General features: G+C 52.6%; 4 protein-coding genes across 8 annotated transcripts; all 4 read left to right on the top strand.

Moving 5' to 3' along the window:
* The first annotated feature begins 22,467 nt into the window (after nucleotides 1-22,467).
* On the top strand, nucleotides 22,468-25,232 carry C1qa (complement C1q A chain). Its single transcript, XM_028875397.2, has 3 exons — nucleotides 22,468-22,574; nucleotides 23,624-23,793; nucleotides 24,643-25,232. Exons 2-3 carry the CDS (start codon nucleotides 23,631-23,633, stop codon nucleotides 25,221-25,223), a joined length of 744 nt encoding a protein of 247 aa, XP_028731230.1. The 5' UTR covers nucleotides 22,468-22,574; nucleotides 23,624-23,630; the 3' UTR covers nucleotides 25,224-25,232.
* A 3,091-nt stretch (nucleotides 25,233-28,323) lies between these two features.
* On the top strand, nucleotides 28,324-31,113 carry C1qc (complement C1q C chain). Its single transcript, XM_028875398.2, has 3 exons — nucleotides 28,324-28,432; nucleotides 28,680-28,872; nucleotides 30,130-31,113. The coding sequence occupies exons 2-3, from the start codon at nucleotides 28,692-28,694 to the stop codon at nucleotides 30,684-30,686; spliced, it is 738 nt and encodes a 245-aa protein (XP_028731231.1). The 5' UTR covers nucleotides 28,324-28,432; nucleotides 28,680-28,691; the 3' UTR covers nucleotides 30,687-31,113.
* A 3,612-nt stretch (nucleotides 31,114-34,725) lies between these two features.
* On the top strand, nucleotides 34,726-39,338 carry C1qb (complement C1q B chain). The gene is made up of 3 exons (XM_028875399.2): nucleotides 34,726-34,883; nucleotides 37,372-37,573; nucleotides 38,604-39,338. The coding sequence occupies exons 2-3, from the start codon at nucleotides 37,393-37,395 to the stop codon at nucleotides 39,182-39,184; spliced, it is 762 nt and encodes a 253-aa protein (XP_028731232.1). The 5' UTR covers nucleotides 34,726-34,883; nucleotides 37,372-37,392; the 3' UTR covers nucleotides 39,185-39,338.
* A 43,372-nt stretch (nucleotides 39,339-82,710) lies between these two features.
* Ephb2 (EPH receptor B2) lies at nucleotides 82,711-272,808 on the top strand. Of its 5 annotated transcripts, none has more exons than XM_028875401.2 (16): nucleotides 82,711-82,835; nucleotides 145,494-145,558; nucleotides 148,747-149,431; nucleotides 226,316-226,471; nucleotides 228,029-228,364; nucleotides 240,793-240,917; nucleotides 249,225-249,390; nucleotides 251,258-251,366; nucleotides 252,082-252,149; nucleotides 262,218-262,340; nucleotides 262,843-263,090; nucleotides 263,991-264,206; nucleotides 264,712-264,861; nucleotides 266,341-266,534; nucleotides 268,314-268,469; nucleotides 268,955-272,808. In XM_028875401.2, exons 1-16 carry the CDS (start codon nucleotides 82,775-82,777, stop codon nucleotides 269,061-269,063), a joined length of 2,967 nt encoding a protein of 988 aa, XP_028731234.1. In that variant the 5' UTR covers nucleotides 82,711-82,774; the 3' UTR covers nucleotides 269,064-272,808. The 5 variants fall into 5 exon arrangements, with proteins under 5 accessions (XP_028731234.1, XP_037058982.1, XP_028731235.1 ...); XM_037203087.1 differs by having other exon boundaries at nucleotides 249,321-249,390; nucleotides 268,955-269,063; XM_028875402.2 differs by having other exon boundaries at nucleotides 249,228-249,390; nucleotides 268,955-269,063.
* Nucleotides 272,809-284,696: the final 11,888 nt, after the last annotated feature.

Genomic DNA, 284,696 nt, shown 5'->3' with positions numbered 1-284,696 from the left:
GCCCAGGGGTGACCTCCCTGGGCTGACATCTACTGGATGCTGGCAGCAATTATCTACACACCCAAATGCGTGCTCAAAAGGAAGGGGCTGCAGAGAGAAGATCTGGGAATGTCAAGAGTCTTTTGAAACCTCAATGATCACCCCAAGTGACACACCTTCTCCAACTAGGTCACCCCCCCCCTAGTCATCAACTGGAGATCAAATATTCAAACATATGAGCTAATAAGAGCCATTCTCATTCAAATAGCTACAAGGTGATGTAGTCCATCATGGAAGGAACGCATAGCAATAAGAGAGGCTCTATCCATGGCTGTAGCAGGGCTCTATCCATTGCTGGAGGAGGGCTCCATTCATGGCTATAGGAGAGCTCCATCTATAGTGGGATGAGGGCTCCACTCATGGCTCTAGGAAAGCTCCATCTATAGTGGGAGGAGGCCTCTATTCATGGCTATACGAGGGTTCCATCTATAGTGGGAGGAGGGCTCCATTCATGGCTCTAGGAGAGCTCCATCTATAGTGGGAGGAGGGCTCCATTCATAGCTCTAGGAGAGCTCCATCTATAGTGGGAGGAGGGCTCCATTCATGGCTCTAGGAGAGCTCCATTTATAGTGGAAGGAGGGCTCCATTCATGGCTCTAGGAGAGCTCCATCTATAGTGGGAGGAGGGCTCCATTCATGGCTCTAGGGTGATTCCATCTATAGTGGGAGGAGACCTCTATTCATGGCTACAAGAGGGTTCCATCTATAGTGGGAGGAGACCTCTATTCATGGCTATAAGAGAGTTCCATCTATAGTGGGAGGAGGGCTCCATCCATAGCTAAAGGAGGACTCCATCAATGATGGTAGGAGAGCTCTTCTATCTGTGGCTTTAGGAGCAGAAAGCTGGGCTTGTTCACATCTCAGTAGATCAAGAAGCAGAGAACTCCAAACAGAAGTGCATTCAGATAATACACCCTCAAGGACTGCTCCCTAATGACCCAATCAGCCAGCTAGGCCCTATTCCCACAAAGTTCCACAACCTCCCAAAACAGTCACCAATTGGAGGCTGCATGCTCAAACCCAGGAGCCCATAGACAACATTTCACATTCCATGCATCACCCTGGCTCAGGACTCACCTTGCCAGCCAGCAAGTCACCCCTGAACTTGCCTCCCAAGGCATCTGGGGCCACTGGCCAGAGGGGCAGGGCCACTGTTACAGACTTAACTGCAGCATGAATGGACTGTGTCTGTATATGAATGCCCATGGTGGTTGGTATGCCATGGTACAAAAAGGTATGTGTGGTATTATCTCCAAGTGAGTACACACCTGTGGGGGGGCACCTATGTGCATGCAAGTGAGCAAGATCAGAGCCTTGACAAGTAATCACCTTCTCTGAGGCCAAGGGAAGTGGAGGCTAAGTAACATAGCTATAAACATGTGTATGACTGCTGCATAGCACCACAATGTGATTTTTGTGTGCATGTGTCAGAGGGTTCACGTCTCCATAACTGTTAATGAGCTTGTGTGAGACTAGGTATGTACTTGGAGTGTGTGTGTGTGTGTGTGTGTGTGTGTGTGTGTGTGTGTGTGTGTGCTCCCGCACGCGCGCACGCGCATGCACACATGTCACATCGAGAGGGTTTGCTGGCATCCAGGCTCTTCATCTCTTCAGCACTAAAGATGAGACCTCGGCGTTGGATCTACTTAACAGGGCAGTTGGCCTCTTGACTGAATGCTCCAGCATCCCTCCCAGGCCAGGCACAGTCCTCACCCCCAAGCTCAAGAAGAACTAAGTCTCAGAAGGATTCTGCAGCATGCCTTTAATGTAACAAATTTAATGGAATTCCTTCTTCCAACTTCAAGTGCAAGTGGCCTTCTCCCAAACCCCTACTTCTCTGGGCTTTTAGCTCCATAATTTTTCTTAACAGTCATAGTTCAGTGTGTCCACCCTGTCTCCTGACATCTGGAGGAGGAGTTCCGGGAAGGGAAGGGGTGGCTTGGGAGGAAATACCTAAGATTGTGGGAGCTGTTCTTGGTGCTGAAGCTGCACCTGCCGGTATCTGTTGTGGGGGCCTGGGCTGGGCCACATTGACTTTGAGAAGCTGTAAACCCTGATTCCAGGATGACTTCAGGTCCTAGGAGTCATATTATTAGGAGCAGAGAGCTGTGATTAGGGAAATGAGTTTTCCCACCATGTTGCATATGGGCCTGGCATGCCTGGAGCTCACTTCACTGTTGGCTGAACACCTATTTTGGAGCATCAGGGACTCAGAGAGTCTGGAAGGCTGATGCAGCTCAGAGAGAAGAAGGGTGGGTGTGCCTGCGGGGATGTCACAGTAGAGGAGGATCTTCCCAGAACCAGATGGTGGAAGCCCTGGGAAGACAGATTTCAATTAAGAAACTCTTCATACAGCCAGGGCTCCTCAGGAAGGGGTTGTCTTTTCTCAGTCAGGAATAGGTGGGCGGGCTTCTTGACAGAAAGGGTCCTTGTGGCAGTAGATCAGCCCCTAAGTGCCATAGCTGCTACTTACTGGACATCCATTATATGCTGACCACTGTAGTTACTTTTTTTTTTTAACTCTTTGGAGCCCTGCTACCTAACTCCCAAATAAACACACAGAGACTCATTCTTACATATGAATGCCTGGCCTTAGCTCGGCTTGTTTCTAGCCAGCTTTCCTAAATTAATTATCTCATTTTTCTCTATTTTATAAGAAGATTTATTTATTTATTATGTATAGTATTCTGCCTGCATGTATGCCTGCACACCAGAAGAAGGCACCAGATCTCATTATAGATGGTTGTGAGCCACCATGTGGATGCTAGGAATTGAACTCAGGACCTCTGGAAGAGCAGTTAGTGCTCTTAACCTCTGAGCCATCTCTCCAGCCCCTATCCCATTTCTCTTTAACTATGTTTTGCCCCTGGGCTTTTTTTTTAAACCATTCTTTATATATCTTTCTTTCCTTCTTACTCTGTGGCTGACTGTGTGGCTGGGTGGCTGGGTGGCTGGCCCCTGACATTCTCCTCTCCTTTTCTTGCTCCTTGTCTTTTGCTCTTTTTTTTAGCCTAGGTTTTTTCCCATTTATTTTCTCTGCTTGTCAGCCCAACCTCTTTCTCTCTCCTACCTAGCTATTGGCCATTCAGTTCTTTATTAGATGAATCGGGTGTTTTAGGCAGGTAAAGTAGCACATCTTTACAGAATTAAACAAATGTAACATAAAAGAGTGCAACACATCTTTGCATCATTAAGCAAACACTCCACAGCATAAATGAATGCTACACATCTTTAACTAATATTCTACAACAGACCACGGCACGTAGGCATGTGTATCCATGGCTCCATGTTACAGATGAGGAAATCATGGTCTGAGAGGGGAAATCACTTGATCACAGTCACACAGCTGGAAAGCCACCGGGCTGGAATCACACACGTGTGTCTGACTCCAAACCCATGCTGTTGGTTCAGTGCTGTGAAGGCTCCCTGAACTGGCCAGGGATAGACATGCCCGCCACAGCCCAGCTCCCCGGCTTTCTCTAACTCCCTTCCCTCTTCCCTCCTACATTTGGTTTTTAAAGAAGAGATGAATGGAAAATGGATGAGCAGGGGCCCAGTGTGTGGAGCCTAAGGAGATTAGAACTGATGTTTCTTTCATGAGAGCTGGGACAGTGGTCATCACCAGCAGCTCAAGGAAGCCACTGCCTGTAAGTCACACCTGCCTGCTGGCCCTGTGGGCTGTCCTGTCTGCACCACCATCTGCCACCACATCCCCTCCTCCCTTGCTGCCCATGGTTCATGAAGCTGCCCCAGCTTGGACCCCATCTCGGATGACAAAACCGGTCCAGTGTGGACACTGACTATCTTCTGCTGTGAGTGCCAAAGCTACTTCGGGGTAGCTGGTTCCAGGAACGGGACAGCGCCAGCCTCGTGCGTGAGGACTAGGCACAGAGGTCCTGAGAGCTGGCCCACCTCTCAACCATCACTCCACTACTGGCCACTGTCACAACCTCTGCTGCTGTCCCCACAAGAGGTGTGGCAGCCTTCCAGTATGGGCTACATAGTGAGTTCCAGGCCAGCCTGGGCTACAGTGAAACTCTGTCTCTTAAAAAAAAAAATAGGGCATGGGCAAATGGCTCAGTGGGTAGAGTTTTTGCCTAGCATGCATGAGGCCCCGGGTTCAATACTCAGCACCAAAATAACCATAATAATGACAAAAAACTCAAGGCAGCTGGAAGGGAGACCCCATTCACTCCTTAGAGGAGCTCCCCAATTCTCAGCAGTCATGTTGGGCTGGGGCTCAAGATGGAGACCTGATCAATCATAGCTGTTCCAGAATTGTTAAGGGCTTTTCCCCTGACTTTGTCACCAGCTGAAAGTCTGACGGAGAACCTCAAAAACTGTGTGATGCAGCTCAGCTCTGAGGGCTCCTGGATTTCGAACTCAGGGTAAGGCTAACTCTCAGTGCAGCCAAGGAGCACTGAGCTGGGAGCCCTACCTCTGGAGCACAGGTAGGAGATGATGTCTCCCCTCCCCTGCCTCCTTGTTCTGAGCCTGTCTGTTCTGCTAAGTGAGGTTTATAACAGGATCTTACATACCGAGTTGGAGGGAGGGTCGGAGGGTGGGAAGGTGGCAGAGAGTTGTGGCTACAACCCAGCGGGCTCCTTCTGGACCTTCTGAACCCTCGGTCCCAAGGCAGGGACAGTGAACGGGGTCTGAACCCCTGATGATAACCGGACTCAGGTGACCACAGAGTATGCAGGCAGCGCCCCACACCCACCTCAGCCCATCTCAGAGCATTCCAGACTCCCTGCCTTGCGTGCCATGGTACTCTGAGCGGGAAGAGGGGAGGAGATGATGTCAGGAAGCCTGGGGCCCAGGGGAGCACCCTACACGCCAGTCTCCCTCACTCGAAGGGCTTGGCACGCAACATAAGGCAGCTACCCGGTCTCCCCCTCCTGCTGAGAACACATGGGGGACCCCCCTCCCCCGCCCGCAGCGCCTAGTCCCTACTTCCAGCTGCTGCCTCCTCTCCACCGCCTGTCAATCATCCATCCAGCTTCTCAGCAGACAGACTGACCACCCCACCCTGACCTGCTTCAAGTCATCGCCACTCCATCAGCCCAGCGGTCCATCTGTCTGCCAGCCACTCTATCTGCTGGCCTTCCTCTCTCTATATCGTCTGTCTGTCCTTCCAGAGCCACCTCCTGCGCATTTGTATTCTATCCTTATAGCCGTCAGGTTGGCCATTGGTAAACGCTCCTGATTGGTTTGACTGTCCTGTCTTTCATTTGATGTCTCGTGTCTACCTGGCAGGCAGGCAGCCCTACCTTCCTCCTGTCTGTCTCCTCTCTTACCCCTTGCTCTTCCTCTGCTCTGTGCTCATTTATTTCTTCACATGGAGGTGGCCGTACAGTCACTAGAGCCACCGCTCAAGGCCATGGACCAGAGAGTGAGTCATGGCAGCCAGCCCGGCCACCCCTGGAGCCCAGACCTCAAGACAGCACAGCCCTCTGCCAGCCCCAGGCTCCCTGGTCCAGCCCCACAGTTCGAGAGAAAGATCTAACTAAATGTATTTGGGGAAGATGAGGTTCAAATTAATGGTGAAAATAAGGTTTTATGATTCCATTTCAGTTTTATTCCTCAACCAATTTTCTCCATTAGCTCAGAGCCCAGAGTGAGCACAGACATCCTCCGCAGTCTTTATGGTAATGCAGGTTAATGTCTGAGTTTGAGGAGCTCAATTAGCAAATTCATGGACAAGGGGGTCTGTTGGCTTCTCTTGTGAAGCCCGGCGATTCATTAGCCACAGGGAGACACCGGGTTTCACGTCTGCATATAAAACGTCAGCTACAGTTCTCCAGGCTGGGAGTCGGGTGCAGAGTGGGTGTGTGTGGAACCACGAGTGTCTGATCTCTGCTTCCAGCACAGGGCGTGGCACAGGAGGCTGCAGGTCTCAGTCTGCCACCCTCAGCAAGGGCCCATGTGGGTCTAAGTGCAGAACAAATCAGTTAATCACTGTTCTCAATCTGGGAACAGAGACGCTAGAGCCTGGAACAGAGATGTTGAAGGTTCCTTGAAGAAATTGACACTCCTAGGTCTGTGAGATGGCTCAGCAAGTGAAGGAGCTTTGTTACCAAGACTGATGACCTGAGTTCGATCCCTAGGACCCATGTTGTGGAAGAAGAGAGTCGACCCCCAAGATGTCCTCCACACACACCCTCCATGAAATAAATGTAATAAGACAAAATTGACACACACACACACACACACACACACACACACACACACACACTCACACACTGCCCTGGAAGCTCTGTGCCTAGCATGGAGTTGCCACATAGTAAATGCTAGACAACTGTTTGTTGATTGACAAGAACTGAATGAGTGAATGAATGAGTGAATGAATGAGTGCTGCTGGTCTTCATCGCCCACAAGGCAGGCTGTCCAGGCAAGCAGAGAATCCTAGTCTGGAGATCCTGGGGTTGGAGGCTTCAAAAGGCAAAGTAACCATTTCTGGGGTCACAGTGTCTAGGTGTTCAGGCTGGGCGTCCATGTTAAGTGGAAGTGCTGTGCTTGGCTTCCCACAGGTCCTCTGCTGGTTATCTAGCCCTGATCTCCAAGGGAATGGAATGGGATGGGCAGAGGGAACCCCGTTCTCCTCCTGCCTTCTCAGGCCTGGTCTCCTGCTGATCTAAAACCGAGTGACTAGTCCCACTTTGAAAATGTGGAAACCGAAGCTCAGAGAGAGAAGTGTCTTGTTCATGGCCACACAGCAAGTTAGTGGTGGGGACAGACTCAGAAGGCGGGGCTTTTGTGTCACCTTTGACTCCGCTGGGCCATTCCTGACTCTAGAATGTCAGCTCCCTGAGGGACTTTGTCTCTGTTCATTATGGACTTCTGAGTCCCAGGAACTGGCAGTCACAGAGAGTAAACGACTGCTCTTTATTGAATAAGAGAATGAATGAGCCGAACGGAGGCAGGGGGTTGGAAGTTCTAGGCCTGCCTGGACTGCAGAGTGAGTGCAAGGCCAGCCTGGACAACTTAGTTACACTTCGTCTCGAAATACAAAGTGAGTACAAAAGCCGGGAACATGACTCAGTGGTTGAACACTTGCCCAACATGCATGAGGGCCCAGGTTCAATCCCAGTAAGGGGGCGGGGGAGAAGGGAAAAGAAAACAACAATAGTAATAATAATAAAAGAAAGGAATGAGTTTTGTGCTCATTCATGGAAGCAAGAAGGTAGCCATCTCCATCTGGCCAGTTCCCATCACCTGTGTCACACCGGTGTGAGCGTCACTCTAGGCTTCCTCAGGGCCCTGTGGGGAGCATACTGCCTAGCCCTGGAGGCCTCCCATCTGCTAGGTGAACCCTCCTCTACAGAGGCAACTTCACCCACCTGTGACAGATGAGTTGGGGGTGGATTCAGGCTCTGCCTATCCTGCTCTGCACCTGTGCCCTCCACCCACCCCCCTGCCCCCAGCACCCTGCTGAGGCTGAGCCTTCCACATCCTTCCAGCTTCCTGAAGACCAGCTCACGCTGACAGGTCCCTAGCTCCAGGCAGGTGACCCAAACAACCAGCGGGGTCACCTCCCAGGGGCTGTAGTCAGAGCTGTGACAGCAAAAAGGAGAAAGGCCTGGCCCAGGGGGAACAAGGCCAGGCCCTGGGCGCCCCCCGCTGGGGGCTCCTCGGTTTGCCAGAAGCCTCTGAGTGACATGAGGTTGACACTTCGCATTCAGCCTGGCAGGCACTGCCTGTCTCTCCCCGGGAAGGGGCTCTGGTGGGAGGGGCTGTGATGGGAGAAGGGATGTGACAGCCAGGCCTTTGAGAGTAGCCCATGTACCCTCCTCTTCCAAAAGTTGAGAACAAAGCAGAAGGCTCCAGTCCATACTGAAGATGCTGACAGGCAGCGGCCAGCAGCGGCAGAGACTCCTGGGGCCTGGGAACCATGCCCATGCTGCTCCTCACCCTTCACAGCTGTGCAGGAGTGATGCCTGGGGATGCCCATTGCACAGGGAGGGTAACTGAGGCTGGAGGCATGAACCGCTATAGAACAAAGTTGTGTTTGACCCCAAAGCCTTCGCCCTTGAAGTACTCTGTTGAAAGAGTAAGAAGGGAGGCTGCGAAGATGAGTCGGTGGTTAAGAACATGCACTGCTTTTACAGAGAACTAGAGTTGAGTTCCCAGCACCAACCGGGTGGCTCACAACCCATAACTTACGCTCCAGGGTATCCGACGCCCTCTTCTGGCTTCCTTGGGCATCAAAACACATGGCAGACTTTCATGTCAGCATATGCACATACACATGAATAAAATACATTTTAGAAAAAAAAAAACAACTAGGCACGGGGTGGTGCATGCCTGTAACCCCAATGTTGTGGGAACAGAGATGGGGGGTCCTGAGAGCTCAGTGGGTCCATCATGCTAGCTGAAATGCGAAGCTCTGGGCTCAGTGAGAGACCCCATCTTCAAGGCAATGGGGTGGAAAGCCGTAGAGGAAGACACTCAGTGTCCTGCTCTGACTTCACTTATCCCACAGAGAGGGAAAGAAAGGTGTAAGGGAAAAAATATGTATTAAAGGAAAGGAGACTCCCTTTCTTTTGAAGCACGTCCCCCTGAGCCAGGAGAGGCAGATAAAATAGTTCCCAGCCTGTCAGCCAAGAGATAGACTCAGTGGGCCTGTTCTACCACGGATTTCTTCACTGTGTGACCTTGGGCCAATTGCTTAACCCCTCTGATCCTGAGCTGTGGCCCTCTTACTGTGGGGAATCCATTCTCCAGGCCTTGCCAGATCATGCTGAGCTGTAGCCTTACTGTGTGCCTGATCTGTGTTGGAAAAGAGGCCTGGTCTGGGACAGGGGAAGAGTGGCGGGGGACCCCTCATCCCATGGGGGATCGGGTGACAAAAGGTGACTCGCCCAAGGTTGTCCAGCCCAGCAAGTGTCCCTGGTTCAGTGTCTCCTACCATGCAGCTGCCGCAGCAGCAAAAATATTCAAAACCATTTCTGAGCTTCACCTTTGCCCCTTGTTTCGGGTTTTCTTCCTTTGTTCCCTTTTCTTTGAAGTGAACTAGCACGTTGGGGTTCTCAGAAACTCCCTTTTTGTCTTTTTAAACAACAACAACTAAAAAAAAAATAAGCAAACTCAGTCTCAGAGACCCTGAAGGCGGGAATGTCATCACGGCTTCCTCTCACGCCGCCCCCCCCCCGCCCCCCCCGGAGATGCAGTGGCTGTCTCCCTGTGTCCCAAGTGGCTGTCCTCATCATGGAAAGGCCCGGCAGGAGGGCCTCGCTGGACCAGCTGCTGCATAAACAGTGAAGGACTTCAGACAGACTGGAAAATCAGGCGACACTTCAAAGGCTCAGTGACAGGAGGCAGCGGTGACGGGAGAGTGGAGGTGGCCTCCCCTGACGGCCAGCGGAGAGTGGAAGGCTGGACTGCAGCTCTGTTCTCACCAAGACGCAGCCAGAGGGAGACAGAAGGACAAGGATGCCTCCCCCGCGGTGGAGGCTGGTATAATATTTGTCAACTGGCAAGCACGGGGGGCAGGGGGCTTGATGTGCCTGCCACAAGGTGAGAGGGACCCCGAGGAGAAACCAGGCGGGGCAGAACAGGCCCTTTCCAGAGCCAAGCGGCTCCTGCAAGGGAACAGACCCTGGGCACAGCTGAGCACCAGGGGTCCAGGTGGCCCTACCCACTCGGTGGGACACAATAAGGCCCGGGCAGCTCACTGAGCCCCAAGGTGTCTCAGGCAGTGGGTGAGCACAACACACCTGAGAACAGATATTCCTCTCCCCTTCAGATGGAAAAGCTGGAAATCTGGCCCCAGAGTGGCTGTAGAATCCCCCTAGAAAGAATGGGGTGGGTGATGTTGCTAAGCGTGTGTGAGAGTATGTGTGCATGTATGCATACACGTGTATGTATATGCCAAATGTGTGTACATGTATGTGTGCACATGTGTGTATGAGAGCATGCACTCACATGCCTGTGTCTTTCTGGACACCTACTCTGTGCTCAAATTTGTCTGGGAGGATTCTGGATTCAATGATCTGAATCCCTCCTCTCTCTCTCTCCTCTCTGCCTGCTTCTTTCCCTTCCTTCTGTAGGGAGATGGAACAAGACCACCTGTGTTCTGATCCACCGATTTCTCTCCCTATGTAGCCTCAGACAAGAGCTGCTCTCTCCTAGCCTCTGTTAAGAAATGCCATCCCTCTTCACCAGCCTCCCTAGGGGGAAGCAGGGTGGGCCACGGAGCCCAGCCTGGCATACTCAAGCCCTAGTTTATACTCTACCCCCTCCAACCTCCCCCCTCGGTGGGCCAAGCCCAGCCCCCGTGTGCCTCTGTTTTCCCATCTGTGTGACAGGGATGGTGCCCTGTACCTCCAAAGCATTCGTGAGACACCTGTGTAAGCAAGGTGGGTAAACTTGGCACTCACTGACCATGCAATGAAGAGAAGGTGCCGGTGTGTGCACGTGGGTCTGCCTTGAGTGCTCATGTGTGCGTGCGTTCAACAGTTTCTACTCATCTCAAAGGTTCAGAGAAACAGCTTTTCACACAGCCCCACACCGAGAGCCCACCACCCACATCACGAATTCCCAGCATTCCTCGCATTCCTCGTCAATACTTCACCGACAGCTGGAAAAGCCCACCAAGCTGAAGGAGCTACAGGGGGTGTCTGGGTTAGAGGGAGGAGGGGGAGACAGACAAGGTAGAGATGGTCTAGGGTGGGGGTGGCGGGTGATGCTGGCTGTCAGAGGAGGCCTCTGAGCCTGGGGTCTCAGGGGATCCCTCCCCTGGAGCCTGCTGCTGTGGGGGGACACAACAAACCCTGTGGCATGTAGTCATGTGCACCTGGGGTCTGGGGGGTGGGCTGGCCCCACACTGCGGAGAGGTGGGCAGCTGCCGCCCAGGCCCTTTGATGTGACAGAGATGGAGACACACACATGCCCGACAATTAATTAATTGTGACTTTCAGCGCACAGCAGCCGCTTCCTATTGATCTCCTCCCGTCTGGAGTGAGAGAGACAATTAGGGGGAGCATGGCCGCCGCGGCTAATTACCGTACAGAGCGAGAGCCGTGCCTTTCAATGTATTAAACTCTCATCACTGCTGTAACCTGCTCACCCCAACTGCTGAGATGCAAAGGGGCCTCCACTCTGCTGTAGCACCCTAGGTTAGTTAGTCCCCCGGTCCCCCACCCCCACCCCACCCCCGCCGCAGACGCAGGAAGTCACAGGTCCTTCACTACTTACTAAGGAGGATCTTGCCCAGCCCACACCCAGCTCTGGGACTTGGCTGAGAAGCCTGAGGGTCGTGGCAGCCTTAGAACCAGCACTAGAGAACAAGGGGGGGGGGGCAGCCTAAATGTGAGCAGGAGACCTCCCAGAGACTGGAGGCTTCATGACTACCTAGCTGTGTCCACACCCGCGGAGCGGCAAAGGCTTCTGGAGAAAGCAGCCCGTCATTCTGTTGGGGATCCCCACATGGACACAGGATGTCTGTCAACTATTGGAACCTCCGTGCGGTCTGCTGGGATCTTACCACCTGCCTTTGTTTAGAGCCTGCGGATAGAAAAGCCTGTCCTTCTCATTTTACAGATGTGGAAGCCAAGGCTTAGAGAGGCACAGCTACCTGCTCAAGGCCACACAGCAGTGTGTGCTGAAGCTAAGTCCTGCTCACCGAGCCTCTGGGTGCATGGTGAGGCTTGGGTAAGCAATGTCACTTTTGGAGCCTGACACCGGCCGGGGACACTGTGAACGTCTAGATTTTTTTTTAAGTCCCTGGGCTGGGATGACAGCTTGGTGTATAAAGTACTTGCTTGAAGACCTGGGTCTGAATCCCCTGAATCCACGTAAAGCCAGATGTGCAGTGCTGCAGTGGAGAAATGGAAAGAGGAAATGGAAGACTCCCCAGAAGCCCATGGGCCAGCTCACCTGAGGTAGAGCGCAGAGAACAAGATATCCTGTCCCCAACAAGGCAGAAGGTGAGCTATCCTGTCCAAAACAAGGTTGACAGTGAGGCCAAGGGTGGCCTCTGACCTCAACATGCCTGCTGTTGCGCACACACACACACACACACACACACACACACACACACACACACACACACACGAAAGGGAGGGAGAGACAGAGAGATAGAGAAACAGAGAGAGAAAGAGACAAAGTCTACTGACCCTGAAGCTGGACCTGGCAAAATGGCCAGTGCTCCCTGTGATGGGAACACTAAAGTCCCTAAGGTGGTTTCTCACCCAAGGCTGTGTGTGGGTGGATTAGGGAGCAGGGTCACCTCTAAGACACTGCATTAGTGGGAGCGGCCAGTGACAAACTGGGTTTGTCCTGGAGGGAGAGCTTGTATCCCACCTTCCTTTAAGACATGCTAACCTTAGGCATATCTTGGAGGAACTCCCCAAGTATGGAAGGGGTAGAATACAGTAGACAGAAGTCAAAGTCATCTGAGGTTTAAGGCAATCAGAGACCCAAGTGAGAGGTAGACAGAGCATCAGGGGCTCCAGAGGCAGGTGGGCCTCCGGTGGAGGTTTCCTGGGAGGCTAGGAAATGCTCCTCAAGAGCAGGTGGGCTTGGGCTGCAGGGACTGTGGGGATTTGCATGGAGAATGGGGGCTGGAAAATCAGAGGCATAGAGATGAAGACCAGCAAGAGGCACACAGGTTGGTTGTGGGGCACACAACCAGACCAATGCCAATCTGTGCTCTGTGGACCTGAACAGGGCACCAAAGAGGTGGCAGTCATAGGGTCTCATGAAAACAGGGATATATTGTCCCTGTAAGTCACAGTAGCCCAAAGGGGGACACAGCCCAAGTGTTCCTCCAATGGCTGAAGGGTTAATAATACGTGCATCTGGCTGTGCTGGTGCACACATTTAATCCCAGCACTTGGGAGGCAGAGCCAGGTGGATCACTGAGTTCAAGCCCAGTCTTGTCTTCAGAATGAGTTCCAGGACAGTCAGGATACACAGAGAAACCCTGTCTCAAATAAATACATAAATATTAAAAAGGTATGTCTGAACCCACCATGGAATACATCTCTGGTCTAAAATAAGGAGGTCTTGATGTACATCAAACAGTAGGACTGCAGACTAAGAAGAATAAGAGAGACACAGGCCATACAGTGCTTGGTCCACGAGGCGCTGGAATAGTTGAATTCATAGACAGAAGTGGACTGTAGGTGACTCGGATGTTATGGCTACATGGGGGTGGGGCTGTCATAGAGAATGAGAAAGGGCCATGGAGACAGACGCACACTAGTGTCTCTCTGTCTCTCTCTCCAAGGTCTGTACAGGCCAGGCTTTACCTCTAATTTGTGATCCCCCTGCCTCAGCCTCCTCAGTACTGGAATTCTAGTATGCCCTTCACGCCTGGCTGTGGACCTTCTTTTTTTTTTTTTAAACTTTTTTTATGTGCATTGGTGTTTTGTCTGCATGTATATCTGTATGGGGGTGTCAGGTACCCTGGAACTGGAGTTACAGACAGTTGTGAGCTGCCATGTGGAAATTGAACCCAGGTTCTCTGGAAGAGCAACCAGTGTTCTTAACCGCTGAGCCATCTTTCCAGCCCCACTGTGGACCTTCTTAATGCCACTGAACTGCATGCCTGAAATGATTCAGTAGTCATGTCATATAATATATATTTTGCTATAATACAAAAGGAAGTAGCAACTTTCACAGGGCAGGCTGGGGTTGGGGAAATCCAAAGATTTGGAATCTTGAGGGGGAAAGGTGAGAGTCTGCCTACTGACCACAAATAACACCTTGAACTTGGGCAGTGGGGTAATATAGCCTTCAGATCAAGCTCAGCAGGCTCCAGGCCACATGGCTCTGAGTACATCATGCCCCCTGTAGCCTCAGTTTCTCATCTGTGAAATGGAGGGAACACTAGTCATCTCCCTTCTGGGGGCTGCTGCAAGGACCAAACAAGGCTGTAATAGCAAGTGTGAACTACGCACCTCCACGGAGAACCACGGCCAGGTGTGGTGGTGCACACCTTTAATCCCAGCACTCAGGAAGCAGATGTGAGTTCAAGGCCAGCCTGGTCTATAGAGCGAGTTCCAGGACAGCCAGGGCTACACAGGAAGTTCTAGAACAGCCAAAAAACTACATAATAGAGAGACTCTGTCTCAAATAAATAAATAAATAAATAAATAAATAAATAAATAAATAAGTAAAGTACCCACTCTGAATTGTGTGGGGGTGTATGTAGGTGTGTGCATACACATCTGTGTAGGTGTATGCAGATATGTATGTGCAAGTGTGTGCATGCACATGCGTGCACACATGTGGGGCTTGAAGATCGACCTCCGCTATCATTCTTCAGGAACTGCCTACTTACTTTTTTTTTAAGATTTCTTTTTATTTCTATGTGTGCACATGTGAGAGGGGGGCATGGGTCTCTGCGCACATGCCGAGGCTGGAAGAAAGCACCTCAGAGCTGGGGTTGCAGGCCTTATGGATGCCCGGCTGCTTGTGTGGGTGCCAGAATCCAAACTCAGGTCCTCATGACTTCATAGCAACTTTAACTCTTACCTGCTGAGATATCTCTCCAGCCCACACCTTATTTTTTAGGACAGAGTGTCCCACTGGGATCTGAGGCTCACTTAGTTGACTTGGCTGGCTGGCCAGTGAACCCGAGAGATCCTGTGGGAGTCTGTGTCTCTCCAGCACTGGGATTATAAACACACATCACCATGCTAGGCTTTCTATATGGGTGCTGATAATTGAGCTCATGCTTACCATCTCCCCAGAATCTACCCTCCAGCTGGCTGTTTCTGAAGCAGGGTCTTACTCTATAGCCCAGGCTAGCCTGGCATTCACTTTGTAACCCAGGCTACCCTCATTCTCAATCTCATGGCAGTCCACCTGCTTCAGCCTCCTGGGATTATAGGTGTGAGCCAGCACACCTAGCCTCTCTGCATACATTAACCCACTGGACCCTCACAGGGATGCTCTGAGGGTGTGCTGTCATTCTGTGATGCAGATGAGAAGACTACGGCTTTAGGAGAGAAGATGTCGATGCCATGGTTACATAGAGGGAAGCAGAGCATCAAAAGCCTGAGCCTATGATCCCAAGAAGGGGGTCCTTGCTGCCACCTCCCTCTTCCCTAAACAAGCATCCCAAGGGTGATGCTGCTCTTACCTACACCAGTTACTTGAGTGTCTGGTGCCCCCGTCTTCTGATTCCATTCCTGTGTCTGCCTCTCCCAGGAGAGTCTAAGCCGTCTAGAGGTAGCAAGTCATCTTTTAATTGAGAATTCGGAAGGCACAGATGGCGAGGTGGCAGGGGAAATGGGCTAAATCAAGTCAGGACCCTGGACAGCTCAACAGGGACTAAGGGAGGATGGTGCCCCCTGCAGGCTCCAGGAGAATGTGGCCACTCACCGCCTTGAAAAGTAACAAGGAGGGTGGTGATCAAGACCATGAGGACACCACCCCGTACCTTATCAGTCAGGGTAGACTGAGTCACAGGCACTAAAGAACAGAGCCTCCTTGGTTTAGCCATGGCGATTTCCTCCTCACACCTGCAAAGCTCATCTGGGTCCTAGCGACACATGAAGACACACGCAGTAAGCCAGGTCCCCAGGATGCTGGGGCTCTGCCTGGGACCCACGAGGACATCTCAGCTGCACCAGCAGAGCAGGAGCACGCTGGAGAGTTTGCATTGAGGACACGGGGACAATCCGGGATACGCAAGCCTGCTACACCTCCAGACACACGGGGCAGGCCAGGGCATCTGGAAGTCCGCAGCCCACATTTGACAACACTGCACACGGCCCCCCTCACGTCTATCTTGTGGCCTTGGATTCTGGACTCGAGTTGATCTAAGTTGCAATTCCAGCTCCACAGCCACACACGCGATGGCCTCCATAAGCAGTGAGCTCCCCATCACAGGAAGCATGCAAACAGAAGCTAGATGGCCACATTGGGTACCATTATCACATAGCCTGTGATGTTCCTGGAAAGACTTACTCTCCTTTTTACAGGGTCTCATGTATTCCAGGTTGGCCTCAAACCCTGTAGCCAAGGATAGCCTTTGAGCCTCTGGTCCCTCCTGCCTCCACCTACCGAGTGCTGAGATAAGAGGTGTGGCCACCCCACCATGCCCGGTTTACGCGGTGCTGGGGGTGAAACCTAAAGCTCTGTACACACGAGGCACACTCTGCCAACAGAAATACATCTCCTGCCCCAACTTTATCTTCTCTGAAAAACTTTTTATGGCAGTAAGACTTACAAATGTATAGAATTCCATGTCCCACTATCAAGTATACATTGGCCAATGTATACTTGTAACAATGTACACCCTTGTAACTGACACACTAGCTCGGATGGCCAATGTTTGCATTACCTTAGGAAACTGCCCCATCCCTGTGCCCTACCTGCTACACCTCAGACACACAGGACAGGGACATTCAAGGAAATCCAAGTTGAAAGAAATGCCTACTCCCCTGTCACACACCTGCCCCTAGAAGACTCCACAAGGATGGAATTCCAAAGGGGCTGAACAAAAATTGGGCTCGTCAGCTAACTCCAAGTCACTTCTGACTCCCCAGTAGCTGGCTCCGTTTTCAGTACAGAAAAGGGCAGAGGACTTTAAAGAGACACTTACTCACTGTCAGGGGTAACTCTGCACTTGAGCCAACCTAACAGTCAGTGTCTCTCCTGTGGGTATGTACCCTTCGAACCTCCCTCCTTACAGTAGACCAGGTGTGAATTCCAGGCTTGGCCCTGGGGAGGAGAGGGGAGACTTTCTGATCACCATCCCAAAGCACCCTAGAAGGTAGTCCTGGGTGGAACTCTGCCTTGTCAAGGCAACACGTGGTCCTTGGTGGATCTCCATGCTGCCTGGTAAGCTCCTGTGTCCGAACACCTGCTAAGTGCCAGGCCACCACTGCTGGGCTCTCAGCATGCGTGTTAGCATATCTCTGTCTCCTGCTTCCCCCACTGAGAACACTAAGGCTCAGGAAGGCGGACCTGAACTCAAGGTCACAGGGAGAATGGAGGAGAGGCAAATTTAGGACCCTGGTTCTCTGCCATCTCCTCAGGTGCCTTACACACAGGTGAACTTGGGACCCTGAAGGGGAGCTTTGCTCCTCCTACCCTGACCCCACCACCACCCCAGTTTTGAGTGCTGAGTTCTTTTACACACACACACACACACACACACACACACACACACACACTCACACACACACACACACACACACACAGCCCTTGCTCTTTCCTGGAGCCTGTCCCCCCCTGCACCAGCCAGGCTCCAGGCTATGACAGCCCTTCCGAGGAGCAGCCGGGGCTCCTTTGCATACTACGGCTCATTTGCATACTACTTAGGAAAAGTCTTCACTTTCCCCACCTGCAGCACACTCTGGGCTGATTACTTCTCCCCACATCGGAGAGTTAATTACTCTCCTGCGTCGACCGGGTGTTTATTTGCAATCAGCAGAGGGCTGGGAAGAGGGGGAGGACACCGGCAGAAGCGACTTGTCATTAGCCCAAATTTCAGCGCACCAGTGAGAACGAGTCTGTGCGTGGTAAGGACTGTGTCAAAACCCAGCCTTGGCCCAGCATGCCTAGTCACCCTGGGCACGTCCCCAGCTCTGGGGAAAGGAGCTGGTTGATTAGCCCTGAGGTCAGGGGGACTGTTGAACAAAGACCCACAGGGAGCCTCTGGCAGGACAGACAAGCTCTGAGCAGCCCAATTACACAGTGGCCGAGGTGCAGGGACACCTCCCAGCTGGCTCCCCCAGCTGCCCGGCTTTTCGCTAAGCCTTTTCTCCTAATCCTCCTGATCTCTTTACAACTCACCTGCCTGGAGCCCAGCTGGGCGACTTCTAGCTGGGATTTCTCCAAAAGACTCCCCTGGCCTTTCCTGGATTTGGACGGCTGCCTTTCCACCATCTAGGGTGCCCCTCCGCCAGGTCAAGGATGGGGTTGAGGGTTTTAATCTTATCTAAACAACAACAAAAACAACAAATGTCTTTTTTCATTGTTTGTTTGGGTTTTGTGGGTTTTTTCTTCTTTTTTTCCTTTTTTTCTTTTTTTTTTTTTTTTTTTTTTTTTTTTTCTTTTGAGACAGGGTTTCTCTACATAGCCCTGGCTGTCCTGGAACTCACCAAGTAAACTTGACTGGCCTTGAACTCACAGAGGTCCACCTGCGTCTGCTCTCTAAATGCTGGGGTTACAAGCATGCAACACCATGCCTAGCTTTCCATTTTCTTTCCCAGACTTTCCAGCAGTCCACTATGGAAGTGGCCCTCTGAGTGGCAGGAAGGACAGGGGAAGGAAAGGCTTCCGGGGTGCCACCAAGTAACACAGGCTCTGGAGGAGCGGAAGGCTCAGTGCTCACCAGCTGAGGTCCATCACTCCCTCGATTTTATGGGTGAAGTCCCTGGTAGAACCGAAGTGACGACGCTGATCCTGGACCTCAGATCCGCTGCCTTCCACACCGCCTGCTCAGAGAGAGGCAAGAGTGTGCAGGGACGACCTCAATAGCCCCTGCCAGCCCCTCCCAGCTCCAACCTTCACAACTCCCATCCATCGGGTGTGAAGGCAGGACAGGAAGGGGAGGACCCAAAGGAGCAAGGCAGAGAGGTTGAGGACGGGAGTGTGGGGAAAGGGGAGGGGTTGCCACCAACGTGCAGGGCTTGGGGGCATAGATGGTGCAGAGACAGTGAATGGAGAGGCTGCTGAGTGTGAATCTGCCCCTGGCTGGTGGAGAGAGCACAAGAGAGCCTTCAAGGCAACAGTTCACAGGGCAGGGTGAGAACTTATTTATAAGGTCCCTCACCACAGCGCCACCGGTCCTCAGTCCTCGTCCCAAGCCACCCACTGACAGAACAGGGGAGCAGGCATGGTGGGTGAGTGTGATGAATGCCGGGCAGCTGTAGACAGAACTGACATTAATGGCCACTCAAATGTCACCAGAAGCCAGGAGGTACAATGAGGCAGAGGGTGGACTCTGTACCTGAGGTTGGAACAGTGGTGATAGAAAGTGGGCCAGGCTCTTGTGGCCTGAAAGGGGTTCCAGGACATTTGTGGGTACAGTGGAAATGTTCCAAGTCTGACCAGGTGGCAATGGACATAGAGGTATCTAATATCCAGAAAGCAAACATTGGCTATCATGATTCTCACTCTATACAAATTATACTTTATACCTATTATTATTATTATTATTATTATTATTATTATTATTATTATTATTATTATTATTTTGACCCAGGACCTCAGTATATAGCCCAGTTAGGCCTCCCAGGTGTTGAGATTACAGGTCTATCTACACCACTATGCCTGTTCAATGTTTCTAAATGAAAAATAAATAAAATAGAATTATATATATATATATATATATATATATATATATATATATATATATATTTAACTACACTTTGCCTACTATGATTCAAAGAAAGAGTTAGAAGTGGTGATTTGAAATAAAGTAGGGGTGTTGTGTTGCCTTCTGAGATGAGCAGGGTAGGGAGACTTTCTGTCCTCAGATCTACCTCAGCTCCTCACACCGTGACTCCTTTCTTCAAAGATCCAATTCCTTTTGGGGGAGGGAGTGTTGACTAACATTAGTCAACTGCTCAACTGAATGGAAAATCTGTCCTAACATCAAAGCCCACAGGGACAGCAGAGGACCCTAGCAGAATGCTAATGTGTCCTCCAATGTGGCACTTTCTTTGCATGTTTCCTCCAGTAGCATTTTTTTTTCAGTGCCGGGGATTAGAACCGGGGGCCCTATACAGGCTCAGCAGGTGCTGTCCCCATGAGCCACACCCCTGCCACCAACAGAAACACTGCCACAAAACAGGGCTCACCTAACAGAACTCCATAAGAAAAAAATCTGAATAATTGAAAGGATATTTTTTTTCTCTGGGTCTGGTGGTACAGGCCTGTAATCCCAGCTACCTGGGAAAGCTGAGACAGGAAGATTGTGAGTTCAAGGCCAGCCTGGGCCGCAGAATAACAAACTGGACCTGGGCAATTTAGAAAGACACTCTGTCTCAAAACAAAATGCAAAGGGAGGCTAGGGATGTAGCTCAGTGATCAAGAGTGTGCCGTGTGTGTGTGAGGTTCTGGTTCAATGGTTCAGTCCCCAGTCGTGCAAACACACACACACACACACACACACACACACACACACACACACACACACACACACACACACACTTCGTTCTTGTTACTCCTTAGGTCCCTGACTCCACTATGCATCTGAAACATGGTCCATGACTTCATGGGTGCTGCTGCAAGAGCTTCTCAAGTCTCAGTCTACTGCCTCCCTCCAGAAGTCCAAGCTCTGTAGACAGGGGAGAATGTGCCCACCCCCAATGTATGGGCCTGAAGATGTTCCCGGTGCAATATTTCTGGGGTTGTTGCTGACCCATTTGGTGTGTGTGTGTGTGCGTGCATGTGTGCATGTGCGTGCGTGCGTGCACAGGCATGGGGAGGCCAGAGGATAATCTGAGAACCTCAGGCGTTATTCTTTGGGCTCTGTCCCCCTTGGTGGTCTTTGTTTTAGACAGTCTCTTGCTGGCCTGGAATTCACTGATTAGGCTTGGCTGACAGGTCATTGAGTCAGGGACCCACCTGTCCTCACCTCCCTAGCACTGGGATTATAAACACATGCCACCACAAACCAGCAATTTTGTGTGAGTTCTAGGGATTGAACTCAGGTCCTCATGCTCCCAAGGCAAGCACTCACCCGCTGAGCCAGCTCCCCAGCTCTGACCCGCTTACTTCCCAGGCTAATGCTATGTGTGTGAATGTGAATGCGTGGGCTTCTTGCAGGGGTGTGCACACAGACTGATGAGTAAAACCATCCAGCATATGGGAATAAGGCAAGCAGATAACCATGTCCTTTCAAAGCCAAGTTTGAGCTGTGTCTAAGGAGTGCCAAGGGTCACCTGCCACTTTGTGGGAATGTCACTTTGCATAATGCACTGTTTGCTCTATAAAGACAGCTGTGAACAGGGAGAAAATTAATAAGTCAAGATTATTTTAGCCCCATAGAGATGTAAATGATGGTTTTCCTTAGACTTCATTGTCCTATAGAACTGTCATTTTTTTAAAAAAAATTTGCATTACATTTAGTTATTTATTTTGTGCTTGCATGCAGAGTCCATGTGGAGGTCAAAGGGCAACTTTCTAAAGTGAGTTCTCACCCTCCACCCTGTGGCTCCCAGGAATTGAACTCCAATCATCAGGCTTGGTTTCAAAAGAACTGTAATCAGTTTTGTATCTAACACAACAATCTCATGAATTTTCCAGAACTCTTGTTATTTTGACGGAATTCCTTCCTTCTCTTTTCTCTGTAGATACAAACATGGATTTTGGATGCTGGTCTCATCCTAGGCCACAAAAGCTGACATGTTCCAAGAATCTTCTATTACGTTGACTTGCTTATTTATGTGTTCATGTGTATGAGTGTTTGCATATCGCACACAAGTGTGGAGGTCAGACAGTGCAGGTCCCCAGCCTTGATGACAAGTTCCTTTACCTGCTGCGACAGCTCTCTGGCCCTTGTTTTTGTTGTTGCTTTATAGGGGGCCTCATGTAGCCCAGGCTAGCTTCAAACTCACAATACAACCAAGGTGGCCTTGAGTTCCTTATCTTTCCTGTTTCTGCCTCTCCAGTGCTGGTATTACAGGCATGCACCACTATACTTGATGCAATGGTCTATGAAACAGACATACAAACAAAAAACCTGCAAATATGTGTGCAAATATTACATATAGAAGTATGTCTTTAAAAAAAAAAAACATTGCTGGGATGAAACTTGGGACCTTATACATATTAGGCAAATCTCCAAGCTGAACCACACACCAGCCTTGTGGCTCTGTTGTTTTTTTAAATATTAATTTAAAAGGGCTTGAGTATAGCTCAGTTGGTAGAGTACTTGCCTAGTATTCATGAAGCCCTGGGTTCGATGCTCAGCTCTGAATAAACCAAACATAACGGGGGCACACTTGTAATCCCACAGTGGTGGGACATGCCTTTAATCTTAGCACTCGGGAGGCAGGAGAGAGAGAGAGAGAGAGAGAGAGAGAGAGAGAGAGAGAGAGAGAGAGAGAGAGATTGAAAGAGGGAGATTGAGAGAGACTGAGAGTGGAGAGATAAGGCAGCTTCCTGAAGACTGGCTGCTAGGAAGTGGAGAGCTTCAAAACGGATTGCTCCACGCCTTCTACCTCCCTGTGGCTAGTGCTCTCTGTTCCTTCTTTGAATTTTACAAGCACTTGGCCATGAACTCTGTGTCTTCCCTAATCATGAAAAAGGCCCCCAAGTTACGGATTCAAAGACAGATTCCTTCTGCCCTGATATTCTTTGCTTCTCTGGGTCCCAACGCCCCGCTCTGCTCTCCTCACAACTGGGACTGGGATAGGACATCCCGTGTCCCAATCTTGCTGAGGTCTGCTTAAAATTTCCATGCCTGGTGTCTGGCCCTGGGGAAGTTCAGGGGGCAGATTCCAGGAAAGGGAAGTGGGAAAGGATGTGAAACTTGGCAGAGCCCTGGTGACACCCCTTTGCTCATGTGTGTCCCACCATCAGCAAAGAGCCAGAGCATCCAGTTTGAGCTGACCACGGAGGCAGGTGAGGCCAAGCTGGAGGGGGAGGGGGCTGGGCAAACAAGGTAGCTGGACCTGTCTGGACAACCGAGGGGGGGGGGAGAATATTCCTGCTAGCTAGTTCTATGCAAGGATGGATGGGGTGGGGGGATATTGATTTAGGACCCAGAGCAGATGGGCAGAGGGACCCTATCCTCTGGCCAAAGCTTGGGGGAGGGTGAGAGAACCCAGACTCACGTTTCTAACAGAGTTAATGGATCCTGTCTCTCTCCCACCAAAAAACACAGAAAGCTGGGAGGCGGGTGGGGGAGCCAGAGCCCAGCAGCTGGAGCAGCATGGGGGTTTGCAGGGACAAACCCTCATATGGATGTAGAAAGGGGGCCAAGGCTGTCGGGGAGCAGGCAGATGTCTGTGAAAGCCTGTGAGCACGCATAGCTTGCCATCTGGGCAGGAGATTGTAATTAAAACAGTGCTGACGCTTGGTAAATATTTGTTCAATGAGATCCATCATCCGTGGGAGTATGTGAGCCTGTGTGTCCAGAGAGTGGGGAGGGCTATGTGGGTATCAGATCTTATGCTGAGCAGGTGCGAGGGGAAAGGTGTGAGGTTTGGAGCTGGGGCTAGGGATAGGACCAGGGTCAAGGTCAGGATCAGGATCAAGACCAGGGTTAAGACCAGGGTTGGGGCCAGGGCCAGGGCCAGGGTCAGGGTCAGGATCCTAGCTAGAGCTAGGAGATAGGATTAAGGTTACAGTTAAAGTCAAGGTCAGAATTAAGGCTAGAGCTAGCACCTATAGGCTTGGATTAGGATTAGGGTAGGGGCTGGGTGCTAGGCTTAAGGTCAGAGCTAAGGTCAAGGTCATTGTTAGGGCTAGGGGCTAGGGTCAAGGTCATTGTTAGGGCTAGGATTAGGGACCTATGATTCATCATAAGTGCTGAGGCTATATGTATATCTCATAGGTGGACACCAAGGCCCGAGATAGGGTCACCAGAACCTTGCATGTGGGATTCATTGTGTGACAGATATGTGATTCTGGGTGTTCAGCCTGCCCAGGGTTCCTGTGTGTCTCTACAGGGACATCATGGAGGCCTCTCGGGGATGGCTGGTGGCCTGCATGCTGGCCATGACCCTGGTAGCCACACTGACTGAGGATGTCTGCCGAGCACCCAACGGGAAGGATGGAGTTGCAGGGAATCCCGGCCGCCCAGGGAGGCCAGGTCTCAAAGGAGAGAGAGGGGAACCAGGTGAGTGAGCCTTCTCTCCAGGGGCCCTGGTCCTGCCATCCTCAAAGCAGTGGCTTGGGATGGCCCTGAGAAGCAATGGTGCCTCTGAGCCCAGGAAGCCAATGCAATGTGCAGCTCACCCTGGAACCTGAGAGCCAAGCCTTCTCTGGGACCTTGCCCCCGGCCTCAGGCTTCTCTGGGACCTTGCCCCCGGCCTCAGGCTTCTCTGGGACCCTTTCCAGCTCTTCCATCCCCCTCCCCCTTCCTCCTCTGCAGAATAGGCTGCATGGAGAGAGCCCTGCCTAGCATGTAAGAGAGACCACCCCATCCCACCCCAAAAAACAAGCTAGGCAGTTATAGTCCACTCTGTCCTGTCAGAACACATCACCCTGAGGGGGATGGGAAGGGAGGAGGTGATGATCAGAACCTAGAACAGGAAGGAAAGCCCCCGGTCATCCTCAGTCTCCAGCAGGCCAAAAGGACCCTCACCAACACTGACACAATTTGCACACACACACACACACACACACACACACACACACACACACACACACACACACACCGTCCCCCATTAAGGTCCCAAAACTGAGAAAGGAGTTGGTGATCTGGAGGCACGTGAGGTGACAGCCAGAGTGCCCCACATTTCCTAGAATTCAGGGTCTGTCACATGACTGACTGCCTTTGCTTCACTCCATTTTGTGGATGAAGCAGAGGCCCAGGGAGGCTGGCATGCTTACCCAGCGCCACTCAGCTAGTCAGCCCAGTCAGACTCAGTCTCTTTAAAGCAAAGGCTTTTTCTGTGAGGCCTGGCAGGCTCTAGACCCCATAACCCACGATGCCCCTCATCCATCATTCTGCTCTTTCCACCAGGAGCTGCTGGCATCCGGACTGGAATCCGAGGCCCTAAAGGGGATCCGGGGGAATCTGGGCCCCCTGGCAAACCTGGCAATATGGGGTTCCCGGGGCCCAATGGGCCCCTGGGGAGCAGCGGCCCCCCAGGACCAAAGGGTATCAAAGGCAATCCAGGCAATATCAGGGACCAGCCCCGGCCAGCTTTCTCAGCCATTCGGCAGAACCCACCGCCAACAGCGGGCAATGTGGTTATCTTCGACAAGGTCATCACCAACGAGGAGGGCCCATACCAGAACTACACGGGCCGCTTCATCTGTGCGGTGCCCGGTTACTATTACTTCACCTTCCAAGTGATCTCCAAGTGGGACATCTGTCTGTCTATCAAGTCCTCCTCCTCCCGGGGCCAGCCCAGGAGTTCCCTGGGTTTCTGTGATGCCAACAGCAAGGGGCTCTTCCAGGTGGTATCGGGGGGCACTGTGCTCCAGCTGCAACGAGGGGACCAAGTATGGATCGAGAAGGACCCTGCAAAGGGTCGCATTTACCAAGGCCCCGAAGTCGACAGCATCTTCAGCGGATTTCTCATTTTCCCCTCTACCTGAGCTGGGGAGCCACCCCACGCTCTGCCATCTCCACTCCCTGTGGTGGGGCCCTGCCCTGCCCCCCTTCTCTCTGCCAAGTGAAGGAGCCAGATAGAGCTGGGGGCGGGGGAGGGGGAGGGAGGGGCTGGCTTGGAGGGGCCCTGAGGACTGGCGCCTCTCTGCACACACCCCAGGGGTTTCTTCAAGCACTTTCTGGAATAAATGACCCCATCTGTGCCTGTGACTGGAGGTGTGGTGGTGGTTGTTCTGGGCACTGGGCAGGAAGGAGGCCTAAAACTGGCCATCGCTGATGGCTTGAGAGGTGGCAGTGTTAGCATTGTATACAAATGCTGGCAGGGGACGGGGAGGGGGTGCGGGGGGGGGGGACATGGGGGGGTCGAGGGGACATCAGCCTGGCTCCAATCTAAATGTCATCCCCTGCAAACTGCCAGGTCATGTGGAGTGGCCTCAGTCTCCAAATCTGCTAAGTGGTGCTAGTAATGGGCGCTCCGTTGGGGGAGGGGCTGCTGCGGGCCAGTGTGTGAACACTGAGGACAGGGCCTGTCGCTGTTCTGTTTCGTTCAGTCTTGCTAACCAAGCTCCAAGGTGAGAAGTCTTACTGCATCTCCAAGATGGCGGCGTGAGGCTAGAGCAGGGGTCCTCAAGGCCCAGGTCATCCCCTCAGGGGAGGAGCTGGGGTTAAAATCAGGCTGGCTGACCAATACCTCCCCAGTCTTCCCAGCTATACTGGACAAATCACACTGATGCTTCTGCAGCCTAGCCCAGAGAGGGCAAGCGAATGGCTCACAGGCACCCAGCAGTCTTTCCCGGAGTTAGTTTTCCTGAGTGGTTTCCAGGCAGACATGGAGACTGGGTCGCTGTCAGCTGACTGCTTGGCAGGCTGTGGGGGGTGGGGGGGGGGGAATGAGGATCCTGGATGCTCAGGGGTGTTCCCACAGTCATACAGTCTCATACACAATCACACAGGGAGGCTTACACACACAGTTTCACAGCAATCACACATACATGCTCTCCTGCTTACACATGTACTACCCTTGAGACTCACAATGTCCCACGTTCCTGGGCTGAGATTCACCCACTCCTCACCAAAACATCAACTCAGGGACTTCCTCCTTGAACACTATGTACACCCTTAGTTACTAGTTACTTCTCTAAGCACAAACACAGGCACGCACACACGCACATGCACAACTGCACACTTGTGATGAATGTGCATGTCCCCACATGCACCGGAATAAGAAAGCTTGTGTTTTCTACCATACTTACCCCGCACCCCACCTGCTCACACTTCAGAGTCAGGGACGATCCCTCTGGTTCACTGGCTGGTGCGCCTGGTCTCAGAGTTGTCTCTGATGCAGCCTGCATGTCCCTTTCCACATGCATAACCATGGCCTGTCCCTGCAGCCAAGAGCCTCTGAGGTCGGGAAGAAGTGGGACACTCCAGGGAGAGTGAGCCTCCTCAGCTCCAGGCCACAGGACCCTCAGAGCTCCTTGGATTTTTCTCTGTCCACTCTGCCCCCAGCTCTCCCTGAACCCTGAACGTACGCCTCCACAGACTGGGAAAGACATTGACTTTGGGGACCTCATGTGCTGTCCATAGCCACAGAGTGCAAAACACCGTGGCTCCATGAAAGGAGGCATGCCTCGAGCCTCCCTGGAAGATGGATCTACACCTAAGCCAGGCTGTCTAGCCCCAAAGTGGAGGGCTCCCATCACTTTGTGGGGTACTGAGAGGAGGGGGATGTCTGAACCAGAGGTGGAGAGTGTTGAACCCCTCCTGAACCCACGTTCCAGCCAGCCTCACCCCTTCACCTGCAAATCTCAGTTCCGCTGAGCCAGGCAGAGAAGTGGGCGGGGTAGAGAGAACTGAGCACAGACCGAGACTGCCACCTGCTGGACGAGTTAGGCATGGCACAGAGGTGACCAAGAAGCAAGCAGATTCCACCAGTGCCACCCCACAATGCATAGCCCATTCCACCTGCTTCCCCAAGCCCTGGGATGCCAGTGCATTCTCACGCTGGCCTCATGGCGTGTCCTGGGCTGTCAGTGGAGGGAGTATCAGGATGATACTCTCAAAACCTTGAGAGCTCCTTAGTTAGGCAGCCTGAACTGCTGGCATGGCCTAGGGTGTAGCAGAAGCATGGTACAGAATCCTCCCCATGCCTTACACAGGACCCCACCCACATCCAGGTAATAAGAAGGTCAAGGCTGGGCTGCTCTGCTTCCCCAAACTTCCTTTCATCCTAAAAAATCCCACTTGAGGAAAGAGACAGGGAGATGCCTGGCTTGACCACCACAAGTCCTAGGACCAGAGACAAGGTGGGGCCAGGATGATGGGGTGGGGAAGCCCATCCAGGCGGTGGGGGCCCAGAAAAGAAAGAGGTAGTGCCAATCATGTCCTGGCACCCCACACCCAGTGGGGCAATGGGTCTGCAGAGCTGCGGTTGTGTCTACTGGTTAGGGAGTCACCAGCAAGAAAAAGCCGAGGCTCTGGCTCTCTAGCCAGACCAGCTGATGCATGGAGGCAAAGCAAGCTCGCCCTGGCATCCTTCCCTGAGCCTGACAATGCAAGGGGCCTGTGGATGTTTCTAGAATAAGCCCACCACTTGACAGCTGCATGTGAGGCTTGGTTCTGGGGAGCTGATGAACACAGGGGTCACCCTGACTACCATTCAGTGTGAGACTTAGAGCAAGCCTCAGTCTCCTCTTCTGGAAGAGGGACTGTAACTTCCCCTCAGGGAGATGGAAGGACATTGAGTCTCAGGCATGGCGAACGCCATAGTGGGGCTACAAATTAGATGGCCACCCTGGCCCTGGAAACAGTTGTGCCTTGGGCTCAGGTCTATGCACATAGATCTGCAACACACACACACACACACACACACACACACACACACACACACACACACACCCTGATGTTCCCAGAATGAAGGGACAGCAGACACTTCCTCATTTCATCACACATGACCTAAGGCCAGGGAAGGAAGCGGGATAGAGATGTCATTGTGGTCAGCCTGGCTCAGAACCAAAAAGAAAGTGTCAAGTCAGGAAAAATTGCTGGAAAGAGGATGTGGGATTAGGGTGATGTGGGGGAGGGGCACCAGAGCCTGTTCTGGGCAGTTCTTCTCTGTCCATTCTGACACAGTGTCCTCCTGTCGGGGAGAACAGGACATCTCTTTGATTAGACCTGAAGTCCCCTACACCCTCAGGTGAGGCTGGGACCCTGCCCTGGTGGGAGTGGACACAGTTTCCCCCTGGGTCCTTTCCTGAACCATAGGAAGCCTGGGCCTGGGCTTTAGAAGAGACCCGACTACCCATCCGTCCATCATCCATCCAACCATCATCTGTGGATGGATGTGGACTCCCCAGAGTGAAGGGCTATGGGAGGGGGCAGGGCAGTGTGGGGAAGAAAGGCAAGTGGGGATCTCAGTACCAGCTCCCCCTCTCTCCCCACAGCCCCTCCTCAGGATGGAGGTAGGGCCCAGCTGCCAGCCCCAACGTGGACTCTACCTGCTGCTGCTTCTGCTGCCTCTGCCACTCAGGAGCCAGGCCAGCACCAGCTGCTATGGGATCCCAGGGATGCCAGGCCTGCCGGGGGCCCCTGGGAAGGATGGGCATGACGGAATCCCAGGGCCCAAGGGTGAGCCAGGTGAGTGTGCAGGCCTCTCTTCCGGCAGGCCTAGTTCCTTAGAGTCCCAGGCTTCAGCCTCCAGCTGACTCTGGCGACCTTGTAGCATGTTGCTCTTGTCCTGCAGAAGGGAGTTAAAGAGAGCCCCCGTCCCTGCAGGCAGGTAAACAGCCTTCTAACTATGCAGGTGGACACTTAGGGAAGGTGGTCCACCCTGGCTGCTTCAGGTGCACTGACTGTAGGGTCAAAGTCACACCCACCAGCTCCCTCCACGCCAGCTTGCACGAGTGTCTTAACTGCTCCGTGCCTCAGTTTCCACATTTGTGAAACAGGGGCTGGGGTCTTTGCTTCTCAGGGTGTCTCAGCTTTGAATGAATTTGCATTTGTGGCAAAATGAAGCGCCTGGCAGGTTTGATGGTCTCTGTCAATCAAGATGCAAGGGGCAGGTGGTCAGGACTTCACCCAGAATGTTCTAGTGGGTGTCCTGGTGTGAGGGAAGGGCCAGGGAAAGGAGTGGGCAGCTAGGGTTAGGTAGGAGTGGAGGGCAGGTGTGGTGACCCCTTCCCCAAGTGAGCATGCTTCTCTGGGACATCAGTGGTACGTGGGCATGAGGAAGGCTGGGTGGGACTGAACAGAATTCATGAGGACGGAGGAATGTGGCCAGGGCGGGGAGAGGGGTTAATGGAAAGTGTCTTTAAGAATGTCCATACTGCCCTCTTCCCTCCAAGCCACAGAATGGAATCTTGCCACTCTGGAAGGAATTACTCACTACAGGGGAGCCAGTGAAGCCCCCCAGGGCTGCACTTCAGGGAACCCTGTACATAGGCTGGTCAAGGACAGACCCCCTAGGCACCAGGCTCAGCTCTGGTGTTCTCTGAACACTCCTAAAGTTCACCTCCCAGAGCAGATAACCATCTCAGTCATACTTTACAAATGGGGAAACCGAGGCCCAAATCCTTTAGAGGCATGATTTGCTTCTACTTTGCAAATGTTAAAACTGGGGTCCAGAGAGATCAAGCAACTGGCTTCGGGTCATATAAGAGACTCTTGTTCCTTCGCCGCCACTCGGGTTCTCTCCTGCTCCTCCCCCACAGATCTGGAAAGTGAGACAGGGATGGACCAAGTGTGGGACTAAAGCAGAGACACCCCCCCATACACACCCTGCCCCGTCCCCCTGGCCAGAGCCACCTGGGAATTCCAGGTCACTGCTAGACCGACTTGGGGTCCCCCTTCCAGTCCCCTGCCCTATCACTTCCTTCCTGTCTGCTGTCTCTCCAGGAATCCCAGCCATCCCTGGGACACGAGGACCCAAGGGTCAGAAGGGCGAGCCTGGCATGCCTGGCCATCGTGGAAAAAATGGACCCATGGGGACCTTCGGGCTTCCAGGGGATCCAGGCCCCAGGGGACCTCCCGGGGAGCCAGGTGAGGAGGGCCGATACAAACAGAAACACCAGTCAGTGTTCACAGTCACCCGGCTGACCGCCCAGTACCCAGCGGCCAATGGCCTGGTCAAGTTCAACTCTGTGGTCACCAACCCCCAGGGGGACTATGACACCAGCACGGGCAAGTTCACCTGCAAAGTGCCCGGCCTGTACTACTTCGTCCACCACACATCACAGACGGCCAACCTGTGCGTGCAGCTGTTCCACAACGGTGTCAAGATGACCAGCTTCTGCGACCACATGTCCAATAACAAGCAGGTCAGCTCCGGAGGAGTTCTCCTGCGGCTGCAGAGGGGTGACGAGGTGTGGCTGGCCGTCAACGACTACAACGGCATGGTGGGCACCGAGGGCTCTGACAGCGTCTTCTCAGGCTTCCTGCTGTTTCCTGACTAGAGCGGCAGGCTGGCTCCCGCCCCCATCCCCCCACCCCGCTCGCTCCCTCTGCTTCCCCCATCTTCATTCAGACCCTTCTACACCGCTGACCTCCTCCTCCAGGAAGTCCACCTGGCTCCTGATGCATCCATCAGCCGGCTGACTCCTCTGAGCTTCTCCAGGAACCACCCTACTGGTGCCATTCCTGTGGCAGTTTACCAATACCTTGAGACTGTTTGTTTGTTTTTCAGATGGGGAGATACATAAATAAATAGATCACTAAATATGCATGACCCAGATTTCTTGCTGGAAGGCTTTGAACTTGGCTCGTAGAGTTTTGCATCTGTGAGTTCGTGCTAAGGGAAGGGATGATTTGGGGTGAATTAATGAATGCTGAAATGGGCAAGTTAATGAATAAAAACAGAACAAATGAATGAGCCAATATAAATCCACAGTAGCTAGCGTGTAAATCCTTCTTATGAATCCAGGTGCTTAATATTCACTATCATGTTCTGAGACAAACATGGGTACATGGGCCGGGCGGTGGTGGCGCACGCCTTTAATCCCAGCACTCGGGAGGCAGAGGCAGGCGGATCTCTGTGAATTCGAGGCTAGCCTGGTCTCCAAAGCAAGTTCCAGGAAAGGCACAAAGCTACACAGAGAAACCCTGTCTCGAAAAACCAAAAAAAAAAAACAAAAAAAAAAAAACATGGGTACATGGATAATAGAGAGACACACACCCCTGATGGCTGACACACAGATTCTAGGAATCCCAGTCTAAAAAGTAGCTGCCCTTAAGCTGCCAAGTTTGGGCTATGAAATTCCTGAGGGCAGGGACTGGCCACCGCAATCTTCAGAGGACCAGGGAGGTCCATGGGGGTACTGAGTTCAGAAAAATGTAAAGTCCAGTTGTCAGGCTAGAGGAAAAGGCTCAGTGGTTAACAGCACTTGCTCTTCGTGCAGAGGATCAGAGTTTGGTTCCCAACATTTCCATCAGGCAGTTCATGATTGCCTGGAACTTCAGGGGACACGATGTCCTCTTCTGGACCCACAGGCACCTGTACTCATAATGTACATACCCCTCCCCCAAACACACACACTTAAAAATGAAGCTAAAAAAAAAAAATCACCGAGTGCAACTGTCTGGGGCAGAGAGGTATGAGGGAGGTACCCTGCCCCCAGCCTCGGAGAACCAGCTCCAACCCGCTGGTATTTCAGCCTGTTACATGTGGCTCATGAGGATGCTGCTTAGCCTACATCCTTGGCACCAATAATAAACAAACAAATAAATAAACAACCCTCAGCTCAGGTAAATGAGTGTTCTGAGCCTAGTTTGGCCCTTTCATCCTCTAAGGGGTGATGATCACACATTCATGCTTCACCGTGGCTGTCCCTTCGCTCTATAGAAACTATCCACACACCTTTGGGCAATGTCCTTCAATCAAGATCACCTTCTCCATGAAGCCTGCCCTGACTCCCTCATGAATCCCCCCAACACCTTTCATAGACTTGTGGACCCCAAGCTTAGGATTCTTTAGAGCCCAGTTTCCCAAATCCGGTTGTCTATAAAATCAACCTAAAGACATTTTAAACAGAACTGGAGTCTTGTTGCGTGGCAGCAGTGGGTGGGCTGCCGGTGAATCTGGTCACTTACCTCCTCATGGTCCGGTGTTCCCCACAGGACGATGTGGGAATCCTGTGATGCCCGCCTGGCACACAGTAGAGGCTCATGAAATGGGTAAGATGGCACAGAGGGAAATAAAGATGCATTCATACGTGCACGCAAGGAAACACACACACACACACACAGCAGAAGGCCAGGGCTAGGAACCCCACCGGCTCACTGCATCTGGGCACTCAGCAGGGCCAGGCTGGGTCACTGGCCACAGCATCCCCAGCTGTCCCTCCATCAACCACTTAGCAGTTCACCCACCGATGCCCTGTGCGATAAATATTTCTTCTCATTTTTCCTTTGGTTAAAAAAAATCAATGCGGTGCTTATGTCAATCACATGCCTGTACCTGGAAAACAAGGTTTGTCACACACACACACACACACACACACACACACACACACCCATTCCTCCATAATTGTTTCCTTGTCCTTGCTACAACATGCTGAGCAGACCTTAGAGTGTGCTTGCCTACTGGCCATGTGGGTACTGAGAGCTGGGACAAGGCAGGAAGCAGAAAGAGACCCTGTTGCAAGGGACTTCTTTGGGCAGCTGGGGTTTCTATCGCTTTTCTCCACATTTAGTTATCACCGTTCTGTCGGGAAATGAAGGAAGAGATACCACTTCTCATTTAGGGACCAAGGCTCAGGAGCTCCTCAGCTCCCAATCCCCAGGGATAGACCCTGCCAGGGACCCAGGCTCAGGTTTAGACCCCGCCTGATCCAAGCTTGACTGCTCTTCATACAGATAATACTGTGCCTGAGGCCACTTTGGCCCTGGACTTTGAAGGTTTCTTCTCTGTCTCACCAACAGCCCCGGGATACAGGCTCCCCCATCTCTGATGTAGACCTGAAGGAACCCCAGTCAGTAATGTGCTCAAACCCACATGACTGGAGAGGTAGCGTTCAAACTTGAGATGACCAATCCCCCACTGCACCTGCTTCCTGCTCTTCACCCTGCTGCTTCTCCAGGTTCAAATCCAGGCTGAACTTCTACTGGTGCTTACTCAGGAATCAGGGACCCATCCTAGATGGCCATGAGACCCTCAGGAGGACCCGAGGCTGAGTGTCGTGATGCACACCTGTAATCCCAGTACTCAGGAGGCAGAGGCAGAAGAACTTTGAGTCTGAGGCTAACCTAGGCTACATAGTGAGATTCTCTGAGAACTGGATGAATAAGAAAGAGGGTCCCTGAACACGTAGCCCTCAGCTCTCTCTTCTCTTGTGAACCTGGCTGAGCCTAGAGATCTGGTGTCGTCATATTTACCTCCTCTTTTCCTCTGTTCCTGTAGTTAATGCCTTGTCTCCATCCATAGGTAACGGCATGAGCCAAAGACTGATCCCTCTCCAAGTTTCCAATGGAGTTCAGTGCCCGCACTCCCTGGGTACCTACCCTGGAGTGATATGATACCTGGCCATAAATACAACCGCAGTAGCATAGTTAGACCCTGGCCCCAGAGCCCTCTGGCTTCAGGCCCTGCCCTGGGGTATGGGTTCTTAGATTCCCTGATTTTCTGTGACATTTGCCACAGAAACACTCAGTGACCAGCCCCAGCCTCCCCTAAAGGGACTCACAGTACCTGGCCAAAAAAAAAAAAAGCCTGTTGACTCATGCCTCAGTTTCCCTGCAAAGAGGGACAGGGTGGACTCAGTAGCCTCCAAGGCCCTCTGCAGTTCTCACTTGCTGTTATCCCTAGGCAACAGTCCCCTGCCTGTGGCTATCATTGTCAAGGGCTCCGAGCCCTGTTGGGAGCGGAAGGAGGGGAATGAATAAGTAATGAATGCATTTAAAATTCATTATTGGATTATTTTCTGGAGACAGAGAGGAGAGCAGAGGTGGAGAGAGGGAGGCAGAGGAAGAGATAAGGCCAGAAAGGGGAAGCCTAGGACATGAAGTGACATTCACAATTCACAGTTGAGTTTGCTCTGTCTCTTCACCAATCCCGCCTCTATCCTCCTGGAGGCCTGGGAGAGCCACAGTGTACATAGCCATGGCTGCATCATTTAGTGGGGAAAACTGGGGGTCCCCTGGGTTCTCTGTATTGAGGGCATTTTGCTGGCAAGTGGCAGAACTGTGGTAGGAATCCGGGTCTCCAGCTGTGAAGCCAGAGTACAAGCCTTAAATGGGCCTCTCTGCATCCATGGAGGAACCTTAGTCCCTGTGGAAATCATCATGTGCTCACAAAGCCCTGGCAGGCAAGCAGCCAGCTGGGGACAATCCCCAAGGACAGGTTATTCCCCCTGACCCCTACCACCCGGGTGCTGAGTCGACGAAACCATGCTGGCCACAGCCATCGTTTACAGTAATTCCCTCCCCAGGGGCAGAAATGGGACCTGAAACTGCCTGAGGGCAGCAGGATGGGGGAACAGAAGGATGAGAGAGGGGGTCAGTGTGTTGGGCCTTGGGAGAGGACAACAAGGGAGGGCCCTTCCTGCCTCTAGGGACCCATACTTCCGCTTTCTGTGGACAGGAGCAGGCTCTGGGCTCTGAGAACACTGCTGTACTGCCTGGCCTGGAGTCACAGGACATCAGGACTCTGTCTTCAGGTGAGCACTTCAGGGTGGGGCAGGGGGAGATGGATTAACCCACCAACACAGCCCTTGCTTCCAGCTATGAACGTCAGAATTATTAATTGGGCTGAATTCTCAGAGCCCAAACCCAGATCCACAGCACAGAATCTCTGGGGTGAACTAGGGGTGGAGGTATCTGTGGCCACCCCAGCACAGGGAATGGGTAGGCAGCCTGTAACAGGAGCATCTAGGATCCTGGTCTCAGGAGCCATGGAGACTTAGAGCAAATACGACTTCTGTCTCTTGCATGCTGGTCACTTGCAGTCAGTCTCACAACCTCTCTGGTCCCAAAAACCCCTTCTGGGGAGAACAGGGCCTTTTGTGGGTGCAGTAAGCAGAGACCAAGCTTGATTCTGTCAGTGAGGCAGAGGCAGAGGCAGGATAAGAACCCAGGCCTCTTCTGTCCACTATCACATGTCCTCAGCCCCTGGAGTTGGAGGTCATTGTTGGTTAGTTCTGAGGGACAAAATCGTATCTGCGAAGGACACATGCTGCCCGAGGGACCCTAATCTTCCCCATGCCATCTCATTTAATACCATTGACAGCCCTGGAAACCAGAAATGAACCGCGTCAAAGAGACCAGAGAAGTTAAACACTTGTCTGAGGTCACACAGCCAGGGAGCGGCAGATGGGAGTTCAAAGCTAAGTTGGTCTGGCTCCACGCTAGAGTAGAAAAAGATGAGGGCTGTGATGATGCAGAAGAGGCGGGTGGTCTAACCAAAAGGATTTGAAGGCCTCCCCAAGTCTGAGACTTGAGACTCCCAATACAGACTTCAGCATTGTCCCCATCTCATAGAACAGTAAACTGAGCCCAGAGAGAAGTCTTGTCATAGCCCTGCCCCTGAACAGCTCGCTGGGTGATACTGGGGGGTATTTTCAAATGGTTTGAGCCTCTGTTTCCTCATCTGTGAGATGGGCAGTCATCACAACCCACCTCTCAGATGCTGTGAGGATCCAGGAGCGGGAGCCACAGATCCTGGGAGAACTCAGGGTTTCTTGTTCTCACCAGGGCTCCACAGCTACGTGAGAGAAAGGCAGGGCACCCTTTGTCCTGTGCACTGGGGGTAGCCTGGGAGGGCTTCCTGGAGGAAAAGCCTTCACCAAAGGCTTGCAGAGTGGCTACACTGACCTGCTCAAAACAGTCCACAGCTTTCTTCTCAGTTCTCTGGGATGAGAAAGGGGCCACACAGCTCTCTGTCCCCCAGGAAACTATGTGCTGAGCCTTTGTGGTCTATCTCTGTCCTACTTCAGACCACACCCATCTTTCCTCCTGCAACATTCTTTTTTTCTAATACTTATTTTATTACTAATAAAATTTTAAAAAATTAGATTTATGCCATGCAGTGGTGGCACGTGCCTTTAATCCCAGCACTCGGGAGGCAGAAGCAGGTGGATTTCTGAGTTTGAGGTACAGCCAAGGCTATACAGAGAAACCTTGTCTCAAAAAAATTAAATAAATAAATAATAATAAATTATATTTATTTCTTTTATTTTTCTGGCATGTATGTATGTCTACCACACGTATGTCTGGTGCCTGCAGAGGTCTAGAAGAGGGAATCAGATCCCCTGGAGCTCTAGTTGTAGATAGTTGTGAACTCACCATGGGTGCTGGGAATCGAACCCAGGTCTTTTGTAAGAACAAGTGTTCTTACCCACTGAGCCATCTCTCCAGCCCCATGTTTTTTATCAGTTTTAATTATGTGTAAGTGTGTGTCTGTATGTGGATGTGTGCACATGAGTCTAAGGAGCCAGAGGTGTTGGATTCCCTGGAGCTGCAGTTACAGACATTGGCAAGCTGCCTCGTGTGGGTGCTGAGAACCGAACTTAGGTCCTCTGGAAGAACAGCAAGTGTTTTCAACCTCAGAGACACATTTCTGCAACATACTTGCCCCAGCGCTTTCTGAGCCTTCAGATCTCAGACAAAACATTACTTGTCTCCTGTGGAGAAGACAGTCCTGCTGAGATTAGCCCCCTCCAAGCCCCACCCATCCTCCTCCCTCAGGCACCATTGCCCAGCTTCCAGAGCAGTCTGTGTCCATCTCAGTCTACCTATGTACTTTTTGACTGCTGCCCCTTAGTAACAAAAGACTCTGGGGGTCGAGACCATGTCCTGCCCTGTTGTCACTGTACCCTCAGGGTCTAGTGTGTGAAAGGCAATCTGTAAACATATGGGTGCATGCATGTACACATACATGAATACATGGGTGCATGGATGCATGGGTAAGTGCATGGGTGGATGATGCAATGAATAGATGGATGATTGGACAGATGGATGGATGGACGGATGAACAGGCAGATGGATGGATGAAGAGATGGATGGATAGGTGGAAAGATGGTTATTTGGAATGATGGATGGATAGAGAGATAGGGAGATGGATGAATGGGTAGATGCATAAATGAAGGGATGGGTTAAAGAATGATGGAATACCATGGCCGTAACTTTCCACATGTTCTCACCCTGTAGGAGTCCTCAGAGGTTGAGCTGATGGAGACGTGGTGGGACAAGGTCTCAACGCTACTGTTATTGCTGCTCCTGGGCTCGCTCCATGTCTCCCGGGCCCAAAGCAGCTGCACAGGGCCCCCGGCCATCCCTGGCATCCCCGGCATCCCTGGGGTTCCTGGCTCTGATGGCCAACCTGGCACTCCTGGGATAAAAGGGGACAAAGGTACCGCACACTTGGGGAACACACTAATGTTGCTGGTCATGGCCCCATCTTCTACCTCCTGAGTCACAGCCTTAGAGATTGCAGGAGAATTTGAGATTCCAGTATCCTTCCAGGAAGGGCTTCTGTTTGCCCTTTTGCAAACAGGGGAACTGTGTGGGAAGGCTGCTGAGGCAGTGGTGGGGTACAGATAAAACAATGGATCCTCCGCCATGCTAGGACAGCACTCACCCTGACCTCCAGGGTAACCAGCTGCCCTCATCTGTAAGTCAGGGCAGACATGGGCTTGAGAGGCTCCTTGCTATGAAACTCCCTCCGTAAACAGAGTTTCATTTAATCCATGAGCTATTAGCCACCCTCTGAGGCAGCCCTCTTCTCTCAGAAGCCCACTACATCCTCACAGTTCCTCAAAATACAACCATCCCTACTTCACAGATGAGGAAGCCGAGCCTTAGAGACTGTGTCTCATTGTGTCTGGGTGACACAATTCGGAAGGGCAGACATTACATGGGACACATCTGTGTCTCTAGAGCGTACGCTCTCAGCACTGGGCTCTGAGTTTCTACTGGAATATTCCTTCTGTCTTATGGTGGTGGGGACTGTGGCTGCTTACAGTGATGAGGTGAGAGAAATTCTACCATCCACAACTAGGTGTAGCCAGAGGTGGGCTGTGATCGATTAAGGATGTCTGCCATGGACTAGGAAAGAGAAAGGATAGCATGTGTGCTGTGAATCCATTGTCCCTGCTTCAGGCTTAAGCTTGACAAAGGTGTGTGAGCTGAGAACAGAAACAGGGCTCACATCTTCTCCATGGGGGTGCCACTCACTCGACCCCTGGGCATCAGTTCCCCATGATTCTCAAACCCAACACAGAGTTAAAGACCTGGAGTAGGGGGAGATTAGGAGGCTCTCTCTTTCACCCCCACTATTTTATAGTCAGCAAGTCGAACCCAGAGAGGTGCAATGAACGCAGCTCTTCCTTTTATCACAGTGACCTCTAGTTCCCTCTTTTCTCTTGATTCTGTTTCTCCAGGGCTTCCTGGACTGGCTGGAGACCATGGTGAGTTTGGAGAGAAAGGGGACCCAGGGATCCCTGGGATTCCAGGCAAAGTTGGTCCCAAGGGTCCTGTTGGCCCTAGAGGTGCTCCAGGGCCCCCTGGAGCCCCTGGTCCCAAAGGTGACTCAGGAGACTACAAGGCTACACAGAAAGTAGCCTTCTCCGCTCTGAGGACCATCAACACCCCCCTGCGACGGGACCAGACCATCCGCTTTGAGAAGATGATCACCAATGTGAATGAAAACTATGAGCCACGCAGTGGCAGGTTCACCTGCAGAGTGCCTGGCCTCTACTATTTCACCTACCACGCCAGTTCCCGAGGGAGCCTGTGCGTGAACATCGTGCGTGGCCGGGATCGGGATCACATGCAGAAGATACTCACCTTCTGCGACTATGCCCAGAACACCTTCCAGGTCACCACGGGCGGTGTAGTCTTGAAGCTGGAGCAAGGCGAGATTGTTAACCTGCAGGCCACAGACAAGAACTCCCTGCTGGGTGTCGAGGGAGCCAACAGCATCTTCACCGGCTTTCTGCTCTTCCCTGATGTGGATGCATGATCACAGGGTCAAGCCATACCTATTCATGACCATCTCCTGCCTCCCTACCAGCAATCCTCCTTGTACCCCTGACATCATCCCTGGCCTGCTCCAAGCCCAGGCCAGAGCCCTGTAGATGTTACAGAATAAATAAACCTTCAAGGCCAAAGGACAATGGTCGAGAGTGATTCTTAGTTCCTGGCCCTGGCTCATAGGAGGGCTGAGAAGTGCTAGTCAAAGAATAAACAAATGAACTTTCACAGGCTGGGGAGGTAGCTCAGTCAGTAAGGCATTTACATCGCAAGCATGAGGACCTGAGTTCAATCCCGAGCACTCACACAAAAATGCTGAGTATGGCAGCATGCCCTTGTATTCCCAGCACACTGGGAAAGCAGAGACAGAGGGATGGATCTCTGGGGCTCGTGGGCCGGTCACTCTAGGAAATGGGTGAGCTCCAGTTTCAGTGAGAGATCCTGTCTCAAAGGACGTTCCTGAGAAATGACACACATGCACATGTGCTCACACACACACACACACACACACACACACACACACACACACACACGTGCTCACACATTTCCAAGAGTCCCCAGTTAACCAGAGACGACTGGAAGGCTCCGTCTTGTGGTTCTCTCCGGGCCAGCACACAGTGGGAGGCCGCACCAGCACTTCTGAGCTCTGCCCTTTCTTCACTCTCCTTGGTCCTCACACTCCCCCTAGGGGACAGGATACCTCAGACCTCATTACAGAGGTGGGAAATGGGCCAGGAGATGGAGCGATTGTGATCCCACGGTATAGCAGGGCTCCAAGTGGCTGTGCCTGGGACTTCTAAGCCAACGTGTCCCCGGCACCCCCAATGGTCTTTGTACTGCTGTCTCACATTCTGCCACTTGGAGGTCAAGGGATCCCCACCCCACCCCACCCTCTGCCTTGCATGCTCCCTCTTAGTGTCTCCCCAGCCTAGCACATGCTCACACATTTATTAAAACAAATGTCAAAACCTTCAGTAGCTCTCCAATGCCTGCTGGAAGGAGCCCCAGCCTGGGAGCCTGGGCATCTTGCAGCTAGCTTGTATCTTCCCTCTGAAGCATTCCTCCAGTGGTGGTTCCTCCTCCTAGAAGCCTTCCACTCTGGTCATCTAGCCACCCTGTAGACCTGTTAAGTTACCCAGACTGGCCTTGAACTCTGTCATCCAGGCAATCCTCCTGTTTCGTCCTCCCCAGTAGCTGGGATTCCAGGCTGGGCCCCTGAGCCCATCTGAGATAGGGCGGAGTAAATCAGGATGATCTCATCACCGCTCTAGGCTCTTCAGCTCATGCAACCTGCACAGTGGGTGACCCCATCGTGACTGGGAACCGTGAGACAGAGCAGTTGAGTGACCTGCCTGGTGTCACATGGCTAGTGAGAGAAGCAGGCTCAAAGCCATGTCATTCCATGCTGCTTCCCTGCAGCAGGCAGGGCCCACCGTGAGGAGCTGTGTTGGGCAGTGAAGGGTGCTGGCTTTGGAGTCAGACACAAGGTCAGGTCTTGTCTGGGCTTTGTAGCAACTGTGACTGAAAACAAGTGACGGCCCTCGGGTGTCCTGTTTCAACTCCTTATAAACAAACAACGGAGTAACAATGTCCTTGACTCTTCTGTTGAATTAATTTCCTAGATACAATCTCTCTTGTCAGGATGGCTTTTAAAAAAGAGTTTTCTTTTATTCTCAATTATATGTATGTGTATACACATGTGTGTCCAAATGTGCATAGACTTGCAGGTGTCTATAGAGGCCAGGGATGAGTCGGATCCCTATAGAGCCTGAGGAGGAAGAAGTAAAGCTCCTGAGAAATGAGCCTGCCAATCAGCAAGCAGGGCTGGGGCTGGGACCCTAAGAAAAGCGAGGATACCTTAAACCCCTCCCACTTTGGGGACAGGATTGGTGGGTGGGGCTAGCAGGAGGGTCTTAACAGGTAAGCCTCTGGCTGGGCGCTTACTCTTGTGGTCTCGATCCCTCAGGCATTGGGGAATCAGGCATGTAGCTGCCATGTACCTGTGTCAGTCAGCTCAGCCCTGACCTCGTGAGGGGCTGAGAAGGGAGGGATGGGAAGGGCTGGAATAGCCCCAGCTTTGGGGGGGAGGTATGGCCTGATTACAGGTCTAAAGGGTGGCTGGAGTTACAGGTGCTCGTGAGCCATCTGCTTCGGGGGCTGGCAACAGAGCTGAGGTCCATAGCAAGAGTAGTGCCAGCCCTCAACCCAGCAGTTCTCAACCTGTGGGTCATGGCCCCTTTAGGGCTCAAACAACCCTTTCACAGGGGTCGCCTAAGACCACTGAAAAACACAGAGATTTTCACATTAGGATTCATAACAGTAGCAAAATTACAGCTATGAAGTAGCAATGAAAATAATTTTATGGTAGGGTATCACCACAAATGAGGAACTGTGTTAAAGGGGCACAGCATTAGGAAGGTGAGAACCACTGTCTTAATGGCTAAGCCGTTTCTTCAGCCCTAAGGCTTTATTTTTACTTTTTTTTTAAAAAGATTAAAAAATAGATTATTTTATCTCACATATATAAATGTTTTGCCTGAATGTATTTATGTGTGCCATGTGTGTGCCTGGTGCCCACTGAAGTCAGAAGATGTCAGATCTGACTTGGACTCGTAGATGGTTGTGAGCCACCGTGTGGGTGCTGGGAACTGAAATTGGGTCCTCTGGAAGAGCAGCCAGTGCTCTTAGCTGCTGAACCATCTCTCCAGCCCAAGACTTACTTAATTTTTAGAACGCTTTGTCTATGTAGGTGAGTGTGTCCATATGAGTTCAGGTGCCCGTGGAGTCCAGAAGAGGTTGTCAGGCCCCTGGATTTACAGGTAGTTGTGCGTCACTGGCTTAGGTGCTGAGGACCAAATTTGGGTCATTCCCAAGAGCAATATGTGCTTTTAACTGCTGAGCCGTCTCCCCAGCTGCTTCCTTTGTATTTTTTGAGACAGGATCTCACCCTACATCCCAGGCCAGCCTCACACTCACACACTCACTGCTCAGTCTCACTAGTGCCCAGATTGAAGGTGTATACCACCACACCGGGCTGCTTCCAGGCTTTGGAATGTTTCTGCAGAGAGCCCCTGGCTTCAAGGCTGGACATCCAGGCCAGTTTTAATCTTGCGGCCACCAGGGGGAAGTAGACACCAGGAGAAGGATGGCATGCCCAGGACTGATGCCAGGTGGCACCTGGCAGCTCCCCTCCCTCCCTTCTCATCCCAGTCTCAGGGTGGGCCGTGATCTTCTAGGATGGGGATGCCAGTCAGCTTTGAAGATCCATGTCCCCTAAGTTAGGGTCCCCAAATGTGGCCCCGGTCAGCCTCATCTTCACAGAGGCTGTCTTAGGAACCTAGAATCTCTGCCCCCACCTTGTGCCAACTGAAGCAGAAACTCTAAGGAGGGAATACAACCTGCTTTCACAGGCTGCCCATGGGTGGGTGGGGTCAGGAGGCTGAGAAACGCCACTGTAGGAACCAATGGCAGAACCGAGTGGCAGAGCAAACAGCCAGCATGGCAAGGGCTGCGTTCCTTCCCCGGCGTACACTAACAACAAAGAAGTCCTGGAGAGCCAGTACTCCAGACAAAAGGGATGCCTAACTTATTTTTTTCTGTAAAGAAACAAACAGGAGGGCTGGGACATAGCTCAGATGATAGACTGTTTGTCAAGTGCACATAAAACCCTGGATTTGATCCCCAGCACAGCATGTAACCGTTAGCATTGTCGACACAACCTAGAGTCACAGAGTCTCAGTAAGGGATTGTCTGCATTGGGTTGACCTAAGAGCATATCTGTGGGGCGATTATCTCATATGGGAAGACCAGCCTGGTGTGGGCAGCATCATTCCCTAGGCAGGCATTCCTGAAATGCTGAAGAGTGGAAAAATCAGCCGAGCACAAGCAAGTGAGCGAGCGAGCATGCATTTATTCATTCTCTCTCTGTTCTTGACTTTGGATGTGGCTAACCACTTCAGGTACCTGACTGTCTCTGTGACATTTTTGCTATGGTGGGCTGTAATCTGGAAGTGTGAGCTGAAATAAACTCTTTCTCCTCTAAATTGCTTTTTGTCAATGGGGTTTTTTTGTCTGTTTTTGTTGTTTACTTTATTATCTTGTGTGGGGGTGTTTTGCCTGTGTGTTTATCTGCGCACCACATGCATGCTGTGGCACCAGAGGACAAAAGAGTGTGTTGGAGTCTCTGGAATAGGAATTATGGATGGTTGTGAACCACCAAGTGAGAGCTGGGAATCAAACCCTGGTGTTTTGCAAGAACAAATGCTCTCAGCCGCTGAGCCATCTCTCTGACCCCGTGTGGAGGTGTTTATCAGAGCAGCAGAAACGCAACTAAAACACCATGTCAACCCAACATGGGGGCACATATGGGGGCGCATGCCTGGGCTTCCAGTGCTTGGGAGGAGGAAGTAAGAGGGTCAGGCATTCTAAACCGTCCTCAGTCTTCATAGCAAGTTCGAGGCCAGCCCGGGGTGTGTGAACCCTGTCTCAGAACAAAGGAAAAGGAAAAACCAATATACACTTTGTTTTGGGCGCCACAGACCGTTGTGAGCACTCAACCTTGTTTTTGTAGGACGGAACTGCGCCTACATAATATACAGTCGCCCTCTGGGCCCACCAGTTCTGCATTCATGATTCATCCAAGGGGAGGTGGAAAATACACGGGAAAAGTCGCATCTGGTCTGAACATGTGGAAACACCATCATCGCTCACCAAATAGCCCAGCATAGCTGCTTTCACTGTGTTTACATTGTGTTTGGTCTGACAAGTCTAGAGATGAGCTACACACACAGAAGACTCGTACAGCTCCTATGTAGACACGGTGCCTTTCTCTGTGATATTCACTTGAGCATCTGTGGATTTTTGAGGTCCCTGAGAGAGTCCTGGAACCCATCTCTGGAAGACTAAGAGATGACTATATATATACAAATGATGCTCAAGTTCAGATATGTTTGTATGTGTATATGTGTATGACTTACATGATTGTGTGTGTGTGTGTCCCCATGTGTGTATGAGTGCTTGCACATGTGTGTGCAGGTCTGTATGTGTGTGTATAGAGGTCAGAGGCTAATGTCCAGTCACCCTTCCTTGGTCACTTCTCCACCTTATATATTAAAACAGGGTCTCATTGAACCAGGAGCTTGCCAATTTGGCTAGTTTAGCTTGCCAGCTTTTCTACAGAGATCACTTGTCTCTGCCTCTGGAATGCTGAGATTATAGATGGGCCATTTTTAATTTAATGTAATTTAACTTTTTAAGGCAGATCTCACTGGCTGACCTGTAATCTGCTCTGTAGACCAGACTTAAAGAGACTTAAAGAGGTCTGCCTGCCTCTGCCTCCCAAGTGCTCAGATTAAGGGTGTGCACCACCATGCCCAGCCCCAGATAAACCACTTACACGGGTGCTGGAGATTTGAACCCAGGTCCTCCTTCTTGCACAAGCACCTTACCCACTGAGCCACCCCACCATGTTTTTTAAAACTCAGAGTGCTGGGGTTCCAGGCATGTTTCACCCTGCCCAGCTTCCAAAACATCTTTATGAAATTGGAGTTTTACACAGTTTTCCTTTTGGTGTGTTTCTACAATACATAAAATTGTGAAGAACGTTCTCAGGAGTCAGACCATGGTGGGGTTTGGTGCCATGTAGAGCTCACTGCCCTGCTGTGGACACAGGAGCGGCTCCAGGCTTGGAGGGGAGGCTGAGGACTTCAAACCCAAGACAGCCTGACTCCAAAGCAAAGGACACAGGACAGGGCTCTGGTGGGAACGTATTCGAGTCCTGACGCTGGACGCAGTGGCCTCTCCTCTTCCTCTGCATGTTCTCACTCTTCTGGTCCCCTGTGACAACCCAGTACCAGGTGCCCTGCCCACTTCCCACCCAGCACACACCCTCCTTTCCCAGAAAGCTGCAAGCTGAGTTTATTTTTGCACATAGCCAGAAGGCATCCTCGTCGCCGACCCTGTTGGCCAGATGCAGGAGAAAGGGAGATGTTTGTTCAAGAAACCCAGCAAGGCCCACCCAGGGAGGGACACCCACAGCGAGGGGTCCCGGCAGAGCGGGAAACCCTCCAAACGAGAAGCCAAAACCCTCCTGTTCTAGGCTGGCTTTGCACCTGACTTAACTGTGTGACCTCAGACAAGTTGCTAACCCTCTCTGAACCTCAGCCTGCACTAGAGAAGGGGTTTGAAGGAGATCAACTGTTGTAGGCTTGCACGGGGAACTTATGGTAGAAACAGGCTCTAAGACTAACTGGAAGTCAGCTGAGTAGAAGCTGAGGGGCCCAGGCTCTCTGGTGGTACCCACGTGGAAAAGGCACAGAGTTTTCCCTCCTTTATGAAGACTATTCCCCTGTACAGATATCAGTGGAGACTCCGGGAGCAACAGAGTAAGCCAGAAGCCAAGCTTTCACAGTCCAGAGAGCTGGGGAGGACCATGTCCATCAAGTGAATGAATGAAAGTGTGGATGTATTACTTACCTAACTTACTGATTCATCTTGCTTACCTCATCAGGTATAGGGCCTAGAGCCAAATACTGTCATCCCCCTGTGTGCCCACGCATCTCCGTGTCCTCCTCATAACCACTAGGCCTGTGAGGGGTATGTCTATACTGAATGACACAGGCTTCTTTGCCTTTTATTACCCGCTAAGCATGATAACATAACTATTTGCATAGATTTCCATTGCATTAACTACTAGAAGTCATCTTGAGGTGACTTCGCTAAGGAAGAGGCCACAAAGTCAATGAATAACACGTTTTAAAAAGTATACAGAGGTAAGCCAGGCATGGTGGTCCATACCTTTCATCCCAGCACTCAGGAGACAGAGGCAGGCAGACCTCTGAGTTCAAGGCCAGCTCTGGTCTACAGAGAGATTTCTAGGACAGCCTGTGCTACACAGAGAAAACCACCACCAACAAAAGAATACAGAAAGACTCCAAAGATGGCTCAACCAGGTTGAGGGCTTGCCGCATAAATATGAGGACCTGAGTTCAGTCCCCCAGCACCTACATAAAAAACACTGGGCTAGAGAGCTGGCTCAGCAGAAAGGTTTTTAAGAGCCAGAGGCCAGGAAAGACCAGAGCAAAACAGTGTCTTCTGAACATGACAGGACCTTTGCTCTAGCAAACACAATCGCTGTGGTTGATGGCACAGGATCAAGCCAGCATTCCAGCATGGACAGGGTGGGGTTCATGAGCCCCTCTGACGGAGGAGCTGGGCACAGTTAATGGCTTCTGGGGCAGAGTCAGTTTTCCTTAAGAGTGTGGCTCCTGGTAGGTCAACCATGCTCCAGCAGATTGCCCTATATACAGAAGTACATGGAGGGTGCACACTGGAGTCAGTGGGTTGTTAAATTAAAATGAAAATTAAAAAGGACATGGAGTTGGGGGCGGGTAGGGAAGTGAGACTGAGTCTGGGAGAAGTTGGGAGGAAGATTTGGGGTTGAATATTCTCAAAATACATTGTACGAAATTCTCAAGGGATTGTTAAAAATATGTATTTTTAAAACCTGGGTATAGCCCTCCATGCCTATAACCCCAAGGCTATGAGAAGGCAGTCCCAAGAGACCTGCTAGGACCTCCTTCCACCTGCTTTACTCTAGCTTCAGTGAGAGACCCCATCTCGAAAGAATAAGTCAGGGAGTTGGAGAACAAGACATCAGACGTCTTTCTGTGGCCTACACTATATTTCCATACATGCACACACTACAAACACACATGCACTTATGTACATATACTCAAACACATTCAAGCTTGCACACACAATCACATACCTATGCATGCTCCTGACATTCACTCTTGCACACTCATATTCATTCTCTCTCTCTCTCTCTCTCTCTCTCTCTCTCTCTCTCTCTCTCTCTCTCTCACACACACACACACACACACACACACACACACTAAATGTATTTTTTTAAGTATTCAGGAGCTGGGGAGATGGCTCAGTCAGTAGGGTGTTTGCTGTATAAGCATGAGCATCTAAATTTGATCCCCAACACCAAAAAAGCTGGATGTAACTTAAGGTCTTGGAGGTGGGTAGGAACAGAAGGACCCCTGAGGCTTGTTGGCCAGCAAATCTAGCCAATTGGTGAGCTCCAAGTTCAGTGAGAGACTGTCTAAACAACAAGGTGGTGTCAAGTGCTGAGATGGATTGGCAGATAAAGTCCTGGTTAGGTTTTTCGTCAACAAAATACAAGCTAGAGTCATCTGAGAAGTTGAGAAAATGCCCCCCTCAGATTGGCCTGTAGGCAACCCTGTGACACATTTTCTTGATTCATAGTTGATGGTGACATGGAAAGGTCCGGAACACTGGACAGTGCTGTTCCTGAGCAGGTGGTCCTAGGGTGTAGGAGAAAGCAGGAAGAGCAAGCCAGCAAGCAGCATCTTTCCACGGCTTCTGCTTCAGCTCCTCATTCCAGGTTCCTGCCCTGACTTCCCTCCAGGATGGACTACAACTGTAAGCTGAAATAAGCCCGCTCCCCTCCAAGCTGCTTTTGGTCCTGGGGTTTATCACAGCAATAGAAACCCAAGACAGGTGCTTGCTCGCAGCCAAGCCTGGTGACCTGTGGAAGGAGACAAGTGACTCCCATAAGCTTTCCTCCATGACGTGGGTGAGTACACACAAACACACACACAAACACATAAATAAATTTAAAAAAAAAAAAAGGATAAAATAGAAGTTGGGAGCAAAGGGGAAGAACGATAGAAGACACCAGACGTCCACCTCTACCCCCCATGTTCACATGAACACACACGTACATGCACATGCCCACCCAAATGCAAATAATGTCACGCACAGACAAAGTCAGTATACAAAACGACAAGCCTCGTGCTAATATGGAGACATTTCCCAGCGAGAACTCTTAGCTTTTGGAATCTGAGGGCCCCAGCACTCCTCCTCTGTGAGCAAACAGAAAGGACATCAAAGTGATAGCCCAAGAAAAGAATGAAGAGTGAGTGTTTCCATGCCCTTGGGACATCACCATAAGGCTTGGCGCCCTGCGGGGAAACCAAGGCAGGTAAGGGTGGCTTTAGCTGAGCGTGGCGAATGTGCTTGGTTCTCACCTCACATCCATGGACATCCTTTACCCACTCTGAAGCAAGAAAGACAAGGCTGCTCCCGCCAGGTCATGGAGACCTGAGGCCTGAGGATGCTGCTGAGTGGGAAGGGCTGTGAGGAACTCAGTGTGGGGCACTTCCCCCGGCCCCCCTCGCTCTCATGCTAACTCTGCCTCCTGCTCTTATTCCGCTGCCCCAAGGATGCTTCTCACCTTCCAGACACCGCTCGAGCTGCTCATGGCCTCTGAACAAGGGAAAATGAACCGGGTGGACGCTGTGAAGGCTTAGCAGCTCCCCATGTACTGTAAGCCATGCGGGTGCACGCTGTGTGTCCCTCTCTGTTTCCCCAGGGACCTTTGTGACTCAACTCTCCATCACGATAGCAAAGTACCCGAGATTATTCACTCGTAAGAGGAGAACAGCCGCTCTGGCTCACAGACTGTCTGAGACGGTCTCAAGTAGCCTAGCCTGGCTTCAAACTTGCTGTCTGTCCAAGGCTGGCCTTAGTTGTTCCTCTTGCTACCACCTCTCAAGTGCTGGGATTATAGGCGTGTTCCGCCACACCCATGTTCTTCTGGGCCTCTGGCCTTGTGCATGTCAGGCAAGGACTCTACTAACTGAACTTCATCCTTAGTCCCAATCTGTAATTCCAGCATGGCAGCTCAGGCTGATAGCCCCAGCCTTGGGAAGTGGAGACAGAGGATCGGCTGTTAAGTAGAAAAGAGAGAACCAATTCTATGGCATACATGAACACACACACACAATAAATAGAAAGATATACATATATGTGTATATATATAAAAAGAGAGAGAAAGATAGATGATAGATAGATAGATAGATAGATAGATAGATAGATAGATAGATAGATGATAGATGAATTCATGTACACATACACAAAAGAGTTCAAGGTTCCACAAAACCCAATGACCTACAAGCCTCCCACAAGGCCATACTTCCTAAAGTCTTTTCCATCCTGGGCCTCGAGCCTGTAACACATGTGCCTTTGGGGCATGTTCAGGATCCAAGCTCCAGCAAGATCCAGCAAGTTCGTTTTTGCTTTGGCACTTTGCAGTGATGTGACCTTGGGCAAGTCAACTACCTTCCTGCTGAGTTTCTGCTTCTTCAGGTGGAAGTTGAGCCAAGCAAATGAATATTGGCCTGAGCTGAACAAGCCAGGCCGTGTAGAGCATTTGCCTGGCACACAGTACATGTGCAGTGAGGAGGAGCCATTATAAAAAGTCATACACCATGCTGCACACATAGTAGGTCTCAGTAAACGTCAGCATCCTTATCTGTGAAATGTGATCCTCGGTTCAGGTAAGCCACCAGAGGCAAGATGCCTTAGAATAAAGAAAAACCTTGGGTGGTCTCCCTTCTCCCTCCATCCTGTGTTCACCACCCTGGACACATGCCAGGCTCACAGTGGGGTGTAAGAGACATAAGGGCCGTGCCACAGTGCCGCCTGTCTGAAGCTCCAGTTCCCGAGCTAGCAGCTCTCCAGGGCAGCGCAGCTCTCCAGGGCAGCTGTCCCTGCTCACAGGTATCCCCTGGAGAGACAGCCCGGCCCTCATTAACACAGTGTCTCCAGGCCTTGTTTGGAATATGTCAGCTAATGTGATTAAAGGCAGGACATAAATACCAGCCTCTCAGGGACCCAGTCCCAGCTGGTTTTCGGGGAAGGAGACCTGAAAAACACATCTTCATTCCTTCTGTGTCGTGGCCCAGTTCCCCCTCCCCCATGGCATGATTGGAGCAAGTCACCATGAAGGGTGGGGCTTGCCAGGAGTGTGTGTGTGTGTGTGTGTGTGTGTGTGTGTGTGTGTGTGTGTGTGTGTGTCAGGGGTGGATTTGGAGTTCTGTGTCAGGATAGAAAAGAGAGTAGAGATGCGTTTCTAGGGTGCCCCATATCTGATGGATAGTTGTGAGCCCCGAGGTCTCTTTCCTCCGGAGCCTCAGTTTCTTCATCTCTAAAATGGGAATGATGAAGTCTGTGTCCATATGCTATTAAAGAGATAAAAGAGAACCTATAAGATACCCAGTCAGGGCCTTGCACAAGAGTGTGTGCTTACAGCCTCCAGAAAGCCAGAGGAACACTGGAGCCTGGAGCCAAACACAGGCTATTCAGTTGTCCCATGATTGTCCCTTGAATGTCCCAAGCAGGCAAGGACAAGAAGACCCTCGCTGAAACTTTAAAACAGGTCACAGGGTGGGGGTATGATATTGGACCACTCATCCCACAATCCTTGGCTTACTCACTGACCCCAGGTAAGTGACAACTTCCCTCCAGGATCAGTCTCCTCATCTGTGAAGTGGGGCTTTACCCCTGGACTGGCTGAGCTTTTCATCCCAGGGCCCCGCGATGGGATCTAAACAGCTACCAGGCGCTAAGGGTCCCCTCAGGGTCTTAGAGTGCTCGGACTTGGGGAGTTTCCTAGGCCAGACTTCTGGCCCTGTCATTAGCTGGGGATCTGAGGCATCTAGACCTCCACATCCCTACCAGGGGTGTTTCAGCTTGAATGTGAAATATCTCCCACAGATTCAAGTGTTTGGACACTCGGTCCCAAGCTGGCGAATGTAGTTCACTATGAGTGGCCGTTAGTGGGCCTTGGAGGTTAAAGCCAGGTTCATCTGACTCTGTTTGCTGCCTCCTGCTACCACAGACCCTGCACTTCCATTCCCCACCATGATAGGCTGTGACCCATGAGCATCGAGCCAAAATAAAATCCATCCTGCCTAATCTGCTTTGGTCAGGTGTTTGGTCACAATGATATAAAGGTAATGGACGTGAGTGGCAGTGAGGTCTGGCTGTATCCGGCCCACTGAGGCAGCGTGGCATGAAGAAGGGGCAGTCCTAGCCTGAGCACCCTCCATAGGGGCTTTGGGAGTTATCATTCTCCCTTTGAGTCTCATTTTCCCAATCTGTAAGACAAGAAAGCTGGGCAGCTTGGCCTCTGGTCACCAGAGCTCTGGTTCACAGAAAAGACTGAGGCAAGGAAAAGTTTCATTGCCTGGAGTTAAGGCAGGGCAGAACCACCTGACAAAAACCCTTCACTGTTGGAGGCCCAAGGAGACAGGAAGACCCCACACCACAGCCTAGGCCCAGTGAAGGTGACCTGCAGAGGTCCAGGGATGCTGTGAGGCCGGGGAGGCCAGTCCGAGGTCCCTTTGCTCAGAGGAAGATTTCCCCATAAAGAAGGCAGCTAGCGTGGTCGCCTTCTCTCTGAACTCCATTCTAGATGCTTCCTGAGTCTGGATGGAGCCCCACCAAGTAGCGAGGGATATTGTTGGGCCAGTTTCTCCAGGTTGGAACCAGAATGAAGGAAGAGGGAACCTGACCAGGGCCGCACAACTCCTGCTCAGTGGAGCTGAGACAGTACTGAGCTGTTCTTTGGAAGCACCTGATGAGAACCGGGCTGTGTGTCCACACTTTAGAAGGCCGTTGTTCCCAGCTGTCAGCAGTATCCTCTGTGACTCTCCAGCTGCTGTAGAATGGGAGGAAGGACATGCTGCCGCATCCAATCCAAAGCAGGGTGGTGCAGAAAACCCTGAAGGGTGCCTGGGACTCTGAAGACTTTAAAGGGCCGTTGGGAGGTTCCAGTGGTATCAGAGTCAGGCCCAGGACAAGTCTCTCACTGAGTACCTGCTGTGTTCCAGACTCTATGGTGAACCCACCCTGTGGGTGCATTATCATCCCATTTTAAGGGTAAGGAAACTGAGCCTCAGACAGGCAGAGTCACTGGTCCACCATCAACATTTAATAGCCGCCAAACCCAGGTCCCTAAGTCTGGGAGGCTCCCCCAGATACTCATCATGCCTTTGGGCTCCAGAGTGCACATGCAGCAGCCACATGGTCCTGTCTCACCCAGCTTCCTCCCAGAATCCCCTAAGGGGTTAGCATCCCAGTGGCTCTGACACATCCCTCAGCCCCCATCCTCAGACCCACATTAAGAAGCCCAGCCCCACCCCTTGATCTGGGTGGCTGACTGACAGATTCTCTGCTCAGTGTTCTTGCTCCAGATAGTAAATTACTCATAAAATATTCGCTCTGTCCCCAGAGTGGCTGTCTCCTCCCTTTACCCGCAGCTCCCCCTGTACAGCCATGTTCAATGTTTCATCTTGGGGGATCTGGGCGCCCCACAAAAGAAGGCAGCAGTGGAGCCTGGATTTTCCAGGAGGGAAGAACTTGTCTGTACCTCCATTCAAGCAGACCCCAGATAGGGCCTGAACTGACTGCTCCCCCAAATCGTCGGACACAGGATTTGGAGAGCTCCTCAAGATAAGGCCATGGGTGACCTGGAATAGGTTCCCATTGTCTAAGGGGGAGTGGTCTCTTCTCTCCTCCTCCCTCGACCCTCTCAGTTGCCATGACAACCACGGTGGGGGGTGGGCAGCTGGACCGATTGCTCTCGGCCAGGCTACCCAGCATGCTCTGCTCTCACCCAGTTTTCTCCCTCACTGCCCTCAGGCGGACAGGGGGTGGGGCTGGTCCTGCTCTTTCCAAGTCAGTCAATGGTTCATGTCCAGGGTCATCCCCTCCAATCCCCTGCCTTTGGGCAAGAGGTTTTCCTGCATACCTCCCAAGACGGGGGCTTTTATGAGTATGGTGGGGGCTTTTATGAGTATGGTTTGACAAGGAATGACTGAGGTTTTCCCTTGAGGCCTCCAGAGTTAATGAAGTCAGTTAAACCCTGGGATTAGAAGGTCGGGGTCATGGGTACAGCCTGTTTGCAGAGTAACACCCACCCCACCCCAGCTCCGCCAGCTGTTTCCAAAATGCCTGATGCTAGTTGTCTAGGAGACCGGTGAGAGTTGGGACAGGTCTTGGCAACCCATTCTGGTACCCATGATCTCTGCCCTTTCTTGTGCACACCCTGCAGCCTGAGAGTCCTGTCTCCTTCCTGTCCAGCCAAGGGCCTTTTCCTACAATAGTGGTGATGTGTGAGTAAGCTCTCACCCCAGGGATGGCTTTCACAAATATGGATTTAAAAAAAAATAATAAAATAAAAAAAGATGGGTCTCTGTGATGGCTCCACCAGGTGGCGGCAATTACTACCCAGGTTAGGATTTCCCCAAACTGATCCCCTCTCCACCTTTTCAATGTCTCTCTGCCCCAACCTATACAATGCCATTGCTGGAGAGGGTGTGATGACTCACTTGGGTAAGCCCCGGACTCTGGAAGCTGAGTCAGGTGGAGAGCCATGAGTTCCAGGCCAGCCTGGCTGGCCTACATGTTGTTGTTACTTTTCCCTTTTCTCTAGCCCAGGTCAGCCTAGAATGATTCTCCTGCCTTGGCCTCCAGAGTATGGGCGTAGGGGTGGTGGGGGTGGTATAGGAATGCGCGGCTATGTCCGGAGCTTCTCTTGCTGTTGTATTAATGTTTAGCGATGTGTCCTGCCCTCCCCTAATGCTTCACCTGAAGTTTCACTAGCAGACACCATAACTATCTTACGTCAACCCTGACTTGGAATATTAATATTAATGCTTGCCTTTGTCAAGAGCAAGATGCTGGGCTTGGGGTGTATTGGTCAGTAGCAAAGCATTTGCCTAGCATTCGCAACGGGGTTCTATCCCCAGTCCTGGGGAGAGAGAGAAAGAGAGGGAGAGAGAGGGAGAGAGAGAGAGAGTCTGATTTATCCCTGGCAGATAAGGACTATATCATATGGGACTTTATAAATAGCCAGAGTGACGCAGGCTTAAAACATACTCTACGAACCAGACTTCCTGAGTTCAAACCCAGGTTTGATTGCTCACTAGCTGTGTGACCCTGGACAAGTTACTTACTCTCTCTGTGCCTGTTTCTTTATCTGCAAAATGGAGATAGAAACCTCTCCTTCGGAGGGTTGTTCTGAGGACTTAACGCGTGGATGAGCACGAAGCGCCCAGAACAGCGCCTGGCACGTCACATTAAGCTCTTTAAAAATGTCGCTTATCAATATTTAAAGATGGTGCATGAGAGCAAAGTTCCAAAAATAATTTGTATTCTCCGCTTCGCAGACATCTCTTTCCCCACAAAGTCTTTTATCTGGTGCTTCTAATCTGGTGCTTTGTCGCAGGGCCGCGCTGCCAGACGCCCAGAATCTGCCCAGATGTCTCCTCCTGCTCCCTCCTCCACGCATTCCAGCCTGTGTCCTCAAGCTTCACCCTCTCCGTGTCTGTGACTGTCCCCTGGGCTCCACATGCGTTTCTCAGCCTGGTCTCACACCTGGATGACTGTGACTACCCTAGCCACTTGTCTAGCTCCCCTCACATCCAATCATTTCACAACAGCCACAAGTGAAATTCCTAAAATGAAACTAACATTCCCTTGCTCAAATGTCCTCCGTGGCTCCCCAGTACCCCAGGATAAAGTCTAAGCTCTTTAGAGTGGTCCCTCCCCTCAGTTTCCTCCCCACTCAAAAAAAACAGCGCCCTCCTCTTTGCTCCTGTTCAGCTTCTTTCTTCTCTCTCTCTCTCTCTCTCTCTCTCTCTCTCTCTCTCTCTCTCTCTCTCTCTCTCTCTCTCTCTCTCTCTCAGACAGGGCTTCTCTGTATTCTCTGTAACAGCTCTGGCTGTCCTGGATCTCGCTCTGTAGACCAGGCTGGCCTCGAACTCACAGAGATCGGCCTGCCTCTGTCCAGTTTCTTCCTTGTAGGTCCGCCATTGTCTCTGGTACTCAGGGGTTCAGTAGCTAGGCCAGGGGCTGCTTCCTCTGCCGGCCACTGTCCCTGACCCTGCCTGCTTAGCCCCTGCCCTTCCAGACCACAGGCAGAGCTTCTTTGACAGCTTTGAGCCCCCCCCCCCCACACACACACACGCCAGCAGGAGCCCGGTCCTGGCACAGCTGTGCCCCCAGAGATGTTCAGCTCACAGCAATCCACACAGGGCCTCTGGGCGGTGTAGGAAGGGGCTGTGCACTCTGCTCTGTCTGGCCTGGGATACCTTCCCTTCTTCATGTCTGGGATCTCCCACTCACCCTTCTAGGACGGGCTCAAATGTCACCTCCTCCAGGAACCTGAAATGGGAACACCTGTCCCATTTCATCCATGTGTGGACTAGGTCATCCTGTCCCCGAGGAGGAGAAGGCAGTGGCTGTGAGCCTGGTACCCGCAGCCCCGTGCAGCATCCCCGGTGTCTGAGCAATGGCACGCACCCAGAACAGAAGAATGGTGTCCAGTGAAGCAGCGGATGATTGTGACCGCCACCCAGGGGCCATTTAGTCCTCTCTACAGACATGTCGTCATTGTCGTTGGACGTGCTTCTAAAATCTCAAGACAGTGACAAGAACCCCCCTAGGGGCAAGAATTGAGCCCCGTGGTCCTGAGGGCCATTGGAAGGAGGCAGAAAATGTGCTTGGTGAGCAATAGCCTGTCTCCGGTGCAGAGACCCCAGGACCCAGCTCAGTCTTGTCTCTGCTTCCCCAGCACCCAACACAGCCCAGGCACTCCGTGTGCATAACTGCATGGGTGAGGTCCCTCTCCTTCCTCGGAAAACATTCTCACCTCTACCACCCAGCTCCAGGCCCCTGGCCCCATGGCAAGACTTCAGCTGATGCAAACCTTCCTTCTCCTCCTGTTTGCAGAGTAGTCCGGGCCCCCCCCCCACCCCCGCCCTTGCCCCAGGAATGAAACCACATTTCCAAGATCACAATGTGCTCCAGTGGGTTGTGGGGTCCCCAAGAGAGAGTCCAGGGGACCCACTTGCTGTGTGACAGTCTAGCTTGTGGTCCCCTGTGGGCCTCTGGCTTTCAGTGAACCGAGGATCCAAGGACCCCAAGGAACCAAGGTCCCTCTGTTCTGCTGCTAGATTGTCCAGGGTCAGCATGACAGCGTGCTCCACTGACATGTGGGGATCCTGGGACTTCCCACTTCCCTCCCCCAGCTTGGGTGCTCTGATGTGCTGGGTGTCCCACACACTAGGGTGCCCCTGACACCAGCTGTGACCTCTGCGCCCCCAGAGGCCGGCCAAACAAACGGCCTTTATGGTCTGGGCGCTGGCGGCCCAAGGAAACCACACAAAGGGTGGGAAGAAAGGCCGCCAATCCTCTTAGGGCCGAGCGCCTTTCCCACTGAGGCCCATCTGCTCCTGGGAGCCGGCGGAGCGCGCCTCCTAAAGCAAGCAAAAGCTTTCCAGCCATGAAAGCCTAGCCCTGACTGCCCAGATCCCCATGGCAAACACTGGCCTGGCCCAGGGCCTGGGAGGGGGCAGGGCTGATCTCCAGGAGACTGCGGTTAAAAGTGCCGCCCAGGGAGAGGGACCCAGGGCTAATCCCCTCCTGCCCCAAGCCTCTCCTTCCCATACCCCTGCAAGCACAGGGGAGGGGAGAGGGGATCAAAGGTCCCCCTCTCCTTGTGCCAGGCACTCTATGGGAGCCCTTTAGACACCCCCCCCTTCCTTGTACCACTCTGTTTTACAAATGGGCTCAGCAAGGCTGAGTCACTTGCCGGAGGTCACCCAGCTGCTTGCCACCTGGCAGAGCCGGGATCTCCAGTCGGGGCTGAACCTAAATTCCGTCATCTGGGGAGCTGTGGTTTGCTGAGCTTCTCCAGGCAGAGGTTCTGGAACCATCTCTGTTTCCTGCCACTGACTGGCCTTTTGATAGGGAAACTGATTGATGCCAGCCGGCAGAAGACAACCTGTCCCCATGTCATGGGACAGAGAAAGCCTTGGCTCTCATGCTGCCCTGAATTCTGGCCTCTGCTCCGTAACTCGGTTTGCAACTTGTCTGCGTGTCCTCAGATGGGACTCGTCACCTGAATGAACTCCTTTTCTGCCTCTGTGGAGCGGGCATTGAAGGAGCAAGGTTCTGAGGTCTAAGGGGATGGTTTATAATAGACGTTTGCTACAGTCTGGCTGTGCAGAGAACACCCAGTAGTGGCAGATTATTAGTTTGAAACATGCCAGAGCAATATGGACCTGGAACAGGGAAAGCTGGGAACGGCACCTTCTGCCTGTGTGGCCCCCAAATGCCCATCTTTTCCATGCTGAAATTTTCCTGGTGATTTGAAGAAGTGGGGGGGGGGCTGGGGGGCAGAAGTGGCAACATCTGGGGCCCTGGACTGAATCTCTTCATAGAAGGAGACTGAGATACAATAGTTCCCCCATACCCATGGGAGGCCAAGAGCCAAAATCAGCGGGGTCCAGGACATCAGAGCCCCAAAGCTGATTCCTACCTGTGTGTATACACATGTACGTGGACATGCACATATGTCCACGCCTATGCACAAGCACACATCCATGTATGCACATGTGCACATGTACACAGGCATACTCATACATATACACACATGAGCATGTCCTCATGAACACCCAATATACACATACACACAGAGCCCCAAACTCTGACTATTTACAGATTCCAAGCCTGGGGTGAAGAATGGGACTACCACTCACTAAAGGTGACCCAGCTCCGGAATGTGACCTCCACCCCACATCACAGGCTCTTGTCCCTACTAGCCTCTCTTCAGACCCTTCCCGTCCAGGCGCCACACTGGGAACCAGGATAGAGCAAAGTGGTGGTATTGTTAGGTTCCCATGGAAGTTGATTGACAGATGTGGTACCCCTACACTCCACTCTGTACCTGCTCTGCCCAGACTACGGACATACATCTAGGATTCTGTGTCTCTTCTACTTCCCTCTCTCCCCACTCCTTCCTTCCTTGCTGTTTTTTTTTAAATTGTTTATTTTTAATTATGTATATTGTATATGTGTGAGTGTGTGTGTGTGTGTGTGTGTGTGTGTGTGTGTGTGTGTGTGTGTGTGTGAACATGAATGCAGTGCCCCTGGAGGCCAGAAGAGGGTGCAGGATCCCCTAGAGCCAGAGTTACCGGATGTTGTAAGCTGCCAGACCAGGGTACCTGGAATCAGACTCAGGTCCTCTGCCAGAGCGGTACATATTCTTGACTGCTGAGCTACCTTTCCAGTCTTCATTCCTGTTTTCTCATCCTCCACATCCCTGTGTCTGTCCCTTATTCCCTGTGTCTGTCCCTCACTCCCTGCCTCTCCCCTCCCTGTTCTCTCCTCCTCCAACTCTAACCACCACATGTTTTCTGCAGGGAAGTTCGTTGGTGGCTGAACCTGTCTCTGTCCCATCCACACATCAAGGCTGCTGGCCACTTCCCCACAGACCCTGGATCTGTCCTGGAGCACAGGATACAGTTCAGGCACCTGTCACAGACCCCAGACAACACCCTCCTCCTTCCAGAGCCCCTCCTCTATGCATGGCACTCAAGCGTCTGGCCCCCACAACTGTTTGATCCTTAGAACTGGCCCTGGGGGAATTCACAAGTTTGGGTAAGAATCTGGCCACCTTGGGCAGTGGGCTTCCTCCACTGTGGTCCCCAGCTTCCTGCCCAGGGCTTTCAGCTGTCTCCTCCAAGGACAGAGTGAGCCTGCAAATCCCCATGTTCACTGAAAGCAGGGTGTCACAGACCACATCATTCCAAGTAACTTTGGCCTTGGGGGTCTCAGGAATAAGTGAACTCTGGAAAGAGGCAATTTGGGCTGAATGTCTGTCACACCTCTAGTGGAGGGGCATGAGGCTGTCACCTTTCCTGGTCTCGTGCTTCCTCGTGGGCCAACTTGTCCCAGGAATTTAAGGAGGGGAAGTTTCCAGACCTGGGGCTGAAATGACATCTCTCTGAATTCAGAGAGTGTTTGACCGACAGAGAGCAGAGCATCCCCTTTGCATAGGCTTCCCTTCTGAGAAACCGAGGATGGCAGAGGGGAGGCACCTGCCGAGGGCCCAGCCTGAAGCAGCAGCAGCGGGCAGACTTTCAGCAGGTCCCTGGGTGCAGGCATCAAAGCAAGAACCCGCGGAGAGAGATCAAAGGCGGCTTCTCTCCTTGGGGGGGGGGGGAGAAGGGCCTCCATAAAACCCAGCCAGGGTGGGGAGACCCACTGGGGATCTGAGATGCACACATGGAAGAGAATTCCCAGACTCAGACAAGCTGTACTGAGTGTCCGGAGAGCCCAACTAGGGGCTGAGGACATCAGACAGGCTACTACCAGAGAACTCCAGCCTCTGGGGAAGACCAAAGATCAAGGAGTGCTAAGTCCAATTACCGTTTATGGAGCGCCTACTGTGTCTTGTGCCCTTAGCATTGCCGCATTGCTTGGGGAGTCTGTCCTTACTTTCCAGAGAGGAAACTGCTCGGCAGAGGAGTGATGGGTGATGAAACCAGGTCTGGGGTCTCCACACTTCCAAGCTTGTCATCACAGCTCCATTGCCCCATGCAGGAGAGGGAGCGGTATAGCCTGTGTGTCTGGGGTTGGAGGAGCAATCTGTCAAAAGCAGATGTAGGCTGACAGGATGGCTGTGTTTGCCTCGGAGCCCAACAATTTGAGTTCCAGTCCCAGGATCTCCACGTGGAAGGAGAGACCCAACACTCAAAAGTTGTGTTCTGAGCTCTCTGCACATGCTTGCATGCTCTTGCACGCACGCACGCACGTAAATAAATGTAATTTTAAAATGTTTTCAAGAGCAGGATGTGTAGGAAGTGGCCTGGAGGAGCCTAGGGTCCTCACTGGACTTATGTGTTGGGACCAATTTTTTGGAGAACGTCAGGCTGAGGGGGGCTCAGGCATTGCCCACTGACTCAGTCAAATACTTGGTGAGTGTCCATGTACTGAAGACTACCCCAGATCTTCTGGGACACGGTGCTTGGTGATCGAAATAGACAGTACCTGCCTCTTGGGGTCTGGCTCTTGGGAGAAGGATGAAGGATAAGTACACAGATAAATAAGATCGTTTTTCATGTGCAGTGAGGGAGAGCTCAGAGCAAGGTACCACAGCTCCAGTGGCTCAAAGCAGCAGCCACGGTTGTCTCGCTTCTCGGCGCTAGAGGTCCGGGCTGATGGCGGCTAGGGTGGGCTTCCTCTGTGGGTCTAGGCAGTGTCTTTCCTGGCCCCCACCACCCTCTGCTGACCCCTACTGCTCCCAGGCTTGCTATAACACAACTCTTCTCCTGCCTCTCTACCTATACACAGCCCCGTCTCTATGTCCCTTGTCTTAGATTGACTTGTCCCATTTTGCAGAAGAGAAAAACTAGGGTTCAGAGAGGGCAAACAGCCCAGCCAAGATCACACAGCCAGGGGAGGGAGAGCCAGCTCAGGAAGCCACATCTGACTAAGTCTTCATTGTGTGGGGCCTGGGGTCTGTGCTTTGCTGCTCCCAGGCAAGAGAGGCCTCAGCTCAGTGAGAGTCAGCTGTTAAGGATAGTTCTCCCAACATCTTTTGGGTTCCTGGCCTCACTCACTACAGGAAGGAGCGGCCTCCACAGCTCTTCCTACGACTCTGTCTAATAAACTCCTATTCATCCTTCAAGGCCCAGCAGTTCATTCTTGCCTGCTGTAGAGAATCACTTGAGAGTTTGTAGTAACCTCCTTTGCCCCCCCCCATAGCTGTCCCTGTCATACTTTGTCTCTGGTGGGGGGCCTAGCGCTCTGCATACATTAGCATGCATTAGCTCTGTCCACAGCTCCCAAGCTCCTTAGCAGCAGGCATCATGCCTCATTCAGTCACTCAACAAACACTCCTGAGAGCTCACCTACTAAGCCTGGGCTCTGTGCTGAGGGAGGAACAGGTTTTCCCCTCCTCCGACTTCTCATCTTGTCTAAAGGGACTCACCAGAAAAGACAGCTGAAACCACATACGACATGATACTGGGGGGGGGGGGTATGGGGCCACAGAATGTCAGAGCAAAGGTGAAGCCACTGTGGTCACTGGAGAGAGGGGCCCGTGGCTGGGCTTGCAGGCAGTGGGTGCAAAGGCCCGGAGGTACGTGGCTTCCGTGAAAGTAGAAGGATCACCGGAAGCCTGGATCATAGTGAGTAGGCAGAGCCTGCAGCCAAGGGTTCTGGCTGAGGAACTTGGATTCCCTGCCAGCTTGAGAGGCCACTCAGGCATAGGAGGAAGGAGTGTGGTGGGAATTAGGATGGTTCGAAGGTGGAAAGATATGGTCCAGCCCACAGTAGGGCCCAGGCAACGGGTACAGTCGTAGCATGGCCCAAGGAAATCAGGGTGTGGTGGGGGCCGAGAGCTGGTTGTAAGAGGCAAGATCAGGAGGGACCAGTCCATGGGGATGCAGGGCTTCTATTCTGTGCAAGCTGATGGGATATCACCAAGGGAGAGGACAGGGGCCCCCATGTCCAGGGGTCAGAGGAAGGCAGTGGTCTTAGATTGGACATTTGAAGGAGTCCAAACTCCAGAGGGAAATGGCATCAATCTGCTTCCACACTATCCTGTCCCTGTCCCTTGCAGCCACTTTGATGTCCCCAGCCACTCTGTGTAAGGCCCTGGCAGCCCTGAAGCAGCAGGCTTCAGCTGTCCTCTTTGTTCCTACTCTGTAGCCACTGCGTGGGACACCTCCATCCTCTGATCTCTTTTTCTGGGTAACTCCTTGTGCCACCCAGCACCTCCTCCAGGAAGCCTTCACTATGTCCCCCAGCTGGGACAGCATCACCTTAGAGACCCCACAGCTCTTCCTGTGGCTGCCACCAAGTGGCACTCTGAAATGGCGTCTATGGAGATCAGCATCCTGGGCTCAAACCTCCCCTTCCCCACCCACATGCACACCCTTGTCATTTCCCAGCTGTGTGACCCCGAGAGAGTTATGCAGCCTCTGTGTTCCTCTGTTTCTTATTCTTAGCACAGGGTGACAATATCTTTTAAGTCTTGTTATTTGTCCTGAGACCTGAGTGAGGTCTCCTCAGATGCAGGACCTGGCACTTATCACTTGTCAGTGTCCATATCAGCTGTCCCGGCTGGTCTTATGTCAGCTTGACATAGCTGGAGTCATGTGAAAGGAGGGAACCTCAACTGAGAAAATGTCCCCATCAGATCAGGCTGTAGGACATTTCCCTTACTTAGTGACTGGTGTGGGAGGGCCCAGCCTATGATGGGGGTAACATCTGGGGCTGATGGTCCTGGATTCTATAAGAAAGCAGGCTGAGCAAGCCATGGGAGTAAGCCAGTGAGCAGCACCCCTCCGTGGCTTCTGCATCAGCTCCTGCCTCCAGGTTCCTGCCCTGCTTGATTTCCTTCCATGATGGATTCAGATGTGGAAGTGTAAGCCGAATAAACCCTGTCTTCCCCAACCTGCTTTCGGTCATGGTGTTCCATTGCAGTAATGAAAACCCTGACTTGAACACAGATCTCAGCTTCTCTCTCCCAGCAGTCTTGCGGGTCCCTCCATATCTGAGGCTGGCAACTAAGAAAGAGCTGACTTGGAACTGGCTGGCATGGGAATAGACAGGGCAGAGGCACAAAGGCAGAGACATGGCTTATGTGCGACCCAAACCAGTCCCCAGAGGCCCAAGAGAATAGCACAGGGTGTCCCGCATGGCCAGGGAAGGTTGATGAAAGGACCACTGTGGGATCTACTGGCCCAGCACTGCCCCTTCCTGGCCAAAAGTCAGAGATTCAACACAGGGAGAAGTCTTTGGTCCCTTCCACACTGAAGTCCCCCCTCCCCGGCACACGCACCTTCTCAAACTGTCTACAGAGCCTAGGCACCTAAGACCTCCATGTCCCTAGGTCCGCTCTGGCTAGGCTCTTGCCGGTTTCCACCAAGGCAGCTGCAACTTAGAACAAGTTCTGGCCTCACAGCTGGGAGGAGTCAGACACTCCCTTGGTAATAGCACCTGCTGGCCACCAGGCACTGCCCCCAGGCCACCCCCTCCACTCCTAGAGGTCCTTCCCTGGAGTCCTGACAGCTTGCCTTCCTGGATTCACGGTGTTATGCTCTCTCCTGATAGCACTTCCCTTCTTGGCCCAAGTCTTTTCTGAGCATGGCCTCTGGGGAGTCCACAGATCTTCAAACCCAGAGTTGCCAACAGAATCTGTCACCCCTCCCACAGCGGCTTCTCCAGTAGCCCAGCTTGGGCGCCTAGCCAGCCTGATGGCTCCCGGTACTCACTTCTGCCCTCTGCAGGCAAAGTCTGACCACCCTCCCGCAGCCCTGGCTTCCCTTCCAATCCCCAAAGCATTTAGAAAATCTAATGCCTCCAACCCACCCTCCTCAGAGGGTTAGGGGGACTCTGAGACCTTCCTGGGGGAGTTTGCAAAAGCCGAATGTTATCATAATAACTAACTAAACGTAAGAGCTATCAAAAATGAAGCTTGCCCGGGCAGTGTTTCCGTCTTGGGAAACTGAATTTGTTTTCATAAAAAGTTAACAATTATTTTAACATGTAATAGAGTTATTCTTTTGAAATGAATAAATATGTTTACACCTTTAAAAAAATTTTTTGAGACAAGGGCTTTTACAGCCCAGGCTGGCCTTGAACTCCTGATCTTCCTACCTCCACTTCTCTAGTGCTGTATTAGAGTTGTTCACCACCACACCTGGTTTATAAGGCACTGAGGTGGGTTCCAGGGCTCTGTGTGTGCCAGGCAAGCACTCTACAAAGTCACATCCTGGCCTGTGTTTGCTCATCATTGCTAATACATGCAAGTAACACATTAACGAGGTGTAACAATAATCAGTACAAATGAGAGTTCTTTGGCATTATCCTCAAAGTGCCGTGAAGTCTAGAGCAGGTGGCACAGGGTCGGCTGAGTCTTGAAGGCCCTGGGTCCTGCCCCAGCACCTCTAAGATACGACAGCAACTTGAAAATGTAAAGGTTCTGATATCTAAATATGTGAGGGCAACTGTTCTATAATTGCGGAGGTGACGTTGTTTGTGGAAACCAATAAATGAGTGATGACTCCCACATGGCTAAACTCACCCTCTTCAGCTCTCTGCCCATACTGGCCTCTGCCCCCAACACCCTCTATCTTCATCATCATCACTACCACCACCACCACCACCACCATCATCATCATATATGTATGACTGTGTATGATATGAGGTGAAGGAGATGAACACTTGTCAAGTCTTATGTGTGGAGGTCAGAGGACAACTTTTAGGATTCCATTCATTTTTTTCTACTGTAGGACCTGGGGATCAAACTCAGGTCCTCAGGCCTTTCCAGCAAGTACCTTTACCCACAGAACCAACTTGCTGACTCCCTCCTTGCGTGAGCGTGTGTGTGTGTGTGTGTGTGTGTGTGTGTGTGTGTGTGTGTGTGTGTGCGCTAGGGATAGAACCCAGGGTCTTTTGCATGTTAGGCATTTTGTGAGAAAAGGTCCTTGGAAGTCTCTCAAGTTTTTGAATACACATGCTGCTGCTCACCAAGACACTTGAAAGATGGCTAGCGCTGTAAACTGTTTTTCTCTCCCCCACCACAATGAAAGAAAACAATTTTCTAACTTGCAGTGATCTAGATGCCGACATTCAAAGTGACAGGCACCTCGCAGAACAGTGCTGTTAAAATTGCAGACACCAGGGTGGATCGAGTGTGCCACGTCTGCCTTACAGCATTTCATAAAGCCGTTCCTGCGGGCTGAGGCTGGGGTTGGGGCTCCGCAGCAGAGCACTTGAGAGGCCCTGAGGTTCGATCCTCAGTGCTGGAAAAAAAGTTCTTAAAAAAAAAAATGAAATTGAGAGGTAGTGGTGCACACCTGCAATCCCAGCACTTGGAGGTGGAGGCAGGAGGATCAGAAGTTCGAGGCCGTCCCTAGCTACATACAAAACTTTAGGCCAGTCTTAGCTGTATAAATTCCTGCCTAAACAAACAAACAACAACAACAACAAAAACCAAAAACAAAACAGAGAAAGGGAGCCAGTGAGACAGCTCAGGGGGTAAAGGTGCTTGCGGCTGGCCCTGATGACCTGAGTTCAATTCCCAGGACTCACACATGGTAGAGGGAAAAACCAGCTCCTGCAGGCTATTCTCTAATCTCAACGTGTGCAAAGTGGCATCCTCCGCTCCCTCCGTGTGAAAGCACACACATACAAATAAATAGCTAATAAAAAAGAAAAGAAAAGAGAAAAAGGAGGAAAAATGCCCTTCTAGGAAAACTAACACAAGCTTGCACATAACAGTGTTCTCCTGGCACAAAAGGTTTGCAACACTTCTTGGCTTCTGGGCAGTTTGCACACCACCCCCAGTTCCAGACCACACACCAAGAGCGCAGAGACACACCCATCACCAGCGCACACAGTTTATTACCTAACCTAGCTGCTGGCGCCTCTGTCACGTGGTCCAGCACACCCTGTCACCCTCCACATCTACTCCTGTGACTGACAGACCTTGCTGGGGCCCCAGAGGAAGAATGGACACGCTTTTCCTTATTTCTTGTTCTCTGTCCCCAACATGAGGGCTGCAGTCCAGCACTGCCCAGATCTGCGGGCTAACACTGCCAAGGTCCATGAGCTAACACTGCCAACTCCATGCAGAACCTGATCTAGGACACAGGAAGGCTGAGATCAGTGACAGGAAACCTTAGGTCAGAGAAAGGCCTAGTGAGACACCTAAGTCTTTCCTCTTAGGGGGCAGGGTTCCCAGTAATCCCAGCATCGGTGGGTGCCCGGTTCTCTCCACACTAATTACAGGCTCCAGAGGTCTTAACAAAAGCCCGGGGTAAGGTGGTGTTTGCCTGGTGTGCACAAGGCCCTGGGTTCAATCACCAGCACCACAAAAGAGAATCTAAACCAGGCGTGGTGGTGCACGCTTGACCTGCGTTTGGAAGGCAGAGGCAGGAGGATCACTGCGAGTTTGAAGCCAGCCTGGTTTTCTCCACAGAAAATACCATTTGGGGGAGGAGGGGCTCAAGGGCCTGGTGTAGTGGCTCCGGCCTAGGAAGACTAAGGCAGGAGGATTGCCATGAGTCTGAGGCTACCTTGGGCTACAGAGTTAGACTGCCTCAAAATAATCCCAAGAGACTGGGAATATAGCCCAGTGGCAGAGCGTTTACCTAACGTGTGTGAAGCCCAGTTGAAACAAGCAAAGCCCCTAAAATGTGGGGGTACAAGACACACAGGACCCACACCTGGCAGCTGTGGACTATTCCTCAACAAGGCCATGTCACCTCTAGATTTGTGCCTATGTGAGTGACACGGACTGTCTTCAAACATAACGTCATCTGCCTTCACGGTTGCTGGGTCTGCATACTGCTTACAGAGACAGTTAAAATCAAGAGTCTCCGACGGCAGTGAGGTGTGGCAGCACACATGCTTATGATCCCAGCACTAGCGAGTCTGAGGCAGGAGCGTGGCCGTGAGTTCAAGGCCAGTTTGGACTACACCAAGAGTCCCCGTCACCCCAGAAGCAACAAGAAGCCAACCGAACAAAAAGACACTCTTGATAGGGCCCATAGAACACCTGGAACAGGGGGCGACGCTCCCCCCCCCCCCCCGGGATAGTGACTCATCACACCAGCCCCACCTCCTTCGCTCACTGTATCAAACACACAGCTCATTTCCGAATGGAAATATCGATTTAAGAATTTTATGGGCAATTTGTGGCCACATCCTCAGCAGAGCAAGTGTTTCCACGTTGAATTTAATTAAAAACTAAGGAATGCGATGATTTGAGAAAGGTGGCCTAGTTCTATGTCACTGTCAACAGAGCAGAGATTATCAAAAAAAAAAAAATCTTACCTTTTCACAGCGCAGTTCTAATTGTGCTGAAATGAAGGCAGATTTTTTAATTGATGGATCAAATATAATTTACGAGGGATTTGCGGAGGCACAGCAGCCCCAGCACCACACAGAAAATTATTGCTTGTGCTATGTTTTTATTTTGTTACTCATTCAAACACTATTAACCCTTCAAGGGACTCCACATACATATGCGATAGTAAGTATATTCAGCCAACTTTGGTACTTTACAGACTTTCAGCTTATAAAGACCGTAGCTCAATGCATATTTTATATTTCATTGTAATAAAGGCATGTTTGCTGTATTTTATTTGTTTATTAGTTTGAGTTATAGCGTGTGTGTGTGTGTGTGTGTGTGTGTGTGTGTTCCTCTGTCAAACTCCATTCAATTGTCTGAGACAGGGTCTCTCACCAAACCAGAAGCTTCACATCTGGCTAGGCTGGCTAGAACCACTGAGTTCTTTGTATTGGCCTTTCTGCTTCAAAGTACAATGGTTGCAGATTCGTGCAACCATGTCCCAGCTTTTTGTCTTGTGGTTGTCGTTTTTTTTTTTGTTTGTTTGTTTGTTTGTTTGTTTTTTGAGACAGGGTTTCTCTGTGTACCTCTGTCCATCCTGGATCTCCCTCTGAAGACCAGGCTGGCCTTCAACTCAGAGATCTGCCTGCCTTTGCCTCCTGAGTGCTGGGATTGCAGGCGTGTGCCACTGTGCCCAGCCCATGTCCCAGCTTTTTATGTGGATACTGGGAGTTTGCAGCTGGGTCTTTGGTTTGCAGAACAAGTACTCACAGAGCACTTCCCTTGTGGCCTCCAACCTTTTGAGGCAGGGTCTCATGTAGCCCATGCTGGCCTCAAATTTATGTAGCTAAAGATAACCTTAAACTCCTGATCCTCCTGCCTCTGCTTCCCATGTGTCAACCTTATAGGCCTTTAACACCATGCCCAGCTGAGTTTTAGCTTTTAAATACTCAGATATGGGTCATAGGGACTCCATTCAAATCTTGCCCTAGCTGTCAAAATCCTCAAGTGGGTTTGGCCAAGGACCTACCCAAGACTACACAGGATCCAAGTGTCCAGCTCCTTATCCAGTGAACATTTAATGAACAACTATTAGCTGCTAGATGTGGAAATTAGACCAGGATGTTTAAATTAAAGCCTCCACCATTGGGATAAACCAGCCCATACTCCAGCCCAGGCAGTCTACATTTGGCCATTGGACCCTTGTAAGTGGTAACGTGGTGCTGATTGGACTCCTCCCAGATCTCATCCAAATGGATCAGGCCTTAGGTCTAGGGCCACCACATCTTTGCTGAGCTATGTCAGGTAAGTGTTTATGAAATGGGGGAGATAATATATATCTGAGCTGGGTGGTGGCGGCATATGCCTTTAATCCCAGCACTTGGGAGACAGAAGCAAGCAGATCTCTGAGTTCAAGGCCAGCCTGGTCTACAGAATGAATTCCAGGACGGCTGAGGCTACACAGAGAAACCTTGTCTCAAACAAAAGTTACATCTGACTGTTCCTGCCACCCTAGCACTGAGGAAGCAGAGGCAGGAGGATCCAGAATTCAGGGTCATCCTCTGCTACACAGAAAGTCAGGGCAGTCTGGGATACATGAGACCCTGTCTCAAAGCAAATAAAAACAAACCCTACCCTGCATGGCTATGTGGTGAGAACACAGTGACGGAGCCCAAGTTTAAATCTCCTTTACTGTGTGATACATTTTCCCTGAAACCCAGTAGCTTAAATGATGAACACTGGTTTCTGTAGGTCAGGAACTCAGCGTTGACTCTGGATCTCTCCCAGGTTAGGTCAGAATGTCAGTAAGGATGGAAGCCGTCGGAAAGTTTGCGGGCACTAGAGGATCCACAGCCCAGGTGGCCCACTCATTTGGCTGCAGGCCAGAAGCCTTTGTCCGTAGGGGTCCCGAGACGTGGCAGAGCCTCTCCTAAAGACAGGAGGAGGTCAAAACCTTCTGACAGCTCGCAGCCGCAGGGTGTCTCTCCCACTCTGTGCCACCGATTAGAAGCAGGTCCTTGACTCCAGACTGCCTGCGTGGACGTCTCTGCCTCTTGAAGGGAGGAGGACCTAAGGAGCCATACGGCAACATGACTGCAGTCTGAGGGCAGGATGAGGTTAGCATTTGGCCAAGAGCCCGGCCACAAACAACACAGTTATTTCCCATGATCTCACATATTGCTTTGAAATATTTTTAAAATTTTCCCAGTCAGCATAATAGTGCACGCCTTTAATCCCAGCACTTAGGAGGCAAAGGCAGGTGAATCTCTGTGTGTTCAAGGCCAGCCTGGTCTATCTAGTGAGTTCCAGGACAGCCAAAGCTACATATACCCTGTCTCAAAAAAAAAAAAAAAAAAAATTAAATAAATAAATAAATAAAATTCAATCTTGCTATATTTAATGTTTGTAAGAATCCTTGGTGGGGCTGGCAGATGGCTCAGCAGTTAAAACCACTTGCTGATCTAGCAAAGGACCCTGGTTTGGTTCCTGGCACCCACGTTGGGTGGCTCACAATCTCTTGTAACTCCAGTTCTATGGGAGCCAATGCTTTCTTCTGGCTTCTGAGGGCACTGCAAACATGTAGTACACATATAGACAAGCAGGTGCGCGCTGATCCGGATGGGGTCTGTCCTAAATGGAGGAGTCCCTGCCTCTCCGTTTTACAGAGAGCTGCTGAGGCTCGGAGGGAAGCGCCTTGGCCAGAGTCACACAGGCAGTGGGTGGCAGAGCTGGGGTGGGAACCCAGCCCGTTATTAGCTTGGAAGGATGGCAGGAAGCCCGACGCTTCCGCTACAGCTTCCACTGGGAAATTCACAGGCTGTTCGAAAGTGTCTGTGGGGCTCCAGGAGCTGTGGAAATCAGCAACCTCCAGGCCAAGGCCTCTGCAGGAGCGGAGGGCAGAACGGAGTACCAGGGATCAGAGAGGTTCATGAGGATAGGGGGACAGAATGTCCGGGGCCTGGGAGGCGCTGGAGAGTAGGGGAACAAGGTGTGGCCGTTAGGCCCCCTCGAAGGGAAGCCATCATTCAGGTGTGAAGGGTTGGAGTGAGAGGATGGGGAAGTGGTGGCCCGAGGACAAGAACACAGGTCACCACAGCAGGGGGTTCCCAAAGTGGGGGGAGGGGTGTCAAGTTGCAAGATTTGGGAATTGCAGATCAGGCTAGGAAAGGCCCCTAGAGACAGTTCCCCCAACTGAATGAGGCCTGCCCTGGGAGTTACCTCCCCTCCACCACTGCCAAAGTAGTGTGTGTCACGGGGCGAGCTCTGTTCCTCTCTGAGTCTCCATGTCCATAGCTAGAATTTGGACAACCAGATCCACAGAAACCCACGTCCTGTCCAAGAACACCTGTAGGGACACCAGGAATACTCTCTCTCTCTAGCTAGAGAGTTATAGGTGTCTGGAAATGCACTGCCCGATCTTGTAGCCACCGGCCACGCGTGGCTACTAACCTTGCCATGTAAATTAACTAAAGCAGAATAGCATTTCAATTCAATGACATGAGTCGTGTTTCAAGCTCTCAAGGGCCACAGATTTGGAGGTGGTCCTCCAGAGCTGTGCAGTCCATCCTTCCATCAGTCTAGAAAGTTCTGCAGGCAGCCTGGTCTAGCAAGACTCTGCCCAGCAGAGCCATAGGCAGCAGGGCGGGGGCCTAGCTCAGAGCACTTGCCTAGCATGCTGGAGGCCCTGCTTTCCATCCCAACATCAACAACAGAGAGAGAGACAGAGAGAGACAGAGACAGAGAGAGACAGAGACAGAGAGAGACAGAGACAGAGACAGAGAGACAGAGAGAGACAGAGAAACAGAGAGAGAGACAGAGAGACAGAGAGAGAGAGACAGAGAGAGAGAGAGAGAGAGAGAGAGAGAGAGAGAGAGAGAGAGAGAGAGAGAGAGAGAAGAACTTGGGCATTTGGTGCATGCCTGTAATTCCCCCAGCACTTCAGAGGTGGAGGCAGAAGGATCGGGGGCGTCAAAATTAGCCTAGGCTTGCACCAGGCAGTGGTGGCCCCCGCCTTTAATCCCAGCACTTGGGAGGCAGAGGCAGGCGGATCTTCGTGAGTTCGAGGTCAGTCTGATCTACAAAGCAAGATTCCTCGGACAGCCGGTCTACACAGAGAAACATTGTCTCAACCCCTCCCCCTCCAAAAACAAAAGATTAGCCTAGGCTGTGTAAGATCCCACCTCAAAACAATAAAAATAGAAAAGAAATTAAATGTAAGACAAATCACAAGGGGAATTAATTTTTTTTTTTTCAAATAGCACCATTGGGGAAAGTAAGAAACCGGTGAAAATAATTTCGATAATACATTTTATTTAACCCACTATATCATAATATTATCGCAACATTTTGCCAAGAGGTTTTAGAAAACAAAGGCCTGTGACATGCTCAGTGGGTAAAGGGGCCCACCACTGCGTCTGACAACCGGTTCGATCTCTGGGCCCCACGCGGTGGAAGCAAACAGTCAACTCTCACAGGATATCCTCTGGCCTCCGTGTGGGCATCAGGGCCCAGGCATCTCCCCCTTTCGAAGTATAAATTAAAAAAACCTCACTGGCTATTTTGCAGTCTCTTTTTCTTCCTAAATCTTTGAAATCCAGTTTGCACTTGGTATTCCAGACACATCTCCACTCAGCCCGGCACGTGGCCTGTGTTCAATAGCCGCGTCCCACCAATGGCCGCCATACTGGACAGACTGCAGAAGTGGGTGTGGACTCCTTTGTCTGCTGCTGGGGCCGGTTAGAAATCAACCTCTAAACGTTCAGGTCTTTATCTGTAAAATGGCTCTGATGTTCTATATGTGAGATCATTCAACCTTTAATACTGTTTTGCTCTGTGTGTGATGTCATTCTATCGGTACTATATCATCACGGCGACTGCACACCTGGGTGATTCCTAGGAAAATGAGTGAAGAGGATGAGCCCCAAAGCCTGCAGTACCATGCATAGCATGAACAACATGGATAAATGTTATTTTTATTTTTATTTTTTAATCTTAATTGATTTTGAGACAGGGTCTTCTCACTGTGTAGCCTTAGCTGACCTGTAACTTTCAGAGATCCACCTACTCTACCTTCCGAGTGCTGGAGAAGGAATGCAGCCCACAAATGTTACCTTTTTAAAAAATATCAGCCGGGCGTTGGTGGCGCACGCCTTTAATCCCAGCACTCGGGAGGCAGAGCCAGGCGGATCTCTGTGAGTTCGAGGCCAGCCTGGGCTACCAAGTGAGCTCCAGGAAAGGCGCAAAGCTACACAGAGAAACCCTGTCTCGAAAAAAACCAAAAAAAAAAAAAAAAAAAAAAATATCAAGTGTGTGTGTGTGTGTGTGTGTGTAGGTGCACCACGGCGCAGGTGTGGAGGTCAGAGGACAGCTTGCTGAGCTGTCTTTCCTTCGTCCACGTGGGTCCCAGGGATCGTGCTCTGGGCTGTCAGACTTGAAAGCAATCACCTTTATCTGTTGAGCCATCTTCCTGGCCCAAATATCAGGGCCTTTCTTGTGACGTGTTTACAGCCGGGATCAACTTAGAGGAGGATGCACGAGAGGCCCCCCTCCTGTCCCAGGCTGTCGTTCACATATGCCGAGCGCTCAGGGCAGCCCCTCCCTCCCGAGTGCTGAAGGTAAGTACTGTGCATTAGTCCTTGCGGACACGGTGTCCAGCCAGGCCTCTTCTTTCATGGCTTCTGCAGCTGTGCATTCAACAAACATTGGATCAAAAACATTTGAAAAACAAATCACATTTGTAGCAAAGGGACAGACTTTCTTCTTGCTATTATACCCGAAGCGGGGAACACGGCAGTTATTTACATCACATTTACATTGTGCTGGGTGTAGGTAACCTAGAGACGACTTAATGTATACAGGAGGAAGTATTCTGCGTGGGTTACAGCCAAATACTATGGCACTTTTGATAAGGGACTGGGGTACCTGCAGGCCCTGGTATCCCTAAGGGTCCTGGACCCTCTCCTCCCTCAGAATCAAGGATGATATGCTTTGTTTTGTTTTCTTCATAGTGCTGAGAATCAAACCCAGAGTCACTAACCCGCTGGGCAAGCGCTCCGCCACTCAGCTATTCTCTTAGCCTCTAAAACGCACTCACTTGGACATTATATATTATTTATCCTAATACTTTATTATAAGTATCACAAGTTATTATGATACTGCATGAATTGTTGTTGCAGGCACTCCTCAGGAGCACTGTAGAAGGACCACCATCATTGGCACGACGGAACAGGATCCCAGGCATTGCACAGACCACGTCTCCCTTTTGTTTTGTTGCATTTATTTTATTTGTGTGTGTCTGTGAGCATATGTGCATGCACGTTTATGTGCCATAGCACACATGGGCACACATGTGTGGTGGGGGAAGGGAGAGGAAAACTTAGAGGAGTCAGTTGTCTCCTTCTGCCATGCGGGTCTCAGGATCAAACTCAGGTTATCAGACTAGATAGCAAGCACCTTTACCGACAGAGCTGTCACTCATCTGATGCTCACATTGACGCCATGGCAGAGGAGGCCAAGGCTTGACCTCACCCAGGGCCACGGAACCAGCAAGTGGCAGAGAGGGGATGTGAATCCAGTTCCACCTGGATAAGAAGCTGGCTCTGCCCCTAATGGCTGGGTTCCCTTCAAAGAAACTGTTCTCAGCTCCCCTCAACTAGGGCAGCCTGCTCCAGACTCCCTCCAGGCTGGACCTTGTTCTGTTGGGGTCCCCCACATGCCTCGCTGTACTTTAGAATCAGTGAAGGAACTAATGCCAGCTGTGGCCTTGGTGGGCATTTGCTGGACAGGCCTTGGTGGCAGCTAAAACAAACTGCATTCAGAAACCTCAGCCACAGTTTCATTTGCATCAATCCCCACAATCCAACGGAGACCCAGCTTCCCAGCTTTGTGATATTATGGAAGTGAAGGGGAACTGTCCTAGGCATGAGACTGGCCCTGTTTTCCTCCATTGTCTCCTCATGCCATCTCTGCAGCTTTGATCCTTCCTAACTGATCATGGGAAGGATATAGGATTGGAATTCCAGAACAGAAGAGGAACCTGCTACATATGCCTCCCCGGGCCTGAAGTCCTCAGGGACTGCCTGGGCCTCTCTAGACAGTAGAAAAGGACTGCCCTGCTCTGACCAGGGATCTGTGGATTCTAAATGTTCAAATGTGTGATAAAAACATACCATTTGCATTTAAAAATTAATCTTAGTGGGAAATAATAGGCTATTAGTTAATAGTTAGAGTCGACAAGCTGGCTGCTCTCCAATTCCATCTCGGAGAGTCATGGTGCGAAGCTCTGCCCAGCTTTCTAGCCAGTCTTAGGAGAATACAACGGCCTCCTTGTCTCCTTGGGCTGCTCTTGGTCTCCTTGTACCCAACTCCTCCTTGAAGTCTAGGCCACCTGCCAGTCCCCCTCCAGGAGCTGGAAAACTTCATATCACTGTGTCCTATTACCTTGCTGTGTGACTTTGAAGGAATCCCTTTTCTTCTCTGAGCCTGTTATTCATAAAATGATGGAGGGAGGATGCCAGGCCCTTTTGAATATAAGCCTGCTGAGTTTCTGTCCTCATCTGACCAGACACTGGCGTGAAAGGTATTCTGTGGTACAGTTGGCCTTAGCACCTTGAAGGTCACTTCCTGGGAGCAGAAGTACAGCCGTGAAGTCTGAGATGTTTGGGCCACTTCCCCCAAAGCTCCTTCTCCCTTATTTCAGATACTCCACTGGATGCCAGCCACCCCACCTATGGCTGCAGAGATAGGAACTGAGTTCCAGTCCAGCCCCCTAGCCCTATGTACCATGCCCACAAGATCCAAGAACATGCAAAGCAGGACAGCTCAGCCTGCTCTGGGTTGGTACTCTGGTTCCCCAACCCAAGTATCTTCCAAGGGGAACCGAAAGCGCCAGGTGGGTGAGGTGGAAGCTTGGGACACACCAGTGAGAGAAAAGCACACAAGCCTCAGAAAGCACTGGGGGAGGACTGGGGGATGATGGGTAACTTTCTTAGGATGCTCATCATGGCACCTGGCAGCCACGGTAGTCACCACATCTGAGTGCTTTCGGAGGCCTCAGAGTCTGAGGGGTGTGCAGAGCTGCAGAGGTCTGCTCTGTATCTCTTAACTTTTGAAAGCTGGCTGTGCCCTTTTAAAAACTCTCAAGTCAATTTAAACCCAAGATTTATCTAAACTCGTATGTCACTACCTGAAAGCCAACCTGCTTGTCATTATCCTCTGTCCTCTGTGCTATCCAAGCATCTGCCCATATACTCTTATATACATCCATATATCCATCCATCTACCCATCCGTCCATCAGTCTACCCATCAATTCATCTACCTACCTATCCATCCATTCGCCCATTTGACCATCCATTCATTCGCTCACCTACTCATCTGTTCATCCATCCATCCATCTATCTATCTATCCATCGATCAGCTATCCACACACCTATCCATCCATCCATCCATCCATCCATCCGTCTGTCCATCTATCCATTTACCAAGCCATTCAGCCAGCCATACATACATACCCATCCTTCTATATACTCACTCATCTATCCATCACCCATTTATTCAATCAGCAGTTCATCAACCTACCCACTCACCTATCTATTAACAATCCACTCATCCACCCATCTACCCACCCACCTGTCCATCCATCCATCCACCCATCCATCCATCCATCCATCCAATTATCCTGGTTTTTTTTTTTTTTTTTTTTTTTTTTTTGGTTTTTCGAAACAGGGTTTCTCTGTGTAGCTTTGCGCCTTTCCTAGAACTCGCTTTGGAGACCAGGCTGGCCTCGAACTCACAGAGATCCACCTGGCTCTGCCTCCCAAGTGCTGGGATTAAAGGCGTGCGCCACCACCACCCGGCCTTCTGATTCACTCTTGCTGGGAGCTTTCCTCACTATACCTGATCCCATTACTTCTCATACACCCGGGTCCTTAAAAAATGAGCCCTGCATCATACCTTTGGCATGTTTCTTTAACCCCAGCACCGAGCCTACATGTACTATTAGGACTTGCCTAGATGGGGCAGCTGTCCTGGGCATCCCTGCCTCCCATAGCCAGCTTGCTGATCCCATTGCACCTCTGCTGCCAGGCACCCATCCAAATAGCTCCTGCAAACTCCTGAAGAGAGGTAGATTAGAAAATGGGCAGCCAGGTGAACAGCCAGTCATATAACCCCGTACTACTGCAGGGCGCCAAGATCAAAGCAATCTGTATCAGGCTCGACAAGCAACTGTGTCAACCTTTCACCTGGGCATGGCACTCTGCCGTTTACAGAGGCGTCACCATCTCTAGCTCCTTTCATCTTCCAACAGGGCCCCCTGCTACAAGGAAACCAAGGCTCAGGAAAGTTCCATGCCATAAAAGCTGTGTAGAAGGCAAAGAACTAAGCTGGGATTTGAACTCAGATCTGGTTTCAACCTCATTGTGGCCACAAGCTTCAGAAAGCCTTAACCCAGGGAAGGGGAATCCTGGCACTCAGTTTAGATTTCCTGAGTCTTTGAATGACTTTAGCCAAATCACTTCCTCTCTGGGCCTTAGTTTCCTCTGTAGTCAAGTGGGGAGGCCTTGCTGGCTCACATAATGGTTGTCAGGATCAAAGATGATGGTAAGGGTACAGGCTGCCAGCCAGGCCCCACCCACCCCAAGCCCCACCCACCCCAGGCCCCACCCACCCCTGCCTTGACACTTTGCTCCAGATGGACAGCCCAGGCCTTCCCAATTCTAGGGAAGAAGTGAATCATTGTCTCTGGTGGCTCAGAGACACTTCAAAGTGTCTTACCACCTGTTTCTGGTTCTTCTTGTCAGTGGGAGAGGTGTCAATCAGCAACTCAATACCCAAATGCCGGGATTATGGACATATGCCACCACACCCAGTTTGTACCCTTTATTATTATTGTTGTTGTTGTTATTCCTTTTTGAGATACTATGTAGCCCAGGATGGCTTGGAACTGCCAATCTTCTTGAGTATTACTAATTTAGGATTACAAGCCTATGCTATCACACTCAACTTCATTCGGTCCTCTTAATGAATCTGTAAGGTTTGGACCCATTTTGTAGATAAACCAAGAGCCAGGCATATGGTGCATGCCTATAATCCCAACATTCAGGAGGCTGAGGCCAGAGGATCATGAGTCACATAACGAGACTGTCTCACAAAGAGACACAAACAACAAATAAAATAACAAAGAAACTGAGGTAAGGTCACACATGGCCTCCATGGCCTCAACATATCATTTGCTAAGTTCAAAGCCCCCTCCTTCTGTGTTGTGAGACAGGTGGGGGGGCAGTGAAGGAAATCAAGGCATGTGCCGTCAGCATGCTGGTGAGGGTGTCTGGAGGGACTCAGGGAGTAAGCATCATGTGACAGGACTTTGAGGATGGCCTGGAGAATGTGGCAGAGTAGAGCTGAGGGTGATAAGAACTGGGGCACGAGGAGGAGAAGAATACCATAGAAACCAGGGTAGAGAGGACGCTGGAGAATGGAGTGGTCCAGTCTCTGAGGAGCCTTGAATGTCAGGATAAGGGGGGTTGTATTTACTGCAAGAGGCAAATGAGGACCAATGGGAGCCTACTGCAGAAAGGAGGATTGATTAGATATGTAGATCTTGGTGGAAATCCATTAGATTAGATGAGACTCCAGTACCTCCTGCCTGTTACATGTCTATCCAGACCAGGCTCCTGGAGAGTGCACTAATGCTAGAGGCCACCAGGTGGCACTAGAGGGATCAGCTGCCCAGAATCTCAGCCCAGCCCAGTCACCTCTACCTCCCAGTGACAAAGACTCAGGCTGGCTTCAGACTCAAAGTGGCTTTCAGTGGAATCCTTCCCCCCCCCCCCCCCCCGGTTGCTCTGTTCACTTTTACTCTGCTCTCAGAGGATCATCCACAGCAGGGCTTTGTTCTCCGTCGCCTTCAGGAGAAGCAAGGAGTCATCAAGAGTAGCTGATGTTTCCCACCCTCTGGTCCCTGGGGTACCATATCTCCCTTAGTCATGATCTAACAACACATACTCCCCATGCTAGGAGGAGAAAGTTAGGGCTCAGCACTGTGCATACAGCAAGGCTGTAGTTATACCTCAAACCTGTGCCTAGAAGAAAAAAAAAATGCTGAGAAAGAAAATGAAGCCAATCACAAAGCATGAGCCGTGGCTCTCAGGTTGGAGGGTGGGGGCACTGGGTGAATCTTGCTTATTTATTTTATTTCCTCTGAAGTGTTCATTGCCATTTCTATTCTTTACAACGAGAACATGTCGTGATATTATCAGAAGGTAGAAAAAAAAACTTTTCTCAAAAGAGGGAGGGAGGGCAGCCAGGCATGTGGGCACATGTCAGTAATAGCAGCATTTGAGAGACAAAAGGATCATAAATTTGAGGTCAGCCTGGTCTACCTAACGAGTTCCAGGCCAGCCGTGACTACATTAGGGAGACCTTGTCTCAGACAAAAATAAAGAGGGGGTGGGTCAGATCCTAGCTGTCAAGATGATCTTTACCAGCCCCTCCTCTGGGAAGCCCCTCCCCCCTTTCTTCAGGGAGAGGCTGCGAATTTGTCCTCTGCCCTGGGAGAGTTTGGACGAATCTCACTTTTCACCCTGCAGGATAGTTAATGCTGTCAGTGTCTACATTTATTGGAGACAGGATTTAATGTAGCATAGGCTAGCCTCACACTGTGCAGCTGAGGATGCTTTTGGCTTTCTGGTCCTTCTGCCTGAGTGCTGGGATTGCAGGTGTGCACTACCATGTCTAGTTTATGAAACTGTGGGAATGGAACCCAGGACTTGTGTGTACTAGGCAAGCACTCTACCAATGGAGTCACATCCCAGCTCCCATGTCTACATTTATGCCTCTTGTCACAGGGGGTCTTCAGCATTCAGCATGGGGCAGACAGAAACGGAGGAGTGCTAAAAGTGAAGTGCCAGATTCCTCACTTTTGTAACCCCAATACTCAGGAAGCTGAGGCAGGAGGACTGCCACAACTCAAGGCCAGAGTAGGTTACATAAAACACTGTCTCAAAATAGAGGACAGTAAGGAAAGAAAATACGAAGTGGCTCATTAATTACACGTTGACATGGTAATATTTTTGACTCGTTGATTTAAATAATTGAAGTTAGCTTCACCTGCTTGCCTTTATTTTTCTTAGAAGTGGTGGTGTTAGAACCAGGGCTGGGACTGGAGAGATGGCTCAGCGGTTAAGAGCACTGGCTACCCTTCCAGAGGACCCAGGTTCAATTCCAGCACCCACATGGCAGCTCACAGTTGTCTGGAACTCCAGTTCCAGGGAATCTGACACCCTCACACAGACATACGTGCAGGCAAAACACCAATGCACATAAATAAATTTAAATTAAAAAAATCAACTCCTTATTTTAAAAAGAAGAACTCAGGGCCTCATACATGCTAAGCACACAAAGCATACAAAGTTACATGTGTCCCAGTTCTCCATTTGATTTTTCTTTTCTTTTTTTTTAGGGGAAGAAGGGGTTGAAACAAGGTTTCTCTGTGTAACCCAGGCTGTCCTGGAACTTACTCTGTAGACCAGGTTGGCCTCGAACTCACAGAGATCTTCCTGCCTCTTCCTTCCTAGTGCTGGGACTAAACGGTTGGGCCACCACTACCCAGCTCCATTTAATTTTATTAATGTGGCTACTAGAAATTTAAAGTTACCTATGAGCTGGGAAAGACCTTGTCTGAGGTCACACAGCAAACAGGTGTCAGGATGGAACTGGAGCTGTCTGCTCAGATCCCCCAGTTCGGCCGTGGGTTGGAGGTGTGTTCTGATCTACACATGGTCAAGGGCCCCCACCAGTCTGGTAACTGGGCAAGTAAGGAAGTGGAGGGCAGCTAGGAGACACAAAGCAGGTCCCTTCCCCACATTTGCTTGGCCTGGCTCTCAGCTGTCATATTCTCTCTTCTGACAGGCTTCCATGACACCCCGCCACCCCCCCACCTGGGACAGTCAGTGATCTATCACCCTGCTTTATTGTCTTCCCGGCTCGGATCACTGTCCATTATTTTGTCCCTATTTGGGACTCCCTGCGGGGTCTTGTCTAACAGGTCCTCAGTTGCATTCCTGCCTCCCCCGTGCCTGGCATGTAGGCAATGCCCAACTCATGTTTGTCAATCAAATGAGATAGAAAGCGACACAGACAAGTGAGGTCATCAAAATCTCTCTCCCGCTGCGGCAGCACACAGTGAAGCGGGCTAAGAGTACTTGGGCAAGTACCGTTCCCTCTCTGGATCCCAGTTTCCCCTTCTGAAAGCTGGTGCTGGGGGCGGGAGGCTGGGCTGGTTGAATTATCATGAGCCGAGTTGATGGGTGTGAACACTGCTTTGTAAACTGTTAAAGCGTGATTGCAAATGCGAGGAACTGCTGTCATCAGACAAATGAAGCTTCCAGCCGGCTCTTCCTTCGCAGGGAGGGACCCAGGTCTGGATCCAGAGCTCTCCAGCCTCTGCACCTGGAGAGGGGCAGCTCCCCAGCACCCCTCCCTCACGGGGAGCACCCAATCTGCTGGGGTCAGGGAGGCGATAGGCAAATTGAAGACAGCCAAACCATCCTGAGGCCCCAGCAAGAGAACCACTGATCATCTTTCAGGAAACATTCTAAGCAAATGGGTGTCAGTCGAGGAGAGGTCAAAATGAGTAGAGGCTCTTAGTAGGGGGTTGACGAGGTGGAACCCTGGTCATGGAGTAGAGAAAGCTGGGCAGAGTTTGACTGGGACAAGGCAGGCTGAAGGCAGTTGCCAAGCAGAGAGGAGGGCCTTGGCTGGATGACAAAACTCAGCCATTCTATAGGATCCCAAATGTGGAATAAAAAAAAAAAGTGTAGGGAAAACCGATGGGAAAGATGAGGGGCTTTATTGTTATTGTGATTTTTTGTGTTAAACCAGGTAAAGGTTTAACGATAAGGTTTTCAGTGGCCTTGGGAAGTTGGTTAATATTGACCTTCTGTGGACCTGCGGGAGGCCCAGGAGATGTCAGACAGACAGAGCTTGAATCCTAGCTCCAATGTGCTAGATGACCTTGAGCAGATGACTTACCTGGTCCTTTGGTCTCATCACCTGAGATGATGAACCCTGCTACCAGGGTTGAGACAATGGAGAAGACAAAATTATGTTCCCATAAACAGCCCTGAGCCTCATCCCTGCTACGAGGGTCCTCAAAGAAAGCGAGTGTCTGGTATGTGTGGTTTGAATCAAAGAAGGACTCGAGTGCCAGGGGTGGGTTGATAAGGGCAAGGGCCCCAGGAGATAGAAAGCCAGGAGAGCCGAATCCACCCAGCATGTAATAGACGCCATGCAGTTATTTGTGGAGATGGGGAGGGGCTGCCTGGGATGGAGAAGAATAGGTTCAGAGTCCACCAAGCTCTTAAGTCCCTTGGAACGTCTGACAAGCAGAAACAGAAATAAAAGCCAGGGTCACCCAATTCATCTCTACCCTAGACGTAAGTCTGCAGGCAGCACGGGGTGGAGGGCGTTAGCGGAGGGGAGTGTCTTCCCCATTCTCCTCCACCCTCCCTGGCTCACTTCCCTTGCAGCCTTCAAGGCTCACCTCTTTCTGGTGGCCTCCCAGGTTGACGTTCACTTCCAATGGACTCTCAGAGCTTCCAAAGGTGAACCACGTCTCCAAACCTCCTTGGGGTCTCAGGACTGTCTGTCTGCCTGATGGGCCTTGAATGGAAGACATCTCTGGGACATTTTGCTAGTTTGTGGGACAAAGAGACTGAAAGGGGGTCGGTACTGGACTTTAACAGCCTGTCCCTCTAGGAGACTCTTCCACCCAATGCAAAGAGCATGGCCAGTGCTGTTGGCTTAGCGTGTTTTCAGGAGCGCGGATCCCAAAGGCCAGGGGCCCTGCCTGGGTGGTTCCCTCAGGGTCCCTACAGTCCGCCCACCACCGGCCTCAGCAAGCCCGCTAATGATGACGGTGATGAAGGCTGTCAGAGCAGGCTGGGCCCGCAGAAATGGAACAAGGGGTTGTGTCCTCCCTGAAGGAACAGTTATGCACAAAACCGAGCAGCCCAGACAGGTCCATTCCACCGAGGGGTGGAGTGAGGGCTGTCTCTAGGAACCCCCCCGGGCCTCCTCCACACCCCTGCGCGCAAACAGCACCGGGAACCAGATCAACAGAGGAGAAATACAATGTGCGGCTGGAAAGGTCCGCGGGGAGGGGCCGGTGGGCTCGCGCAAGACAACAAGGCAAGGAGGGAAGGCCTGGGGTCTGCCTGCCAGGGCCCGCCACCCCTGCCAGAGAGAACCCCAGGCCCGCGGGCGAGCGCCAAGGCCCACTCTCCCAGGCGGAGGCCCCAGCCCAGCCCCAGAGCCTGGGAAAGCCGCCTGTTTTGTTCCCAGCTCCCCCCCTCCTCTTTTTCCCCCCTCATTCATTGCAGTTCAGTCTCTTTCGAAGCCGCAGGGACGCGGGTGGCAGGGCTCAGGCTAGGGGGTGGCACTCCCGGCCCTGACAGGTAGGGCCAGTCCCCCGGCTTTGGGCAGCCCCTTCCTCGCTCCCAGCCCCCCCGCCCTGGGTCCCCTCTCTCTGCTCCTGTCAGCCGCGCCAGACGATCTCGGCTTTGCAGCATTCAATAAAAATTGAGAAACATTTGGGCTGAAATCGCTGCTTTATCTGGAGGAGCCACAGCGCCGGGAGAGACCACTGCTGCGCGGGGGGGAATCCGGGGTCCCGGACGCCCTGGTGCGTGGGGTCACAGTGTCCCAGCGCGGGTGCTGCCCCCTCCGAAGGGATATGAAAGACTAAGAGAGCCGTGCTCGGGCGTGGTGCAGCCCGTGGGCACGTGGGGCACAGGCGCAGGGTTGGCAGTCCAACCCCGGCTCCCCCCGCGCCCGCGGCTCAGGTGGGCCGTGCCCAGCGCTGGCGGAGCCCGGGTCCCCGTTCTGCCCGGGCTGGATGGCTCATTCTGCTGGCTGCGCGGCGGCGGCGGCTCGTGTGTGTGTGCGCCGCGCCCCGCCGCTACCCGCCGGCCCCCCGAGCCCGGGGCGCGCGCTCCAGCCCCGGGGTCCCCGCGGCGCCGCGGCCCGAGGCTCCCGGCAGCGCAGCAATGGCCGTGCGCAGGCTGGGGGCTGCGCTGCTGCTGCTGCCGCTGCTAGCCGCCGTGGAAGGTGAGCGGGGATGGGGCGGGGAGCGGCCGCCTCGGCCCCGGGTCGCCCCCTCACTCGGCCCCGCGGTCGCAAAGTTTGCCCGGGGGCCGGTGCCGGGCGCAGGTGGCCGCGGGGAGGTGTGGCCGGCGGCCACCGCTGGGGAGGACGCGGGGCCCCGCGGGCGCCCGGGCGAGCGGCGGGCGCTGATTGACTGTGCCAGGAGGAGGCGAAGGGACCATCTTGCTGAGGCTTTGTAGCCAGCCCGGCGAGCGCCGCCCAGGGCCGGGGGCTCTGCCCACTGCGCGCCCGCCACCCGGGTCCCCGCATCCCCGCAGAGCCCGGCGCTGGCCCAGCCTGGCTCGGCACCCGGCTCAGGGGCGCGGGCCCGGCGCGCAGTGGGCGCTGCAAAGTTTGGCAGGGAGCGTTCTGAGGGAGGCACAGTGGCCGCGCCAAGGATTGGGGATCCCGGGCCGCGCCCCCTTGGATGCAGCCTGGGCGACCCGAAGAGCAGGAGGACCCGCAGAGTGGAGCGAAGCGCTCGTGTCCCCCACCCCCTCGTCCGTGCCCGCCCGGTCGCCCGCGGCGTACAATGGGGTCCCCTCCCCAGCAGGACTGAGCGGGGGATGGGGCGATGGGCATCTCTCTTGCGCGCGGGGTCCTCCGGGTACCTCCGCGGGCCACCGCCCCGAGGGCGACAGAGCTCTGCGTGGAGTCTGGAGCCCCAAGAACTCTCCAGCTGCCGTCAGATCCCGGACCAGATGCTTTGCCATGTGTTGTTGGCCTTGGCCTGGGTCTCCGGGCCTCTCCCCGAGGCCTCGCGCTGTGGTACCACCCGACCCCCCGGGGGCGGGAGTGGCTGCCAGGTGGTCGCAGCTCGCTGGCTCTGGAGGGAAAGTTGTTAGCGGGGGTCTGGGTGTGTCCGCTAGGAATGGCTGGGCTGGTAGGACCAGGCGTGAATCCTAATAATGGTTCTCACGTGTACTGCGCTTTACAGTTTGCCAACCGCTTCACAGTTTATGAAGTACTTTGCTCTCAGTGGTTTACAGCGTGCTGCACGGTTGACAAGGTACTTGAAGCCTTCTTTGCAAAGTGCTTGCCGGCCGACAATCGTGTTGAATCCTCCAAGAGAAGTCTTCCGGGAAGCCAGATGGGTCGAAATTTTTTTTACTGGTTTTTAACAAATAGGGAAACCGCGGGTTCAGAAAAATCTTGTCTCACCCATAGCCATTGGGTGTTAAAAATAGGCCCCGAGTCTGAGGTCTTTGAAACAATTGGCTGTGTTTTCTTGCCCCTAAAGAGGGTGACCCCTTCTAGGAGTGTGCCACCGGGGGCATGAGGGGTAAGTGTCTTATTCTTGGGCCACTTTGGGGTGAAGTGTGAAGAAGCCTTGAGGGGTCCAGGCACAGCTACTACAGGCATGGTGGGGGACCCCGTGCTAGAACTTAGTTTCTCAGTAATGAGCATTTTAGTGACCGCAGTGCGGGAGGGGGTGGGGGGAAAAGGGGGGTCCTTGGATGGCAGCCATCGTGTTTGGCACCAAGGCAGCCGTCCTCCGGCTCCTGCAGGATTTGGCGGCTGCTTGCGGTTTCCCAGAGTGGGGTGGCCAGGGCACTGAGGGTGCCACGGGCCCAGGGTGTGGAGGGCAGCCCTGGAGCCCGGCTGCTGGCGGGGAGCTCCCTGGGATTTGGTTGGTGTACCACTTATTACACTGGCTTTGGGGAAATGACTCATGTGCTGGCCCGCTATACGTTGGGATGTTTACAGTATTATGGGGAGCTTGGCATAAATATTGCTATTTAGGTTGCAGTCAGTGGGGCTGGAGGGGAGGAAAATTGGCCTCTCTTGCGTGTTTGAGAAGGCCTGGGTGTGTTTTTAATTACCGTGGGGTAGATGGAAGGGCCACGTCTGTCCAGCCCTGGCAAGTGGGTGGTTAGAATCTGGGGGGCCGTGGCCTGACTGGGTTCTTCCTGATCCTGGACACAGGGCTGGTTGGCAGCTGATGTCACAAGATGGGACGGCTGCCCGTTTGGGGGCAGGAGTGGGAGGAATTTAGTCCATTACGATCAGCTCATATTGGACTGAGAAATGGTGTGAGGTGGGCTGCAGGGGTCTGTTTCTAATTCACTTGGGTCCCTGGACCAGCTCTCTTCTCTGTAGGGGCCTCAGTTTCCCTAGGTAGGGCCTCTGGCTATTCTCGAAGGATTCCATTATGTATACTCACCATCCCATAATCCTTTCTCGGAGCATCCTTCTTCTCTTCATCTGTCACTTAAGGGTGATCACAGTGGCTGTCTCACCTGTGTGATTATAAGGATCACACTGGGTAGTGGATGGGGAAGTAATCCAACTGCAGGAATTGGGAAGGTGGGCTGAGAGGTGCCGCACATCCAGGGAACACTTGGATTCTCCCGGATACAACCCCAATCTGTGGGGGCCAGAGGGGACAGCTCTTGTCTCTGGCATCCAGAGCCATGAAGCTACCACTGCCTGCCTGCCTTTCTCTTCTGGCTGCTCTGACTCCCAGCCCACCACAGGGCTGGCCTGAGCATTACAGCCTAAGAATTCCCAGCTCCAGCCTGTGGAATGCTTGAGAGGAGAGAGGGTGCACGTGCATGTGTGCACGCACGTGTGTGTGCTGGGGAGTGGTCCCCTGGCAAGAATGGTGAGCATAGTGTCTCGCCCAAACCACAAGATCCCTCCAGGAAAAGCAAAGTGTTGAACATCTGGAGCTGGGGCTTCAAGCCCCGGGACACATCTCACAGAGGACGGTGGCCGACTCACTACTAGATGGAGTGTAAAGGTTGGGGTCTCCCCCGCACAGCCCTTCGTTTGCTCTCCAAATATTTATGGTGCTTCCTTTTTGGCTAGGTGGTGCGGGACCCTGGGGCGGGCAGGGAGACAGGGGACAGGCTGACAGAGAAAATAGTTGGCAGGAGCGAATGTGTGAAGTGTGTCCCCGAGCACTGCCAGGAGGAAGTTGAGGGCCACCTGGGGGTGCAGTTTGGGCTGGAAAAGGGTTATTTCCTTTTTTATGGCTCAATGCTGTGTTTCATTTTCTCACTCCCCACTCTCCTGACAATGAACTTTCTTAGCCACCTGGCGTTTCTACAGATTGATCTCTTCAGAGTTGAGGCAGTTGACTTTGGGACTATGAGGGTGAGGGAAATGTTGCCTGGCAAGCCAACAGCATATGGGAAGGCCCGGGGGGCCAGATGATCTGGCATTTCCTTGGGTGTGACCTAGGGCAGTGTGCCTCGAGGGCACCCTTGTGAGGTGACGGAGAAGGGAGGGCAGACAGGTGCAGATGGGCAGGGATGGACGACTTAGGAGTATGGAGTTGATGCCGAGGGAAGCGGGGAGCCTCTGAAGGTTCTTGAGCTGTTTATTGGGGGACCTGGCCAGATTTGTGTTTGGGAAGATGGACAACTTCAGTCATTGGGGATGTTGAGAATAATCCAGATGTGGTCCTGCAGAGTCACACTAAGGCCAGTGCTCTGGACTATGAGTTCCCTAAAGGCAAGGACCCCCTGGACCTTTTGTATGTCCATAATTATGGTACATAGAACTGTTCAAATGCCACTTTCTAGGAGGCCCTCTCTGACAGTATCACCTAAAACGGATACCAGTTTTGCTACTTTGTATCCTACCCACTTGTTTTAGCTTTCCGAAAACCCATGTTAGTTTCCTTGTTTCATGTTGCCTGGCCCTCTGGACCATGAACCCCAGGAGGAAGTGATTCAAGCTGCCCTGTTGGCTGCGGCATCCCAATGTGCAGAGCTGCTTGTTCTGAAACCGGGGCACTCAGTGACGAGTGTGCCGTCAGCTAAGGTGCATCCAGTGGACAGTGTTGAGTGAATGAACTCCGGATGAGCGTCAGAGAAGGAAAGGGCAGGGGATCCAAGGAAACCTTCCTGGAGAGGGAGGGTCTGGGGATAGTCCAAACAGGAAGTGTTTGAGGGTGAGGGACAGACAGTTCAGCCAAAGGGCCACACGGACCCCTTCTGATGAGGGCTGGGAGCCCATCTGTCTTCTGGGGCTTCATATGCCTGGAGCCCTGGCGAATGTGGAGTAAATTTGCACTTGTTTTGTTTTTTGTGTCTTGAGGAGTTAGCTTTTGTGTATGTCTTCGTCAGTGAAAGCAGGGTTTCACTTTAAAACCCAGCACTGGAAAACTCTAATCAGATGGACCTGTTCTGTCATACACCCACTCATCCATCCATCCTCCACCCATCCACCCCTCCATGCATCCATCCATCCATCTCTCCTCCATCCATAAATACACCTATCTATCTATCCCCCATCCATCTAACCTCCTTCTACCCACCCATCAGTCTGTTCATTCATCCATCTATCCATCCATCCATCATTCATTCATTCATTCATCTGTCTATCCATCATTCATTCATTCATCTGTCTATCCATCTTCAGGGGCAGGCTGTGGATAGGAAACAGAGTCTGGCTGTGGTAGAGAACAGAGCCTGCTGACTTCATAGATGGTGTGGATGAAGACACTGCCTTCTGGAGCAATGGATCTGGGTTCAGATATGAACATTGCATGCTGTGGTTTGGGACAAGGTGCTCACACTCTCTGGACTTCATCTCCTATGGTTCCCTTGCCAGACATTCAGCATAGAGATGTGCTGGTTTGGGTCCAGGGCTCCTTTCCTTGCCGTATCTGTGGGTGTAGCCCATGATGACTGGGCTCGGATGTGCCTGCCTACATGGCATTGTGAGGGTTTGGGGGGCAGGCCTCTGTTCTGACTCCATCTCACAGGTGCCTTGCTCCCCTAGCCCTGGGACAGTGCTCTACATGTGCACAGAGTCAGACACCCCATCGAGGACCCTGCGGGGAAGCCCTCTGGGTCTCACACTACCCACTGCTCTGCACTCTGGTCACTCTGAGATGGTCATAGAACCCAGGTTGGGGAGGCACCTCAGCTGTCAGAGGATTCTCACGTCTGGAGTCCTGTTCGTCCATCAGTGCATCCTTCTGTCCTGCTGTCGCTCCACTGCCTCCTGCAGGTTGTCTTTGCTATCTGCCTCTGACCCCTTCGTTGATCCTGGTAGGGATGCATTCTCTGGGCACTCATGCCGGCCTCGAACTGACTCTGCAGCCATCAGAGACCTTGGACTCCTGATCCTCCTGCCTCTGTCTCCCAGTTGCTGGAATTTACAGTTGTGCGTCACGACTCCTGGTTTATGGAGTGCTGGGGATTGCATCCGGGGCCTCTTGCATGCTAGGCGGGTATGCTCACTGTGAACTGAGACACATCCTCAGTCCCCTTTAAGGCATCTTTAAGGACCCTCAGCCCAGGCTCTCATCCTGTCAACCCTGCCTGCCTGTGTTCACCTGTGAGCTGTGGCCAGCCAAGATCCTTGTACATAGACAGGGTGGGTGGAAGGTGGAGCTGGCTGGTGACAGAGGCTTGGGCCTGGCAGGAGTGGCCTGGGCTCCTGTTGAGGTCGAAGCATGGAGATCAGGTTGGAGTTCCTGGCAGAGGCAGGCCAGATCTATGTGCTGGCCTCAGCTGGGGGTGGGTGGGTGGGTGGGGAGCGAGGTGGGGGAATCTCCATTTTAAACATCTGTCTGGTCTTTCTGTCAGCGAGTTACACTTGTCCCCAGTGTTCTGAGATACAACCCAGGACTTTGGAGAGAGAAGTTCTTCCAGGCAGAATCTGGGGAAGGCCAGGTTGAAATGATGTCCAGCAGAGCCTCTGCCCACCTCCCGGCACCTCCTGGTGGCTGCTGACTAGAAGGAGGCCCGGAGGAGAGTGGGAGGGAGGAATGTTTGTACAGCTCCAAGGGGTGGGGTGGCCGTTGGTGCAGCACCTGGAAGCTTCCTGATTGGCATCAGTGAAGCAGGGCTGATAAGGCCTTGAAAGCGTTTTAGGGCCTTTTAAAGCAGCTGCCTTCCGGAAGGTGGGGGAGGGTAACTCCTGTGTCACCTGGGGCTTGCTGAGGCCACTGAAGCCTGGGCCTCGTTAGGTGAGCATCCCAGAGCCACCTCCTCTCCCCTTTCACCCGCCCCTGTACGCCCTGGGAGTGAGTACACCTTCTGACGAGGCTAACCTTTCCAACTCCGTGGCCTTGAGCCAGCGTTACAGTCAGAGCCTCAGTTTCTTCGTTTGTAAGCGGCAGACCGGGCCTTGCTGGAGGGAGGCACTGTGAGGATGAAGTGCGAGCCAGTATACAAGTCTGTACCAGCAAGGTAACCTGATCCTCAGCCATGCCCAGCTTTATTTGGTGGCATAATTGAGATGTGAACACTCTCTCCCCTGTCCCCAAGACCTTTGGTGAAGCCCTGGCTCCCTTCCCTGCTGTCCTGTAAGCAGTGTATGTATGTTCGTACATACACGCGCTCGTGCGCACATGCATACACACACACACACACACACACACACACACACACACACACACACGACGATATGTGGAGTCACACCATCCTGTCCTGTGTGTCCTTAAGCCTGTTGCTTACCCTCTCTGAGTTTTAGTTCCATGCTCTGTCCTAGGGAAATAACGTTCCCAGCCCTTGAGGTGGCTGCGGGAACCGATCCCTTCCCTAGAGGAAGGTGAGCTAAGTGATTCTCAAGTGTGATGAGTGTGAATAAACATTAGAAAAGCTGCAGTCGCTGGATCCTAGTCAGAAACTGGGCTCAGGAGCGGGAAGGCGGGGGTTTCACCAGATCCTTCGTCCCCACCTCTCCCTGGCCCTGCCCTCACCTGCAGGGGAGCAGCAAAGACCCAGAAGGCCTGTGTGTTCTACAGCCAGGCTTTAACTGACCCTGGCTGGAGACTAAGAGGCCCCTCAGCCTGTCTTTGAGGGTTTCCCTCAAAGGCCTTGCCCTAGTTTAACACCACCCCCATTTCCTCAAAGGCCTTGACCCAGTTAACACCCCCAGAACCCCCCCAGGTTCTCCATGGTCACACTCCACTTTTGGCCCAGGGCCTGCCTGGTTCCCACTTCCTGCCAGGAAGGTGACGACGGCTGTGAGTCTCTGCAGACGCTGCCGAGCCTGTCTGTGTGTCCCACAGGTCTGTGGTGGCCATGTGGTCACATCCATTGTACAGATGAAGGAAAGGAAACCCAGATCCTGACTGTCCGGGGTACACCCAGGGGATGGCAAGGTCGGGATTCAAGCTGGGTCCGGGTGGCACCGGGCAGCGGGTGTGTGTGGGTGTGGGTGTGGGTGTGTGTGTGGGTGTGTGTGGGGGGTGTTCTCTCCAGCTGCCTCAGCAACTGGGCTTCATGCTCAGAGGTAGCTTGGCTCTGGCAAGGGTCTCCGAGGCAGCTGTCCAGCCTCTGACTCCATCAGCATCCTGAGATAATGCAGGCGGGAGTGTTCTGGAACTCACAAACCTGCCATAAAAATGCAATCTCTGTCATAGTGGTCAGAATAATGTTGTTGTAAGTTAGACAAATCGGGTGTTAACGCTGTGTATAGTGGGGGCCGGGGGGGTGGGGGTGGCGGGGACACGCCTCCACGGAGGGCAGGCACTGTGGAGCTGTCATTGGAAGGCTGCTGATAGGACGGGAGGGTCGTGAGTGCTGTGGCCGTTCAGATGGGGAAACTGAGGCCTGAGAGAAAAATGTGACCTGTCCAGAGTCAGTGGCTTGCTGTAACTGAGGGCTCTGAGTGCTTAGCCAACATAAAGAAGGATAGCCGTATAGAAAAATTCGAGATTCTGGCTTCTCTGAAAGTCAGTCTAGCGTCCCAGGCCCACAGCGCCACATGGCCATGGTCAGCTGGAGCAGGATCGCAGCAGCTACCTCCTCATATTCCCCGAGTACTGGGTGGCTCGCCGTCACCTTGCAGCACGTATTGGTGTTGCCCTCCAGGCCCTGCAGGCTCAAGTGGGACCCTTGAGTCTGACCCAGACTCTGTGGGACCCTTGAGACAATTGCTCAGGGGTCTCCTGGGCCTTGGCCGCCTCTTCTATGACGTGGGCCAGGCTCCTTCAGCTCTTAGGTTCAGGACTAGGTGCTGGACCCTAGTCAGGGGAGAACACTTCAGAAAGTACATCTGTGGTCTGCTGCTGGGTAATAAGTAGCCCCCTAGTCCTAGCTCAGAGAGGGGTGATTTAGGGCTTTTGCGGCAGCAGGTTGATGTCTTTGGGAGATATTTGTTCTATTCCACAGTGTCAACCAGGGTCCTTGTGAGTCCAGGGGGCTCGGGCAGTGAGATTGGAAGTGCCCAAATGGCCCTGGGGACAGTGGCAGGGCTGGACCCCCTGGCTTCTCAGTGCTTCTCACCTGTCATTGGTCTACACTAAGCACCCCAGGAGGCAAAGCAGGACACCATCAGACTTTTTCTTTCTTTTTCTGCTGTGCTGAGGGTGTGTCAAGGCTTTGTGCATGTTAGGCCAGTGCATTACTACTTAGCTACATGCCCAGCCCTTGGAAGACTTGTTTTAGTAAGAACATAATACATAAATAAAATTATGTATATATGTTAATTATCGTGTGTGTGGTGTATGGGTGTAAGCATGGACATGTATGTGTCATGGCATGCTTGTGGAGGTCAAAGGAGTGGGTTCTCACTTTTCCACCAAAGTCCCAGGGAGCCAATCAGGTCATCAGGCTTGTGTGGGAAAATGCTACCCAGTGAATCATCTCACCAGCTTGGATTTTCTGAGACCAGGTCTCACTCTGTAACCCAGGCTATCTCCTGGCAATCCTTCTGCCTCAGCCTCCCAAGTGCTGAGATTACAAGCATTCCCAGCTTCTGTGTAAGGCTTCTTGAACAGTAGGAGCTGGTGCCACAAAATGTCACCCTCTGGCATCTTATCAGTTTGCACCAGCCCCAAAGCCAGCTCGGGGTCATCCCAGGCTCCTTCATTAGTGTTCCCAGGAAGGGAGGAAACCCATGGTTTCATTTTCCATTCAGGCCTTAAAGAGAGGCCCTTTTCTTGCCAGAGATTTGGCACACTGTACTGGAGTGACCGCCTCCTCCTCACCAAAGCACACCTTGGAGGAGCTACTCAAAGTTCTGGACTCCCTCCCATCTCATGCTGTCACTGGTACACCTCTCTACATGCTCCGGGCTAACCTGTGCTCCAGATTTTGATCTAGGCTGCCACGGGCACACAGTAGCCTTACGTTCATTGGAGCAAGGATGTATAGACCACCACCTTTTAGACAGTTTATTCCATGCTGTTTATAGCCCAGGGATGGGGGCAGCGGGCAGCTAGGCGGCCCCTTCCTTCTTGCCTTCTGCTCCCGCCACTCCACCCCAGCAATTTTCTCTCTGTGTCTTTCAGGTGTGATCTGTCCTGAGCAAGCAGAGGCTCTTGTCACCTAGGGACCCGTGACCAAGTTAGTTCCTGACAGATGTAAAATCAGGGAACCTCCAAATTAGTGAGGGTAGCCAGGGACAAGCTTATTCAAGACCTTGTGTGAGGTTCAAGGCCTTGGGCTGGTGACATGGGATTTGTTAAATAAGGTCCGGGGATGGCTGGCTTCACCCCCTTGGGCCTCAGTTTCCCTAGGAGTCATCATTTCAGCCACCTGTGATATATGTGTCAAGAAGTGACTGTATTCTTCATTCACCTATAAAAGAATCTGAAGGTGTGACTGTGGCTGTCATTCTTGATGTGGTCAGGGGCCATCACATGTGCAGGGAGGCAAGGTTCAGCTGTGAGGCCACCATTGCTGTGAAATCTACTTTTGGAGCACAAGAAGATGTGTACTTGTGATGACGTGGGTGGGTACAGATACCTCTCTGGCATCACCTGCAGAGACCCAGTGGAGGATGGGCCCAGGCAATGCATTCGTGGGATTTTATGTGGGAAACCAGCAGTTCTCAATCTTCCTAATGCTGCGACCCTTTAATACAGTTCTTCATGTGGTGGTGACCCCCAGCCATAAAATTATTTTTATTGCTACTTTGTAACTGTAATTTTGCTACTGTTATAAATCATAATGTAAATATCTGATATGCAGAATATCCGATATGTGACCCCTGTGAAATGATCGTTCGACTCCCAAAGCGTTCAAGACCCACAGGTTGAGAACCACTGTGTTCAACTTTTGACAGGCATGAAATATGGCTCCTATCTGTTGCCTAAATGGAAGACCAAGTTCAAAGTCAGACAGATAATAAATCATAGAGAACACCAGTCCTTTCTAAAGGTACCCCCCCCCCAGCTGCCCCCTCTTTTTTTTTCTGCAGGAGGTGGGGCTCAATCTTAAAAAAAGCTTATTGGTCTACAAAGTTTGTGTGTTTACGGGGAAGCTGTCATACTTGACCATGCTTGCTGGCTGGATTTTACTCACAGGCCAAGAGTATACAGCTCCAGCAGGGGTTCCGATGCCTCTGTGCTTGAATCTGGGGTCTTCATGCTTACACAGTCAGCACTGTCCTGACTGAGCACCTGGAGGAGGTGACTCCTCAGAGGGTCCCAAAGCAAAGGCAGGTGAAGTGTGAGGCAGGTGATGGAGCCGATGCGCTCTAAGATCCGGTAGAAGGGCCCATGAATGCCCTGTGTAGCCGGACTGCGGGAAGGAGTCCTGTGTGTGCCCGAGAGCAGAAGCTGCCAAGCACAGGGGCGGGGTGCAAGCTGCCTGGCCCCAGCAGGGAGAGCGTGAGGTCAACATTCCCATTATGGCGACGACATATGTCCACAGCACCAACTTGTCACTTGGCCCGGGTCCATGGGAAGCCGGAAGGACAAAAAGCATCTGAGCTGTGCAAGTGGGGAGAAAGAGGCTTAGAGCACAGTGGGACTCGACCCTCCTGAATGGGCCTTCTCCGCCTCTCCCCGGAGGCAGGGCCTGGGAACAGCTCGGCCAGAGCCCAAGGGGCCCTTTTGGAACCCACAGAAAGCTGGGGCCCAGGGAGTCTGCTCAAGTCAGGGCCCCGGTTGTGACATCTTCTTGCTTGTGCCCATCAGCATCAGCTGTCACTACTCACAGCCTCAGATGGCAGCTCCTGTGGTTCCAGGAAAGCAGTGGGAAGGCCTTCTGAGCAGCGGAGGCACTTGGGACCCCCTCGGACTAGTCCCTTCTGGAGCCAGAGGGATGATGAGGCTAGACCCCTGGCTGGGAGCTAGGAGGTTCAGGCAAGAGCCTGCTCTTTGAGGCAAGGGCAGAGCGGAATTCCTGACCTGGATTCTCTACTTGTCAACTCTGTCACTTGAGGTGAACCAGCCTGGAACTAGCCAAAGGCGACTCTGAGTCTCTGATCCTCCTGCCTCCACTCCCCAGGTGCTGGGATTATTGGTGTGCGCCACCACACTTAGTTTGTGCAGTATTGGCTACCAAACCCAAGACTTCATGCATGTTCGGCACACGCGCTACCCACTGAGCTACATCCCCAGCTGTTGTTCCAGCCTCCCGAGCCTTAGCTGTTCACCAATACCTGAGTGTAAGACCCTCTGCGCCTGGTGCTAACGGGGGAATAGAAGAGAGAAAAGTCTCCGTTTTACCACGCCTTGCCTTGCCTCAGTTTCTCTGCTCGGTTGTGAACAATAGCAGTAATAAGAGCAGTGACTTGGGTGTCCTGAGGGCGTAGGTGCTGAAGAGCAGTTACCCGGGTCGGTGTCCTGACATCCTGTAGACTGAAAAGTGAATTTGGGCACAATGGCTCTCACACGTGTAAACCCAGCACTCGGGAGTCTGGGCAGGAGGATTGCTGTATGTATGAGACCAGCCTAGACTATAGAATCAAAAAAAAAAAAAAAAAAAAAGAGGAGAGGGTCGGTAAGATGTCTGAGCTGGTAAAAACCCCTGCTGCCAAACCTGACCATCTGCGTTTGGTCCCTGGCACCCACATGGTGGGAAGAGAGAACCAACTCTCACAAATTGCCCTGTGACTTCCACTTACAAGCATGTGCACACACATAAGTATGCACACACGTATGTGAAATAAATGTAATAATAAAAAATACTTTAAAAAATAAGGCTTGGAAAAGGCAAGTAATTACTCATGGACTTTGGCCAGGGATGGTGGAGCTGGACCCAAACTCACTGGCTGCAAGTTAGGTGGAAGGACTGATACCTTCATTTTGAAATATTTCAAAATAATTTTTATTCTTATTTTATGTGCATTGGTGTTTTGCCTGCATGTATGTCCATGTGAGGATGTCAAATCACTTGGAGCTGGATTACAGATAGTTGTGAGCTGCCATGGGGGTGCTGGGAATTGAACCTGGGTCCTCTGGAAGAGCAGCCAGTGCTCTTAACCTTTGAACCATCTTTCCATTCCTATTTTTTAAATATTTCAAACATAAACATCCATACAGCTGTGACTCTCATCACTATCAGGAGGACCTTTGTGTCACATTCTTTCTTTATATAGAGGTGTGTGTGTGTGTGTGCGCGTGTGTGTGTGTGTGTGCGCGCGCGCGCGCGTGTGTGCGTGTGCATGTGTGTGTGTGTTTTCTAAACTGTTTAGACATTAGTTGCAGACATAGGCAAGGAAATAAGCTTTCTGAGGAGTTGATGGGTATGTGTTTAAGGTCCGGAGGTTTTTTTTTTTTAATAATTTATTTTTATGTGCATTGGGGTCTTCTGGAAGAGCAGTCAGTGCTCTTAATCGCTGAGCCATCTCTCCAACCCTAAGTCTAGAGTTTTAACCACTGATCTGGTGCACAGAGGGCCTGGAGTCTCAGCAGGGAAAGCAGAGCCAGCCTCCCTCCCTGCTGCTCTCTGGGTGTGCCTCCAGTTGCTTAGTTCCAGCTATTGAGGGGCTGCTAGCAGATTTACCATTGCCAGAGAAGAAAGGCACAGAACCTGGGGAACTTGCAGCAGAAGGTGACATGGGAATCACAGCTGAGGCTGCTCGGCCCAGAGATTTCTAAGGGCTGATTTTCTTTCTGATGGAGCTGTGTTGTAGCCAGCAGAGCACAAGCTGGTAGTGAGTGGTATCCGGGAGGTATTCCTTTTCTCTCTAGGAAATACGGAGGACCTACAGAGTCTGGTGGATGTGAAAAAGGAGACTGGCCCTGGCCAACAGCTTGTTAGTGAGGTGGTGTGGGGGCCTGTACTTTTGAATTTCTTGTGTGTGTGTGTGTGTGTGTGTGTGTGTGTGTGTGTGTGTGGTGTGTGTGGTGTGTGTGTGTGTGTGTGTGTGTGTGTGTGTGTGTGTGTGTTCTGGGGTAAAACCTAGGGCCTTGTACAAATGCTGTACCACGGAGTTACTCTTATCAGTCTGTCCCACCCATTTTTCTTGCCCCCATTAGACTTGTGGAGCCTACAGTGTTGTTTCCTATTGCACCCCCACCCCCAGTCTGTAGCAGGATTCTTAAAAGTTCTTATTAATAAAATCAAACCCGAGGCCAGTTATTGGGGTCAATGCTGGAAGATTAGAGAGACAGAACAAGCCACAGCTATCTCACCTTGCCAACTTCTCAGCTGGTCTTGTTTCCTCAGACTGGAAGCTTCTGTGTCCTCATCCCAATGGCTCTCAGCTGAACTGCTGCTTAAAAGCCTGAATGCTTAACCAGCCAAATGCTTCTAGTTTCTGGTCCTCACGCCTTATATACCTTTCTGCTTTCTACCATCACTCCCTAGGATTAAAGGCTTGCTTTCTGGGATTAAAGGCGTGAGTCACCATGCCTGGCTGTTTCCATTGTGGCCTTGAACTCACAGAGATCCCAGATGGATTTCTGCCTCTGGAATGCTAGGATTAAAGGCGTGTGCTATCACTGTCTAACTAGTGGCTTTTCTGTTCTCTGACCCCAGATAAATTTATTAAGGTACACAATATTTTGGGGAACACAATACCACCACACCAGTCCTCCTTCATCTGCTTGCTCTGGCATCTTCCTGCCACTTCCTGAGGTCAGGCTTGTGTATCTCCTCCTGTCTGAAGCCCCGATAGCCCTCTGTCTGGGTGGTCTTTGTGTCCTTGGCGGTACCTTGCGTGTAGCTCTATTATATTTCCCAGATTATGTCAGGTGTACAATGGGTCAGCGTGTCCACTTCCTCCCAGCCGTAGTGGGGGATCCTCAGCTGGAATGGTTGAATGGTGTATAGGGCAATAGTGGGATGAGCAGCTGAGCCGTTGACAGCTGGTTGATGGTTGGATAGATGAGTGACTAGACGGACAGAAGATGAGTGCATGAGCAGTTACATGGATTAGATGGTTGGGCAAATGATGGACAAGTTTAATGATTAGATGAATTGGAAGATGGGTAGACTGGTGGATGGGTAGGTGAGTGGGTGGGTGCATAGAATGGGTCAGTGGTTGGATGGATGGCTAAGTGGATGGATGAACAGATGGACAAGCAGATTGGTGGATGAGAGAATGAGTAGATGGATAAATGGATAGATGGGTGTGATGGATAGATGGATAGATGGGTGGGTGAATGGATGGGTGGATGGGTGGATAGAATTGATGATAGATGAATGGATAAGTGTGGTTGGCTGGCTGAGTGAGTAGATAGATTGGATGGATGGATGAATGGGTAGGTGGGTGGATGAATGTATGGATGGATAGATAGACAGATGGGATGTATGTATGTATAGATATATGGGATATGTGTATGCATGTATATGTGTATGTATGTATAGATAGGATATATATATATATATGGATGGATGGATGGGTAGATGGATGGAATTGATGGATGAATGAATAGGTATTTGATGGGTGGCTGGCTGCTTGACTGGGTAGAGGGATGTGGTATGTGTGTGTGTGTATGTATGTATGTATGTATGTATGTAGTATGTATGGGCAAAGTCAAGTATGGGCATATTTTGGTTAGGTAGGTGAGTAAATGAACAGAAGAATATACAAGAACCTGGGTGCCCTCCTCCCCTGAAATTCCCTTTGGTATCTAGACTATCATATTTCCTTATTCTCCTATTTCTGGCTCTGGATCATGCTGGCAAACAGCAGACACCCCAGGTTTAGAAAAATCCTCTGAGGCATCAACTATGGGTTTGCCAAAGTTTCTACACTGTAGAGTTCCGGAGAAGTTGCCCCCAAGTGAATGTCTGTGGAGTAAATCCTATTTTCCCGCCGACTTGGCTCATGCTTTTAGAGATGTCTTCCTGCTGTCAGGGGCTGGTGCTTAGAGCTGGTGACAGGTGGGGGAAGAGCTGGGACTCCCCTGGGCATCGGCCGCCCCATGCTTCCACTTACTCCATCCTATGCTCAGACTGATGCTGGCTCCAATTTGGGAGCTCACAGCCAGGGAGAGGTGCCGCAGCTGGGGACAGATTGAGCATCTGGTCTCAGCCGCCTCTGCTGCTGGCGGGGCTCTGTGCCGCTGGGCGCAGTTAGTGCCTTCAGCCTCCTGCAGACTGTCTCTGTCCATCTGTCCATGCACCCTTCTTCCCCTTAATCCTTTTCTCCCCTTCATCCATCAGTTCATTCATCTGTCTTTCCATTCATCAACTTGCTGTTGACAGTCTCTGAGATGCCAGGGGACCTTGTGAGAAATTAAACAGACTGACGTTGGATATCAGAGCAACATCCCAGCAGTGATGGGCAAAGCCTTCTTCCTCTTCCATCCCCCTCCATCACTTCTCTTCTCTCTCCTCCTCTCTTTTTCTTCTTCCTTCATTAATACCATCAGAGCAGCTCCCACAGATGAGCGGGCACCATCCTAAGTGACCCTGATAATAGTCAGTAACTCATACGGCAGATTAAAACAGATGTAAGTTCAGAAGTGTCCAGGGACCCAAGGCCACTGTTTTAAACAGCTCAAGCCTCTCTAATGTGAAAAACCTGAAACCCAAAAAGATCCAAAACTTTTATTTTTTTCCACCAACATGAGGCCACAAGTAGGAAATTCCACACCTGACCCCATGTGACGTGTCATAGTCAAAATGCAGGCACACTGGGGCTGAGGATGGCTCAGTGGGTGCATCCTTGAGGCCTGAGGACCGGAGTTCAGATACCCAGAATCCATGTAACTGTTGAATGTGGAGACTCACTATAGTCCCGGCGCTTGGGAGCTGGAGGCAGGATCGCAGGAGCAAGCTGGCTAGTGACCCTCGCTGAATCGGTGAGCCCTGAGTTCGAGTGAGAGGCCCTTCCTCTGTATTAAAGAAGAGAGTAAAAGGAGATGCCTGGCATCAACCTCTGGCCCACAAGCGCACATGCATGCATGTGACTACACATACGTGTATACTCACACAAACACATCAAAAAAGAAATGCCCACACATTAAAAAATACCGAATAAAATGACCTTCTGGCTGATTCTGGGGTTTGTTGTTGTTACTGTTTGATGATCTTTGGGATTTTATTTTTTATTTTGTCTTCTTTTTGCTATTTTGTGTGGTGTTTTGTGTATAGGCGCACATGCTCACTACCTTATTTTTTGAAATAGAGTCTCTGGCTGAACCTGGTCGCTTGGCTAGACTGGCTGGCCGGTGCACCCTGAGATTCTCCTGTTTCCACATCCAGTGCTGGGGTTACAGGCATGCACTGCCAACACCTGTGGGTTTTCTGTGGGTGCTGGGGATCTGAGCTCAGGTTTTCATGCTTGCACAGCCTGACTTTACCCACTGAGCCATGCTGATTGATTGATTGATTGATTGATTGATTGATTGATTGATTTGAGACAGGTTCTCATCTTGTGCAGGCTAGTCTCAAATTTTCTGTGTAGCTGAGGTTGGTCTTGATCGTCCTGCTCCACCACCCGTGTGCGGGGATTACAGAGTTGTGGGAGCACACCCAGCATGGGGCTGTGGATAGAAGGTGTGCATGAAATATGTCGTCATCTTTGTCTCTAGACTTGAGGCCTACCCCTAAGATATGGTATTATACCGGGCAGTGGTGGTGCACACCTTTAATCTCGGCACTTGGGAGGCAGACATAGGTGGATCTCTGTGAGTTCGAGGCCAGGCTGGTCTACAGAGCGAGAGTTTCAGGACAACCAGGACTGTTACAGAGAGAAACCCTGTCTCAAAACCAACAACAACAAAAGATACCTTATTATGTGTATGTAAATATCCTAAACAAACAAACAAACAAACAAGAAACCAAAAATCCCACACATGTGTTCGGCATGGAGTGTGCTGTCTTCCAGCCTGTGCTGTGGGAGCAAATGCATTCAAGTGGAAAGAACGGCATTCTTCGTGGAGGGACGGCCTAAACAAAGGCCCAGAAGCTGGAAGGAGGCTGCTTTGTGGATGTCACTGTAGATGGAAGTGTGTGAAATGGAAGACGGGAGGTGAGCCTGGCAGAGGTGTGAGCAAGGAAAGTGGCCTTGAGTGACAAGCTGTGGCTGCTCTTAGGAGCCGGAGAAGGCTGACAAAAGACATCCAAAGCAGGGAGCAGGGGCTCCATGGTGGCGTGCTTGCCTGGTGAGTGCAAGGCCCTTGGGTTCCGTCCCCAGTGCTGCCAAAAAGGAAAAAAAAAAAAAATCCAAAGCAGGGAGCTGCGCAGGAAAACGGCGGCGGGCGCAGCCCCCATCGAAGAAGCCCCTGTGTGCAGGCTGCGCGTGCCTGCAGCCACTGTGTCCATGCGGGAGAGGTGGGGCTGGGGCAGAACAGGAGGGACCACGGCCTGCCTCCCCATCTCATCCACCTCCCCTGCCTCCCAGTCTCCTCATCCGCCCAGCCCTCCAGCTCCTCACACCACACTCCCTCCTTCCTGCCAGCCAGGGAACGGTCCTGGCTGGGCACCTCATTTAGCCCAGGTCTTCCACAGAGCCAGAACAACCTGAGGTTCACCCCAGAATTCAGAGTGTCCAAAGGTAGGGAAACAAGCCCAGACTGCTGTCTACCTGAGGTCATGTAGAGCCTGTGGCCAGCCGGATCCTCAGCCTTAAGGACCCTTTGGGGTGACAACGTCTTGAAATTGATGGCTCCCCTTTTCTCCTGGTAGGATCTTGGATGGATTTTTTTTTTTTTTAGCACTTGGCTCTAGCCCTTTTGAGTGTTAGGTGGGATGGAAGGGGAAAGGGGAGGGGGTTTAAAAGCTCTTAGCTTCTCTGAACCTTGATTCAGCTTGCTGTGAAATGGGTACAATAATTACAACCAAGGTAACACTTGATTTACTCCTTCCTGTCTGGATATAAGCTTCAGGCAGGAGATAGAGCTTGGTTGGTAGAGTGCTTGCCTAGCATGCACCAAAGCCCTGGGCTCCATTCCAGCCTAACAGACTCAGTGGGTGCACATCTGTACTCCCAGCGCTCTGAAAGTGGAGGCTGGAGGACCAGAAGTTTACCGTCATCTTTAGTTATATGGCAAGTTTGAGACTTGTCTGGGATACACAAGTCACTGCTTCAAATCATACACATACACACCCACACACCACATAACACACCACACAACACATGCTTCCCAAAGGTAGGAAATGACATGTCTTGCTTGCAAGCCCCAGTACTTTCCTGGGACATAGCAGTTGTTCATTCAGCATCTACTGAGGGCATAGGGACTGTCTGTCATGTGTCAGCTCCCTGCCTCCTATCCCTGCACCAAGGCTTCACATGCAGAATCTTGCTTAATCTTCTAGTCCAGTGGTTCTCAACCTTCCTAATGCTGTGACCCTTTAGTACAGTTCCTCAAGTTGTGGTGACCCCCAACCATAAAATTATTTTCATTGTTACTTCATAACTATCGTTTTGCTACTGTCGTGAACTATAATGTAAATATCTGATATGCAGATGGCCTCAGGCAACCCCCAGGAAAGGGGTTGTGACCCGCAGGTTGAGAAATCACTGTTCTAGTCACATTGCAGATGAGGAAACAGCCGTGGCTCAGCTGCCTGAAATTCACTCATGGTCCCAGCACCTGGACAGGGGAACCCATGTGATTGGACAGGTTGCTAAGGACCTGAGTGGATGCCTCGGCATCCTTGGGGTCTGCTGGCACAAACTGGCTGCAACAGAAGGGGTCCCAGCCCTTGCCTCGTTAGCCCCATCGCCATCCCTGAGCATCAGCTTTCCCATCTGGAAAACTTCAGGCAGGAATTGGTTTGTTGGGGTTCAGCTATGTGGAGTCTCGTCCTAAGGGACCTGCTCATGACTGTAGGGCCAGCTGTCCCCACTGATCAGGACCCACCCATCCCCAAGGGACAGATGTCCCAATTTCTCCCCCTGCTGTGGTCTTCCTGCTGCTTTCCCAAGAGGCTTTAAGCTGGCCCCTTGAAGGTTTCACCTGGATGATGGTATCTGGAGGCCCTGGGGAAGACCCATCATCCTCTTGGTTCCTCTACAGTGCGTGGCCGTCCCAAGGTGCGAGGCTCCAGCTGCACGCGGCAGACCGATCTGCTGTTCTGTCTGTTACGCACTCGGAGAAACAAACACAGCTGTGTTTATTCCAGAAATTACACATCGTGATAATGTGCTCACTCGGGGCAATGCCTCCCGGTCAGATCACAGGGGGGAGTTGCACCGAGGTGCCTGGAATTCTGGGCCCCTTTAAATTCTCTCTGACTACTAGATGGTTGGGTAGACCCTGGCCTACAGGATAGCCCTCAGCCATAGGGCATGCGCAGGCAAAGCTCAAGTTTTGAGGGTTGTGGGAATTGTCACCTGGTGGGGGTGGAGGAGAAGGGGAGGGGGAAGAGGAGATGACCTCTGGCCTTAAAACTTCCAAATTGGAAGAGTTAAGCCTGAAGCCCAAGGCACAGCCACACAGAGTCTCATGGGCCTGTTAGTGGACTGTAGTTCAGGATTGGACTCTGAGTCCAGTCATACTGTTTTTTTCAGAACATTCCGTGGCTCCCTGTTACTTTGGAGATGGAGCCACTACCCTTCCCAGAGGCTGCCTTTGTTCTGGTTGCTGCTCACATAGCAGTTGTAGCCTGCTCTGGCCTTTGGATCCCCTACATCCTCTAGGTTGACCCACCACAGGACCTTTGCACTGGCTGATTGATCCTTGGAGCTGGAATACTGTTCCCCTTGTTGCCTGGGTGATGCTACCCATGTTCCACTGTTTCCTGGGGGAAGTCTCCCTCTCCCAGAAAGTTCCATAAGCAGCATTTGTCAAAATCCCAAGTTAATTAGTGTCTTTGATCAGTATTTTCTCCTTCCTACCATACTGCAAAAGCAGGGGTGATTGCACCGCCTACCGCCAGCTCCCCCAGGCCTACCTTGGGCCTGGCCCGTAGTAAGTGCTCATTTAATATGTGTCGGTTGGAAGAATGAATGAGTGAACGCAGCTCTCCGCTCCGTGAAAGGGGGATCCGCTTCTGTTTGTTCTTCAGGGTGACAGTTGGCAGAGTGCTGTGACATCCGTCATCTCCCTTTAATTGAACAGACTGGTATTGAAGTCTGCAGGGGCTTGGCACGGGGCCAGACCCCAGGGTGGGGGTGTGGGAGCTGAGGTGGAGCAAGCGTCAAGGGCTGCGACTGTGTACAGCCCCTGGGAGGAGGGCCCACGGGGGCGGCTCCTCTCCCATGCAGACAGAAGAGGCCCCTGGTGCCGAGAGAGGGGAAGTGATATGGAGGGTGCATGTGAACTCAGACCCGGTGGATGTGCGGCAGGGGCCTTCCCCTACTCCGGCGGAATACTCTGATGGGTAGTGCCGGGCCTCACTGGCCTCTTCACAGTTCTGGATGAGCTGGGGGGGGGCGGGTAGCGGGACTACTCCATGGAGCTTTACTTTCCCAGGGCCGGGCCGATGACAAGTAATACCGTGACAGGGTGAAAATGTAGGCAGAGAACTAGGGGATGGGAGATGGGAGGTCTGCTGGGGGGAGAGGTGTTTCTGGGCTAAGCAGAACCTATAGGAGAAAAGGAAGGAGAGGAGAGAGTCTTACGGATGCCGGGAAGGTGTGCCAGGTAGAGGGACAGCCTGGGCAAAGGCCCTGCGGCAGGAGTCTGCAGGGAGGCCTGCGCAGCCCGAGACAGAGAGGAAGGCTGGAGGCAGGTGACTGAGCGGAGGGGTCGACCTGGACTGGTTTCTTCTGCGAGTGAGGTGGTAGCTGTGCTGGGGGGCTTTGAGGAGGCACCTGGATCTAGCCTGTGCTCAGAAAGTCATGGTGAGGGGAGGGGAACGGAGCGGGGTGATGGAGGAGCCGCCACAGCAGGTGCTGGAAGGAACCTGACAAGGCTGGCCCTCTTCACCAGTTGGGGGAGGGAGGGAGGGGTTCTTCCCCTGTGTTCTCTTCACCCTGGCCCAGCTAGGGCAGCCCAGTCTGGTAAATGGAGGCAAACTTGACATTTTGTTTCTGACATAAATTCGTCATTTACTGACAGACCCCATGGCAAGGAGCTTGTGACTTCAGTACCAGCGGGGCGGCCATCCAGAGGGCGCCTAGGGCAGAGGGTGGGAGGAACCTGGGCCCTGGCCCTGTCAGAACTCCTGGGGACTTTACGAAAGCTTTTCCCGCCTGGGAATGGGCTGTATTGGGGGAGTCACTCGACCTGGGCCTGTCCTAAGTGACCCGACCTGACAAGTGGCTTTCACTCTTAGAATCCTGGTTTTTTTTTTTTTTAAATCTCCAAAATGCAGTATAGTGAATGCTCAAGGAACCAAAAGTGACCATTGTGTAGAGAAAGAGCCCCCCAGCAGCCGCAGGAAGGCCTTCAGTGGTCTGGGTCCTATCTCTGTCTAGTCTACATTGTGAGGAGTTTGCCTTGGCCCCAGCGATCACTGGTCCGCCCTCCAGGGATCTCAGAACCCGGCCTCTGCAGCGCCACCCCAGGAGACCGAGAGCTCCAGCAGAAGGGTTCCACCACCTCTCTGGCCTCCAGGGCTGATGCCTCCCCTCTGCTCAGCCCACTGCTTCCAAGGGTTGTTAGATGAACCTTGGAAAGAGCTGGGAGGGCGGGGCCTGGCGGAGTCTGGCTCCCTTCTGCCCACATGTGTGGGCCAGTTGCCTCCCGAGGGCGGGGGTGGATGTAAAGAGCAGTGGGGGGCCTGGGAAAGGTGAGGGGGCTGCGGAGGGTGTGGTAGGGGACTGGAGGGTTTAGGAGGGTGTGGGGGGCCAGAGGGCAGCTGTAACAGTGCTCTCTAATTTTTGAGAGAACCTTTCCGCCATCTTCATATAATTAAGAGTATTTTTGAAATGCCTTGTTGAAATAAAAATAGTCCATTTCCATATGACCTCATTTTATTCCACGCCCCACAGTGAGCGCGTGCACATGCACACATACACAGTTGGGCTTTAGACAGTATTTGTTTATATTTGTATTTGTGTGTGTGTGTGTGTGTTATGGGGGGAGGGGAGTGTTCGTGTTCCATAGCATGTGTGTGTGTGGAAGTCAGAGGACAAATGTGTGGGAGTCAGGTCTCTTTTTCCACTGGGAGGCTTGGGGATCAAACTCAGGACATCAGGTTTGGCAGCAAGCCTCTTTTCCAATGAAGCCATCTCATCAACCCTTTTTCTTTTTCTTTTCTTTCTTTTTTTTTTTTTTTTTTTGACATTTGTTTATTATGTTTGGGTTTTAGAACTGACTTTTGTGCCTCCCATTTGAAGGTTCTTATTTTGCCAGCTGGTAAATATTGAGGGGACCCTCTTTAGTTTCTGATTTGCAGCCAGAGGCATGTTCCTTGTGACGCCCTGCTGGTGGCAAGACCGTGGTGTGTGTGGTTTATCATGGTGGCCGACGCATTCACACCTTTAGCTCTGCCTTTTGAATGCAGACCCAGCCACTCAAACATGGAGACCAGGGCTCCAGATAGTGTAAGGACTTGCCCCGGCTTCCACCCTAGGACCGTCCAGACCGTACATTTCTCCTCACCTGCCTGCATGCTTAGCTCCTTTGTCTCCTTTCAGACGGTGGGGAGACCAAGGTCATAGAGGGCAGGGTGGCGCAGTGAGATGACCAAAGCAAGATGCCGTGTTAACATGGGGTTAGAAGCCGGACTTAGTGGGGCGGCACCCGCTGTGCTGATGTGCCCCGTTGCTGCTTCGTCCGCATTAGCTAGAGTCTCTGCCTTTGGGGCAAGAAGGTTCCTAGCTCTGGCTAAGAGCCAGGAAGGATGCTGTAATCACAGTACTTGGGAAGCTGAAGCAGGAGGATGCAGAGTTTAAGGCCAGTCTGGAGTGCATAGCGAGACCTTGAGGGGGGTGGGTTGGGGTGGTATTAATATCTCAGAGAGGTTCAGTACTTGCCCAAGGCCACACAACCTGAAAGGGTCGTAACTGGGCATACCCCACAGACTTCTGGTCTCAAGCCCACGCTCTAAACCAGTGCACAGACTGGTGAGGACTGGCGGGGCAGAGCCAGGAGCCAACACAGAATATCCGAAGCACAGCGGCAGCCCTCCCCCATACACAGGTGGAGCCCCCCATGGTCGGGCCAGCCAAGGCCCTCGCAGGCCTCTCTAGGGAGCTGGAGAACATCCCTACTATCGTCACCTTAGCTGCCTGGGAGCAGGATAAATTCTCTCTCTAGCACAGAACAGACTCAGAGATGTGTCTACAGCAAGGAGATGAGGTTGTCCTGTTGGAGCTTCATGGCTTCTTTGGGCCATTTTCTTGGGAAAATGCTGAAATTGTGAATTATCTCCCAGAAAGTTGTAGGCGTGAGTTTACACACACACACACACACACACACACACACACACACATACACATACACGCACGCACACACGCGCGCACACACTTTTAGATGTCATTTCAGGATTCTTCCCAGTTGTTTGTGTTTTAAATTTTGTATTACATTTTATGATTTATCTCCTGTGTGTATGTGTGTGCTCACCCACGTGTGTCATGGTGCATGTGTGGAAGTCAGAAAAACAACTTGCAGGAGTCAGTTCTCTCCTCCCACCGCGTGGATCCTGTGGATGAAACTCATGCAGCAGACTTGATGGCAGGTGACGTTACACACTGAGCCACCTTGCTGGCCCTACTTGTGTGTTTGTGTCCAAGTCTCACTGTAGAGCCCTCGCTGGCCTCAGACTCAGTAGACTAGGCTGCCCTCCAATAGCTCACAGGGATCCCCCTGCATCTGCCTCCTGAGTGCTGGATCGCAGGCATGTGCCACTGTGCCCGGCTGTACTTTTGATAAAATGAGAGCGCGAGCTCTCTCTCTCTCTTTCTGTTTTTGTTTTGTTTTTTCGAGATAGGGTTTCTCTGTGTAGCTTTGACCATCCTGGAACTTACTCTATAGACCAGGCTGGTCTTGAACTCACAGAGATCCGCCTGCCTCTGCCTCCTGAGTGCTGGGATTGAAGGTGTGCGCCACCACCGCCAGGTGAGATCTCAGATTTGAGATCCTCCTGCCTCACACTCCCAAGTGTTGAATTACAGGCCTGTGCCAGGATCCAGCAAGGCCTCAAAAAGCTCAAATCTGCTATGTGTGACTCCATGCTGTTGATACTGTGGCCAGCATGGTCGACTGAGCCCGAGGGTGGGGGTGCTTTCCAGTTATTTCCTTCTAACATTTTTGCAAGGTAGGGAGACTGAGGCTCTGAGAGAGTGTCCCTCACTAAGGGAGCGCAGGAAGGTTTGGACTGGCCCTGCCGGGATTGGAAGCCATGGCCACACCTCACTGCAGCTGTCTCCCTGTGGTTAGACCAGAGCTCTGTGGGAGTTCATGGGTAATTTCTGCCTTAGGAGGATCAGCAGGAGGAGAAACCTGCTTCCTCAGGCCTGAAAGCCCCCTCGAGACTGGACAGGGTACCGCTGGTCACCTTTTCCACAGCGTACTCTGAATCCCTCCTGCTCCGTGTGATAGAAAAACCTGTCATTGGCCCTCTGTTGACTGAGCAGTCTGGGGCAAAGGGGGTCTTGTGGAGTGGTTAAACATGAAGCCATTAGCAGTTCAAATCCTGAGTTCAAATCCTGCCTCAGTCCCTTCCATGCTGTGTGTTCGATCTCCTGAGGGCTGCTTTGCCAAGCTGAGCCTTACTTCCTCATCAGTAAAATGAGATGCCATCTAACACAGAGACACGAAGCCTGGCGCAGAGGAAACCTCTGCTAGGGTGGTGGTAGGTGTGGTGGAGAATGCCTGCCTTGTGGGCACGTGGCCCAAGGCCCCACCATCCAAGACACAGATAATGATACGTGACCAAGCAGGCTGTGGGGAAAAGACCACCGTGCTTGGCTGGTGTAGGAGTAGGGTGCAGAGCCACCCCCAGTGGTAAAAAGTCTATGCCCTCTGACCTTTCCAGTGCTTCTGGTGACTAGACAGGGCTGGCACTCACCTTCACAGCAAAGTAGGAGAGCAGGACGGTCTTCCTCCAACCCAGGGACAGCACTGGCCGCCATGTTGGCCCCATGTGATTCCCTGGAGGGTGGGAAGGTGTCTAGGGAGCCAGTCTGGTTCCCATGGGCCTCAGGAGGAGGTCTTGTGGCGGGCTACAGGACACTGGGAAGGGTCAGCCCAGATAAAGAGCTGCCTGCCCTCCCTGAGCGGGGGGCGGGACTTACTCCGAGGGAAGCCTTTCTTCCCTGGAATAATAGGGCTTCTAACCACAGGCCCAGGGCCCAGCCTGTCCCACCCCAGTGGCCCCTCAGAGCCAGGGCGGAGGAGTGGTTTCGGGGACAACCTAGCAATAAGTCACCTTGGCAATGGCCTCTGGGTAGATCCCGGGGCGGAAGCACAACCAAGAACTTGGGACTCCCTCTGAGGCCACTAGGAATTAGTGAGTACATCCCTACCTCAGTTTCCTATTCTGTCAGCCTGGAGTTCCAGAGAGACCCCTGTGGGCTAGAGCTGGCTGTGCCTGGGCTCCCCCGCTGGCCATACCCCACCCCTTCATTTGTCCGTACAGTGGCCACCTGCCCTCAGGCCTCGCCCTTCCTCTCCCTGACCTTAGTGGGGACAGCAGGACTAAGAGGTCAGCCCTCTTTATGCCTCTGTTCTTTGTTGTCTAAAAACCAAGGTTAGGGGTGGGGGGGACCCAGCTGCTTAAGGGTCTGGCCTCTGGTGAAATAATTTCCATTCTGGTCATTCTCACCCACAAACTAATCTTCACACGTCTGTGTCACAACCCCCCCCCCCCCCAGTTCTTTATTCAGGCTCTAGCTGCTGTTCTCCCAATTCTGTGTGGTGAACTCCTACTCATCCTTCAAGGCCCAATACAGCATCCACTCCTTAGCGTGCCTGACCTGTACCTGCCCCTGGCCTTCAACCTACTTGGAACAGTGAGGGTGGCTGATTTCTGCTACATCGGTCTCCTGCCTCTCACCTCCATCCTGGTTCCTTAGTGCACAGCACAGGGCTGTTCCCAGCAGGTTCTTAGCCCATGTTTTATGAATGAGGGAATACACTGTCTGCCCCTAAAAATAACTTCTCTTAGAGGCTTTTACAACTCAGCGTGACACCCCCACCAGCCCATGGAGGTGGGAGGAAGTGATCAAAATACTCAGGCTGTTCCCATGCTTCGTAGACCCTGCCAAGCCGGATGAAGCCGCTCTTAGAGGACCCGGAATCTCCACTTCGGGTCGGAAGGTTGGGGGCTGTGTCCCCACTTTGGGGATAGCTTGTACAGAGCTCTGGTGACTGTATGCTCCTGGGAGCCCAGCTCCGTTTCCTTTCCTCCTCTGTGCTGTGCACGTGTGTCTGTGTGTGGGTGTGAACATGTGTGGGTACAAATGTGCACGGATAAGCGTCAGTGTGGGCTCCACATATCTAGTCTTCCCCGTCACTCACCACCTTAGGTTAGACAGGGTCTCTCACTGAACTTAAGGCTCACCAGTTGCTCCAATGGTTGACCAGCAAGCCCAGATATCATTCTCATTGTAGTCTTGCCTCCCCGGTGCTGGGATTTTGCAGATGCCCCGTCCTACCTCGTTTCCCTGCAAACTCAGGTTCTCGGGCTTGTGAGGCAAGCGCTTTCCTAGCCAAGCCATTCCCAAGCCCCTCCTCTGCCCTTTCCCACAAGGCCTCTGCCTCTGTCCATCTCCAGAACCCTAAGAGCTCCTGGTCCCCAAGCCCTCAAGTGCTGTCTCTGTGATGGTGATGATGATGATGGTGATGGGGTGGCAGCTCCGAGCTTATTCAGGTGCAGGGAGCAGCTTGGCCCCTGCTGGTCTCATGTAGACCCTGATCACCTTGTGTCCTCACAGTGCAGGTGAGGATGCTGAGGCTGCAGAAGCAAAGTGGCTTCTCAGTGGTCATCCCTGCTGGGCAGAGCCAGGGAGGGCTTCCATCTCCAAGAGAGGCCCTTGTGCCTCCTTGTTCTATGACCACACTGGCCAGTCCATCCATCCATCCATATACCCATCCATCCATCCGTATACCCATCCATCCATCCATCCATCCATCCAGTGATCATTTGAACACATATGTGCTGTTACCTGTTATAGTTACTTATTTATCCCTGTACTAAAGAGTTGCTTGCTGAAGACCTACTATGTGTCAGGCCTTTGCTGCAGAGGCTTTGGGAGGTAAGACTTGCTGCAAGCTTTGAAGTTGGCATGGGGACATAGGAGAGGCATTCACTGGGGCAGGGTGCCTCCTCCTCCTCCTTGTCCTTTGAAGGTTAGACCTGTCTGTGGCCCTGAGTCCTCTGTTCTGAAAGGTTGGGGTGGCAGTGAGCCAGCATGCTCTTGTGGCTCCATTGGCACTGTGGGCCACACTTGGGTCCCACTAATTTCTGGAGGGGAATACACATACACACACACACACACACACACACACACACACACACACACACATGCATGTATGTGTGTATAAAGACAGAGTCTCATGTAGTTCAGGCTGGTATCAACCTACATATGTAACCAAGTATGATCTTGAACTAATAATTCTTCTGCCTCTTCCACTGGAGTCTGGGATTGCTGGATTACAGGCATGGCCCACCACATCCCGTTTATGCTGTACTTAGGGTAGAACTCAGGGCCTCCTGCACACCAGGCACTCTACCAACTGAGCTGCACGGCCATACTTGTGACCTTTGCTCCTTCTCCTTGAGTACTTCCTCCACGCTGTCACTGTCTCTTGTATGTTTCTGAACCAGACACCACTGACCAGACTCTGTGAGGCTGCAGCATGTTCAGCCCTGTGAAAAGCCTGGTCTCCTGGTACCCACACAGACATCCGGGTATCCACACTGGTGTCTCCCAGAGCAGAGCATCACAGTTAGGGCAGTGGGAGAGCCACAAGGAGCGCGCCCCTCCTCCAGTCCAGCACGGACTGCCCTGACTCCCCAGCCTGACGCTGCAGAAAGAGTGTGGGCCGCAGAGGGGCTGCCCAGAATTTGTGGTTTCGAACTCAGAGGAGAATTCCCTCATCGGCTCAGGGTAGGATGACTTACTTGTTGAGAGAGATTTTTTACAAAATAAATCCTCAGAGAAGCCAGGCTCTGAGGCGGGAGGCCTGGCAAAGGATTATTTAAATAAACCCTGTTTTTGAAGCTTCGGAGGCCCAGATGATTTGTCTGAGCCTTTGGTTACTTTCTTGTACTTGGTTTATGGCCCCTAGTGACCCTGAGACAGTTTTCCATGGAACCAGGGCAGTAGGCCCTCTCCCCAGGTAAGAGGCCTGGTCTTTGGAGTCTCTATCATTCTTTCTTTGGGTGTGTGTGGCGGGGGAGGGGGTGGGTGTCGGTCTCTCTCTCACTTTAAGCAAAATTACTATTAACAGCATAGTTCTGTCTTTGTGAGGATGTGCTTGCTGCCCATTGCCTGTTAAGGACCCCAGGCTCTGACTCTTGGAATGTCCATGCATCCCATGATGTGTCCCCATATTTCTTCAGAAGGCAGGTTTGTGGCCCTGGGATTCCATACAGTCCTCTTAGGCTGGGACAGCACCAGAATGGCTAAGAGTTTTCTGGGACTCTCTGGTCCTTATAGCAAACTTCACATGAGAATGAGTCTCGTGTAGCTATGTAGCTGAGGATGACTTTGACCCTCCCCATTCTCCTGCCTCTGCCTTCCAAGTGTTGGGGTTACAGGCATGCACCACTGTATTCATTTTATGAGGTGTTGGGGATCAAACCCAGGGCCTTGAGCATGCTTCCAACTGAGCCACATCACACCACTCTGCACATTTCTGTGTCCCCTGGGGGCGCCATGCCCAAGTGAGAACCACTAGTGACTGCAGCCTCAAGCCTGGGTCCCCCGACATCCTTGTCTGCATGAGCTTGAACTCCGCTCCCTGCCTCTGTCTCTGCCTAGGCTCCCTGTGTCTCTCTGCTTTTGCTGCCCTTTCCCATAACCCCACGGCCCAGCGCTGTTGTGACAGCGTCAGATCACGAGGAGGGTAGCCTCAGCCTGTGTCCTCAGCTTTCCCTCTCATTTTCTCATTAGTGTGTGGGGAGCAGAGCAGGGCCTTTCCCCAGGATAAGTGAATCTGGCGCTCCTGTGGGGCCCAGGGGGACAATGTCAGGGAGTGTGGCTGCCCCTAGGTGGCAGAGCCTCTTCTGGTGGGGGTGGGGCTGAGGCCTGTCTCCTGTGCCCTGCTCTCTGTTGGTGACAACACTTTGTCCCCCCTGGGGCTCCCCTGTGGTGGTAGAAGGCAGATCCCATCCCTAAAGACAATCCCTCCCCTTTCTCCCAAACCAGCAGCAGCTAGACCAACAAATATGGTTGCTTGGGCAGACCCTGCAGGAAGCTGACAGTGGGCAATAGGGGTCACCTGGCCCTGGAGACACCTGTCCTTGGATCCTGTCTGAGTGCTTTGCTCTGGGATCTGTCTGCATACCCTGACATCCCCATTTTATTATCCTGCTAAATAAATGTTTGAAGACACTTCCCCAGAGCTGGGATAGCCTGGCTGCCCTCCCCCCACCCCCCACCCCCGCCCCCTAGTCTCCCTCTTATCTAAATCCTGAGCCTCCTGTCTCCCCTCTGGAGATAAGCGTCCCTCCACGATGTCTGTACATGTCCTGGGCACACAGTAGGCACTTAGCCACTAGTCTGGGCTGGAGGCTAAGGCCATCTGCCTGTCCTGTTGGCATGTTTGGAATGCACAAGAAGCTGGGAAGTCAGGGTACTGCCCCACCCCCACCTGCTCTCCCCCCCCCCCCAGGAGCCCACCCCATCAGCCTTGCCTTGAGGGTAGTCACCTGCCTGAGCACACCTAGCTCTTGGGGCCTCTGATTTCCTGTTTCAGAGTGAGGAAACGGGACCCAGTGTGGTTCAGGGGAAGCCCTGACTCGGCATGGCCCATGCACACGTCAGCACTGCGCCCACAGACGGGAAAACTGAGGCTCATTGAGAAGACTGCACCCGATATGAGTGGGTAGACGGGATCCAGGCCAGGCCAGAACCCCATCCTTGGTTTAGCCGTCAGAGCTGGGGGCTGTGCTGGCCCCAGAAAGCACTTAGAGTGGCGAGGCACTGGCTGAAGAAGGAGGAGGCCCAGGAGAGGCAGGCTGGAGACAGACAGTCCGTTCTGCGTTCAGGGTGGGCCTTGTGCCAGAGCAGAAGGAGGCAGGAATGTAGGGGGGAGCAAGGCCGGGGAGAGGGGCCGTGCCTGTGTCCCGCCCAGATTAGGAGAGCCAGCGTGGGATTGTCTGGTCGGGGCACTTCTGCTGCTGCGTTTGTGGGCGGAGAGGTCCAAGTGCTGGGTTTCCCCAGCATCCCTTTGCAGCAGTTATTGGTGACATTAGTGACAAGCGTTAGTGACGTTCCTGCAGTCCGTTACAGGCCAGCCTCTGTGGAGCACTGATCTGCTGAGCCTGGGCTCAGGGATGCCCTGCGCTGACCTCCAACACCAGCGACCATCTCGCCTTACCCCTAGTGAGCCCAGGCAGAGGCACTCCATCTCCCTGAGCCTCAGTTTCCTTTTTTTGTAAGGCAGAGGGGCATACCCCTGCTCTCACAGAACAACCTGGGAGTCTTGAGGCAGTGACAGTCCCAAGCTCCCAAGTTTGCTGTCTGGCACACAGGAGGCCTCTGTCACCCCTGATGACCCCTGGGGCTATGCCCAGGCTGGCCCAGGACCTGGAGAATCAGGTAGGAACTACACCACCCAGCCTCCTTTTTAACTTTTACTTTGACTCGAGGCCTCACTAAGTTGCCCAGGCTGGTCTTGAACTCAGGATCCTCCAGCCTCAGCCTGCAAAGTGGCTGGTACTAACAGCAGTGGTTCTCAGCCTTCCTAATGCTGCAGCCCTCACGTTGTGGCAACCCCCAACCATAAAATCATTTTTGTTGTTATTTCATAACTGTAATTTTGCTACTGTTAGGAATCATAATGTAAGTATCTGTGCTTTCCGATGGTCTTAGGGTGACCCCTTGAAAGGGGTTGTGACCCACTGGTTGAGAACCATCGCATTGCAGGTCTCAGCACGACTTCCACTCTCCTATTGGTGGCCCGTGTGAGGAAGGACTCTAACCGCAGCAAGGTCAGCGGCGTTCTGATCAAACTCTAGACATAACTGTGCACCTGCTCTGGGCCCATGTGATCACACACACACACACACACACACACACACACACACACACACACCCCTACACCTCCCACCCCTCCCACCCCACCCCTGCCGAGCATGGAGGCAGGTCAGAGGGTCCTGACAGATCTGGGACAGCTGCACCATGAATGGTGAATTTAGGAGGGGGGCAGAGGAGACTCCCCTGGAAGAGGTGGCCCAGGGCAGGATGCTGAAGGATGGCCCGATTGGCTCACAGGGTGGGGATGGCATGCACTGAGGTTGAGAGACAGCTCTGATGGAGGCCCGGCCAGAGAGCACGCTCCTGGTGGTTGAAAGCATAGAGGAAGTCTGAGATAGAGGCCTAGGGAAAGGGGTGTGGTGAAGCCCTGGGTGGCTTTGCTTGGGATCATCCCGAAGCCAGCCTGGCTTTTTGTAGGGGAGAAGGGAGGCGGTGGGTCATCCTTTTGCAATGCAAAGCCAAATGTCCTGGGGCGACCACCCACTGTGTCCCGTGCCTCCCAGGCCATTGGGAAGCCCTTCCAAGTCCAGACCTCCTGCAAGGGAAGTGGGTCAGAACAGCGCCTAGAGTTTTCCCTCCAGAGAAAGGAGGAGCCAGGACATTGACCAGCTCTCAGGCCACTTCCGCTCATCCACACTTCCCATTAGGAATTCTGATTGCTGCAGCCTTAGTCGCGGGGGTGAGTCCCTCCTCCTGCCCAGCCCTGCTTTGCTCCCTTATAGAAGGAAGTTGGGACACACCCTGCCTTGCTTCCCCACCCAAGGGTGCTCTGAATACATTAAGGGATGCAGGGAACAATTTCCAGATCCATAAAGTCCCCTTCAAGCCTCTTATTTCACATAAGACCCAGAGAGGGGGATTGGCTGGCCCAAGGTCACACAGCAAGTGGGAAGCAGGGTTAAGATTGAAACTTGGGGTTTCGGCATGGCTGCTTGGTACCAGAGACAGGCTCTTTGTTGTTCCTCCCCATCATCTCCAAGCTGGGGCCTGAGCTTGGCTAGTTCTTGTCTGCCAGTCCTGGTCAGTAACCATGACCTGTGGACCAAGTGCAGGTCTAGGCCAGGTTGACTGCATTCATAAGGGCTGCAATGCTCATTCTGGTCCCTGAGCCAAAACTGTATGCTAAATACCCCGCCTGGATTACATCACTTAATCCTTGACGTTGTTCCAGGTAGGGAAGTGGCTTGCAAGAATAGACGGGGCAAGGTCTGGCGACCAGGTCACGTCAGCCACTCTGTGTCAATTCACAGGGCAGATCCAGAATTTGTGACCCTCCAAAGCCCGGCCACTAGTGTCTTACGCAGCGGGAGGGGGGCGGGGAGGGGGAGGATGGAAGGTCCCGAGTGACTCACCCACCCAGGGAAGCCGAGAAAACACTGTGGTGTGGCATGCGGTTGTGAGCCGGCATTGCCAGACCCCCAAGTCATCTGGGTCTCTGTCAGCAGGGGCAGCCAGTAGAAAAACAGGCAAGCACCCTCAGCCCCCCGGGGGACCTCATGAGTGACAGGTCTCCTCACCTGGAAGGGACTTGTTTGCTTACTCTGGTGGGTGGCATGAGTTTGGGAACCTGTCATGCCGGGTTGTGCCAAGAGGCCGAGCCAGTCTGCTAAGGAAGAGGACAATGGTTGGGCGGTCCCCTTGCTGTCCCTGAGGAGCTGTGCACATTCGGCCAGGTTGCTTCACCTCTCTGTACCAAGTCTGTGAAAAACCACATGCCCCAGAGATCAGTGTCATGGGTGGGGACCAGAATAACTCTGAAGTTCCCCATTCGAATCCTGCCTTGCCACGGATTATTTATTCTCCTGTTTCACTGAAAACTGGAGCAAGTGATTTTACCTGTTTCAGCAGGTTACAAAAGTGTCCCCACACAGCTTTCAGTGCTGAGAACAGATCAGAAACTCTGTTCTTACTACCTTTTGTCTTTTCCCATCAACATTCTTCCCTTTTCTCTTCTGCTTCCGGGAAGCCAGGATTCACGGGGGCGTTCTCCTTCCCTTACCCGGAAGGACCACTGCATGCTCTTCCCGGTGGATGAATATGAGTTGTTAAGTCCCCTTCATTTATCTCTGGAGTAACCAACAGTGCCAGCGGTAAACAGAGTCTCTCTTCTCCCTTTGTGCTTTGCTGACTACAGGCCCCGAAAAATGGGGAGCTGAGAACAAAGACTGTGGTATGGATTTCTTCTAGAATATTCTTTCCCAACTGAGGAGCCCAAGGCAGGGCACACCAAGAGTAATGAGCAAAAAACGAAGTAAATGGAGGGACTCAGAATTGAGGGACCCCTGTCAACTCAGGGGCCCCTGAGTGGTCTGGTGTCTCAGATTCCACACGCCATCCGTCCCCACTGAAAGTTGTCTGTCCTGGTGCCTCAGTGAAGGAAAGAGGAGGGAGTCAGTGTCAGGCCAGAATGGGGAGAGGACTCGCCTTCCCTTTCCATCCACAGGGGTCTCCCCAGGCACTGCGAAGTTGAACTGGGCCTTGGGTCTGAGATCTGTGCTGGAGACTGGGACCACAGGCCCGTCGTTGGGACCACACTGGGCGCATTTGATTCAGAGGGACTTTACTATAAGGCTTTATTTATAACATCAGCAACCGTTGTTTACTGAATGTGATGTGCCCAGCACTGCACTCAGCCCTCGGCTAGTACTCCAACCTTGAGCCACCCCCACAGCCTCTTAGGCCACAGAGCTCCAAGTCACAAGGCTCGTGAGCATGGGTGAAATTTAAGGTTCAGAATCCACACTCCTAGACTCTACCTGGTGGCGTTCTTGTGTGAGCAGGCAGGAGGAAGGTTCATACAGAGGCCAAACTGGAAAATCCAGGCCAAGCTGGGCTGGAAGTGAGGAGGAGGAAGACGAAGATGAGGGTGAGGAGGAGGGGAAGGCCAGGGTACCACTGGCTTGCTCTCTCCTCCCCTGGAGTCCCGGGTCAAGGAGCCAGACTTCAGACGTGCTGTGTTCATGTTTACCAGGGTGTCGGGGCGTGCAGGGAGGGCCAATGAGAACAGGGAAGTGACATTGAATAAAGCTGAGTCACTGGTGAGAAAGTCCCTATCCCCGTCCCCCACACCTGCCGATTACTCACACTCACTCATGGAGAAAGTCTGTTTCCTGCCAACGCGTCTCCAACACCTCTCTGACAGCCCCTAATCTCCTTTTCATTGGAGAAAGCTAGTCTCCAGCTCAGACCTGCTGCAGACTCCGCTAGGGAGCCCGGATGCCAGGGTATCTTCTTAGCGGGTTGTGCGCAGTTCAGTGGATACATTTTTATGTAGCAAACACACACATACACCCCACACAGATACACATATACATACACCATACACACACATACACCACACACACATACCACATACATACACACACATATACATACACCACACACACACACACACACACACACACACACAGCACTTTCATTTCATCCTCCCTATAGCCTTGGCTGTCAGATGAGTAAGCCGAGGCACAGAGAAACAAAGTAAATCCCCTGAGGTTGTGTGGTGTCAGAGCAGGGATCATAAACCCAGGCAGCCATCGCCAGAATCCAAACTCCCTCTGGTCAGAAGGATTAGTGCGTTCTTGTTACGGTCCTAACCTGATTTTTCCTTTACTAATGAATTTATTTCAGTAAAAATAGGTGAGTCAGTTTGAAGGGAAAGCCTCGTTCCTGTGGTGACACAGATATGGCCAGAAGCCTAATGGCAACCACTGAAGTTAGAAGAACGCTAGACAGCCGAGCCGCTCATTGGCTGAAAAGGGCATTTGGAGCCCAGAGAGGGAAAGGGACAAGACAAAGTTTGCACAGCACTGTGAGTGGCCAGGGCAGCTAGGAGCGGCCTTCCCCTACCGCCCACACTGTCTGCTTCCTGCGCTGTGAGCTGAGGCGGCTGGTAGGAGTGTCGAGTGTGCTCACCTGTCCAGGAGTGTCCTGGTAACAGGATCCTTCTCCCAGCTGCTCCTGGCATGGCAGAGATAGACAGGCCCAACCAGTGGTCATCACTGCTGAGGCTCACCTTCTCTCCCGAGGCCCTACATGTTGGGAGCAGGAGCTCTGGCTTGAGTCAGCTCCTCACACCCACCACCACGCGGCTGCAGAGCTCCTGTGGCCCCAGCCTTGGGAAATGTGGGCTTACCCAGACTCAGACCCAGGTTCTGGTCCCCATCAACCCTCTTCAGGATGACTGGCTCTCAGAGCTCAACTGTTCGTATGTTCCCTGGGCCTGGAAGGAGGATGGAGGCCAAGGATCCTGCCTCACAGGCAGGTCATGTCTTTGCTTGGCTTCCTCTCCAAGTCACCTTGCCACAGGGACCATTTCTGTGTCATGGAAGCTGCCAGCTTGCCTTTCTGAACCTCAGAGGTCCCAGGAGGTCATTTACAAGGCTCTGCGGCAGAAATAGTGAGACCTGGCTTCTTGCAAAATGAGCCCTGGTCAGGAACTCCATCCAGGGGACAGTGAGCATGGACTGTCCCCTGGCTGCTTGCAGGCCCCATGTGTCCCATCCTGGGTTTTCTCATCTGTCAAATGATGCCTACCATGAGGCTATACACAATGAGTGTCCTTAGCAATGTCCCCTGTAGTCTGCACGTTGGGTGCCATAGCCCTTGTCCCTGTGGACACAGAAAAAGAAGCAAACAGCCTCATTATCACAGTGTCGCTGGGATATGGGAGGAAGTGAAAGCACTGTGCAGCAAGCCCCCAGAAGGCCTGACCCTAGTGGCATCCCTACCCTTACCTTGCTCCCTACTTAACAATGAACTGCTAATCTCTGACCATCCCCCTCTAATGGGCGGGGTATCTCAGTGATGACAGAGAATACTGGAGTCAGAGCTCTGCAGCCTGAGATTGCTGCTGGCTGTGTGACCCTGGCCAAGTGGCTTTACCTCTCTGAACTCAGACCCCTTGTCCATACAATGAGGCTGCCTTCCCAGGTGGCTGTGCGGATACTTCAGGTTGGTGTATACACACAGCATCGTGGTGGGCACTTGACAGTGGTCATATGGCCACTACACACCTGCTCTCTGCTGGGCTCCGCTGGCCCATCCGAATGGCTTTGACAAGTAAATCACCCTCGGGCCCTGCACCCGGCCTGGGTGGTCAGGGAGGGCTTCCCGGAGTAGTGCAAAAAGGGAGTTGAGTGCCTTCCAGGCTCAGGCCTGGCCTCGGGAGGAGGCTGGAGGTCCTGAGATTGGGGGTGTCTCCACCCCCAGGCTTCACTGGGGACTGCTTTGCGTGGGGCAGAGGCAGAAGATGAGCTGCTGAGTAGACGCCCCCCTGGGGACAGTTTGTCGGGGAGCTTGACAAGGTTAAGCGTCTTCCGGGAACATCCCGCACTTCCCCTCCGTAGCCTGGTGCGGATCTATCATCCCGTATTTATCTAAACCCTTGCCGGACCCATTTGTATCCTACGCCTCTCCAGCCCCAATGTAACGAGCTCCAGATGTGAGGATGGGGCCCATCCCCAAGTCTTCCCCTCAGACCCGAGGGCGTGGGATGGGGAGATGAGGAAAGACTTTTAGCTTGCTCTCCACCCTGTTTCCTGACCCAGGCCCCAGGTGCTTGAGTTTGAGCTGATGTTGGGCCCTGAGGTTGGCTTCGGGTACCATGACATTGGACCTCTTGTGCCATTCCCAGGGGAAGACTGCAGCCTGGAGTCTCTCACAGCCCACTGAGATACCAACTGCGCCCCCATGCCAAACAGAGTTAGGCGTTTTGTCATGTGGCTCCCTGTTGGTTCTCTTCTCTTAGTCTTTAGCATCTTGGGCCATGTTCTTGCTGCTATTCTAGAAATAACTCACTTTTCTATTTGTTAGAGTGAAAGAGTCAATGTGTTAAGAAGAAAAGGCCACATGCTGTAAATAAAGCCCTGATGTCTCTTGACACAAACAGAAGGTAACTGTGACTATAAATACTACAACGGCCGCAAAGCAGTGCCCTGCGTCTGGTTCAGCAAAGAAGTATCCTGCGTCTGGTCCAGCTTGTAGTCACAGCCACTGCCGAGCTCTGTGCAAATGAGAGACTGGGAGGCTGGAAGGGGACCCCAGAGGAAGGCAGCCACTGGGAGCTGAGGCCTGAACTCATGGGAACCTGGTGCGGACTATGGAGCCTGAACCTTAGAAGCCATTGCCTTCTCTGTCCAGGCTGCTCCCAGAGTCCCATGTGCTGTTGGCATGCTCTGGGCATCCTGAACAGCCGAGGGGCTAGAGACAGTAGTATCTGCAGACTAGGGGAGCCCCAAAGTCAGTTCTAATAAGACCCTGTGTCTGCTGCCCAGTCTTTGCGCTCCGTCTGTTTAAGACTAGTGAGCACCAGAAATTTATTAGCATTTCAGCAGACGGATGGATGCATCTGTTTGAGAATTTGGGAGACTGGGGAGAGCTGGAAAGATGAGTGCAGTGCTGGGTACCACTACATGCCTGAGACTATCCTAAGAGAAAGCTCAGGTCCTGAGCTGAGAAAGGACTAGCCTGAGGTGCTAGGCTAGGTGATAGGCCACGGTGTGGATCTGAGTGCCCCATGCTCACTTTTAACCATTGGTGTGTGTGTGCGCAGATGTGTGCACATGCGTGGGGAGGCCAGAGGAGAGACTAAGGCATTGTCTCTCAGTGCCATCCACCTTGTTCTTTTGAGACAGGCTCTCCTACTGGCCTGGAGCTCACCAACCAGGCTAGGCTGGCTGGTGAGTGAGCCCCAAGAGTCCGCCTGTCTTCACCTCCCCAGCGTTGGGACTTCAAGCCTGGGCTACTATGTCTGGATTTTTTTAGCATGGGTTCTAAGGGTTGAACTCAGTTCTTTGTGTTTTCAAGGCAAGTACTTTACCGACTAAGCTGTCTCCCCTGTTCTACCTCTACCAATCTTAACAACAACCAGGAAATAGTTTTGATTGCATTTGTGGATTTACTGTGTAGATGGGTATGGGTATGCACATGCTACAACATGCATAAGGCTAGGAGAACTTTTGGGAGTCAGTTCTCTCCATCTGCCATGTGGGTCCCAGGGATTGAACTCAGGTCGTCACCGTAGGCAGCAAGCTCCTTTACTTGCCGGGCCATCTCCCTGGCTCGTGGAAACGGTTGTAGACAGGAGAGGGAAAGGCCCCAATTAGTCGGGTCAGAAGCCGTCTTCAGTCAAGCTGTGGCCAGGAAGGAGAAGCCATGGCCTCGGAAAGACCTGTTCACCTTGCTGCTTTGTCTGTCTCGCCTCAGGATGGGCTTTGTTGGTGTTAGAGGCCAGACACAGGGCACTGGGGTCCTCTCACCAAGCCTTCCTCCAAGAGGAGGGTCTCTTGGAGAAGGCACTTCCCAGGGGGCAGCTGGAGACCTTGGATTGAACCCTTGCTCTGTCCTGACTCTGTGACTCGATTTCCACATCTGTAATGTGACATGAGGGTCTTCCTCTCTAAAAGCATGCTTACATTAAATATGTTGATGAAGTAAGTAATCTCATAGGGCCTGCCACATGCCCTGTTTGTTCGCTGGGATTTCTGATGTGAGGCTTAGGGGGAAAGGGGGAAGGAAACAGGTGTTCGGTCTTCAGCAGTGGCCAAATGCTGTGCCCACAGCTTGCGTGGCTCCTCTCAGGAAGTCCTTGGAGTCTAGAAGATGAGGTCTTTGTCTGAGAGCTTGGTGACAGTCTAGGGCCACACTCTGGAAGGGTGCAGCCACATTGTCTTCACCCAGCAAGTTGGGAGTCAGGACAGGGGCTCATGCCAAATGGGATGGCTGGACTACACAGCCCAGGGAGGCTGGGATGGGGGCGGTGGGGCCAGAGGGGCTGCAGCCAGCTCAGGAATTCTGGGGGAAGAGGTTTGCACTCTCTCCCACGGGCCCTGGGGAGCCACTGGCAGGCCACAGTCAGGGAGTGACATGATAAAAGGGGTGTTCAGGACGGTCTGTGCGGCTGCGGTTTCAGAATGAATGGGCGTTGGGAAGGCCCACAGGGGAGGCAGGAAGCCCGGCTGGGCAGCTGTCCTGGGATGAAGGATTCCCGAGAGAGAGGCACAGGGTCCCCTGCTAGGCTGACCTGGGACCCTGGTCAAGCCCAGCTAGGTGAGGGCTCAGGGCTGAGATGCTCACTGGGCCCACATGCTGGGTTTCCCCTCTGCCAGTACAGAGCTGCTGTCTTGGATATAAGGGGCATTCCTGGCTGAGCTGAGCAGGCCTGTCTGCCTGCAGATTTATGAGGTGTGGGGGACGTGACCAGGGAAGGATGGGGCCTTGGCGGGTAAGATGGGCCCTTCTGGGAAAGGGGAGAGCTGAGGACATTCTCCAGTCCACAGCATGAATATGCTGACCCTGATTCTACTCTGCGCAACCCAGTCACAGTTTCTGGGAGCCAGGCCCAACACAGGTAGCACCTGTGGCCTCAGTTTCTCCTCGTAGATGCTCTAAGAGATGAGTAGACCAGGATCACATAGAAGAACTACAGGCAGGAGGCTGTAGAATGTTCCAGAACCTTGTGTGTCTGCTGGGTTGGCAGAGGTGTATGACTTGAAGCAAGTTACAAACAGTATGAACTTCAGTAGGAATGTGATTCCATTTGTGACTTTCAAAGGAATAAATGCCCATTTATGCCTCTAAAAATACATTTAATGTGTAGTAAAATGTCTAAATGATCGCTAATTGCGCCCACCTCCAGAGAGAAGGCTTTGACGTTTTACTGTAGACCCTTCTATATTGTCTCAATATCGCATAATAAGCATATTTTGTTTTCACTTAGGAATTTCTTTTTTAAAACTCAGAGTGATGGCAGAGGTGATGTTGGGGGAGGGGCTTCTCCTCATCAGTGGGTTGGGGAGGGGGCTGGCTTAAGAGATCTAAGAGCACTCAGTGCTCTCTTGAGACGTTCTGGAGTTCTTGGGGGTCCCTCTCAGGGCCCACCCAGATGAGCTCCCAGAATGCTGCAGGAACAGGTTGAGCCCATGTGGCTGGGAAGTCAGGAAAGATCTCCCCAAGACGGCAGCCATCAAAAGATGGTAAGATTTGGCCGGATGAGCAGGGACATTTCAGAAGGGAGACCAAGAGCAGACCTGGGGCCTTTGATACTCTGTGGGGGACTCAGGACAGCTTCTGTCATTTGTCTGAGCTTTGGTGTCCTCACCATGTGTCATCCATGCAGTGGGTATTGTAATGTCAGACATCAGATGGCACTTGAACAGACACAGCTAGTTTACACAGTGGGTCACACAGTGCTGGAGAAGAAGGCCAGGTCCTCAAGCGTGCTAGGCAAGTGCCCCACCACTAAGCTGTACCCCACCCCAAAGTTGTGGGGGGGGGTGTGCTAGGATATAGCCTATTCCTGAGAGTTTGGAAACACCCTGCCTGAGTTCCGAGACCCTGTCCTTGGCAAGCCTTTGAGCAGGAAGGCCATAGCAGCTCAGCAGGGCACCAGGCCAGCCTTGGATCCAGGTCCACCCTGTGTGAGTGCTGTGCCCACACCGGCCGTCATTCTCATAGCACTTGCCTCCCAGTTGAACTTTAGAACACCTGTCAAGCAGGATGATGCCGCATAGCAGCCCGAGCTCTGGCTCTGAAGCTAGTGCAGGATTTGGGCTGCCGGTTAGGGCCTGAGAAATACTGACTCAAGTCCCAGCAGCATTGAATCCTTCGTCCTGTGGAGTCTGATGGGGCAGAGCCATAGTGTGGGTCTGGCTGCAGATTGAGCTCTAGGCACCATAATTCACAGTTTGCAAAGCACGTCCCCTCATTGTCCCATGCTTTTCTTATAACTGTCCTACAACAGAGACACTTGCTCGTCAGACCTTCACTGAGTGGTTGTCATTGCACTGAGCAGAGCAGGGTAGATGCTAAGGGCGATTAGCATCATGGTCCTTCCTGGCATTGGCCAAGTGGTCCCTCTGAGCCTCAGCCCCCCCCCCCCCGGGACATGGGGATGGGAGATAAGCTGGGCCCACTTCTGAGCCTACATTATTCTTTTATAATGAAGCCAGCTAGTTAGTCAAACCAATTTGTATCCCCATCTTCTAGAATACAACCTGGTAACCATGGAGGAAGCCAGCTGATATGGGTAGGTAATGGATGGATGGATCCATAGATGAATGAATGGATGGATAATGGATAGGTGAATAAGTGAATGGATTAGTGGATAGATAGATGATAGGTGGATGGGTCAGTGGATGGGTGAATGGTGAGTATATGGACAAATAAATGAGTAGATAAGTGATGACAGGTAGATGGATGATTGATGGATGAGTAGATGAATGAGTGGATGGATGGATGGGTGGGTGGGTGGGTGGGTGGAAGGAAGGAAGGAAGGATGGATGGATAGGTGGATGGGTGGATGAGTGGATGGGTGGGTGGATAGGTGGATGGGTGGGTGGATAAGTTAGCTAACCAAAGAACACATCAGAAAATGACTGGATGGAATCACAGACACTTGTGTGTCCATGCATCATTGCACTTGCTATTTCTTCTTGGACATTTATGTTCATGCTATGTCCTGGCTGGCCTTCTGACCTGCCACAAAGCTTTCTGGAAAGCTCTAGACTTGGATACCAGGGCTAATGACCATGGACTTGGAGCAAACCTTTGGCTTCACACAGCCACAGTTCCTTCATCTATAAAATGGTGACGCTGAGGCACGTGTGATTCTTCTCTGTGTCTCTCAGTGTGATACAGTGTGCTCTTTACTGTACTTAACAGTGACCTGTCTGTTGTAGGCTCTTCTTGCTCTTCCAATTCATCCACATTGCTGGAGGGCCTGATGTCATCTCCCTTAGCATCTACCCTGCTCTGCTTGGCGCAATGACAACCACTCAGTGAAGGTCTGACGAGCAAGTGTCTCTGTTGTAGGACAGTTATAAGAAAAGCATGGGACAATGAGGGGACATGCTTTGCAAACTGAATTATGGTGCCTAGAGCTCAACCTGCAGCCAGACCCACACTGTGGCTCTGCCCCAACAGACTCCCTAGGACTAAGGATTCAATGCTGCTTCCATTCCCGCCCAAGCCAGTGGGAATGACAGCCCAGCTCACCCATCTACAGCTGAGAAGACTCATCTGACCACATTCCCAGCTCACCATTGACCCTGCCCTCCAACTCCCACCGTTTGGTGGGGTCGGGGCACTAGGAATGAGTTATACCCTGGCGTATGGCCTGAGGTAGGAACACAGAGGGAGCCCAGTTGCCTTTGCTAGGCCACCAGGTAGACTATAGACTTGGGCTGTGGTCAGGTTCAGGCATGGTAGTGAAGACTGGCACATGAGGGACAGGGGGTACAGGAAGACTCCTGGCTGCCCATACAAGTGATTCTTGTCCACCTGGGCTCCGCATCCCCCGAGTTGACCATGCCACTGGGGAGCATCACCTTGCGTTCCTTGAGCCCAAACTCCTCAAAATCTGCCTCCTGACATCCTAACTATAGGGGGCGGGACACTTGCCATATAGAGTTCATATGGCTGGGAAAAATGGACCCGGATGTTGGGTCAGCTGATTATACCCAAAGCTTCTGACAGTCGCTCCCCACCACCCTGCTCAAAGTAACCCATTTTCTTATTCCTGCCTCTGGCAGCTCCCCATATGCCAGGAAAGTGGTGTTGGGGCGGTCAGAATGACAGCCTTGGGAAGATGGCTTTATTTCTTGTCTGGCCTTTTAATCTCAGTCTCTTCACAGCCTGCGTGTCTGGGGAGAGGGGAGGTCTCATTTGTTCAGATTGGGAAACTAAAGCTCAGAGAAATGAATGCACCCCACAAGAGCCACACAGCTCAGCCAAGTGAAACCTGGAGGTAACTTCTGCCCCTAGAGTCAATGGTGTGGTTGAGGCAGGTCCGCTGGCTCGTCCAGACCAGCTGTAGCATCACCAGGAGGCTTGTTGAAAATACAGAACCTAGCTACTGGTTGTCAGTTGGGTCCCGTGATTCTGATGACTTTGGTCTCGTGGGGACCTGGAGATGCCAGGACCAGTGCTGTTGAAAGTGTCCTTAGATATGGGGAGCCACAGCTGGCCTCGACCCATCGCCCAGTGGTGTTACAGTTGGGACAAATGGAGGAAGCAAAACTGGGTAGTTGTGTGTGGGTTCTGGAGATCCAGCTCAGGTCCCCATGCCTTCACAGTCAGGACTTTACTGACTGGGCTAGCCCCCAGTTCACGATTGCGGTTTGTTTTTTTTTTTTTGTTTTTTTGTTTTTTTATCATGAGAATACATCATCTTGGGAGCTCAGGACAGGAAAGACCCCTGAGAAGTGAGTGTAGGAACTGGACTTCGGCTTATACAACCTGGGCCAGCATGTGGTCTCTGAGCCTCCATTTTCTCATCTACGAAATGGGGAGAAGCCCTTCACCCTGACGTGAGGATTGAGTAAGGCGCCTCCTGACTCCCGCAGCCAACCCACTTTCTCTTTCCCTGGCAACTGAGCTCTTGACTTTGGATGCCTGCATCTGCCAGCATACAGTGTGCATTATCTCCCAGACCAGCTTCGACCCTCACAAATGGGTAAACTGAGGCTGGAGGCAGCAGCAGAGCTTGGCGCTGGCTCTGGTTCCCCAGCACTGGGAGGGGAGCCCGAATGTGTGCCGCACGCCTCCCTTCCTGCCAGCACCGCTCAGTATGAGGGGCAGCAAGTCACCATCTGTGTTTTCCAATAAAAGAAAATGAAAATTGAAGCACATTAAAAATAGCTCAATTGGGATTCCGCGCGAGTGCTGAGGCCTGCTGAGGCAGAGACATCCAGCCTGCCTCCTCCCCCCCGAGCCTGGCACCAGTGCTGCCGGGAGTCATCTGAGGCCGTCTCCCAGGAGTGTGTGGCAAGGGCTAGGTTGCAGGCGGTGGCCCCGAGGGCACCAGCCAAGGACCGCTTGGGACCCTAACCCCAGCTTCTCTGCTCTTGGCTGGTGGAGTGTCCAGTCCTTGAGGCCCCACTGAGAAAGGAGAGAGTGGACTCAGAGCCATGGCTCAGGGTGGTCCCTGGACAACAGGTCCCCAGGTATGCCCAGAGCCTCAGTCCCTGGAGGAGGTCACGAGGTTTCCCAAGGCAAACCCTGGCTGGGATGTCCGGCTCATCATGTCCTGATCATTGGGAACGAAGGAGGCCAGGCATCTTTCTGGGCCTGTGGGACCTCTTCCTGGCTTAGGGACCTAGAGAAGCTCGTCCCCTCTTGTGACCCCAGTATTCTAGCTCACCGTGACATTGGGGCATCTCTGTAGGACTGAGAGAGGACAAGGGGAGACCCAGCAAGCATTTCTATCCATGACCTGAACACCTTGTGAGGGTGACTCTGAATCACGGCGGAATCATGGAAGCACCATGCGCTGACCACACAGCTGCTGTGTGGAGGAAGGGGCAGCATCCAGGAGAGCTCCCCCATGACCCCTGGAATGCCATCCCTTTTCTCTTTTGGAGGGGAAGGAGTTCTGAGAATCTCATGTGTCCCAGGCTGGCCTCAGGTCCACTATGTAGCCTAGAATGACCTTGAATATCAAATCCTCCTGCTTCCTCTCCCTGAGAGCTAGGATTAAGGGTAGGCACTCCTGTGCCTGTTTTATGCAGTGCTGGGAATCGAACCCAGGGCTTTGAGAGTGATAGGCAAGCACTCCTACCAGCCGACCTGCATCCCCATCTCCCAAAGTGTCACTTTTCCTTGTGGACCAGCTCTCTGCGGCACTTTGCTCCTTGCCCAGTTACTGTATAAATCTGTGAGGCCTATTAGAGGGCATGGTTCCTACCTCAAGACTCCGAGTGCTGGGCAGGAAGTGGCCCTGGAGTCACACAGCAGCCCACAGTGGCCAGAAGCCAAGAGCCTGGGAATGAGCACGGCTCTGAGAAGCTCTCTGAACCTTGATTTCCTCATCTGTAGAATGGGCTGTTAATAGTTCTTGCCTCTAAGACCTCTATTGCAGGGACCTGGTATGTGGCTGACATTGGGTCCATGGCAGAAGAGCCTCCTGCCATGATATCCCACCATCCAGAGCAGTGACTGTGGCCCAGGACCCACATCCAGCCTGCCACCAGCTCAGGCCTACCACTGGATACCATGTGTGCCTGTGACAGAGTTAGAAATAGTGTATAGAGAAAGTGGCCAGAGGCAGCCCATGTCCACCACGGCCTTGCTTGTTTTCATCCACAGAGAGTGGGGTGTGAACTCTCAGCGCTAACTGGTCTATCATGAATGGTACATTCATTCTGTCATCATTGTAACAAATCGCCATAGATTCAGTTTAATGGCTCCCGGCAGCACAAAATTAATATCGCATAGCTCAAGAGGTCAGGGACATAGGATTCCCCGAAGTGGGTGTTGGGGGCCACATCCCTTCTAAAGCCGCAGGGAATATCTGCTTGTGCCTCTAGAGACTGTAGCACTCCTGGGCTGTGCTTCCCATCTATTGCAGCAGCCCCTACCCCCACCCGCCCTCCTCACCTCTGCTCTCCAGCTGGCCCTCTTGCCCCCTCCACGAGGACTCCCATGACAACACCTGGCCCACTTGGGTATTCAGGACAATCTTCCTGTCTCAAGATCCTTAATTCCTGCCAAGTCCTCTTTTGCCATTTAAGGTAATGTTCACACTCCAAGGATTAGGATGTGGGTGTCGTTATCCATCGAGAAAGCTCTTTGACCTCTGCCTTGGCCAGACAGGATGGTCATATGTCTGCAGTGGCAACAGTACCTAATTTTCTTGATTGAGCGGCTGCTTTGTGCCAATCAGGTAGAGATTTGAATCATCCCAACGCTTGCCAGTATTTGCCACCCTGTGCTCAGGCAGCAAGTGCTTTACAGACTGACCCATCTCCCCAACCCTCTTCTGAGGCTTTTGTCAGTAGCTAAGTCACACTCTGTACCCTTCCAAGTCCCTCAGGAGGCACTTGCATGTTCAACTAGCATGTTGAATCCCAAATTGCCCCCACGGTCACCATCACTTTCCTTAGCTTGGGCTTCTCTCTGATCTATCCTGCTCTCTTCAAGCTTCTCAGGGCCCTCATCTCCATCTTTATCACCCTGACTTTCTGGCCCCACCGTCTGCCACCTCGTTGTGAGGACTCACCTACCTCCATCCGGGTTCACATTGGGCGCTCCCTGCACGGTACCTTAACAGTCCCTTAGCCCTCAGCCTGCTGTGACCCATTCACTTCTGTACGACTGAAAAGGCATCTCCATCACCCTGTGGAAGTCCTGCAGACCTGGCTGAGTTCTAGGACAGAAGCAGCAGGAAGAGAGGCCCAGAACTTAGAGGGGGAAAAAAGCCTTTAGAGGTATGGAGATGAGACTTCCAGCCTCCCTCACCAGCCCCGGGGAGATTCCTTAGGAACTTCCCAATCTGGATCCTCCATCAGGGTCTTCCCGCCTCCCTGGAGAGCTGAGCAAAGCCAGCGGGAGATGGGACAGATAATTGCAACTTTAAATAAGGCCAAGTTAACGCTCCCTGCCAGGCCTGGCCCAGGGGACTCTGAGCTATGGAAGGAGGTAGCAAGAAGGAAGCCCCGGGTGATGCCCAGAATCCCAGCACACTCCAACTCCCTGGAGAACTCGTCATCATCCCTGTCTGGGCCTCAGTTACCACATTCTTCTGATGGGGATCTGTGAAAAGTAGCCTCCATGGTATCTAGCAGATACTCAGAGGGGCACCAGGGAGGTACTCCATGGCCTGAAGCTCACAGGCAGTAGCCTGGCCCCACTGCCCACCCCAGAAGTCTCCCTCATTACTGTCCTCAGCTCTGTGGGCCTCCAGGAGGCAGGGTGATGGACACTGTAGGGTAGCCACAGTGCAGGTTTTAGGTTGAGAATTTCTCATCAGTCCCCCTGAGCGGGTATTTACTACCCCATTTTCCAGATAAGCCTGTGTGGGAAGGGGAGGGGTCAGGCTCCCCCATCAGCCTGAGGGGACTACCCACCATATACCTTAGCTGAGCAAAAGAAGTGCCTGCCTGTCTTAGTGGGATGGATGCCCGCATAGGAGGTCCCTGAGTTTCTAGGTCCAGTTTCTCCATCAGAGCAGAAATTCCCAGTGCCAGTGGGTGTGACACCTCCCAACCCCCAGTGCCAGCTGCCTGCTGCCACCACTACAGAATTCCTAGTGAGGAGGCAGGTGCTTCGTTGTAAGCCTGAGAGATGAGGGCAGAGGGCCAGACCTGTCCCATTCAACAGCTGAGCCCATGGTCACTTGCTCATCATCTGATATGGCTCTCCTCATGTCTGGGAGAGACTTGTCTCCTGGTCACATGCATGAACCTGGGCCCACTCCAAATGTGGATCCAGGAAGTGACTTCAGATGTTGGAGGGAGAGCCAGTACCCGGAGGAGGGGTGTCTAGTTCAGTGAGGGAAGGCTTCCCGAGGAAGACACAATAGGCTGAGTCTTCAAGGCTGATTCAGAATTTTCCCGGGGAAAGTGGTGGACATGCTGGGCAGGGTAAGCAGCATGGGCAGGCACAAGGAGGCCAGAAGGGGGCCTGCTATGTAGAAGAAACTTGAGACCTCTTACGTGGCTTTCCTGCAATAACCCCAACTTTCTAGGCAAGGTAGTGGCGGGAATAACTGAGCAGAACAGTCGTGTGTTGGAGGGGGCGCCCTGGGGATTGGGCCAGAGTGCCGTTAGGAGAGGCATAAATGTCACACTGGTCTTGGTTGCCTGGTAGGGAAACATGTTTTCCTACTATCGGCAGTTTTCAGTTTCCCGGTGCGGGGTGCAGCTTTGAAGAGCATCTCGAAATTTTCAGCCTCCCCCAGGGACCCCCCCTCTACCTTCATGCAAATGCATCTCCAGCGCAGTCAGGACATTTCCTTCGTCAAACTTCACCAGAAGCCAGGAAAGCTCTCCACAGCGGCAGGGTCATGGCCTCTCATGCACCTCTCTGACAGTTCCACAGAGGCCACAAAAGCATCCACAGATACGGTGGACAGATGAGGTAGCCTTATCCCCCCTTACTCCCTCTGCCTGGCAGCAGCCTCCTGCCTCTGGATCAGACCATGCCTGCTTCCCACGCTCTGTGTTGCCGTGCCCAGGCCTGGAACCCACCCTTCCAGTCCCTACCATCTGCTCTAACCATCCCTGAGACTGTCACAGAAAAGGCTCCTTGGAACAGTGAGAGGAGGTCTGATCACACAATCCAGAAACTAAAGTCAATCTCCCTTACCAACTAGGGGGATCTCAGTCTACTAAGTGAGCCCCAGTTTGCTTATCTGTAAAATAGGGACCATGACATAGGCTTTGAGGGGTTTGAAGAGGCTTAGATGAATCCTGCATGTTGCCCACAGATAGTAGGTGCTCAGTAAGCAGTAGCCATGGTGATGGAGATGTTGGCAGTAGGGTGGTCTCTTCCCCCCAGCTGGCTCGGGAGACCCCTCCTCCCATGTCTTGTCACTCGAAGCCCTCTTCATTTCAAGCCCAGAGTCTTCCCAAGCCCTCTCTGCCATCATTGGCCCTTTGTGGCCAGCCATGTCACCACCACCACCTTGTTCTAGAAGCTCGTGGGCCTGAGTCTGTGCCTGGCATTTCCCCTCTGACCGGTATTGACCGGTATCACTGCTACGTTGGTGGGAAATGAACAGTAACTGGTGATGGAGACTCAGAGGCTCCTTGTGATGAGACATAACTGAGCAGGTCTCCCGAGAAACTGCATGCAGGACATCTTGCAGAGCTGGTGGGCCTCACCACCTGACATGCTGGAGCAATTGGCAAGAGAGCAGGTGTCAGGGGTGAAGGTCACATGAGTAGAAATGATCCCTTGGAGGTATCTTATCAATGCACCCGTGCTTTGGATGGGCCTGGGGTCCTCCCTGCAGCAGGGAGCCATGACGGGGGTGGGGGGGAGCTTCCGTGAGGTGCAGTAGGCCCCAGGCATGTCCTGTTCTTACATGAACCAGGCTGTCTGGAGGCAGATAGAAGCCAGACCCAAAGGCAGCAGGGCAGAACCGCAGGGCAGTCCGAGCAAGGGGCAGAGGCTAAGGATGGGCCGTGGAGCGTGGAAGGTCCTTGAGGAATTGAGGATGGGAACCATAAGGAGTTTAGAGAGTGCCCCAGATCAGCTGGTGTTTGAAGGATGGTGCCTATTTTTGTTGTTGTTATTATTATTATCCTCCAGTACTTAATACTAGCTTGGCACACAGTAGGCTTTTGACAAATGCAGGCTGGCTGGATAGCAGGAGTGGAAGGTAGATGTGTGTGGGTGTGTAAATGAGTGATGAGAATGGAAGAATGGAGGGATGAATGGGGAGAGAAAGAGGAGGAGGAGAAGAGATGGAGGATACAGAGGGATACACTAAGTGAGAGGCCGAATGTGTGGGTAGGTGAGTAAATGGAGTGAGCGGGTGGGCGGGTGAACGTCAAGACAGCAGAATGTGTTCATAAAGGGTTACCTGGCCTGGGCAGTTCAGTGGATGCGAATGAGAATGGGTGGGTGCTCTGCTGGGTATGAGAATGGGTGGGTGATCTGCTGGGTAAGTGAATGGGTGGGTGCTCTGCTGGGTAAGTGAATGGGTGGGTGGACAGGCATGTAAATGGATGCGTGTGCCGGTGGTGGGTGGAAGTTAGGGGACTTTCTCGATGACTGCAAGGATCAGATGATTGGAAAGACAGATGGATATGTGTGTGGGGGTCACTGGTGAATGAATGATCGAAACTAAATCCTGACGTGGCTAAATGCCCGACACGTTGCCCAGAAGCAGAGGGGTGCTCCCGGTTCTGAGGTTTGAGTTAATTGCCCTTCACTGGGGGAAACCAGGGCCAATTAGGCAAATAGACCCAGCTCCAGCAGGCCCTACAGCAGGCTTGCTAATTGACTTCAACCTCACAGGCCTGGCGTGGACTTCACAGTGGCCTGTGTCATATTGATTTGTAATTTACACTCCGCTCACATCCAGAGGATTTGAGGCGACTTACACGATTAAGCCTGCATGCAGCAGGACAGTTAGATATTAAGTGAGACAGCCACGAGGCCGCAGAGCATGGAGGAGAAAGAGTTACTGGTATGCCTCGGGGGCTCTGTGGCTTTCTAGCTGTGTGGTATTAGGTGGGTTTCATAACCTCTCTGAAGCTGTCTTGTAGGAAGGAAGGAGTGGGAAAATACAGTGATGGGGAATGGATGCCCACTTGGATACTACTACAGGAGCGGGTGGGCGGGTGAATGGGCGGCAGATTATTGGGTGAACAGAATGATAGACAGATGGGTGTTGGTGGGTGGATAGGCAAGTGGGGACAACACTAATTCCACCTCATAGGACATTTTGAGCGTGTGTGACAGTTCGGTGCAGTGGTGGGCATGAAGTAAGGGCTCTGAAGTACGCAGTCAACTTCCTGTATCTAACAGCTCCACATCTGTGCATGCAGCCAACTGTGCATCAGAAACATTCTAAAACAACTTTGTGTCTGGTGGCTAGGGACGCAGCTCAGTTGGGAGAGTGCTTGCTTAACGGGCACAAAGCCCTGCCTGCCTGTCATCCCCAGCACTGCAGGAAGTGGAGTGTGGTGGTGCATGCCTCTGATCCCAGCATTTGGGAGGTAGAGGCAGGAGGATCAGGCGTTTGGGGTCATCCTCAGCTGTAGGGTTAGAGGCCAGACTGGGCTGCATGAGGCCTGCCGTTAAAAAAAAAGATCACTTCTGAACTAATCACATACAGACTGTTTTCTTTGCTCTGGCTCCCCAACAATGAGGTATGACGGTTTCAACAGCCTTCACATTGTCTTCCATAATGTAGAGACGACCTCAGGTTCCTGGGAGGGGCCGGTGGGTTCCGTGCAGCCGCTTTGCTTTTGGATAGAAGGGGCCCTGGCACCTGAGATGTGGGTGCCTGTGGGATTCCTGGAACCCAGCCCCTCCGCTGTACAGGGTTTCAGCTGCCTTTATAACCTGTGAGTGCGTCTGCTGGAAGAAGACGCTAGGCAGCCAGGGGCTAGTGTGACCCGGGACGAACCACTGCTGCGTGGGAGGCCCGGATGATGGAGTAGAGACAAGGCAGGTTTCACAGTGATGCCGGGTGACTGTAACATCGCCAGCCTCAGCCCTGCCTGCCAGGGGCTTGCAGTCCATTTTAGAGGCTAGTGAGAAAAAAGCTGTCTCAGGGCTGGGTGATACCCCCGTGATCAGGGGAGCTCATCAGTGGTGGCATCTCAGAAGAGGAGGCATTTGAAGTGGATAGAAAAGCATAAGTTTAAGTGCTCTGTACAGGCCAGGAGGGCTAGGATCGTCTCAGGGGAAACTACGGGGTCTTCAAGACCCACTGCAAGTAGAAGCTGTCTCCAGGGTGAGGGGTGAAGGGGAGGTGAAAATCATTTTACTTTTTGTTTGTGTTGTCTTTTGGATTTGTTTTTGAGACAGGGTCTCACTATGGAGCCCTGGGTGGCCTAGAGCTCTATGTAGACCAGGCTGGCCTCAAACTCATAGAAATCTGCCTGCCTCTGCCTCCTGAGTGTTAACAGTGTGTGTGTGTGGGGGGCAACTTGCAGGAGTCGGTTCTCTACCCCCATCGTGTGAGGTTCTGGGGACCAAAATCAGGTGGTCAGGCTTGGTGGCAAGCACCTTGACCTGCTGAGCCATTTTGCTGGCCCAACAAAATATTTTAATATTTAGTAACTACCTCATGTAATGGCTGAGGCCTGGAGTTACCAAGTAACTCTCCATCTTGAAACGGCCATGAAGACTGACGGTTCTCCCTCAAGGAGTCGGTCACCTTAGGATCTCCAGATGGATCAGTAACGGACTCAGTCGGTGCACACAGTAGGTGCACAGTAATGCCCCCTGCTGAGATGTCATAATCTCGATGTGTGAATTCATTTAAGCCAAAGTGTTTGGAAAGCTCCAAAGCCATAGGCTGGGATTTAGTTTCTGACTTGCTGTGTGATCCTGGACAAGTCACCTGCCATCTCAGAGTTTAAGTTTCCTCTTTGAAACCAGGCTAGTAAAGTCGTCCCTGGGGCTGTTGTGGGAACGAAAGGAACTCTTAATACGTCCAGGCCATCGGTCCCTGCCTCCCTTCCTTCCCTTCCTCAGCAAGCCCTGGTATTCATTTACCGCCCACCCCGCCCCCAGCAACCCCGTCCCAGACCCCCATCCATCATCCTGTCCTTGGCGGAGGTTAAGTGGGTCCCTAAGCAGCGAATCCAAACTCCCCCAAAGCTTGGGCTGCACAATGCGGCCCGCTGTTAGTGAGTAGCCTGGCTGGCCCGCCGGATTGGGTTTCAGCCGGGGCAGCCGGCGTTGGCGGATGCCCAGGCCAGCGGCAGGCAGGCTGGGGACATGGTGCAGGAGCTGGCGTCACGGGGACTCCTCCACCCGGGCCTGAGAAAACACAAGCATGCTCCAGGCAGGCAAGGGCCAGGAGCAGCGTGACAGGGAAGAGTGCAGAGTGCTACATAAGGATTTTACATTAGCGGGGTCCCCTTTCCGTGAGCCCTAGGGCCAAGCCGGCAAAGCCGGGGAAACAGTGCGATGCCTGCTGGCAGGCTTCACACTAGGAAATCAGAACCTTCCAGGAGCTGGCTCAGGGTTTCTCCAGCATCGTCCCCCAACTGGCCTTACCCTTGGCCAACAGCACATTCACTCTCAACACAGAGGAGAGGTCTCTGGAAGGCTGGGCAGGCTGATCTGTGTTCAGATCCCAGCTTTGCCTCTTTCTGGCCAGGTGACAGTAGACCGGCCCCTGGAACTCTCTGGATTCAGTCTTCTTATTTCTATCATGGGAGATGACGGTGCCAGCTTCCGGAGTGTGTGAGAGCCTGGCACTGGGGGTTCTGGTAGAGGGAATAATTCCCTGTCCTATTTGTGAAGCTATGTGGCCTGGTGGCTTCTGGGATTGGACCCCAAAAGGCCAAATTTTGTCTTGCCTCTTGTCAACCTTGTAGGAGTCCTTGGTCTCTCTGTGCCTCAGTTTCCTCAGAAGTTTGCTCTGGGATAACAGTGAGAGGATACTAATGAAGGAACTGCTAGAGGTGGCCTCCTCAGGCATTAGCTAGCCACCTCTTAGCGCTCATGAGGCTGAAGCCAGAAGGTCCTGTTTGAAGATAACCCAGCTCTATATCAAGTTCACAGCCAGGCTGGGACCCATGACATGATCCTGTCTCAAAAAGAAGGTCTGAAAACAAACAGACTTTGCACCCAGCATACCCTCAGTTCCTCAAAGCCAGGAGGGATGTAGAGCAAGGTTTTCTTCTGCCCCATTTTATAGATGAGAAAAATCAAGGCTCAGAGAAGAGACCAGCCCATGAGTGGTTCTTGGCATCCTCTCGGAATTCTTCATTTGGGCCATGGAAAGAGTATTCTGGCTCCCAGCTACTGGTGCTTATGCCCGGCTCCTGACTAGGCTGTGCAATGCCATCCAGGCCTAGATTCAAGTCACCTCAGCCACACCAGTGCAGGCAGGTACAGCAGGAGCTGTGGCAGGGCACAGGGCAGTACATGTCACATGGGGACCCTGGCAGGCTGGCTGGCTGACTACCTGGGCTGTGGGGAGCTGGAGCAAAGGCCCTTGGGTACAGCTACCAGGTGACCTCTCATCTTCATCCTCAAGCCCCTCCTGACTCTGACTTCCTTTCCTATACCAGGGTTGGTCTTTTAATGGTTCTCAGGACAGGCCATATGACTACCCTCTCCAGGCATCCTCCATGGCTCCCTGGTGCCTATGGATAAGATCCCAAGTCCTCAGGCCTGCATCCAAGGCCCTTTACATTCCAGCTTCTTCATACATGGCTCCCCCTGCATCGATGTGTAGCCCTGAGCCTACTGCAAGCTGGGCGTCTGTTTTGCCGGTATCCAGAATGGCCCAGGGCTGTCCCACCTGTGACTCCGTTGTGCTGAGCCCTCTCTACCCAGGCCAGTTACTTCTTCCTCTGAGATGTCTTTCCTGATTCCGTATCCAGAGCTGATTTTCTCACGTGTGACCCAGTTTTCCAGCCTGGACCAACCCGCTGCTTCTCTCTGCCGTGAGTTCATCCGTCGGGCATGAGTCTGGGTGCTCTTTGAGGCCGGGACCCGTGGGTCGGTCTCTGCATCGAAGACCTTGGCACAGGCTGAAGGAATCAATGTTCACTGAATGACTGTGACTCTGCTCCTACCCCAGCCAGAGGGGGAGCAGCCAAGGACAGCTGCCAGGAAGGAGGAGAAGGAGCCAAGCTAACAGAGCAGGAAGGGCCACGCATTCCAGGGAGAACATTCTGGAAAAGTCAAGTCATCAAGTCTCAGAGAAGTGTAGTGTCTTCTGCAAGCAGAGTAGCTGGACCCTTGAGAGTGGAAAGGATGGCCTGTGAGATAGCTAGCTAACCTGAATGGCAGGGCCGTGGGGTGTGTTTATTGCCAGGGGAGTGTCTGTGGGACACCGTGGGGCGTTAGGGTTGGTGACAGGATGTGGGCTTTAGTTTGGTTATCTAGCTGCCCTGTACAGATTCAATGTATCCAAAAGCGCCAGGCTCTCAGTGCTGGGACTATAGTGAAGAGGCAGACATCGCCCACACTCAAAATGAGGGCTCCAAGAGGGCTGAGGATGGGGCTTAGCTGGGAGAGTGCTTGCCTAACATCCACCAAGTCCTGTTTCAATCCTTAGCACCACATAAACCTAGGTATGATGGCCCTTGTCTGCAGTCCCAGCACTTGGGAGGTAGAGACAGAAGGGTCAGAACATAGGGCTACATAGTGAGTTTAAACAATGAGGACTTCACATCACTAAAGTTAACAATGGTCCATTTTACAGATGTGAAAAAGGAGGTCCAGAGAGGAGAGACCACTTCCTTGCAGTCACACTAGAAAGTGCTGGAGCCAAGGATCTATCTGGGCCATCTGGGCCTCCTCCCCCATTCTGCCCACTGAGATGGAGAGAATGTACAACACACACACACACACACACACACACACACACACACACACACACACACACACCACCCATGCATTAGTGATTTTTCTTGTTCTGTGTTGTCTCATTTTTGTGGCTACAGCCCTGGCATCTTAGAAATAACACAGATGTGGAGATGAACAGAAGTGTACCCACACATCCTAGTGTGCTTATTTTTCTCATCTCTGACATCAGCTTCCACAGCTGTAAAAGTCGGGTCCCAGGGCATGGACCCTGTAAGCTGTCAGGAACCTGAAATGGCACTAAAAGACTTGGCCAACCTTTAATATACCGTCAGTGCCTAGAAACGCTCCCTCCTCATGTCCTTGGGACTTACACACGTTAGTGCCAATGAACAGTGTATGTGGCCCTAGAGAATCCCAGCCCGACCTGGGCTTGGGCAGAGCTGGCGAGGTGGGTTGGGAAGCGGGGGGCATACATCTACCCCAGCCTGTGAGCAGGGCCCCCGTGCAGCCACCTCCCGTCGGCCCGATGCTAACGACTTCAGTGTGTCTCCCCTTTTAGCTCAAATATTTCTGAAATGCATACTGCTCATTCACACGTAGCCGGAGGGGCCGGCGGGCCTCCCCAGCCTGTGCAATCAGGGCCTCCTGATTGCTTTCTTCTGTGCAGTCTCCAGGAAGCAGAGGGGGTGCGGTGCAGCAGGGCCAGGGCCAGAGCCACTCCCGTGGCCCAAACTTTGTTTTCTCCAGAGGGAAACACACTCTGGTTCCAGTTTTTGCCCGATGGCTGAGAATTTGTGTGGCCTGACTTTCCTCAGCACTCCACTGGGGTCTTGGTTGGTGTCCTTTTTGTTTTTAATGGCTCTTCACTCCGTCAAGGCCTGGTAACTGGTCTTCCTGGTTACCAGGAGATGTGGGGGCAGATGCACAGCTGTGTCAAATGGGAGCTGAGCAGGTGACACCAGCGAGGCTGCTGAGGATGTTGGCTGCTGGGCATGGTCCAGTGCAGGGGCTTGGCAAGCCGCTGCCCTTTAGCAAGCAGCCACTGCTCCAACGCAGGCCCAGCCCCCAGAGAGCCTCTCCCACCAGGGTCACCCAGCTGGCTCCACCTCCACCACCTCCCATGAGCCAAGTTCCTCCTCCCCTCCTTGCTTCTGCCTCTGGTGTCCCTCCACCTGGTCCACTGTCACAGTTAGTTTTTGTCAACTTGACACAAACCTAGTCATACTTGGGAAGAGAGAATCTTAGTTGAGGAATGCCTCCATCAGATTGGACGGTAGTCATGTCTATGGGGGCATTTTCTTGATTGCTGATGGATGTGGGAGGGCCCAGCCTACTGTGACAGTGCCGTCCCTGGACTATATGAGAAAGGTAGCTAGCCAAGCCAGTAAGTAGCATTTCTCCATGTTCATACTTAGTTCCTGTCTCTAGGTTCCTGCCTTGAGTTCTTACTTGGCTTCTCTTGGTGATGGACTGTAACCTGTAAGCCAAATAAAACCTTTCTTCCAGTAGTATAGGTGGAGTTTTCATCATGGTTCCGCAAATCACCACACAGAGTCTTTTTGGGGGGGAGGGGGTTGTTTGTTTATTTGAGACAGGGTTTCTCTGTGTAGTTTTGGTGCCTGTCCTGGATTTTGCTCTGTAGACTAGGCTGGCCTCAAACTCACAGAGATCTGCCTGGTTCTGCCTCCTGAGTGCTGGGATCAAAGGTGTGCACCAACACCACTTATTATTAATTATAAATGCTTAGCCGATAGCTCAGGCTTGTTACTAACTAGCTCTTACATCTTAAATTAACCCATATTTCTTATCTGTGCTCTACCACATGGCAGTACCTTTTTCAGCATGGCATGTTCATCACCTGCTTAGTCTGCTGCTGGCTGGCGACTCTGCTCCCCTCCTTGTGCCCGCAAAAGTCCCGCCTAACCTCTACTTGCCTAGCTATTGACCAGTCAGCTCTTTTATTAAACCAATCAGAAGGCACCTTGGCAAAGACCCATCTTCACAGTGTACAAAAAGATTATTCCATAACACACAAGGTTGGTTGGTTGGTTTTGGACATTGTTTTATCACAGCAACAGAAAGCAAACTGAAACACCACCCCAGCCCACCCAGAATTGGCTGGCTCCCTCATAACTGGCTCTCAAGCCTCCATCACACTGCTCTTCCTCCAGAAAGCCATCCCCACAACCTGGCATCCCCCCCATCCTCTCAAATCTACCTCACACATCCTGAGCTATGGTCCTTGTCACATCCACATGGTGATTAATTATCTGTACCCAGTGACAGCAGTTTCCCTGTATGAGGGATTGCCATCATCACCAATCACACAAGGGTGAGGTAGACCGATGGAACCCAGTGGTCCCCAGAGTGTGCCTAGTGAGGTTGTGTTAGGTGACCCATAGACGGACGTTGGCAATTGTAGTTCTCATATTTAGTTTCCTTTTTCTAACGCCAGTGATACTGATTTTCCATTTATAATAATGAGGTATTTTTTTCCTCTTTAAAATGTACTTAAGAAAAAAAAATCAATTGGAAAGAAAAAAGTAAATGAATCATAGCAATCCGCGCTCGGGTTGGAGGTGGGAAGGCCAATGTCCTGTCTACGGGACAGGTTCCAACTTGCATGGCTGATGGTGTGGACTCCAGCAGGTGGGATGAGGGGATGTCGCACATGCCGAGCCCATCCTGGGTCCTGGGAACGTGGCTCCCACTCTTTGGGGATGTCCAAGCTGATGAGAGGGGTGGTAAACAAGGGAAGGACCTCTGTGCGTCCTGGGTCCTCTCAACACCCTGAGCTGCAGAGCTGCTGGGGTGAGTGGGCTCACTAGGGCTTTGCTGGGAGGTGACCTGGGGCAGATGAAGGCCACATAGAGAGGAGAGGCTCAGAAGGAGCCGTGCACGTGAGGAGCTGTATGTAAGACTGTGCCACATAGCCTGTGCTCCTCCAGTGCGGCTTGTCCGTGGGGTAGATGGGTCACCTGCAAGTTCCTAAGTTTTTGCTTGCCTCGGTTTTCTTAGTTCTGAAATAGTAGTGTATCGTGTACCTCTTGGCATTGTGCAGATATGAGTGAGCTTTTGGCTATTTTGTTTTCAGTGTGTTTTTTTTTCCCCATTGCATTTATTTGTCTTGTATGTGAGAGGGTGTGTGCCATCACCCACATGTGGAGGTCAGGGGACAACTTTTGGGAACTGGTTATCTTCTACTATGTGAGTCCCCAGGATTAGATTCAAGGTTTTACGCTTGGTAGCAAGTACCCTAACCACTGAACAATCTCCCATGCCTGTTGTTTTGAAAGAAACTGCATCTCCAGTAGCTCAGGCTAGCCTGGAACTCATTATGTAGGTGAGGATGACCTTGAACTCCTGATCTTCTGCCCAAATGCTGGGATTAAGGTATGTTCATGACCCTGCCTGGCTTCTGGGTCTTAATGGGGTCTTAGTGAACTTCAGCTTGCTCTCCCTTTGCAAATTTTGGGATTAGAGAGCTGTCTGGGGTACTATGAGAGGAAGTGCTGGGGAAAGAATTTAGGGTTGTTTTCCTGAGCCCACCCAGTTGCCTGAGGCAAGAACTATGATTTCCAGATTTCCAGGGTATGGAACCTGACTTCTCTGACAGATTTGAGTAGAACAAAGGAAGCTGGGATGCCCCAGGGAAGCAGCCTCAGATGGAGCAGGAAGGGCTCCTTGGAGGTTGTGGCCGTCCACTGAGGTCTGATGCTTGTGAGATGTTGGCAAGCCTTGGCGTCTCTGTGAGGAGGAAAGCTAGGCAGACTGCTCTGGAGGCCTCTGGACCCCCCTGTGTTTTATCTAAGAGGCCAGCTCAGGAGTAGGGAGTGTGCATGGCACTACATGGGCCTGGGAGCCCCATGCTACACCCAAGGCAACAGTCAGCGCTTAGTCCTTGAGGGCCTATGGTGTATGGGCCCTGGCTGACAGGTCGTGTCCCCCCCCCCCCCCCGTACTTACCCCCTGTCCATACCCAGAAGGAATTCAGGTGAGGAAAACAGAGCTTTGAAAGACTCAAGTTTAATAGGGTTTGGTTCCACATGCTGATAATCCCAGCTCTTCCAGAACCCAAGGCAGGAGGATTTCAAGTTCAAGGCCAGCCTGGGAAACTATTGCAAAACCTTTTAAAATACAAAAATGGCTGGGAATATAGCTTAGTGGTAGAATGCTTGCCTAGTATGTGCAAAGCCCTAGGTTCGGAGAGAGAGGATTCAGGAGGGAGGGAGGGAGGGAGGGAGGGAGGGAGGGAGGGAGGGGGAGAGGGAGAGAGAGAGAGAGAGAGAGAGAGAGAGAGAGAGAGAGAGAGAGAGAGAGAGAGAGAGAACAAAATGTCAAGGCTAGTCAGCACAGGAGGAAACCTGTGTGAAAACTGAGGTCTCAGCCAAGCATGGTGTTATATACCTGTTACTAGTACTCCATAGTCAGAGGCAAGAGGATTGCTACAAATTCTAGGTCAGCCTGGATGATATAGTGAGTTTGCTTTCTTTCTTTCTTTCTTTCTTTCTTTCTTTCTTTCTTTCTTTCTTTCTTTCTTTCTTTCTTTCTTTCTTTCTTTCTTTCTTTCTTTCTCTCTTTCTCTCTTTCTCTCTTTCTCTCTTTCTCTCTTTCTCTCTTTCTTCCCTCCCTCCCTCTCTCCCTCCCTCCCTTCCTCTCTCTCTCTCTTCCTCCTTCCTTCCTTTCTTTCATTTTTTCTCTCTTTCTTTCCTCCCTCTCTCTCTCCCTCCCTCCCTCCCTCTGTCCCTCCCTCCATCCCTCCCTCCCTCCCTCCCTTCCTCTCTCTCTCTTTGATATTACATTAAAATTTTTTATGTAGTGTGCATGTGATATACATGCACATATACACACTTGCCATGGTACGTAGGTGAGAGGCAGAGGACAACTTGTGGGAGTCAGTTTTCTCTTTCTATCATGTGGGTCCTGGGGCTCCAACTCAGATCATCAGGCTTGGTGGCAAGTACTTTTCCCAACAGAGTCTTCTTGCTGGTCCTGTACTGAGTTCTAATTTAGCCAGGGTGAGTTCCTGTCACACACAAAAAACTAAACAAGAAGTCAAGGTCTTTGCACAGGCAGAGGGTAGAAGGGAGTGTTAGAATTAAAAGGCCAAGGTGGGTTTCAGGGAGAATAGCCCTGTGCCCCCTCTAGCCAAAGCCCAAGGGGTCACAGTTTCCAGGAAGCTGGTTCAAGGCAAAGCCAGGTGAGGGAAGAGCAGGGTCAGGGCTCCGCTTGTGTCCTGCCTGCACCTTCCACTCCCGTTTGGTTCTTTCCTGGAAAGCGGCCGCCCTCTTGTTTATTCTTCTAGCAGTTTCCCACCCCACTTGGCCAGTGGGATGGGAGGAGGACAGTGTCCAGGGCTTCTGGGGAGCTACATTTAAGCCCTGACTTTTACAGTGTGCCTTGTGGAGTGTCATTCGTACCCCCCTGGGTCCGAGTTTCCATCGTCACTTCCAGCCCCTCCTCTAAGTCGTAGAATCTTCTAGTACTTTTTCCTTGGGGGTCAGGCCAGGAATCTAGCCAAGGGGTGGGGCCACCTGCTTGGCGGGCTGGCCTCCCATCCGACCCCACTCTGTCCCAGGAGAGGCTCCCCTCTCCCTGCCCCCAGCAGCTGCTTACAGGGCCCAGGCTGAGAGCCCAGCTTGGCGCGTCTCTGGCTGAGTCCGATGAGAGAAAACAGGTTAAAAGTTCAGCCCTTGTTCTCTCCAGGAAGAAGAATCTGTAGCATTCGAGTGTGAAAAGGAACCTTCTTTCAGCTCCAGAGCTACACAATGGAACTTCCCCCCAATTTGCCATCAAAAGGATGCCCTTGGCACTGGCTCCCACTGTCCCTGGCACCCTCCCCCCCCCACGGCCCCCTCTCAAGCGCAAGAGGACACAGTGACCACAAACTCGAGCCCCAGGCGGTCATGAGGCTCTTCTGCTGCCTCTCTTGTCAGCTCAGAGGTCTGGCTGGGGTCACCTCCGCCCAGACACTCCTCCCTTTTCCCACCCTCTATCGCCACCGCCCTGCCATAGTTCACACCCTCATGGCTTCCCATTTGGACCTTCTCTGCAGCCTGGACACTCCTGGCCCTGGTGCATCTAGCACAGACCAAATGACTAGTTGTATCAAGTGCCTGGAAATGTAGATGGTAGGAGGCAAGACACCCGTGTGCCCCAGTTCTTCACCAGCTCTTGAACCGTCTCCCACTGCTCCAGATGCCCCCTTCCCAAAATGAGGCTACTAGGCAAGACCAGGCAAGCACCTCAAATGGTCTGTTTTTCATTTCCTGGAACTCTATGGAGGAAGTGATTAGTGGCCACAGAGTGTAGAGATTGATTATTGATGCCTGCAGGGGATACAGAGATGGGCATGTAATGGCGGTACTGAATAATGATGCCTGAACTGGGCCCAACATTGGAGTAGGGTGGTATGTCTCCTATCGTAGGTGGTGTGGAGCTGTGAGCGTCTGTCTATCTCTCTGCCAATTCCCTCATAGTCATTTATATTCATACTCATCTCCATCTCCAGTCTGCTTCATAATAGGGTGTTTTTTTTTTTAAATAAATATTTATTATGAGTATGTGTGTATATATGCACATGCATGATGGGGCTAATCCATGACCCTAGGGGCATGTTAGAGGGCAATTCTGTGGCGTTGGCTCTCTGCTTCCACCGTTTTGGGGTCCTAGAGATTGAACTCCCTTCATTTAACAAGCGCCTTTACCTGTGGAACCAGCCATCTCACTGGCCTCCTGCAGCTGAGTCGTCGTTTTCTCTCTTGCAGTACCCAGGCCAGTGCCTGGTGTGTAACGGACGTTGAGATGTGTTTGTTGAATGAATGCTTGAAAGCATCTGCGTAAATCCGTTCAAGATGTGACAGTTCAGTTCAGTTTCGACAGCCCTTGGTAGGAAAGGACTAGAAGGGAAGGATACTGACTCTGATCTGCAAGGGCCCGTGGATCTCCGTCACTTTAAGCTGTGTGGCTTTCCCCCCATCAGCTCCTGGTTCTGACACTGGTTTGAGTCTCCGGGACCCCATAGAGCAAGTGGCAAGCACGCTCTGAAGTCTGTTCTTAACTCCCCTCTTCAGGGCTCCATCCTGGGGTGGAGTTGGCTGGACACTTGAGGATGAGACATGGTGTAAGGGATGACGACTGGAGAAGAGGGAGGGTACCTGTCCTGAGGCCAGTAAGGCAAATGCTGGGTCCCCAGAGGTTGAAGAGGGGCCTCCTCCAAGGCTGTCATTCCAGTGTCTGAGAATTTGATATAGACTGAAAAGCAAATAGATACTTGAATTTTGATGTAAAATTTTGAGGAATTGGTGGTGGATCCTCTGAAACACCTAAGACTAATCCTAGATTAAGATCCTCCACCAGCCCATGAGGTGGTGGCTCATGCTTTTCATCCCAGCACTTGGGTGGTAGAGGCAGGTGATCTCTGAGTTCGAGGCCAGCCTGGTCTACAGAGCGAGTTTCAGGACACCTGGAGCTACACAGAGAAACTCTAAGTAGAAAAACCAAACAACACTCCCCCTGAAAAAGACCCTCCACCAGGAAAGGAGGGGCAAGATAGTGAGATGTGGTTAGCTGGGGGGTAGGGATGACCACAGAGAGAGGGGTGTAATGGAAAAATGGACTCTAGCAGTTGGCTAGGCTTTTGAGTAAGGGGGAATGTGAAACTCGAGGCTGGATCTATAGGACAAATGGTCTGGAGGACTGGAGGAAATGCTGTAAGGAAGAACTTGGAGGGGTGGGATCCCAGGGTCAGCAGAGTAACTGCCAGCACTGGGAAGTGGGGCGGGTGGTGACTCTTTGCTCTTCCCACAGAAACACTGATGGATTCTACCACGGCGACGGCTGAGCTGGGCTGGATGGTGCATCCCCCATCAGGGGTGAGTTCTGGTCCCTCAAACCCTGCTTGGCTGGCTCCCAGCATGCCTCAGAGTCTACTGATGCCTCACACATCCCCTCACATCCCAGCCCCTTTCCTCTCTTAAGGGCCGAGCCTCTCACATCTCACCCTCCCCATCCCACCCACCCTTGATTGAGTACCCGTTCCCATGACAACATGTGGACACTTTGGCCTTTATCCCATAGAATTCCCCAGGGGAGGCTGAGATGTAGGTACTCACACGGTGCCCATTTCAGGAGAGGGAAGTATATGGTTCTGTTCTGGGCCAGAGACCACACCAGGGACCTTTTACATGCCATCTCCAATACAGAAACTCCAAGAAATAGCCACCTGCCGGGGCCTGGCAGCTTCTAATGAAGGGGTTCAGGATTGTTTGATTGTGGTTCAGTTTTTGGTGCTTGGGGATCAGACCCAGGACCTCATACAAATATTCTACCACTGAACTGTACCCCACCTGGGGCTCAGGTTTGTATCAGGGACCAACTCCTCACCACCCCAACTCTGAATCTCCATAGTACAAGGATCCCCTGAGTGCACATCCCTGGCTTCTTTTATGTTTGTTTTGAGAAAGGGTCTCATGTGTCGCAGGCTAGCTGCAAACTAGCTGTGTAACTAAGGATAACATCGACCTTCTGCTCTTTCTGCCGCTACTTCCTGGATGTTGTGATTACAGGTGTGCACCACCAGAATCTGTTCCGTTCTGTGCTAGGGATGGAACCCAGGGTGGTGTGCATGCTAGGCAAGCACTCTAGCAACTGAGCTACATACGTCCCCAGCCCTTCCCTGAGTTCTTATCGCATCCCCTGGATAGGGTCTGAGCCCGTGTCTGCCCCCAGTATCCTGAGAGAAAGACAATGATGGACCTTCCTGTCTCTCCCTAGCATTGTCCCAGTTCCACCTGTCAGCTGGGACCGTGGGCAGCCTCTTTGCGTTTCTGACTCTGGTTTCTTTACCTGTGAAACAGTGGTCTCCCCCACTGCTACCGAAGGTTTCCCTCAGAGTGTGACACAGAGGTTATCATAGGCTGGCCCCCAATAGAGAGCAGCTATAATCATCATCATCATCATCATCATCATCATCATCACCACCACCACCACCGTCAGTTTTAGCATTCATTCTCCCAGGGTCTCTGGGGAGGCCCTGGACTCTACAGCCCATCCCCCCTTCCCACTCCAGTCTTCCAAGGGGACTCAGCTGCAGCCCTAGGGATCCATACCCACCCCCCTCAGGCCTCGCTCTCAATAGGCAGGGCCCCAGGGTCAGGCTTCTTTCTGTGGCTCTTTCTTGTCACCAATTTTCCATCTGCGAAAACTGCTGGGCCCACGGCCCCCACCCTGCCAGTAATGAGGCCAGGCTGGGCTGCAGGGCCCCCGGACGCAATTATTTGGGGTGTTTGGGCTGCAGGGCCTCCGCATGTTAATTAGAGAGAGGGGAGAAAGGCAGAGCGTTCTAATTAAGTGCTCTAATTAAGTTCTGAGGAAGAGCAGCGGTTGTAACAAGGGGCTGACTTTGTCACATGGTGCCACCAAAAGGAAAAAAAAAAAATTAAATGTGATGTAGGGAGCTTCAGAGTCGCCATTGAGGTAGAGGCTGGGCCAGCGCGCTCTGGCTCTGGCTTTCCAATGGACATGCACCTTTCACAGCATGTAGCTCCCTCCAAGTCCTACACAGCATGGTCCTGAAAGAACAGTGGCTGACATCTCCATGATCACCCGCCATCCCCATGGTCCCATTTAGCAAATGGGGAAATCAAGGCCCAGGGAGTGGAGAGGAATTGCCCAAGATCATGCAGCATGTTAACCGTGCTTATTCTGAGGCAATATGGATAAGCCTGGGGACGGGACCAAGACTCTGTGACTTGAGTCAAGTGGCCTCACCTGTCTGGTCTCATCTCCCTCTTCTGTGAAATGGAGCTCACATGCCATGTGTGAGAATCACGACAAAGCATGAGACACTGTGAAGGCCTTAGCCTCAGGCCTGACGTGGGTGGGGGGACCAGCCCCACCCCGGGGGTTGGGGGAGCACAGCAGAAGAGAAGGAACCTGCCCTCCGTCAGCATTCCAATCCACTGGGGAGACCAGAACCAGGAGGCTAAGTGTTCCTTGTCCTCAGGGAGAGTCAGTGAATGCAAACCCAGGAAGCTGTGGACAGGTGCTGTGACAGGCCTGGATGTTTGAGAGCCGGTAACACACAGTGGCAGAGTGTTTGTGGAGCATGCGCAAGGCCTGCGTTCTGTCCTCAGCACCACAGGGGAAACAGATTAACAAAGGACACTGGAGAGAGGCACAGCATTGGACAGAGGCCCAGCCATGGAGGTGACCTCAGCCTGCGTCTGCAGAAGTGACTGGGTCTCACCCTCTTTCTATCTGCTCATAGGCAAGCCAGCCCCCACAGCATGGAGACTTAGAGGGTCTTTTTGGTTAATGATAGCTCAGGCAGGGACTCAGGGAGGTGTCTGAGCACCTTCTCTTGACAGCAGGGGCAGTTAGCTCCTTCCGGGTACCAGGAGGCATCCGTTCCCAGAGGAGATCTCAGCCAGTGCAAGCCCCCAAGGGAAGCTGCTGTCCTGGGGAAGGACCCTGGCTTCCCTGTCACCCTGACCAGTAGGTGTATGGGCCATCTTCCTCCATCAGATTGAGAGTCTCCAGAGGGCAAAGACAGCATCTTCTTCACTGACAGGGAGCTCTCGAGGGGGCAGAGGCTCTGTCTCCTCCACAAAACAAGTAGTAGTTGTGTGTGCCCCGCCCCCTGCCCCCACCCCCACCCCCACCCCCGGTGCATGAAGTTGCCTCCTTGTATCAGAAAGTTCTCCTTCCTCACAGACCCCTTCCAGGTCCCTGCCAGCTGGGCCCTCCTGAGCCCGAGGTCTCTGGTCCTTTGTCAGATTAGTGAACTCCTGACAGAGCCACATATCCCATGAGAACTAGGGGATAAATACCAAGGGGGGGTATGCACCTCTAACCATCAGATTGCCGTGGCACTCATAGACTAGGGAATTCTTTAAGGTCGAGGCTGTGACTCCTCCATCAGATGGAAATGTCTCTCCATGATCAGACTGGAGAGTTTTCCCCAAAACAGAATTCGCCCCCCCCTCCACGGCCCCCTTCAGATGGTGTTTTTGCTGTGGCTGAGCGCCACTTTCCCGTCTGACTGGTGTTTCACCCGCAGTGGGAAGAGGTGAGCGGCTACGATGAGAACATGAACACTATCCGCACATACCAGGTGTGCAATGTCTTTGAGTCAAGCCAGAACAACTGGCTGCGGACCAAATTCATCCGGCGCCGTGGCGCCCACCGCATCCACGTGGAGATGAAGTTCTCAGTGCGTGACTGCAGCAGCATTCCCAGCGTGCCCGGCTCCTGCAAGGAGACCTTCAACCTCTACTACTATGAGGCTGACTTTGACTTAGCCACCAAGACCTTCCCCAACTGGATGGAGAATCCATGGATGAAGGTAGACACCATTGCGGCTGATGAAAGCTTCTCCCAGGTGGACCTGGGTGGCCGCGTCATGAAAATCAACACTGAGGTGCGAAGCTTTGGTCCCGTGTCCCGCAACGGCTTCTACCTGGCCTTCCAGGACTACGGTGGCTGTATGTCCCTCATTGCTGTGCGTGTATTCTACCGGAAGTGCCCCAGAGTCATCCAGAACGGTGCCATCTTCCAGGAGACGTTATCGGGGGCTGAGAGCACTTCACTGGTGGCTGCTCGGGGCAGCTGCATCCCCAATGCTGAAGAAGTGGATGTGCCCATCAAACTTTACTGCAATGGGGACGGCGAATGGCTGGTGCCCATCGGTCGCTGCATGTGCAAGGCAGGCTTCGAAGCTGTGGAGAATGGCACTGTCTGCAGAGGTAAGGGGCAGTGGGGCAGGGCCCTGCAGAGGTACGGTCATTGACTTGGCTGTGGCTGGCAAGGGTGGAGGTCTGGGGTAACACCAAGGCTTTCCGTGGCTGGCTTTCCAAGCTCCCTTAGCTAGCAATTTCTGGACAATGCTTTGTGTTCATAGAACAGGTATACATACACAGATGCCCTGAGGAGTAAGAGGATGCAGGGACCTTGTTTTAATTATGGTGTGATTACTCAGGATGGTAAATGGTGCTTTTTCCTTGTTCACTTGTGGAAGTGATGGGTTTTATGTTTAAGAAAAGCAGTATGTCCTGATGAATGATTGTTAGATGTTAGCGTCCACTGAACTTGTTCTGGGTCTGTATAGGCCAGACAAGACAGTAATGCTTATTTCTCCTCCATGCTACATGGCCATGATGGGTCAGTTTGACATGCCTTCCCCTGGGAGCTGAGTGATGGAGTATTGTCATCACTATAACGGATGGAAGGGGAGAGTGTGGTGGGCTGCAAACAGGTCGAGATGCAGCTACCTGGAACAGCCCACACCTTACAGCTCTGCTGTAAGGCCAGAGTACATCCATGGTCACTTGCAGTTCAGAGATGGGGACAAGCACTGGCCAACCAGGCCTCACTGTGAGCTATTTTTGCCGCGTGTCAAACATGTCTAGGACACAACTCACATGAAATAGTCGAGGGAAAGGTACTGTTTTCCGAGAAGGAAACCGAAGCTCAGGAAGGTCACACATTATCAGGAGATGAGAATCTCACTCAGGGAATATGGCTCCAAAGCCCATCCTTGAAACTACTTGGAGTGGCTATTTCATCTAGGGAAGCATGGCCATGAACAGCAGTATGGGCGATGCTTACGTAGGACAAAGAATCATGAAGGTGATTTGTGAGCATAAGAAGGTTGCGGGAGGTACCAAAGGTTGGCAAGAAAGCTGCAAAGGCAGTTAGAACCTGCTTCCAGTTGCAGCCCTGCCCCTTATTAGCCCTATGGCCTTGGCCAAGTGTAAAGACATCTTTCATAGGGTGGTGTGGAGAGTCAAGAACTTAAGACATGAAATGCTTATCATTGATTCTGACATGGGTAGTCCACTAAATGTGATGGTGTGTGCAAAGCTGGCTGAGCTGTGCTCAGTGGTTGTTATACAGGGGACTGGAGCCTACTGTGTCGTTTCCTTTTGTATTTCCCACTGGAATATGAGGTTGGGTTGGGGTGCTGGGATGTCCCAAATGCCAGGCTGAGAGTTTAGACTGTGTAAAGCTAGAGAATGTTTTCCTGGGAATGGAAATAGGAGCCTCTGATGAAATCCACCCTTTCTAAGCATCTTCTCCAGCCTCTTGACGTCAGCAGGCAGTCGTCCCCCCCTCCTTATTTTTTTGTTTTTGTTTTGAGACAGGGTTTCTCTGTGTAGCCCTAACTATCCTGGAACTCACTCTGTAGACCAAGCTGGCCTCGAACTCAGAGATCCACTTGCCTTTGCCTCCCAAGTGCTGGGATTAAAGGTGTGGGCCACCATGCCTAGCTAGGTTGTGTTCTCTTGCTCCTGAAGGGGTGGGTAGGATGGAGGCAAGGTTTCCTAGGGAAGCAGCCACAGCAATCTCAGAGATGGCTGCTGTGTGTGCTGGGGTGTCACAGTGCTAGGGGACAAAGACTGTACCTGATGTGTGCTTCCTCAAGACGGTGATGAGAGATATAAAGACAGATCAAAGGAAGGGGTCAAGGCTACCTGGAAACTTCCTCTTCCCAGGAAAAGAAATGGGGAAGTTGGGGAGAAGGATCATTTTTTCACGGAAGGCAACACATTCTGTTGCAGTTGTTTTTCGTTATGTGTATGTGTGTTTTGCCTGCATGTCTTTCTGTGCGCTGCATATGTGCCTGGTGTCCACAGAAGCCACCAGGGGGCATCAGATCCTCTAGAATTAGAGTTAGAGTTGCAAACAGCCATGTGGGTGCTGGGAACTGAAACCAGGTCCTCTGCCAGAGCGGCCAGTGCTCTTTACCACGGAGTCATCTCTCCAGCCCCCTGTTGTATTATTTTTTATTTTATTTGAATTTATTTATTTTTAAGGTACTAAAGTTGAGCCAGGGCCTCAGGTATGCTAGGCAAGCCCTCTGCCTCGGAGCTATATCCTGAGCCCACAGGTCCGGTTTTACATTCTTGGGAAGAATGCAGCCTTGGAAGATGTCGGCGGAGATGGGGGGAGGGATGCAGAATCTGCAGAGCAGAGACCAACTGCTCACGATGGTTGTTTATTCGTTCATCAAACTCTCCCAGAGCCTGTGTTGTATCAGACCTTGAGCTGAGCCTCAGGTGATACAAGGGGGATGCAGCTTCAGCCCCACCCTCTGGGGCTCACAATTCTCGGAGGGAACAGATCTGTTACGAACAAAGGCTGGAGACAGAAGCCCGGCACTTGGTTTCATTGGAACAGCTTATTCTGCTGCACAGCTGGGTACAGGAGGGTACCGGCAATGGCAGGAGGTGTCTCAGAGGCAGTGACATCTGAGCTGAGTCTGGAGAGAGAGATGTGTTGGTTAGGGGACCCAGAACTTCCGAAGGGTGGATCTGCATGGATAAAGGCCTAAGAACATAAATCAACTGGTCCTGTCTCAGGACTGGCTGATCTAGCCAGGACTGAAGGGTCCAGGGGGCATATGGGAGGAACTGTCATCTGAGGATGTGCAGCCAAGGAAATATCTTCATTTGTCTATTGCTGCTGAGCAGAATCTCCCAGCACTTAGCAGGTTACAGCCAGTGGTGATCACTAAGTAGTTTCTGAGGGACAGAAGTGGTCCAGGTGTGGCCTCTGGCTGCCGCCATCTAGGGCTTCAGTGTCATCCTGAAGTACCCAGGGAGGGGTCTTCTTCCTTGATCCTTCCTGAGGTTGTCACTCAGCCTATCACATGCATACCTAGAGAGAGGATCCAAGACAAAGCTAATATTGTGTGTGTGTGTGTGTGTGTGTGTGTGTGTGTGTGTACACCGATTCACATGTGTATGCATGAGTGCCTAGGCTAGAGGACAACTTCATGTATTATCCTCAGAGAAACATCCACTTCCTTTAAGACAGGGTCTCCCACTGGCCTGGAGCTGGCGAATTAGGTTAGACTGTTGAGTCAGTGAGTGCCAGGGATTCTCTTGTCTCTCCCTTCCTGCACTGGGATTACAAGTTTGCATCACCAAGCCCAGAATTTTTACACAGGTTCTGGGAATTGAACTCTGATCTTCATGGTTGCAGGGCAAACACTTGACCAACTGAGCCATGTTCCCGCCCCCAAGGTCAGCATCTCTGTGACTCAGTCTTAGAAGTACCATCCCATCATCTCTGCCATATTCATTCAAAGTGAGTCTCTGAAATCAGCCTATAGTCCAGAGGAAACCCAGAAACCCAGATTTTAAAGGTCTGGAACAGGCTCATATTAGAGCACGTGGCCAGTTAGGCATGGTGGCCCATGACTTTAATCCCAGCACTCAGGAAGCAGAGGTAGGCGGATCCCTGTGAGTTCATGGCCAGGTTAGTCTACATAGTAATGTCTAGGACAGCCATGGCTATTTAGAGAGACCTTGTCTCAAAACAAAACAAAATAAAAAATACAGCATGTGGCCAAAGGCAGGTTTCTGGGATCAAGGTCAAAGTCATAGCTTTCCTTTCAAGCGGTGGAAGTGCAGATGAGGGCATGTCCAACCCAGCCCCGGCGGCTGCCTTCTACTGGGAACCAACAGGACACCCAAGACCCAGTCCTGGCCTAGCACAGCCTAGGGGCCAACCGGGATATGGCTAACAATCACAGGCGCCTAACTGCTGTGTAGCCTGGGAAAGGCACCCAACTGCGGCAGCGCAGTAGGATGCCCACCGTGGCTCACAGTGGAGTGATGGGCCAGTGTTCCCTCATTCTTTACTTTAAGGGTTGTTGGCTTTTTTCTTGTGGACCAGACCCCACTGGCAAGTTGTTGAGAACACAGGTGTCTAGACATGGCCTGGTCACGTGGCTCTGAGGCGAGCAACCTTGATGATGCTGTCCTAAGACTATTAGCTCAGACAACTAGGGAGCTAGCACAGCTTGACCAGAGTATACTGGGGCTGCTGAAGGCTGAGGAGATGAGCACAAACCTAGCCCTACCTCCACCCCAAGAGCTCCAACCTAAGGATGGGAGAAGATCAGAGAGCTCAGAAAAGATCCTCCAATCAGCCGAACATGATCTGATGAGGGGGAAACTCTCCCTTTTTTTCTTAATATGGATTTGAAGGGATAAGGCTGGATGCTGTCCCTGGCAGGTAGGCAATAGGTGGGTTCTCATGAGGTGTGGCCGCTGCCCCAATGTGTAGATGGTACCCAACAAAGGGAATCTAACACTCTATGTAGTAAGCGATTTGTAAAACTAAGGGATAAATGGGTTCTCTGATCCACTTTCTCTGGAGCCTCTTGTATGCAGAGCATAGTGGGGAAGCCAGCCATTCTACCATCAGGCATTGCGTGCTCTCAGTATACCATAGAGCCAGCCCTCCAGCAAACAGAGTCATGTGCAGAAGTGAGCCACACAGATCTCAACAGTGTTTAGACCCCTGCCACATCTTTCCAGGTCTTAGTCTGCATAGGCAGATGGGAGAAGAGCCAAGGGAGAGGTTAATGAATAAACTAGTCACAGTCTGGAATGAGGGCAGAGGAGATCCCAGATGACGGCAGAGATCCACGAAGTCCCTGCCTCCCAGAAGGAAGGCTTCTTGGAAAAGATGTCATTTGAGCGGCCGGAGGTCTTCCCAAGAGGACCCAGGAAGACCATCCCAAATTGAGGATACCAGAGAAACCCCACTGGCAGTGACTGGGGGCTGGGGATGAGGCTCAGTTGGTAGGGTACTTAGTGTGCACCAAGTCCTGGCTTGGGTTCCCAGCACTGATCATGAGGGACACACCTGGGATTCCAGCACGGATCATGGGGGGCACACCTGGGATTCCAGCACGGATCATGGGGGGCACACCTCGGATTCCAGCACTGATTATGGGGGGGGGGTGCACATCTCAGATTCCAGCACTCAGGAGGAGGAGAAGGCAGGTGGATCTCTGTGTTTGAGGCCAGCCTGGTCTACAGAGTGAGTTTCACAGAAGAGCAGCATGCAGAGTGTTGTCCTGCCTGATGACCTCTACCCAGGAGGGTACCTTGAGCCCCCAAGAGGAAGGCATCCTTTCTGCCCCAGGATCTCAGAGGACCTCCAGGAGGAAGTGATGCTGGCATTGGCTTGAGGCAGTAGTGAGTGGCTGAGAGGAGAGGGTGGAGGTGACTGTGTGAATAAAGCCCCCAAAGTGTGGCACTACAGGGCGATAGATCGATCTGCCAGATGAGCTAGGGGCCAAAGTGTGGTTTAATTCTCTGGCTGGCGGGCTGGTGTGTCCAGCCTTGGTGACACACTGTTGCCATCTACAAAGTTAAACTGTGCAATTAAGTTAATTTAAAAAGACCCTCAAAAGATTGTGTGATGGTTTAAGTAAGTTTATTATTTTGTGTTCAGCCACATTCACAGCTGTCCTGGGGCACATGTGGTCTGTGGGCCTCAGGTTAGACACACCTCAGATGTTGTCTCTTCCTGGTTTGTTGAGTGCTAGATGTGGGCCCCCTGCTACATACATCTATCAGGTGGGGACCCCTTCACAAAAGCCCTTAACCCCTCCCCTGCCCCGGGATTCCACCCTGGGGTTCCCTAGCAGATCTGCTGAGGCTGCAGGTGTTTTCTGTGGTTCCCACCCAAAGCTGTGGGCCCATCTCTTTGATTACCAAGTGCCCTCTTCTCTGGATTGCCTTGTCTCCCTGCTTCCCATTGCCTCTCCTTCCCCACCTCAGTCCCTTTCCGGGTTGGATTTCTAACCTCACTGCCCTTGGGAGTCTTGTCCTCCTCTCTTCCATCGACAGTAGATCTCTGGCAGACCCTGTGGTGAATGGGGTGGCTGGCAGCCTGTGAGGATGCTGATTGGCTGGCTCCAGCCAGGACTCCTGATGAGTAGTGAGGCTTTGCCCATGGCCTCCCTGACTCACACCCTGCCCAGCCCTGCTCCTTCCAGACCCTATCCTCTCCTGGACCTGGGCTTTAGAGGCCTTCTTTCAAACCTCCTGCTACCTGGGTGACCTTGGGCAAGCCCCTGATCTGTTTTCTCTCCTGCAAAGCCGGCTCACAGAAGGGCTGCTGTAGTGCAGAGCCAGTGCTCAGCAGTTTGAGGATCTGTATAACTAGGGACTTTTTTTATAAACATTGTCTTGGGTGTGTGTTGATTTTTTTTTTCCTGATGAGTTTTTGATTTTGAGGAAACAATAACTTTCTGCTTTATCACAGAAGCACTTGAGGTTATTTGTAGGATCTTAGAAATTACTGATAAACAAAGAGGAGAAAATTAAATTTTCCCATGATCTATCACTAGGGAGGGCCCTTGCTAACAGACTGAAGGAGAGCCTTCCAGACATATGGACAGGTATGTACACATTGTAAATATACATAGCCCAGGCTAACCTCAAACTCACAATCATCCTACTTCAGCCTCTAGGGTGTTAATATTACAGGTATATGCCACCAGACTCATATCATTAATATTTAATTTAATTACCTAGGTGTTTGGTTTTGAGACAAAGTCTCAGGTTGGCCTCAAATTTGTTGAGTAGTTAGTTGAGGGTGACCTTGAACCCCTGATCCTCTTGTTTCCATCTCCAGAATGCTGGGATTACAGGCTTTTGCCACCACACCTAGCCCTCACGGATCTTTTTAAAGAGAAAAGAACTCCTTCTCAAACTAACCAGAGTGTTCCACAGTGGCGAGAGTAGAACCCAGGGCCCTCAGCCTCTAAGATCGCTCTACCACTGGCCACACCCCAGCCCATGGGTTTGTTGACATCACATTCCTGTCCCTCTCCAGACACATTACGTGCAGGTGGCGTTCTGAGGTACCAATGAGCAGTTACAAGTGTACTAACACCCCATAAGGAGCCTGTAGGGAACTGGCTGCATGCATACCTTGGACTTGAGCTGGGTGAACTTTCCCAAGCCCTGTTGCCTGGATTTGTTTAGGAGCTATGACCGGCATGGAGCTAGAAAGTCCCTGGGCATGGACTCTTAGAGCTTTAGATACTCACTGCAGGTGACCTGCTGGAGCGCTTGGCCCTGGCCCCTCCTGGCATTGCTGCTCTGCCTGCCTGTGGGCATGCTCACCAGCAGGGCTGTTAGGATGGGGCTTTGTTTTCTGTTTTACTCCCAGAATCCACTGCTTCTCTGCAAAGGGAGGGAAGGGGTGGGGCGAGGAGCAGGGTTCCTCTCTGGGCCCTTGGGATGGTTTCCTTCCAAATCTGCTCTCAACCCCGGCCCTTCCCTTAGAGACTGACCAGTGGCCCAAATGTGTCTGGAGAGAGTCTGGAGGTGGGGCCTGGTCAGTCTAGGGGTGCGTAGGAGGGAGGCAGTAGCCCCAAGCACTAGTTGGCTGGGGAAATGGGGTGGGGTTGGAATGCTAGTGGGAGAGGAGACACCCTGCTGGGGGAAGGAGGGTAGGGTCATGGGTGACCCCTGTAGACCTCCAGGCTCAGCGTAAACCAGGACCACACAGCCCAGCCTTTAGGGAGTGGGGAGGGCCTGGACAGATGAGCTGAGGTAGGGATCTTGGCCAGTGCTCGAAAGCTGTTCAGGCCCTCACTCTTAGAGACTGCACAAGTTCCTCCACTTCCCTTTCCGGTCCACCGTCCGGTCCACCAGTTCATCCACCATCCTACACTCCCTGAACGCCAGCTTCTTTTTGTATGGTGTGTGTGTGTGTGTGTGTGTGCACATGCGTGTGTGCGTGCGAGCGTCCCCATGTCCGTGTCTGTCCTGGTATTCATGCACACTTGTGCAAACGTGGAGACCAGAGACCAATGATGTCTTCACCTGTTCTCAACCGTAGTTTCTGAGCCAGTGTCTCTCCGTGACCGGCTAGACTGTCTGGACAGCAAGCCCCAAGGATCTTCATGTCTTTGCCTCCCCAGCACGGAGAGTATGGGCACTTGCCACCACCTTGCCTGGCTTTTTACCTGAGTGTTGGGTGTCCTGACTTAGGTCCTCGTGCTTGGGCCGTGTCCCTAGCCCCGCCCCCCCCAGACTCCCCTTTTATAACTGAGATCTATGCCATCTCCCTGGCTGTGGACCCTCCACCCTTAATAACCTATGGAGAGAGCCAGCAGGGTATGAAGGGAAAGATCTCAGCTTCCTAACCGGGGAAATAGAGGTGTTAAACCTGCCCCACCCCCTTACCCAGGAGTCCCTGGTCTGGGGGCCGGGAAGGGTTGGAAAAGTGAGTGATGAGGGTTGGGACTAAAGAGCTCTGGATTAGGATGTGGGACTTGTGAAGAGGGGGAGCAGCCAGAAGCCCCACCCCCACCCTGGTGGAGGAGGCAATGTGGGCCCTGCAGGACCCTTGCTTTCTATCCAGAGAGTGGTGGGTGGAATTGGTCCCAGGGGTGGGGGGGGAAGCACTCCAGGTGGCCAAGAGACCCCAGAGAAGGTGCCCCCCCCCCCATTAGCCTATAGCCAGAGAAGCTACTTACGCCTTCATCCAGCAGTATCCACACTTGCCCAGTGTCTCTCTCCTGTCCGGACTCCTTCCTAAACTTCCCATCAGATTTGGAAGCAGAGACAAGGCCACCATGGGACCCCATGTAGGCGACAGTCTCAGAGCTATGATCTCATGACCTCCCACGTCTCATTTCTTCCGCACCAGTGGTGTCTCTCACGGATCACTCCCCCCACCCCCACCTCCCTGTGGGTTGCATCCATTTTAAAGAAGAAAGAATCCGAGGTTCAGAGAAGTTTTTGCAGCTGTCCAAGATGACATTGCTATGAGGGATTTTCCTTGGCTCAGGTTAGCCGTCCCTAGAGCCATGTTCTGTCATCCTTTCGACCTTGTGCCGGCTGCCCCTGACCCAGACAGTACCGGGGTGACAGGTTTGGGCCAGGCTGCCTCCACCACACTCCAACAGGCTCATAAACTGCTGGAGACATTCCCTTCCCTCCGGCCCACTGCCTTTTCATCTGGCCGGGCCCGGGATCTGGCGAGAGAGGCCCCGTTTATTGAGGAAGTTTATGCATTTAACAGTTTAAGCCTTCCTAAGCCTGTGGTACAACAGGATTTGGGAGCCGTTAACAATGCTGTGTGGTTAAGAGATTTTCATTGCTCTGCAGCAGCTGGCTCCGGGCCCACTGGCCTGCGCTGGCCTCTGCCCCACCCTGTTGGGGTGTCCCTTCCCTGGGGCCTTTGTCTTTAAGTCCTAGCCCTACTGTTTCCCCCCATCCTCCCACCCCATGCCTCCAGGTATGAACTTTAAACCTCATAGAAGGAACTGATGCCCAGAGAGGGAACAGGAGTTGCCCAAGGCTACACATCCCATAAGAGACTTGAGCTGGACTGACAAGAAGGGTCAGTGGTAAGGTGCTGAGGACCTGAGTTTGATCCCCGGACCCACATGACGAAAAGAGAGAACAGACCCCCACAAGTTGTCCTCCGACCTCCACACATGTGTGTCAATGGCCTGTGAACCGGAGTGCATACCTACATACAATAAGTTATTAAGTAAATAAATAAATGTAATTTTTAAAAAGAGAGACCTGAACTAAGGTTTGTGGGAGTCCCCCAAATCCACCTGGGAATGAGGGACTGTATACGATACTGTTAATTCCTTGTTTAGCGGATTCACAAAAGTGCCCAGATACCAACTTGATCTGTTCAAGGCTTGCACACGGAAGTGTGGCTCACCGAGCTCACTCACTGCCTCCCAGGTACAGAGCCTGCTGCGTCCCTGGTAATAATCCCTCGCTGTGCTCGCCCTGCCCAGTGGTGTCTCTCCACCATGGTCACACGTTCCCCATGTGTGCAATGTTTATTTACTGACACCCGCCTGGCTGCAGCAGAGCCCGGGGGCTCTCTGAGTCATCGAGTCTTACCCTGTGAGATACTTTGATCTTAATGATGCCCACGTGGTTGCTTTTGCCATTTTAGAGACAGGAAAACCAAAGCCAAATTGCTGGACACTTTGTGAGGTTAGAGCTGGGACTCAAGCGCAGCAGGCAGCCTCCCTGGCCTGGGTGTTCCGGGCATTCTGTCATCTCTCTAGTGTCCAGCATGGAGTGCCCCATTCCACTGTGCTCCTCTCATGGTGGGCGGGGGGTGGGGGGGATCCCAGAGTTCCCCAAGGGCCTAAAAAAGCTTTGGACTCTGGCTGGGTGGGAAGAGGGCTGTCCCCAGCTGGGTGGGGCTTCTCATGCCCAGAGTCCATATGGCTATGTAGAGGTCTGAGGGTAACATTAGCAGTCTATAGATAATCCCCCAGACAAATGAACTGGCCTGTGGCTGGGGGGTCCCCTTGAAGGGTGGGCTGGCCTGGAGACATCTAGCCTTTAGCAGCCCTGGGCCATGGTGCTCAACCAAGCCCCCTTTCATTATGGCTGTTGGGGTGTGTGTGTGTATATGTGTGAATTTTCTGGCCACAGAAGCATGTCTGTCCGTCCCACCCACAGGCCGAGGAGAGCTGCCCGCAATTCACTCACATCTAACATCACATGAGCACTCCAGTCTCTTGGTCTTTTGTCCCGCTGTCCTGGACGGGGGGACCAGGGACCGGGGTACCGGGGGACTGAGGCAGGTATTCTGCTCACTAGCTGTGTGTCTGGTAAGCACTGAGGCCCAAGGAAATACACTGCTTGAGAAGGCAGTCACAGTGAAGCAGGCCTGTGACTCCAGCACTTGGAAGGCTGAGGCAGGGTTGTAAGTTCTAACCCATCTTGGATTTCACAGCCAGACTGTGGGGCCCAGACCCTCCATCCTGTGGTCCTCCCAAGTCTGTGTCTCTCATGGACTCTACCGGTGAGTTGCATATTGAAGGCCCTGGAGGAAGTCAACACTTATCGGTCTGGTGTTCACTGTGTATCCAGCCCTCAGCCTCTTCTCCCTGGGGCCCAACATCCCGTTCTGTCTAGCTCCTTGTCTTTCATAAGGCCCAGCCTGTCCCACCACCCCACCTGCCCCCACCTCACCCCTCAACCCATCCACTTCAGCCAGAGGGTTCCCCAGAACACCGTCTGCTCAGAGTTTCCGAGGCTCCTCATCTAGAAAGGAGGCCAGGCCAGTGTCCTAAAGTGCCTGGGAAGTCCTGAATGCTTTGTCCTCATCTCCTTCAGTGTCTTCCTCTGCCACCCTGGCCTCCTTGGCTGTTCTGCGTGGACTGTTCTTTGCTCAGATAGCCATTCTGTGTGTTTTTTTCTTTGTATGTGTGTACTTGTTCATGTGTGAGTACACATGCATGTGCATGTTGAAGTCAGAGGTCAACATCAGGGGTCTTCCCCAATTATTCTCTACTTTATTTTTTTTCATAGTTATAGGTGTGTGCGTGTGCGTGTGCGTGTGTGTGTGTGTGTGTGTGTGTGTGTGTGTGTGTGTGTGTGTGTGATGTCACTTGTCTGGAGATCAGAGGACAACTTTTGGGACTCAGTTCTTTTTCTACCACATGGGTCCCAGGGTTCAAACTCAGGCTGTCAGACTTAGTAGCAAGTGGCTTTACCTCTGAGTCATGTCACTTGATTTTTTTTGAGACAGAGTCTCTCACTGAACCCGGAGCTCACCCGTTTGGCCTGACTGGCTGGTCAGCTGGTCCCAGGGACTCGCCCATCTCTGCCCCCCAGCACTGGATTGGATATGTGCACCACCCTCCGCTTTTCCTTTGTTTCCATACAGGTGGAAGATCCAAACTCAGCTCTGCAAAGCAAGCACTTTGCTGGCAGCCCTTGTGTGTTTGCCAGAATGTTCCTGTCTTCCCCAGGGGAGTATAGCTTCCACCTGGGTTGACACTTTGGCCCCCTCAGGGTCCATGGTGGTACCTGCCTCATAGGGGTGTGATAAGTACGTGGCAGAGTCCCACTGTCCCATCTCAGACATCTCACTACCGTAATGGAGAGGCTGGAGTGCTTCCAATCCTGGAGCTGACTGGGGTCCCTGTCACTGTCTGTGGTTGGGCAGATGCTCATAGGCGGGGCTTGTAGTTGGATTTCCCTGAGAGCTCGGAGCTGGGGGCTCCTTCTTGTCCTTCATGCTGACAAATGTGACTTTGGTCCCCGTCCCCTGCTCTGTTCTAGCTGGGCAGTGGTCACACACTTCCCTGCATGGTCCTGGCCTGGAGCCTGCTGAAGGGCCCAGGGGCCTGAGCAATGGCTGTATGTCCTGGGTCTGTGCACACACAGAGCTGGGGACGAGGAGATCCCTGCTCCACCACTTACCAGCCCTGGAACTCAGTCAGGCAGCTCCTTTTCCTGAGCCTCAGTTTCCCTATTATAGAGCAGAAGCAGTAACTCCAGCTTCCCAAGGTTTGAGGGAGGTGCAGAGTGTTCAGGGAGCGAGGAGGATGGTGTGTGTGTGTGTGTGTGTGTGTGTGTGTGTGTGTGTGTGTGTGTGTTTGTACCTGTGTGTGTATGTGTATTTCTGTGTCTGTTTATCTGTATGTGTGTGCCTGTATATGTGTGTCTGTCTGTCTGTCTGTCTATCTGTGTGTGCCTGTGTGTGTATGTGTATTTCTGTGTCTGTCTGTTTATCTGTATGTGTGTGCCTGTATATGTGTGTCTGTCTGTCTATCTATCTGTGTGTGCCTGTGTGTATCTGTATGTGTTTGTGTGTGTGTGTCTGTCTATGTGCCTATGTGTGTATGTCTGTCTATCTGTCTGTGTCTGTGTGTGCGTCTGTGTGCACCAATGGCTAGCTGCACAAGCCTGCTGACCTAAGTTACTACCCGGAACCCATACAAAACGCTGCATGTAGCAGAGCGTAACCTTCAGCATGCCGCTGAGCAGTAAGAGAGACCCTGCCCCAAGAAGGAGGAAAGGGAGAACCAACCGACCACTGAAAATTGCCCTCCGACTTCCACACACGTACTCTGGCACATACATGCCCCCTGCCCCCACCCCCCACCTCATAAATAGTAATTTTAAGAAGTGTTTGGTGAGCTCAAAAGACGGGAGAAGGATGGTGGTCTCACTCCAGGAGGGCTGTGCAGGTGGACCCTGGTCAAGTTGCTGGAGAGCAGGGTCGTGTGCATGTATCAGGGAGACACATGGTGATGGTGGCCCTGCAGTTGCAAGCAAGCCTGGTATGTAGCAGGTACCAAATGTGTACCTGTGGCATGGCCTTGTGTTCTCCTGTCAGGATGCTCTTAGTGGGTGCCCCAAGAGCAGCTCAGAGTCAGGGCACCTAGGTGCAAATTTGGGTCCTATCCCTCCTCATCTGGGACCCTGGCAAAGCATTTTTTCCCCCAGCTTATCCCTGGAGCTCAGTGTCTCTCCATAAAATGACTCTTAAATACAAATAGTCCCTGATTCTGCCTGGTCCCGGCCCCCACAGTCCTCAAGAGACCACCAGGAAAGCCATGAACATCTGAGGACCAAGGTTCCACCTCACCCTCCACACTCAGATACCTGGCTATCAGGCAGTGGGAAGGTCTGGCAAGGCGGGCAAACCCTGGAGCTAACCTTTGCCATCCTCACAGGCAAAGGCAGGAGGATGGCGAGTTAAAGGGAGCCTGCCTACACTGTGAGGTGACATCTTCATAACTTACACACTTCAGTCCTTACCACCCTCTTCTGCAAACGAGGAGATAGGTTCAGAGAAAGCAAAGGACTTGCTCCAGACTCCACATCTAGCAGAGGGCTGTTACTTAAACTCTGGATGTTAGGTGGATACATGGGGTGGGGCCTAGGTGGGGCCTAGGGACTGTGCAGAGCTTTTTTGGTCCCTGTAACCCCAGCAGATTCTGGTCCCAGGGCCTGCTGTCAGCTTTTGAAAAGATTCTACCCTGCAGGTTTGCAAACCTCAGCTGGTACCCATCAGAGTCGTGCCCGACTCCTCGGGGGGAAAACCAGACTCCTGATCTTTCTAAAACCAGCCCTGTGTGATGGGCAAACTAAAGACCTAGGACTGCTCGCTGGCATTTTTGTACTGCCTGGGCAGGCGGGAGAGCTCTGGGAACCCCTGAAGCCCCACAGCCGTCTCCCTGGCAACCCCAGCCCTTAGCCGCCCTCCCCCACATGCTGCTGTCAAAAGTGTCTGTCTAGGGGAGTTCCCCAGAGACCCAGGTCAGCACAGAGGAGCCCCTTATGCATACATATGTGCCGGGCCTGCTGGGACCATGTTTGTGTACCCATATGTACACGTGGTCCACCCCCCCCCAGCACCTGCAAATACAGAGCACCCCTGGATCCATGAGTGTGCCTGTACATCTCATACATAGGCTGCACACATGCCCTTGCCTGTGTGGGTGACTCTGGAGCTCACTGTGAGCTATGGCAACCCTTGCCTATCTGTGTGCAGGAAGGAACACGCTCAGGATTGCTGAATTAGCCATCATGTGCACGGGTTGGAGCATGTGTTCTGTACCCCATAGGCAAGTGTGTCCATCCTTGATGGAGAACCGCTAGTGCCTGGTGTGTGTGCTGCTGCTGTGTATACACACACACAGGCACTGGGAGGCGTGTGTCTACACAGATGCATGCACACCCTCCCACAGATCTTTACTTATCCCTAGGCCTGTGTATATATCATATCAAGTCAGACATACTATACGTGCCCGTGAAAATGAGTATTTGTGAGTATGTGTGCGCATACTGAATGGGGTGTATGGGCGCATGCACGTATGTGTAAGAGAGACACTTTCAGGGGCCAGGATGTCAGGGCCATCGATTTTCTGTCTCTTAGAAATTCCCTTTGAGTTCTGCCTCTTGTCTCTTTCATGAGCCAGAGTCAGTGCAGCCAATGTTCTTAAAGCAAACAAGGCCTGCTTTGCAGTGAGGCTGGTCCCAGGCTGCTCACAGGCCCTGTTCTCTCTCTCTCTCTCTCTCTCTCTCTCTCTCTCTCTCTCTCTCTCTCTCTCTCTCTCTCTCTCTCTCTCTCTGTGTGTGTGTGTGTGTGTGTGTGTACGTGTACACATAGAACCTGCTTATGTACAGGAGAGCACACAGGCTCCAGTACACACTCAAACCTTTTCTAGTATGTATTCCTGTCCATTTCCTTATACTTAACTGATCCTCCGGATCCCTATGAGCCAAAAACGCATTGTCAGTTCTACTCGGTCTGGGGATGGTTCACCTTGGTCGAATGAATCCTTTTGCTTTCTGTAGAGAGAGGCTAGCCTCTGCTCTCTACAGGCATAGGAATGTTGCAAAGGGTAGGGATGGATGAATTGCCCCTGCTGAGGGCCCTCTCTGTCCCACACCATCAGCCAGTAGCAGCTGGTAGTATCCTATTCCACCAGAGGAAACTGAGGCCCTGGGAGACCTGCCGCATCTTCCAGGGAGTCAGTGGTAAGCCAGGAAACAGTGTGGCTGACTGTGAGCTTCTCTAAATCCACATTCCAAAATTGCCCCCTACAGCAGGCCCTGAATGCCACTCAGACCCCACCCTGGTGACCAAGCCCAAGACCCAAGCAAGTCATGAGAGGTGCTGGAGAAGCAGGTCCCAGCGCGTTCCTTCTCCTTTCCCTTCCAGATGGGCAGCCCCTCTCGGGGTCCCCTCCGCCCCCGCGGGCTGCCGTCTTTGTGGCCCGGGAAGAATGCCTCTCTTTATATCCGGACGCCCCTTCCCTTTGATTCTCCTCTCCGTAGCGTTTCTGCTGACCTCTGCGTGTTGCGAATCCAATTAGAGGCGCGGAAGGCGAGAGTGACAGCCGCGCAGAATCCCGCCTCGGCCCCTGCGAGCACGCTCGGCCGAGCTGCGGGCGGCTGGGGCCTGCTTGTCATGCTGCGCCCAGCGCGGGGCTTTGTGGGGATTAGCTGCCGGGGGTGGGGCGCTCCGCAGATGAGACCAGAAGTGACGCTGGTGAATGTCACGTCCCGATGGAAAATGGGGAGGGGGGCCCTGCAGGGGCTGGGGAGAGGCAGCTGAGTCCATCTTGGGGAAGGGGAAGGAAGGGGTTGGAGACAGGCTAGCTTTGGAGGGGAATGAGCCACCCCCACCTATAGGGGGCACTTTGGGAAGCCTGCTGAAGTTAGGGTTATTTGGTTCCCGATTTGAAGCTTGGGTAGTGGAGCTGGTGAGCATGCTCAGGGTTTGCTCACTGTGTGGCCTCGAACCAGCATTCCTGCTCAAGAGGGTTTGGGAGCGTTGATTGGATATGTCTTGAATTTTCGTTTGCAAAGCACTTTACATATGTCGGGGAAGGGCATAATGGGAGGGGTTGCCACTGATAGACTTCTTGACGCTTCTGCTTCCACCAGCTCCACCTCGGTGCAGCCTGCAGCCCAAATCAAAGTTCAGGCCCTTCCCCAGCTACCAGGGTAGAAAGTTGCCTTCTCCCAGGCCCATGGCTGAGAAAACCAAGGCTTCCAGATGAGAAAGATCTGCCGCAAGGACATGAGGGCAGCTCTTGGCAGAGCTGATCTTTCTCATCCCCTCTCCATAGTCCCTACCCTTGTACCCCTAGAGTCAGCCCCAGTCCTGATGCTGGCTACAGGGATGGATGTGCATGGATGTGATCCTCAAGGCGAGCGACACCAGAGAGCGTTTGGCCAGATGCTCAGCCCAAAGCCCAGCAAACGCCCTACAGTGTGCCAGGCCCTGTACTGATCCACCTTGGCCTCTACCTCCAGAGGCTCATGGTGGGAGACAAGGAGACCCCAGTGAAGGAAGGGAGCATGAAGACAAAGGGGACCTATAGGAGTGTCTCGGAGGTAGAGATGGAACCACATCCAACATGGACAGCCCACAGGTCTTCTTGGAGGGAAGGGCGTCTGAGCTGAGACCTAGTTGGTGGACAAGCAGAAATAGCCTAGGTATTCAAGGCTTGGGAGACAGGGCAGGTGTGGGGCATCTATGGGTGGGTTCATGCCCCACTATGTTCATTCCACAGCTGCCAAGCCTGGGCAGGGCTCACCCAGCCTGTCGCCCCAGCAGGCGGCACAGCTGTGGCCACCCACAGGGCCTGGCTGAGTTGGCAGCCTTTGAACATTCAGGGTCTTCCTAGAGGAGTCAGAGTCACCAAGGGGTGGGACAGTGGGTAGGAAGCCAGTGTGGTTGGAGAAACGGCCCTGTTCTAGCATGCTGTCTGGTCTTCAGCAAGCCCGGGGTGTTGGGATTACACCCCATCTTACAGGTGAGCAAACACTAGGGCCAGATCCTGGAGCATTGCTCTTGATGGAACCACATCTGTGCTCAGGACAGGACCTTCCCGTGGGCTGGGTCTGCCAGAGATTACTACTGCAGACCTACAAATGGGAGGTGTTCTGTGGGTAGAGAATGGACAGATGGGTGGGTGAGTGGATGGAATTCACCCATTTCCCCCTTTCCCCACCTCACACTATTTGCACCATTCCCATCCTGTGAGCACAAGATATATTCAATGTAAGTCAAACCTGCAGCTCAGCTCTTAGGGCTATGGACAGGCAGAGTATGTGGCCTTGAGAGAGAAGGGACACTTTGCCCTGGTGCCCACACCTGCCTGGGCCCGAGCACACACTCCACTCATACTCTGGAAACACTCACAGCACCCAGCCCCACGTATTCACCCTTGGCCTCATTCCCAGCTGGCTCCTAAGACTGGCTTCTCCTCCTGTCCCCTCCAGCTCTCCGTCTTTCCATATACCTCACCCCACCATGGAGAGCATGAAGGATCTGTCCAGGCCAGGCTTCTCAAAGGCTTCCTAGTCCTCTACAGGGAGCCTTTATATACACACCCTTTCCACTCTTTCTGGACTTCACTCTCCCCCCGTCCTCTCATGCCTCCCCCCACCCCCATCTATTTTCCCTTCTTTTCTTTTGGGGGTCTCCCCTAAAGGCCCCCTGGACTGCCTCCCTCTCTCTGCCTCCCCAACATGCTGTCTCTCCTTCATCTACATTCCTCTTCCCGTCTTAACAGCCCCTTCCCCATCTTCCCTGAGACTCAGAGGAGCTGCTTGCCTACTTGGGCAGGACAGGACCACAGGAGAGCTGTGGCTGAAGCATAAAACATGCATCCTCTGGAGCCAAGCTGCACTCAAGCAACCCAAGCTTCCCTTGAAGACGGACATGGTGCCCACAGTCTCCTTATCTTCAGATCCGATCCTCGGGACAGCTGGCCAGGCCTGTGCTCTCCTTGCTGCCTGTGTGCTATTGCGTGTTTGCGCAAAGTCCCATGTCCCCTCTGTGCCCTGACCAGGGGCCTCCTGCTCTGTCCCTGCTATCTCATCTGCCGTGGTAGGAGGTTGAGCGGAGGGTCCAGTGTGAGGTCCATGGGAGCCAGAGCAGGCCAGGCACCGAAGTCCCTCAGGACGTGTGCAGTGTTGAACAGAGGCTCTGAAGAGAAAGGAGGAAGGTGCCGTGGCCTCCACTCTCACAGCTGCATGCGGAGATGAAGGGGGGGGGGGGTCCGGCCACCCCACCCAGGATCATGCCGGGGAAGCCCTGCTCCCAGCCCTGGGGTTCCCAAGGTCAAAGGGGCAGACCAAGAAGCCACGAGCCGGGCAAATGGGACTCACCCTTTGAGGAGATCTTGCTTTGGACTCCCCTCAATTCCCTGGTTTCCTGTACAGCAGGAGAGTGGACACCCTCGGAGGTGAGGGTGGGGGACGGTGGAAGGGACCGCCAAGTCGACATGTTTTAGGGCAGGCTTTGGACTCTCCCTGAAGTCCCAGGCTGGGGAGATGGCTCAGTTAGTGACATGCTTGCCAGACAAGCATCATGTCCTAGTTTCATTTTCTGTTGCCATGGTAAAACACTCTCGCAAAAGTAACTTGGGCTCAAAGGGGTACAGTTTAGCTTGTAATTCAAGGTTATGGCCCATTATAACAGGGAAGTTAAGGCAGTCTGTCCCGTCCACAGTCTAGCAGAGAGCGGCTGAATGCACGCATGCCTGTGCTCTGCTTCGCCACTCTTTACCGTCCAGGCCCCCAGGCCCCGGAAATGGTGGTGTCCCCGTGATTCTTCCCCCTCAATTAATATAATAAAGGTAATCATCTACCAACGTGCACACAGGCCATGATCTAGACAGCCCCTACCTGAGAGTCTCTTTCTAGTTGATTCTAGGAAGTGTCAAGTTGACAACTGAACCATCACTGCATGTGGGGCCGGGCGGTGGTGTGGTGGCGCACGCCTTTAATCCCAGCACTCCAGAGACAAAGGCAGATGTTCTTTGTGAGTTCGAGGCCAGCCTGGTCTACAGAGTTAGTTTCAGGACAGCTAGGACTACACAGAGAAACCCTGTCTTGAAAAACAAAAACAAAATAAAAAAGCTGCATGTGGTGCATGTCTGTAATCTCAGTGCTGGAGGGACGGAGACAGGAAGATCTCTGAGGTCCACCTGGCCAGCGAACTCCGTGAGAAACCACATCTCAAAAAAGAAAATGGAGCCAGGCAGTGGTAGCGCACACCTTTAATCCCAGCACTCGGGAGGCAGAGCCAGGCGGATCTCTGTGAGTTCGAGGCCAGCCTGGGCTACCAAGTGAGCTCCAGGAAAGGCGCAAAGCTATGCAGAGAAACCCTGTCTCGAAAAACCAAAATAAATAAATAAATAAAATTGATAGTGACGGAGGACGACAACCCCCCCCCACACACACACACCAGATTCATTAATTCAGGTCTCTAGAACAGGCAGCTTGTCCTGAGCACTGTTTTCCTAGGCAGGTGATTGACACAACCATTGCAATTGACTGTTACAGGAGGGACAATAGGAAGTCCTTGTGCTTTATAAGAAAGTCTCTGGATGGGCAGTGGTGGCACGCACTTTTAATCCCAACACTCAGGAGGCAGAGGCAGGTGGATCTCTGTGAGTTCCAGACCAGCCTGGCCTACTGTTACACAGAGAACACTGTCTCAAAAAGATCAGACAGACAGACAGAAAGTCTTTGGCTAGTTTTCTGCTAGTGACCTTGCAGGGCTCAGAGTCACATCTTCTCTCAGGGCCGGTCAGGCCACTGCAACCCCAGTCCTTTGTTCTGTAACTAAGTTCCAATGTTTTGATTCCACTTTTACAAGTTTCCTACCTTTTGCTGAGTATGAGGGAAGGGTCCACTCCCGATGCCCTGCAAGCCTGCTAATATCTAAATAGCTTTCTAAGGGAGACCAAAGGGGCTCTCAAGGCCTACCCTCCTCACAGATGCTGGAGGTGATGGGGTCACATGGTCATGGGGACAATGGGTGATATAGATGAGACCTGGTCTAACTTGGAGTCTGTCCCTTTTCTCTCTGCTCTCTCAGAGCAAGAGTCGTGTGTGTGTGTGTGTGTGTGTGTGTGTGTGTGTGTGTGTGTGTGTGTGTAAGGGCCCACTCTCCTTTGGAACCCACATTGGCTGCCTGGCATCTCAGCCCCCACACTGGCCACCTGAGGTCTGGCCTGTTGATTCTGAACAACGCCTGGCGCTCAGGCACCTGTCCCCATTTGTGACAGCCTTGTCTCTCCCTGAATAGATGAACCGAGGACCTCATATCCTGAGTGGGTGTGGGGTGCAGTATCTCCCAGCCTTCCACAGCACTCCTCAAGGTGGGCCTTCCTGCCCTTCCCTCCTCTGAAGCAGACTAGGGCTTCCCCTCCCACTACCCAAGAGGCTGGCCCCAGATGCTCACCCTCTGCCCCTCCCTCCACCTCTCTCGACCACCCAGACCAGCCAGCTGGAGGGGATCAGACACTGGGAGCGGCCCCTTTCTCCTACGCACCTCAGACCCAGAGGTCGTGGAGCTTGGAGCGTGTTGAAGGGATGCTGAGATTCTGTCTGGTAGAAGCTGGTGAGCGAGAACCAGACAGGTGCATGAGTCTGTGTGTGCACTCACACGCACGCACCTGTGGGGAGAGAGGCTCACTAGCATGTGCATGCCGGCTGTGGGGGCTGCAGATGCTTCTGAGGCCAAGCCTGGTGTGAGAAGACAGAGAAGACAAAAGAAGGAGCGGCTGCCTGGGGTGGGAAGCCAGCCCATTTGTATGCATGGGGAGCAAGAGCCGGCTGGGCAGGGCTGCTCTTAAGAGAAGCCTGCTTCCACAGGAATTGCCTGCCAAGCTCCCCCAAACACAGAGCAGTCCTTTCCTACCTCCCTGTGTGAGGGAGGAAACTGAGGCTGGGGAACCCAGCTGGCCTACTGCACCAGAGTTCTCCCCATCAACTGAATGCCTCCAGAGACTCCAAACAGGTAACGTTGAATAAAAGAATTGTGGTCAAATGGCCATGGATGCAGAGTGGACACCATAGGATCAGTCAGACCCTCATATAACCTATGAATGATGTGCTGTTTTGATCACCCTCCTTTCATGGGTGGACAAGCAGAAGCACAGAGAGAGGAAGTCACCGGCTGAAGATTGCACAGTCAATAAGCTGCTGCAAAGCTGGGATTTGAACCCAAGCCAGCAGTGTTTGCTCACATTTTGTGCTGTCAGGAGGTACAAACAGGATGCTTTGCAGTGATAGGAAGAGCAATAGTGATGCCAGGCTAATGTTGACAGGGTGAGTTCTACCTACCAGAGTCTACGTTTGCTGAACCTCTCAGCCATGGGTACTGCCGCAGCTGTGTCCCAGCACACCCAGGAGGAGCACTAACCGCAATTACATCACAAGCGCTCCACTGTGCTAACTGTACGAGTGGGTGTGTAAGGGAGTGAGTGAGGCCGAGCTGGATCCTTGGCACGGTCCTTCGGTGCATATTCTGCGTCACCCCCCCCCACCCCCCCAGCAGGCAGGTGTTGGCCGAGCCCTCCACGGGGCCAGGCCCCACAGGGACAAAGCCGAGGGCGCCCAGATCCAGTGCTGGCTGAAGCTGCTCACAGGCTGGAAATCTCTTTTGTCAAAGCCCGCGCTGCCTCCAACCTCCTTTAATTAAAGACAATTACTGCTTTCAGCCCCTCTGCACAGCTCAGCTCCCCTGTTTGCAAACACGCAGCTGCGGGGGCCTTTGTGGGCCCCCCTCGCCACCCCCAGCCCGGCTTCCCCAGAGACACACAGGGGTGCCTTTATTGCTGTCGTGTTCCTCAGAGGGGCCTCTGAGAAGGCAGGGGTGGGAATGCTTTCCTCTGCTGGGGAAGGGGTGTGGGACGGTGGCCCCCGCTCGTCTCGTCGGAGAGCAGCCTGCAATGCCGGGTCCAGCCAGGGTACCTTCAAGGGACATCACCTTCCTGTCTCTGCACCCTGCTTGCTGCCGTTGGGACCGCCCCTGTGTCTTCTCCTAGGACCCCGTGCCCTAGCGGGGCAGTGAGAAACACGAGTGCCCTGAATACCGCTTCAGGAAGGGATGAGATGGAAGACATGGATTTTTTTCTTTTCTTTTGAGACAGGGTCTCATTGTAGCTCAGGCTGGCCTCAATTGGAGACAGGGTTCTGTGTATTCCAGGCTGGCCTCAAATTCAATGGCCATAAACCTCTAATTCTCCTGCCTCTGCATCCCGAAGGCTGGTTCCAGGCATGACCCCCCCCCCCTCCTGGTTTTACGTGATGCTTGGGATTGAACCCAGAGCCTCCTACATGCTGGGCAAGCACTATAGCAGCTGAGCCACACCCAGCCCCTCTTCTATGAGGGGGCGGGGGGGGGGGGGGGGAGAAGGAAGCATAGGCATTAAATTAGTAATTCCCCAGGGATGGACATCAGAGTCTTGCCTCTGCAGCTCCAAAGGCAGGCTGCCGCCGGGCTAGCGTCCTACCCTGCGCTGCTGTGGGACCTAGTGATCCCCAGAGCTGGAGACGCTGAGGCTAGTGTTCAAACGGCCTCACACGAGCTTCTGGGAGATGTGGGAAGCTTAGAGCTTAGGACCCCGGCCTGGGATCCATCTGCCTTTCGTCAGCTTTGGGTCCGTTTCCTGCAGCCTGGCCTGTTTTCTGTGGTGCCTCTGCAGGGCCTTTCACGTCCCCTGGCAACCCCAGCACCACTTCCTGTGACCCCCTGACCCCAGCCTGGTCCACCTCACTCCATCTCCCAGGATGAGTTACAGAAGCTTCCATACCTGCATGCGGGACTTGAGGATGGACCCTCGGCAGTTTCCGGACACCAGCTGGCCTGGAGTGTTGTCAGCTCTGAGAGAGACAATTATGAGGGGCTTAAGCTGAGGTGCAGGGTGTCTGAGATCAGAGCAGCCCCTCCGAAGATGGTTTTTCCCCCCAAGAGCTGGGTCTCCAGGCCACCATAGTCTTCGTTTGCTCTTGTTAGAATATGCTGTGTTAATTTACGTAACATAGTGTACTATAGGCATTTGTTCCTTTATTATGTACCGGGCAGAGGGTTCAATCATCTCTCTTTAAAGTATGTGTAGTTATTCCCATTTTACAAATGAGGAAACTGACTCTCAACAACGTAGATCTGTCCCACCCGACACAGAGAAGCAAGATTTGAACTCAGGTCCCCCTGATTCCAAGCATCTACTTCTTGTCCTAGAAGTGGCCCCTTCCTGGTCTTAGAGCAGGTCAGGCTCAGTTTTGTCGGTAGCCAGTGTGTGCTGTGAGATGAGATGAGAGTGAGACCCTTCCCCTTCCAGAGCACTTGTGTTAAGATCCATCCTGCCCCAGTGTGAGTCCGGGACAGGCGAGCTGACTTGAATTGGTTCTGGAAGTAGTATGTGTGTTCACAAAGAAACAAACCTAGGCTGGGCTTTGAGGACCAAATAGGAGTCTTCTAGGTGAAGATAAGCCAGAAGGCTTTCCAGGGAAATAATTCAGTGTAAACATGGTGTGCATGTGAGGCAGGCAGCCTGTCGGCCCATTGGCCTAGATGTTTTAATACCTTTCCTGGGGTTGGGGGCCAAGATTGGACCAGGCAATCTTATGCTGGGGACCAGGACACTGACCCAGGAAGAGAGACCTGGGAGATGGGAATATGAACCCATGGCATCCATTATGATCTTGTGTCAGGAAAGGGCATCAGTGGACACAAGAGGGGTGCCAGGCCTGTCCCCTGAGCCTGTCTTCAGTTCCTTAAGCATCCTGGGAGGTGAGGGATGAACTGACTGCTGGGTCACTGGCTTGGTCCCTCCTGCTGCCTCCAAGCTCCACCCCCCCACCCCACCCACCCCACTCCCCCGTCACTCTCACTCACCTCAGAGTCCCACCTGTACTAGCTCAGTGTGTGCTCCAGGTTAGTCCCTTCCCTCTGGGCCTCAGTTCCCCAAGTCCAAGAAGGAGCATAGCCCCAGGTCACTCAGGGCCCCCTGTGCAGCATCCCTGAGAAATGTCTGGCGACTTTCCCAATAGCAGGGACAAGGCAGGATGCAGGGTCTTGTGTGTCAAGGGCCAGCCACACTCGATGACACAAGGCTGTCAACACAGGAGGTTCATCTTCCAGCTTCTGCCTCCCCACCTGACCCTGACACAGGCTCCTTATTTCTGGCCAGTTACTCTCCCCTGCGATGTCACTTGATCCATTGTCCCCACCAGGTGGAGAGATGACAGCTCCCAGGGCAGCCTTTCAGACATCCAGACACACCCAGGAAGGTACACATTGGGACAGGAGGCCCTGTGGCTCCCCAGTCCCACCTGGCCCCATGACAGCTTCCAAGTGGCCTCTCGTTAAAACCCCTTCTTCTCTGTCCTTGGAGTGGGGTGACAAGGGCCTATACCATGGTCAGAACAGTCAGGTCTTGGCTTAACCACCCATTTACTATGCATCATGGCATGCATCCTTTGCCCTCTCCGAGCCTCCATTTCCTCACCTATAAAATGATGGGGTTGGATAAATTAATGTTTCTTAGTTCCAAGTGTGAATGAACATTTACAGAGGACTTTTCCAGCCTGTGCCTCGGGCCCCAAGTTCAGCTCCAATGTATGTGAGCCCAACACTGGATCCTGAGTTTCCGTGTACCTCTTCTTGGTCCTCCTTTGATGCTTTGCCCTTAAGGTCCACAGAGCAAACCACTGTCCTCCCTGAAGCCCCACTGCACTCGGGATATCTGGGTGTACCGTGGAAGCTGGCTTTCCTGCTCACTTGCGTTCAGCATACTGCCCTTTGTGGGTGGTGAGATAAAGAGCCTGCAGGGCTCAGCCCTGCCTCATTGTGCAACCCGGGGTACGTGGGCACCTCTCTTGGACCCTCCGGATGCTTGGAAAGATAAGCCTCATCTACCCCGGTGTATGGGAGGAGCAGGGCATCCAGGGGACTTGGATCCCATTTGTCAGCTTCTGTCACTCCACGGGTCTTGCCTGGCCCAGCAAATGGCCTTCTTACTTATAAGGATGGTGAGGCCGATCCTGCCTGGGGTTCAGAAGCACTAGGTGGCACATGGGCCTCCTGTGGACTTTCCACTAGGCTTCCACTGGTGCCTGTGAAGTCATAGGGCACACTTTGACAAATGAACAAAGGAGGGGTGACATCACAGGCCCTGGGAGTCACAAGGCAGGTGGCACTCAGGTGTCAGAGCCATGCAGCCAAGTCAGAGGGACTTTGGATTAAGGGAAGTTGGGAGCCATGGACAGTGGGAGGCTCACCCACCATAATGAGAGACCAGCCCTGAGAACAGAGATGTGGCATTAAGGCCAGAGGGCCACCCACGTAGAGCCAGCCCCTGGTCCCCATGTCTTTATTGTAAGCGGTATGTGAGAACGGTCGTGAGGATTCAAAGGACTCAGCAAGCCTGCCTAGTGTCACTTTACCTAATGGATAAATAGACGCGGGTAAATGTCTAAATAGGTTAAAAAATGGTAATAGACGGCTCTGCCGGTGTCCTCCCCAGGCATGGCAGGTGTCCCACAGGTGTAGAGTGACCATATGGATAACATGATGGGTGGGGGAGGGGAGGAGGAAGGGAGGGAGGGAGGGATAGATGGAAAGAGGAATGAATGGCTAAAGGCCACGTTCCCTAGGCACAGAGCTGTGTGTGTGTGTGTGTGTGTGTGTGTGTGTGTGTGTGTGTGTGTGTGTGTGTGTGTATGTGTGTGTGCGTGCCCAGCTTCCCCCTGATACCCAGAACCCCTGCCATTGATGATTTGTAATGCAGTAATTGAACATATTTTATTACATACTTATGTTACAGTTCAATATTCATTATACTTTGTTTGCTTGTTTGTTGAGACAAGGTCTCACTATGTATCCCTTGGTTGTCCTAGAACTCACTATATACCCAGGCATGACCTTAACTTCTGATCCCCCTGTTTCCACCAGTTACTGCTAGGCTTACATATGTGTGGCACTGCCCCCATTTTTATGGGGTGCTGGAGACTGGACCTCAAGCATGCTCAGGAAGAATTCTACCAATCAAGCTGCAACCCAAGCCTTCCATTATACTTCAGTGTGTGGAAGTGCACATACGTGTGGAGGCCAGAGGTCAACATCAGGTGCCTTCCTCCATCACTCTACCTTATTTCCTGAGACAGGGCCTCGCACTGAACCAGAGCTCACTGGTTTGGCTATAGCTACTCCTAGGGATCCTCCAGTCTCGACTTTCCCAACTGAGATTACAGATGCACTGCCATGCCTGGAGAGGTGTGTGTGTGTGTGTGTGTGTGTGTGTGTGTGTGTGTGTCCATTTATTTATTTTATGCACATGAGTGTTTTGCCTATGTGTATGTATGTGCACCACATGTGTGTCTGGTGCCCGTGGAGATCAGAAGAGGGCACTGAATCTCCTGGAACTGGAGTTATTGGAGGGGCGTGAGCCACCACTTGGACGCTGGGAATTGAGCCCTGGTCCTCTGCAAAAACAGTGAGCACTTTCAACTGCAGAGCTGTCTCTCCAGACCTTATGTTCAGATTTTCATGTGGGTGCTGGGGACCCAAACTTGTGGTTGAGTGGCAGGCACCTTATAAACTGAGTCATCTCCCTAGCCTAGCCCCCCCCCCCAATATACTTTTTTGTTTTGTTTTGTTTTTTCAAGACAGGGTTTCTCTGTGTAGTTTTGGTGCCTGTCCTGGATCCTTGCTCTGCAGACCAGGCTGGCCTCCAACTCACAGAGATCCGTCTGGCTCTGCCTCCCGAGTGCTGGGATTAAAGGTGTGTGCCACCGTCACCTGGCCAATATACTTTCATTTATTTTTATTTTTACGTTTTTGTTTTTTCCAAGACAAGGTTTCTCTGTGTAGCCCTGGCTGAACTGGAACTCATTGTGTAGACTCGGCTGGCCTTGAACTCAGAGATCTGCCTGCCTCTGCCTCTCCAGTGCTGGGATTAAAGGCGTGTGCCACCACCACCTGGTGTATTTATTTTTTAAACTTATGCATATGTGAGTATGTCTGTGTGTCTGTGTATGGATATGTTTACATAAATGCAGGTCCCCAAAGCCAGGGGAGTCGGATCTCCCTGGGGCTGGCGTTACAGTTGTAAACTGCCTGCTGCAGGTGCTGGGAATTGAACTTGCATCCTTTGGAAGAGCAGTATATGCTCTTGACCACAGCTCTCCAGCCCCCGTGACCCTTCTTTGCAGTCCAGTCCCAACCTAGTTCTGCTCTGTTTGCAGACATGACCGCACCCACCATCCTGTCTGATCCTTATAAACCTTAGCACGGGCTCTGCTTCTGTTTCCCAGCTGAGGGAACTTAGGCTCGGGGAGGTTCTGGGACTTCTCAGAGATCACACAGCTCCTAACTGGTGGAACTGGAACTCAAGCTCAGGATTTGTTTGTCTTCATGGGCTCTGCCTGCTGGGACGGGGTGTTTGGGGCCATTTGAAGGTAGATGTAGGGTGAGGGAGGCACTAGGGGTTGCGGGGAGAAGAATGAAGGGTGAGAACCCCGGAGATGAGAATACAAGCGAGCTGGAATAGAGTTCCTGTCCCAAGTGGCCGTCGGGCTCCTGGGGAAGCGTTGTCTCCACAGGGTGTGAGTAGAGGCAGAAGATTGAAAACAAACGGGGTTGGGGTGCAGCTGGGAGGTAGGATGGTGATGAGTATCATGGAACCCTGGATGGGAAAGGTACGCCCACAGCTTCCCCATTAGTTTCTAGACTGTACATCCCCACCCACCAGGGGGCCACCATCCTGAGTGGCTCCTTTATGAGCCTCAGGTGTCTCTGCTGCCAGTGGAGGCTTCAGGGAGCAAGGCCAGATCTTTCACACCTAAAGGCCTTTGCCCGGGACCCAGCAGGACTTTTTCCCAGTTAGTGTGGGCGGGAGCCTGGTGTATATGTCGGTTCAGCTTCACGAGGGTATGAAAGCAACGCATGCTCACTGGGAACCATGGTTCAGGTCTAAATCTGGATCTTCTCTGGCCTGGTGGTATGCAGTGTGGTACCAAGCCAGTGGTGACAATCCCACGGCAGCCCCTGGACCAAGAGGGTCCTCAACAGCAAGGTGTGTGGCTGAGCCAGCATGCTCGGTTGGGTAGATCCTGTTTCCCACATTCAACTTATAGTGTTCCCAACTTACAAAGGGCCATTACCCCCTTGCAAACAGAGGGGCACGTGTATTCTCTGCCATCCCCTGGTCTGGACCTTGATACCCCAAGCCCACTCCCTGGGTCTGTACTTTAGAAGTCAGATGCCTCCGCCCATTTCATTGTGTATACAGTCAGCGCTGCATACATGTCCTCCACGTCTGTGGGCTCAGCTAGCTATAGATGAACACATTTGAAGGAACAGCTACTTCACCCAGCACACTCACTCTGCCAGGTACTGTGAGCCATCACGAGGGTTCAAGGACAGAGGAAGACATGCAAGTTCTGTAACAACACCACCCTTTACGTAGGGGGCTGGGGTATCTGGTTCGTGGAGCCCTAAGGGGGTCCTGGAACCACATCATACAGATCCTCAAGGACAGCTATGTTGTTCACTGAGGTCCTGACAAATGTCACCTCAGCCCATCCCAATGAGGAGAGTGACCCTGGTGTCTGTGGTTCAGATTGACAGGAGGGGCAGCGGGTAGGCTGGCAGCTGCTAATGCCTGAGGTGCCGTGGAAGCCGGAGGGAGGAGGGTTTTTGTGCTGCCTAGGGAAACGTGGTCCAGTGTTCCCATGCAGGGTATGCTGGGAAGTGGGGTGAACGGAGAGACCTGACCAGTACCAACCACCACCCGCCTGCAATGCATCCTGGTAGCCTCCTCGTGCCCACCCCAGATATGAGAGCACTGAGGTTCAGAGAGGTAGATGTATGTACTCCAAGTCACACAGCTAAGATGCCCAACACAGCTCTGGTGCAGCCCCCTTCGGAGTGGCTCAGGGGAGGCAGGTGGGAGGGCTGAGGTAGGGCCCAGAGGTGCTGGGAGGAAACGGGGACTCCAAGCGCAGCACTGGGTATGTGCCAGGCCATCAAGGCCACTGGCAGCTGACATTGAACAGGCACAGGCCAGCCTGGGATGTTTCGCTCCACAGACACACATGGGTCATCTGGGACACGTCTGTTGTGCCTTTATGAGTGTTTTTTCAAACATCAGGCTTGGCTCTGGAGCCGTCACTATGGAGACAGGCTCTGGGTGGCTGAAGCCGCTGCCCTCTGTGGCTACACACGAAGGCTGCCAGGTGTGTAGGGTACCCCAGAGGCACTCTTGGACGACGAAAGGCTAAACCCGGTCCCACGAAGAGTGGAAAGGTCGGTCCGTGCCATGGCTGTGGAGCTCTGTGGGCAAGGGCCTACTGTGGCCCCCTGTGTACCTCTCTGGGGTCAAAGTGCCTTTCACTGCCCACCACCCTCAGAGCCAAGACAGACTAAAGCAGAGTTTGAGCCCCGACTCCTGGCTTCAAATACCCTAAAACCTCACACCGAAACCCTCCTCTATAAACAGGGAGACTGAGGTCCAGAGAACAGAAGTGATTTTTTTTCCAAGGTTGCGGTCACAAGCGAGACCTCACTGTGCCCTCTGGGACTGACTCAGTCTTGGCCCATTCTAGGTCTTCACATGGCTCTCCCAAGTGTGGCTGACTGCTGGGCCCCAGCGGGGCGCACAGCACATGCATGCGGGGAGGCAGTCTCCAGGGAGGCTGGCCTGAGCCCTCCTTGGCTCCGGTCCTCCTCCATGCTCAAGTTCAGCCCACGCCTTGGGGGCTGTTCAAAGATTCTGAAGGCAGTTGGGCATTTTGGAAGCAGTTTCTCAGTCGTGGAAGCCATGCGTAGCTCCAAAGACTGTCTAAGATTCCAGAATCCGTTCTGCTTTGCCGGGCTGTTGTTCAGGGTTTCCAGAGAAACCGTGAAGGAAGTAGGGCCAGGATCTATGAGGTACTGCGGGTGGACGGATGGCAATGTGAGCGTCCAGCTTTCTCTCCGGGGTCCCCAGTCTGGGAAACAGCATCTGCCACTCTGAGGAGCAGAAGGCGTGTGGGTGTCGGCAGCAGGGAAAGGGGATTGAGAATCCAGATCTACTCCTCACATGCTGTGAGGCCTGAGGATACTTACTTAACCTCTCTGGGCCATCCGTAAAAAATAGGAATTGTTCACCTGTCCTGCGGGCTCCACTGTCTCTCTCCCATCTCATCTCTGACATTTCATGGGTTAGGGAGAGAACCCCCAACCCAGGGCTGGTAAACTCTTTCCTGTCCTAGTCTGCCCTGTGGCTCTCATGGGCCCTTGCTTCCTCTAGGCCTTCGCTCGTACTGTTCCCTCTGCCTGGAGTGCTGTTCCATCCCTCCCTCTCCCGGCCCCAGCGGCATCCCTGTTGCGGATTCTCCAGCTCTGTCACTCCTGGAGGAGCGCTCTTTGTTTTGAGACTGGGTCTCACAGTGTAGCCCCACCTAAGCAGGAACTCACTGTAGCCCAGGCTGGCCTCGAACTCATAGATCGGCCTGCCTCTGCCTCCCGAGTACTGGGATTAAAGGGTGTGCCACCACACCTGGCCACTAGGCTAAAACTGCTCTTAGGCATCTCAAGGTGGCGATTTCACTAAGGCCCCAACTCTAGAGTCAGACACCGGGCATGCAAAACCTGTGACCGGCACCGAGGCCTCCAAGTTCCCCTCCCATGGTAGGAGCGCTGAATCTCGTTCTAGGTCTTCCTCCTAGGTGTCCAAGCTCCAAGGAGGCCAGCATCACTCTGGGGCTAGGAGCCACGCCCAAGTCCCCAATCCACAGTGCTGACTGGCCTCCCAGGAGCCCGGGACCATGCTGCAGGCCTCTGAGACTCCCCGACCCATTTGTAGGGTTGTCAGCAGAAGGCTGACTCCCAGCTGGGGATCCACAGCAGCCCACGGGCCAAGGCGCCGAATCCACCCCACTGTCCTGGCAGACAGGAAGATCGATACCCCAGTGGACCGGAAACCTTGCTGCACACCACAGCGGTCCCAGTGGGGAGAAGAGCCAAGAATAAATAGAAGCAGGCCTGCTCCCTCCACGGGGTCAGGCCAGGCCAGGCCAGGCCAGTGTGGTGCTGATGTCACCACCTGTGGCACCCCACTGTGTTTACTCTTGAGCTGTTCTGATTGTTTTTTAACATCTGGCACCCATGGAAGCAGGTGCTGATATCTCCCCCATTTTTGCAGCTGAAAAGTGGCCCAGAGAAGTTAAGTGACTAACTAAGGTCACACAGGAAGTATCTCAGTCAGAATCAGAACTCAGACCCACCAGTGTCACAGCCCATGCCAGTTGCTAGATGATAATTCTACTCTCCTGGTTGTAGAGCCACTGAGGCCTTGTTCTGTCAGGAACTCCGTCCTGCTCAGACTCTGTCCTGGGGGCCTTCTCAAAGAGTGAGGGGATTGAGGGCTTTGGCCTTTGATCTACCTGGGGTTGTCAGGGACTGGGGTGGCCCTGGGCAAGAGCTCCCTGAGGCGGTGGGAAAGACACCAGCCAGCCCGCTCTTAGCAAACAGCTATACAGGCACGGAAGAGCGGGGCACGCCTTTAATCCCAACACTCGGGAGGCAGAGCCAGGCGGATCTCTGTGAGTTCGAGGCCAGCCTGGGCTACAGAGTGAGATCCAGGACCAGCACCAAAGCTACACAGAGAAACCCTGTCTCGAAAAACAAAAACAAAACAAAATACAGGCATGGAAGAAGAGCACTACCCTCCCCTGGTGTGGCCTGCACCCCTGTTTGCAGTGGGGTCTCACCCATAGGAAGGCCAGCCCGGCATTCTGCCAGCTTTGTACCCAGCAGGTGGGACAGGAAGCTGGAGACCCAAGTGTCCTGGGTCCAGCTAGGAGTCAGGCAGTTGCTTAGTAACTTATGCCAGCTTCTCCCCAGAGAGGAACTCCGGTAAGGTACCTGTGTGTGGGTTTGGGACTTAACCCTCCAGTGGGGGATACTCTGAGCTGTATGGCCTTGAATGAGGCATTTAACCTCTCTAGGCCTCAGTCCATCAACTACTTCACTTCAGCTAGCCCTTTCACCCTCCCCTGGATCCTGTGGTCTGTCTTCATTAAGGGCTCTCAGGGAAGCCTGACCCATCTCTTCTTAAAATTCAGAACATCTGGCAGGTCCACAGACTCACACCTGTAACCTCTTTCCTCATGCCTCCTGCTCCTGTTCTCAGGCTAATTATTTCCTCCACAGTATCTCATGCAAGTCACTATCACTGCAGGGCACTATCCGCCCTGCCCTGGACCCGCTGCCCTGCCCTGGCCCGGGCCTTGTCAGCTTCGGAATTGGAGCTCAGCCTCCTCAATCGCTTCTGCCTTCCTCATCAACGCAGCACATCTTCCCAGTAGCAGAGCTCAGACTCCAGCTCACCTGCAGGGAAGGCCTTTACTATCTTCCCTGGCTTCTCTCAGCCTTTCCCTTCCGTACAGGTTCAGCCCGGACGTGCCTGTCCTCGGGCCTGCACCCAAGCAGCTTCCATGGCTGGAAGTCCTCTCTCCACCTTACCTTTTTGATCTTCAGCCCTTCCCAGATCTCAGGGCTGACATGCCCCCTGTAGGGACCCTTGGCTCTGCCTCCCCCACCCCCACCCCCGATGCTCAACCTGTCACGCTGATCATCCTCACTGGCTGACCTGGCTCCCTTACCACTAGGCACAGTTCCATGCCCACCCTCAAATGGTGGCTTCTGCCTGTTGGAGACACTGTCATGGTGGATCCTCACTTCCCAGTCCTCTGGTAGTTGTGGTCCGTTTCTGGTCCCAGATCCCCAGAACCATGCTGTGAGGCGTCAGGCAGTGCCTTCTCCTCCTGTGCCTCAGAGGACAGTGTCATCTGTAAGAGAGGACAGGTGCTGCCAGCTTGTGCCTCTTCCTGCTTGTCTTGTGAAGATTTTTCATTCCGACTCAAAATTCTAGCTTCAGACCTGGTGTGGTGGCACACACCCACTATCCCAGCACTTGGGAGGCAGAGGCACAGTTCAAGGTTGGCTTAGCTTATATAATGAGTTCCATGCCAGCCAGAGCTACCAAGTGAAACACAGAGAGAGGCAGTGGGGAGGAGGACGAGATGGATGGAATGAATGAACGAAGGAACGAATGAATGAACAAATGAATGAATGAATGAACAGGCGAACACACACACAGGCGCCAGCCACTGCCTCTCCCAGCTATCTTCTGTTCTACCATTGTTCCTAGCCTCTGGTGACCTGCCAGTCCCTCTCAGCCCTGTACTTCCTGTGCGAACTGAGGCCTCCTTTATGTGATCAGAGATTCAGGTTAAAGGTCAGGGCTGGAGGCTGCACTGGTCCCCCACCATCCTCCAGTCACCAGACCCACCATCTGCACGACCCCAGTAGCACCATTAAGTTACCATGAGTCAAACTGAGTCATAAATAAGTAAAAGGGTGAGGGTCTCAGGGGGGGTTCACCCCAGCTGGCTGGCCTATCTCTGGCCAGATCTGGGGTCTTGGCTGTCCCTGGACAGACTCAGCCTGACAGATCTTGACATGTCATTCCAGTCCCCAGAGAGTGCTGGGAAGATCAGGGAGATCATCAGGCCTCCCTGGCCCCCATTAGTGTCAGTAATTGCCAATCAATTTCCTGGGAGCCTGGTGAGGAAGAAGCCCCAGGAGTCTCTCACAGGGAAGCCACAACTAATGGTTTTTATTTGGATTGCTGCAAATTGATTGGATATTGCGTGTGTGTGTGTGTGTGTGTGTGTGTGTGTGTGTGTGTGTGTGTGTGTTTAAGATGGGGCATTGGTTTGACTCCCTGGCCTATAAACACCCCCCAGGGCCAGTTAGACCAAAAGATGAGTGATGGGGGAGATTGAACTCTCCCAAGATCTGAGACCAAGGTTGGCCTTCCAGTTCTACTCATAAAACCTCCATGCCACACACATGCCTGTGGCCCCGTCTCCCTGGGAGTAACTCTGCCCAGGTCTTCCCAAAGGGCACCAGTGGAAATTTCCTGAAGACCCCAATGGAATCTGTATCAACATCTCTAGGAAGAGGTGACTATGATGATATACAGCTCTCATCCAGTACTAGGAAGGCTGAGACAGGAGAATTGCTGTAAGTCCCAGGTCAGCCTGGGCTACAGAGTGAGGCCTCATCTCAAAAACACATGGGGATGCAGCTCAGTTGCTAGAGGGCTTGCTTCAATAACCCAGAGCCACATAAAACTAGGCGTGGTGGTGCGTGCCAGTGATCCCAGCACTCCAGAGGTGGAGCAGAAAGATCAGAAATTCAGGATCATTCTCAGCTGCAGAGTGAGTCCAAGGCCATCCTGAGCTACACATGAGACCCGGGAGGGAGGGAGGGAGGGAGGAAGGGAGGGAGGGAGGGAGGGAGGGAGGAGGGAGGGAGGGAGGGAGGAGGGAGGGAGGGAGGAGGGCTGGTCCCAGAAAGATAGGAAAAGAGGGCAGGCCAGAGAGGTGGTGAAGCTGGGTCACAGTCACACAGCCATTAAGTGGCACCTGGAAATCAGAACCCAGATTTTTTTTCCCAATGTGCCACACATGAAGGCAGATGTTACATACCTAAAAGCCAGTGAGCTGCAAGCACTCCAGCTCTTGGGGGCTCCTGGGGAAGAAATGTCTAGAAATGGAACAGTGAGGCGGGGCATGGCCTCCTATAGAGGCCAGTCTTAAGAATCACAAAACCCAAATATCTGGAGAGATGGCTCAGCGGTTAAGAGCACACTGGCTGCCCTTCTAGAGGTCCTGAGGTCAATTCCCAGTACCTTTTCTGGTGTGCAGTTTACACATGCAGACAAAATACCCATGTACATAAAATAAATAAAAAAAAAAAACTCACAAAACCCAAGTACACTCAGCTCCCCCTGTCTCTCCTGCATTCTGAAACTTTCTTGCCAGGTTGCTCCTCTGTCTGGCCATGCTGGGTGGAGACTGTGGCCCCTGGACTGAGCAGCAAAGGCCATGAGTCCACTCCCTGTCTTGACACTGGGGCTGACTGATCTTAGCTCTTCGTATTCTATGCTGATCATATACAGGGTCTTTCCTGCTCTGTCCATTGGTTTATGAGACATTCTGAAGCCAACGCTAGCTTTTGCCTGACAGATGTCACCCTAGTGCCAACAGGATCATGTATGACTTAGTACATGAGCTCCAGAGGTGGCACTTGAGGACAGGACAGTGGATAAAGTCCTTGAATGATGCTGGGAGGAGAGATGGTTGTTGCTAGGTACCAGCTGTGTGCCAGTTACAGGACTACAGTAAATGTGAACAAGGTTATATCCTTGTGTGATAAGCAGTCACTCGGGGTTAAAAATAGAATAAACTTCCTTCCTTCCTCTCTTTCTCTCTCTCTCTCTCTCTCTCTCTCTCTCTCTCTCTCTCTCTCCCTCTCTCCCTCTCTCCCTCTCTCCCTCCCTTCCTCCCTCCCTCTCTCCCTCCCTCCCTCACCCCCCCCCCGTGTGTGTGTGTGTATGTCTGAGTACTTATGTGGGTACACATCTGTATACACATAGGGATGGGGATTAGAGGTTTTCATTGTGTATCTTCCTTAATTGATCTTCATCTTTTTAAAAATTTTATATACACTGGTATTTTGCCTGCGTGTATGTCTGAATGAGGGTGTCAGGTCCCCTAGAACCAAAGTTATAGACAGTTATGAGCTGCCATGTGGGTGCTGGGAATTGAACTCAAGACCTCTGGAAGAACAGTCAGTGCTCTTAACCACCGAGCCATCTCTCCAGCCCTCAATCTTCATCTTTCTGGGATGAGATCTTCCATTGAACCTTGCCGTTTCAACTAGGCTGGCTGTCCAGCAAGGCCCAGGAATGTCCCCGTGTCCTCCCAGGTGCTGGGATTACAGACACAAGCCACCCCACCTGGATTTCCATGTGAGCGCTGGGGATCTGAACTCAGGTTCTCAAGCTTACATGGCCCACCCTTTGCTGTCTGAGCCATCTCGACCAAGAACGTCCACAGCAGAATGATGCAGCATAAAAAACAAAGGGCTGGAAAGCCAGGCACCACGGCTCTCACCTATAATCCCAGAACTCCAAAGACCAGCCTCAGCTACACGGCAATTTAGGAGAGCCTGGGCTACATGAGAAGGAAGGAAGGGAAGGAGGGAGGGAGGCAGGGAGAGAGGGAGGAAGGAAGGAAGGGAGGAAAGGAAGTTTATTCTATTTTTAACCCCGAGTGACTGCTTATCACACAAGGATATAACTTGTTCACATTTACTGTAGTCCTGTAACTGGCACACAGCTGGTACCTAGCAACAACCATCTCTCCTCCCAGCATCATTCAAGGACTTTATCCACTGTCCTGTCCTCAAGTGCCACCTCTGGGGCTCATGTGCTTCAGAATGTAGAGGGATGAGAGGACCTGCTGAGGAAGGGAAGTGGACGTGCCGACTATCATCTCTGTTTCACTAAGGTGGAAACAGCTCAGCCGAGATCTCAGAGCCCCTCAGTGGCAGACGTGTGCCTGAGCCCATGTCTTTCTGACTTCTAAAGGTCTACTCCCCTGGGAATGTGCACATCTTGACCTTGGTCTGATGGGTCACTGAGCTGGAGGTGGGTGTCACCAACCTAGAGCAGACCAAAATGATGACAAAGGTATGTTGGCAGTGGAGACCAGTCCTGGAACAGGGCACAGTGGCCTTCAGACCAGAGCCAGGACAGGCTCCCAGAATGCCTGCCACACACCACGTGGCCTGCTGTTCAACTGATTCCAGCACCCACAGAGGCCTCTATCCCTTGCTTCCCAGTCCCTACCCACTGGCAGAAACTAGAGGAAGGAGCTGGACCCAGAGGCATGCACTTAGGATTCCTGCTTGGAACCGGCCACCTCTGCCTGCCAGGCAGTGGCTGATCAGGGCTTGTGAGAGACTGTGATAGTCTTTGTATCCAAGCACCAACTGAGTTGCCCTTGATGACTGGGGGAAATTAGGCAAGCCCAAGTCTTAGCTCTTTTGCATCCCAAACACAGCAGGGTCCACTCGCACCCCAGAGAAGACACTGCATCTTACCAGAAAGGGCCCTAGACTCCTTCCTCCATGAGCTTCCTGCAGGTAGCAGAGTGCACACAGGGAGCCTGACTGACCTCGTTCCCCAACCTTCCCTTCCCTTCCCAGTTCAGTCTGCTTGATCCTCTTCCCGGAAGCCCTCTCTGGGCTTGCATTCTGTGAACTTGCCTGCCTCGAACTCAGCTCCACACATCTCATAGTTCGTAAAGGTGTTGGGGGCGGCCTTTAAGGAAGGGCGGTGGTCATAGCGTGCATGCGAGTCTCTTTTGAAGGGCCAGGATGCTCATGCCCTTAGGAACTGTCACTGCTTCCTCCAGCCATCTTTCTCAGGCAGTGGAACTCGAGGTACTGGAATCAATGTGTGGCGTCATTCTGTGGGCAACGTTAGAGCCAGAGCTTCCTCTCATGGCAGATTTTCTCGTCTGTGAGATTTCCTCCTCCCTGTGCTGTTCCTCTACCCTGTGTACAGAAAAGTGCCTCACACAGACAGGTACTCCATGAGTGAGGGTAACAGGGGAGTGAGGGGTAAGAGTTTGGGACATGGATGGATGGATGGATGGATGATGGATGGATGGATGGATGGATGGATGGATGGATGGGTGGATGGATGGATGATGGATGGATGGATGGATGACGGATGGATGGATGACTGAATAAATAGATGGACCACTAGAAGGATGAATGGATGGATGGATGGATGGATAACTGACTGAATAGATAGATGGACCACTAGAAGGACGGAAGGATGGATGGATGGATGGATGGATGGATGGATGGATGGATGGATGGATGGATGGATGTCGATGAGTTGGAAAGGGAGTGGCCACCTGGTGGGGATAGAGGGCATGGTAGATGGGTTCATAGGTTCACCAGTACATGGATAAGGATACAGGAAAGGTGGTTGATGATGACTAGGTAGGTGAGTGGATGGATGGGTCAGCCAAGGCATAGAGAAGAACCCAGGAGGAAGGGATGGTGGGGGTGGGGAGTTGTGGTAAAGGATCCGGTGGTGGTAAGAAGGTAAGCTCTGGGGCAGGGACAGGTTGGCGAGTGAGTGGGAAGGTGTCTAACTGGGTGCTTGGTCTGAAAGAAATATGGAGGGTCAACCAATAGGCAAGAGGGTATACTTCAGACTGGATGAAGTGTGGTGGAGCACCCCTTTAATCTCAGCTCCTGGGAGTCCGAGGCAGGAGGAACTCTGTGAGTTTAAGGCCGGTCTGGTCTACATAGTGAGTTCCAGGATAGCCAGGGCTATATAGTGAGACCCCATCATTCATTCATTCATTTTTGAGACAGGGACTTACTATGTAGTTCTGGCTGTCCTGGAACTCACTATGTAGACCAGGCTAGCCTCAAACTCACAGAGCTCCACCTGCCTCTGCCTCCTACGTGCTGGGATTAAAGGCGTGTGACATCACACCTGGCTTGATACCCCATCTTAAACAAACAAACAACTGGGTGAACTAACTTAACTAGCAAGTGGAGATTGTACATACGCGAGTGTGCATACAGGAAGGACAGAAGCTCACCAGGACCATTCATGTGGTCACAGTCATCAATTACATGAGATTCTCTTGTGAATTGCTGCCATAGGCCAGGATGCTTGTGCCCTTAGGAACTGCCTCTGCTTTCTCCAATCGTGCAGTATGTTTGAATAGAGAGGCGGGTGGATGTGTGTGTAGGGACAGACGGAAGGGTGGATGATGATGGATCAATTGATAGATGAATAGACTTAAGATTGGATAAGCTGACGGATAGGTTAGTTGCATACAAAAAGGTGTGAGTCTGTGTGTGCCTGTGTCTGTGTGTGTCTGTGTGTGTGCATATGAGAGCTATAATATTTCAATGGAGGGATGAGCCAATGGATGGACCAATGGATGTTGGACAGACTGATGGAAGGATAAAGGAAGGCGGAAGGAGTGGGAGGAATGAGTAGGGAGAGGGAAGGCAGGCAGGCAGGCAGGTAGGCTGGTCTCTATCAGACCCACGTCATGGTGAGAGTCAGGGCAGGGGATGCTCCTGTGCTTTGAGCATCTTGTGAGCAGATTTGCTCAGGGCTCCCAGACCTTCTGCACATTGGGTCCCTTGCCCAGCTCCTCCTTCCTGAGTCCAGGGTCTCCCTGGTGATTGTTATGCTTAGAACTGGTGTTAGGAGGGAGACAAAGGAGCAGCAGACACAGGGCCAGCAGGAAGGAGGGAGGCCAGCAGGCCGGGCAGCCACTGGGCAGCCGCTCTTCTTGCTCAGCTCCCAATGAGCGCGGAACAGGCCGTGCATATTTCTCCTTTGAACAGGGAGCTGACATTAATGAACAGCTAATTAACATCTTGGAGTGTGATGGTTCCTGTGTCAGTGTCCCTAATTAGTCTCGAGTTAATCTGCTTTAATTAACTGTCCCTGTCGTGGTTTTAATTTAATTTTCAGCTTCAGCCTGGGATGGCAGCCCTGTGTGCATTCTGTCCCAGGGCTCTCGTGGCCAGGGCAGGGTGGCTGGCCACAGCCAGCTTCTCAGGGCCATTATCAGATGGCTTAAAGTGGGTAGGGATGGAGACCTAGAGTCTGGCTTCTCCCCAGCCCTGGGAGGTGACAGCTTGGTGATAAGGTTTTTCTTTTCCCTCTCTAGGAAGTATTCTCAGGTGGCCAAAAGCTCCCAGAACATTCTTAAATAGGGAGCACTGTCTGAGGCTTTCTTAGTCTTAGGCGGGCACCATAAGCCTATCATGTTTTCTAGACATGGATTCTGGTTGAGGAAGATTCAGTCTAGTTCTCAGACTCCAGCTGTGTGACCTTAAGGAAAAAAACTTGACCTCTCTGAGATCTGTAAAATGGAGCCGATAATCTAAGTATCAACATCTTGCTCCCTCCAAAGATGTGATTTTACAGGGATGGTCTGCACACAGCCAGCTCCCCTCAGGGTCACCCAGAACAGACAGAAATTGGGTCTCAAGACGAGCGGGCTGGGAAGGGATCCGTCTCAAGCATGAGAGGGTCTGGGAGCAGAATTCGGGACAGACAGATCCAGTCAGATCTCCATCTTCCCCCAGGCCCCTCAGTGTCCGTGGGCCTGCACTTTGTCCCCACCCAAAGGTAGAACAGATGTGTAGACGCCTCCGAGAGCCCCATGCCTGGAACAGGAGAACGAAGTGGGAACGGATGCCTGTCCACTGGGGACAGTTGAGGCCTCTCTCTTTCTCACAAGGAGGTTGTGTCTGCCCAGGGTACAAGAGCCCTTCAGGCAGGAAAACAGTAGATCAGGCTGCTGGTCTGGTGGGAAGTAGCGAAATGAGGATCCTGTGAGAGGAAGCTGGGGAGGGGGGGGGCATAGGAGAGCTCTGGGGCCTCACCAGGATCCCCCTTCCCCCAGAGCAGCTGAGAACTGAGGCAGGAAGCAGTGAAGGAAGAAAACCCGCCCCCCCTCAACGCTCCTCCCCCTCAACGCTCCCCCCGCCCCCCCCCCCGCCCCCGTGAGGTCTGTGTGTTAGCCAGCATGTGGAGCTAGCTATCACTCTGAGGGCACTAGGGAGCCACAGCGGGACTTTGAACAGGAGGTGTCATGATCAAGTGATGGACAGGAGCGTGAGTGAACAGGAAGAAAGCAGGGAGGCCCGTGATGAGGATGCTGTGGTCAAGTCTTGTCAGATTGAGAAAAGCTTCCAGAGAGAGCCGGCCAGTGTACATGGACTGCAGACTCTGAGGAGGATGGGGTGCATGCCTCTCTCCCCTCAGGACCTCGGGCTTTGGGCGTGTTTGGAGTTTGTGGCGCCCCTCCCACTTTCTCACACTGAGGTCTGGAGACCCTGCCTGGGAAGGGGGTGTCAGGTATATTCCCGGGGGTTCAGGAAACCTAGGAGAATTTGATTTCTGTGTTTAGATGTTGAGGCTGATACAATTCATCTTGGCAAGCTCTGCAGCAGCCCACTTTCCCAGGGACCGTGCGGAGGGGGCACCCTCCCCGCCAGGCACCTTCTCAGGCCACAGCCGAAGGCCTCCCAGTCCAGGCAGAACACCCTCTGTACGGAGCCAGGCCTTGTCTAGCTTTGGAAAGGGCCACCTTGGACGTTGTCACCAGGACACTGAGTCCTGCTCCCTCTCAGCACAGCACAGGTCCGAACCCCACCCTGTTGGGGATTGAAGCAAATTCTTTCTGGTGGCCCCCTCAGCCCTTCCCCCTGACTTTGACCTCCAATTGACCTCTGCCTCCAGTCCACCTGAGCCAAACCAGTTTTTCCTGAATTCTCAGTCAGTGAGTGTTCAATTCAAGGGCTCACTGGAGCAGAGTCCTGGGAAGGAGGGACCCTCCTCACCTTTGCCTCCTGCCCCTTCGTTCCTAGCATGTTGCTCATCCACTTCAGACAGGCCACCTGGTGGACACAGCTCTCTGTCCTGGAAGCCCAGGGCTCATCTCGTTTTGAAGTTTGTGGCGCCCCCTCCCACTTGCCTGTTTCTGTGGCAGGGCCAGGAATTGCCTTGATTTCTATGTCCAGGCTCCAACTCCAGGAGCTCAAACCCTGCCCTCCTCCCTGGAGAGTTCTTAGCCAGGGCCATGGATTAGTGACTAACCAGCTTGTGACTCTGGGCTTCATCTAAATTTCCCCCCCTTACCTCTGCATCTCTTAAAAATTTTTGTTGTTGTTTAGAGACAGGGTCTCCTGTTGCCCAGGTTGGCCCTGGACTCAATATTTACCTGAGGATAACCTTGAACTCCTGAATCTCCTACCTCCACTTCTCAAGTCAAGCATACCCAGCTGTGGTGCATCTCTTGAAGTTTCAGTTTTATACCTGGGCACCAGACTCCTGAGCATCCTTTAAGCCTGCCCTCCAATTCCCAAGAACTCACCCCTGCCTCCCCCCACCCCCTACCCCTGCCCCATGAGCCCGCCCCTCTGAACATTTACCAACCCCATCCTGGCAGGAAGAGGCCAGAGGCCTCTGGCTGGGGAAGCCAGCTGGGACCTTTCTGAAGGAATCTTGGACCCAGTGGGACCTCCCAGCAGCCAGGGATTGGCAGCCCAGGCCCTCAGCCACATGACAGTACAGTTGTCTGCTGTTCCAGCCACACAGTAGAATGTTAAGATCTCAGGCAGGCAGGAGTGGTAGCATGTTACAGGCCCAGAAAGGTTATAATCATGGGATTGTGACTCAACAGCCGTGTAATCACAGAAGCTTCTGCAGGAGTTGAGAATGTTGCAAGTGCAAAAAGGTCATAATCATAGAATTAGAGAATTCTACAACTGCAGATTATTAAAATTGTAGCTTATAAGCAGGAATTTGAGAATGTTACAGTCACAGAACTGTGAGGGGTTGTGCAGAATGGGCACGCGGGACATCCTCTGCAGACTTAGCGGCAGGAATCCCAGGATGCTAGCATTTCAGAATGTCAGAATCCAGAGCTAAAGAGCATTTCTTTGTGTGCGTGTGGTTGCCTGTGTGTGTGCTCGCCCGTGCAAGTGGGTGCACGTGGAAGCCAGAAGAAGTCGGGCGCTGTCCTCATTTGCTCTCCGTCTTGTGTTTTATATGGGGTCTCATTGTGTTAGGACGCAGGGGCACGCCTGTTTGCACACATGTCGCATCCCAGTGCCTTGCTGTTTCCGTTAGGCTGGCCAGCCAGGGAGCCCCTAGTGTGTGTCTGTCTGTCTGTCTGTCTGTCTGTCTGTCTGTCTAGGCACAGCTCTGGGGTTACAGTGGGATTATAATGCCACCACACCTTAGCTTTTTTTTTTTTAAATACACAGGCTGTCTAAACTCTCAGCTTCTTTCTGTTTTTCCTTCCGTTCTCTCTTTTCTCTTTCTCCTTTCTGTGGTTTTCTCTTTTTCCTGTGTTGCTGGGGATCTAGCCAGGGCCTTGTACATGCTAGACACATACCCGGCCATCCAGGCTGCAGAATGGAGACTACTTGATTCTATGTTACAGGGTCCCATCAAGAATTAGTGATCAGGGTCTGGGAATGCAACCTTCTATGCACCAAGCCCTGGATTCCGTTCCCAGTACCACAGAAACCAACTGCGGTAGTGTATGCTTGTAACCCACTCTGGGGGTGGACGCAGGAGGATCAGGAGTGCATGGTCATCCTTGGCTACATAGTGAGTTCAAGGCCAGCCTGGGCTATGTGAGACCCTGTCTCTCCCACACACACACACACACACACACACACACACACACACACACACACACAATGTCTTGTGTCAGATGCTGTGCAGAGCTGGTAATGTGGCCTAGTCTAGTCCTTCTGGCAGGGCCAGCTGGGAGGCAGGACCAGGCCCTAGAATCTTGGCAGGGAATGTGGGCGCTGTTGCCTGGGCCTGTACCTGGCCCCTTTGTGCCCCTCACACACCCCGGGGGAGAGGCCCAGCAGGTCAGCAGACTGTTTTTGTAAAGTATGCCCGAGGGGCCTGCCGGGTCCAGGGGTGCTGGCACTGACTTCCAGCATGGGCAGGAGCCTGCAGCCTGGTCCCACCCAGATTCCTCGCCAGGGTGTGTGGGGGCCTCTCTGGGGGACCCTGGGTGCATGACATCTCCCCAAGACGTGTGTTGTCTCTGCCCGCATCCTCCCGTCTGCTGCACACACGGCCATGTTGACTTTCATTCAGTGTGTTTCCCACCGTTCATTCATGGACTTGGCCGTTTGTCATTTCCGTTTATCTTTGCAGGGTCAGATTGTGTCCTGGGTACTGGACATGAGAGAAGATAAAGTCCTTCCCTAAAGAAACAGAAGCGTGAAAATACTATGAAAGTGCTGTGAGGTCAGAGGGCATCCTGGAAGCCTCCCTGGAGGAAGGGCAACAAAAGTGATAAGATCATTTCAGGCCAAGGAAGCAGCAGGGACAGAGATTCATAGATAGCCATGTGGGGACGTGTTCAGTTGTCATCAGGAATTGCTCCTTGGTCAGCAGTAGCACAGTAGGAAGGGCTGAGATGCTGAGAGAGGATGCAGCTAGGCTGTAGGGCTGGGATTGTGAGCTCCCAAAGGCTATGACCTCAGCTGGCAGAGAGAGTGTTGCTTACAGTTTTTTTCCCTTCCTTTAAGAATGAGCAATTCCTCAGGCCGTGTGGACATCCCTGGGGCAGGCGTGCTCTGGAAACAGTAAGGGTGGCAGATGAGAGCTGGCCATGGGACTTCTGTCCACAAGTCTGGCAGCAGACACCCAGTACTGGGAGGGAAGGACAGGGCACTCCCAGGTCCTAAATGAGACCACAAAGGGGCCACAGGATGCCCTTGGTTCTGAGCTGTCTCTGCAAAGGTCTGCAAAGGCCAGAAGGCCACACGTGCAGGAAAGGGGCCAGGAGGCTTTTGCCAGAGGAGTTGGGCAAATGGCATTCCCTGTTTGCAATGTGGCACTAATAACAGGACCTTCCAGGCCAGGCCACCGCAAGGAGACAGATGCCCAGGACCTAGAGTCCACAAAGGAACATTCCTCCAGGAGCTGGGGAGATTGCTCATCTGGAAAGGTGTTTGCCTGAGTTCCATCCCTAAAACCCATATTTAAAAAAAGAAGAGGGAACAAAAAGCCAGGGATGATGACACACGTGTACCTGTAATCCCAGCACTGGGGTGTGTGTGTGTGTGTGTGTGTGTGTGTGTGTGTGTGTGTGTAGACAAGCGGATTGCCCAACCCAACTTGGTGATTTCCATGCCAGTCAGAGACTGGTCAAAAACCAAACAAACCTGTGGATTGTACCTGAAGAACACCACCAAAGATTGTCCTCTGCATGCGCGCGCGCGCGCGCGCGCACACACACACACACACACACACACACACACCAGCATCTTGCTAGCAGGAAAACAGGCCCCGGGGACTCCAGCCCACCCTTCAGAGGTAGTCCCCACAATTGTCTGCTTACCCAGAGGCAAAAATACTCAAGGAAGGAAGACAGGTCGGGCTCAGTGTTAGCTGTGAAGGACGAAGCCAAGCCTGCGCATCTGACCTGGATGCCAAGGCAGGTGGTAGCCCCAAGACTCCCCCAGACAAGCCCTTCACTCTGTTGAAGGCTTGTGGCACCCATGAAGGTGTGGGGCAGTGGCAGGGCAGGTGAGGCTGGGCATCAGGTGAAGCCATTCTCTTAAGAGCCACACAGAGTGGCAAGGACATACTTGAGCACTAGATCCAAACACAGAATTGGCACAGGGAGTTGCTGCACCCTGTTACCTCACCAACCCCACCCCATCCCCTAGAGGGGCCAGCATGTGGAATAAAAGCTCAGCAGTGGGCATGACCTACTCAGGTGTGCTACAAACATGAGTGGGCATCCTAGGCCCCTGTGGGAATCATCTAAACTCAGCACTCCATTCACAGAAGGCCACTATTATTCCTATTTCATAGATGAAGAGACTGAGTCCTAGGAGCCTGAGTGGCTTCCCTAATGTCAGTCAGATCCAGGTAGCAGGCCAGGGCTTACAAGTCCAGAGCCTAGCCGGTGGGGTGGTGCACACCTTTAATCCTAGCACTTGGGAGGCAGAGGCAGGTGGATCTCTGTGAGTTTGAGACCAACCTGGTCTACAGAGTGAGTTCCAGGGCAGCCAGGGATATGGAGAGAGCCCCATCTCAAAGAAAAAAAAATCCAGAGAGCCTCTATACAGCACCATGCTGTGTTCACCGAGACAGCATGAATCGAGGCTTTAGATGCATATAAGACAGTGTCCACAGAGTGTGAAATCTGGACCCCACAGTGATTCTTGTCTGGTGCCGGCCAGATTCCAGGAAGATCTGTAAGGCTACTCTCCTCCAAGGCTCAGGGTAAGCTCTGTTAGGCCCATATAGAAACCCAGGGCTGACCACGATGGCTTCCAGAGGGGGCCTAGCCATCCCTCTAGCCAGAGGTAGCCCAGATTCCGTTAACCTGATTCTCTGCCCCACATAAGCCTGCAGAGGGAGCCCCAGGAGGGAGGGGTGCTGGGGAGGAAAGAATTTGGCTTCCCCAGGCCCCAAAAGAACAGCCAACAATGCTCGTTTTCTCTCCCGTGGTCCAGGAGGGCCTGCAAGGCCCCCAGGCCCTTTGAGCAGGGAGTAAGGAGAGAGACAGGAATCTGGGCTGGGGTGCTGCAATGGGAGCGGGTGCATGCCACCAGAACACTAAGCCCTGGCTTCCCTGGCCCACCTAGCCACTGTGTAGACCTGGGTAAGACCTCCTTGATAGTATGGGCAGCCAGTGCCACCTCTGTTGCTAGGCAGATTACCCAGCACAGGGTCCAGTACCAGAAACTGTTGCTGCTACAGTAATTTAATCTTTAAAACTATTTATTTTGGGGAGGGGGAGTACGTGAGTACACCATGGCAGAGTTGGTTCTCTCCTTCCATTATTTGGGTCCCTGGAATCAAATGCAGGTTGTCAGGTTTAGTGCCACTCATCCTTACCTGCTGAGCGGTCTCACTGGCCCCACCACGGCTGTAATTTAAAAATCTTGACTGCAGATGGCCTTACTCAGCCTAAGAGGCCTCTCCCCGCCCATTGTCCAGCTGGCGGCTCTTGGTGCTTTGGCAGGGCATGCAGCTCTCTTATAGAGAGGTTAAAGGTACTTTCTCAGAATCACAGAGCTCCCAACTTTTGGTCTGGGATTCGACCCCAGTGATTGTCACACAGTAGGCTGTCCCAGGCAGGCCACTCCTCTTCAGTCCGACTGGTCTTTGTTCCCCTGACAGGAGTCAGAACAGTGTCTCTTCTTCCAGGAATCCCCCTTGACTGCACTAGACCTCATTAAGCATACCTCTGCTCCCACACAACCTCTAGCCTCCATCAGAGGACTGGGCGAATGCTATCCCCATGTCTGAGCCTCTGAGGCCCAGCCATGCTCTCTCTGTGGGAAAGGGCGACAATGACGGCTTTGTAAACGACTGTCTCTGAGCTCACGGAGAGGCGTGCACATAGACTCAGTCATGCATGTGCATTATGCAGATAGGGCCTCCAGAGTGGGGGAGAACCTTCTAGAATGGGAGGGATGGAGCTGGTGTGGACAACCCATCTCCCCACCCCCACACAAACATATAAAATTACTAGAATCGATATTGACATGTGCTTGACAGCCCTGGGTCTCTTTCATGTTTTTCTATTCAGGGAATATTTCTATAGTAAATGGAATAAAATTGGGTCATAAAATGGAAGATAGAAGGAGAAAGATTGAAATTCGAAGACATCAAGATCACTTCCCAGTAGATAAGGTTATCACATAACTTTTTACTTAGGTGAGACAAATGGATGTACTAAGAATGTTGGGGTGGGGCTGGGGGTGGGTTCAGAGGTGAAGCCCATACTCAGGCTCTGGGTCCCCCTCCCAGCACCAGAAAAATAAATAAAAATGTGTGTGTGTGGACTAATATGTTCAACTTCTCAACTAGCAAAGTGAATGAAAGGCATAAATTTTTTTCAGTTAAACAAAATGCAAAAAAGGAGAAAAGTTTTAAATGAATAATAAATAAAATGCACAATATAAGCATATGTAAGTCAAGTCAAGTGTATGTCACAACAATAGAGAAACGGAATTGTGAAAAGCAGAGGTTTGGAGAGCTGGAATGTGGCCCAGTTGATGAGCATTCGTGGAGCCCTCATTTTGATCCCCACCACCACACCATGTAAACTAGGCATGTAAGCGCACACCTGTACTCTCAGCCCTGGGGAGGTGACGGCAGGAGAATCAGGAGTTCAAAGTCATTCTTGGCTGCATCCCGAGTCCAAGACCGAGGCTACATGAGACCCTGTCTCAAAGCCAGAGTGCTGGAGAGGTGGCTGAGTGGCTAATAGTGTTTGGTTTGCTGTGCAAACATGAGACCCAGAGTTCAAATCCACAGCGCCGTGTAAAAAGCCAGGTGTGGCTGTGCAAGCCTGTTACCTGGTCTTCTGTGCACACGGATAAGCAGACCTGGGGGTTCAGTGGCCAGCCAACCTGGCTGAAACAGCGGGTTTAGTGAGAAACTGTGTCTCAGGGAAATAGATGGAGAGTGATCGAGGAAAACACCGATGTCCTCCTCTGGCCTCTTATGAGATATACACGGATGTGCACTCGTGCTCACACGCACACGCGCGCGCGCACACACACACACACACACACACACACACACACATTCTGGGCTGAGCATGTGCAAAGTCTTGGGTTCGACTTTGTAAACATGAGTTCCTGGTTTAGATGAAGGAAAGTCATCAGTTGCATCTGCTCATCAAAGGCAAGCCATGAGATAATAATAAGCAAAGGGCAGAAGTGAAGGACAGAAAACAGACATCCACAGATTTCCCTGGAACAAACCTGGGAGCAAGATGACTGCAGGGGGTGGAGCTAAGAGGGGAGCACTGTTGGGGACAAAGAAGTTCACTTACTTAATGCCAGGCATTAGACATTAAGTAGTCATGACTTGCAAAACACAGTCTCCAAACATGTTAAAAAAAACAAAAAAACAAAACAACAAAACAAAACCCCACCAAACTGATATTCTTGCAGGAAGAAATTGTCAAGCCAAACCCACATTTTTAGTGGGTTATCTATCTTTACATAGACTTCTCAGAAACTAAGTAGACGCCAATTATTAAACTCCAGTGACCCATCTCATAAGAGCCCTATTCCCAACAAATAGAAAAAAGCACGCTTTTTCCCTCGGATATGCCAGAAAAGCTCATAGAGGCGAATAAATCTTCCCCCAGATGTAGCTGTGTACGGGACAGAGGGACAAGCATGTGGAAACAGCTGCTGTTAGCTCCCCCAGAGACAGCCAGGTGGGGGGCGGCCAGGTGTTGAGCTAACTAAACGCTTCCTGGCCCACGACTGTGGACACTTAACATGCTGTCTGATTCTCACTTTCCTTATGTGAAAAACGTTGACTTGGGATCAGTGAACCACAAAGGCCAGCGGAGTTGACATTCCTGCCTCCAGGGTTTCCTCCACACTCTCTTGCCATTACTCAACCACTGTCGTATAAAAAGCGGCTTAGATGGCAAACCAAGTGCTGTATTCTGATAAAACTTTATTTTCAAAAAAACAGACATGGGCTTAGGGAGACGGCAGAGTGCTTTCCGTACAAGCATGAGGGCCTGAGTTTGGCTCCCATTCCCCGTGGCAGCATGTGCCTATAATTCCAGCACTGGGGGAGGGGTGGGGGAAGGGTGGGGGTGTGGGGGTGTGGAATAGAGATAGGTAGATCCTAGCACGCACCGGCCAGCCAGTCTAGTTCAAACAGTGACCTCCAAGTTTAGTAAGAGATCCAGCCTCAAAAAATAAGGACTGGGGGAGGGAGGTCCAGTAGTTAAGCACTTGCCATGAAAACGTGAGGACCAGAGTTCAGTCCCCAGAACCCACATAAAAGCTGGAGAGGCATGTCGACCGCCTGTAATCCCAGCACTCAGGAGGCAGATGGGACCCTAGGACTAGCTAACTAGACTAGCTGGAATTGGCAAGCCCTGGGTTCAATAAATAACGTGGACAGCTATCAAGAAAGGTGTCCCGCTTTGGGCCTCCACAGGTGCTTGCACACCACACACACACCTAACTAAGTAAGGTAGAAACCAATAAAGTCACTTGGGGCTGGAGAGAGATGGCTTAGCATTTAAGAGCACTGGCTGCTCTTTCAGAAGACCTGGGATCAGTTCCCAGCACCCACAAGGTCACTCACAATGTCTGTAACTCCAGTTCTAGGGGGACCTGATGCCCTCTGATGGTGTCCATGAGTACTGCACGGTTCACATACATGCAGGCAGAACCCTCATACACTTAAAAATAAAATACCTGATGTTGATCTCTGGTCTCTACACACATGTGTTACATGTGCGCGCGCTTGCGTGTACACACACACACACACACACACACACACACACACACACACACACGAAAGATAAGGGCCAAACCAGGCCAGCTGGTCATAGTTTTCCAGCCTCAAGGAAGGTGGTTCCTATTGCTCTCACTTGGATGGTGCTGATGCAAAGAATAATAGCCGTGAGTCACACAGGAGAGGATCGATAACCAGCACCTGTTTGTTCTGTTCAGCCCATTCTTATTGTGTAGCCTTGAACTCCTGATCCCTCCACTTTCACTTCCTACATGCTGGGATTACAGGCGTGTACCACCATGCCAGGCTAGAAAGCACCTGTTCGGATAGTGAGCATATTCAGAAGATGAGTACACGCAGGCAAGGACACACACTGTGTGTGTGTGTGTGTGTGTGTGTGTGTGTGTGTGTGTACGTGTACTTAAGACTGAGATAAGCATGTGAACACAGTGCACACACAGGAAACATGCATGTGAACAGGCATGCTTTCACACATGCAGGCAAATTGGCCAGGACAGAATGGTAAGAACATGGGCCTGCTGCACACAGTGACATGTGCCTGCCAGCCTAGCACTTGCAAGATGGAGGCAGGAGAATTACCAGTTTATGGCCAGTGTGGGCTGCTTAGCAAAACCCTTTGAAACTAACAGACAGGTCTTTAATCCCAGCACTGGGGAGGCAGAGGCAGGTTCCTATGAGTTCAAGGCCAGCCTGGTCTATGTAGTGAGTTCCAGGACAGCCCAGGCTACATAGGGAGCCCCGTCTCAAAAAAAGAAACAACCCTCTTCTTCCCCTCCCCCAAATATTGTAAAAGTACATAGTTGGTGTCTTTTAAAGGCTGCAAGGACATTCTAATGTGGTTCTCAGTTCCCTGCTCGGCGCACGGCAAGGCTCAGAAAAGCAGGTTCCGGAACATGGTATGAGGGATACCAGTACGCACACATTCGCCCGTGCATCCATGGTTTTGTGAGCTCGTTTCCAAAGCCAGGCTAATGAGGAATTCGTCTTCATTGCTAACAGGTGCTTATGACAAGGCTGATGAGGACGCAGCTCGACTTCCTCATGAGCCGACGGGCAAATGAGGAGAGGAACAGTTTTAATCCCCGTCACGTCTCCTGGGCTGGAGGACATGTGCTGAGTTGGAATTTTTTAACTTCCTCTCTCTCTCTCTCTCTCTCTCTCTCCCCCCCCCCCCTCTTTTGACACTTCCATTCCAGAAACATCTGTGAGATAAAACAGAGCAGGTCTTATGAATTCAGCTCAGACTCGTCCCTAGCTCCCACCCCAAGTGAGGGAGACATGAATCACCCGCCCAGGGCCCAGTGGTCCCGCAGAGTGGCCTCTCCAGCAGGGCCCTGGCCTTTCCCAAAGTCACTGCTTTTGATGTCTTATCAGCTGCACTCTGCAGAGCGTGTGTGTGTGTGTGTGTGTGTGTGTGTGTGTGTGTGTGTGTGTGTCCGTCCATGGGCTGCATGCTGGGAGCTCAGCCTGGGCACCAGGTGGGGGTCAGCCACTTGTTCCCAGGGCTCACAGAATCCGATGCAGCACCAGGCTCTGGGGGTAGAAAGAAAGTAAGGAGTTGGGGCCCCCTTGCTTCTCCCCGCTTCCCCGTCGTTTGGGTATGGTGGTGTTACAATTGGTTATCACAATGGTCTATAAATCTATGGTGCTTTGGGTATTCCGGTCCTGAGGGAGTATGGAGAGACTTCTGCTGGGTCAGGGACAGAGCAAGTTGGGGCTCATGGGCAGCTGTTCCTTGTGCTTGACCTTCTGGGACCTTTAAGTGTCTTTTAGCTTCAGATCTCACCCAAAGGCTGGAACCTTCAGTTCCCTCCCTCCCTCTCTCCCCCCTCCCTCCCTCCCTCCCTTCCCTTCTTGTATCTCACCTTTTCTGTGTGTTTCAAGGATCTCAGAGATGCCATGCCCTTGGCCTTTGTGTCGTGCACCAGGCGAGGGAGGGGTGTGAGCAAACTTCTTGCCCATTTCTTCTGTCTGCCCAGGAGCCACTGGGTACTGCATTGGGCACAGGAGGCAAGGCTGAGTCCTGCTTTAAGGGCTAGCAGTCCCCGTAGGAAGAAGCCCAGGACACTGGTAAGAAAGGAAGGCAGGAGCCTGTGGTGGTGGTGGTGGTGGTGGTGGTGGTGGTGGTGGTGGTGGTGGCAATGGCACATGCCTTTAATCCCAGCATTTGAGAGGCAGAGGTAGTCTACAAAGTGAGTTCCAGGACAGCCAGAGTTACACAGAGAAACCCTATCTCAAAACAATTTAAAAAAAGCGGGGAGGCAGAATATTCATGTCCCTAGATGCAGACAAGTCCTGTGACGTGGGGGAGGAGAAAGCCTGTGACTCAGATGGTTGGAGGGAGACCAGGAGAGACATTGCAGACATGGGGGTGGGGTGGAGACAGAAACTGGGACCTAGGGCGGGTTTGCACATGTGAGGCAAAGAACCCAGGATGCAGGATCAGCAAAGTTCGAATCATTCCAACGATGTCCCAGCCAGAAGGGTCCAAAGTAAAGGTCCGTGGGTCCCTGTACTCCAGTCCCAGCCAAGCTCTGTGGAGAAAGCCACTAAGCCTAAAGATGAGAAGCAGTTTCTTCAGTGTCTAGGGGACCTGGCTCCCACATAGCTGCCTGAGGTCATCTCCCACTGCACACATGTCACCTGCTTCCTTTTGGGTGGTGGGCAAAGGATGATGTAACACTTACAGCTAGGTGGGATCTCTAGATTGGGAGTGTAGTAGGGGAAGGAAGTATTTCTCTGGTCCTGAAAAGTCGGAGCCCATTTTCCGGGTAGGGACACTAGTCACGGGGAGATAGTAACACCAGTGAAGGTGTACATTAAGATGAAGTCAAACCAGTCTTGGTAGTACACACCTGAAATCCTAGTCCCAAAGATGGAGGCAGGAGGATCAAGAGTTCAAGGTCACCCTTGGCTACTTAGTGAGTTCAAGACCATTATGGGCTGCTTCAAAAACACAAATAAACCAAAAGATTAAGTCAGATATGGATGGAAGCGATGGACGCCAGATCCTGCCTGGCCATTTTCACATTCCCAGTTTCCCTGTCTTCCCCGTGACAGTGCCAACCTGGTCCTTCATGACTCTTCCCATCAGTTCCTCAGTTCAGCCTTCCTTTCTTTTTTCCCAGAATCCTTAGCAACACAGGCTGCCCCTCACCCCCACTCCAAGAGCTCACAAGGAATTGGATCCTGTTTACCCAGCTGGTGCAAGCTAGGCTGGGGTCATGGGCAAGTCCCTGGAGGACTGTCATCCACTTGGCAGTTGGTACCCCACTGCTCAGGTCTATAACCCCTTGTGTCCCTTTCCAGCTACCGCCTTTCTGAGGGGCTGCACAAGCTAGGGCTTAGTTTCCCAAGAAAGGGAGCGAAGTTGGGTTACATCGTCCTTGTTTGTCTCTGTTCTTTCTTCTATCCTGAAAGAGGAGGTGGCTGGGAAAAAGGTGGAGCCCAGGCTCGACAGCTGGCCAGTAAGGGCCAGGAAGGCAGAGCAGGGGACCCTGAATCTGATCCCAGCCCCAAGTGACCCTAGGAAGTGACACACCCTCTCCGAGTACCAGTGTGCCAGTCTGTCAGTCGAGGACAATGGCTGCCCCTGTCTCACCAGAGTCCCGGTGAAGTCCAAGAGCCAATGTAAAATGTTTGTGGACCCAGAGTGCAGTGCGGTTGGTGTTGGTAGCCCTGGCCAGGAGTCCAGACTCAAGGGACAGTGTCGTCTATCATGTCTGGTTCCAGGCAAGAAGCTGCACTACTCTGGGAGCGTGTCTACCCTTCAGTTTGACTCTGCTGCCCTGTGCTGAAATAAGCCCAGTTCTCACTCTAGAGTCACGTAATAACTACAGACGATCATTCTCAACAGACATTTATTGAGTACCTGCTGTGTACCAAGCGCCAAGCGGGTGTGTGGCTTCTGTCCCGAGAGGAAATACATACCCAAGAGGGTGTGGTTCTCAAGGTCCCAGGGTGTTGGCTGTCATTGAGTTTAAATTGCTCACATGGAGATGTAGGGGATGGGAGGAGCTAAAGAGCAAAAGGGGGGCCCTGGAAGTGTGGCTCAGTCGGTAGAGCACCTGCCTGGCATGCACAAAGCCTTGGATTTCATTCTCAGCACCACATAAACTGGATGGACATGGTGATGGAATTACCTTCCACTAGGCAGGAGGATCGGAAAGAAATTCAGGCTCACTCTCAGCTGCATAGCAAATTTTAGGCTAGCATTCTCTAGAGATACAGAGAGAGAGAGAGAGAGAGAGAGAGAGAGAGAGAGAGAGAGAGAGAGAGAGAGAGAGAGAGAGAGAAGAGAGAGAGGAGAGAGAGAGAAGAGAGAGAGGAGAGAGAGAGAGAGGAGAGAGAGAGAGAGAGAGAGAGAGAGAGAGAAGAGAGAGAGGAGAGAGAGAGAGAGAGAGAGAGAGGAGAGAGAAAGAGGGAAGGGAGAGGAGAGAGAGGGGAGAGATTCAGAAAAAAATCCAAGCATTGCTTGTTTAAACTCACTGTTACATTCAGTTGTACATTGTATCCATTGTACCCTCCATAGTTCACAGAGGAGCAGAGGAGTTCCCCAGGATGTAAGAAATGAGGTGTACCCATTGTCACCCCTCTCTTGTGCTCAGGGCAGACACCACAAATAGATTAATTCTCTTCCAGCCACTCCAGATGCTATTTCAGGATCCTTGCTAATGTGCTCTAGGCAGCCATCACTTGGCTGATCAGCGTTGGGAGGCAAGATGAAACTGGGCAGAGCGCTCTAAGGTGTGACCTGATGGTCAAGGCTGGGACCCAGAGCAAGGTGTTCTCTTCCACTCTGCCTTCCACATACTCTCTTAGTAAAGCTCACCACATGCCCAGCTTTGTATGAAACTTAAAGGCAAAGAAAGCCTGGTTACACTCAGCAAGAGGTTGAGTCGGGGGTTGGGGAGAGGGTCCCGTAATTATGGTGTGGAAGCATCCTGGGTCTTCGGGGACAAGGTGGGGACACAGTGTGTAGCTTAGTTACTCTTCTGTTGCTGTGATAAAATGCCGAGAAAGCTACTTAAAGGGTGAAAGGCTTTGTTTTGACTTACAGTTCTGGAGGTGTAGAACCCACGGAGGCTAGCAAGGCATGGAGGCTAGCAAGGCACGGAGGCTAGCAAGGCACGGAGGCTAGCAAGGCACGGAGGCTAGCAAGGCACGGAGGCTAGCAAGGCACGGAGGCTAGCAAGGCACGGAGGCTAGCAAGGCGTGGAGGCAGGACCCAGGGCCAGCCCATCACACACGTCAGCAGTTGGAAACCAGAGAGAGAGAGAGAGAGAGAGAGAGAGAGAGAGAGAGAGAGAGAGAGAGAGAGAGAGAGAGAGAGAGAGAGAGAGAGAGAGAGCGCAGGAAGTGATGGGGCCAAGCTCTAATACCTCAAGGCCCTCCCCCATTTCACGACCTCCTCAAACAGTGCCACCACCTGGGGACAGTGTTCAGATACAAGACCCGATGGGGGACATTTCACATTTAGAATGTCACCGTGTGGTTAAGGAAGGCTTCTCCAAGGAGGGGGTGTGGCAAATGGCAGTTCATGGGGTCCAGTGCAGGGTTTTCCTTTACATAGGCTTCTTGGAGCTGAATATTTAAACTGTGAGATCGAGTGATGATGTTATAGATGAGGCCACCAGCCCTGGTGAAAGGGCTTTGAGGTGCTGAGAAGGGCAAAGATGAGACTTGGGAGATCTGGTGTGTAGGATGGAGATCACTAGTCTGTACCCGGGTTAGGCTGAACCCAGCTCCACCATATAGATTCTGTTGAAATCACTAGTGATGCCTTGCGCTCCCTTAGCATACTGCTGATTATTTATCCTAGGTCTTGCCACACAGACTAGAAGCCCTGGTGGGACAAGGCAGGGTCCCATTTGTTACTAGCTGGGACTTAAACCTAACCCTGGCACAGTGCCTGGCTGGCTTATAAAGGTGAATCTTGATTGATGGGCTGATGTTTGGATGAGAGAATGATAAGATGGATGAATGGATGAGATGATGGACAGATGGCTAGGTGGGATGGACAACTGGAAAGATAGATGAAGGATGGAATGGAATAGGATGGGTGGATGGGAGATAGATGGATGAAAAGGTAGATGGTTGGATGGATGGACAGACGGAAAAATGGATGGGTGGATGGATGGGTGGGTGGGTGGATGGATGGATGGATGGGTGGATAGGTGGATGGATGGGAATAACACCAACCCTCTGAGAAGTGCATTGTTCTGTAATGATGGAAGGCAGAGGGTGCTGGGCTGCCTCCCTCATCTCAGGTGATTGATGTCCTATCTAAGTGGTTACCGTATCATTCTTTGCAGGTTTCTTAGGACACATGCTTTGCTGTCCATTCCTGTCCTGCCACATACAATGGCCTTGCTCTTCCACTGACTTAAAGCAGAACCACCTGATCCGCTATTTAAGTCTGTGCAGAGCAGGAGGAACCTGGGATCAAAGGAGGGCCTGGTACCAAAGAGACCAGGCCCTCAGCACCAGAGGTGGGGACCTGCCCACTTCTGCCGTCAACCCCTGCCTGTCCTCCGATAGCCACTTCCTGCTCCGAGTCTCACTGTCCTCACCAGCACAGAGGAACGATGGTAGCCTGACTCTTGAGGTAGAAGCAGGGAAGCAGATTGCTCTGGAAAGACCCAGGCTGAGGGCAGGGCAGGGACAGCCATGTGATCTATGCTTCTGCCTCATCTGTCACAGTAAGGGAATGTCCACTGCTGGGTGAACTCTAGAAATGGAGAGCCAGTGTCTCTCGGGGGATCTTATTGGAATGCGTAGGACCCTTCCTGGCATGGGCTGAGTTTGGAAGGAGTGAGCCAGGAGGATCAGGGCCAGATCTGAGGCTTCCAGGAAGGGTGTTGGGGGCACCATGCCGCCAGGGGACTAAGATGCTGTGTTTCCCTCCAAGAAAGCAGGAGGACCCTAAAAATGGAACGAGAAGCTGCCAAAAGCTGCTTTCTTCTCTTTCGACTTATTGCCAAGGAGCAGCATGGTCACAGGCTCTGCAAGGCTCTGCTGGCCCCCTGGGCACTTGTCCCAGAAGCCTAATTACCCACTCGCACTGGGCTGCCAGCTCACAGATTGAGGGCCATGGAGAGCTGCATGTAAAACAGGCAGGCATGGAGGAATGCCTTCAATCCTCCAGGGGAGGATGCCATAACACCCCACCTCTTAGTTCTCCCATTGAACTTGCTCAGAGTCCTGATTAAGCCTGACTTCTTCCTGCACCTCATCCTCATGGCCCTGTCCTATCCATGGCAGAGTCGGCCATGGCCACAGTGAAGCCTCCTCAGTGGCCTCCCTCTTCACCGTAACCTATTCCTCACTGAATAGATGGAGCGACCCATTCCAACCACAGGCCACTTTTAAAACCAGCTAGAACCCTTGGTGGTGTCCCATTGTAGGGAAAGCCCAGCCTGGTCTCTTCCCCCCATAGTGGGGCTATGAACCCCACTGCTCTGCCTCCTTCCTCCTGCTCTGACCCCATCCACCAGGCCTGCTCTCCCCGATAACCCTCCCTGTCCGCCCAGCCTACTCCCCTCAGCCCGCTCCCCAGTCACCCAGACTTGCCCCTCCTCCAACACCCTCTCCTGAGAGGGACCTTGGCAAGCTCTCTTCCCTGCGGTGTCTGCGCTGGGAGGAGCAGCTCAGGTGTCCCCTCGGGGAAGCCCCCAGCCCCTGCCCCAGCTAAAGTCCTCCCCTCCCTGAACCCTGTAACAGCTTCTCTGTGTTTTATGTGTGTGCACGCGTGCATACAGAGATCAGAAGGCAAGTGACTGGAGTCAGCTCTCTCCACACACCATGTGGGTTCCAGGAATTGAACTCCAGGCGTGAGGCTTGGTGGCAGACGCCTTTACCTGCTGACCTATTGAGCTGCCCACCGGGGGTGTGTTGATACTGTTTTTTGGTTTGTTTTTCTTCTCATTCTTCTTTACCTAATTCTAAGCCCCCATGTAGGGACCTAATGTGTTTGATGCATTATTGTGTGAATGGCTGGTGTAGTGGAGATTGGACCTCGGGCCTTGGACATGCTAAGTAACTGCTCCACCACGGAGCTACACCTGGTGGGGCATCTTCTCTTCTTTTCAAAGGTTTTTATTCTATGTGTTTAAGTGTTTGCTTGTATGTATATCTGTGTACCGCTTTTGTGCCAAGTGCCCAAGGCCAGAAGAGGGTATCAGATCCCATGGAGCTGGAGTTACAGATGGTTGGCGGGCTCCATATTGGTGCTGAGAACTGAACCTGGGTCCTCTGCATGAAGAGCAAGTGTTCTTAACCACTGAGCCATCTCTCCAGCCACCTCCTTGTCTGTCTGTCCATCTTTCTTTTGTTTGTCCATTCGTTCTTTCTTTCCTTCTGCCCTCCTTCCTGTTTTCCTCATTTGTGTGTGTTGTTTTCCCCCGAGGCACGTTATTATGTGGACTCGGTATGTAACCAAGGATGACCTCAATCTCCTGGTCTCCCATCTCCACCTCCTGAGTGCTAGGATTACAGGTGTGTGTGTGTGTGTGTGTGTGTGTGTGTGTGTGTGTGTGTGTGTGTGTGTGTGTGTCTGCCTGCCACCAAACTCAGTTTATAACGTCCTGGAGTTTGAATTCAGGGCTTCCTGTGTGAACACTAGGCTAGCTAAGCCACATCCCAGACACTCAGTTTTACTCACTCTGTAGCCCAGGCTAGCTTTGAACTTGTGGTTTTACTGCCTCGGCCTCCTGAGTGGCTGGGCTTACAGGCATCCGCCATCAGCCCCAGCCATGGGTGTCGTTTCTGCTGAATGAATGAGTCATTTAAGGAGAAGCAGATGGTGTGAATGACCATTGACTGAGTCCCTGCCGGCCCATGGCACTGTCCACTTGCAATCTCGTTTTATTCTCTCGACGCAAAGCTCTCCTAGGGAGTGTCCCCAGTTCACATCTGAGAAAACTGGGGCTCCGGGCGTTCAAGCAACTCCCCCAGAGCCATTCAGAGTCAAAAGGCAGAGATCCCGGTCTGTGACCCCTGTAACACCCTGCTCTGGGGCCTGTGTTTTGGAAGCAGGTATCAGCACCCTTGTTTCAGGACCAGAGGATGCTCTGAAGACCTTGGCCAGTAAAAGCCAAGGCTGACCTTTGACCCCATGGTGCTGTTTCTTTTCCAGGGGTTTACTGGGGTCCACTAGGTGCTCACCAGGGCAGCAGGAAGGTATGTAGTGTGACAGCGAGATCCAGGGCAGGGAACACTCCCAAGGGAGAGGACGTCACAGGAAGAATAAGTAGCAGATGAAGCCAAACATGGTGGCTCATGCTTGTCATCCCAGCACATTGCAAGTTCAAGGCCAGCCCAATCTATCATCCCCAAAACAATAACAAAAATAACAGCTGTCACCTGGCACCATTTCCTGAACCCTCAGCAGCGTTCCGATGTCTCCTGGGTAGTAACCGTATTCTCCACAACCTCAGGAAAGAGAGTATTGTGTCCAGTTTCCAGGTGGTAAAACTGAGGCCCAGGGAGGAGTGGTTAGGAATGGGGTGAGGCTTGAGGAAGCACAGCCAGGAGGCCTGGCTCCAGGGTGCGCACCGATAACCACTGCACCAAACTGCCGCTCTGTGGAGACAGAGGCAAGCACAGTCTCAGGAAGGGTTTCCAACCCAGGGGGAGGTAACCATAGCCAGCTCTATCAGGTCCTAACCGATCCAAGCCCTCCAGAGTCCTTAGTCAGGTGTAGAGGGTCCTGTCCCCTCTGCTCTGTGCCTGCTGAGATCTTCTGTTAGCTCAGTTTCCCACCCTGAGCACAGGCCCTTGAGTCAGGTGGTGGCTGCAAGTCCCTAGCCCTTCCCATGGCCGCCATCATGTGTTCCTGACTACTCAGATGCTTGGAAACCCAGCGTCATCTGCTATAGATAGAACCCAGCTTCATCGGGGCACTGTAATGATGGAGGGTGACAGCTGAGCATGGCCCAACCCAGATGCGTCCCCATTTCTTAGGTGACAAGCTAGCAGTGAGTGAGAGGAAGCATGTGACATTTGCTTCCTTTTAAACCCCCACTCCGAGGACTGGGAGAGAGCTTAGCTAGTGAAGTACTTTCTGTACAAGCTTGAGGACCTGGGTTCAAGCCTCGGCGCCCACACGGAGAGTCTGGAACATGGCCTGGGAGATGGCTCGGCTGGGAAAGGCACTTGCTACTCAGCCTGACTACCTGAGTTCTATATCCAGGACCTACTTGGTGGAAGGAGAGAACCAACTCCTCCAAGTTCTCCTCTGACATCCGCGCGTGTGCCACAGCGTGTACACATACACCCGTGCGCACGCGCGCGTGCGCGCACACACACACACACACACACAAATAAATAAATAGACAGGTACTTTATAAGTTAATTTAAAGAGCTAGTTGTGGTGGCATGCATTTGGATCTCAGCCCTGGAGAGGCAGGGTCAGGAGGATCCCTGGGCCTTGTTGGCTAGTCAGATTAGTCTAATTGGCAAGCCCCAGGCATCTGAAAGACCCTGTATCAAAAAACCAGGTGGATTGTATCAAAACACCTAAGGAATTGTCCTCTGACCCCCATGTGAATGCACACATATAGATGTGCTCCGCCCACATATACATCCAACCGCACAAACACCTAGGCACATGCACACACACATGTGCACCCACACAAACACAGATATAATCAAATAAAAATAAACTCCTGCTCTGCTACCCTGGGCAGGTGACATCCCTCTCTGCACCTGGGTTCCCTGTCGACTGAGACTATTACAGTATCCTTTGAGATCCTGTGAGCTCATCCACATAAGGGTACTTAAGACATGGCCTGGCCCGGAGGGAGCGCCGAGCATAAGCTGTTATTTATCAGATTACAAATGCTGAAATACTAGTTCTGACCTCTTGCAGCCATAAAGAAACTCTCCCAAGCAGTGTCTCCACGAGGTCAGTGAGTGCGAGGTAGGACGGACGTTGTGATCTGGAGCCCTCACTTGGTGACGAGTGGGTTCTCTCTGTGGGCTGCTGTTCACCAGAAGTTGTTTCCTTGCTACTCATTCTCAGTTTTCTTAAGGATTAGAGCCCTTCTCTGTGGGTGCTGAGCTAAGTGCTTGTCAAGTTTATGAGCTTTCAAAGCCACTTTTAGGAACAATCGGCACCCGTTTTTATAAGGGCTGAGATAAGAGGAGGGTTTATGAGATTAGAAAGTTGTCATCGGCTTTAACACTGGTTTCTCCCAGTTTCTTCCACTCTTACCAAACCATGGCACAGGCAGGGAACAGCAGCCCCAGGCCCCATAAACACAGTCTTCAAATAAAGGAGACATTTAGGGGCTGCTCAGCTGAGGCTCTGTTGAGTGGCGATCGCTCCAAAACACCACGACTGGGCAATGTTACGGTAAAGTCTCCCGGCTGCTGGCCCAAGATCGCTTGCACTAAAAAGCTTTGCTGCTGACTGGCTTATAATTTCCAACTTTTGACCTTTTAAGACCAAGAAGGCGTGGACTTTCCGTGCCCATATGAGTGTTTGCAAGCAACGTGGGCATGCGCGTGCATATGTGTGTGTGTGTGTGTGTGTGTGTGTGTGTGTGTGTGTGTGTGTGTGTGTGTGTGTGTGTATTCATGTGCTCCTGTATATGAAAGTCAGAGGGCAACTTCTGGTGCCGTTCCTCAGGAGCTGTCCAGCTCAGATTTTTGAGTCAAGGTCACTCACTAGCCTAGAACTTGACAAATAGGCTATTCTGACTGACTAGCGGGCTCCCAGGGATCCTCCTGTCTCCACCTCCCCAACACTAGGAACACAGGTGCATACCGGTATGCCTAGCTTTTTATGTGGATTCTGGGAATTGGGTCTTCATAACTTAACCTGTCAATTATTTTACCAAATGAGTTATCTCCCCAGCCCTCCCTAGTATCCGCTTTATACATATATAATCTGTCTGTGTGTGGATATATGCACAAGAGTGCAATTCAACTGGAGTCCAGAAGAAGGTGTCAGATTCACTAGAGCTGTAGTTACAGGTGCTCAGTGTGGTTGTGAGCAGTCCAAAGTAAGTGCTCAGAACTGAACTTAGGCCGTCTGCAGGAGTAGTATGTGTTCTTAACCACTGAGCCATCTCTCCGGCCCCAGAAGCAGCCTTTTAAGAAGCCATTTGTCCTGGGGAGTGTTTGGGGTCAGTTGAACCTGAAGGAGCCTGTGAAAAGGCACTACCAGGTCCCCCCTCTGCCTTTCCAGTCAAAACTGGAATGGCCTCTTGCACCCAGTAGACTCCAAGCTCTAGGCTGGAGGAAGTCTCATGGTATCACCTGTTTGCCTTGTTCTATTGGCCCTGGGTCTCTCCAACCCAGACTTAGGGTTCTGGCTACAGGGAAGGAACTGGAGTTCTCCAGCTGTGCTGTCTCCCAGGTCTACACCTTGGCTGGGCTGTTCCTTCTGTCCAGCACGCACACGCACACCTTTCATTCTTTTGTCTTGCTCTATCTCTCAAGCCTGTTCAAGTGCCAGCCCCTCCTGGTAACAGCACCATTTGGGGCCATCCCCCTGGGGACTGGAGAGAGGGCTCAGTGGTGAAGAGCACTTGCTGCTCTTGCAGAGGACCCAGGTTTGGATCCCAGCATACACACGGTGGCTCATAACTGCCTATAACTCGAGTTCTAGAGATCGGGTGCCCTCTTCTGACCTCCGTGTGCACCTGTATACATGTAGTACACATACATATATTCAGGGCTATACACATAAACCTTTAAAAATATTTTTAGCTCTGGGTTCCTGGAGCAATTCCTCCTGCCCTCAGCTTAGAATCCAAAGACTCCCAGGCCCCGGGGAGGAGGCCATTGATTTAGTTAAAACTTTCCTGTGTTCAGCCTCAGATGGAAGTCTCTTCCCTCCCTGTTCTCACACTGGGACAGTCACCTGTCCCTGGGCTACCGTGACTGTCTCCTGTCCTGGTGAGAGTGCTAGGAGGCTTTAGGGCCTGCCCATGAGAGCTCCTAACCCGTCATGGGTTCCCTCAGCTCCATTACAAGAGGAAACCTTACAGATGACTTTTCCAGATAGGAAACTAGGGACATAAGAAGAAGCTGGGTAAGGGAGTGGCCTGAGGTTAGTGAGCCAGAATCCAGAGCTGGATGGTGGCCCTCCACAGTGATATGTGGCCCCTCCACTCGGGCCGTGCCATATAGTGGGTGTTCAATAGATAGTGGTGCTTGGTGGGCTTTTCTTGGGTTGTTTTTGCTTGTTTGTTTATTATTGAGACTGGACCTCATATATCCTAGGATGGCCTCGAACACACTATAGAGCTAAGGACAACCTTGAACTCCCGATCCTTCTGCCCCCCCCCCCCCAAGTACTGGGATTATAGTTGTGTACCACCAATGCTGGGGGTCAAATCCAAGGCTTGTGTGTGCCAGGCAAGCACCCTCACAGCTCAGCCCCAGACCATTGGTCAGTTTTAATTAATTAAGAAGTAGACTGGTTACAGCAGCGGGTGGAGGGAAAGAACCCTGGAGAAATACAGGGGAGACTGGGAGAGGCTGGGGTGAGGACTAGCCACCCAAGCAGGAAGGCTGCTGGGAAGTGAGCTGTAAACGCCAGGTCCAGGACCCCTGCAGAGGATCGCCCCTGCCTTCGCAATGCCGGAAAGCTGGAACTCCAGACTCCATCTCTGGAACACAAAGCCCTTTGTGACGCAGTGATCCACCTCCTTTTGCCCGAGTCCCTCCTCACGTCCCATTCTTGACCTCTCTGCCCTGCCTTCACCATTCAGGCCTTCACGTACATTGTTCTCTCTCACACAGGGTCCTTCATCTCTTCTGGCCTTGGCCAACGCCTCTTCATTTTAGGTCATGTCCAAATGACCCTGCCTCTGGAGAACCTTCTATGATAGCCCTGCTTGTCTGCTCACTGTCCCCTGCCAGACAATAAGCCTCAAGGCTAGGTCTGTGACTGGTTCCTTCCACAGAGGTGGACAGAGGACAGCTACAAAGTGGTCACTGGTAAAAGGTCATTCTGACAGTGGACCCAAGTCTCTGCTGGCTTGGAGGCCAGAGCCCAGTGATATTAGAAGAATAACTCCTGTTTCCCAGAGGCTGAGATAAGACAGTGCTGTAGGCAGGAGGGCCTGCAGGACTCTATAGGATGTCTAGCTGATGCTGCTGACAAGGTCAAACCCGGGGTATTATCCCAAGTACCCCCAACACTACCTAGAGATGGCTATGGACAGAGAACAAACCTGATGTGTCCTGTCCGCTGTCACTCAGTGGACTTCCTTATTGGGAGCTCCAAGAGAGCCTGTCTTGCAGCAGAAGGATGCTGGGCTGGCATTCCCTTCTGCTCTTAAAGCCTCTGACCACATTGTGTTTTCAGCAGCTTTTGGCTTGTGGTCAACTCAGACCCCCAAATCTTTTCCCCAGGATGGCTGCCAAGCCACATCATGTACATTTGATTTATGGCTTAGGTTCGCCGAGGCTACTCGTGCTCCCCAGAAGCCAACAGGAATAGGGTGATGGTTTCTGTACCCCTAGGAGGGAGTCCATGTGAACGTGAGTCAGTTCCCTTCTCCCTGTGTATTTCCTAATCCTTGCTCCCTGAGGTGCTCAATGCTGAGTCCTTTCCAGTAAGATTTTTATTAGCATTCAAGTCACAGGCACCCAGGATCCAAGCAGACAAACCTCACAGGAAGTGGTGGTTCTGGAAACCACCCAGGGGAGACAGAGAGAAACAGACAGGTGTAGAAGACTGAAGCCACTGTGTGTGGCATTTACGTGCCCCATGGATGGGATTGAGTGACAGCCTATTTCTCATCTGTAGCATGACTTGTAGAGTGACAAGTCCAAGTGTCACGGCATCAATGGAACGAAAGTCCCTGGTAGGAAGTCACTTCTAGGACATCGTTATTTTTTCTGTCTGGGGCCATAGGCTAAGAACAGATAGACACTCAGCACCCAGTACCCTCCGGCTTACATCCCTGACTCAGATAAATACCCACAACACCAAGGTTGGTCACATCTCTTTCCCCCATGTTGTCATTTATTTATTTTTGAGACAGTGACTCTGTATAGCCTAGACTGGCCTTGAACTAGTGATCTTTCTGCCTCTGTCTCCCAAATGCTGGGATGCTGGGATTACAGATGTACGCCACTACACCTCGCTTTAGTATTAACTTTTACTTACTTATTTTAATCAGCGTTTCACATAGCCTAGGCTACATAGCCAAAAATGGCCTTAAACCGATCCTTCTTCCTCCACCTCTGAAGTTCTGGGGTTACAGGCAGGTACCCATTGCTCCCAATTTGTGCCATGCTGGGGTATTGAACTAAGTAAGGGCTTTGTGCATGCAGAGCAAGTATTCTACCAACTGAGCCACATCCCTAGCTTTTATTTATTGTTCTTGTCTTTTTCTTTTTGGTGCCAGGGGTGGAGCAGAAGGCCTCATGCATGCTAGGCAAGCACTCTGTCACTAAACGCACCCAGCCCAAGGTGTTGTTGCCTTTTAACTGTCCTGGTCCCTCCAGTGCTTGCCCTGGTATCCCCTCCCAGCCCTCAAGTCTCTGCATCACCCATCACATCGGGGCACATTGTTTCCATGGTCCCTTGCCTCTTCCCTCTGTCTCACTCCCTAGACTCTCCCTTCCGTGAGGGCAGCAGGGTCCGCAGCTCCTCACTGCAGCTCTGGCACCTACCCAGGCTACACAGCACACAGACCACTTAGGACTTTTGGAACATTCTAATGGAGTTATAGCAGTGAAGCGTGCACAGAGATGCAGATAGAGAATTGTTCGTTCTCTATCATGAACAAGGTGCTGTTCCCTTGCTGGGCCTCGGTTTCCCTCACTGTCAAATGAGACTAAGGAGAGAAAACGTTTTCTTGAAGTCTGTTTGACTCTGAATGATGACTTGGGAAGGGACAAGGGACAGAACACCGCATGACAGGCTGAAGAAGCCACCTGCCAGGAATCTGTCAGTGTCGCCACTGGCCTGGAAAAAAAATAAAACAAAATAACCACAGCACACAGGCCAGGGCCTGTGTGCCGACACTCCCATCCCAGCCCAGTGACAGGGCCTGAAAGGTGTGTAGCAGCTGCCTCCCCGGGTGTCCCAGGGTTTGTTGCCTTAACCCAGCTCACCAAGCAGGTAAAAAATTCCAGACATGTTCTCTGCTGACAGCTAATTGTGTCCTTTATTAATGAGCCTGGTTTTCTTGGGCAGGGGTAGGAGGGAGGTTAGCCCCGGCCCAGGGCTCCCTTAGGTGGGGCCAGGACCAGATTTCTGGATCCAATAGCAGAGAGACCACTGCAGGAGGTGACCCAGAGAGAGCCCTCCAGATGGAGAGGGGAGGGAGCCTCCTTAGGACCCCCCAACCGCAGCAGGGGTGACAGAGCCAATGGAGTGATGTAGGGACTTTGGAATCTGGTGACCCAGGGTCTGGATCTCAGTGTGGCCACTGAGGTGCAGTGAGCCACGCAGAAGACATTGACAGCTTGCCCAGTTTGACACCAGGCCTGGGACACCGGGCCCCATCTCCATGACCTATTCCACCACATGTCAGTGTAGCAGCCAGATGTGCCTGGGGGCTTGGGGCTGGCCCTGCCAGATGTGTCAAGCTTTCTGGATGCATCTGGCTTCCCCTTGGGCACATGATGATTATTATTTAACACTAACATTCCAGCAGCCGGTGAGTTCCAGCACTGGGCGGCACCAGTCTGGAGAGGCTTGTCACACAGAGTCTCTGGCTGGGGGGTGAGGGGACACCCAATTCTTCCTTTCCTCAGAAGGATGTAGGCAGTGTGTGGCATTAACTCAATGATAGGAGAAGAAGGGCTTGAAGCAGGCAGGCAGATCAGCATGTGCAAAGGCCCTGAGGCTGGAGGAATGCTGTGGGAAGTAAGTCCATTGAGGAAGAGGGGTCCTTCTGGGTTATTGATTTTTTTTTTTTATACTCCAAGTGAGGTGGGAGTTTGGGAGGTTCTTGAACAGAGCCTCCTGAACTGTTTCCTGTTCTTTGGGCTCTTTATCCCCTCCACAGCAGGCACCCCACCTCCCCGCAGCCTCACCCATACCCCACATAGCCCCACCCCTACTCCCATCTATAGTCCTACACCTACCCCTACCCACAACCTCATACCTACCCCCACCTACAACCTCACCCTTACCCCCACCCATAGCCCCACCCCTACTCCCACCTACAGCCCCACGCCTTCCCCCACCCACCCCCACCCCTACCACAGCATGGATTGCTGCCAGCAGCTCCTAAAAGCAGAGTGGGAAGAGGACAAGGACAAAAGCCAGAAGCGTTGTCCAGAGGCTGCCGGCATGGTCCTGTGCCTCCTCTGTCTCTCTTTTTCTCCACAGTAACTTACTATGTGGTCTTAGGTAAGTTCCTAGCCCTGTCTGTGTGGTAGAGCCTATAGTCATTAAACAAGGTAGGTACTTAGACAGCAGATCCTAAAAGCTCTGTGAATTTGATTTCCCTAGACCCCCTCCTGCCTCTCCAGCATCACCTACCTCCCAAGGGCCTTGAACTTCATGCTTCAGCAACCCTGCACTATTCCGAGTTCCCGGCACGCACCACGCCGTTTCCCACCTGCACGCCTCTGCACGGCTGAGCCCTCGGCCTGCAAAGGCCTCTCGCACCCGCAGCTTCCATGTGAGCAGACCTCTAGCTTGAAGGACACCTCTTCCGGGGCATCCACTTCCCTGATGCTCCTGGGCACTTTCCCACACCACCAGCCCATGATGGAAGGAAGTGGATGCAGGGTTAGAGCTGCCTTCCAGTCCAGCTGCGGCACAAACTAGCCAAATGCCCAGCCTCTGCTTCCTCACCTGTGGACATCTCTCTCACTCCGAGGGCCAAGGTGAAGAAGATGCAGTGGCATCCTAAGCCCTGCCCTGAGCCACCACCACCCGGGAGCTGCTAGGACCCAGATCAGTCTCATTACAGAGGAAAGGCACAGAATGGCGATCCTGATGGCTAGTCTAGTCCCAGATCCCTGGCATAGCTCCAGCTCTGCCCCCTCCCAGAACCCCGCCGCCCAGGGGCTGGGAGTGTTGTCCAGCCCTCCTGTCCACGCCTCCCTCCTCCATGAGGGCCTGGTCAGCCTCTGCTCCAGAGCCTGCAGCAACCACAACCACACGGCCCTTAGAAATGTCCTTAATTGCTTCTCAGTGCAGGGAGTCACCCTGCAGGCAGATAATTAAAAAGTTCAGAGCTTGATTAATTGAGAGGAAATTGGAGGAATGGGGCTGCCTGCTGGGTGGGTAGGAGCTCTGGCCTCTTGGTGGGGAGCTGGGATACCTTGAAGGGAGGCAGGCTGTCAGGGACTGGGGGGGCCTGACACAGCGTCCAGGGAACTGGAGAGACTGAGCTGACAAAGGTCGCCAGTCACCTTTGCATGCTCTGGGACCCCATGTCTAGCTTTCTCAAACTGTGAACTCTGTCCCTGCATGCCACCACAGAAGACCAGGGAGCAGCACTACAGGTGACATGAGTCATCAGACTTGGGGCCAGTCACTTAGGGAGCCGTCACAGAGTTCTGATTCTGTGCCGGATAGCTCAAGGGCTTCCCTTAGGAGGCTGGGCAGGGCAAGAAGGTGGGATTCTCAGTGAGCCATTGGCCAGGGGTATGGGAGGGGATTTGGGGAATCCAGAGTAGATCAAAGATTAAAGACCCTAGTCCACAAGTAAGCTAGCTAGCCTTAAGCATAAGCTCTACTTTCCAGGGCTATACTCACCTCTCGGGCCCTTGGCTACATGTGATGTTTCACAGGACACTGCCTTTCCTCAGGACCTCACTTCTAAAATGGGGACACTGATAGCCGGGCCTGGTGGTCTAGACCTGTAATCCCAGTTACTTGGGAGGTTGTGGCAGAAGGATTATAAATTCTCTGGCTATAGAGTGAGTCTTAAGAGAAAAAGAAAAAATAAGACCAGGGATGTAGATCAGTGGTAGAGTGCTTGTTTGCCTAATGTGTGCAGGCCTCTGGGTTTAACCCCCAGTTTTGCAAAAGAATAAAGTGGGGATGTCACCCCCTTGTGTACAGGACAGTTATGAGCCAAGTGTGGCTGGAGAAGTTCCTGCCCAGCTCCCAGGTATAGCTGGGCCCACAAGGATGTCACGGCAACTGTCTCTCCACCTGCCGAGAGCTTCAGTGTGGCTTCACAATTGTGTTGGAGGACCCGATTGGGCATCCTGCCTGATGTGGCCCAGGAGACTGACTGCTAGTTAATCTGGGTGGTAAAAGCAGGAAACTAGAGTACAAAAGACCCGATGCCCAAGGCTGGCTGGAGCCCTTCTGCTCAGCCCAGCCACAGGGATTCCGCCAGCCCCTCCCTGACACAGGCATGGCACCAGACCCTGGCAGCGTGGGGATCGGTTTTCTCACAGCACAGAAGGAAAAGACAGAGCTCGTGTTGTCTGCAGCCAGAGTCTAACGGCCAGAGGGCCAGAGGGGTGTGCTTGCCAGGCACACCACTAAAGAAGTGGCCTGGCTCCTGAAGATCATCCGCCTCCGGACTCTGTTCTCAGAACTCTTACCTAGGCACATTCCTTTCCTCACCTGGAACCTGGAACTTCCCAAGACAGTCAGGGGAGCCGCTGCTTTGCAGACCCCAGAATCTACCCCCCGTTTTCTTCTGCTGAGTCAGGTAGAGAAGCTGGCTGAAGGAAGGCGTGGAGCACCCCAGTCTGGTGTCCGAGTCTGGCCCTTTTGTCTCAGTGTTGGAGTTGAGGTAGATGTCTGTAGCCCAGTCTGAACGTCTAAGTCAGGGGCTGTGTCTGCTGCTCTGTCTCCATGCCTGGCATAGGAGGCAATGAATGGCCAGCCAGTGTGTGCAAATGGGTGGTCATCCACCCTGAATGGCCGGCCAGTGTGTGCAAATGGGTGGTCATCGACCCCGAATCTGATGCCACCACCAGAAACACTGTTTTAAGAAACTTTTCTCGGCACAAAATTATTTAGAGCACTGTGCTGAATGCCCTTCAGGTGATGTGTGTAAGGTGTGTGTGAACATGAATGAATTCATGTTCAGACTTGGGTCTCAAGAGCTCATTGCGTTTATGCAAATATTCTACAGCCTGCAATCTGAAACACTTCTGAGCCTAACTATTTCCAGCAAGGGTGGTTCTACCTCAGTGACGGCAGCAAGTGCTGTTTTGTACTTAGCATGGGGCCAGCACCATTTCAAGGCCTGTACTACTAACTCATTTAATTTTTAAAAAATATTTATTATGCATACAGTGTTCTGCCTGCATCCCTGCAGGCTGGAAGAGGGCACCAGATTTCATTAAAGATGGTTGTGAGCCATCATGTGGTTGCTGGGAATTGAACTCAGGACCTCTGAAAGAACAGCCAGTGTTCTTAACCTCTGAGCCACCTCTCCAGCCCTGACTCATTTAATTTTACCAACACATTCAAGAACCATATTATCATTATCCTCACTGCACTCTTGTGAAACTAAGGCTCAAAGAGGTCAGGTCCTTTGCCTGAGGTCACACAGTTAATGAGGGGTAGGACCAGACCAACATCAACTCGGCAGTCCATGCCCAGATTCCAACTCATCAGAGCTCTGCTCAGGGAGGGGAGTGACAGGTAGGATATGGGGGGAGGGGAGACCTTTTACAATGTCACCCAGAGCCTTCTGTCCAGAGTACTCCCAGAATGAAAAAACTCTAAGCATCCCACACACACACACACACACACACAACCCACCAGCACATCAGGCCTGACTAAGCAGTTGACTCCAAATGGCATCAGTCATCTTTGGGACTAAACCAGCATCCCCCTGAAGAAGGGGACAGAGTGGCAGGCCAGCTACCAAGGATCACTTGGTGCCAATTAGCAGACCCACCATGCCAGGCCCAGATGGAGCCCTGCCTTGATCGGCTTGGGCCTTACTTGGTCAATTATCACCTATCCCCGGAGCCCAGGGGGCAGGCAGGGAGAAAATCTGTTTCCTTGCAATCCCCTTCCCGTCTCCGGCTGACTGCCATCCGCTCGCCTGGCTAAGCACTCTGGGCATCTGCAGAAGGCAGGAGCAGACTGCCTAGACTGATGTCCCGGGCTGGAGGGCAAAGCTCTGCGTCTGTCCTGCTGGGTGGCTGTCCTCAGTAAGATGGTCTCCAATCCTGGCACTCGACACTTGACCTTGTGATCGTTTCCCTAACCGGTGGTATTTTGAGTAACATGGATTCAGAATTACTCAAACTAGATTGCTAACCCCAGCCCGACGTTTTCTCATCTTCTAGCTGTGTGACCTTAAGGTGGCCAGCCACCGCTTTGAACCTCGGTTTCCTTTTCTTTTTTAAGTGTGTGTGTGTGTGTGTGTGTGTGTGTGTGTGTGTGTGTGTGTTGGTGTGTGTGTGTGTTGGTGTGTTGGTGCCAGGGCACACATGTGGGGAGCAGAGAACAACCTGCTAGGATTGGTTCTATCCTTCTCATGTGGGTCCTAGGAATCAAACTCGGGTTGCCCCCTTGGTGGCTCACCCACAGAGCTATCTCGCCGGCCCCCAGTTTCTTTTTCTCTAAACTCCAAGTGGTGACCTTACCAACACTGGTGTGCAAATGCCATGACTCACGTGAGGGAATTCGGGCCACGCAGGGCTGAGCACTGGCTCGGCCCCTAGAAGGTTCTGGACAGTGGCACTTCTGCTGTTAGAGCTTGCTGGAGGCTTCGAGTCCCCAGAGTCACAAAGAACAGGGCCCCGAGTTCAGGGACTTTGTGTATCTCATCTGGGAGCTGCTCATCCTCCTATGGGATCCACGGGCACACCTGCTGTGCGTGAGATGCTGCTCAGCCCTACCCCATCTGCCACTCACCAGCCAGGAGACCATGGCACCTCATCCAGTGGGACTGGCCCAAGGAGATTGTAAGAGACAGCCGTGCGCTTCTTAATAGCGCAGTGGCCCTGGTCTCAGGCCAGTCACCTGGAGTTGGCTCTCGTGGAAGCACACACAGTACAGGAACACAAATGTGAGTCCGGCTGCTCACTTGCTAACCAGCTGGTTGGTTTAGCAACCGTCACTGGGGGCAGAACAGGTCTGTGCTGGCTGCTAGGCAGAAATGGGGGAAGGAGATACAGAGAGATGCCCTGAGGAGAAAGGAGCAGGCTCTTCAGGCAGGCTACCAGAGTACCTGTGATGGGATGAGAAGTGGCCTGCAGAGCTAAAATGTCTGAGGGGGTCAGGGGTGGAGATGCGGATCGTTTGGTAGCGTGTTTGCCTGGCACGCGCTAAGCCCCAGGTTTGATCCCTAGCACCAAGTAAGTCAGGTGTGGTGCCACCTGCCTATAATCCTGTCGCTCAGGGGGTGGGTACAGGATTAAGAAGTTCAAGGTCATCTCCAGCTACACAGTGAGTTCAAATCTAGACTACAGGAAAAACAAAAACAAATGTCCAGGAGAACTGTGAGCTCTCCTGGCTGGCCTCAGACTTGGGAATTTGGGGACTCAGGCCTTTGAATTTAAGAACTGGTCACTGTAGCAGACAGGCCCAGAAAACAGAGAGAGAAGGGGCAAGCTTGAGTCCGTCTGCACACTGAAGTGGTCTGATGGGTCATGAAGATGCTGATGGTCCGATATCCCATCCCCACCCACCCCCATCCCCATCCCCGCTTCTCTGTCCCGGTGAGGATGCATTTATGCATTTCTCCATTCAACCAGCCACTCCCCCTGGGGTCCCACTGGGGCTGGGAGCTTTTGTAGCATCTCCAGCATGGGCCAGGGGTGACACACATGTGGACCTGCAAGCCCCTGGGCTGCTTGCTGATGCTGGCACAAACTGAAGGTCACTAAAGGGAAAGAGAGCCCAAGGCAGAGGCCAGCACGGCTTGGCACTTTAACAGTAGTCTAGTTGACCCTTCTAAGGTGGTGGATAACCTTTGGGTAAATTAGACCCGGCACCAGGCAGAGGGTACAGCCTGGCAGAGACCTAGAAGTGAAACCCGCTTGTGGAGCCACAGGCCTGGAGCCCTGTGGAGGCTGGGGTGGTAGGAAGTAGCCAGGAGACACATGGAGCTGACTCCATGGGCCTCATCTATTCTGAGTTAAACAGCATTTAGCAGCTGAGCTGCTGTCCAGCATTGACTGGAGGTCTGGCAGGGACAAAGGTTGGACAGGGAGGCCCCTGGGCAGTGGGCACTAGGCACTGTTCAGGTTCAGATGCTTGTTCTGCACTCAGGCCGCGTCTTCCTGAACCCCTGCATGTGGAAACCAAGGGTTAGGGATTGGGAGCCAGCCCAGACCTCTCTTGGGGATCAGGGGAGAAGTGGGACTATGAGTCTCAAGAGCCTTGTCTGTCTACTTCTCTCTGGGCCTCAGTTTCCCCAAATGCCAACAGAAGCCTCGAGCTACTGTTCTTCCCACTGCTCTGTTCATCCATCTCGGCGATGGGCGAGGCCTCCCGGGTAAACAGCCCAGCCAGGCACATGGATTCATAAGAAAGCCATGAAGGCAGGCACTCAGGGAGACTTCGTGGAGTAGGTACCGTGGGCTCAGTGACCAAGGGAGGGTAGTCCAGGTGGCAAGAGCACCACATGTGAGGGAGTGTGGAGGGACACAGGGTGGGCATCCAGGCAGGAGAGATGGGCAGACGATAGCATGAAGTCTACGGACCCTGAAGGTCTTGGCTCCCTGAGGTGGTACTTGAGACAGCATCGGCACAGGGACGCATTCAGCACATGCCTCGGAGTTCACCTGCTCAGAGGGGCCCATCCAGTTTTAGTGCACTCACGGGGCCATGCAAACGCCGCCACATCAATTTCAGGATATTCTCATCGCCCCCAAAGTAAGCCTGTTACCCATTAGCGGTTATTTCCCACTCTCCCCTATCCCCTGCCCTTGGCAGCCACACATCGACTTCCTGTCTCTTCAGATGCGGCTCTCCTGCGCCTATGTCCTATAAATGGAATCGTACTTTTGTGACTGGCTTCTTTGAGAGAGCACAATGTTTTCAAGGTTCCCCGGTGGGAGCCCGTACCCAGGCTTCGTTCCTTTTTGCAGCCAAATAATATTCCATTGTCTGCCGCTGCTTCTCTTTCAGTCACATGGAACAACTTGTATTTGAGAGAGCTGGCTGAGGAGGTTGGGCAGGAGGAGGCCAGATGGTCCTGCGAGGCCAAGGAGTGGGTGGGAAGAACTTTCTTGATGCCTGCAGGGGCGGGAGCTGGCCAAGAAGAGGCAGGCGTGGGACCCTGCTGTGGAGGGAAGACCTGGTAATTGAGTGGCTGCAGGGGGTGGGAGGGGAGGGGGTGCGGCCAGGGAAGCGGGTGCTTCTGGTCACGGGGTGGAGAGTGAAGTGACCTCCCAGGCTGAAGAGGAGCAGGATTTGAGGAAGGTTCAGGGACTGAGAGTGGTTGGTGGGGAGGTGACTGGGGAACCGGCTAGGGTCAGGCTGGCCTGGGACACGGCAGCCCAGCACAGCAGCTGGGAAGGTGGTCCAGATGGAAGGGCTGGCATGGCACAGAGGGGAGAGAGCAGCCACCTGCCAAGCAGCCGGGAACTGGCCAGCAGATGGAGCAGGCACCGAGCGCCGTACACGCTCCGATGAGAGAGCCGGGAGGAGTCCAAGCTTGGGGCCAAATCCTCTGGTATCTTTAGGATAGTTCTAGACCCTCCCACAAGCCCCCGCGCTCCCCTGTGCAGAGAAGGACACAAACTCTGAGAGGCTAGCCCTGGGCTGGTGCCAGTCTGTAGCCAGTATGGCTGCACACCCCAGGATCCCTGGGCCATGCCGAGATGGTAGCCCACTATTTTGGTCCACAGCAGCGAGGACTGGTGAATTCGAGAAGGTGTCAGTCCACAAAGCCAGAGCTGCAGGGGTGCCCAGACGGTGCCCAGAGTAGCAATTGTTGATCTACCCACTCTCCACCAACACGTGGGGACTGTGGATGAAAAAGGAAGTCACTCTGGACTCTTAAGGTGGGGAGGGAACAGAGGAGGCCTCTGCAGCCAGACGGCCTGGGGCTGACCCCAGCTCTGCTGCCAAAGCCCCATCCTGGGACAGTGCCTTCCTGTCTCATGCTTCAGTTCCCCTGCCTGGATGCGAGAGCGGCAGGGTGACTGTCAGCTCGTCCTCAGTAAGCTTCCCGGGATGGGAATGGCCAGATTCTTAGGACAGAGCTAACTCTCCAGGGGACTCGGAACTGCTGCTGTATGCAGGTTGATACCGTGGGACCCTCCTTGGTGCTGTCGCTTAAACCTGGCTGTTTGTGATGAGGCCCTGTCTAAGTGCTTGTGTCCCCACAGAGCCAGGGTGGCCACCGATGCAAACCTCTATCCTAGAAGCAGGCAGGAGAGGCGGGCCTGAGAGGGGCTGCGTCCCAGTGTCTGTAGGCGTTATACTGAGCTTGGTACTGAGCACAACCCCTCCCCCGCCCTGTACCAGGTGCTCTGTCCCTGTGCCTCCATAGGCACATGGTGTGGCAGGAAATCTTTTCACCAGTAAGGACACTTCAGCTCAAAGAGGTCAATTCACTCATCCAAGGCCACTCAGCAGCTTGATTTTGAACGAGGTCATTGTGTCTATGCCAAGATCGCTCCCGCCCCTTTGTACAGAAGTGAAGCAGCAGAGTGTTCTCCGAGGCGCTGAGTGCTGTTGCCCTGTTTCGTGGACACACCTGAGCTGGTTCGGTCACTGGTCATGCTGCACACCCAGGTGGATATGGGATTCGCCAGGCAGCCTGCTTCCTAAACCGTGTTCACTGCCATCCCAACTTCTTAGTCTCTAAAGTTCTCTTTCCACTGAAGCAGGAAGCATTTATACAGCACTTACTGAATACCCACTCATAGGCTAGGCAGAGGTCAAGCAACGGTCATTAAGGTGTGACTTCTGGGGCAGCTGAGAAGATGGCCAGGAAACCCTGTACATGGGTCATCGTGGCAGGCGGGTAAAGCCTTGGAATTCAGGTTTCGTTTCAAGCCCCAGGAAAGGCAGGATCTCTGACCTGGAGGCTCAGCTGGCGGCAGATGAATCGCTAAGACTTAGGACTTGAAAAGTACAACACCCAGGGCTAGAAAGACGAAGTAGGACAATTTATGTTAGCTGTCTCTATATAAGAAATGGATGTTCAGAGAGGTGCAGTCACTTGCTAAAAAGTCACACAGCACCCAGGCATGGAATAGATGTCTTCCAGATGAGGATCCCTGGCCTGTAGGTGAACTAGCAGCATTTCATCCCAAGGAGTTTTTCCTCTGAAGTTCTTTCTCATTCACCCCCTCACTTAGAGACTGAGAGAGACAGAGCCCAGCCAGCAACCTTTGGATTCCCTTCCCGGGACAGCAGGAACGGGTGGGTGGATTTGAACCCACCCTCACTCCCATGGCTGCCAGCACTGGAACCTAACCCAGGCATGCCCTGGCTGCAAGGCAGCTAGCTCCCAAAGAGCAGGAGACTGACTACACCACTTCGGCGTGAGTGTGGACACTGCCCCCTCAGGCTGAACCCGGTACCGCAAACCCCTTTTATTTCAACTCATTGGCCAAACTCTACATAATGCCTAGCCTGGCATGGGCTTGTATCGGGCATCCTAGGTGCATGTGCAGAATGCTCACCTTAGGATGATACTTTTACAAATATAGAACCTGCATCATAGAGAGGTTAAACCTCTCACCTAGAGCAACACAAGGGACTCACTCAGGTCTCTCTGACTCCAACAGTATCTCAGCATGTACCAAGTCACACATAATGCTGTCTGACTGCCCAGGACTCCGTCCGTAACAAAATCGTGTCTATGATCTAGAGCCCTATTACCTAGTTACAGGCTAGTTAGCAGCTAGCCAGGTTAAGAATGTAGACTCTGCCAAGCCCCTCCAGGCTGAGGCACCGGTGGGCCAGGATAGTGAGGGGAGATTGCTGAGGGTGCTGAATCCACAGACAACTTCAGAGACAACAGCTTTCCTCTGGAAACCCTGGGCCAGAGCCAGACCGACAAGCTGGACCTGAGACCCCGGAACTTCCGGAGCCGCGTCCCCAGGATCATGGCACGGGTCCCTCCTCATGCCGCATGCTCTGTTCATCTCCCCTGGCCGCTTTGGTGACCCTCCCTGTGTTCTCTCCCAGGTTGTCCATCAGGAACCTTCAAGGCCAACCAGGGGGATGAGGCCTGTACCCACTGTCCCATCAACAGCCGGACCACCTCCGAGGGCGCCACCAACTGTGTATGCCGCAACGGTTACTACAGGGCTGACCTGGACCCCTTAGACATGCCTTGTACAAGTACGTTCTCTCCCACCCCACCCCCTCCCCAGTCCACTCACGGGAAGGCTCAGCGCAGCAGCCGAGTGCCTGGCGAAGGGAACGGAAAGCCGGTCCTGGGTTGGCACTACACGTTGGCATCTGGCCTCCACCCCCTTCCCCTCGGTCACGTGGAGGATAAAGCCAAGGTCTTGACTCACAGGAGGCTAGGAGGAGGCTTGGCAGAAGAGTCGGCTGACTCCTGCGACAGAGGCTGCAGCTGCAGCCTGAACCTCAGGTCAAAGGTCAAAGTTGTTCTGTCCCCTGCATCAGCCAGGGGTGACAGTCACAGAGCTGACCCCAGCGGCTTAGACCGTACAGACCTATTCTGTCATGTGAAAGGGACTCCAAGGGCTCAGAAAGGTGAACTCAGGATGGCCTCTGGGGCATCTGGCTTTTCCCCCAAGGTCATTTCTAGCATGGCTGCTGAAGCTCCAGGAGTCTCACTCACACACACACACACACACACACACACATGCACACGCACACACACATACACACACGCATGCACACACACACATGCACACGCACACGCACATGCACATGCATGCATGCAGCAGCAGAAAAGAGAAGAAGACTCGACATAGCCGTCTATCTCCATCTTAAGACACAGCTCTAGGGAGATTGGAGTGATGGCTCAGTGGGTAAGGGCACTTGCTCTGCAAGCATGAGGACCTGGGTTCAAATCCCTTGCACCCATGTAAAAGGCAGGCACTCGGGGTGGAGAATGCTGATCCCAGGATCTAGCTGGCCAGGCAGCCTAGTGGAATAGTGAGCTTCCAGTTCAGTGGGAGACCCTGCCTCAAAACAATGACAATTTGAGAATGACAAAGGAAGATATTTGATGCTCTTGCTCCAACCTCCACATGGGCACACACGTCCATGTACTCATGTGCATGCAACACATATACAGTCACATGCACACACACACATACACATACTTACATGTCTGCACACATACACTCATATGCATGCACACATCCACACACATGAGATACACTGCTCAACAACTCCTGCCCTTGGTCAGTGGCCGGTATGCAGTCACAAAGGCTGGGAAGTGTAATCTTTCAGATATACAAATTACCACCCTCAGTAAACAGTTATAAAGGGAAAGCCAGCAAGAGGGCTCCGTGAGTGGAGGGGCTTGCCCCAAAAGCATGATGACCTGAATTCAATCAGCAGAACTCACATAGAGATGGAAGGGTAGAAGCAACTCCACAAAGTTGTCCTCTGACCTCTACTCACTGAAGCACATATGCAACACACAGGAAGGAAGAGAGGATGGGAGGGAGAGAAGGTGATAGCCTGTTTGATCATCCCAAACATGAAAACACTGTCTCCAGGATCAAATACCAAAGAGGCTGGAGCCTGGAGGAAAGCAGATGCTGATTCTCAGCAGGATAACATATTCTAGAAGCCTCTTTGGGCCAATGGAAAGACTTGGAGGAAGCCTTTTAGGGGGCCAGGGCTGAGGGAGGCAGTGGGCATGGATGGAGACAGTACCCACCGCCTCCACTGACCCTCCTGTCCCCTCCGTAGCCATCCCCTCGGCGCCCCAGGCTGTGATCTCTAGCGTCAACGAGACGTCCCTCATGCTGGAGTGGACCCCACCCCGAGACTCGGGGGGCCGTGAGGATCTTGTCTACAACATCATCTGCAAGAGCTGCGGCTCCGGCCGGGGCGCCTGCACCCGCTGTGGGGACAACGTACAGTACGCGCCCCGCCAGCTGGGCCTGACCGAGCCACGCATCTACATCAGTGACCTGCTGGCACACACGCAGTACACCTTCGAGATCCAGGCTGTAAATGGCGTCACCGACCAGAGCCCCTTCTCACCCCAGTTCGCCTCTGTGAACATCACCACCAACCAAGCAGGTGAGTCCCGTGGGTACAGGGGGAAGGGACTGTCACCCTGTGCTATGCAGTGCCCTGCTGGTCTTAAGGTGATAACTGAGGCAGTTTCTCTTCAGAGACTATTCATGCGCTAAGATGCTGGTGTCCATCCATCATCCTAGCACTAAGAAGGCTGAAGCAGGAGGATTGTGAATTTGAGGCTAGCCTGTGCTACATAGCAAGATCCTGTCTCCAGAAATCAACAGCTAGGCTGGGGGTGTAGCTCAGTGGTAGATCACTTGCCTAGTATGTGCAGGACATAGATTTGCTTTCTGACACTTAAAAAAGAGTTTTGCCTGTGGTTCAACACTCTCAAGGGGACAAAGTGACCCTCTGCATTGGGGTGTATAATAACGGCTTCCTTTTGTGGTGCATGTGTTACAAGAAGACCTGGCATGTGGTGGATTAAGGGATGCAAGAATGTCTCCCTCTTGAAGGAGAGTTGAGTGATGCAGACCGTGGGCGTGCAATCCACGGGACTCTCGAGGATCTGAATGTCTCCCCGCTCGGCCCAAGCTGAGTCAGGAAAGAGAGAGGAGCCCCAGAGCATGGAGATGCTTGATCCAGATGGCTGAGCGTGGCTGGGCCTGGTTGGGTGGCCTCATGTGTTTACTGAAAGCGAGATGTCATCTCTGCGGCCTCTGAGGGACTTCCAGCAGGTTCCATTGGTGTTTCCTAAGGCACACCTAGCCCCCCCTAGCCTAACCCCAGGACAGGTTTGCTCCTAGAAGTGTCTCTCCCGGAATTCCTCTCTGACAATAGTCTTTGTGGCTCTATGAATCTCTTCCATGGTCCACCCTGCTTCCCTTCAGAGGAAAAGGTACCAAGCAACACAGTCCTAGCAACAGCCCCTGATCCCCCTTCAGCCCCCCCCCCAACTAACAAGTCTAAGCGGTGCTTCCCAGGAACACCCCACACTGTGGGCTCCATGGAACAAACAAGGTGATTATGGCACCATGGAGTAGGCAGTGTGTGTCCCTGGTGTATTCACTCAGCAACTTTTGCTGAATAATGAATTCTTCCCCACAGAGCTACAGGCTACAGGGGAGAAGGAAGCCACTCTTCAGCTTACCTTTCATGGGAAATCACAAGGATCCTGGAATCAGAGGCTCAGGGCAGGCCAGGAAGGCTTCCTGGAGGAGGTAGGCTGTTGCAACTGTAGTTTGCAGAATTAAGGGAATCCAGGACAGAGATGAAGGGGACCTCAAGGAAGAAAGGGGACCCACTGCATCCCTAGGCACCCTGATGACAGTCGGAGAGGTCAGGTCTCAAGCCAGGAGGAATGACTGAGACTAAGGGACTTCAGTGCTAGAGTATGACTGTGGGTCTGATGTTCTGTGTCTGAACATGTGGCCCTGCCATTCCATGTGTTTTGATAACTATGTTTTAAAGATATACGCCTGGGGTCTGTAACTTATTTGCATGAGCTGTTGTGAGCATGTGTATGTCCAGCCCTGGGGGATGGAAAAGACCTATATTTGACTATAAATGTGGCTCTACTGTCTGTTTTTGTGTCTGAGAAGGAATATAGCTTCTCATGGGACTGTGAGATGTAACTGGCTGAAAGTGTGAGGGGGGGGTGTATTAGTCAGCTACTGAGATGGTAATGCTAAGTAATAAATGTACCCCCAAATCCAGTTGTTTAGAACAGTAAACTGCTATAAGAACATAGAGCTACCCTTAGATTGGGGTCCAGAGGGGCAAGACACCTTACAGAACCTCAGAAGATACCCAACAGCCCATGGGGCCCAATGGTGAGTCTCTTCATCTTGAGAAAACTCAGCTGGAGCCCTGGCAACAGCAATGGGAAGGAGCCATGCTTTTCTACTGGGAGAAGGCAAAAAGGAAATTTCTAGAGTTCTTCCGGGGCTCTGGGGGCCTCCCCAGCACCTACTGGGTGTCCAGGGTAAGGGGAGAGCTGTTGCTAAGAGACTTGGTGCTTAGCTGCAAAGGGTGGGGCCTGGGCTGCTGAGAAAGGTCTCTCCTGTCTAAAACTGGACATGCTCAGAGAAGGGGGTGCAGGGGAGGCATTTCTGGAAGGAGGGGCTGGGGGAGCCCTCAGGATTGAAAAACAGAAGGAGGGGCTGGGGGAATGACTCGGTAGGTAAATCACTAACTGTAGGCACAAGGACCTGAGTCCAGTCTCCAGAACTGACATAAACACTAAGTGCAGTGGTCCAAGCTTCTAATCCCAGTGCTAGGGAGCCAGAGACAGGAGGATCCCCGGAGTCCACTGGACAGCAAGTCCAGACCAATGAGAGACCTGTCTCAGGCGGACAGTACCTGACGAATGACCCAGGGTTAACTTCTGGCCTCCACACATGCACTCACATGAAGGCACACATACACAGGAGGACCTGGTTTTCCGTCCTGGCTTTGGCATTTGTTTGCGTGTGTCCTTAGTGTAATGGTCAGCTATTACTGCAGTGACGCCATGTAACAAAACCACCTCAGGACTCAGTAGACAAGAGCAGCATTTGTGTTCTCTCTCACTTGGGACCCTGTGGGTCGCTGCCTCCCCTTGTGGGGCCTACTGTGCTGAGCAGGCATCCATGGTGTAGGCTCTCTCTCCAGGCTCTTCTGTGACTCAGCACCCTCCTCGGGCTCATCTCTCTCCAGGTGAAGGGTGGGCGTGTGGCAGGAGCCACACGGCATCCCTCAGCAGTCACAGCAAGTCCACGGCCAAGGCCAGCACCAAGGGGGTGGGAGGTGTGTTTGCCTTCAGAGAGTGGGCCCTGCTGTTCCTGGGCAAAAACCAGAGACTCAGCCTTCTGTTGCACCCATGAAGTCACTTCCTCACTTGGGTCTCGGTTTCCCCCACTCAACTGTGTACTGCCAGGACCAGACAGGAGATTTTCGGAGCACAGGTTCCTGGTCTGCATCCAGGCCTCCTGAGGGAGAGCCTGGGAGTGGCATCTGGTGTTTACTGAGGGACTCAACTTTGAGAAACTTGAGTCCAGCAGAGCCCAAGTCCCTTGCGCCCTGGGCCGTACTCCCTTTCCCGCTTTTCTCCATTCCAAGTGCTCTGAAGAGCCCCTCATCTCACAGCCCAGTCAGGAGCTGGGCAGCCACATAGAGCCCTCCCTCACACGTTATCAGTGAGTAGGCTAAGGTGTGTGTGTGTGGGGGGGGGTCGGCAGCGAACACAAGAGCGGTCCTACCACTAAGCAGCTCAGCTCTTGATTTGAGCCTGGGACCTCTGGTACCCCTGGCACCCCTGGCCTCTGAGTCCAGCCCAGAGCAAACGGTTCTGCCTGAAAGGACGTCCACCGTAGGTACAGGGTAGAACGTAGATACATAGCCTGTATCACAGCGGCCTGGAATGAGACCCAGAAATGCCCACCAGTGCAGACTACTGCTTTCTCAGGGGGGAGGCTTCCTGCAGGAAGCATTTGAGCTGGGCTAGGAAGACTGGAGGGGTGGGATGGGCAGAGAGCAGTGTCTCTAGGGAGAAAAGTGCAGGAGGTCGTGGACAGAGGGTTCCCCTCTTCCTCCTAAACACGAGGTCCTCCTGCCGCAGGGCCTTTGCACTGGTGGCTCTGGCCTGCCTTCAGACCTGAGCTCAATTCTTTGACGGTCTTGACTCAGACACCTCTTCCCAGCCCAGTGCCAGGGCTTCGCATTCCTGCAGCTAAAATTGAGTTTTATGTCTCTAATCACTATGCATCTGTCTGTCTGTCTGCATCACCATTACCGCCCACGTGCAGTGGTCTGCTTTTCCTCACAGAGGCTGTCCCAGCACCCAGAAGGGGACAACCCACAGGGAGCAGTCCAGAGGCATTCAGATGGTTCAGCGAAGCATGCAAGGGGGAGGGATGGGGTGTGTGTGCAAGGGGGAGGGATGGGGTGTGTGTGCAAGGGGGAGGGATGGGGTGTGTGCGCAAGGGGGAGGGATGGGGTGTGTGTGCAAGGGGGAGGGATGGGGTGTGTGTGCAAGGGGGAGGGATGGGGTGTGTGTGCAAGGGGGAGGGATGGGGGTTTGTGTGCAAGGGGGAGGGATGGGGTGTGTGCAAGGGGAGGGATGGGGTGTGTGTGCAAGGGGGAGGGATGGGGGGTGTGTGCAAGGGGGAGGGATGGGGGTGTGTGTGCAAGGGGGAGGGATGGGGGTGTGTGCAAGGGGGAGGGATGGGGGGGTGTGCAAGGGGGAGGGATGGGGGGGTGTGCAAGGGGGAGAGATGGGGGGTGTGCAAGGGGGAGGGATGGGGGTGTGTGTGCAAGGGGGAGGGATGGGGGGGTGTGCAAGGGGGAGGGATGGGGGGTGTGTGCAAAGGGGAGGGATGGGGGTGTGTGTGCAAGGGGGAGGGATGGGGTGTGTGTGCAAGGGGGAGGGATGGGGTGTGTGCAAGGGGGAGGGATGGGGGTGTGTGTGCAAGGGGGAGGGATGGGGTGTGTGTGCAAGGGGGAGGGATGGGGGTGTGTGTGCAAAGGGGGAGGGATGGGGGTGTGTGCAAGGGGGAGGGATGGGGGGTGTGCAAGGGGGGGAGGGATGGGGGTGTGTGTGCAAGGGGGAGGGATGGGGTGTGTGTGCAAGGGGGAGGGATGGGGTGTGTGCAAGGGGGGGGATGGGGTGTGTGCAAGGGGGAGGGATGGGGTGTGTGTGCAAGGGGAGGGATGGGGGTGTGTGTGCAAGGGGGAGGGATGGGGGGGTGTGCAAGGGGGAGGGATGGGGGTGTGTGTGCAAGGGGATGGGATAGGGGATTTGTGTACACAAGGGGATGGGATGGGTGTGTGTGTGTGCACGCATGCGCAAGGGGATGGGATTGGGGGTGTGTGTGCAGGGGATAGGGGGTTGGCAACGCTGGAGACTGCAGAGAAACAAGGCAGGGACCCCAGTTCCAGACCGATGCATTAGGTGGTGGGGTTTGGACAGACCCTAAAATTCAATTTATAAATACCTAGTTCACTGCCTTAAAAGGAAAAAGCCTTTCATTTGGGCAAGCACTGGGCTGCACTCACTGTCCCCTGGCACCCACCTTCTGACTTCATAAAGCCGTCACACGCCTCCGCCCACTCTCTGCCTCTGTGGAGTGCCTTCTGCCCAGTCACGAGTGGCACTCGGGGACTGAGGAGGGAGGCTGGGCTGGGTTTCCAGGGCTTGCACCAGAAGAAATGCCAAGCCGCATGCCCAGGCCCACCATCTAGGGATGAAAGACCCCAGGACTGGGCCCAGCTGTCAGAGCCCTTGGCCTCTGCCACATGGCCATCCTGCCCTTTCACACAAGAACACACACGAGCAGAGAAACCAGAGGACAAGGCAGGCAGCTTCTTGAAGAGGTGGCATTTATGTGGGCATCCAAATGACGAGTTGTCCCCAGCCAATAGCTTTGGCCTAGCCAGTAAGTCCACATCTGCTCACTCTTCCCCATGGGCTTCCTTCCTTACGGGGCTAGGGCAGGGAGTTCAGCCACTGTCCCCAGTGCCACCCAGGATGCATGACATCGGCAGGTACTCAAAACCCAGAGGTTCCTTGCATCAGCATGATGCCCAGTGAACTTGTTTAGCACATGCGGATGCTCGGCGGGCCCTCATCCTTGAGTCTCACGGAGTCACAAGGCCCTTTGGTACTTTGATAGGAGCTGTTCACTGAGTTAAGAATTTGCCCACAGCTGTCATGGCAGGAGGCAGTGGGGATCATCAGGGCCAGGGCTGGCCGGGCACCTGCAGACATGAGGCAGGTGAGTCCCTTGGCTGTCCCTCCTGTGTCCAGGGAGGTGACTGCAGCTTTCACGGTCACAAGTGCTGGACAACAGACTGATCCATTGGAGGCGTGCCCTGTCCTCCCAGCCTAGCTGGTCACGTGGGAGAAAGGACAGCAACTTGTGTTTTCTGAGCTGAGGTCCCATCTGTAAGGAAGACCTCACTTCTCTGGCCTCAGTTCCCTTGCCTGCGAAATGGGCTTTTGCCGAGGCAAATAGAGGGATAAGCACTAGTGTGGCACCATGCCAGATCACCGCAGGCTTAGCAAGTGCCAGGTGCACACAGTAGGACCTCACAGTTTTGAGGCTATGCAGATCTCTGCAGCTAAGCAGGGACATGCGACTTGCTGCTGGGGCTGTGGGATCTGAGTTTTTATCTTTATTTTTGCACCAAACCCAGGACCTCATAAATGCCAGGTTTGCACTCTGCCACCAAGCTATATACCTTTTCCCTTTTTATTTTGAAGTGGGGGTCTCACTAAATTGCCCAGGCTGGACTTCAACTCACTCTTTACCCCCAGGTAGACCTTGAATTTGAGATCCCCCTGCCTCAGCTTCCTGAGTAGTTAGGGTTCTAGCCCCTGGAGCACCAGGCCTGGCTTCCAGCCTTTGTCTATTGAAACAGTGTTTTGGTTATTTCAGGCGTGGCCCGGTTTCCTTCAGCTGTGAGCCACCCTGAGCCACGGAGGCCCCTTCAAGTCCTTGCCTAGAACCTATGATAGCTCTCAGTCACCCACAGGGTGCCTAGTTTTTCAGCCTCACACATTTTGGGGCATCCCACTGGGAAAGCACCACTCTTTTAAGTTGGGTCTCAATGTGGGTAATACAGGAAAATCTCCCATCTTAAGGGCCTTCTTTTTTTTTTTTTGAATATTTTTTTAAACTTTATTTTATGTGCATTGGTGTGAGGGTGTCAGATCCCCTGCAACTGGAATTACAGATAGTTGTGAGCTGCCATGTGGGTGATGGGAATTGACCCTGGGTCCTCTGGAAGAGCAGCCAGTACTCTTAACCGCTGGGCCATCTCTCCAGCCCCCTTGAGGCCCTTCTTGACACATGAGGGACCATATTCCCCAGGATAGAGGTGTAGCCATCTTTTGGGGTCATGGGCCTGCTCATCACAGCAGGTCGCCAGGGTCATGTTGAAATACCCTACATCACAGAGGCCCCAGCTCATCTCATGCACATTTTTTGCTGTACAGAGGGAAACTGAGGCCCAGAGAGATTCCTAAGTGGCTTCTCAGGATCCCACGGGGGTCCTTAGCATAGCAGGTCCCCGGCACCCTGCCCAGGTCTGTGTCCATGATACCATGCCACGTGGCTCCCTCGACGAAAGACTTTGAACTCTCAAAGCCCCTTCTCATCCTGAATTCCTCTGATCCTCATGCCCTGCTGGGTCTGGGCACACAATGCCTTCTGCTCTGGAACTGAGATGAACTTGTCTTCACCCTCTTCTCTCCCTGGGAGGCTGAGAGGATCAGAGAGCTCGAGGCAGGGGCCTGGGGGAAGAGGAGAGAGAGGGCGAGGGAGACCGCATCCTGTGCTCTGATCCTTCGGAGCTGGGAAGGCGTTGCTGACTGAAGGTGCCATTGAAGATGGGTTCACTGCATGATCCAGGAGGGACGTAGGGCAGGCCGGACGGCAAAGCTGGTGAGGGAAGAGAAGCCACCTGCAGCGAGTCTGCGAGCCTCTGGGCAGCCCATGGCAGCCTTGGTCCTGACGGAGGTGTGCTTGTGCTTGCTGTCCATCTGCTCCGGGGCTCCCTGTCTGGCAGTGAGGGCTGTTGGTCAGTCCTGCAGTTGCTCCAGCTGCTGCGCGTTGCTAAGCACCTAGCACAGTGTTTCTCAACCTGTGGGTCGCGGCCCCATTGCGGTTGCCTAGGACCAAAGATAGATATTTACAATATGATTCATAACAGGAGCAAAATTACAGTTATGAAGTAGCAATGAAATGATTTTAGGGCCGCGGGGGTCACCACAACATGAACTGTGTTAAAGGGTCACAGAATTAGGAAGGCTGAGAACCATTGCTCTAGCCCATTGTCTTGGGTACAGACCCCTGACAGACACAGGGAACCGAGACAGCAGCCAGGTAGATGCACACAGGGGGCCTTTGAAGTCATGTTGGCCTGTATCCCATTGGCCAAAGGACATCACCCAGCCAGTCCCAGAACCAGTGAGAGGAAACCTGAAAAGTGACAGACAGAGGGTAGAGTCATGAGTGATACAACCAGTCCGCGTGGTGGCTCGGACAGGGTAGAGGTGTCCTTTCTCTGATTTGTAAAGAATACTGGAAAATAGGAAATATGGAGTCATCAGAGGCCCAGACTCCTCAACACATCTTCTTATCCTCATGGGCCAAACTAGCTACAGTCTCTCCCGCCATCACATTCATGTCCCAGACACTAAGATAATGTGAATTAGAAGGAGACTCCTTTCTTTGTGAAGTGACCTCCTTCAGGCTTTATGTAATAGTTCAGCTTATATCTACTGGCAAGCACACATGGTCATTCAGGCTAGTAGAGAGGTTGAGGAAATGTAGTCCTTTAATTGGGCACAGTGTACTTAGCTAAGAACTCGAATTTTGTTCATGTCAGAAAGTATGAGGGAGTACTGGGAAGGCAGCAGGAAGTGCTAAGGGAAAGGAGCCTGGGTAGAGGGAGGGATGATTTGCCTGAAGCCAGCCTGCCTCCCCTCCCTCCCTCCCTCCCTCCCCCCTCCCTCCCTCCCCCCTCCCTCCCTCCCTCCCTCCCTCCCTCCCCCTCCCTCCCTCCCTCCCTCCCTCCCCCCTCCTCCCTCCCTCCCTCCCTCCCTCCCTAAACTCCTACTAATAAGTATTGTCAAAACACCCACTCTGAGCCACACTCTGTCTCAGGTAAAGGATTGAATGTGTCTCAGACAGAGAAGAGAGACAGTCAGGCATGGTGTCTCTGAACAGGTGACATCTGAGTGGAGACCTGAATGGAGAGGAGGGCCACTGACCTCTGGAAGGCGGAAGGGAAGAGGTTTCCAGGCAGAAAAGCAGGAGCCAAGACGCAGCTGAGAAGGACCTCAGTGTATTTGAGAACATAAAGGGACAGAGTGGGTGGTGCTGGGAAAGAGGAGATGGGGAGGGGGTGCCAGACAAGGCCTCTGTGGCAGGTGAGATAGCTCTGCAGCCATCCATGGGAGCAAGGGCAGTAGATGGTTCTGGGGTGGAGCCTTGGGCCGCCCGTGTGTGGCTGCCGCTCCCCTGGTGCCTTAGCTCACCGGTTCTTCTTACCTGGTCATGAATTCCTTCACCCTCAGCACTTTGAGATACTGAGTCACAGGAAGTGAGGGGTGGTGTGACCACCTAGCCCCGGCCAGTCAGCGTTCCTGCCTCCTTCTGTGACTTACGCGGGCATCTAGGACTAAAAGCTGGCCCCCCATTTCGTCTGTGGGGACCACCTTGTAGTAAATATCTCCTCATCCACCCTCAGAAATCCCTCATCAGCTCCATCATGCCTCAGGGAAGAAACATAACTCACAGAGAGAATTCAGCTGGCCTAAGCCCCTGTCAGGGATGGCTTTCCCCACTCTCCGCAGGTCCTGCTAGAGGCCAGCAGGCCCCCTGGCCACCTGCTGCAGGGGAGCAGGCTGGACGGCCTCCCCCACCCCCTCAAACCACAGGCCTCTTCTGTGTTCTGCCCCCTGGGGCTCCATCTCCTGGCAAGGGTCACAGGGCACCGCTGACCCCAGAGCCTGTTGGCGTGCCCGGCTGATAATTGAAAATACCAGAATTCCCTGATGTCCAACTTCCAGGGTAACCTGACCCAGGGTGGGCGCGGCAGCGGGAGGGGCCCGGACAGCTTCCAGCCTGTCCTTTTCTCACTGCTAATCCCTGGATTCCGAGAGAGGGGCCAGCCCCCCAGCCTGCCTTGATCATCTTCCGGGCAGATGCCGCCTCCTCGCCATGCCTGGGTCATGCGGCTTAGGGGCTCAGAGCCCAGAATCAGCCTGAAACCCAAGCCTGCCGCGGCCCAGACCCCTCAAGCCTGTGGGACCCACCGTGCCTGAAGGGGGGCAGATTGGCTGCGAGACGACAGCCTGGAACACGGGGTGTCCTCACAAGCCCCTTGTAGGCTTCCCTGGTCTGCCTGTGTTGCTCAGACAACTGTGGTGTATCCATACCGAGGATACACACTATCCTGCTTTATTTCTCTTGGTGTAACAAATGACCAAGACAAAAGGCAACTTAGGGGCCCTTAAACAGGGTTGCTGCAGGGAGAAGTTGGTTGGCCCCGAGTCTGCCTGGGGTTGGTTCTGGCCTCCATTGCTTGCATAGCCTTGGACAGGTTTCTTCATCCCTCCCGACTTCATTTCCTAATCTGATGAGTGGTTATAATAATGTCCAACTCAGATGGCCTGTGTGTTAACTGAGTTAGCCGATGAAAAGTGACCTTGTGGGGATCAGTAACCAGGGCCTCCTCTGGGTAGGCATCATAGGTTCCCAGGGTCCTCAAGAAAGTGAGCTGAGTGGGTAAAGAGCAGGCAGTCACCTACTCCAATCCTTCTGTCATACTCCAGGACTTTCAGGACAAGGACGGACTCTGAAGGCTGGGCCCACTTGCCTCAGCAGCATGGTCCCACCCCCCTCAAGAGGCCACTCAGTGGCTCAGAGCTAAGGGGACTGTGGTGGAGAGCCCAGCCTGGGCATAGTCTGTGAGAGCTGACCTGACGAGTGGACCACATGCCCCACCAGGGCTCTCAGCTGCTATGGACCCCCCTCCTGCTGTGTGACCTTGGACAAATCACTCCCCCTCTCTGAGCATGCTCTGTCTCCTAGGAATATCAGCTTCACTTGGTAGTGACTTAGGAATCCGGGTTCCTGGGCACCCTACACCTGAGGCATGCAGGGTCAACATCTGGGGGTGGGTAGGCAATGCGAGGTCTGTCCAGGTCTCCCCGTTAGACTGGCACCAGCTGAAAACAGAGGCAAGCACACAGGACACATTCTGCGACTTTGCCTGGCAGTTGGGAGTGGACTTGGAGATTCCAGAAGCAGCAGGGGGGGCTCCCTGGCTCCAGTCTGGGTTCTCTGGTTCCTCTTTATAAAGCCTAGTGTGGTGCTGACCTAGGGGGTGGGGGGCAGGCGCTCTGGGTGGAAAGAAGCACCTTTCTCCCATGAGTCTGTGTGGCTCTGATTGGCAGGTGGAGGGGCTTCACTCTGGAGGGATCCTAGCGCTGGCAGAAATATTTCCTCTCCACCTGCCCAGCCTTCACAGACACACACACACACACACACACACACACACACACACACACCTCCCATACTTCCAGCGACCCTGCTGCAGAAGACAAGGGTGTGGAAGCTGAGGCTCCCAGAGGTGAAAGACCCTGCCCAGGCCGCAGGTCAGCTGGTGGTGGGGGGAGCAGAACAGGAGTCCCATATTCCAGACTCAGCCACACTGGCCTCTAGGCCGGGGGCCTTGGGGGAACAGGTGGAGTGTTGGAGCTTCCGGACCACGAATCCAACAGCCTGGCCAGAGTACAGAGGCCAGTCTGGCCCAGAGAGGTTGACAGTTCACCTAAGGCCACACAGCCAGTTCATAGAGGACACAGGGGACAATCTGGGGGAGATGAGGCAGAATGGAAGTAGCTAAGTCAGTTCCAATGTCAGAGGCCCCTGAGCTCCCAAAGGACTAAGCCAGGCTGGTGCCCAGTTCAGCCAAAGCCCTGGGAAGCAAGGTGGGAACTGGGAGAAGAAGGGTTGGCATCAGCGTCCGGGTATCTCTTTTTTTTGTCTAGGATGGGAAATCTGCCCATCACAGACCTGTTCAGGAGCCCGGAAAGAGGCTAGGAGGCACTTCCTCCATCCTGTGAGTCCTCAGGCCCCATGGGACCACGAACCCTAGGTCCAGGGGCATACTTTGGAACCCAGGCTTGGGTGGGCCCCCTCTAGGAAGAGCAGGGCTCTGGAGACCTCCCACCCTGGTCCCTGCTGCTGTGTACCACCTTCCGCAGGGCCACTGGGACACACCGCAGGTTTTCCTGGGCAGAAGAGGCCAAAACCATACTAGGGTGTTAAGGACAAAAGGGTCAGAGAATATGGCGACGGCAGGCTTGGCGCCTGTGGCTCTTGAGGCCTCAGTTTCCACACATACTAAAGGAAGAGATGGGACTAAATCATTTGTGAGGGTCCTTCAGGCACTGAGCACAACCCACTCCACGTCCCATCTTAACCCCCTTGCTGAGAACACAGAAGGTCGCTGCTGGGCCGGGGCTGGTAGATGCACAGTTTGATGGACGTGGTTGAGGTCAAGTTCCTGTGGCACACACCTAACTGGTTCAACATGTATGGCACAGTGGCAGTTAGTGTGTTTACTGTAACTCATCTAGTCCCAGGACACTGTCACCAGCCCTGAGAGAAACCCCAGCCTCCACCGCGGTCCAGCACTCCCTATTGGTCCCTTCTCTGGACCCTGACCCCCACCACCCTGCTTTCTGCTCCGGTTCTCATGGGTCTCACGGTTCCCTATCTACCCAGGCCCTGCTCAGGTGAGTGAGTGTAGCCGGAAGGTTTCTCCTAAATATGTAACCGCCACAGCTGCCTCGCCAGGGGCGGTGCTCCGGGGCATGGCTCCCACAGCCGTCCACGGCAGGTAGGCTGCGTCTCCTCGTACCTGCTTTGACCCCTGACCTCTGGCCTCTCTTACAGTGACCCCTGACCCCTGACCTCTGGCCTCTCTTACAGCGCCATCGACTGTGTCCATCATGCACCAGGTGAGCCGCACTGTGGACAGCATCACCCTGTCGTGGTCCCAGCCAGACCAGCCCAACGGTGTGATCCTGGACTATGAACTACAGTATTATGAGAAGGTAACCGTGTCCCGTCCCCCCACCCCGGGCCCCAACTCCCCAAGAGTCCCTCTCCCAGTCTCAGCCTGGTGTCCACTCTCCCGCCAGCCGCAGGGTCGGGCTGCCTAGTGCTCCATTGGCTCTACCGTCGCTACTGTGAGGTTGTGGGCAGGTGCCTTGAGCTCTGTGAGTCTCACTGCTCTGGTCCAGGGGCCCAGCTAGCTGTCTGAGTGACATGCCACACTCAGTCCTGTTGCCTTCGAGACCTCTTCGGACTTGACCTCCAGAGGCCTGAGGTGGTGATGAACTGTTTAAAAACTAAAAGCTTTGTATTAATAACTAGTCTTCCTAAAAGCGCCTGTGTGGAGTGTACCCACAGAGACCACAGGGCCTCTGGGAAAGATGGGCTTCTGTTCAGACTAAGGTGTCGGTGACTAATAGAAAGTCCACTGTTGAGGGTGAGCCCACAGTGAGCCGACGCTAGACAAGAGGGTTCTTCCTAAAGGCTGAGAGAAGAAAGCTGCGCTTCCTTTGAGCCACTCTGAGTCTGCTGTGGCCTGTCTCCACTAGGCACCTTGGACTGGATGGGGGGATTTCTCCCTGGCCTGTTAGAACAGCTCCCACTCCTGATTCAGGGCCCTGTGGCTGGAAGCCACGCATGTGAGACTTCTCATCCAGAACCCATTTGAATCCTCAGGCTGCGGTCCTTTCCCTCTGGGCTTCCATTTCCACATGGGTGGATTGGAGAGGAGTCCGCCACTCCTTGGGGACCCTGAGGAGAAAGAGAGGAGGCAGGAACCAACACCAGGCACGTCCCTGGCCTCCCTGCTCTGCCTCCTGCAGGGTGGGCTAGTACTTCAGGGCAGTACCACCCGGGACCAGAGAACATGAGGTCCACACAGTCCAGGTCTGAAAGAGTGGATGTAACAGTTGGCCTCCCACACGGATAAACACCAGAGGCCCTGTAACCTGCTCCTTTGACTGGTAACCCCTCTTCCTTGTACCCAGAGAGGCCACAAGGGCTCTGGGAAAAGGAGACATAGGGTTTCTGTTCAGACTAAGGTGTCAGTGACTGATGGCAAGTCCTTCATTGGGGGTGAGCCCACAGCGATCAGGAGATGGGTGGGGAGTCGTGCCACTAAGGCTCCGAGAAGACAACTGGAGACAGTGGCAGCTAGACCTGCCAGAGCCCCACTTTCTGAGGCCCCCCACCCAGCCCTAGCACTCCGTCAGCTGAGACCTGCCTGTCACACACTAACGCAGCCTGCAGCCTCTCGTTTAAGTGCTCCCAATCCCTGCCTTCTTTGCATGTCCTGGGGTCCAGCTTTTGACTTCTGCATCAATCTTCTCTCCCTGGTCTCTCATGTCTGCCTGTCAACATCTTTGGGGGGTACCACCAAAACACCGCCATCGCTGCCATCAGCGGACATCTTCCCACAGACTCGGCCTCTTCTCTGGGAAGCCCGAGTGCTGGCAGCGGGGGGGCCGTCTCCCTAGGGTGTGAATGATGAATGGGAGCATTGTGTGGATGAAGCAGAGAGTGAGGGATGGAGCTTGTGAATGAAACAAGAACCAGTCACTTCCTGCTCCCCACCACCCTAGCCAGCCCCAGTTCATCCTCCGGTGTCTCAGCACAAACGTCTTTGGCCTTCTCCAGGAAGCCTTCCTATACTGCCAAGCCCAGGGCCAATGTTCCACCTTCTCTTCAGCCCCTTCTGACAGCACTGAGCCGCCCCGTGAACTCATCCAGGGCGAGACTTTAGCTCTGCTGTGTCCCAGTGACGGGTACACAGTAGGCGCTCCATAGGTGCTCGTTGGATGTGTTGGGGAAGGGGCCACTGAGGGGCCTGAGTGTCTCTACTGAGAAAAGCAGCCCTGCCTCTCACTGGGTCCTGAAGGACTTCGAAGGGGCTGCCAGCCTGCGAGCTTGTTCAGGAAGCCTAGCCCTGCAAGGGCCAGAGTCTCTGCTCCCTCCAGCAGGGCAGCTTAGCAATTGAAAAAAAAAAATTAAGGAAAGAAAAAGTGAGGAAAAAAAAAAACTAATTAAGAAACTTTGTGATTAAATGAAACTGAAAGTGTTTTTCCCCAAAGATTGGAGCGGAAATGAGGAATCCCTGTGCAGTCCTGACGGCGACCCATTTCCTACCTCAACAGCAAGCCTGGGAGCCTGGCAGAGACGTGGGCTAGGTGCCACCGCTCTGCTTTCTCGGGGGCTAGGTGGCTCCACAGCAGCCGAGTGGCCACTGCTTACTTCTCATAGTCCTCTCTGTGTGCAGAGCACACCATGCCGTCACCACAGTCATCCTCAGGCACTGAGGAGAAACTGAGGCACAGAGGCACACTGACCTGTCAGCGCTCCATACTGAGTGGCAGAGTAAGGACCTGGCCTCCATCTCTCTTTCTCAGTCTCCCTGGTGCGCCTGCCTCCCAGCTCTCTCCCAAGGTCACTTCTGAGATGACTTCTGACATATAGATAGGACCGGGTTCCTTCTGTTAGCCCCTCTGCTCAGAGCCTGGGATGTACGTGCTGTCAGAGGACGGACATTTGACTTCACCAGCTGACTCCGGCTGCAGAGGACTCCGCCATCTGGGAAGAACAAAGGCTGGGACACTAATAGTCACGTGGGGTATTTGCTGCGGAAGGGCCAGCAAAGGTCTCGGGGTGGGAGGTACCTAAGAGAGGTCCACAGCCGTGGCGTGGGTGAGGGGAGGCCTGCATCCCGGACATTTGAGCTGAGGTTTGAAAGCTGAGAGAAGTTCACAGAGGGATGTGTGATGAAGGCAGTTATTCAGGCAGCAGGCGCAGCAGGCTCAAAGGCCCTGGGGCAGAGCTGAGCAGCTGCATCAGGAGAACAGAGAAAAGATCTCAAATCTCAACAAGAACAACACTGCAAGAGAGAGGGCACACCACAGGGGGGCATTTGGAAAGGGAGGCTGGCTGGGGTGTGCCCTGCCTTCCAGGCCTGGTGGGTCTGGATTTGATTTAGAGTGTGATAGAAGGTTCTGGAATGCTGGGATCTGACTCCAGTTGCATTAAAGATCTGTCCATCCACTGTGTGGAAAATAGAATAGGCTGGGGGGAGGGGGGACCCAGAGATGCTTGGGACACCAAGTGAGAAACAGTGGCTGCTTGAGTTGGGAGAAGGTTGGTAGCAGAGTTGGTGAGAGGTGGCAGGTTGAGACATTTGGATGCCCAGGACCCCAGGGACATGACGGGATAGCTCTGGGGTTGGTGCTCGTTCCGGGGGGCAGGAGATTTGCAGGTATAGGCATGGCACTTGCCAAGGAGGCTTAGGATGCTCTAATGGGCCAAGGGTCAGTGGATGCTGAGGGTGCAGCCTGGGATCATTCAGACCCCAAGAAGAGGGAGGAGTAGGTCACGGTGGTGTCAGGGAAGCAAGATCAACTTCTGCCCTGATGTCTGGCCTTCTAGCATCCCCTGGGAAGGGCAGCCAGGTTGCAATGGTGAGATGTATACATGGCAAGCCGTGGCTGGCTCTAACCTAGCATCTAGGATCTGCCCTGTGCCCACAATTTATTCCTCTCTGGAATGTTCCAGAACTTTCTAGTATGAACGCCGGGCCTCCCCCACTAGAGGGCCACTTCCACCTTCCCCAGTCCTCTCTTTTGTCTCCAGGAAGGCCCTCTAGGAGCGAGAGTGGATCTCTGTGGTTTGTCCTTTCCCCAGATCTGCTGGGACCTGCTGCTGTCCCTGAGCCTGGACTGACAGCCATTGCCTGAGACTGCAGGGCAAATGGGCAGCAGGCTCACTGCAGGCCGGCCATTTCCATCCATCCAGCGTCCCTGGGGAGGTGGCCTCCTTTAGCAGCTCCCCAGAGCCCGTGGGTTCGTGTTCTCCACAGCTGGAAGCAGAGTCACTGGGCGATGCAGGGGCCCTGACAGCTATGTCAATGACAGTTCCAGAGAAATGTCCTGTCAGTAGCTAAGAAAGGTTCCAGACAGGGAACAAGGACCAGGGGTGGGGTGAACTGTGGAGGTCCAGCTGTGTTTGGTGAAACTGGAACAGGATCTGTCCAGAGAAGTCACCTCGGCCTTCCTTTACCCTATTTTGAGACCGACGGTGCGGACTGCTCTCTAACAGTGTTGATGACAATGACCGTGAGAGCTGGCATTTATGGAGTTACTGTGCAGAGTACCCGCATCTGTATGCTAAAAGCTCTAGCCATATTCTCTGGGACCTCCACAGTCACGTGGAGGTAACCCACTGCTGTTACCTTCCTTTTAGATGAGAAGGCCAAGGCTGCAGGGGATGAGAAAGTCAAGGCTGCAAACCAGCTATGGTGGTGCATGCCTGTAATCCCAACACTCTGGAGGTAGAGGCAGGGGGATCAGGAGTTCAAGATCACATTCTCTGTTACATAGTGAGGCCAGCGAGTCTGGCTCAACAAAATGAAAAGGAGGGAGAGATAGAAAGAGCGAGGGAGGGAGGAGGCAAGCAGCCAAGCAGGCTGGCTGGGGCCTGGTTCTGTCTAGTGGCCCTGGTAGACTTCCCTGCATTTCTCCCATCACCTGATGATACCCAGCCAGCGGTACTCCAGAGACAAGGCTGGATCGATACAGTCTGTCCAACAGCTCCATGAACCATGTGCTGCCTGATCAAATTCTAGAGGTTTGGCATTTATCGCTCCATTTTCTGGATTGGCACACCAAGCCTCAGGGAAGCGAATGCTCCATCCTGAGTACACAATACAACTAAGTGGAAGAGAAACTTGGTATTTAAAATAGCATCTGGTCCCATCTTCATCCTGTGCCTGACTTTAGGAAAGCAATCTGCTTGGATTGATTCCTCACTCTCCCGGGGTACCTGTGACACCAGGATTACCTCTCTTGTCCTCGTATCTTCAGGAATTCAAAACCTAAAGTGGCACCCACCCAGAATGTGGACTCCAACCTTTGTGCTGGAGCAGAAATCATGTTGCGCAGCGGCACCTACTGGTCAGTCTTGGAATTGCGCTGTATGTGGGCCACGCATGTCAATAAGGAGCATTTAGAGATAATTGTGTGGCCCTTGCCCTGGGGAAACCCACAAAGAAGATAGGCACGTGCATTAGAACGATAGAAGAGGTTTTGCACCCACTACCCCTGGCTGAGACATCCATTAGAGTTAGCATTTGTGCTGAGCCCTGAATAATGAGCAGGGAGCTGCTGGATGGAGGAGGACAGAACACTTGAGGCCAAGGAACCTGGCCAAGAGCCTAGTGTCCAAGGAAGTAGGGGATCACCTGATACAACCCAGTCGGAGACGTGTGTCTTGGTGGCAGAACACTCCCCTAAGGCTCTGGGCCCCATGCACAGGAATAAATAAAATATGGGGCCCAAGATTAAATTTTAATGTATGCACCAGATAGAGCATAGAATATAGTTAGTTGTGTTATAAAATTGGGCCTAGAGAGACTGTTCATTTGGTGAAATGCTTGTCATGTCAGGACCTGAGTTCAATCCCCAGCACCCATGTTAAAAAAAAAGAGAGAGAGAGAGAGAGAGACAAAACAAAAAACGGGCACAGCAGAGCACACATCTAATTCAGGCACTAGGATGGTGGAGACAGGTGGATCCCTGGGACTTGCTGGCCAGCCAGCCTAGCCTAATTTGTCAGGCCAGCGAGAGACCCAGTCTCAAAAATCATGATGGTTAACAACTGAAAAAAGACACTCTTGTTGACCTCTAACCTCCATATTCAAGAGCTATGCATACATACAGATACTTTTTTTTTTTCTTCGAAACAGGGTTTCTCTGTGTAGTTTTGGTACCTGTCCTGGATCTCGCTTTGTAGACCAGGCTGGCCTTGAACTCACAGAAATCCACCTGCCTCTGCCTCTCGAGTGCTGGGATTAAAGGCATGTGCCACCACCACCTGGCTTAAATACAAATTTTTAAATATATTATATACATTATATTAATATAATATATTAATAAATTAATATTAAAATATTCTTTATCGATTGGGGCTGAGGCTGCAGCTCAGTGTGTAAAGAGCTTGCCTACTATGCCCAAAGCCCCAGGGTTCCACCCCCAACACCACATAAACTGGACACAGTAGTACATGTCTATAATCCCAGAATCTAGGAGGTGGTGGCAGGAGGATTATCTGTTCAGAGTCATCCTTGGCTACATAGCAAGCTCCAGGCTATCCTGGGCTACATGAAACTCTTATCTCCAAAACAAAGGAAAATAGAAGTTATTTGTTCATCTAAGCAACCTGTTTGTATGTGCCAGTAAGTAGTTGGGGTGGCTGGGGAACAGTGGGCACATATTGGGAGAGACTGGGAGATGTGGGTCATGTGGACCTGTGATCCTGGGTGGAGTTAGCGTCCACCATGCTGAACAAATCCCACTCTTGATGCAGGAGAATAAAATGCAGCTCTGCTGACAGTGCAGAGGATGAGGTAGAAATCCCCTCCCTCTGGCGAGCCAGCGGATGTTCTGGGACTCCAAGATGAGAGGCACACAGCTGGGGAACCCAGGAGGCTCCCTGAAAGAGAGCACAGGTGTCAGGGCCCAGGAAAAGCAGCTTCCTGCCAGGCCTCCCAAGAACCATGCCTGGCTCACTGGCATGGGACACAGCAGGAGACACTCCCAGGCCTGTCCCCTCTGGCCTCGTATCCCAGGCTCTCCTCTACCCCTTGCACCTGCTGCTCTTTCCGCCAGAAGACTCTTCTTTGCCTGTGTGGCTCCTGTGTATTCTTTAAGGTCGGTCCAGAGCCCTCCATTCTCCGGGGAGCTTTCTCTGACCTCACTGTGGACCCCCGCTGAGGCCAGGTCTCTCCTCTCAGCCTTCTCTACTTCCCTTGCACTGTGGGAACTTCATAGCCACAATTTTCCCCCTTAGGCAGCTCTTATGATCCCAGCAGCACAGCAGTGTCTGAATCCGGGAAGCAGGTTCACTTCAGTGCTGGGGATAACGTTGTTCTCTCACTGTCTCGGGATGCACTTGGGACTCTGTGCACCTGACACACATACGTGATCAACATGTGTGACTGGGTGTCTTTGTGTTGGAAAAGGACCCAGAGCTGTCCATCAGCTTCCCCTTCTTTGAGAGGTTGAACCCCCACGCAGCTGTTCTGGTTGGAGCTCTGAGGCTGGGGCTTATACCTCAGTCTCCTGTGGGACCCTAGTGCTCAGCCAAGGCCCACTATGAGGAAGATGCTCAGGGAAGGTTTGCTGGCAGATGTGTGAGCATGCACCACTTGAGTCTAGGCCCTGTCCCATCTGTAGTCCCACTGCTCAGCTGGGTCTTTGTCCTGTTCTCCTCAGGTTGCCTGGGGCAACGCCCAGAAAGTCAGAATGGTGATCTGCATCTCTCAAAGATGGAAACGTTATGTCCCATATACCCAAAGTCCTGGGCACTAGAAGTGGCTCCATGTGGAGCTCAGTTTTGAGCCTCTAAAACAGTATGTGTGAACTTGAATGTCACTGTCCTTCTCCAAGCCTTGGTTCTCACCTCCCCCTAGGGTGCTGAGACCAAGCAAGTGATCTGCAAAACTCATCAAGGCACAGGATGGAGGTGTAGGGGGTGTGGCTCAGCTGCTACAGTGCCTTCCTAAAATGCAAAAAGCCCACATAAAACTGGGCATGATGGTGCACACCCATAAACCCAACGCTTGGGAGGTCGAAGTAGGAAGATCAAAGTCAGTCATCCTCTACTACATAGCAAGTTCAAAGCTAGCCTGGCTACATGAGACCCTGTCTCAAAACAAACAAACAAAGGCCCATGGCAGAGCCAGGTCTAGAAATGATGAAATGGGTCTCCATACTGCAGTTTTCAAGAACTTAGTCCTTAGAATGTGTGCACAGTGGCCACTCCACATGCGTGTATTTGTCAGCTCTTGCTGAGATAATGCTGTAAAACAAGCAATCCCACAAACATCATGGCATACAACAAGAGGTAGCTACTTGCTCATAGATTTGAGTCCATGAGTTAAATGGCCGTATTTCAGCTAAGAGTTGGGTCACGGTCTCCACACATTTTTTTTTGTTCAGGAACCAGCTGCAATTCCCTAGTTCTGGAACCTGGTTCAAGCCCCTCTCCTGGCAGCAGGTGGAAGCATGGAAGCCTAGCCAGATCATCAGGCACCATGTGGAGTCTGCACCATGCCCATTCCTGTGCCTACTAGAGTGTTCCAGTGGCCAAAGCAGGCCACCTATCCAGATCTAAGACAGAAGGGTGCTATGCCCGCTTCTGTGGGAAGCCCTCTGAGTCACTCGGCACAGGCATGATTGGGTTACCTGGCCCTGGAAAGGCTCCCCCAAGGAGCAGCAGCAGGTGGCAGGCTCTTGCTCTCTGTAACCGTCTTCTCTGTTCCCCAGCAGGAGCTCAGTGAGTACAACGCCACAGCCGTAAAAAGCCCCACCAACACGGTCACCGTGCAGGGCCTCAAAGCCGGCGCGATCTATGTCTTCCAGGTGCGGGCACGCACCGTTGCGGGCTATGGGCGCTACAGTGGCAAGATGTACTTCCAAACCATGACAGAAGGTAAGTGGGGAGCGCCAAGTACCGGCCCCACCAACCAGTGAGCAAGTGCCCGAATGTGGGGTCCTATTCCTAGGAAGCCTGTGCTGACCAGAAAGCAGGCCACCTCCCTTCCTCCCAGATGTGAACCTCTGTTCACACACTGCACAGCTAGCCCTAGAGCCTCTGGTTCTGTGGCCCACAAAGGTCCCTGCTTCTCTATTACCATCATATCAGTGAGACAGCTTCCTCTTCTGGGACACTTAGGAGGTCAGACATAACTTGCACATCCATGCTAATCGAATCCTTTTCTTTCCCTGCTCTGGACTTTTATCTATAAAACAAACAAACAAAAAAAAAGCATTGTGCTTAATTGAGGTAGTAAATATTGTAACCATTTACAAGTCCAGCAAGTTGCAATGAAACTGAGAATTCTGAAACCCAATCTAAACTCAGCAGAAAGAAGTGCTGGGATAAATTAGTAATGTCTGCCCTGGACAAAGGAATGGGCCTATGTGCTATGCTTGTTTTCCAATACTGGATTATATGGTTTCTGAGTACCATTTCTGCTTTAATAATCTTGAGGAACAGTAGATTATAAAGAGGTGTGACTTCTGAAGCAAGACAGATGGCAGTCCACTTCTGGCTTGGCCCTGACTGTATCACTGAAAACATGTCACCTAACCTCTCTGGCCCTGTCTTTTTGTCCATGAAAGAGATGATGATTATGTTACCATCATCACCAAAAACATCAAACATATATGAGTCTTAGGGACCTAGCTCAAAATTGGTTTGAGGACACATATATTTAGAATAGTGTCCTATCCATTGGCCCGTCACCAACCAACCAAGTTCTGGGACACTTTCTTATGGTTAGACTTCAGGGACGCTTCTTTGCCTCTGGCCATGGAGTGTGGAAATTGGCTCTCATCTGGCTGAACCATCCAGAGGCTCTTGGATGACCATAAATTCCTGTCCCACTATAGAAGGCTTCCCTGTATGTTCACCTGGCTTCCAACACTTGCCTCCTCTGCCCTCTGCCCTTCCTATGTGCCTCTCATGTCAGATGAGCTCACTGGCCAGGGACTGGGCACGATCCCAAGTCCTCTTTATTAACTCAACAGTTCTGTGCCAGGGCCCCGCTGTATGCCAGGCCATGTGCAGGCACTAAGAACCCAAAATGACCTCACCCCCTTGACCTTGACAAGCTCCTCTTCTTAATAATAACATGGACGGGGTGCTGGGGCAGCTGGCACCGGCCCAGCTGATGCCAAGTGCATCTGTGCACTGTCATTCACATCCCGGCCTCGGGGCAGGCAGATGAGCTGGCATGCTGGCTTTGACCTCTTCTTTCCTGGATAGCCTCAGGCCCATTCTGACCTCCACAAGCTTGGTTTCCTCAAGCATGAGAGGCCACTGTAGAGAGCGTATCACAGGGCTGCTGTGGAAGTCTCTGATTGACACTGCAAACAGTAACAATGGGAGTCCAAGCTGGCTGAGTGTTCACTGTGAGCCAAGAATTGTCAGAGATGTACCCACCATCCTATGGGATGAGAACTGTCAGTCTCCCCATCTTGGAGGTATTACTCAGTTGATAGACTGTTTGCCCAGCGTGGTCAGGCTTCCTGTCCAGGGAGCCGGGCCTCAGCCATTCTTGCTTATTACCACCTCAGCATGGGAAAGCGGGGGTCCCTGTGCCCACTTTATAGATGAAGAAGTGAGGATTGAAACTGGTCAGAGGCCTTTGCCTTCTCATGTCTAAGCATGAGGCAGTTGCTGGATTAGAAACAAGAGGGGAAGGTAGGGGTCACCTCCGAGACCACCATGCTGGAGGACAGAGGCAGGGTCAGGTCTCCACACCAGGCTGATAACCACTGCCCTGTCTCTCCAGCCGAGTACCAGACCAGCATCAAGGAGAAGCTGCCTCTCATCGTCGGCTCCTCCGCGGCTGGCTTAGTCTTCCTCATCGCCGTGGTCGTCATTGCCATCGTATGTAACAGGTGGGTGGCGGCTTCTGGGCCTGGTCGTCCTCCATAGTTGGGAGCTACTGGTGGCAGGGAGGGGTTCCAGGAGGCCAGGATACCTTAGGTGACCATCGGCCACCCACACAGTAGAATCAGGTGCTGTCCAAACAAGTACATGGACAGGGTTGCACACTGAGTCACGTCAGCAGTGAGGACCGTTCCAGAACAGTGGGCAAGATGATGGCATGATGCTGGGAGCTGTGGGGATGAGGAAGAAAGATACTGTTCATTTCCCCAGGCAGAGGCTGAAGGGCTGGAAATGTGGGAGGAGCTTAGCCAGGAGGGGCTGGGCAGGGGTGGGGGTGGCAAGGCAGAGACAGGAGGATGGAGTCAATCCTTGATGGCTGCAAAGAGATCCCCCTCCCCCCACTCCCCAACCGAGGACCAGAGCAAGCTCAGACAGACAGACAGCTCCCGGGGTTAGTGGAATCAGAAGCCACAACTAGAATCTTCCCTTAAAGGGACTTGGCCGCAGAGAGGACAGGAGACAGAGAGAGCCTGGGTGTGAGGAGGGAGAATGGGGAGGACAAGGAGGGCCAGGGCAAGGGTGGACAAAGGACAGGCCTAGACACCACCACCTCCAGAGGGGAGTGGCCTGAAGGGCTTGCCCACCCTCTCTCCCTATCACCTACTGTGGCTCCCACCTCCCCGGGTGCCTCCAGGTGGCTCCAGCCCTTTGCTCTTGTTCCAGAAGACGGGGGTTTGAGCGCGCCGACTCCGAGTACACCGACAAGCTGCAGCACTACACCAGTGGCCACAGTACGTACCCACCCTGGGGCCCTCCTCTGCCATCTCCACGAAGCCCTCCAGCTGCTGCTCCTCCTCCTCCTCCCCCTCCTTCAAGATTCATTTGTGTTTAAGCATGTATGTGTGCACAGGAGTACATGTGACTTAGTGTATGAGCCATGGAGGGTTGGGGTGTGTGTGGGATGTACACCTACCTATGCCCGCACAGAGAACGTCACATCCCTTGGAACTGGAGTGACAGGTGCTTGTGGGATGCCTGGCTTGTTACATGGGTGCTGGGATCCGAACTCTGGTCCTCATGATGTGCAGCAAGTGCTCTTATCCCCTGAGTCATCTCCCCTGCCCCTCTCTAAAGCCGCGCTGGCCCTGGATGTGCCAGGCTGCCTCTCACTTTGTGGCTTTTGCCCTGCTGTTCCATGTGCGCTTCCTGTGATGACCCCATCATGCATCAGCACCATCCTTCCCTGACTCCACCCATCCCAGTCTTAACCCTAGTCTGAGCCAGTGCAGCCCGTCTTACCAGGGACATCGTCCTAGCTCTTGCCTGGTCTCCCTGCAGATATGGCAGGTCTTCTCCGGATCTGGACTTGTCTCCCTGCCACTAACAGGACACCCAGCACAGAGTGGGTACCACACACACGAGTGAGCTATGTAGGGAGATGGACACAGAGTGGGGGGCAGGGGTGTTGTGGGCTTACATGGGGCTTTAAGTGAGGACCTTATCAAGAGTGTTTCATTTGAACAAAGACGCAAAGGCACTCAGAGAGTGAGCTGCTCAGATAACTCCAAGGAAGAGCATAGCGGGCCAGGGGAATAGCTAGGGAGAGCCCTGAAGGCCAGGAGAATAGCCAGGAAGAGCCCTGAAGGCCAGGGGAATAGCCAGGGAGAGCCCTGAAGACCAGGGGAATAGCCAGGGAGAGCCCTGGAGGCCAGGGAGAGCCCTGGAGGCCAGGGAGAGCCCTGGAGGCCAGGGAAATAACCAGTACAAAGGTTTGTAGGTGGAGCAGGCATGGCTAGGGTGGAGTCAGGGTGAGAATGGGAGGTGGGCGTGATTGTCAGCCATGTGGAACTTTGGCTTCTCCTCTAAGTGAAGTGGGGAGCCCCAGCAAGTTCTGAGCTGAGGACTGACTTTCTGTTACAGTCCCAGCAAAGGCTTCTCTGGATATTGTGTGGAGAACCGAGAGAAAACGCTGAAGCTGGGAAGCCAGGAAGGTGGCTCTTGAGCCATGCAAGCCAGACACCGTGGTGGCTACACCAGGGGGCGGGGGCATTAGTAGGAAGTGGTTGGATTCAGCCTGTGTGTGTGTGTGTGTGTGTGTGTGTGTGTGTGTGTGTGTGTGTGTGTAGCCAAAGATGATTTTGAATTTATAATCCTCCTGCCTCCACCTCCCAAGTGCTGGGTCTACAGGCATGTACTTCCACACCCAGTTTCCATAGTGCTAGGGTTAGAACCCAGAACTCTGTGCATGCTAGGAAGCATTCTGCCTACAGAGCCACATCCTCAGCCCTCAGCCCTGTACTGCTAGCCTGGGTGGGGGGGCAAGAGAGAGCAGAGCCTTGGAATGCAAACTCCGGCTCAAAACGTTTGAAGAGAGAGTTCCTGGGCTTAGAAACCACTCTGGACATAAATATAAAAATAAGCTGTTAACATTTCCATTAAGATCTTCAAGTGACGCTGGGTGGTGGTGGCGCACGCCTTTTATCCCAGCACTCGGGAGGCAGAGCCAGGCGGATCTCTGTGAGTTGGAGGCCAGCCTGGTCTACAGAGGGAGATCCAGGACAGGCACCAAAACTACACAGAGAAACCCTGTCTCAGGAGAAAAAAAAGATCTTCAAGTGACTACTGAACGGGGCGATGGGAAAGGCCATCGTCAGCATCACAGGAGAAGGGTCACTGAGAAGTGGCAGACACATTCCACCGGTGTGTTAGGAAGAAGTCAGGACTGCAGCTCTCCCTCCAGCCGCCATCATGGGAGTAGATGGAGGCACATTTTGTGCACTTGAGTGTTAAGAGTTGTTGGGGCTGGAGAGATGGCACAGAAGATGTGAGCGCTGGCTGCTCGTTTGGAGCAGATTTAAGTCCTGGCACCTACATGGCAGCTCACAACCATCGGCGACTTCAGTCCCAGGGGATCCAGCAGCCCTTCGCTGGCCTCCTTGGGCACCTGGCGTGTAAAATGGTACATAAGCATGACAAGTGGGCAAAACATTAAAAAAAAAAAAGATAGGAAGAATTGTTTCCACGGGCTGGGGAGACAGATCGGGGTGTAAAGTGTTTGCCTCTCAAGCATGAGGAGCTGAGTTCAAGCCCCAGCACCCATGTGAAAACTGGAATTTCTCTCTTTGCTGTGCCTGGGCTGGGGAGGTGAGTGCAGAAGATCTCTAGGACTTCCTGGCCAGACAGCCTAGCCTGCTTAGCAAGTCCCAAGTCAGTGAAAAAACAAGGTGTATGAAGTTGACCTCTGGCCTCTACATGCATGCACAGGTGCCTGCACACACATACATGTAACATATGTGCACCCACACATACAACAACAAAGACAGAAACCTGCTTTCATGGTCAATGCATGGATACCATTTAATCTCTCTAACAGTCCCCCTATGAGTTTAGATTCCAGCACCCAGACTTCACAGAAGCTCTGGGAAGGACCTGAGTCCCACCACCTCCTTGTGTGATGTCCATCCCACCAAGGCAGAGCAAGGCCGGGTCCCCTGCCCTACCACCCAGAGCCATTTGGGAGCATGGTAATTTGAAGCCTGAGCCAATAACAAGAAAATGGATACATATACATATACACATACACACACACACACACACACACACACACACACACACACACACACACATATATATATATGGGAGAGAGAGTCCTGGAACTCACTCTGTAGACCAGGCTGGCCTCAAAATCACAGAGATCCACCTGGCTCTGCCTCCCAAATGCTGGGATTAAAGGCGTGTGCCACCACCACCCGGCTTGAGATTTATTTATTTATTTATTTTTTATTTTTTTATTTTTGGTTTTTCGAGACAGGGTTTCTCTGTGTAGCTTTGCGACTTTCCTGGAACTCACTTGGTAGCCCAGGCTGGCCTCGAACTCACAGAGATCCACCTGGCTCTGCCTCCCGAGTGCTGGGATTAAAGGCGTGTGCCACCACCGCCTGGCGAGATTTATTTTTAAAATAGACCCCAGGATTTATTCAGAGATCAATATCCTCTAATACTGAGCTTTTGCTCCCTGCCCTGAACTCTCAGAGCTATGCAGGATATGTCCTGGATCCCATGTCCACCCCCATAGCCTTACACAGCCAAGATGAAGGAGAGTGTGGAGAGCCAGAGATGTGTGTGGCTGGCTCAGAGTTACCAGCGCAGACTCCTATTTCCCAGCCATATGCACATGCTGAATGGGGACCAAGTTCTAGGGTGTCTGGATGTGGAGCCAGAGGGGCTGACCTTATTTCTCATCTCTGCTCTGCCACTGGCCAGCTGGTTGAGCAGGAGAAAAACACCGAACCTCTCTAAGCCTTGACATCCTTACATAGACCGTAGAAAGAGTGGCGGTGGGCCCTTTGGGTGAATCGGTGGATCTTAGCATGATAATAGTGTCCTTATAATAGTAACACTTAATAAAAGCCAAGTCTACTTTACATGAGACAACCATTATTTGTTGCTATATGTCTGTGAGATCCTAAGTCCTTTAGGATTCCTCCAGGGTTGTGGAAATGATACTCGTAGTGAAGCATGAGACCCTGACTTGATCCCCAGAACCTGTGGAGGAAATAAAAAAAAGTCAAGCATGTGGTACCCGATTGTAATTCCAGCACTGGGAGGGAAGAGGGGCCAGGTGGATCTCTGGGGCTCGCTGACCAGCCAGCCTAGCCTAACCTGCCATTCCAGGCCAGGGAGGAACTCTGTCCCAAAAAATCCAAGATGGGTGGCTCCTGAGAAATGACTGTCTTCTGGTGTCTGCACACACCTGTCCCCATGCACCTGTGCCCATGCACCTGTGTGCGCGCGCGCACACACGAAAGTCTCTCATTTAATCCTCATAGTCCCCTAATGAGGGACATTGTTTATTATGCTCATTTTGTGGCGAGCAGGATCACGGAGGTTGAGTGACAGGGCCCACGCAGCTGGTTGAACCTGGATTCAAACTCATGCCGTAGTTCACTTGTGAGCATGAGTAGCCACAGGGATGGAATTTGAACCCAGGCCTCTGCATGCCTGGTTCTCCTCCTGTCTCCTGAGAGGGCCATCTAGATTCAAGATAGCGGTCTGTGGCACTCACCGCCATTAGCTTTGCAGACAACAGCCCGGTATTGCCGCTGACTCCGTGGACGTCTTCACCCAGGCTCCCGCCGGCATTTGCTCCTGGGGGCTATTCTGTGAGGTGTCCTTTCTGGCCATGAAGTTGTTGGCCATCTGCTGTGCCTGGAAAACTGGCAGCTGGGTGGACATCAGAGAGAACTGCGAGCTGCCTGGGTCAGACCCCGCTGCTTGTCCGTCAGCTGTGCCTGTGTCTCCTTGAGCGGGTCCTTTTACCTTCCTGTACCAGTCTTCCAGCCAGGGGGAGTAACTGAGTCAGACCAGATGATGTTGCTATTTTTGTGTTTTGTTTGTTTTGTTTTTCAAGATAGGGTCCTGGAACTCACTCTGTAGACCAGGCTGGCCTCGAACTCACAGAGATCCACCTGCCTCTGCCTCTGCCTCCTGAGTGCTGGGATTCAGGGTGTGTACTACCACTCCCCAGCTGAAGTTGTCGTTTTTTGTAGGTCAGACACAATCAGATCTTAGCAACGTCATACGGTTCAGCCTGAGAGCATTTTACCTGCAAGGATCATTAGAAGGGGTGACTGGGTTTAAAATTACCAGCTTTATAGAACAGATTTGCACCCAATAAATCTACGTTGAATGTGTATGCAGCAAGTGTCTGTGAAGTATCTGCTGTATACCACCTTCACACTCATAGTCAGGCACTAGAGCAAGGGCTTCTAACTTGGGATTAGACCGTGGGAGCTCACCATGGCCCGTGAAGTCCAGTATTGCATGTGGAATATGGGAATGTACACACCCGTGGGAATCCTTCTCCAAGGGGTGGAACTGTGGCCTTCACTAAATTCTCAAAGGTACTCGTGGCCCCAAATGAGAAGATTCATAAGTGAACCACTGTGATTTTGCAATAAGCATTCCTTGAGTGCTTGTTGTATACCAGTCTGGAACAAGATAGAATTGCCTCTGCTTTCCTGGGGGAGAATGTAAAACACCCCCAGGCACCATAGAGTTCTGGAAAGGGGATCCAGGGGGTGTGGGCATGGGTGTTTGGAGACTGTAGACCAGGATAGAAAAGTCACAGACACTGAGGTCATAGACTGACAGTGGAGACAGGGCCGTGGTCCTAAGAACGGCCACAGACCCTTCTGGAGAAGTCCAGTCAGGCTTCTTTTGTTTGTTTGTTTGTTCGTTCATTTTGTTTTTCAAGACAGGGTTTCTCTGTGTAGCTTTGGAGCCTGTCCTGGAACTCGCTCTGTAGACCAGGATGGCCTCGAACTCACAGAGATCCGCCTGGCTCTGCCTCCCGAGTGCTGGGATTAAAGGCGTGCGCCACCACCGCCCGGCAGGAAAGGACTCTTATTAACTAGTGTTAGCAATCTGTTGTTTGCTGCTGTCACAAAACACCCGAGGCAGCATCATGTGTCAAGAAAGGAGGTTAATCAAACTCTCAATCAGCTCTTCTGCTGAAGGCCCTGTGGTAGAGGATTTCATGGCAGCAGTGTGTGTGACAGGGAGAGGCCGCATAGAAAGACAGGTAAGAGGACTGGGTTTGTTCTTTAATCTCTCTGAAGAACTAACTGGTCTCCACAAACCTCCATCCATTCCTCCCCAGGGTTGTGTTCCAATGCTTTGCCTCTTAAAGGGCCCACCACCTCCACACATTGTGCTGAGAACTAAGTCTCATGCATGAGCCTGCTAGGGAACAGACCTCATCCAAACTAGAGCAGCTAGTGGATCAGACAGAGCAGAGGGCTGGGTGGGGCCAGTCATGAGTGGCTTGCAGTACGAGGCAGAGGTGCCTGCCTCTGTCCCCGAGTCATCCTGACATGCTTCCCGGCTGGGGATGGCCTCTGGCTGCTGCCCATAGAGGTGCCGACTTTTGTTGAGTCTCCTGGAGTGACTTCATTCCTGCCCTCCCTCACCCAGATGGCCTGTCAGAAAGGATCTCCCCGAGTTGTGCTGAAACTCAAGAAGCTGAAAGCCAGGCACCATGACCCATGGTGTTGAGTCTGAGGAAAAAAGGGCTTCTCCTGGCTCTGAGGAGCCTGACTTGGAAGGAAGAAGATGTGGCTCATACTCCAGGTTAGGGAAGCCTGTGCCAGGGCCAGCAGGAATGAGAGTTGTGACTAAGAACTATCCCTGAGGCTGGAGCAGCAGCTCAGCAGTTAAGAGCACTGGCTGTTCTTGCAGAGGACTCAGGTTCTGCAATACCCGCAATAGCGGCTCAAACTCTAACTGTAGTTCCAGGGATCCAATGCCCTCTTCTGGCTTCCATTGGTACTGCATACATGTGGTGCACAAACTTACACACAGGCAAAAAAAACAACCATACCTATAAAATAATGTTTTTAGAAAAACAGCCATTCTTGAGGTCTGGGGATCTCTATCTCTGTCATAGAGCATTTGCTTAGCATGCACAAGGCCCTGGGTTCAATCCCTGGTCCCATAAATATAAGAATCAGGCTTGGGACTGGAGAGATGGCTCAGCAGTTAAGAGCACTTGCTGCTCCTCCAGACATCCAGGAGTTTAGTTCCCAGAATCCACATCAGGTGGCTCACAACTGTCTGTAACTTCAGTTCCAGGCAATCTGTTACCTCTGGCATCCTCAGGCACCTGCACTCATGTGCACATACCATATTCGAATACATCACCTACACATAACTAAAAATAATAAGTATCTTTTTAAAAAAGAGGAAGAAAAAGTACCATAACACCTGTGCTCAAATCTGAACGACCTTGGGGCTCCAAGATACGTGGCTTTGGCCTGAGTGACTGGCTTCACAGAGCTACAGTTTTGTCTCACAGCTCCTGGGAGGACGAGGGAGAGATAAGGAAATACATGCAAAGAGTCTGGCCCAGTGTCAGGCTCAGATAAAGGCTCAGCAAGTGACAGCTGCTGTTACTATAATTCATCTTTGTCGCCTGGATCCTCAGCTCCCCAGACTTGGAGCATCTATTGTGTGCAGATCTGAAACGTGCCAGGGGGAGAAGCACTGAGATGTGAGCCCGTGCCCAGCTCTCCTCCCAGGCACTCGGTCTTGGCTGGTGTTTCTTATTGTCTTTGTAAAATCTTGGGCTCCCATACAACTCTATTGAAAGTTTTGTATCATATGGCCAGGAGAACTCTGTGTGTGTGTGTGTGTGTGTGTGTGTGTGTGTGTGTGTGTGTGTGTGTGTGTTGGGATATGTGCACACGAGTGCAGGTGCCTGTGGAGGCCAGAAGAGGGCACCAGATTCCCTGGAGCTGGAGTTATGGGTGGTTATGAGCTACCCAACCTGGGTGCTAGAAACCAAACTCAGAGCCCCTGCGAGAGCAGCGTGCACTCTTCACTGCTGAGCCATCTCTCCAGCCTTATAAGGTTTTAAAAAGAAAAAAAAACTGTGTGTGTAATGTGCATGTATGTGCATGTGTATGTGTGTAAATGCAGGCACGCACATGCCACAGTGTGTGTGTAGAGGATGAAGGATAACCTTAGATGTTGGGCTTCGTTTCTACTTTGAAACAGTCTCTCGTTTCTCGGCTGCATGACTGGCCCACAAGCTTTCTGGGGCGCTCCCTGTCTGTCTCCTCCTGCTGTCTCCTTATAGGAGCGCCGGGGTTACAGACACTGCGGGATCCAGCCCTTGTGCAGGCTCTGGGGATAAAATTCAGGTCTTCACACTCACAAGGCAAGTGCTTGTACCCACGGACCCATCTCCCCATCCCCATTTATAACATTCTGCAGCAACAGAAAAATCTAGACATCTATACTCAGGGATACTTTTTTTTTTTATCATATTTATTACCGCAATTTTGGACTTTGTACATTTCTTTTTAAAAATAACATGGCCCAGTTCTGTCCTCTAGTTTTTATTTGTTATTATTGTGTGTATATGGATGACTATGTTTAAGCATTGATGTACACCTACACACATGTGGAGGTCAAAGGGCAAGTTTTGGGAGTCGGCTCTATCCTTCCACCTCACCGAGGCAGGACCTCTCATACTGCTTCCGCCATGCTGCGTGCTCCAAGCTAGCTGACCCACAAACTTCCAGGCTCTTCCCTGTCTCCTATCTCTCTGTGGGAGTGCTGGGATTAGAGATGTATACCACCACATCTGGCTTTTTATTTTTATTTTCTTAGCATGGTTTCCAGAAGTCAAACTCTGGTTGTCATGCTCATGCAGCAAGCTCCTTCACCCACTGAGTCAACTTGCCAACTCATGAACTACTATTTTAATTTTAAAAAAAGTCAGTCATAATAAGTACATTTTATTCCTGGGGGTCTTTGACCTTCTCAAAACCTATCCAGGGGCTGCCAAAAGGCTTATAGACTCAGATTTATAACCCCTGACTGAAAGGGCCAGCTTAGTGCACACACACACACACACACACACACACACACACACAGAGTCACACAGTCACACAGTCACAAACATAGATAATGTATTAGAACTAGGGTTGGCCATATGCTGAGCTGTTTAGTTTTTGTGGGTCTCTTCTAGTGCTCCACCCTGCATCCCTGGTATAAAATCAATAAGCATGGCTGTGTTCCAATAAAACTTTATTTGTCACACAAGTAGAAGGGCCTGTACTGCAGGCTCTGACTCCCAGGTTCATGGGATGTCGGAAGTAGAAGCAGAGAACAGTCATCAAATGGTTCTGGGGCCACACAGCTGAGCTGGGTTGGTGACCTATGAGGACCCAGGGACTCCAGCTTCTGAGTCCTAGAATGGCTGCCTCCAGTAACAGCTTTCAGCACAGAGGAGAATGAGAGTAGGGAACTGGAGAGCCCAGAGGAAGGCCTGGGTGTTGGAATACCAAGTCGGAAGGGGAAGACAGACTGATCGCCTTTCCTTCCATCATAGTGGTTCACTGACTCATAGTGGGTCAGAAGGGAACTTTGATGTCCAGACACCTTCTTCTCTTTCTGAATCCACACATAAACACTGACAGCAGGTCAGGAATGAAATGAGTGTGTCCTGGGTTTGACTTCAGGCTGGTCACCAAGGAATCTAGGGATCCAGAAAGGCTTGAGGCTTAGCTAGTGAAAATGCAAGAGTATAGATGCTCAAGATGTGGTAAGTGAGGCTCATGGAACTGGCTGTGTGTGTGTGTGTGTGTGTGTGTGTCTGCGCGTGCACATGGCTGTTCATGTACATGTACATATTGTGAGTGCTGAGGTGTCACGTTTCCGTCCTTTATTTTGGGGGACAGGGTCTCACTGAGTCTGAAACTCACCAATCCGACTAAAGCTAGCTGGCCATTGAGCTTCAGGGATCCACCCACCTCCATCCACTTCCCCCAAACCCCAGTGCTGGAATTACATGATCATATGACTGCCCGGGCTTTAACATGGATACCAGAGATCTGAACTCAGGTCCTTGTGTTTGAGTAGCAGGCTCATCACTGACTGAACTATCTTCCAAGTCCTCTTTTTGTTTATGACTTCCTGTTTCTTCCTTGTACCTGGATTCTGTATCACAGGGCAGCAAACCTATCCAACCTTTTAGTCTATGCCCTTGCCAAAACCAGACATCACTAGTCAATCACAGCAGTCTTTTAGCTGCTCCAAAAAGTGATCTGTGATCTTGGAACAAGACTAGAACCTATTTGTCACTTTTCTGATCTCTGTTCCCCCTACCTTTCTACTTGCTGCCCATCAACTCAGTGAGATCTAGAAGTCAGATGACCAGAAAGGAGTTTCCCAGTTCCTATGGGGGCCATATAGGAGCATCCTTCCCCTGGGGGGGGGGGGCTGCCTGCCTTTTTTCCATTTGTGTGCCTCTTTAGCCTGTCCTTGTAACCCAGCCTGGTCTTGTCCCCCAGTGACCCCAGGCATGAAGATCTATATTGACCCTTTCACCTATGAAGACCCTAATGAGGCAGTCCGGGAGTTTGCCAAGGAAATTGACATCTCCTGTGTCAAGATTGAGCAGGTGATCGGAGCAGGTAGGTGGCAAATGCCTCAGGGTACCATGGCCATGGGTGGGCGACCACAGTGTGACCCTGGAGTTGATGATAAGTTGAAGATCAAGGGACACAAAGAACCCTTCTAAAGATCCAGAATTCCCAAGTAAAAAGGATCCTCAGAGGTCATCCTTAAAACCATCACATGCACAGAGGGGAAACTGAGGCTGGCATGAGGCACAGCAAGTTGGAGTTTGAACTGGATCTGGAGCCTAGCTCTGTCCTTTCCATCATCCACCACGGTCTTGTCCCCATCTCCCCAAATCTCCCCATGTCCTCGTCCCCAAGACACCCCAAAGCAGCCATAAAGAACCCACTTTCCCAAAGATGGGCTGGGCCTTCGCTAGGCCCCACATTCACAATGGGATCCTGTGTTGATAGAATGAGATCATAAAACACCCACAATGGGAGTGACAGGCAGCAGGGTGGTGACACTTCTCACCTGACACGTGACACTATGCCTGTCTCAATGTGTCTATCCCAGGGGAGTTTGGTGAGGTATGCAGTGGCCATTTGAAGCTGCCAGGCAAGAGAGAGATCTTTGTAGCCATCAAGACCCTCAAGTCGGGCTACACGGAGAAGCAGCGCCGGGACTTCCTGAGTGAGGCATCCATCATGGGCCAGTTCGACCACCCCAATGTCATCCACCTGGAAGGGGTTGTCACCAAGAGCACACCTGTCATGATCATCACTGAGTTCATGGAGAATGGTTCCCTGGACTCCTTCCTCCGGGTAGGGAGAGCCCCAGGGGGTGTGAACCAGGGTAGGAAAAGGGCTGCTGGGCATAACTTCATTGGATCTTAAGAAAACTCTTGATCACGAATGGCTTACTGGCCACCACCACTTCCATTGTGTTACCCTGACAGGCATTGTTAATCAATCCCAGAGCTCCCTCCCACTCCACTCAGGAGCAATCTCAGAGTCATTCTCAATGTGGTTCCCTGGGAAGCCCAGCCCAGGCATTCCCTCAGGGTTGTACAACCTGAGGTACCTGCCCTTTCATGCTCAAGAGGCATTCTTATTACACAGCAGAATAGAGTTCAGAGATAAGAAGCATTTGCCTAGGGTCAGAGGGCCAAAGGGAGAGCCCAGACCACAGCCAGGGGTGTTGACACCCCATCCAGGGTGTTCACCAGACTTCGTAGCTCCCCAGAGTTGCACAAGATAAGGGAGAAAAATCAAAAGTATAAGGCCAAGAGATGAATCCCCTCAGGACAGCACAGTGAGCCATCAAGACAAGAGAGCACTGGTCTGGGGGTCAGGAGCGTGCTATTGGGCCAGCTGTCATTCAGCAAATGCTTATGAAGTTGGTCCCAGCACCTTCCATGTACCTTTCTGTTTTAAGTCAGAGCAGTCCTAAGGGACACATGTTTGAGCTGTTTAACAGGTGAGCAGTTAGGCTCAGAGAGAGTGGGTCGTATGTCCAAGCTTGCACTGAGGAAGACAGAGTCAGGGTCAGTCTATGTACGTTTACTCCAAGGCTGGTATTCTCTCCTAGACCACTCTGGGGGTCCTGGGGGTCTGGGTCCTTCCCACAGTGTGTGCAGAGGTGACAGACACCTGCCATTGTGAGACGTTCCAGAGCTCTGACACTCGCTCTTGCATTGACTCTATTTTCCACCCTTCCCAAAGCAAAATGATGGGCAGTTCACAGTCATCCAGTTGGTGGGCATGCTGCGGGGCATTGCAGCCGGCATGAAGTACCTGGCAGACATGAACTACGTGCACCGTGACCTCGCTGCACGCAACATCCTCGTCAACAGCAACCTGGTTTGCAAGGTGTCTGACTTCGGGCTCTCACGCTTCCTGGAGGATGACACCTCTGACCCCACCTATACCAGCGCTCTGGTAAGGGGACAGCAAGGGTCCCTAGGCATAGCCATCTCTGCAAGCTCTGTGTATCCACTCACCTGCCCAGCTCAAGCCTTCACTGGGCCCTGGAGACAGGAAGGGACCCACAGAAAGCCTCCTGGCTTCTTAGATCGCCTGGGCTGCTGAGGCAGGGAGACGAGATGATGAGCACAAGGGAGGGAAGGTCTGGGAGCCTTGGAAGGCAAGAGAGACATGAGCGCATTGTGGAATCTTGGGAGCCAGAAACTCCCTGAGAACCAGGGAAAGGCTTTTTGGAGACTCAAGAATGAAAAGGTGGAATCCAGATGGCAGTGTGGGGAAAGGCACTTCCAGCAGAGGGAACAGCATATGCAAATGTCCTGTGGTCGAAGCAGCTGAGGAGTTTGGAAACCAATGAGGTTCTTCCTGGGATCTGACAGAGCACAGTGTGGGGAGTATGGAGAGGAGAAGTCAGACAGGTCACCCTCCCACCACCAACCTCTTTCTTCTCTCTACTCCCCAGGGTGGGAAGATCCCCATCCGCTGGACAGCACCGGAAGCCATCCAGTACCGGAAATTCACCTCAGCCAGTGACGTGTGGAGCTATGGCATTGTCATGTGGGAGGTGATGTCCTACGGGGAACGGCCCTACTGGGACATGACCAACCAGGATGTGAGTCTCCAGGATGTGGGCAGGACCTATTGGCCTGGCGGGTTGAGGAGGGCAAGACCAGGGACTCCTGGCCTTGTGCTGAATTCCCTGAGGTTGAAGGCCTGGCTGCCAGGCTGATGTACCTTACTCTTGAAGAGGGGGACTAGAGAGCTCACCTGCCCATCCCCACCGCGTGCCAAAGCATCATGGTGCATGTATGAAAGCCAGAGGACAGCCGGTGGGAATCAGTTCTCTGCTTCCACCAGGCGGGTTCTAGGTCTTTGCTAGCAAGAGCCTTTCCCTGCTGAGCCCTCTCATTGGCCCCAAGATGATTTTCCAGAGAGCCAGCTGCAAGCATCAGGGTTCGGCTGTGGTCAGATGCTGAAATGCAGAGCACAGGTGTCTAGCCCTGTAGGTGTGGAGGCCAGGGCAGTCAGGACAAGGTGAGCCAGGAAGTCATCACAGCGCCAGTAGCACTCGGACAGTGGGGACATGCAATGGGAAGATGTGAGACATGCAGAGGTGCAGGGGTGAGGCTGAGAGGCAGGGCGGGGAGCCTGGACTGGAAACTTGGTCAGAAAGCTTGGGGAGGCTTTGTGTGGGTCAGCTTCCTGTCATTGTCACAAGATGCCTGAAATGGTGAACCTAACAGGAAGAAAGGTTTGTGTGAGTGCACACAGTTCCAGTCTGTATCTGGCTGGCCTGTTTCTCTGAGGACAGTACATGATGATGAGGTTGTGAGGGAAGCTACTCTTTTTAGAGCACCCAGGAAGCAAGGAGACTGGAGTAGAAGAACCGGCATCCCAGCTTCCCCTCCCAGGGCATTGCCTCCAGCAGTCTACCTTCCTCCACTAGGCCCCACCCCCTAAAAGATCTGCCTCTCTCAAACAGTGCTCCAGGCCGAGAACCAAGCCTTCCTTCAGCACAAGGGTCCTTGAGTGACATTTGAGAACCACACTGTAGCGGGCTTCAGGGAAGGAGTTTGAAGTCACCCCAGGGATTTTCAGTCACACAAATACACCGGAGAGGGTCAAGTTCCAGAAGATGAATCTTACCATGGTGGCAGAGCGGACTGAAGCCATGTTTGGCCTCCTATTTCTGATGGAGGTGGGGATTGGCTCTAAGATCACCAGCCAGCTCAGGGCCTAGATCTCTACCCAGATCTCTGTGAGCACTCAGATTGAGAATATGGCTACCCTAGAGTCAGACAGCTGAGAGCCAGCAGGGGGCTCACGGATGATGAGAACAAAGAGCTGGGACAGCCCAGCACAGGATCGGTCTTGGAGACAAGCTACCTGAGGTTACTGGGTATCCAAGGTTGGCACAGAGAGGGGCATAGGAGACAGACCTGCCGAGGGTGGTGGGACCCAAGGCAGCCACAGGAGAGAGAGGAGCCCCCATGGGTCAAGACTGCAATGCTCCAGGGATGAGTGTTCCTGGCAGGGGGCTGAAGTCCTCACCCCAACCACCCCGGCCCACTCTGCCTCTGTGATCCCCCAGGTCATCAACGCCATTGAACAGGACTACCGGCTACCTCCGCCCATGGACTGCCCGAGCGCCCTGCACCAGCTCATGCTGGACTGCTGGCAGAAGGACCGCAACCATCGGCCCAAGTTCGGCCAGATTGTCAACACGCTGGACAAGATGATCCGAAACCCCAACAGCCTCAAAGCCATGGCGCCCCTATCCTCTGGGTACGGCCACCCTGGCCCTACCCCTGTCTCAAAGCCCTTGCTCCTGGGTGTGATTCACTTTAGCCCCCACCCATCTCCTCTGGGTACTGTCCAGGCCCCACCCGGTGGCAGTCTGGGGTGGTGGAGGAAGACCCTTGTAAAGCATGGTTAAAGAGGCCAGCGTTTAGGAAGCCTTCCTACAGTCTAGAGTCACAGTGGTGACTGGCTGTGCTCGGCACGGATTCTGCCCACTGTTCCTCCTTCCTCTCCTCATACCCGAGCTGGGCCTCTTGGTGTCCATTGTGCCCTCGTTGGCACTTGTATGAATGCACACACAAGCCGGGCAGTGGTGGCGCACGCCTTTAATCCCAGCACTCGGGAGGCAGAGCCAGACGGATCTCTGTGAGTTCCAGGCCAGCCTGGTCTACAGAGTGAGATCCAGGACAGGCACCAAAACTACACAGAGAAACCCTGTATCAAAAAAACAAAAACAAATGCACACACACACACACACCACTTGCACAAAATCCTGCATACACAGAGCTAGGTACAAGCATTCATGCTCGCGCGCTCTCTCTGTCTCTCTCTGTCTCTGTCTCTGTCTCTCTCTCTCTCTCTCTCTCTCTCTCTCACACACACACACACACACACACACACACACACACACACAGCTACATAGTCACCAATGGATACATGCCCCCATTCAGGACATACCCACCACATACATGCCCCCAGGGTGGAAATAGCAGCTCAGCCCCAGGACAGGGCTCAGGAACCCTGGGCCTTCCTTTCTGAGGTCCCAGGGCATGCTCCATTAGATTCGCCTCATTATTGCTTTCCAGAGGTGCTTATTACAGGTCGTGCAGCTGCTGACCCTGCTCGCTCTTACTCTGTGGAACCCAAGGACAGCTGTCACACAGGTCACATGGCTTTCACAGGCCACGTAGCTGCTGGCCCCGCTCTCAGGGACCCTTAGTCCTACAGGGTTTAGGGGGAGAGTGTGCAACCAGATACCTCACCACCAGGGCCAGCCATACCTGGAGATCCTTGAGTCAAAGTCCTTTTGCGGCCATGAGGTCTTTGTGCTAGCCTGTACCTGTTACACCTCACCTTGACCCTGGACCAGCGGTTCTCCACTCTAGAGCAGTGGTGCTCAACCTTCCTGATGCTGCAGCCCTTTAATAGAGTTCCTTGTGTTGGGAACCCCCCCCCCAAACAAACTATTTCATTGCTTCTTCATAACTGTAATTTTGCTACTTTTATAAATCATAATGTAAATATCTGTGTTTTCCGGTGGTCTTAGGTGACCCCTGTGAAAGGGTCATTTGACCCCAAGGGGGTCGTGACCCACAGGTTGAGAACTGCTGCTCTAGATGAAGCCACTGAGCCCTTCCCCTCGTGAGATCTGTGCACACCTCGCCTGTCCCCATTAGCTCTGAGCCTTGTCTGCATGTGGGTCTGATAGTGCAGTCTGTATGCCGGAAGCATATTACCACGGTCAGAGAAAGATGAAGGCTCCAGGGGAGGAAGCAGGGACTAGCTAACACCATTGTCCAGCCACAGTCCCTCCTATAACTGGGGTTCCCAGGGCCTCCCCCAGCTTTCCCAGTTCCCCAGGCACTCATAGATACTCACTTGTACAAGTTCTAACGCAGGCCCACGTTCACGCATAAACGCCTACACACTCACCTGTGCTCACACACACACAGGGATAACCCCACAGGTACCACACGCATTCCCATCTGCCATCTGGCTATCGGCATGCGCCATGACCATCCCTGTCCCCTGCCCTTCCCCCAGCATCAACCTGCCACTGCTGGACCGCACGATCCCTGACTACACCAGCTTTAACACGGTGGATGAGTGGCTGGAAGCCATCAAGATGGGCCAGTACAAGGAGAGCTTTGCCAGCGCCGGCTTCACCTCCTTCGACGTTGTATCTCAGATGATGATGGAGTGAGTACCTAGCGGCCTCCACCCAGCCCTGTTGACACCTGCTCCCCACCCACCCTACCAGCCGAATGGGGAACATGGGAGTGTGAGTGACCCCGCAGGGATGGCAGGGACTAAGGGGTAATACACATCCAGATCTGGAGCTGGGTCTGCCTGGTGCCTCTTGGCTCTCTGGCTGGGCAAATCCCAGAAGTCTGGGAAGGTTTTTTTTAATCTGCAAACCAGGATTTAGTGAAGAAGAATCAAGGAAATGGGTACGCAGCCAATACAAGCCCAGCCCTGCTTCCTGATGGCAGAAGGCAGAAGGGCCCCTGCCTCCCCATTGGCTGATCTGGCCCCAGAATCTCTCAGTCCAGCTTTGACACCCCTTGCCCATCCCCACATCCTTTCCCTATCCCTCAGCACTAAGGAGGGGGGAAGTTAATGCAGCTGCTCCACCACCCCCCTCAACACATACATTTTCCTAACTGTGTCCATCTCTCCCAAAGGGACATTCTCCGGGTTGGGGTCACCCTAGCCGGCCACCAGAAAAAAATCCTGAACAGTATCCAGGTGATGCGGGCCCAGATGAACCAGATTCAGTCTGTGGAGGTTTGACGTTCGCCTGCCTCGGCTCGCCTCTTCCTCCACGCCGCCGCCTCCTCAGCCCCGTCCGTCGGTCCCTCTGCTGCCCTGTCCACTGCAGGGCCAGCCACCTGCCCGGAGGCCACAAGGCAACAGGAAGAACCAAGTAGCAGCACTCTAGCCAACGAGACGACACCAAGAACCCATGCAAGTCAAAGGAATGAAAAGGGAATGGGGGGAACACGCACCTAGATCTGGGAGGGGGCGGGACAGGCAAGGACCATTTGTTCAAAGAGGATTCTCATAAGGAGAGCAGTGATGGTTCTTAGGGGAGAAAAGAACAGGGCTTGGGAGATCCACAGGATATGTCCCATTGGAAGCCAGACGCCTTCTCTCTCCAACTCCTTCTGGGAAGGTTGAGCTGGCCAGAGCCAAGAAACATTTCCAGGAAAATTAATATGAAGGGAAGAGATGGGCCACCCTCCTCGCCTGGCCTTAGCTGTTTCTTGGAGCATCACTAACGGCCCAGCCCTAGGCACGACGGGCAGAGAGAACAGGCAGCTGCCCCAGATAGGGGAAGTCCATTCCAGCTGCCACCAGCAGACAGGAGAACAGTTCTGTCTTGGGAGACCATTTCAAAAACTCTGAGAGACTTTCTGCTAACGGTTCAGGAGGCAGAAGAGGAGATCCTGGCCTCCCAGGGCACACTGAACAGGCCAGATCTTCCTGAGGCCAGCCACCCAGATCTGCGGCCGCAGGAGGCCCTGCCCTTCCCCGGGTGCCAGCTCCCCGCTCAGCCTCACCCTGAGGACGATGCTGCGGGTGACCTGTCATCAGCTACGACTGCCACTGAGAAGCATTGATCTTGGATCTGGGTTTGTTTACAGCGATTTGTGGACTGGGGGTATTTTGATCGGGGTGGCTTTGGTCTGGGGAGGGTTTGTTTGTTGGGTTTTTTTAAATGACAATGAAGAGACACTTTGACATTTCCTACCTTTTGAGGACTTGATCCTTCTCCAGGAAGAAGGTGCTTTCTGCTTACTGACTTAGGCAATACACCAAGGGCGAGATTTTATATGCACATTTCTGGATTTTTATATGCTTTTCATTGACACCCCTCCCTCCTCCCAACTGCTGCCAGGCCTCACCAAAGCCAACTGTCACAGGGCCACCCGGGCCATTCAGAGACCTCAGTGAGACTGGGGGAGTGGAAAGAGTTGTACCAAGCATCCCACCTTGGAAAGCAGGCTGGGGCGGATGAGGACTCCGAGGCCCCAAGTCCTCCCTGCCTCCCTGCGCACTCTCAAGCTCTCTGCCCTGTTCTATCCGGTACTTTGCAGGCACAGAGGCCCCTTCAGGTTCCTGGGTGCTCTCCAATGGCCAAAACCCAATTTCACCTCTGGGAGCCTGGACCAGGCAACCAGGGACGTCAGGACCCTGATCATTCACTGTGACACCCCAGCCCTCCAAGGGTACCCCCCGGAGACCATGTGACTCTCTCTCCCCACTCCTTCTTTCCCTGAGGCCTTTGCCCAGGTCTGAAGGTCTTGGCCAGAGGAACATCATCAGCCAAGGGGTCTGGCCACAGAGTCTCCTGTGAGCAAATGCAGGAACCTGAGCAGAACAATCGGTTAGTGAGTTGAATGGAAATAAATGCTTTAGTTATAAAATGACCCCTGTACTCTGTAAGTGCCAAGAAAAGACCCTGGCACTTTTGGGACCTGCCAAATGACTTTTAATGCTCTTGCAAGGGGCTCTTCCCATTCCCCCATGCTACCCACCCCCATTCCAAGATCCAAAAGGCCCAGACTGAGGAAACTCATAGAGGGAAGGGGAAATGTAGCCTTCCTAGCCCAGGGTAATCAGAAGCACAGGCAGGCAATGGATTGGCTCAGCTCTGTGTGTACAATGCCTGGCACAGTGAGCCGCACAGCAGATGCGTAAGAAGCAAGGGTGCACACAAGATTCTCAGTATCACCCTGCCAGAGGACAGGGACTATGGGTATTGGGTGAGCTGTGGTCCGGTGGTTGTGATATGGGGCCTGTGGACCCCCACTCAGCCACAGATGTAATCCCTTCACCCACACAGTGCTGCTTCCTGTGCTAAGGGCTCGGACTTACTGTGTGTGTGTGTGTGTGTGTGTGTGTGTGTGTGTGTGTGTGTGTGTGTGTGTGTCTGCGTCTGCGTGTTCAGTAGGAAGAGGCAGGAAGTATGTGTGCTGCAGATAAGTCTGTCAAAGGGGGGAGGTAGCCTAGGGACACCTCATCTCAGGACCTTTCCCTTTGTCTGATGAGCATCTTTGAGGAACCTGGCCAGTGGGGAAGACTGCGGCCACAGGGCACCAACAAAAGGCCCCCGCAGTCAGCAAGGCCATCATAACCCAGCCTGTCATCTGTCATTCACCTGTTCTTAGAGCAGAGGGAGGGAAGGGATTAGCGAGAAGACTTGTCCCTGGGGTGGGGACAGTGGGGCTGGCCACAGGGGAAGTATTGGCAAGTTTCCCGCAAAGCGGCCCACGGTGGCCCATTGGCCATCCCTTTATGCCCCAAAGACGCCCAGCTCGGACGGCAGCTGTCCCGGCTCGCAAGGTCACCTTCTGGTGGGAGCTGCCCCGATGCTCTGTAGATTAACTGTCCCCCCAGCCCACCTCCCACCGCTCCAGGGCCCCGCGAGGCCTGGCAGTCAGTGTTTCCGTCAGATGGCTTCCTGTCTTGAGCCAGTAGGCTGGTGTCTCCTAGCCAGCTCGCCTGCTCACCCACCCTCTAGCGCCCGGCGTGTTCACGGAGAGGCCTGGGACTCCACATACCTGCTTTCAGAATTTACAGGTGCTGTCCAGCCCCTCCGTCTCCTCTCCAGGGTGTCAGACGGACATCACTGTGGCTGTCCTGGGTATAGGCACTGCCCCTGCTCAATCATGGGGCAGTGTCCTCCCCCACATCTCGATGACTGCTCATCAGGGAGTGGTAGGCCCTGCTGCCAAGCGCCTGCCACTAAGGCTGCCCGCTCACGTGGGCACACAGCTTGGAGCTATCTGCTGCCTAGCTACTAATCCCTTCCTGGCTCTGCCTCCCCAAGCACCAGCTCCCACCTGCCCGGCATCAGGAGCCGCTTCCGGCCGCTCAGTGCAGGCTTGATCCTTGAGGGAAGAAAGCTGTCTTGTGAACCTAAGCCAGGGCACCGTGGAAATGGGGCCAGCTGCTCCGGGAGAGTAGGACTGGCAGAGCCACACTAAGTAAGAGGGAGCTGTGCCCGCACCCCAGGAGCTCCCCGATAGGCAGTTAGTGGTATCAACAGGCCTGTTCCTGAGATGATATTGAAGGTGTCCTGCTGGCAGGTTGGTAGAGTGCTTGCCCGGAATGCACAGGCCCCAGGTCCCATCCCCAGCACTACATAAACCAGATATGGGAACATAGGACGTAAACTCAATACTCAGGAGGTCGAGGCAGGAGGATCCGAAGTTCAATGTCATCCTGAGCTACTTAGTGAGTTCAAAGCCAGCCTGGGACACATGAAATCCTGTCTCTTGGAGGGAAAAAAGTTACCTGGGAAATCATGGGCAAGACAGATTTCAGTAGCAGAGGACACTTAGGCAATCTACTTACCAGCTGGGCCTCATGCCCACCCTTTCTAGTATGCAGAGCACCACCCACTCTGACTGCCTGAGAGTTCAATGCTGCCCCCTTGTGGGCATTCACTAACCTTGCACCACCTCTGCAGAAGCTCAGGAAGGACTCCCACCCCAGATCACACTACCCACCCCAGATCACACTACCCACCCCAGATCACACTACCCACCCCAGATCACACTACCCACCCCAGATCACACTACCCACCCCAGGTCACACTACCCACCCCAGATCACACTACCCACCCCAGATCACACTACCCACCCCAGTGCCACTCCTGGTTCTCCAGAAGCCTGTCATTTTCCCGGGGATGGTTCCCAAAGGAAGACCTTAGCCAGGGAGTGCAAACGCAAAGGACAGGATGTCACCCACCCGTCACTAACTAGGGCCGGGGGATCCCAGAGGACGCATTCCTTGCTGGGCCACAGCATCCCATCGATAAAACAAGAGCATCAGGCTGGGTGAGCCAGGCCTGGAAAACCGTTTGTACACCTCAGTCCTGCAAAGAGGACCTAAGAGAGACACTGAGGTTCAGAGCCACAAGCCACAAGCATCCACTCCAGTGCCCACCAGAGCATGGTCACTTGGGTGCAGGACGCAAAGGGATCCGACTTTGGCTTATAAGGGAAGAGAAAGCTAGATGAGATGGGCTATCAGGGTGGGCTTCCAGGGGGAGGCGGTCTTGAAAATGACAGGCTGAGAGGAAGGTCACTCCAAGATGTAGCAACTTCAACAGTTCAGTGCAAAGACATCTTGAGGTGTTGGGAGGCCTGGGTTAGTGTGAAGGGAGTCCAAGACACATAGGGCATGGTGTTTCGGTCCAGCCTTAGAACAACAGGGCAAGCACTGGATTCTAGAAGAGTCAGTTCAGCCACCAAACCACAAGAGGACTTCCCAGCCACCCCTGCCCTGGAAGAAAGAGTCCCCAGAACAGTCCTTGTGACTCAAAGGGAGTCCAGACCCTATTTACTCTCCACCGCCGACACAGATAAACCAGACTTGCTTCAGCTGCTCAGGACAGAGGGGGTGAAGTTTTTTATTCTCTGATTCATCTTTTTTCTTTTTTCTTTTTTGGAAAGAGTCTCATATAGCTCAGGCTGACCTCAAACTCACTGTGCAGTCAGGGATGACCATTCTTAAACTTCTGATCCTCCTGCCTCCACCTCCCAAGGGCTGGGATTACAGGTGTGCGGCACCCTGCCTGGTTTTTGCGGTGCTGGGGATGGAAGCTGGGTCTTGGTGCTTGTGAAGCAAGTGCTCTACCCACTGGGCTACATGCTCAGTCCATCTGCTTCTGATTGTAGCTGTGTATGTCCACACATGGGCATACTCCACCAGCCAGCCCTGACTCAGATTCCCAGCCAGTGACTGCTACCACAAAACAAGCTGGAGAATGATCTTGGCTCCAGTGAGTTTTTCCTGCCGGGAAACCAGTGTTGGAGTGTTGGGCACAGGAACAGACTTTGGCCAAAGTGGGTTCAGGGTGTGTTCCCTCCCCACCTCCCCCTCAAGCTCGTCTCAGGAGGTTGAAACCTCAAGGACTAATAGCTGAACGCATTACCCTATGCCAAGTGCCAAAATATTACTGCCCCCTCTTTGCTAGTAAGGAATGTGACTCTCAGAGGGGACTCCCTAGGGACCCCAGCCAGGCCTTTCACCCACAGCTCCTGCCCACTGGCTAGTTTTGTAAATCCTTATATCACCCACAGATCAGCACCTCCCCCACTCGCGAGTGTTGAACTTGAGGATTCCAGGGCTCCCCCAGGCCCCCTGAGTCAGAATTCCCCATCTGAAGAGTGGGAGATTCCTCCCTACCCCTGAGCTCTTCCCTTCCCCCCACCCCCACCCCCACCCCTATAACAAACTACACCAAGTGTACAGAGCAGAACTTAGGGCGAAGCTTCACATCAGATAAGGTGCCCAAGCCCAGACACAAACTAAGTCGCTGGCAGGGGAGGAGGTAAGCCGGACCCTCAGGAATGTGCTCAGACTGGGCTAGGGTTTCAGAAAAATTAAAGAGACCCCCACAGCCTCAGAGTCCAGTTGAGTCAAGTTCACAGCAGGATGACCCCCTCAGGAAAGCTGATCCGGGGAAGAAGCGGGAACCTAATACTTCAGAGGGGCCCCTGTATCCCAGCCAGGACCACCCTGTGGAGACCCAACACCCCAGCGCCACAGTGCAGCCTGCTCTCTTCATACCTGGCCTGGTGGGCCAGACTAAGGCTGGGCAGGGCTTCTAGGTAAATCTGACCTTCAAATCCCCTGAGCCCCCCATCCCTGCCACCCAGACAGAGATGAAGCAGGAGAGCAAAGGCACCTGGGGCCTAGCACCCCCTGCTGGAGAAAAGGGCTGTGGCATTGGTAGGAAGAAGGAGAGCAAGGAGGAAGGGCCGGAAAACATCTCATAGCCCAGGGCCACATACACTCTGGGCTCTGCTGAGCCAAGAATTCTAGCATTCCAAGGGCTAAAAGAGCCTAAGATTCTATGATCTGCCAAACTCAGTCTCCTAAGATGCCAGTGGAAGAGATCTATGTTCGTGAGACACCATCACTAGGTGACTCTGTGCTAATTCTTGACATCTTGAGCCCCATGGTTCCCTGCTCCCCAAACCCAGGGACCCCAGCAGGAAAAAAAAAGCACAAAGAGATAGGAGAGGAGAGGAAGAGAGAGAAGAGAGGAAAACAGAGAAACACACACACTGGGAACAGCCTCATCCTGAAATCTGGCTAGAGATGGGCAGATACAGAACCTCCCTTGGAGTGTGGGGCAGCGTCAGCTCTAGGGAGACTCAGAATGGCCCTCACCAGGCCTGATTGGAAAAGAGAGCCCAGCTGTTTCAGCTGCCTCTTCAAAACCCTCACGCAGGCTGCAGTACCCACTTGCTGGAGGACTCTGACTGACCAGTGTGGGGCTCTGCTTAGAGTCACCTGGGGTGAGATCTCCCTGTACCAGAGAGGAAGCTGGAGAGGCACCAGACTGCATTTCCTGTGCCGGTCTCCATACAAACTTCCTGCTGGGTTCCCTCTCTAGGACACTTGCAGTTTTCGTGGCTGCCAGCACCTGCTCCCTCCGAGGAGCCCTCTCATCCCTTCCAGTCCTAGCCACTGCCTCCCAGAACGAGACCAGCCGCAAGGAGGGCTGTGAATGGCCCAGAGCTCTGGGATCATCTGTCTGTCCTCCTCTCTAAGGACAGGGACTCTGATGCCTCAGCAACCGATCCCAGGTGGACCTGGCCGGGACCCTCACTCTCAAGCAGTCTCTTGGACTCCAGGGAAGAGCGGTGACCGCTTGGTTTTAATCACAGCTGCTATTTCTCCGGTGCCAACAATGCACCGGGGCTCCGTGCATCACTTCTAGACACAGCCCCGCAATTCCACGAGACAGGTGCAATAACGACAGCCACACCACGGGCTGGGAAGCTCAGAAAGGCACCATGCCGGTACCCCAGGTCACACAGCCAGCACGTGGGCTTGGGTCCCAGTACCACTCACTTTCTCACTACGCTCTGCTACCACTGGTCCTCACTCAGCCCTCACCACGGTCAGCTCCTTTGTCTAGAAGATCCCAGGTCTCCAGGGGTCCATTGCTGTCTTTGCATGAACCCCCACCCCCACCCCCACCCCACCCCAGCTGCTATCAGAGCCAGAGAGGTGGATGCCTAGACCCTCTCTAAGAGTCCCACACCTCCACCAGCCTGAGCTGGACAGGCCACAGCTCTCCATCAGGGACTGGGGTATCTGGCAGATTTCACAGGACTGCCCTTTCCTCTGGTCAGTGTGGGGGGGGGGTCAAAAAGGGGTGTGGCTGGGGATCCTTTAGACCCCACTCCTGTGACCAAGAAAATCTCACCAGCTGCATCCAATGGCAACCTTGACCCTGTTACTCCGATGTCTTTGTAGGAGTATTTTTAGCCGAACCTTTTTCTTTTCCAAAATAAATGTGAATTGTAAAAATAAATTCTTGGACTCATTATTTTATTTCCTCTAAAGTTTCCCAGGAAACCAAATGAGCATTCACAGAAGCCCCGAGTGGGAGTCCGAAGTATGATTAGGAGTTTGTCAGGGCTATGAAAGGAGTCCTAGGTTGGGGCTGGGGTGAGAATTTGGCTTGGGCTAAGGCAGGGTGTTAAATTGAAGCAGTAGCTTCTACCAACATTCATTCAAGCTGCAAAGCTTGAACACGACTGCCAGAGAGTCCAGTTATGAACACAAACTGCACCACCTGTGGACCCTGTGTCCTTGGAGAGAGGGCATACGCAGCTAAGCTTTTGTGTCCGGTGTCATCACTGTGACCAAACACCGGCGGATGGGGACACCTCTGAGGAAGACGGAGCTATTTTAGCTCACAGCTTTGGAGGGTTCAGTTTCTGGTCACTTGTCTCCATTTGCTTGGGCAGAGCATGTCTGGGAAGTTTTCTAGCCTCATAACAGACAAAAGAGAAAGCAGCCACAGGAGGGGTCTATACAGCCCCCAAGGACACACCTCCCAGTGACTACTTCCGCCAATGGACCCCACCACCTCAGATAATCATGTTTTATTACATTTACATATTTATGTTGGAAATCAGAGGACAACTTGCAGGAGTCAGTTCTCTCCTTCCATTACATGAGTCCTAGGAATTGAACTCAGATCATCAGGCTTGGTGGCAAGTGCCTTTACCCCCAGAGATGGCTCCCTGCCCTTCTATTTACATGCTAAATCCATCAATGGATTAAATCATTCATTGGTCAGAGCCCTGTGAGCTGTCCTATCTGGAAACATCTTTGAACACACTATCAGCTACTAGGCATCCTTAATGCAGTTGAGCTAAGGGTAGAGATTAGCCACCAGGGCCTCATTGCCAAGTCTGTAAAATGGGCTGGTAACGTCTAACTCGTAGAGTATGGGTGGTGATAAGAAGTGAGCATGATGAGGGCTTAGTGAATAGGAGCCTATAACGGCAGGGCCAGATCTGTGGCATACAACTTCTGTGCTCACCACACAGCTCAGGCTGGCATTCAGCCAGTGTCTGTCATGGTCTGTGTCCTAACACATGTGGCAGATTCGAGGCTGAGATGGTCAGGATACTGCAAAGCCTTGAATACACCAAAGTCGCAGTGTTGAATCTCTCTCTTCCCACGTGTTCTCATGGGTGGCCTCCCACTCTGCAGGGAACATCCCCTGAGACCCGCCCTGCACAAGTGGCCAGCCCTTGGCGTCTGTTCTGGGGACTGGAGGTAGGGCTGGGATGCTGCGCTGCCTAGATCTATGTCAACTTGACACAAGCTAAGCTGTCAGAGAGGAGGAAGCATCAAATGAGAAGCTGCTTCCATAAGACCAGGCTGTAGGCAAACCTGTAGGGCATTTTCTTAATTAGTGATTGATGGGGGGGGGGCCTGCCCATTGTGGGTGATGCCACCCCTGGGCTGATGGTCCTGGGTTCTATAAGAAAGCAGGTTGAGCAAGCCAGAGGGAGCAAGCCAGTAAACAGAATTCCTCCATGGCCTCTGCATCACCTCCTGCCTTCAGGTTCCTGCCCCGGCTTCCTTCAATGATGGACTATGATGTGTGAGTATAAACCAAATTAACCCTTTTCTCCACAACTTGCTTTGGTCAAGGTGTTTCATCACATCAGTCATAACCCTAACTAAGACAAGTTGGTACCAGGATTGTGGGGTATTGCTATGACGGACCCAACCATGTTGTTTGGGGGAGGATTGTATAAGGACTTTGGAACATTGGCCTAGAAAAGCCACTGAGTATTGAGAGCCCAGTGAGCTGTTCTGTGGGAGCTTGGGAAATAAGAATGTTGAGAGCAGTGCAGGTAACGGAGGCTGGCTTGTGAAGTTCCAGAGGGAAGCAAAGATCTACTGGGCCATTTGTGTGAAGAATCCACGGTGTGTGGTCAGCTGGGGCTGAAGAGTCAGCTGTGATTAAGAGCTGAGTGTGATTAAGAGTATCACTGAGGTGAAGTCTTCTGGGAAATGTTTCTTCAGGGTCAGCACACAGAAGTGTGGTGTGTTCCAGGAGGGGCCAAGGTTGTGTAACTCCTGTTGGGGTTGGAGGGAGGAAAGAGGAGGGAGATATGATATAATTATAATCTAAAAAATGCAAGTAATGGGTTTTGTTAATTAAAATTAAATTGCCCTTTCCAAATTAAAAAAAAAAAAAGAATATTATTTTAAAAAGTACTTAAAGCTGAGTGGTGTTGGCACGCCTTTAATACCAGCACTTGGGAGGCAGAGGCAGGCAGATCTCTATGAGTTTAAGGCTAGCCTGGGTCTACAAAGTGAGTTCCAGGATAGCCAGGGCTACACAGAGAATCCCTGTCTCAGAAAACAAAAACAAACAAACAAAAAACACTTAAAAATTGAGAGGCTTTAAGGTAAGGATGCATAAATAATCAAGGGGAGGGATGGAAATGTAGACATCTCTCAACAGACAGAAAAACAATGGCGTGGTAGAAACATCCATCTAAACGGAAGGATTAAAGCTAGATCTTTACCTCACACCTGCCTGAAAGTTAGTTCCAGTTTAATTAAAAGCACAAACATGAACACACGAAGCTTCCCGAGTTCCAGAAGATTACTTTCAGGGTCTCTGTGCTTTGAGGAAGCTATATTTATACCTGTCTGACCACTGATTGATTACAGTTAACACATAAGCTCCAGGCAGGCTCTTGGAGGACTTGAGAATGCAGGGACTGGGATTCCACTTGTCAACGGGGCCCTCCCTCTGACCGTGCCTCCGAATATCAGTGGGTGGTGTCAGCCAGGGTCCTCCAGAGAGACAGAACTGGCAGAATGTACATTAAGAGATTTATTCAGCCGGGCAGTGGTGGCGCACGCCTTTAATCCCAGCACTCAGGAGGCAGAGCCAGGTGGATCTCTGAGTTCGAGGCCAGCCTGGTCTACAAAGCGAGTTCCAGGACAGGCACCAAAACTACACAGAGAAACCCTGTCTCTGTGGAGGGGAGGGGGAAATTTATTCTATTTCAGGAAACTGATTTATCATTTCCCCAGCAAATCCCTAATCAGTAGGACAGAGCTGCAGGCAGGAAGTCCCAGAGGGCGTGGGTGCCACTGACCATGGTGAGGCTTCTCCCTCTGTAAGCCCCAACTTCATTTTCCTCTTAAGGCCCTTCACTAGCTAAACGAGGCCTACCCAGACTACAGAAACCACGACCTTTAATTTAACTCAATGGATGAAGCTGTTAATCACATCTACAAAACACTCAGATTAATGTGGGGTAGCTGGGAACAAGAGCCTACCAAGTAAATACAGGAAATGAACCATCCAAGAGGGAAAAGACAGAGCAGGGAAATGGATCAGTGCTACTACAGCTCTGGAGAGGAAGATGGAGGCTGGAACGTGAGAAGCAGTTGGATCGAGTGGGCAGTCAAGCCGTTATGATTTGCTGATGGATTGAATGTGGAGGTGAGAGACAGTGCAGAGGAGTCTCTGAGGGTTCAAGCTAATCACCGCACTTTGAAAACTGCGGAAGTCGGCTGGGCTGGGGGCGGGGATTAGAGAAGCCTAGCCGCTTAGGTGGCAAGTGGGCAGCCAGAGGTAGGAGCCTGGAGTTAGGGAAACAATTAAAGGGTAGCAATATCAGTGTGGAGGGTGGAGGCTGGGCCAGGTGAGTCTGGGAAAGCCTGGGAAACCAGAACAATGGGCCTGGGTCCATGGTGAGGAGTAGGGTGCACAGTGAACAGGGCCGAGTGAGGAGTGTGGTGCGTGGTGAATGAATGCAGTGAATGTGAAACTCGTGGTCTTGTGAGAAGAGATCAGAATGAGGGTCTGTGGTAGTTTGACTGTAATTGGCCCCCATAAGCTCATAGGGGGTGGCACTGTTAGGAGGTGTGGCCTTGTTGGAGGAAGTGTGTCACTGTAGGGGCGGGCAGTGAGGTTCCCTATGCTCAGGATACCGCCCAGTGAGCCTGACAATTTCCTGTTGCCTCTGAGTCAAGATGGAGGACTCAGCTCCAGCAGCACACCTGCCTGCATGCCTATGCTCCCCATCATGGTGATACTGGACTGAGCCACTGAATTGTAAGCGAGCCACCCCAAATGTTTTCTTTATAGGAGCTGCCATGGTCGTGGTGTCTCTTCACAGCAACAGAAACCCGAACTGAGACAGGGTCTTACAGGTTAACCAAGTCTATTCATTACTTCTCTGTGGCTGTGAGAAAATACTGTGACCAAAGGCATCTTAAGGAAGGAAGGGCTGATGTAGGCTTGTGGTTCCTGAGGGGGAGTCCATAATTGTGGAAAAGGCAAAGCAGGAAGCCGAGAGATCATATCTTCAATTACAGCAGGAGACAGAGAGTGAAAACTGGATGTGGGGGTCGGATTTTTTCTTTTTAAGATTTTTTATGTATACAGTGTTCTGCCTGCAGGCCAGAAGAGGGCACCAGATCTCATTACAGATGGTAGTGAGCCACCATGTGGTTGCTGGGAATTGAACTCAGGACCTCTGCAAGAACAGCCAGTGCTCTTAACACTGGCTTAATACAGTGTTCTGCCTGCAGGCCAGAAGAGGGCACCAGATCTCATTACAGATGGTAGTGAGCCACCATGTGGTTGCTGGGAATTGAACTCAGGACCTCTGCAAGAACAGCCAGTGCTCTTAACCACTGGGCCATCTCTCCAACCTGGGACTATAGACTCTTAAGCCTGCCCCCAGTGACACGCTTCCTCCAGCAAGCCTCTGCCTCCTAAAAGTTCCACAACTTCTCAGACGGCGCCGCCACCACCACCAACCAGGGCCCAAGTGTTCAAATACGTGAGCCTATGAGGGACATTTCTCATTCAAACCACCACATCGAGGGACACAAGAAGTCAAGACACTGGGATCTCAAAATGAAAATAACTGAGAGCTTGACCTTCTCAAAAGGCCAAACAATGATCAAGAGAGGCGAGATGGTGGATGACAAGAGAGGTCTTTTATTGTTGACCATTTTTTTTAATTTGTTGACTAACGTATTTATTAATGGAGGGGCCATTCAACACAGCACGCATGAAGGGGTCAGAGACAGAACAGTCATTTCTGTCATATGAATTCTGTGGGTCAAGCTCAGCTCCTCAGGCTTGACTGCAGGGGCCTTTATCTGCTGCCCCATCTCACCAGTCCATCTGTGTGTGTGTTCGAAACAGGGAAAGTCTCGTGTGTTCCAGGCTGACCGAAAACTTGGAATATAGCCGAGGATGACATTGAACTTCTAAAGATTTATTTACATTTGGTTCCCAGCACCCATGTGGTCTCTCATAACCGTCTGTAACTAGTTCCAGAGGATCCGTTGCCACCTTCTGGCCTCTGTGGGCACCAGAAATGCACATGGTGCATGCACAGGCAGACATGCAGGGAAAGCATGAAGGAAAATAAAAATGTCAGGCACACTAACTTTAACTACTTAAGCCAAGGAGTGAAATAATACTAATAATGATAACGAATGAAATAATAAGAGAAGAGAAACGACAGGCCCCGAGGAGATGGCTGGCTGGGGAAAGTGCTTTTTGTGCGAGCGTGAGGACCCGTGTTCTCCACCCGACACCATGGAGAAGCAGCTGCGGAAGGGATGCCAATCACGGCGTTAGGGAGGCAGAGGCATGAGGAGCCTGGGACTTGCTGGCCAGCCAACCTAGCTGGTCAGTGAGCTTCCGGTTCAGTGAGAGACTGTCTCAACTGTAAGGCAAAGGGTGACAGATGAGGACAACTGATGTGGTGATGTTGTGTACCCTAAATGTGGTGATATATTGTGTACCCTAAATGTGATGATATATTGTGTACCCTAATAAACTTATCTGGGGATCAGAAGACAGAGTCGGCCACTAGACATAGAGGCCAGACAGTAGTGGCACACACCCTTAATCCTATCACTTGGGAGTTCAAGGCCATGCTGGGAGCAGAATCAGGCAGTAGAGGCACATACCTTTAATCCCAGCACTTGAGATCTCATGTCTTTGCTTGGGAAGCACACGCCTTTAATCTCAGGAAGTGACATGGCTGGGTGGAGAACGGTATATAAGGTGTGAGGAGACAGGAACTAAGCAGCGGTTCAACTGAGACCCTCAGGGGTGAGGACTCGAGGCTTTCAGTCTGAGGATTCGTGGAAACGGGATCGGCTGAGGAGTTGACGAGCTGAGGTTGGCTGTGGCTGTTCTGCTTCTCTGATCTTTCAGCTTTAGCCCCAATATCTGGCTCCCGGTTTTGTTTTGTTTTGTTTTTTTTTATTAAGACCTTTCAAGATTCGTGTTACAAACTGATATCGCCCTTTGGCCTTCATATTCACACACACACACACACACACACACACACACACACACACACACACCTCTTTAGCATAAGGCCATCTGAAGTCCTTTCCATGTAATGATACACACTGGTTTTAGAATGTGTATATTGAGATGGGAGACATTATTTAGATGAACTTTTTTCTTTCTTTTTCTTTTCTTTTTTTCCCCTTTTCTTTTTTGTTTTTGAGGCAGGATTTCTCTGTGTAGCCCTGGTGAACTAACATTTTTAAAGCATTGCTCTGCAAAAGGATCCTAAGAGGACAGAATGATGAGCTACATACCAGAAGATGCTTGTAAACCATGTAACCAACACATGACTAGCAATCCTTCTAGAGCAAAGACAAAAAGATGGATGTACTATGTGTGTGTGGGGGTGGGGCACATGAAAAATTTCAACATCATTAGCTTTTAGGAAATTGTAAATTAAGACCACAGTGACATCTATTAAAATGATTAAAATAAGCTGGGCATGGTATCGCAAGCCTGGAATCCCAGCAATTGAGAGCTTATCCGAGGGACCACAGTTTGAGGCCAGCCTGGACCATGATGAGACCTTGTCAAATGCTGGCCAGGATGGTGGGGGACTCCCATCTCACTAGGTAGAGGGCCGACCAGCAGCGTGGCAGCTACTTCAAAAACTCAGCAGAGACTTCCCTTGGCCCCCAATCCTTTGCGCTCCTGGGGCACTTATCCCAGAGAAATAAGAGCAAGTTCACACAACTGTGGGTAAACAAATGCTCATAGCAGCTTTATTCATAGGAATACAAAACAACCCAGACATCCTTCAAGAAGTGAGCGGTTAGACAAATAGCGTCCCATTCGTCCATGGAGTCACTACTCTGCGACCAGAAGGGACGAACTGGAAAACCATGCTAAATGCTGGGGGAGGATCCCCAAAGATTACCGACTTCCAAACTCCATTTAATACCTGAAGTTCCTTTTTTAAATAATTTATTTTATTTGGGGTGTTCACTGTTAATCCCAGCACTAGGAAGACAGAGGCAGGCAGACCTCAGAATTTGAGGCCATCCTGGTCTACAAAGCGAGTTCTAGGACAGCCAGGGCTACACAAGAATTATATGTGTGCATGTGTGTGCGTGTGGCATGTGCCCACAGAAGCCAAAAGATCGCATCAATCAGACCCCCTGAAACTGGAGTTATAGACAGTTGTGAGTTGCTCAAGGAGGGTGCTGGGAACCCAACTCCAGTTCTCTGCATGAGCAGCAAGTGCCTTCAAGTGCTGAGCCATCTCTTCAGACCCTCCCTTTTTTAAATATTTTGTTTATTTAATGTGCTTGTACACACATGTGTATGTTTGTGTGTCCACACACGGGTGTCATGGTACACAGGTGAAGGCCAGGTAACAACTCGGGGTAGCTGCTTCACTTCTGGGCATCAAACTCAAGTTGTCGGGCTTAGCAGCAAACACCTCTGCAGGAGGAACCATCTTGCCGGCCCCCTAATATGTGAATTCCAGAAATGGAGAGCAGACTGTGGTTGCTAGGGCTTAAGGACAGGGTAAGGCTGGGGGAGCAGGTGAAGGTGGCTAGGAATGTTGTATTGTTACAGCGCAGGGCTGTTGTGCTGGGGAAAAAGCTTTGGATCTTGGCTGCAGTAGATCAATGCCTTACAACATTCTGCAAGATGTCCCTGAGAGAAGAAACTGGATAAAGGCTACTCTAGTTATTTCTGACGCTTGTGTGGGGATTTATAATTATCTCAGAATTAAAAGTTAAAGCTTTTAAAAGACACATAGGAGCTGA

Source organism: Peromyscus leucopus, chromosome 2 (genome assembly GCF_004664715.2).
Source record: "Peromyscus leucopus breed LL Stock chromosome 2, UCI_PerLeu_2.1, whole genome shotgun sequence".
In the NCBI taxonomy this organism is placed as follows: Eukaryota; Metazoa; Chordata; class Mammalia; order Rodentia; family Cricetidae; genus Peromyscus; species Peromyscus leucopus.
The sequence above is the reverse complement of the archived record's forward strand: the minus strand, read 5'-3'. Positions and strand labels throughout refer to the sequence as shown.

What these genes read in the sequence shown, in the direction of transcription:
- Ephb2 (XM_028875401.2), top strand. Translation starts at nt 82,775, where the DNA reads ATGGCCGTGCGCAGGCTGGGGGCTGCGCTGCTGCTGCTGCCGCTGCTA. An exon ending in GCTGCTAGCCGCCGTGGAAG is followed by an intron (nt 82,836 to 145,493) that starts GTGAGCGGGGAT and finishes CTCTTCCCACAG; the next exon opens with AAACACTGATGGATTCTACC. An exon ending in CCCTGGACTCCTTCCTCCGG is followed by an intron (nt 263,091 to 263,990) that starts GTAGGGAGAGCC and finishes CCCTTCCCAAAG; the next exon opens with CAAAATGATGGGCAGTTCAC.
- C1qa (XM_028875397.2), top strand. Translation starts at nt 23,631, where the DNA reads ATGGAGGCCTCTCGGGGATGGCTGGTGGCCTGCATGCTGGCCATGACC. An exon ending in AGGAGAGAGAGGGGAACCAG is followed by an intron (nt 23,794 to 24,642) that starts GTGAGTGAGCCT and finishes TCTTTCCACCAG; the next exon opens with GAGCTGCTGGCATCCGGACT.
- C1qc (XM_028875398.2), top strand. Translation starts at nt 28,692, where the DNA reads ATGGAGGTAGGGCCCAGCTGCCAGCCCCAACGTGGACTCTACCTGCTG. An exon ending in AGGGCCCAAGGGTGAGCCAG is followed by an intron (nt 28,873 to 30,129) that starts GTGAGTGTGCAG and finishes CTGTCTCTCCAG; the next exon opens with GAATCCCAGCCATCCCTGGG.
- C1qb (XM_028875399.2), top strand. Translation starts at nt 37,393, where the DNA reads ATGGAGACGTGGTGGGACAAGGTCTCAACGCTACTGTTATTGCTGCTC. An exon ending in TGGGATAAAAGGGGACAAAG is followed by an intron (nt 37,574 to 38,603) that starts GTACCGCACACT and finishes CTGTTTCTCCAG; the next exon opens with GGCTTCCTGGACTGGCTGGA.